The following is a 288,358-nucleotide window of genomic DNA, read 5'->3' as shown; positions in this document are numbered from 1 at the left end:
TCCATGCTACAAGATTTTATTGAGGGTAAAACAATATATATAATTTTAGTAAAATGTATATAAAATATCATTTCCTTTAAGCAGCTTATGGGCTTTGCAGTAGATTTAATACAGATCTCTCTCCTGGCTTCCATGAAAAAGTTGGTTATATCATGGGGCTCCAAAACAGTTGAAATTAGGGCACGCGCATACACACACACACACTCACACACATACACTACCTACTGGCTTTGTGGCTTTCCTTACAGAAGATCTCCTTCCTAAGGATGCTATATCATGACCTGGGCCAAAAAAAAAAAAAAAAAAAAAAAGTGTGTGAGTGTGTGTCCTCATGCCGTCTCTCCTTAGAGGAGAAAGCCTTTCAAAACGACGTAGAAGTCGTTACATTTAAGGTATCACACATGCAGATACCTCACAAGCTTTGTGTTCTCCACATTCATTTTGTCCCAAAGGGGATAATAAACCTAAACTGGAGGGGGTGCATCACGTAGGATGTATAAGCGGTTTCCCACATCGCCTCTGTACTTTGGAGGAGTCCTAAAAAGGTAATAGGAACAAAAGTAGAAATCTGATGCATTTAACTTGAATCACCCACAAAAGCGTGACACCCTTCCTCCGTGCGCTTCTGAAGTACAGGGAGCATGTGGAACACCTCCTTATTCTAGTGATAAAAGCACTGGCAAAGAAAGAATAGCCCAGAACTACCAGCCTATGTAGGTAACCTTCTGTTGGAGCAGGTAGTATCATCACCTCCGCCTCCTGCCGCATCCTGCATCCGCGTTCACATCTTCCCACGCAGGAAGCTATCTGAGCGCTTTGATTCTCCCTATTCTCATCTTCTCCTGAAATCCTCCCCCCTGGTTAAAAGGGGTGATTTTTCTCATGTCTGGAGCTCAAGAATGTCTTGTTTGACCAGGTGAAATCTCACGCAGGCTATAGGCGAGGCTCCCAGGTAGCCTTATAATCACTTCTCCCACCGTACATCTTCCCCATTCCCAGCCCTTAGGCAGAGGCTGTAGGAACATGTGATATTTCCATGGGACTTATCTCATGATAAACTCTGAGAACTCGGTACTGCAGCTCAGATGCGTATCAGATAAAATAATGGCTGGCCAAGTCACAGCATCCTTGGTTTACCTGGTTGAGCATCAGTCATTGCCTGCTGGACTGGAAAAGCCATGCTTAGTCAGATTCTCTTTCTGAAATAGAAAAAAAAAAAAAAAAAAAGAAAGAAAAAGAAATCCCCAGAGCAGTGATACCCACACAAAACCCTCTTCCTCTGTTACTAATTTAAACAATGCATTAAACTCCATCCGTCAGGAAGGTCACACCTGCATATCATCTATAGGGAACAACTGTTAATGTCACCAAGGGTCTTAGGACACATTACAGTTTCGTGTGTTAATGCGCCAACCAGGACAAGAAATCTGATACTCTGCCTTCAGAGACCACAGAAGTTAGTGGAGGAAATCTGGGGAGCAGAGTTCTGAGAACTAGACTCAGCCAGGACACAACCTAACTTGGTGACCTCCTATGAGTCACTAAACTTCTCTGGCTTTCAGGCACTTCATATATCAACAAGAGATTTTAATTGAATGATTCCTTCGAACCTTAAAATTCGATCCTTTCCCTGCCTTCATGGAGTCTTGAAATTTAATTCCAGCATGTATGTTTGGAGGGTTTTCTTTCCCAAAGCATACTGTTCATGACCATAAAATGTGTCTTTTATAGTAAACCACTTACTTTTGGTCTTAGCATTCTAATGAGCCTACATACCCCTTTTGGAAACAGGACATATATGAGCTGTAAACGCCTTGGCCTTGGACGGGCAAATGATAGTATCTGAGGATGAGGTCTTCAGAAAAACACTTTTACAGCTAAACATGTTGTGCTCTTAAAAAGTCTTGGATATTTTTTCCTCCTAGTTACTTTACCAAATCAAATGCAGCTGTAAGATCAGTGCTCCGTCCCTGTAGTCTGTTCTTTAGAAAACAATGATTGTGTGATATAATTCTCTTACAGGTTTGTCCAAAAACCTCTCCGACAATATAAATTGAGTTTAAAGTTTACAGCCACAGAAGGATTGTGTTTCACCTTAGAGTCAGGCATTTCTTTTTCATGCTGAAGTTTCCAATAGGGGAAGTCGTTTGTGGAGGAGAGCACAAACCACATGCAGCCTGCATACAAACACAGGAACACAAGGGCGAAGGGGGAAAAAGAGTCAGTTGAGTCCCGCAAAGTCTTTAAAAGATGGCGGATTTGAAACAAAGTGCCTGGCAGAGCCTTTGAGGCTTTAGAACCGGAGCCACCTGCTGCCCTGGGCTCCCAAACCCCTACCTGCAGCCCCTGACAGTCTCATTAGCCCAGGGGCGGTGGGCTGTTTTCCCTGCCCGGAGCCGAGTCCCACAAACATGCAGCAGGATGTGTTCCCTCATTATAACTGTAATTCTGTCCCCTCTTGTCTTCGTAGCACTGAAAATAAAAGTGAAGGAGATCACCTACATCAACAGAGACACCAAAATCATCCTGGAGACCAAGAGCAAGACCATCTACAAGCTGAACGGTGTGTCCGAAAGGGACCTGAAGAAATCGGTGCTGTGGCTCAAGGACAGCTTGCAATGCACCTGCGAGGAGATGAACGACATCAACGCGCCCTATCTGGTCATGGGACAGAAACTGGGCGGGGAGCTGGTCATCACCTCGGTGAAGCGGTGGCAGAAGGGGCAGAGAGAGTTCAAGCGCATCTCCCGCAGCATCCGCAAGCTGCAGTGCTAGGTTCCCCGCGCAGCCCGGCTCCGCCCGCCCTACCCTGTCTCCTCCGGGACCTCAGCGCTCGTTTCCCAGGCACAGTCCCTGCAGCTCCGGCCCCAGCCCGGAGCTGCCCCCCTGCCCTTTGCACGTTTGCACCCCCGGCATGTCCTGAGTTGTAAGGCCCTCAGAGGCATCAGCAATGGAGAGCTGTTTTCACATAAAGGAAAAAAACCCACCCAAATCATGTAGAAATATTCCAACTAATAAAATCATGGCTATTTCTACGACGTTTTAAAATAGCTCATGTCAAAACTAGCTTCGCCTAGGTGCAGCTGGGCCTTGGGTTTGACTTTGTTGGTTGGTTTGGTTGGGGTCAGCCGATTTTCACTTTCCAAGGCTGCCGGAACGTGCAGAGAGCTCCGCTTTGCTCTGTGGTTCCAACTGTCGTGGGTCCAAAACCCGGTTGAGATAAAGCTGGCTGTTATCTCAACATCTCTTTCGGCTTCAGCCTGATACTCAGCGCCTACGTCTTGTAACAGCTCACTTGGCATTTTACATCCCTGTCGGGAACTGACAACTGCAGTACGTATCGCTATTCCAGGTAGAGTATTTCCATTTATAAAAACCACATTAACCACCGTAGCATGAGTTCTTCAAATAAAGGGCGACGCAGACAAATGTTATCATTGACCTGAGTACTTTAAGCTTTGTTTAAAACACTTTTTCCTTAATTTTGCAAATTAAACCAGTGTAGCTTCCCTGTAATATACATAGTAGTTGACTTGAAAAAGTTGTACAAATATTGCTTTAACCAACACTGTAAATATTTCAGATAAACAATATATTCTTGTATATAAACTTGACATCCTGTTTTACCAACTCCTCGTCTTCTGTCTTGTCTTCTTCGTGGGAGGAACTGGGAAGGGAGCTGTCACCTCCCCACAGTTTGAAGTGTCTGTTTCCTAAGTGATTCAGAAAGCGTCTCCCCCCTCCGACAGCTCCGCCTGGTGCCTCACATCTCACACAGACCCTACCCCTGCGGAGCCTGCAGGAAGGCGGAGATTTGAGGGCTCTGCAGAGGGCGTTCCTGCTTTTGTCCCTTCTCAGCAATCCAGCGGCAGCTCTGGGGCAACACTAGTCTAAAAACCTAAGGTTCACGAGCTCGACGGTTGTGCTTTTTCATTTCTGCAGATTTTTATAATGAAAAGGAATCACCGTTGTAAAAAATGTTCATTCTTTCCCCACTTACACTCTAACCTTCCGATCAAGAGAGCCATGATTTGAAGAGTAGCCATGGGGAAGCAGGGGATAGGAAGGGGAGGATGAAAATAACCAGCATTGAGAGGAGAAGGGCATCCATCCATAAAATGTCCATCCAGACGCTTCATTGTTTTGTTTTAGGAGCCTCCAGAGAAACTCTAGTAAACACAGGAGTAAAGTAAGGCTCAGAGGGGTTAGGTGGCGTGGCTAATATGAGGCAGAGCCAGAGCTGAAACCAAGGCCTTTCAGGCAACAAATCCTGTCTTCTATTCAGTCCACGAGGGGTTGTAGAAACAGAGTGGCACTCATCTATTCAGCAAACATTTACTGGGCATCTGCTAGGTGCCTGGCCCTGTCTAAGTGCTGGGGACACAGAAGTTAGTCCTTGTTCTTTTGGCGATTACATGAGAGAGTGAAAGAACATAAATAACCACGATGATAATTACATATTGACAGGTGAGAAGCTGCATGAAATATCAGGACAGGTAATATGGGAGAGCAACGCAGTGTCCCCATCAATCTGAAAATTTTAGTGGTGTCCGTGTGAAGCCTATACCTGGTGGCATTTTGTTGATTTCGTTTGAAAGTTTCCTGAACACACAGCCATGATCTCTCTACAGCCCCTCAAGGTCTTCTGGAACCAAAAGTCAATACAGCCCACTGCCTGCCTGAGCTCTGGGATTTCAGTGATCCCTTTCATTCCCCTCTCAACTCTGCTTCTCATATGATTCCACAAACACATGGGAAAGCCCTCTTCCTACAGGGCACCCATGGACCAGAAGAGGGATGTTCACATACCAAGGCCATTACTCATTTCAAACATTTGAAACAGGGAACTAGAGACCCTAGAAAAGGAAAAAAAAAAGAAAGAAAGAGAAGATAAAAGACAAAAGAAACAGTAAACCAAGGATTTAGGAATCAGAAATAGGAAGCAAGTACAACACAACCAAAACTCGTGGAAAGAAACAATTTGGAAGAAATTGATCTGTCTGAATGCTCCCTCTCCAATCAAAGCAAAAGCCACCTGCCCGTATTAAGGGATGCGAGATCTCCAGCTCTGGAGAGGTAGTTAGTGCCAGACATGTTTTGAGGAAGTAGCAGAAGTAACACTCTAGTGTCTGCCTCCTGCCATATATGCCTCTCTATGGAGCTTCCATCCCCATCCACCCCTTGTTCCCATCCTTGATAAAGCTATGAGCCAATGATACATGCCAGGGCAGAGCGGGTAGGTTTGGGGTTGATTTTTCACTTTGTTTTATTATTTTCTTTTGCATGATGATTCAAGTATATATATATGACTCATTTATTTTTGAAATAATCATAACTGTATTCTTTTTTTTCTGGCCTGAGTGTTCACTGTAAAAAAAAAAAAAACTGTTTAACAAACAGCAACATGGGTTAAGACAAAAATGCAAATGAAGCAAGTTACAAAAGTACACTGCACAAAAACATTGGAAATACGGCTATGTCCTCCAGCTCAACAACACATACAATAAGTGTCAGAAACACTCACTTGGTTCAACTTTTAGATTTCAGTCATTTGAGAACTATTATTGTCTGCGTTACTATGTGCGAGACACTGCACTGTGGTAGATGCGTAATGATTCAAGTATATATATGGCTCATTTATTTTTGAGATAATCATAACTGTATTCTTGATGAATTTTTCACCTATCAGATTTATTTGGTAGGCAGATGAAAACATGAATGTTCATCCATTATTGGGGGAAAAAAGCAAGCAATCAGAAAACATGGGATTTCTGGCTTTCCTGATGATTCATGACCTGTTAATAAATGGCTAAAATATCCCCAAATAGGAGATCAGCCTAAAAAGAAAAGTTCAAAGATACAAAAACTACACATCTATTACACATGTAATTCTTCTTCCCTTTCCTAAATAACTTGAGAAATGAGTTGTGGTACAAGGACACATTTTATAAGACTTTTGGGGCAATATTTCCCAAAGTTACCCACTGTTTAAAGGTTCTGTCTATGTGCTCTGAAATTCACAGGATCCATTTTATCTAACAGCACTCTCCAGTCTTCATTCTCTACTTTCTCATCAAAAGATAATTTTTTTCATATTTATTTCTTTATTTTTGTTGAAGCAGAGTCAGTTTACAATGTTGTGTCAATTTCAGGGGTACAGTATAATATTTCTATCATCCATATACATGCGTAGATTCTATTTCATATTCTTTTTCATTGTAGGTTACGATAAGGTATTGAATAGTTCCCTGTGCTATACAGAAGAAACTTGTTGTTTACCTCTTTTATAATAGTAGTTAGTATCTGCAATTAGTATCTGCACAGCTCGAACCACCAATTTCTCCCTTCCCAACACCTTTCCCCACTGGAAACCATGTTTGTTTTCTATGTCTGTGAGTCTGTTTCTGTTTTGTAAATAAGTTCATTTGTGTGTGTGTGTGTCTCTCTCTCTCTTTTTTTTTTTTTTTTTAGATTCTAGATATAAGTTATTCTTTCTCTTTCTGGCTTACTTCACTTAGAATGACCATCTCCAGGTCCACCCATGTTGCTGCAAAATGCATCATTTTATTATTTTATATGGCTGAGTAGTATTCCCTTACATATATATACCACAACTTCTTTATCCAGTCATCTGTTGTTGGACATTTAGGTTGCTTCCATTCTTGGCTATTGTATATAGTGCTGCTAGGAGCACTGGGGTGCATGTATCTTTTTGAATTAGAGTTCCCCCCAGATACATGCCCTGGAGTGGGATGGCTGGATCACACAGTAAGTCTATTTTTAGTCTTTTGAAGAATCTTCAAACTGTTTTCCATAATGGCTGCACCAAACTACATTCCCATCAGCAGTGTAACAGGAGGGTTCTGGAGGGCTTAATTCTATGATGGGCAAAACATTGTATTTAGGGTGCCAATAAAGCAGGAGTTCCCAAAACAGGAAAAGGGGGGAAAGCATTTGATCTTTGATTTTTGATTTTTTTTTAAAGCATTAGAATAGTTACCATAAAAGAAAATTAAACCACTAGATTCTTACTTATACATTTTAAAATAAGTTTGTGGGGTTTTTTGTTTTCAGAATGAAAATATAGGGGTGATGTGGGGACATAATAATACTCTTTTCAGTGTTTTGGACTTCTAACGATCTTAATAACACTCACTTACTGCTGATATGGAAAGAGGGGATAAAGTTCTGAGTATAGCATGGTCCCTCCATGTTTTCTGGTCTAGCTCCTTTAAATTCTCACCCTTTATAGACAGCCTGTAATGTGAGGCTAGAAAATAAAATTTAAACCCAAATCAACTGAAACCAGTAAAGTTACACACTGCTCAGCAGATCCAGGCCATCAGCATGAATCCTGAGCAACTTGTTATAGTATAAGAAGGAGTTACCCAGGCAAAGGAGAAAGTGGGAAGGCTGTGTGGAGAGGGGACAAAGTGGATAAACAGCTCAACAAGTAATGGAAACTTCGAAACCTACTTTCAGCAAGGGACTGAACAAACAGGTAGGCAATAAAAGCAAACAGAAGACTCAAACAACACCATAAGCCAACTAGACCAACAGACACCTATAGAACTTTCCATTAAACAACAGCAGAATACACATTTTTCTCCAATTTTAATATGAGTGGGCCAAAGATGGCCCCTATATTTTGGCTCTTATGTTGTTTACTTTTTCATCGCAGGTTGGCCACCATCAGCTCAAAGCAAAACTCAAATTCTTACCTATACAATTGCTTTAAATATATCCAAAGTAAGTACATTTTAGCCATTTAGAGTATCTGCCTATTTTGCATACCCTGCAAAACCGTATCCAATATCAGCAAGTCACAGAGAACATAAACCCTGAGGGTATAAAAGAACCCAAAGCACTGCCGCCCCTCAGAGCTCTCTGACTCAGAGACACCACCCCCCATCCCACTGCTGAGTGACATCACCTTGACGCAGAAGTCTCCTCTCCACTCCCTTCTTCCCTGAGAGTTCACTTACCTTCTCCTCCATTTGGATGGTGGCCTCTGTCTCTAGAAGTTCTGCTGTGAGGGACTTCCCCTCTCATACAGCCCTGTCCAAATACCACCCAAGAAGCCCATTATGCACTATGGCCATCTCATGCTTGGGTCTTTCCTTGATCAGTCTCGAAATCCTTGGACTCACCCCACAAGTGCATGTGGAATGTTCTCCAGGATGGACCATATGTTAGGCCATATAACAAGTCTCAATATATTGAAAAGAGCCCAAATCATGCGAAGTATCTTCTTTAACCACAATGGGATGAAATTAGAAATAAATAACAAAAGGAAATTTGGGAAATTTACAAATATATGAAAATTAAATACCACATTTCTAAGTGTGTTTGAAATTAAGCTGAATGAAAACAAAAAGTGAATATACCAAAATGCGTATGATGCAGTTAAAGCAATGCTCAGGGGGAAACAGCTGTAAATGCCTATATTAAAAAGGAAGAAAGATCTCAAATCAACAATCTAAATTTCCACTTTAAAAAACAGGTAAAAAAGAAAAACTAAACCCAAAGCCAGCAGGATTAGAGCAGAAATTGATAAAATTGAGACTAGGAAAACAATAGTGAAAATAAAGTTGATTGTTTAAAAAAAATCAGCAAAATTGACAAAAGTTTAGCTAGACTGACCAAAATAAAAAAAAGAGAGAAGGCCCACATTACTAACTGTTAGGAATGAAAGAGGGATATTTCCACCAACCTTGCAGAAGTAAAAAGGATTATGAGGGAATACTATGAGCAATTTTATGGCAATAAATTAGATAATGTTAACGCATTTAAAGAAGAGCTAATATCAGTCATTCACAAACTCATCCAAAAAATAGAAGAGGGGAACATTTCTCAACCCATACTATGAGGCCAACATTGCCCTGAGGCTACAACCAGACAAAGAAATCCCAAGAAAAAAGACTACCAGCCAATATTGCTTATGAATATAAATGCAAAAAGCTTCAGCAATCCAGCAGCCTATTAAAAGGATTATACACCATGACCAAGTGGGACTCATCCCAGGAATGCTAAGTTGGTTTAACATATAAAAATCAATCAATGTGATGTATTATATTAATAGAATAAAGGACTAAAACCACATGATCATATCAATAGATGCAGAAAAGTGCTTGACAAAATTCCACACCCTTTCGGGACAAAAATTCTCACTCAAAAAACTAGGAATAAAAAGGAACTTTCTCAATGTGATAAAGCCATCTACAAAGACCCCACAGTTAACCTCATACTTAATAGTGAAAAACTGAATGCTTTCTCATTAGGATCAAGAAAAAAAGAGTAATATCTACCCTAAGTATTCTTATTCAACATATTACTGAAAGTTCTAGCTGGTACAATAAGGCAAAAAGAAAAAAAAAAAAAAGTGGGGAAGGAAGGGAAGGGGAAGGGAGGGAAGGTAAAGACGAGAAGGAGAGCGCAAGAATCCAGCTCAGAAAAGAAGCAACAGAACAACTACTGTTCACAGATGCCATGATCCTGTCAGCTAAGAAAATCCTAAGAAATCCACTAAAAAAACTATTAGAACAAATGAGAGCCACAAGGCTATAAAATACAAGATCAACATCCAAAAATCTAGTGTAATTCTATCCTCTAGCACTGAACAATCCAAAAATAAAATTGAGAAAATGATTCCATTTACCATAGAATTAAAAGAAGAAAATGTTTCAGAATCAATTTAAGAGATGAAGGGCAAGCTTTGTACACTGAAAATTATAAAACATCACTGAAAGAAATGAAAGAACTAAATACATGAAAAGACATCTATGTTCATGAATTGGAAGACTTAATATTGCTAATATGATCATACTCCTCCGAATAGGTCTACAGATTCAATACAATCCCTGTCAATATCTCAGCTTCCTTTTTTGCAGAAATTGACAAGCTGACTCTAAAATTCTCATGAAAATGCAAGGGACCAAGAATAGCTAAGACAGGAAAAAAACAAAACAAAAAAACCAAAGCCAGAGGACTCACACTTCCCAACTTAAAAACTTAATACAAAGTTGCAGCAATGAAGACAGTGTGACACTGGTAAGGATAAACCTGTAGATCAAAAGAACAGAATTGAGAGTCTAGAAATCAACCTATATTATACTTATGGTCAATTTATTTTGAACAAGAGTGCTAAGACAATAATTCAATGGGGGAAAGCATAGTCTTTCTGACAAATGGTACCTGGAAAACTGGATATCTGCATGGAAAAAAATAACGTTGGACCTTTACCTCACACTATATAAAAATACTAATTTTAAATGGATCAAAGACTTAAGTGTAAGAACTAAAACTATGAAACTCTTAGAAGAAAACATAGCAGCAAATCTTCACAGCCTGAGATTAGGCAAAGATTTCTTAGTTATCACACCAGAAGCACCAAACAAAAGAAAAAATAGGGACATTTAAAATATTTGCGCTTCAAAACAGACCATCGAAATAATGAAAAGGCAACCCACAGAATGCAAGAAAATATTTGCAAATCATATACCTACTAAAAGACTGGTATCCAGAATATAATAAGAACTCTTAAAACTTAACAATAAAAAGACTAGTAACCCAATTTAAAAATGGGCAAAGGATCTAGACGTTCCTCCAAAGAAGATATACAAATAGCCAATGATCACATGAAAAGATGTTTGACATTATTAGTCATTAGGGAAATCACAATGAGTTACCACTTCACACCCAGCAGAATGGCTAGAATCAAAAAGCCAGAGGATGTGGAGAAATCAGAACCTTCCTACTTCACTAGTGGGATTGCAAAATGGTACTGCTAATTTGAAAACAGCTTGGCAATTCCTCAAAATCTTAAACCTAGAGTTACCACATGACAGAGCAATTGTACTACAAATTGGTGTAAGTACTCAGGAGAATTAAGAACGTATATCCACAAAATCACTTGTATCTGAATTTTCATAGCAGTGTTAATCGTAAGAGCCAAAAAGTGGAAACAACCCAAGAGTCCATCAATTGATGAGTGGATAGCAAAATGTGGTGTAAGTATATAATGGAACATTATTTGGCCATGAAAAGAAGTGAAATATTGTTACATGCTACAACTGGGTAAACCCTGAAAACTTAGGCTAAGTGAAATAAGCAAGACACTAAAGACCACACGGTGTACAATTCCAATTATATATGAAACATCCAGAACAGGCAAATCTGTGCAGATAGAAAGTAGGCTGGTGGTTTCCTAGAAGACAGAGGATGGGAGAACTGGGGAGACACATCTAATGAATATGGGATTTCTCCCTGGGGTGATGAAAATGTACTGAAATTATATAGTGTTGATAGCTGCGCGGTTGAATCATACACTTCAAAAGGATGAATTGCATAGCAGGTGAATTATGTCTCAAGTCTGTTATTTAAAAAAAGGGGGGATCCCAAGGCTTAAGATCACACAGAGACTGTGTTATAAATGAGACTTGAAAGTTTGCTTGCCTCTACATCCCATTGTCTTAACCATCAACTACACACCTGGGCTGCCTTCTTTTTTCACATTACAGACCTTCTAGAGAAGGTCAGCCATCCTATGGAGTGAATTTGCCCAAACACCAGATCTCTGTCTCTGCCCCTAACTTTTCTCCTGAGTCAGGGTGTGCCTCACACAGTGGACAACCCTCCCTGTGTGGCCTCGAGAGGCCTTGGAATCAACCTGTGTTAAATAAGTCAAATTTAACTTCCCCCTCCACAACCTCTTCTTCCTTGTATGAGCTGCTCTTACTGGGAGTTATTCCTCGCCAGCTGCTGCCCTTTTCATTCCTCGGGCTATTTGGAAAGAAAAGACAATTAACCTCCCCCCCAAGTCCAGTAAATGATGAAGTTTTTCAGGCTCAGGTTACAGCTCTGACCATTCCCCTGGCTGACTCTTCACCCAGAGGACATACTCCCAGGAGATTTGTCACTCTCATTTCACCTTAATAACATCTTAAGTATCTTCTTAGGATATGGACACAATAGCAACTAAGGGGAAACAATAAAGACTTTATCTCCCAAAACTTCTAAAGAAGTGGGACCCTGACTCAAGTCTTGCTGTGCAGAGATCACCCATGCCTTTCTCCACGTGAAACTTCCTTTGAGTTGATCTCTTAAGGTCATCCCCAAAACTATGGCCATTCCGGTAGAGGTCTTCAGGAAAACCTTAAACTGGTAAAGTTAACTAGTCCCTAAATTACCCGAAAACTGCTTGTATAGCTTCTAAAATTTTCCTTCTTTTGAGATCCAGCCATATGTGTTGGCTATAAAACTTAAACATACAGAAGTCATTTTATGCCAAGATATTAAAATTTTCAAATAGCCATATTTAGACAAAATGCCCAGCCCCCAGTTTTTTGTTTATAACCGTTTAGTTACTTAGAATAACTGAAATCTTTCCCCGCCTCCCTCACACACACACACACACAAAAAAAAGCTAAAATCAATAACGAACAATCCAAAATGCTGATACTCCATTTTTCTGATACTGTAAAATAATGTGACTATGTGTTTTATTTCCATCTCTCCACCATTCCAACTGTTATATGATGGGCTGGGATTACTGCATTTATGGAATAAATTAGAAAAGCAGCTCTATTTCCAGCACTCACACGTGCCACATATTTTCAGCAGTTATGTGGCTAAACACCAAAACTTATGCTCCTTTGAAACAAGGATAGAATAACAGGCAGAAAGGAACAGACTCAAGCCTCACCTTGATGCTGTTCTCCTCCCAATCACATGCAGCATCCTCCAAGTGATGCCAGAAGTATGTCCCAGTTCTGATGAACAGAGCCACAGCATAAAACAAGAAATAGCATATGCACGTTCTTGGCCCAACTGCATGGAGCTATGTCAAAGGCACATTTTGGGCCTCTTATTTTAAGTTTGTAAAGAAGCACAGAGTTCTCAAGGGTCCTGTAATGTGTTAGAAGGCGAGAATCTGTGGCCACAGTGACAATAGCTCCCTCTCCTTCCTGAAAGAAACTCTGCAGGCAATGGGCTAAGGGAAAACATCTGTCCTGGAAATGTGACCACACCACCAATTCCATCTGGCTCCAGGCCAGGCATCGTGCTAGACACAGTGATGGAATAAAGATGTAATCATCCAATGAATGGGTCTCTGCTCTCCCAGCCTTGGCAATTGGTGAGTGACAGACATACGGGCCAGCACCTTGAACTCAGAGCAGTCTGGAATAGAGGCAAAAGCAAAAAAGTTCTGGGAACGCAAGGTCGAGAGAGGCGTGTTCCCACGCGGGATCTGGGAAAGCCTGGTGAGAGAACCAGGTTGGCCAGGCCCTTCGATGGGGGGTAAGGGATGGGACTTGTGCAGATCCAAATGAGGACAGCCAAAGGGGGTTCTAAGCAGAGGGGGTGGCCCAGAAGTCGTTATTTGTCCTTAACTGTAAGTGAGGGGAGTGACAGTACTCCTACCTCATCGGGTGGTTCTGAGGATGAAATACACAGAAAGTACCTGGCGTTGGGAGGCACTGTAAAAAGCTTTAGCTCTTATGGTGGCGGGGAGCATAAAAAGTAAGGCCAGAAAGGCACACTGGAAGGCTTTGTACCCCAGAAAATACTAACTGTGTCCTCTTGGCATTGCTTCTATAACTGATCTTGTTCCAAGCCCCCAGGTAGGACAACTCACTCAAGTCAAGAGAAAATAGAAATGTTAGTACTTCTCTTCCATGGGAATGTGACTCCTGGGGGACAGAGGTGCCATGCGATCTTGGCAATTAGCCTGAGATGGAGGGATTTTGATGGCAAGTCCTTGGTCCTAAAGGGAAATGACAAATACAACTTCCACATCAGGACGGGGTTTCCTGGGGGCACCCCCATGAAGACAGGGCCTCCCACCCCACCCAGGGATGAGGGGCTGGTGGGGCAGTGCCGCAGCCCTGCGTTCTCAGATAAAACAATTACCCTCTTCTGACTTACATGTCTTCATCTGCAAACAGTAGATGCTCATGTCTGTTCTGGCAGGAAGGAGGGGGTCATTTTGAGGATTAAAGGATGTTGGACACATGTAGCTTGCTTAGCTCAGTGCCTGGCACACAGCGGGCATTTGAAAAATATTAACTCTTCCGATGTGAGAACGGTGGAGAGACCGGCTTTCCTGGGACAGGCTGATTTCTAACTTAGTAAAGGTAAGACTTCCTAAAGGAGACACCGGGGAAAGGAAAACAAGGAGAGGCGAGGGGAAGGACCCTCATCCAGGATTTAAATGTGGTTTTCCCTCCTGCTGAGAGGGGCCCCTGTGCTCAATAAACTAGAATGACCCTAGCTGAACTTCCAGGCTTGAAAGTATAGTTGGTCTTTAAAAGGAGTTCTTTTTCAAGATCAATTGTTCAGCAGAACTGAAGAGCTCGTGCTCCAAAGAGGCTCAGTCCTAAAAAACCTGCAGGGAAAACCATGAAAAGTGGAGACCGACCGCCTCTCCACAGGGAGCAGGAGCCTCATACAGGCTGTTGTCTGATCGCTGCAACTCTGCTGCCTCCTCGACTTTAAATTAACCCGAAATCTGAGAACCTGAAAGCTGAGCTCCAGCTAACAGTATTTAAATGAACCGGCTGTTACATGAACTTTAAACCACATGTCATTTGGTCGTAGGGCTGCCCTGGGCCAACAGACATCAATACAGAGAGTTCCCAGCTCGCAAACGGATTGTGTTCCAAATGTGCATTTGGAAGGCTGTGGTTTGAAAGGCAGAATACACTTTCCCAAAGAAGCGACGTTATAAATGGTGATTAGGGCCACACGCCAGCTCACAAAACTCTGTGTAACCATAATATAACTAAAGACTGCACATTTTTGCCAAAAAAAGAAGTCAATAATGCTCCAGTGCTAATTATTACAGAATGAGATACACAATAAAGTTGTATAGCTTTCGTTTGTCTTGAGTACTAGTGATCAAGCAAAAGCAGATTTAATTAAGGGGAATGTAAAGGGCTACCCAGTGAGGCTGAGGGGCTGGGGAACACTGGGACTGGAGACAGGAGCCCTGGCAGTTGGCAGTCAGACAGGCTTGCATGATTCCTGCCAACTCTAAGGAGCCAGCGTCTACACCTGAAGACCGACTATCACCCAGAGGAGGATGGGAGGTGGGGTTTGGGAGACCACTAAGAAGCAGTTAGCCTAGTGATCTCTACACGGCCACTCTGTCTCCCAAGGTAGAACCTGGTTTCAGTGTCCCTCTCCTTTCAGGGATGATCACCCCCATTAATGACCCAGTCTGCCCTGACCCCAAGAATCCCTGAAGTGCAGAACTTTTGATGCCTCTTTCAATTCTGATTTCTGAGGCCAAGCAAGCTCTCGATCACTCACATTGCCTGGCTCGTTTTGAACCTGACACTTCTGCCCTCAATTAAACCGAACCTGCTATCGCCACCCCTTCACAGAAGGGAGATCCCACCAGGTGCCTAATCTCTCTCCCTCCACCACCCTGCTCCACATGACCAGCACGGCACTGGGCTGAAGACATTCTGAGTCACCTATTTTAGCTGTACTGATAAGGATGCAATAGAAATAGGAAAAAGAGGTGAGAAAGAGGAAAGTATCACAGGAGAAAAGAAAGTTACTTGGAGAAGATCATTTATCAAGAATATGGTGGTCTTACAAATAAACGTATTTACAAAACAAATGAACTTATTTACAAAACAGAAACAGACTCAGAGATGTAGAAAACAAATTTCTGTTTATGAGGAAAGAGGGTGGGAAGGGATAAATTGGGAGTTCAAGATTTGCAGATACTACTATACATAAAATAGATAAACAAGTTTCTTTTGTATAGCACAGGGAACTATATGCAATATCTTGTAGTAACTTATAATGAAAAAGAATATGAAAACAAATGTATGTATGTATATGTATGACTGAAACATTATGCTGTAGACCAGAAATTGACACAACATTGTAAACTGACTATACTACAATAAATATATATATATAAACACAAGTTCCTACCATATAACACAAGGAACTATATTCAATATCTTGTAATAGCCTATGATGAATAAGAACATGAAAAGGAATATATATACATACATATGTATAACTGAATCACTATGCTGTACACCAGAAATTAACACAACATTGTAAACCAATTATACTTCAATTTAAAATAAATAAATATGAATAATCCTAAAATTTATATGGAATCACAAAAGACTCAGAATTGCAAAGCATTAGTGAAGAAAAAGAATGAAGCTGGAGGAATAATCATCTCAGATTTCAAATAATACTACAGAGCTACAGTAATCAAAACAGCATGGCATTGGTACAAAAACAGACATATGGATCAATGGAACAGAATAGAGAGCCCAGAAATAAATCCACAAACTTTTGATCAATTAATCTTTGACAAAGGAGGCAAGAACATACAATGGAGCAAAGACAATTTCTTCAGCAAATGGTGTTGGAGTAACTGAACAGCTGCATGTAAATTCGACGTAGTTAGAATAATCCCTCACACCATACACAACAATAAACTCAAAATGGCTTAAAGACTTAGACATAAGACAAGACACTATAAACCTCTTAGAAGAAAACATAGGCAAAACATTATCTGACATAAATCTCAGCAATGTTCTCCTAGGGCAGTCTACCCAGGCAATAGAAATAAAAGCAAAAATAAACAAATGGGACCTAATTAAACTTATAAGCTTTTGCAAAGTAAAGGAAACCATGAGCAAAACAAACAAACAAACAAAAAACAACCTGTGGAATGGGAGAAAAGATCTGCAAAAGATGGGACTGACAAGGGCTTAATTTCCAGAATATATAAACAGCTCATATAACTTAATAACAAGAAAACAAACAACCCAATCCAAAAATGGGCAGAAGACCTAAACAAGCAATTCCCCAATGAAGACATACAAATGGCCAATAGGCACATGAAAAAATGCTCAATATCACTAATTATCAGAGAAATGCAAATCAAAACTACAATAAGGTATCACCTCACACCAGTCAGAATGACCATCATTAAAAAGTCCACAAATGATAGATGCTGAAGAGGGTGTGGAGAACAGGGAAGCCTCCTACACTGTTGGTGGGAATGTAGTTTGGTACAGCCATTATGGAAAACAGTATGGAGATTCCTCAAAAGACTAAAACTAGACTTACCATGTGATCCAGCCATCCCACTCCTGGGTATATATCTGGAGGAAACTCTAATTCAAAAAAATATATGCACCCCAATGTTCATAGCAGCACTATTTACAATAGCCAAGACATGGAAGCAACCTAAATGTCCATCAACAGATGACTGGATAAAGAATACAACTCAGCCATAAAAAAGGATAAAATAATGCCTTTTGCAGCAACATGGATAAGACTGGAGAATGCCATTCAAAATGAAGTGAGCCAGAAAGAGAAAGAAAAGTACTATACGATATGTGGAATCTAAAGGAAAAAAAAAAAAAAAAAAAGGACAAATGAACTTATTTACAAAGCAGAAACAGACTCACAGACATAGAAAACAAACTTATGGTTACCAGGCAGGGAAAGGTGGTGGGAAGGGAGAAATTGGGAGTTCAAGATTTGCAGATACTAACTAATACATACAAAATAGAAAAACAACAAGCTTCTACTGTATAGCGCAGGGAACTATATTCAATATATTGTAGTAACTTATGAAAAAGAATATGAAAACGAATATATGTATGTTCCTATATGACCGAAGCATTGTGCTGTACACCAGAAATTGACACAACATTGTAAACTCACTATACTTCAGTAAAAATATATAAAATAAAAATAAATATATAAAAAAAATTAGTTAATTTTTTTAAAAGAATATGGTGGTCTTTTGCAAGATCAAACCCTTAGGTGGCACTGTCAGCCTAAGGCAGTTTGGCTGGGAGAAAGGGGAAGAATTAAGAGGTGGTCAGAGAATGGGTAGAAAGGCTGAAGGGGTCCACTTTGCATTCAGTAATTTAACATATACAAGGCATCCCTGTAAAGTGTGCACTCTCAAAGAAGTCTTCTATGCAAAGGTACAATAATTAATTCTCTTCAAATTACAAAAACATCTCATAACTTTCTTTCTTCTGATTGATTAGTTTACATCCCTGGACCATTTTCTACTGATTTTGATTTTTTTAAAGTTTATTTCTAACAATTCTGTTTATTCTGAGCACTAATTTTCTGACAGCTAGACATAGGCAAATTTTCCTCGTCCATGGCTTGCTTCTTTTTAGGTAACTTTCCGTTGTATGGAAATTTTACGTTTTAACATAGACTAATTTATTAATCTTCTTTATAGTTTGTTCTTTTTGAGTTTTGTTTAATATATCTTTACTATCTTTTTTCTTTTTTTGAAATATATATCTTTACTCTCTTGAGATGATAAAGATATTATTTTAAATCATCTTCTTAAAGTTTTGCTTTTTAAACCACCTGCTTTGACTCGGTATGCTGTAATGTTTTTTTTCAGATGGATAAGCTAATTACTAACTAGCCCATCCTTTCCCTGTGGATTTGCCCTTCTTCTCCTAAAACTGGTTTCCTATAAATACTAGGAATATTTGGAATCTTTTTGCTTTGTCCTATGGAACTACTTCTCAGTTCCCATACCATATACCATATTTGTCTAGCTAGTCTGTTTTTTAAATTTAATTATTTGGGGGGAGGTAATTACATTGATCGATTGATTGATTTAATGGAGGTACAGGGGGTTGAACCCAGGACCTTGTGCATGCCAGGCACGTGCTCTACAACTAAGCTATACCCTCCCCTCAGTCTAGCTAGTCTTGATGCCATTTTGTTTTTCAAGCACCTTCTTGACATTAGCTCATTTCTTCTATTACATCATTACTATCACCTCGGGGTTCTAAACCAAGAGAGGACAGGAGGGGGCACAGACTATGGCTAATATGCTGAAGAGATTACAGCTAAATAACAGGACAATGATTCCTCCATCCCACATTTATGACAGTCAGCCACCAACCATTTGATTTGGGAAACAAAGTTGCAAATTAAATAACTTTGGTTAGGTGAATGACTCCAGACAGAATGGTATAAACTTACTGGGACAAAAGGAATCAGTTCTACCCACCAGGAATTTGGTCACAAAAGGAATTGGGTATGACAGGAGAATAACTTAGAGCAAATCTCTCATTACCTACCATGAGGATGAGAAATAGACTTTTTAATTGTGGAGCTGAAGCCAGAAGGAAGAAAACCAACCACCTCTGGGTTTATGTGTGTCTCCAATGAAATCTGTAGATATTTCCGGTGTCAATGAACCAGGAAACTTCTGGATTTTTTTTTTTTTTTTTTTTTTGGAGGGGGAGGAGAGACTGATTCAGAAGAAGCCAGAATTTGAGGACATCCTGGGCCAGAGAGAAAAAGTGGCCTTTGCCACGTGAAGCCAGGCCAGAAGCCAGGCAGCATGTGCAAATAAACTCATTATCTTTGTTCCCTCCAAATCTGCAGCACCTTCCAGGGCTCCATTGTCAGAGGTGGCAGCACTGTCTGCCTGAATGCCCCGCTGCTCAAGCAACATGTCACCTGGGCACATCCTTGAATGTCAGTTAAGCCCTATAGAATCTGTCACCTAAGTCGCTCAGCTCCATCCACATCCTCCCACCTCCCCCCACCCCATCCCTGCACAGACACTTATACCACCAGGGTCACTGCCACCTTCAGCGGGAACCACTGCAAGAGACTTCTGGCCAGTCCCCTGCACTGGGTCATAGTTGAGCTCCCTCCCCCACCCCACCCCCACCCACACACACTACCCTGAAGCCAGAAGGCAAATCCAGAAATGTCATTTCTTACCTACGACTCTGGAATGACTTCCCACGCTCCTTAGGGTACAGTCTAAACAATTTAACAGGATTTGCACAGACTTTGATCTGAACCCTGCTGACCTTTGCAGCCACTTTCCTGAGTGGTTCTGAGCCCAGGCAGTGGGGTCAGTCTCCTCTGGGTTCAAATTCCTACTGCATCACCTAGTAGCTTTCAAACTTGGAAAAACGTCTGCCCCTCTCCATGTTTCAGTGTCGTCACCTGTAAAATGGAGATAATATCACCTACCTCTTTGGGTTGTTGTGAGGACTGAATGAGCTAACCCAGTGAAGTCCTTGGAACAGGACCTGGTACACAGGAAGCATTTTAGCAGTGCCAGCTGTGACTCCTATTTCAGTTTCTCCAGTTCCTGGTTTTCTCCAGCCTCCAGGCCCTTGCCTCCCCTGTTGCCTCCATCCAGAACATTCTCTCCATCACCATCCCACAGAGCAATCTGTGATGTGAGCAGCCAGAACAGCACTACCTGGGAACTTGCGAAGAAAAGAAATTCTCAGGGCCCATCCCAGGCCTATTCCCTCAGAAACCAGGGTCCAGCGCAGCAATCCGAGTTTCGGTAGCCCAGCCAGGGGCTTCTGATGCATGCCAAGGCTGGAAAAGCACTCACCGCAGTAAATCGTACTGCCTGTTTATTTGTCTCTTCCCCTTGCTAGGCTTGAAGTTCCACAATGGCAGGGACACGGCCCTGGTGTCAGTCAGTCTCCACTGGTAGCTCCTCTATAAGGAAGAGCAACCTACCATACTGAAAAAACAACAACAATTCACAAACTGGAGTCGAATAAGCCTTATTTTGTAAGTCAGACTGTCTCCTGTGTCTCTCTTTGTCTGTCGCCCTGAATTCGCACCCAAGGATTCCTAAAAGCTTGCAAAAGTGTTCCAGCTTGTTCCCAGCCATGAGTCCAGGACTGGGCCCCAGATCAAGGGGGTGGTGGGGACCCCGAAAGTGGAGGGGACCAAGGCAGGTGGTGGGTGATCTCTCAGGGGAAGGCCTATGTCCTGGAGTGGCATGGGGACCTAGAGGTCTGCCTTCTCCCCACAGGGGAGTTTCTCTCCTTTGTCATCTGTGCAGGAGCCAAGTGGGACTCTACCAGGGAGCTGTCCCACGTCTCTGAGACTGCAGATACGGAGTAAGAAGGGGCCCGGGGCAGAGAAAGGCACCCGACTGGGCAGGCAGCAAAGGTTCAGTTCCCCCCAGCCCTCCCGCGACAGCGGGACCCCCACCTAAACGCCTGTCTTCTGATAAACGCTTCTGAGGGAAACTGCTAAGGGGAAAACGTCCTTTCTGATCCTCGCCCCTCTCTCCGCTTCATTTCTCACCCTTCCGACTCCCCACATCTCCTCCCGCACTGTCACCTGGGCGGAGCGCAGGACATTTTACCGGCGAGGGTGGCTGTGAGGATGGCTTCCCGGCAGAGGGCCCCGATACCCAGAGGGTCTCATCAGCAGTGATGGTGACGATCACGAGCGTCCTTCCGCTGGAGGAAGCCACAGCGCGAGCGAGGAACCCGGGCGGGCGCGCCGAGAGGCTCCCGGCGTGGGTACGGGTACCGCGCACACTGCCTGGGGAGGGGAGCCCGCTTGGCCGCCGCAGGCTCGGTTCCCGCCCGCCGCCGGCGCGCCCGGGAGGCCCCCTCATTCGGACTCCGAGACCCTCGGTGCGCCAGACACATGGCGGCGGGGGCGGCGCCGGGGCCGGAGGCGCCCCCCCAGCACGAGCAGGTACCCTGCGCGGGGCGCGGGGCGCGGGGCGCGGGCGCGCAGGGGTGGGGGACACCGGGCCGGGGTCCGAGGCTCGCGCACCCGGGCTGGGGGGCTGGACAGATAGGTCCCCAAGGCCCCAGCCCCACCCGGTGTGAACCGGCCCGGGATGGGGGGGCAGATGACCTTCTGAAGGTGCTGTTGCTTCGCCTCACCCCGCTCACTCTAGGAGGCCGAGCTCCACTCCATTTCTCTCTCCCTTTTTCTTTTTCCTCTCCCATTCCTCCTCCCCTTCCCCTGCTTTCCCCCTTCCTCCGTCCTCTTCCTTCCCACCTGCTCTGTTGATCTAGGATGAGGCTTGTCCTGCTCACCCCTGTGCATTCATTCCCTGCCCTCCGTACTGGCTGCACCCCCTCTCCTCCGCGCTCCCTGGCGGATGCCCCGGGGGCCCAGGTGAAGGCCAGGGCATAAGAGGAGGACAGCTGAGGGACATTGGGTGTACATCGGGCTTGACTCTATGGTTCTCAAACTGGAGCCTGCGTCAGAGCCACTCGGATCGGATCGTTGGTTAAAACGCAGATGGATGGCTGGGCTCTGCCCCCAGGGTCTCTAAGCCTCATTTCTGGAATGGGGCCTGATGGTTTGCAAGTCTGTCTCGTTCCCAGGAGGTGCTTCTGCTTGAACTTTGAGAACCACTGAGCTCGCCACGTTCTTCCTCCTGCTGGTGATGATTTCAAACCCAATCATTAATTTATTTTTCACTGACAGGACAATTTTTGCGCCATGATCTTGTACTAGGAGCTGTGCTATGCTTGGGGTGGGGGGGGGGGATGCAATTAGAGGTGGATCTTTCCTCTGGGAGCTCACCTTCTGGAAAGAAAGTAAAACAAGGACAAAAATAACTCCTATAGGGTAGGAAGAAATGACTGTCCCAAGTGAAGCTTTGTAGAATTTCTAAGAGGCAAGGGATTGCTCCTGGCAGGGGGGATGGGCAAGGCTGATGGGGGTGTGGCATTTAAGCTAGGCCTTGGAAGCTGGGGGAGATCTGACCTCGTGGTGGTGAGGGCCAATGAGGATTCTAGATGAGGTAAGAACAGTACCAGATTGCTTGGAGGTGAAGAAAACTGTTGGGGGGTGGTGACCATGGGGATCGGGGGAACAGAGTGGTATTCACTATGACTCAGGTAGAAATTCAGGGCTCAGGAAGGCCTGTAGTAAAAGGCTGCAGCAGGCCACACAGTGCACTTGAAAGTTACTCTCTAAAATGGAAAAACTAAAAGGAAACTCCATGGCTTCCTTGCTGGTCTCAAATCCAGACCATCCAAAGTGGATTACGGATGAAGAACTTTGCACACCAGGAGGGGCGGGAGACTGGCAGAGTCACTTCTGCTGCTGCTCTAGCTGCTCCCTTAAGGCTGACATCACTGCCTTGCTGTTGCCTTCAGGAGGCATGGCCTCTCTGTTAAGTCTGCCCTGGGAGGGACTCAGCTTTTCCCTTAGACCCCCATGGCAAGGTGGTGTGTTCCAAGGACCACCGGAAGCCAAGATGTCACCTGGGAGCCAATTAGAAATCAGATTCTGAGTCCCCATCTCAGACCTACTGAATTAAAATCTGCATTGCAACCAGACCCCTGGGTGACAGCACATCAAAAGTTGAGAAGTGCTGGTTTAAACCAGACTTTACAAGAGCTGAGGATAACAAAAGGAAAAGAGAGAGAGTTTCCAACCACCCCATAAAAACTTTCTGATCGCCTATATATCATCCTCTCACCCTAAACCTCACCTTATTTTATTTTCCTTATCTCCATCGCCACCTGAAGTGGTCTGTTGGTGAGTTTGTTTCTCTGAGAGCCTCCATCACCTCGGGAGGTCCAGGGGAGCAGACACATCATCTACTTTGCTAGCTACAACAGTTTCAGCACTGAAAACAGCCTGGAAAATGGCAGGGCCTCTGTAAATATTCACTGACAGAATGAATGAGTGGACAAATGAGCAGACAACTCCATGACGTGGGTCACGGTTGGCCCAGCTCCCCTCCGACCTCTCTGTAGCAGACACCATCACCCTATTCCCCATCCATCCTCCTCCCCCCAGCTCAGGCACACCCCCGCGGCCTACTGAGCCAGCCATGCCTGGCGTGCTCTTGAGAATCCTCAAAGTTGGAGTACAAGAGAGCGGTGAGTGTGGATTCCGGGGTCCTCTTATCTGCTTCTCTGAGGTCTGCTTTGCAGGCTCTGGTTTCCCCCGAGAGGACCCACCTCTGCCCCAAACCTGCTCTCTGCCTTGGGGGAGGTCACACACACCCCACTCCCCTCTGTGCACGGGAATTCTGCCCTCCTCCTCTAACACAAATTCCACGTCACTGAACACAGTGCTCTAAACCTAACACCCTCTCCTCCGGCTCACGAGTGTCTTAGGGACATCAGTAGTTTGCATTTACTGTTCTGGCTTTACCACTCCTTGTAGCAAGATTTTTCTAACAAATGGATTGTCATGAGGGAGGAGTTGAAAGTGAAAGGGAGCAGCTGGGATAGGTGGAGGGTATAGCGCAGTGCTTAGCATGTATGGGGTCCTGGGTTCGATCCCCAGGACCTCCATCCATCAATCAATAAACCTACTTACCTCTCCCACACCTCCCCCCCCAAATAAAAGGTTGAAAAAAAAGAAAAAAAGGGAGCAACTGGGGTGAGAAATGATGAGGGTCTATCCTGGGAGGGTGGTGCTCTTCAAATACATCAACTGAGTGTGTGTCAAGCCAGGCGGGAGCTCAGGGGTGGGGTGTGGCCCAGCCCTGCCTACCTGCAGATTCAGACACAGAAATAAACCATCAGTGACTTGCAGTGTGGCAACAGTGGGCAGGGACCCATGGGCCAATAGAGGGGCCTAACCCGAAGGGCTTCCTGGAGGAAGTGGGCCCAGGGTCACCCAGAGGGAGGCTCAGGGTACAGGAAAAGCATTCAGGGGACAGAAGTTTCTGCTTGGTTGAGGCAGAGTGTGTGCAGGGGCCGCCGAGGGAAGCCTAGCCGAAAAGGGACACAGGCCTGATGAGGTATGTTAACAAGGGCAGCTGCTTGGATTATGAGCAGAGGCAGGATAATATGATCAGTCGGCTTTTGATATGATAACCTGGCTGTTTGAAAAGGGGGAAAGGCGAAGGCAAGGTCCTAGGGAGGAGGGGAGCGCCGCATGCCTGGTTCCATCTCTCCTCAGCTCTGAGCGCCTTCCTCCGCCACCCACCTACAGAGTAACAGCCCCTCCCCCGCAGGTTATGCTTTATCACGTTGTGTTTATTTCCTTCTAGAATTTGCTACATTAGGTAATTGGTTTGTTTACTTGTTTATTGTCCACACTTTCATGAGAACAGAACCTTGTCGGTCTTACTCACCATCATATGCCCGCCCCTATCCAGTGCCTGGCACACAGGTCGGAGGCAATAAATATTTGTTGAAGGAATAAAAAAATGGATGGCGTAGAGGCCATAGAGGTGGCAAGAAGTGGTTTGCAAAGTATTTAGAGGTGGGGGCAACAAGGTCTAAGTGGAGGGTTATGTCAATTATGGCGCCCCCAGTTTCTGTGTTGAGCAATTGGGTGGATGGGATGTGGGGCAAATGAGTGAGATGGCAGGCAACAAAATGGGAGCAGTTTGGGGGAAAATTCATGTGTTCAGTTCGGAGCAGGTTGAGTTCCTGTGTCTGAGGGCCATCCAGGTGGAGATGTGTTGGAGGCACTTGTACAGAGGAATCCAGAGCTCAGAAGTGAGACTTGGCTGGCAGAGAGGAGGGGTGGTTGGGATGATGATGCACGGATAGGCAGGAAAGTTCGTGGCAATTCTAGACGAGGAGCAGGAATAAGGAGCGGGCAGACAAACACGATGGCCTGATTTCTTAAAGTGACGTGTGTTCACGTTGAATACATTCGATGTAGACAAGTGTGAAAAAGAAGTAAATATCCCAAGACAGAGCATCACCCATGGACCATTCCTGCTGACATTTCAGTAACCGCTCTGGACGGATCTCTCTTCTGGATGGCTCTGTCCTTCATTCTGTGTAACTACACATTTACATGAATAGGCTCATCTATGCCAGCTGTTTACGGAGGACCCTTTTTCTCCTAATGATATGTTGTGGAAATATCTCTGCGTCAATGGATAAGGCTCTGCACGATCATTTTAAAGATCTATATGGATTTCCTTTGTGTAGAGATAACATAACTCATTAACGAATCCCCCGCGATGGACACCTAGATTGTTGACAATTTTTCAGAACAATAAATAAAACGACATGGGAGGAGGGTATAGCTCAGTGGCAGAGCTCATGTTTAGCATGCAAGAAGTCCTGAGTTCAATCCCCAGTACCTCCACTAAATAAACAAACAACTACTTACCCCCCAAAAGAATTTAATAAAAAAAGGGAAAATTTTTTTAAAAACGATGTGAACACCTGTGTCAGCCTTCCTTGTGTGTTTGTCTCTTCATGTCCTGAAAGAATACTCCTAGAATATTCTATAGTAGAATAGATGAACACTTAAAATTTTGCCAGATTTCTCCAGAGAACTTGTCTTCACATATAGGCACACCTGAATTGCATGAGAAAGCATTTTTTCCCTTGTCATTCTTTTAGGGGAAAATTATACCTCCTTGTTATGAATATTTTTTTCTTTTTAATGTTAGTTTGTATTAAAGTTTCATACATCCACAATTTAAGGAGTCAAATAATTCTACAAGACTGAAAACAACCACACACACACACACACACACAAACCCCAGCAGCCCCACTTGCACTCGCCATCCCTATTCCTGATGTCCGCCCCCCAGAGGCAAAGATTTTCAGCACTTTCAGCCGTCTTTTCTGCTACACACCCCCTATTTTAAATAACACAGTTGTACAGCACCTCGATTTCTAGTCACTGGTGTGGTTTCATTGATCCTCTGCTATGGATGATGAGAACTTTGCTCTCTCACACCAGCTTGTCCCCCCATCCCACTCCCACTCCCTCCCTTTCTCCCATCCTCTCAGTTTAGTTACATCACAAGTGTTGGCGAAGTCTTCATTCACCAGTTACGTTAGTGAATCTAAGTGGGTACCATCACTCTCAGCTGGGTCACACATCCATGCACTACATATGCACCCTGTATCATTCCGCTCTCCCGTGAGTTTCATGTTTTGGCATCCTCAGCTTTCTGTGTACCAGTGCCCTGTTCATCCCCCGACCCTCCCCCGGAATTGTTCCTATCTTCTCGACACACCGGAACACATCGGCTGATCTCTTGGCTTCATCTTTTTCTTGGAGATACACTTGGTGAAACATCATGTTCCTGGTCCAGTCTAGGCTGGCTGCACCCTCAGCCCGCTGCCCAGACACCCATCCTGGAGGCCCCTCCACCATCCTCCTGGGGGGTCCCTTCACCTGGAGGGGACTGGCCTGGTTGCAGCCCAGTTTCCTGGAAATCCTGTTTTTCTCTTTCTCCATTCACCCTGCTATTTTAGTGGAGCCTCCTGAGACAGGAGATGAATTTTTTTTGTTGTTTTTTGTTTTTGTTTTTTAAAATTTGAGATTATAGTATTTCCTTACAAGAGGAACGTTTTAACAAATTTTACATGTGTCAATCAACACTTGTTCAAATTGGGCACACATCAAATCTAGCATTATGGGAGTTTTATTTATTTGGAAGTGAACCTCTATCAGTACAGATGCCAAGATACTCCACAAAACATCCACAGGAACTGTTTTCATCTTTGTAAAATTGTTCACAAACATTTCCTATATAATCCAACATAAAACAGAGAAATGGTACATCTTTGTCTTTCAGTGTGCATACAATGGAAAAACAAGAATACATGTATATTTTACAAAGTAACTAACAGACACTAGCAAGCTGACAGTTTTAGTCTGTAGGTGAGAGGAGGTGAATGCTTTTAAAATTTTGCATGTCTGTAAATATCTGTATTCTGCCTCCAAACTTGAGTGGTAGTTTGTCTATAGAAGTAATTTTCATTCAGAGATTTCAGCATTTCGCTCTGCTGTCTTGTAACTCGTGGAACTGGTGTTCGGAGGTCCCCTGGGCTCCCGAGCTTGGATCTTTTGCATTTGACCCGTGTTTTCTCTCTGGATCGGCTTTTCCTTTTGAATCACAATTTTCAGATTTCCTACTGATGTGATGTGATGTGATGTGGCTCCTTTTTCATTTATGTCCTGGGCCCCTGGTGAGTCTTCTCATTTGAAAACAGACGTCTTTCAATCCTTGGGAATTTTCTTGTATCATTTTTTAAAAATGTCTTGCTATCAGCCAACTCTATTCTCTTGGTCTGGAACTCCTATTTTTTGGTTATGAGATTTCCTGGCCAGATTCTCTAATTTTCTTATATTTTCTTTTTTCTTTTCCATCTCTTTGGGGGAGGGGCAGTTTAGTTATTCTCTCCGAGGGAGTTTCATAATTTATCTTCAACTTTCCCATTAGATTTTTCTATTTCTGTTCTCAAATTTTACGTTTCTAAGAGCTTTCATTTGGTTACATCTTTGAAGCCTGGTGTCCTTGTCATCATGGACACAGAACCAACCCTCTCCTGTCTCCAGCACCTGGTGATCTTTGGCCATCTGCTTGTGTTTAAGTGGAGACACTAAAATACTATTTGGAAGCTCTTGTAAGCAGGAGAGCCTGCTGACAGGCAGGCCGCACTGGAGGGTGACCCAGCAGGGCCTTTTCATAGGGAGAATGGTGACGGTCCACTTCTGCAAGTCTTTTCTCTTGGCCTGGATGATTTCTGTTTGCTGCCTGACGGCCAGCATCCCTAGCCAAGCGACAGGCCTGCCTCTAACAGGCCCCGGGTACCAATAAAGGCCCACCTGCCACACGTCTAAAGATTATAAACCACGCTGCTCCGACAGCCCTACCTGCAGTCCACCCATGACCTGGGCAGCCTGCTTGACCCACAGTTTGTAGGAACCACACTCTCCCCACCTGCACCACTGTTTACACACCTGAGTGGAGCGAGGACCTGCTGCGGCTGGATGTGCATATATGTCTCCCAGAGCTGCCGTAATAGAAATCTATTCCTTCACAGTTCTGGAGGCCAGACATCCAAAATCTACATATCGGCAGGGCCATGAGCCCCCCAAAGGCTCTGCAGGCAAATCCTTCCTTGCCTCTTCCAGCTCTGGGCGACTCCAGGTGTCTCTAGCTTGGAGCTGTGTATCTCCAGTCTCTGCCTCTGAATTCACATGGCCTCCTCCTCTGTGTGTCTTTGGGTGTCAAATCTCCCTCTGACTTTCTTTTATATAAAGTCACCAGCCTTTTGATTTAGGGCCTCCCCTGAACCTTGGATAATCCCATCCCAAGATCTTTAACTTGATGACATCCACAAAGACCCTATTTTGAAATAAGATCACAGTCACGGGTACCTGAGGGTAAGAACTGGACATATCTTTTGGGGAGGGGTTGGTTGGGAGGGACAGCATTCAACCCACCCCAGCACCTAAACCAGGGATGAAGCCTGGTCCCGTCAAACACCCCAAAGATCCACGGTTGGAAGCCGCCCTCCCATCACCCTCTCTAGCCCCTCCTCACTCACCTCCTCACTTTTCAGACTCAGGGTTTCCAGGCAGTTTGTAGCTGCTTCCAAACTACCCCACTGCAGTGGTGGGGAGAGAGGCGGTGCAGTTAGGAAGGGAACCCGGTCTGCCTGGACACCAGCTTTGGGGTGGGGTGGTGGGGTGCAAGTTAACACCTCTATCTCTGATTTCCCAGGGCCCAAGTTCTTCTTTATTTCCTCTCTTTTTACCCTAATCCACCTGAACGTGCCAGCCCTACACCAGCCCTCCTCCATCAATTTCTACTCAGTTACCAAACTTTCAAAAATTTTCTTAAGAGACAGAAAGGACTAAATGGAAATGTGTGTCTCTTTTGGATTAAATTGTAAGTGCTCTTTTTCCTATTCAAGAGGCAGGAGGGAAGGGGCAAGGCACAACCACTGAAGGAATGACACAATGATTGAGGACAGGACAGACTGGCTAGAACCAAGATGGCAGAAGATTCGACTTCCGGGAGACCTTGAGCCTCATGGCGCACCACCCACAGCCACCATGACAGTGCCTTGGCTGACCAAAAAAGGGCAAACATAGGCAGGGGCCAATTCCTGGAAATCCCCGCCCCTTCCCCAACACTACTGAAATAATCCTCCCTCTTGTTATCATATGAAATTACTGAGCCCGTAAAAACTGACAACCCACTCTCTCTTGCCTTCTGAGACAGCTGACAACCTGCCTATGGAGTGTGTATCTACTTTTACTTTAAACTAAACACCCCTGCATCTCATGGCCTCTCTCCCTCTTGCCTTTTGAGATGGCCAGCACTCTGTCTGTCGAATGTGTATCTCCCTGAATAAATCTGGTTTCACTTTACTATGACCTCGCACTTGAATTCTTTCCTGCGCGAAGAGAAGAACCTATTTTCTAGCAATAAAGTTACTAACTTCTTGCCCTCACATATGTTGTATTTTCTTCAGTTTAATTTGTCTTTGAAATATAGGTGATGACAATGTAATTTGATTTTTATGTCCTCAAAATCTACCGATTTTTTTTTTTACTTTATAGTTTCTGGTCTCCAAGTCACACTTAGAAATGCCTTCTCCACTGCGGGATTATTAAAATATTTACTCATATTTACTTCTAGTGCTTTTAAGATTTTCTTTTTTACGTTTAAATATTTGATCCTTCTGGAATTTATTTTGAAGCCGGGTATGTATCCAGCGTTATATTTTTCCCAAATGACTAGCTAATGGTTTCAATGGAACAAACCATTTTTTTCCTCAGTGATTTGAAGTGACCCGCTTATCGTATACAATGGGGCCTGCTGCTGAACTTTCTGTTCTGTTCACTCATCTGTCTTCCTGTTCCTGGGCCAGTAAGGCTTTTAGTTAATTTCTGTGGCTGTATTGTGAATTTCAGTGCCTGAGAGGCCAAGCCCCGGGTCTTCACTCTTTTTCTGAATTTTCCTGGCTATCCTCATGCTAATCCTTCAGATGAATTTTAGTGTCATTTCAATTTCCAGAATATAAATGCTCTTAAGAGCATCGAAGGGCTTACATAATAACATAACAGAAAAAAAATTGTCAGAAAGTAGGTTCTGCCCTAGAAAAAAATAGTGTCCTACGGGGAACTGTTACTAGCTAGAAAAGAGTTGTCTCTAAGAATGTCATCATCACCATCACCATCATTGTCATTGTTTGCTTTTTCCCCAGGAAATAAGAATATTAGTTTCAATACCCCTTGATCTAAGGAAGTTCTTAATTGCATTTAGCAGAAATCTTTCCAGCTACAATTTCCACTCTTGAAGCTTCCCTGGTCAGCAGTAGAATAATTTATTATACTTCATTAAAAATGACTTGAGAACGGGAGGGCACAGTTCAGTGGTAGAGCCTGTGTTTAGCACGCACGAGGTCCTGGGTTCAATCCCCAGTACCTCCACTGAAATAAATAAGTAAATAAATAAAAACCTCATTGCCACCCCCTTTTCCCCCCGAAAATGACTTGAGAAACAGACTCACAGATATAGAAAACAAACTAGTGGTTACCAAAGTGGAAAAGAAAGGGGCGGGGACAAACTAAGGGTGTGGGATTAAGAGAAACAAACTACTACAAAATAGATAAGCAACAAGGATATACTATATCACACAGGGAATTATAGCCATTATTTTGTATTAACTTTTAATGGAGTATAATCTGTAAAAAATACTGAATCACTATGCTGTATACCTGAAACTAATAGAATATGGTGACTCAACTATACCTCAATTAAAAACAAAGAGACTTGGAATCTGGTGGATAGTTACACGTTTATGCCCAGGGCTATATTGCTTGTAAAAGTCAAAGGGAATTTGTCTTCTCAACTGAACTAAAAACCCAGTTCCCTGTTTTAAGCTGATTTGAACAAGAAGCACCATGAACCCAAAGATCTTGAACAGCAAAAAGAGAAGGACCCAGGGAGTTTCTTGGTTATAACGTTTATTGAGATAATTGGCCCTTGGATGAAGCACCTTCTTACAAAACTCTCATCCTGTGTCTTATTTATACTCACAATATTCCAGGGAAGCAGACAAGAACAGTTTTTATATCAATCTCCAGTTTCTAAGAAGGAAATGGAGACAAGCCCAGGTTAGTGATGTGCCCAACGTCAACCCAGTGTCTTCTGAGTCAGCTCGGTGTTTGATGCTGAGTGGTGCTGGGTGGCTGCATGGCTCAGGGCCCCAAACCCATCCAGTGTTTTCTCCCTCAAAGCAGATGTCTCCCTCAGCAGAGTGGGACCTTTCGGACAAAGGAGGGGGCTCAAGTACTGCTATTCCCTGGGGGCTGCCACTGAGGTCTTGCAGCTGGAAGGCGGCCTTGGAACCCAGGTGCTGTGACCTCCATTTGGATGTCAGGGACCACCTGGTGGGATCAGCCAATAGGCAGAGAGCTGTGCAGATGCTGCCAGCATCACCTACTGCTTCACCCACTTCCTCTCTCCCAGCATCAACCAGCAAGTCCTAGCTTTGGACAGACACTGCCTAAGCCTCTGCTTGGCTGTGTCATCCGGTGTTTTCACCTCTCTTGCAAGGGCACCCCTCCAGCCTCTGACCAAGGCACAGACGTTATTGCGGAACCGGCGTACAGGAGAAATCCTAGCCCGAACGATGAATGACGTTGTTTCTTTCCGTCTGTCAGAATTACTTCTGCCACTTAAGGAAAACAAAGTGGGGAAGAAAAATCTGGTTAATGTCAGGTTTATGTAACAAATGTTTTATTTGCTTTGTCTTCTTTGCCATCATTGGGGATTTTAGCTTTTAATGCTAATGGACTTGGGATAAAGTTGTTTCCTCCATGAAAGTTACACAATGATGTCTTTCCAGTGATTGGCCTTAAAGGCTTCAAATGACCAAATGGAGTGGATTAGCAGTGACCAATGGAAGACAGCATGTGGGTACACCATGTAGGTCGGCCAGAAGCATCTCCTGGGGATGGTCTCTGTGGTCTCCAGCTCAGTCTTCAGGGCAAGGCCAGGTTACCCCTACTTCCCAGGAGTCAAGGTTTAAATTAAGGTAAATTAGCAGGAGGACATGAACATGCTCCAAATAAGTAACTGGAAAGCTCGTCTCAAAAACCTTAAATTTGGAGATGGCATTTACTCATTGGCATCATTCAGTTCACCAGCAAAATGGAGGGATTTTTAGATGTTCTCCAATTCACACATCATATACCAGCAGCCAGGGTGACACTGCCTCTCTCTACAACCTCGACTGAATTGCCAGACAAAACCACAGAACGGGCCTCATCTGGTTCTCTGACCTAGAAAGCAGAATCGAATCTTTGTTGATCTTTATTGACATTGACCTGCTTACTGTCTTGTTTTGGATGTGTACCTGTGTGCGTATTTTTTAGTTCCATAAGCAAATATTCTATTAGAGCTCCCATCCTCAATTATTCCAGTACTAAGAAACATCACTATTTATCATGGTTTCAGTTTCCCATGTCATGTTCTAAAATGCAAGCTAAGAAAATGAGAAAGTTTTGAGAAGGACTTTTTTTTTTATGTTTTTCAGATCTCTCACACAAAGCTTTCTGCCGATGATGAGTGGAAGTAAGTGATTTGTATTTTTTTTACAGCTGGTATACTAAAAATGAATCTCCATCTCCACTGTTTGAGAAATTAAATGAAGCTCTCATTTTATTTATAAATTTCCTGGGGTAGAAGGTGAGTTAGTATGGCCATGTGTGCACAATGATCTTATAGACCAAAACTGCAGGGATTTCTTCTGTTTTCTACAGTGGGCTACACACTGTCCCACAAAGATGTCTGTCCTTCAGTATGTGTCCTTACATGTCCTTGTCCTTTTTGGCACAAGACACACCTAGTTTTCTTTATAGGCTGTTTCTCCTGTGTTATGGTACCTACTGTAGGGCCATGGGCACCAGACGGAATGAAACAAAAATGAAATGGCCCTCCTTTTTTGTATTATGGTCACCACTAGTGAATGCATTCCTAATCAAAATAGAAAATACTTCTCACATTTGTACACTACTTTATAGTTTCGAAAGTACTTCCACATACGTTAACCATCTGAGATGCACCTTCACTGTATATACATAGAAGAGATGAAATGTCCTGGAGTGTGTTTTGTTTGATATCTGTGCAAGTCCTGTCTTAGCCTGATGACAAATTCACTCTTCTCTCTACATGTGGCCTCTGTTGAAGCTTGTTCATTACATAGAATATGAAATAGTTATTTTTGATTGGGGGGCTGTACAAACTATAACTAAGTGCTCGCACTTCTTATTTTTCTTCACTTCCCATTTCTTCAGAAGAGTGAATATTTCTTTTTAAAGAGCCTCTAGAAATCATTCTCGGCTTCTAAGCTCAGCTTCCAACGTGGAGACTAGTAGCCACGTAGTGGTACTCAGTTTGATCACCCGATATGGACTTCAGCTTCTTCACGTGATAAATGAAGGGGTTTCAGTATATCTGTGGCACCTCCCAGCGCTAGCATCCTAAGATGCCCTCTCAGAGAAGCTGAACTCAGAGAAGCAGGGCTATTTACTAGGCTCTGTGGGCTTATTTCTGCACATTCTCCAGCAGGGGGCACTCCTGGGATTTGGATGGGGCCCTTAACTGAGGCAGCTCTGGAGAAACGCTGGTAAAGGCAGAGATCCAATCCAGGCACCCAACGAGTGCCTTTCAAAGGTCACAGAGTATGACCCTGGAGAGCTTTCTGGCTGGTACTCTAACTAATGCATATTGTGACCAGTCATAAGTAGAAAATTTAAGAGATTTTGTGACTGACAATGCCCCACTTGGGGTGAAAGATCACGTTAACCAATGTTTATAAAGTAATCGATCGGCCAGATTCATAATTGTTCCCCCATTTTCCCTCATCTGGATCCTGGACCACTCTCTCTCCCTCTAGGTCAGTGGATCCCAATCTTGACTGCCCCTTAAAATCACACAGGGAACCTTTAAAAATTACTGATGCCTAGATCCAATCCTAGAAATCTCTGTCAGTTTGCTCAGGTGGCCACAGCAAAGTACCACAGACTGGGGGCTGGAACAACAGAAATCTATTTTCTCACAGTTCTGGAGGTTGGAAGTCCAAAGGCAAGGTGTTGGCTGGCTTTGGTTTCTTCTGAAGCCTCCCTCCTTGGCTTGCAGATGACCGCCTTCTCCCTGTGTCTCCCCACGGCCTTCCCTCTGTGTAAGTCTGTGTCCTCATCGCCTCTCCTTGTAAGGGCACCAGCCATATTGGATTAGGATCCATCCTAATGACCTCATTTACCTTAATTACCTCTTTAAAGACCCTTTCTCCAAAGACAGTCACATTCTGAGGTCCTGAGGATTAGGACTTCCACATATGAATTTTAAGGGGACCCAATTCAGCCTAGAACATCCAGCAATGGTCACTGAATTGATCGAGGGTACAGCTTGGGCACTGTGATTTTTAAAATTTCCAACTTACAGTACAGGTCAAGAACCATGACTCTAGACTTTCTTGGAGTCCACTTCTGCTGGAGGAAGTTAAACCGGATAACACACTATTTCAGTGGTTTTCTCTACCATTATATAAAATCAAGAGCCCAACTAAACGCTGAAGCATTTAACCATCCTCTGAATGTTTGTGCCTAAAATAAAACCTGCTCTGCAAGACTTTCTCCTTATAATGAAAACAATGTATATAATTCAGGTGTTCTCCGGAGCCCAGTGGATAATAGCCTCTCCATAGGTCTCACCTGCAAGATATCCTTTTACTTGAGAATATCAGAAATTATTTGAAATTACCAATATTTTATTGGATTTTTTTGACTTTCAAAAATGACACTTTCCTATGAATCAGCTTAATAGTAATTATTATTCCTCATATGGGTCCAAATAAAATAATATACATGCTTTACAGTTTTGGAACAACCCTGCAAGATACAGAGGGATCATTGTTTGAAATTTGCAAAAGTGGACACAGAGGCTTAGAGAGGAAAAGTGACTTTCCCAAGGCGATGAAGTAGCAGATCGGGGACTGGAACCCAGGTCTTCCCAGGGCCCATCAGTGAGTTCCCTTACCTTGAAAGGACAAGGCTGAGGCCAAAAGCACATGGGAAAGCTAAGGGCTAAGCAGAGTTGGTTTTGCTGATAAACTCAGGCTGACCCTTCCCCAAGCCTGGGGAAAAGGGAGGAACCAAGAAGGACTTAGGAGAACTTTGCATTCAAAACTTCAAAAACCTGACATTTGAAATCCACAACTGCTTTTCATGAGTTCAGCCTATTTTCCTTTTTTGGCTGAATGTGCTCGAACTGAGGGCGTTTTCAGATGACCTCCTTTGCCGGTTGCAGTCTGCAGCAGGAGAGGATGTACAAGGCGCACCGGGGCCACGAGTCCATGCACGTGGAGATGATCTTGATCTTCCTCTGTGCCCTGGTCATCGCCCAGGTCGTGCTGGTGCAGTGGAGACAGAGGCATGGCCGGTCCTACAATGTGAGTCACCCCCTCCCCTGCCCAGGGGCCGCAGGAAGCCCACTCCTCTTCACCTGGCACCCCTCCTTTGTTACCACATTGAAGGAACTGGTTTGGTTTAAGTCAGTGGTCTCAACCCAGCGCAGTTTTGCCCCCCAGGGGACAATCAGCAGCATCTGGAAACATTTGTAATTGCCACGCCTTGGCAGGAGGGAAGGTGGGGGTTGGGAGTTGCTACTGGAATGTGGTGGGTAGAGGCCAGGGATGCCACTAAACATGCCCAGGACAGCTCCTCATGACAAAAACGTCAGTAGTGCCAAGGCTGAGGAATCCTGGTTTAAGTAAACCAACTTTCCTTTTGTGTATGAACGTCTTCTGCCACTGGTCCAGGGCAAGGAGGATTAGGAACAGCAGAACTGAAGGACTGAGGCTGTCTAATTTTGCTTCATTAGCAATGAACTGTCTTGGCATTGACGGTTTCCATACCCAGGAAGCGTGTTAATGCAGACACTGCGCTGACCTCAGCCACACAGATCAGGACCCTGTTGTCACCAATCCCATTTGAGCATGCCCACTGGAACCTTCCCATCTCACGGCCTCAGAGTCATACCCTGGGCTCATCGGGCCTGAGACCATGGCATTGCAACGTTTAGAGCAGTGGTTCTCACGTCTCACAGTGCCTCAGAATCACCTGGAGGGCTCATTAAATCAGATCCCCAGGTCCCATCTCTAGAGTTTCTGGTTCAATGGAGACCAAGTGATTTGCACATCTAACCAGTTCCCAGATGGTACTGATGTTACTGGTCCTGGGACTGCATTTTGAGAACCAATGGTTTCGACTTGAGTACAGACTAAATACAGAAACAAACGTTGCAAAGGAAAACAATCCTCAATTAACACTCTACATGGTTCTGGGTCTTGGATTGGTCATTGTACAAGACTTGCCTGTGACATAGAATGTGTTGGCTTAGACCACTATTTTTATCCATCATTTATTTATCCTACATAGCATGGATCTAAAGGAATTCTTTTGCATTCTCCACAGGGGATCTTGTGGGGTTTTTTTCTGTTTGGTTTTCAAGCAAATGCATCCGTTTGCTGTCATGTCATTTCTTGTCAATTAAAACGAACGCCCTCTACATTATACTTGGACAAATGCTCTTTAATGAAAGATACTGGAATCAAATCTCATTAGTTATTCTCTCTCATATCAAGAAACAGCCCCTTAAATATATGGTTTCTTTATCTTCAAAATGGAAATACCTAACATAGAAGTCCTAGAGTCCTTAAGAAGAAACTTGGATTCTTCAGGAAAGGGTTCAGAGCCCTAGTCCTTCCTTCCTTTATAATTATTAATTATTGCTTCTGGATGAGATTTTTTTAAGTTCAGTTTCCTTGATGACACAGGTGCAGATTTTGCATAGAAGGAAAAGTTCCCTTGAAAGGAAACACCACGTGAGCCAACTGACTTGCTATGTGTCTCACCATTCCTCCACCATTATTATTTGATGATGCTTTGAGGTGCTCTATGTCAAAAAGAATCTGTCCTTGTCTTGTATTTGAAGAAGTTGCTCCCATGTCAACTCTTTGAAGATGTCAATGCATCTGTCAATGAGTTAACACTGGCTCTACCTAGACACAGATACACCTACCCATGGGTCAGTGGCCCCTTGAAGGACTTGTTGCCATTGGAGGTTCTGACTCTCAATGGCTCAGACTACAACTGTTGGTTAGCTGGTGTGGTCTGCCCGTTGTTTCCCGTTGCTCAGTGCGCAAGCTGCACTGCCCGGAGTGCTCCAGGCACGTTGCTTTTGCCTGTGCTCCACGCCCACCATCTAGGTTTCCTGTCTCCCTACTTCTCACTGTGTCCTACTGTCACACAGCTGCGTTATTTTATGGTTACCCAGAGAGGCTCTGTGGTCCTAAGGATACCCTGGAGGTGACCAGGTGACCATGATCGTGGCCTCTCTTAGGGTGACCCAGTCTGGCACTTTGACAAAGCTAGGAGCCTGAAGATGCCCGCAGTAGTCAAGGACAGATTTGGGTCTCATGGCTCCCCACTGGAACTCTTCTGGGTTAGTTCATAGACACAGTTTGGCCTCTAGAATTTTTTCTACTTCTTTGTCCCATCAGTCCATCTATGATTGCATTGTCCCAAAGGAACAGGTGGAGCAGCCCCTTTCCCCTGCGTGGCTCTGATGACAGTCTTTGGCTCAAGGTGAGATGAAGCATGTGCGTGATCCCACATGCTCCCTTGCCTTTGCTCCATGCTCTGCAGCTCTTCCTGGGGGTTCACTGCCAGAGCCATCACCAGAACATCGCCATTTCAGGAACTCATGTTGATGTACGCAACCACTGCAGCTGGAAATGGTTCCCAGAGCAACAGTAGTTGATTCCAGCACTGGTTTCCAGTTTTGTTTTTTTTTTTTTTTTTACTGTACTCGGCATGAACTGTATCCAAAAACTTGGCCCTAGCACACTACTCAGTTTAATGTCTTGGGGTAGAATTTGATGGATATGTTTCAACAAACGCTGACCTAAACAGCCTTATCATCCAAAGGGAACCTAAATTTTAACTTGTTTCTCTTGGCATTTAAGATTATGTAGGTCCTACCAGAGCCACAGAGAGTTTTGAACATGTTTATAAGGTTCTGAAGTTCTTGGCTTTTTTCTACAAAGGGCCATATAGTGAAGTTTATTTCCATGATTTGATATTGTAACCTCCACCAATATATTAATAATATATTATTATATATAACATATTAATTATAATTACTATAATAATAGTTACTCCATAATAATATTATTACATTACTATAATAATATATTTAATATGAAATACTATATATGAATTGATATATAAATGACTATTATGTATTATTACACTCATGATAAGTGATTTTGGTACATTATCTAAGTTACCCTGGGAGGTAATTATTTTTTATTTCCATTGTGAAATATAGTTCAGAGAGATTAAATAACTTGGTCAAAGTCATATAACTAGTTAGTTGCAAAGAAGAGACGAGAATCCAACCTCACTAGTTATTTTCTCTCATATCAGGGATACGCTCCTTCAGTATCTCTGAACTGTGGCTTCCTTACCTGCAAAACGCAAGCACAGCAGATAGAAACCTACCCCCAAACTTCTCGTGATTCGGAACATTGTCCTGTGAGAATTTCTAGGTACACAGTGAGCGCTCAGTACCATTAGTTGATTCTGAATGCATTCAAGAGATATTGTTTGTGTAAAACATGTGTGCAAATTTAATCATACACTGTTAAAGCAGTTTACCAATAAAAGAATCCCTTTCTGAATGCTTCTGTAAAGCTAAAGTGAATGTGCCCCCCATTAATCTACACTCTCCATTAGGAGATTTTGATGTACTGTTTTCTCCAAGCATTACACCTGTCTATCCCGCCTTGCCACACCCTCCTGCTCTGCCATCTGCTTTGTCTGGGAGTGTTCCCCAGGCTGCTTTTGTGAGATGGGTTAACAGGAACAAGAGGCAGGCTGGTGAAGAGACGAGAACTGGCTCAGGAGTTACTACATTTTACTACAGTGAGCCTCAGTTTCCTGATTTTTTAAATGATGAGTTTTTTTAAGGTAGAAAGGACTTCTGGTTTCAGCTCTGATATGTTAAAAGCTTGAAAGTCATCACTCCCATATTATGAGAAAAAAAGCTGAGCAAACTGAATGTCAGTGACTTTTCTTGGCCCTCTCAGAGAATTGAGGTCACAGGAAAAACCACCATCCCCAAAGTCTGGAAGCACAGATGAATGCAGGGAGTCATAACCAAGCTCTGCTTATTGGGAGCAGAAGCTGCCAAAATCATACACTGCAGGAAGCATTTAATGGGGAAGTTGGAAGAAACTTGGGAGAACTGCTGGAAGTGGAGTTCAGACTAGCATGAGAGTGAGAAACTGCTGGGGGCCACAGTCTTAGGGGCCCCCACGTGTTTTTGTAGGTTTCACCTCCAGGAATTCCACCAGTTCTTCTCATGGTAAACAGCCAAGAAAAACCCTTGTGTTTCTGACAGGATTAGAGGAAGAGTTTATCATTTAGATCTGAAGTGTTCACCATAACAAAGACATACACAGCAGGGGAAAAGCTTTTATCAGGGCTTCATCAAATGTGGAGAAAGGGAAATTGCACACCTTCAGCCCCCTCTAGCCTTCCTGTCTCACCTGAGGGGAAAACAGAAAGTTCAGAACCACTTGGGAGGGTCATAGTACAAGGGAAGAACGAACTGAAAGAGCAGGACTTATGGGGAGGGTGTAGCTCAGCGGTAGAGTGCAGCGTTCAGCACGCCCAAGGTCCTGGGTTCAATCCCCAGTGCCTCCATCCAAAAATAATAATAATAAATAAATGAACATATTACCTCCCCCCAAAAAAAATTTTTTAAAAACTATTTTCAATGTCATAAAATAAATCTATTACATTTTAAAAAAAAAAAGAAGAAGACCAAGACTTGGTCACAAAATGATGGAACACTCGCACTGCCCCTACCTTATCACCGCATCATTAAGTGTCCAGTGTAACAGGTGATTACAGATGAAAACGTGGCAGGCTACACAAGAATGAGCTTTTTAGGGGAACCTAAAGGCAAAAACGGAGACACAAACAAGTCTACCAATGGAAATGAGAGACCTCTGACACATAGCAAACATCAAACACAGCTCAACTCTTGGCCAAATTAGCACAAAACCTCACAGTAAAAGTTCTGTTACCCAAAGAAGAACTTCAGTTCTCATTACCCAAAACATTATGCCTGCCTTTCAACCAAAAATTACAAGACGTACTAAAAAGAGATAAAAAAAAAAAAAAAAAAAAAAAAAAACCACAGTCTGAAGAGACAAAGTAAATATCAAAACCAGGAATTTAAAATAACTGTGGTTAAGATGCTAAGGAAGAAGAGATGGGTAATGTAAACAAAGGGGTGGAAACTCCAAGGGCAAAACTAAAAGCAATGCTAGGGGAGAAAAAAAAAACGTAACAGAAATGAAGAATGCTTTTGATGGGCTCATCAACAGACTGGGCAAGGCTGAAGAAAGAATCAGTGAGCTTGAGGAGAATATCACTGGAAACTTCCCAAATTAAGATGCAGAGAAAATAAAAGGGGGAATGAAAAGAAAAAAAATCAGAATATCTGAGAATTGTGGAATAATTCCAAAAGGTGCCACAAACATATTGGAATACCGAAAGGAGAAGAAAGAAATATAATGAAGCTGAAGAAACATTTGAAGTAATAATGGCTATGAATTTTTTAAATTTAATGACAGACACCAAACCACAAACCTAAGAAACTCAGAGAAGAAGCAGGACGAATATCAAGAAATCCACACAATATTGTAAAATTATTATAAATCAATAAAAAATGTTAAAAAAAAAAAAAAAGGAAGAAATCCATACCATGGCATAGTAAAGTTGCACTGCAGAAAGCCAAAGGCAAAAGGAAATCTTAAAAGCAGCCAGAAGTTTCTTATTCCCTGCCTATTAAGGAACAAGAATAAGAATTACATCAGATTTTTCTTCACAAGCCATACATGCAAAAAAAAATAGAGTACAATATTTAGAGTATTGAACAACAACAACAAAAAAAACCACCAATCGAGAATTCTATATGCAGAGAAATTATCCTTTAAAAGTGAAAGAGAAATAAATACTTTATCAGACAAACAGAAAATGAAGGAAATGATTGTCAGTAGACATAACCTGCAAAAACTGTTCAAAGTTATTCAGCAAGAAGGAAAAATGACATAGGTCAGAAACTCAGATCTACATAAAAAAAGGAAGAGTGTCGGAAAAGGAATAAATGAAGGCAAAAATAAAATATTGTATTTCTTATTCTTGATTTATCTAATGATAACTATTTGGCTCAGTGTAGTAATGGTAACAATGCATTGGGTGTCCTAGTATCTGGATAAGGGAAATGAATGACAGCAATGTTATGAGACATAAGAGGGAGGACTTGGAATTACCCTGTCATAAGCTTTCTTACAACTAGTGAAGCAGTGTAATGTAATTTGAGAGTGCACTGGGATTTGTCATAAATGTGTGTTGCGAACTCTAGGGCAACCACTTAGGCAATTTTTAAAAGAGATGCAGTAGATAGATATACTAAGAGAAGAGAGAAAACGGAATTATAAAATGGAGTTACAAGTATCTGAAACAACCTCATGGAAGGGAATTTGGGGGCAGGGACTGTTCCAGGTACCTTTGGAAATGAGCAACGTCTGTAAGACGAAGGCAGTGGGAACTGCACGTGACCACTGTACCCGAGTTGATAAGGTTGTTTCTTACAGTGATCTGGGTTAACAATTTTGCAACCACTATATATGTCATGCTGGGATGGAACAACTAAATAAATCAATGATCAATGGTGGAGGTGGGAATTTACAGATACAAAAGGTAGGGGAGTTATGAAAAAAAGTAGGAAGTGTACATGTAATAATATGTGTAAACAGCTTTGTATACTGAAGGTATTATTATTTACATATAATGTTTGTACCCTGAAGTTATTGTTTATTATACATGAAGTCTTATTACTTTCACGTTATTTCATGCATAATTTGGACCATGGACTTCAGAGATGACAGACTACTCCAAAAAGCTCAGAACTTTTTCAGTTAGAGCTTTTAACAAATTTGTCTATCTTCTGAAGCTCGTTCATCTAGACAGTTCCTGTGTACTGTGTACAGGAGCTGTGTACATCAGGGCAGTTCATCTAAAATACCTAAAGCAAAAGAAACAGGTGACTATGAAAATAAAGTTTAAAAATATAACATTAACTGCTCCCAAGGGATGCCCAAAAGTGTGGGTAGAAAGTGGAAAATTTTTTATGTTTTGTTTGAGATACTGCCAAATACCTGGATGTTTCCAAACACATAGTAACAGTTTTAGTGCAACAGAGACTGAGCATCTGGACATTTGAATTTTTCTCTTTCCAGCTGACTATCAGCTGGAAATATAAGTTGATATGGTGTAGACATGGGCAAAGCCTCAACGTTAAATTATTTCCAAATGCTTTTAACCGCATTTAATTAAAAATATAACTTCATTCAACACCGTCCTCTCCACCTTCTTTTATGTTTCCTACTTTTCGTATCTGCAGGAAATGAGGGAGGGGGCACCAAAAAACAACCCTTCTACTGTCCTTCAAATCAATAGAAAGCCTGATGATACATACACAGAAATTGGACTTCACACACACACTGTTGACTTGCATCAATACACAAGCAAATAATTTGCCGCAAGTTGAAACATTGCTCTATTTAAATCAAACTTCCTGCCTATTAATAGCTGTAAAACACTAGCACATATTGCTGTACCAATAAAGCATCTATTGAGTCTTTTTAAAATGGGGCAAGACACAAATACATACAAAGTTGCATACCTACATCCACACATACCATGGCAGAATCAACAGTCTAAATTGAATGGAATAGAAATATGGACCAAGTGAATTTCTAAGAGCCCTTCATATGCCAGGATTCTGTACTTTTACTTGTTCGAATTGTCCACACTTCCGTTTACTGACTTTGCACGGATAGCAGCAATATTTTCTGGAGTCATTTATTCTCAGGATAATTTTCTGCTTACCTTTGAGCATCTCCCTTTGTGCCCACCCACACAAATACACACAGACACACTCGCCAATGGTTGCAGGCAAGTTGGGGATTTGCAGTGCAAAGAGAATGGGCATCACATAACTTTCTTTCTCTCTCCTTTTTTTCTTTCTTTCGCTCGGTGTGACCCATTCATCATTCTGTACAATTAGACAAATGAAGAGATATCTTTGTTTTGCCTTGATTAGCAGTTCTTCTCAGATTCATCATGTGCCTGGCCCCAAGAACAAACATGGTACCTTTGGGCAGCATTGTGTTTGTCATGAAATTCCTCCTGCCACGATATGTGGGTGGGGAGGCTGGGGTGATGTGATCCAGATGCACGGGCTGCCCTCCGCCAGGAATGCAGATGTGTTTTATCCGCACATGCCCAGATGGTGACCCCTCTGGCATCATTAATGTGTCCCAGCTGCCAACCTTTCTCCTCCGCAAGCTTGCAGCTCCATTTCACATATTTCATGTGTTTATTTATGAGGAACAACATTCCTGCATTTCATATGTGGCAGTTACTATTAAAAATGAGAAGTTTTAACTGCTCTGGAAATTGATAAAGAATCTTTTAAATTGCTCTGAAATGTGGCCCTCATTTCAAAATGACTTCCCATACAATTATTGAATTCATAATGTGAATTTCTGACCTTTCCCCTGGCATGTTGAGAAAATACGACATTGAGTACACATTTTACAGATAGTTAAGAAATTAAATATTTGCATATACAACACAGTATAGGGACCTTTTTTTTTTTTAACTTTCCTTTATTTCTGATCTCCAAGGCCTATTTTTTAAAAGTAGCATGTCTATACATTTGAACATTGTTATGTACTGTTAATGAAAGCCAGGCATCAAGTAAGAGAAATTTGGCATCTTCTAGAAATGGGTTGCAATTATAGATCTACAGGGAGAGAACTAGTTTTACAAAAAACCAATCATCGCTTCAAACTACAGTAAAGTGTACCTCCACCGATTAGAGGAAATGGATTAGTCTTCTAAACTTTGGCTTATAATCTAAAGTATAAAATATAAGAGGATGGTCATTTCACTAAATTAAAATGAACTAAATCTTTTTATTTTTCAAAAAAATCAGCTTTTATGGGGTAAATGTAAAACTGAATCAAATTCTTAAAACAAAAGGATGAAAAATGCAAATGACAGATGATCAGATTTTGAAAGATGGAGTTTATGTCCATTTCCTTCTTTCATATCAGAAGTAATGAACAAAAGAAGCCAGAATCTATCATTTATCCTCTATAACCATCTCCATGATGAGCTAGAGGAAATGAATGACCAAAATACTGAGGAGAATTTTTTAAGAGGCTACACACTCTTATTATCCACAGCAGAGTCACGGTTCTGATGCTGAGTGCTAAAGGAAACTGGGCATGAGTCCTGGTTATCTAGCCTGTGGTTTCTGGCCCTCATGAGAAACTATTCTGCTCCCTCAAGTAAAGCTTGTTTTTCCTATTTGGATATATACACATTTATCTCAATTTCAGAAATAAAGGTGCAAACTCATTCATTACATTTGACCACCCCCACAAAGCAGTACAGAAGATTAAAGCAATGATCTGACGAATCCAGGCAGGAGTAAAGAATATTTATTCTTCTGTGGAAGTACTGCTTGAAATTTAAAAACCAAAAAAGTAGGTGATAGGATATTTTTTTCCCAAACTCTCCAAATAGTTACTTCAGATTTACTCTGTGTGTATCTTTGTCTGAATGCATACGTATCATAACAGCTGTCGTGTTCCCTGAGAGGAGATTTAGAGCCACCCTAAGAAGACTTCAGATCCAGGCCATTCATGGGGATGAAGAAATAAAAAGAATGAAAAGCCTGGGAAAATGTATCTTCTCGTTTGACATGGAAAGAAGAATGACTGTGGCCTGGCCTTTTTCATTTACACTTTGAAGTTCTATCAAATAATTTCAGTTATTGACTTTGAGACTATTATCTCCAAGTTCTTATTAAAGGATCCAAAAACTTTTTTAAAGTAGACTCTTTTGTCTAAATCACCTCCTTTTATCACCAAGATGAAGCAAGTTAGCAAATGACATGTCTTTTTTATACTCAGGTGATAAACCTGTGACACACATGCTTTGAAAGCTCTTTCCACATCACTGGCAGACATAATTAATTGATCATGATACTCTTTATCGATAAACCAGAACCCAGGCTCAGAATCTTCCTCAATAGAGCATTGCCAGGTGCCATGACCAATTAAAGTCCACACCTGAGACAAAACCTCTTTGCCATCCCCCTTGTATACTGGTGCTGAGCAAATATAGGTGGTCAGTCCAAATGTGATAAAACATAAAAGTCCAAAGGTTATTGCTATTATTTCAACCTATCTGCTTTTTACAAGTTGGTGAATAGCTGGTATTAGGCCTGATCTATAGAGTAGAAGTGTCACTATGGCAACTGTATCAAGTCATTGACCCACAGCCCATCAGCGCAGTCTGTCCTGCTTCCTGCCATGTGGGATTGAGGCCAGACAACTTAAAGGACCCTCTGAAGGCTACCTGGACTCATGTCAGTGGTACAGGCCACAAGGGGTGATGCACAGAGGGACAGGAAAGGGTCTAATCTACAACTTGGGCTGCTTGGAAAAGGCACCAGTAATTGGAGAGAAAAGACCAGAAGCAAACCGGTGGGTTGCAGATCTGATCATCAGGAGCAAGATAACTCCACAGCTGGGATAAGAGGCTTAACGCTGAGGAGTGCGCTGGGACAGTGGGCAGGAGACCTCCCAGATGCTGCTCTGACTCCACTTCTGCCTTTGCCTGTCACCGTGATTTGCACACGTGCCGGGATAGTAACAACAGCCCCTTGGCATCCAGTACTGTTTCCAGAGCGCTTTCCCAGCTGTGATCTCACTTGTTCCCCACCTCGGTCAGCCCAGGGAAGCAGGCACTGCGGTCCCCAATTTTAACAACTCAAGTGAGGCTCGTTAGTCCATAATCACATTGCTATTGCAGCCTAAAGTTGCTTTCATCTGAAGTATCCAGAGGAAGGAGGTGATGGAAGATGGGTGTTTTGGATTACTTCCCACCCGAGTGTCCAGATAATGACGCCGACCCGCTCCATAGCTACGCATGCACAGAACAGCTTGCAGTTGGGTGGGGAGCCAGTTGCATGTTCCAGACAGGATTGTGAAGGTGGCTTCCCCCAGCGTAGCTTCTGAATTGTTTACTAGTAGGTGTGCCATCTAGACCCTCAGTCATTGAAGGAGACTTTCTGTTCATCTCTCTGACAGCTGGTGACCCTGTTGCAGATGTGGGTTGTCCCTTTGTATTTCACGATAAAACTTTACTGGTGGCGGTTTCTGTCTCTTTGGGGAATGTTCTCAGTTACCACCAGTTACATCCTCTTCAGAGCAACCCGAAAACCCCTCTCAGGGGGAACACCACGGTACGTACGTATTCGCTTCCTTCTTTGCCCATCATGCCCTTACTTTAACCATTAAAAATTATATTTAGTTCCCATTTTCCTGATGGAGAGGAGGGTGTGACACTCCTTTGACCCTTAAGAGCAAAACTGGTGAGAGATCAGCTATACTGCTGTGAGTTCACAGAGAACATTTAACGGTGATTCAGACATGCCTGTAAAATCTATGACTTCAGATACTAGCTTGTGAAGGCCAGGAGAAAGAGAAGTGAAACTATTGTTTAAATTCTCTGGAGCAGTATTTGCACATTAATCTTTGAGCTCAGCATTTTATGCGATCCCACTCTAAGTCGAGTCACACGCGTTTTATAATAAAGCAAGAGTCAGAAGTTTGTACTTCTAACAATGAGGTATGTATTTTATGTCTGATAAATCATGAGTAATGGACAACTTATTACTTTCAGAATAAATGTGGTTTTAATATTCCAATGCTCACTTTAATTACCATTGCCAACCTCTTGAAATTTATGTAATTCCATCAGATCATCCACAAATCTTTCCAAAGTGCTTATAATCTCATAAAGTGTCCACAAGTTTGTTCTTATTCTCCTGGTTCTGGAGACTAGATCTGAATCCAATCCACATGAAACTGATGAGCTAAAGAGAAAATATGGAGCGTTAAATGCATGTTAGACAATGTCAAGTTTTGATCTATGATGGAGAGTAAATTCTAAGCTCTGTGAAATAGTTTTATGATTATTTAGCCATTGGGATGTTTGTTTCTAATCCTCTAGAAAAATGGGAGAGACAAACATCAACTGTTTCTTCTACTTTAGAGAAGGAAAATCTGTTCAGCGAGAGAAATCAAATACATGTGATGAGAAAGAGTGACATTCAAATAAATGAATTCAAGCTTATGAGTATTTTAATTTAACACCACTTAGGCAAGAGCTTTAGGGTGATTTTAGGAGACTTTCTAAACTGGCCAGTTTGGGGTTTTATACAGCCTTTGTAGGGCCTGGTTTACTCCTCAGTAAATGGGCATATGGTACCCCTTCTCCTTCTTACAAAATGCTGTCAGTTACTTAAGACTGTGAGAGCGATCTAAGTTTTGGATGAATTGAAATGCACTTGTTTTCATCCCCTGGATGTAATCCATATTCTATTTCAGTGAAAACGGTTCACTTTCCTACTGTATAATGAATTACCTAAGCTAAACACAGTATTTCTGTGCCCGTGAAGAGGAACTCCATTCCCCAGAATACCCAAATGCTGCCTCCTGACACATCATGGCTCCTCCGTCTCAGGTGGCCAGGGTCTCATGCCCTCTGCTTCTCGTGTTCTCAGTGCTCCCACCTCAGGTCCTTCCTGCCTGTGCTGCTCTGAGCCTGGCACAGTGTGAGAGCCAAGACACTGCTACTATTTAAGAGGTAACAATGGGAGAGGCTCATCGGGGCTCCATTTCTTCTAGAAAAGCAGTCTGGATAAGGAAGTTCCTGTTTATGAGAGGCAGTACGCCCTAAGGACTTTGTATATCTTTGCTTAATCATCATCTTATTGGTAAGTCACATCTTAGCTACTTTCCATTGGGAAGTGGAGGATGTCACGACGAGGGAGGAAAGCTGGTAGGAGCAAACTAGCAGGGTGTAGAATCTGGCAGACCCAAGAGGAGCCGTCTCCGAGACCAGCGCAGTTTAAACACTGGCTGTTCCTCTCGCAGACTGGACCAAGACCCCTCTGTGGGAGACAGTAACTGAGAATGGGAAGTGGGTTTCCTCTCTACTGCAGTCGGGTTGACTGTCAACAATATCCAGGCTCAAAAGCAGGCCACAGGCCAGCCACAAAGAGCTGGGATTGATCACATCAATTCCAACCCCAAGCCAACTTCCCTTTGGGGAGGCTGCTCTGAAGCACAGGCACAATTTCTAATCTGGCGTATCTGCCGCCCAGTGTCATCTGAGTAGCAAGGAAGTTCTGGCCTCTAGGGCTCTACAAACTCACACCATCAATAAGCAGGAAGGTTTGGGAAGGAGGGGCAGATATGGAAGACACAGCATCCGTAACAGTGAGATGACATATTGAGCAGTGAATGTGTCAGGCCTTTTAAACATTAATACATTTTTTCATCTAATCTTCAGGACTGCTTTAGGAGCTGGCGTTACCCTCCTCACTCCATAAAGGAGACAATCATAGGAAGACGTCCTAAGTAGGGTGGCCAAGGTCGCACAAGCCGTAAGCAAGGGAGCCCAGCATCAAGCCACAGACTGGAAGGCAAAGCCCCTGCCCCCAACAGTGTGCTGTGGCTTAATTACATCAACAAACTGCTTTGCACAGAGAAACCCTGCAGTTTAAACCATTATTAGTCAGACACACCTCTGATGCTGGAGCAACCTTGAGAGGGACCCCTCCATGCAGAGAGTATGTGTGGAGTTCAAGGTCAGCACTCCAGTGTGGGCCGGTGTTGCCAGGGTTGGAGGGAGACCTCAGAGCCACCACTTTTTAGCACACTGACCTCTGCCTTTATGTCACTGCACTGAACAATGGTTCACAGCGCTCAGCACTGGCCAATCATTAGGACCAATGGCCCAAGGAGTCACTGTGGCAGAAAGAACCCAAAGGCCTTCTCTGACCCCCTTTGGAGATGACATGGCCTTATGGCGATTTGAGACACCTTGTGCAGCCCGTGTGAGTTTCCTGCTCCATGTAACTCCCCATGGCAGACCCCTCCCACAAGGCAGGATTACACCCACAGGGGGAGGTGCTGTCTAGATAACCCTTGTATGTCAGTAGCCTGAAGTGGGGAAAGTGTTTCACCATAGAAATAATGTAAATGACAAATCATTTACCAGGCAAGCCCATAAACCCCCCCATTTAAACCATAATGTTTCACAAGATCCCTTCTGACTAGAATTCAGTGAAGCAGAATGTCTTTTAAATAGCCCTGGCCCCAGCTCACACCCACTTCAGCCATCCAGGCAGGGCAACTCGGCCACAGCACACCCTGGAAAATCCCAGTGCATGCCCACTTGGGCCCCAGTTAGCCTGCCAACGCCACCCAGCACACAGGGGCACCACTATACAAGACCACACCTTCAAGACTGGGAGGTAGCCGTTAATTCATGGAAATAAACACAAAAAGTCAAACAAAACGAGACAAAGGAATTTGTTCAAAAGGACAGAACAAGATAGAACTCCAGAAAAAAAAAATAATGAAACAGAGACAAGTCTCTTACTTGATAAAGAGCTCAGTGACAGTCACAAAGATTTTCACAAACCTTGGGAGAAGAATGAAGGGAACACAGTGAGAGCCTCAACAAATAGTTAGGAAAGATAAAAGAGAACCAGTCAGAGCTGGAGAAGACAATAACTGAAGTGGAAGATACACTAGAGGGAATCAATAGCAGATTAGATGATACAGAAGAATGGATCAGTGACCAGGAATATAGAAGAGTGGAAATCACATAATCAGAACAACAAAAAGAAAAAAAAGAATTAAAAAAAAATTAGGTTACATTAAGGGATCTCTGGGACAACATCAAGCATTACTAACATTCATATCACAGGAATCCCGATGGAGAAGAGAGAGAGAAAGGGGCAGAAAGCATCTTTGAAGAAATAATGACTGAAAAATACCCTAGCCTAGGGAAGGAAAGATTTTCAGATCCAGGAACCACAGAGAATCTCATATTCTTGTATATTAATTTTATATCCTGCAAGTTGACTGGATTCATTTATTGGTTCTAGTTGTTTTTTGCTGGAGTCTTTAGAACTTTCTATATAGAGTATCATATCATCTGCAAATAGTGACAGTTGTGTTTCTTTCCTTGCAATTTGGATGACTTGTTTCTTTGTATTGTCTAATTGTTGTGGCCCAGACTTCCAATACTATGTTGAATAAGTGGCAAGAGTTTGCATCCTTGTCTCGTTCCTGATCCTAGAAGAGAAGTGTTCAGCTTTTCACCATTGAGTATGGCATTAGCTGTTGGTTTGTTATAAATGGTCTTTATTATGTTGAGGTATGTTCCCTCTATACCCTCTTTGTTGAGAGATTTTATCATAAATGGATGTTGAGTTTTGTCAGATCCTTTTTCTGAATCTGTTGAGATATCATGTGATTTTTATCCTTTGTTTTGTTCATGTGGTGTATCATATTCATTGATTTGTGGATGTGGGACAATCCTTGCATCCCTGGAATAAATCCTACTTGATCATGATGTTGAGGATATTTGCCCCTATGTTCATTAGGGATATTGGCCTGTAATTTTCTCTTGTTTTGTAGTGTCTTTGTCTCATTTGGGTATCAGGGTAATATTGGCCTTGTAGATTGAGTTTGGGAGTGTTCCCTCCTCTTCAGTTCTTTCAAATAGTTTGAGAAGAATAAGTAGTAACTCTTATTTAAATGTTTGGTAGAACTCCCTGTGAAGCCATCTGGTCCTGGACTTTCCTTGGAAGTTTTTGATTACTGATACTAGTAATTGATCTAGTCAGATTTTCTATTTCTTCGTGATTCAGTCTTGGAAGACTGTATGTTTCTAGCAGTTGTCCATTGCTTCTAGGTTGTCTAACTTGATGGCATGTAATTGTTTGTAGTAGTCTCTTATGATTGCTTGTATGTTTGTGGTATCCATTGTAACTTCTCTTTTATTTCTGATTTTATATGGGCCCTCTCATTTTTCTTGATGAGACTGGCTGAAGGTTCATCAATTTTTTTTATCTTTTCAAAGAAACAGCTCTTAGTTTTGTTGCTCTTTGCTATTTTTTAGGTCTCTGCTTCCACTTTCATCTTTATTATCTCCATTCTACTAACTTTGGGCTTTGTCTGTTCTTCTTTTTCTAGTTCCTTTAGGTATAAAATTAGGTTGTTAATTTGAAATTTTTTTGTTATTTCTTGAGGAAGGCATGTATTGCTATGAACTTCCCTCTTAAAGCTGATTTTGCTGAGTCCCACAAATTTTGGATCTTTGTGTTTCCATTTTCATTTGTCTCCAAGTATTTTTTTTATTTCCTCTTTGATTTCTTTGTTGATCTGTTGGCTGTTTAGTAGCATGCTATCTAGTCTCCATGTGTTTATGTCTTTCCAGTTTTCTTCTTGTATTGATGTCTACTTTTATACTGCTGTGATCAAAAAAGATGCTTGATATGACTTCTATTTTCTTAAGTTTACCGACACTGGTTTTGTGACCTAGAATGTGATATATCCTGGAGAATGTTCCTTGTGCATTTGAAAAGAATGTGTATTCTTCAGTTGTTGGATACAAATTTCTATATATACCCATTAAGTACATCTGATCTGATGTATCATTTAAGGCCAGTGTTTTCCATATTGATTTTCCGTCTGGATGATCTATCTGTTGATGTAAGTGGAGTATTAAAGTCCCCTGCTTTTACTATATGGCTATCAGAGTCTCCCTTTATGCCTGTTAATATTTGCTTTATGTATTTAGGTGCTCCTGTGTTGGGTGTATAAATATTCACAAATGTTATATCCTTGTCTTGGATAGATCCTTTTATCATTTTGTGATGCCCTTCTTTGTCTTTTGTTTTAGTCTTTGTTTTAAAGTCATTTTGTCTGATATGTGTGCTGCTACTCTAGCTTTCTTTTAGTTTCTATTTGCATGAAATATCTTTTTCCACCTTTTCACTTTCAGTTTGTGGTTCATGAGGTTCCTATATGGACCTATTCACATAAGTGTTTGTTTTAAGCTGATAACCCTAACCCATACCTTAATTTAAAATATTTCATTGCTAAAAAATTTATAGCCATCATCTGAGCCTTCATTGAATGGAATGGTCTTGCCTCAATGTTGATGGCTGCTGACTGATCAGCATGGTGGTTGCTAAAGGTTGAGGTGGGTGTGGAAATTCCTTAAAATAAGTCAACAATAAAGTTTGCTGCATGCATTGACTCTTCTTTTCATGAATGATTCTCTGTAGCATACAATGCTATTTGATAGCATTTTACCCACAGTAGAACTTCTTTCAAAATTAGAGTCAATCTTCTCACACTCCACCACTGCTTTATCAACTAAGTTTATGTAATATTCTAAATCCTTTGTTGTCATTTCAGCAGTCTTCACAACATCTTTACCAGGAGTAGTTTCCACCTCAAGAAACCACTTTCTTTGCTCATCCGTAGGAAGCAATGCCTCATCCTTTTGAATTTTATCATGAGGCTGCAGCAAGTAATTCACTTCTTCAGGCTCCACTTCTAATTCTAGTTCTTTTGCTATTTCCACCACATCTGCAGTTCCATCCTCCACTGAAGGCTTGAACCCCTCAAAGTCATCCATAAGGACGGGAATCAACTTCTTCCAAACTCCTGTCAATGTTGATATTTTGATCTCTTCCCATGAATCACAAATGTTCCTAATGACATCTAGAATGGGGAATCCTTTCCAGAAAGTTTTCAATTGACTTTGCCCAGGTCCACCAGAGAAATCACTATTTACAACAGCCATAGCTCATGAAATGTACTTCTTTAAATAATAAGACTTGAAAGTTGTAATTGGTTGATCCATGAGCTGCAGAATGGATGTTGTGTTAGTAGGCATAAAAACATTCATCTCGTCCATCTCCATCAGAGCTCTTGGGTAACCAGGTGCATTGTCAATGAGCAGTAATATTTTGAAAGGAGTCTCTTTTTCTGAGTAGTAATTCTCAACAGTGAGCTTAAAGTATTCAGTAAACCCTGTTGTTAATCGATGTGCTCTAATCCAGTCTGTTGTTCCATTTATAGAGCAGAAGCAGAGTAGACTGAGCATAATTCTTCAGGATCCTAGAATTTTCAGGATGGTAAATGAGCATTGGCTTCAACATAAAGTCACCAGCTGCAATAGCCCCTAACAAGAGAGTCAGTCTGTCCTTTGAAGCTTTGAAGCGAGGCATTGACTTCTCTCTAGCTATGAAAGCCTTAGATGGCATCTTCCAATAGAAGGCTGTTTTGTCTATACTAAAAATCTGCTATTCAGTGCTGCTATCTTCGTGAGTGATCTGAGCTAGATCTTCTGGATAACTTGGCTGCAGCTTCTACATTAGCACTTGCTGCTTCACCTTGTACTTTTGTGGAAACAGTGTCTTTCCTTAAACCTCATGAATCAACCTCTGCTAACTTCAAACTTTCCTTCTGCAGCTTCCTCACCTCTCTCAGCCTTCACAGAATCAAAGACAGTTAGGGTCTTGCCCTGAATTAGGCTTTGGCTTAAGAGAATGTTGTGGCTGGTTTGATCCTCTATCCAGACCACTCAAACTTCCTCCACATCAGCAATAAGGCTGTTTCACTTTCATTGGTGTGTTCACTGGAGCGACACTTTTCATTTCTTTCTAGCACTTTTTCATTTGCATTCACAGCGTGGCTCACTGTCTGACACAAGAGGCATAGCTTTTCAGCCTGTCTCAGATTTCAGCATACCTTTCTCACCAAGCTTCATCATTTCTAGTTTCTGATTTCCAGTGAGAGCCATGTGACTCTTCCTCTCACTTGAACACTTGTAGAGTTATTAGTCAACCTAATTTCAGTATTACTGTGTCTCAGGGAATAGAGAGGCTGGAGGAGAAGGGGCTAGAGATGGGGGAATGGCCGGTCTGGTTAGGAGCAGTCAGAACATACCCAGCATTTATGGTTAAGTTTGCTGTCTTACATGGATGTGGTTTGTGGCGCCCCAAAACTATTACAATCAAAACATCAAAGATCACTGATCACAGATCACCATAACAAGTGTAATAATAATGAAAAAGTTTGAAATATCATGAGAATGACCAAAATGTGACACAGAGACATGATGTGAGCAATACTGCTGGGGAAAATGGCGCCTCTAGGCTTGTTCAATGCAGGGTTGTCGCAAACCTTCAATTTGTAAAAAAAACACAGTATCTGTGATGTGCAGTCAAGCCAAGTGCAATAAAACGAGGTCTGCCTATATAATCGATATTGTAAAAACTTTGTATAGTGATAGGTGGTGACTAGACTCATAGTGGTGATAATTTCTTAATTTATAAAAATCTCAAATCACTATATTGTACACCTGAAACTAATATAATATTATAAGTCAACTACACTCCAATTAAAAATTTTGATAAATAAATAAAATAACACTGAAACATTGTACCAGTAATACCAAAGGGCTTAAGTATTTGGTGCAATGCCTCCAACAGGGAGGAGGTCAGGGAAGGTGAGAGAGTTGGGGACAGGGCTCCAGGGGTCAGAGGTGAAAGGGTAGAGCCAAGTCTCTGGAGGGAAACTCTGAATGAAGTTTGGCCTGAAATGCAGGAGAGAGGGTTCAAGAGGATGGGGAAGGGAAGGGCTGAGGACTAACAGGGCCTCCTGCCATATTCACCCCTGTGTGCAACATCTCAGCACCCCGTTATCTTCTCTGGGTACCAAGGAGGGCCCTCCAGCCCCACTGCTTCTTGTTCCAGTGGGTGGAGCCCTGGTAGCCTCTTCCCACATTCTCTCAGGCATGGAGCATCCCCGTGGCCCTTTCTGCAGTTTGGCTAAGGGCTTTTACTGCCTGGAGCGAGGGAAACAAACACAATGCATGGCTCCTTCTAGATCATCTCCACTCTTGCCCTCCGTCCCCAGTCGTCTCACTTCTCCAGTTGGACCCTGTGGGAAGAGGGGAAGCCTTAGGGGTCGTCATGGCGAGTGTGGGACTCACAAAGGACCCGTCCACGGAGCAGAAAAGACAAGTCTGAAGCTCTCTTGTTCCAGGGCTGGGGGAGGGGCTGTTCGAGTGGAGAGCTGGTGGTGGAGGGGTGATGAGCGCTGCCCTGGGGCTGGGAGCAGCAGGAGGAGGAGGGAAGAGAAACGCCTGGAGGAGAAGGTCTCCCTTCTTGACTTCCATCTTTTGCTTGCCTCCAGGGTGCTCCTACCAAAACCACTCTAAGCGAACCTGAGGGCCAAGTGAGAAAAGGAGGAGAGGAAAGTAGGCGGGGCCCCATAGAGACTAACCATTCCTGAAGGCAGTTTTTACATGAGGAATGTAAATAAATCACAATGAATTGACACGTGCATGTGCATAGAATCCTGTGTGCATGACAGTACTATTTATACATTGCTTGTTCATAGTATACTCAGACTCTAGATTATTATTAAGTTCAGCTGATACAATATACTCAGGTTCTTATATGGCGTAAGTAGAATTTTAGAAACTAAAAACTGACATAACAGTGTTTGAAAAAGATAAAGTATTTTCTAATATATCACTTTCTGTGCTTCTCCCCATTTTTCACTCCACAGATTGGTCTACAAATGGTTTCTTCTCATCTACAAACTCAGCTATGCGTTTGGTGTTGTAGGCTATTTGGCGATCATGTTTACAATGTGCGGATTCAATTTATTTTTCAAGTAAGTGTTTCCAATGAAGACATTAATATCTCCAAGCACTTGCTCGTCACATTCACCTGGGCCACTTCTCTGTATCTGGAAGCTGCATTTGGCCCCATAACTTTCCATGCACACATTGTTTATAGTACTGTCATTGTTATAGTAGATGTCATTGGGGGAAACCAGTAGAAAAGGAAGAGAAAACCCACAGATTAAAAATTGTTCCAAAAATTATAAGCTTTAAAGAGAATCTACAAATTCAAAAGATTACCATTAAAAGCAGGCCTACATTTGTGATAGAGTAATTCTTACTGAACTACAAATTTCCCTTCCACAAAATTCTGAAATGTCATTTCTTTCTATATAGCTTCTTCCTATATTCTGGGAAGATAATTTAAGACAGACCACACAGCTGTGGAAAGCAGCTCAAATGAAAGTTCCCCAGAATCTCTTTCACATTAAAACGTCTAGAATGGGATATGTTTGGGAGTTCAAGATTTACAAATATTAACTACTATATATAAAAATAGATAAAAAAAATTTCTTCTGTATTACACAAGGAACTATATTCAATATCTTGTAATAACCTTAAATGAAAAGAACATGAAAATGAATAGGTGAATATATATGTGTGACTGGGACATTATGCTGTACACCAGAAACTGACACATTGTAACTGACTGTACTTCAATTTTAAAAAGCAAACAAACAAAAACAAAAAACCTCTAGAACAATGTTATCCAATACAGTATCCACTAGTTTATGTAACTACTGAGCACTTAGAATATGAAATAAGAGATGCTATAAGTCTAAAATACACATTGGATTTGAAAGACAGTATATGAAAATAATTTTTATATCACCTACATGTTGAGATAATAGTACTCTGGATGTATCGGTGAAATTATTTTATCCCTTTCTTTTTACCTTTTTAATGTGGTTACAAGAAATTTTTTCATTTTCTCTTTATGTCTAATCTATATTCATTGGACAGCACTGCTCTAGAATTTTCTTTCTGGTATCCAGGAAATCCCTTTTGCTGAGGGCAGTTAGAAAAGGAGGAAACTGCGTACTTAGAAATTGAAAGAGAAGTGAAATAGTAGAGCGAGAAAGTCTGGGTAGAAATAAGGGAAACCAAGATAATTGTATCTATGACTCAGAACCGAGCTCCCGTCAGGAAGAGTGTTGCTGAGATGCGCTGTGGTGGGGTTCCTGCAGGGAAGGACCGAGGCTGTGTAATCGACCTACATTCTGGAGAGAGAATTTAAGACAGGCACACAGCTGTGGAAAGCAACTCAAATGAAAATTCCCCAGAATCTTTTTCACATCAAAGTTACTCTAAATCTCTGGGACTTTAATAGAAATTGAAAGGCAGAGGTTGGCAGCCCTTAACCCATAAAATAAAAAAGACAATTGGAGAATCAGCCCTGGGGGAAAGGGCTCTTCCTTCATCAACACAGCGACCTGATTTTATTGCATGCAACTTTCAGAGAAGGAGCTCATACCATTTTCTTGCAGGAGAAGCATAGAAAACAATTGTACAAATCTATTATTACTAACGCTATAGAAAGACACTGATTTATTTTTTCAGTATACTGTATTTTAATGAATGTAAAATATTAAGGACTTCTGTGAAATTACTTGGGACTATTGTTGCTCCAAGATTATTATCTTTTTTTTCTTTTTTTTTGAACATATTATTTTGAGTTATAGTCATTTTACAATGTTGTGTCAAATTCCAGTGTAGAGCACAATTTTTCAGTTATACATGAACATACATATATTCATTGTCATATTTTTTTTTCGCTGTGAGCTACCACAAGATCTTGTATATATTTCCCTGTGCTATATTATCTTTTAATATATGCCCTCATTTTAAGATCCTTGGGGGGAGGGTATAGCCCAGTGGTAGAGCTCACATTTAGCAAGCACAAGGTCCTGGGTTCAATCCCCAGTACCTCCATCAACAAGCAAATAAATAAATAAACCTAATTACCTATCCCCCCCACCAAAAAAAGTAAATAATAATAAGAAGAAAAAATTACAACTTAAAACAAAAAACCTTAACCTCATTTTCCTATAGTGAGTCATACCAAGAACCTAACCCTTCAGATGGGAAGCAACTGTTTTTTTCACTAGTTGTTGAGCATAATTGTATTGATTCCTTTCTGCAGAATCACAAATTCATTGCTACACTTTTTATCAATTAGATTATAAATACATGTTCCCCTGGGATGTGAGGGAAGGTCATCTTCATTACTCTGCACTGTCCCAACTCTCAAACCCTGAAGGGATGAAGCCACCCGCTGTGTTGGAATTCCCAGTTCATGTCACCAAAACACCTCTGCCCTCTCGGTCTACAAAGCCTCTGCCTTTACCATTTCCTCCTCAAGATTAACAGAGCACAGAAACAACCTGGAAAAGCTTCCAGAGACAGACTCCCCAACTGCTCTCCACTCCCTTCCCGACTCAGTCAGATCCAGCTACTTCTGCTCTAGTTTTTGAGACTGTTTATAGAGATAGCAAACCAAAAGTGCCATGATGAAGAGCCAGATGTTGTACATCAGAAATTGACACATTGTAACTGGCTATACTTCAATTAAAAAAAAAAAAAGGCAGATGTTAAATTAGGAGCTAATCATTAACTTTTAAAGAAATATTTATCTTTAAAAAAGAAAGAGAGAGTTAGCATAGAGAATCCTAGTGTATTTGAAATACGATCCAACTTGCAAAAAATTTTTTTTGATTAACACACAGCAATTACAGCATAGTAGCAATGGGCATCAAAGTTTGAGCTGCAGTCCTACTTTTGTTTTGCACCAGTCATCACGAATGAGCAAATCATTTTTTTCTAAGGCTCCATTTTCTCAAGGGTAAAGTGGGGACAATGCAATCTGTCTCAAATATTTTCAGTAAGATAAAGTATTTGAAAATATTCTATAAAATCTAAGCTTGAAAGCAGGGATTCTCAGCCCTAGCTGCTGTCCAGACCTCACCCCAGGCCACTTAAAGTCCCTCTAATTTAAACAAAATGTAATTTAAAAATAAAAACAGTATGGAACTTTCTTTAAAAACTGAAAATAGACTTACCCTATGATCCAGCATTCCCACTCCTGGGCATATATCCAGAGGAAACTCTAATTCAAAAAGATACATGCACCCCAATGCTCATAGTGGCATTATTTACAATAACCAAGACATAGAAACAACCTAAATGTACATCAATAGATGACTGGATAAAGAAATTGTGGTGTATGTATACAATGGAAAACTACTCAGCCATAAAAAAGAATAAAGTAATGCCATTTGCAGCAACATGGATGGACTTGGAGATCGTCATACTAGGCGAAGTAAGCCAGAAAGAGCAAGACAAAGAGATCACTTATATGTGGAATCTAAAATATGATACAAATGAACTTATTTACAAAACAGAAACAGACTCACAGACATAGAAAACAAGTTTATGGTTACCGGGAGGAAGGAGGGGTGGAGGGATAAATTGGGAGCTCGGCATTAGCAGATACAAACTACTATATATAAAATAGATAAACAACTAGGTCCTACTGTATAGTACAGGGAACTATATTCAAAATCATGTAACAATCTACAATGGAAAAAGAATATGAGAAGGAATATATATATGTATCACTGAATCACTATGCTGTACACCAGAAATTAGCATAACATCGCAAACCAACTATACTTCAATAAAAATTAATTAATTAATTATAAAAAGAAAAGGAAAAAAAGAGCCCCAGAAGGTGGGCTCATGTATCAGTAGATGTGTGAGTCTCCACAGGTGACGCTAATTCTATAGTTAGGACTGAGAACCATTGCACTATTAAAGAGGGTCTTAATGTTAGCTGCCCACTGGGACCACCTGGCATCTGGAAAGCCTCCAAAAATATTGCTGCATGGGCCCCACCCCCAGAAAGCCTGATGTAATTGGCCCTGGCTCACAGCCTGGAGATGGAGGTTTTGACAAGCTGCCCAGGTTTTTCCACGTGCAGCCAAGCTTGAGAACCGCTGGAGAGAGTCGACTTGTCTCAGCACTGGGGCCCTAAGGAGCCTGTAAACACTCTCTCAAGAACTGCTTTGTCCACTTAGCACTGAATGGTAAAATCTGAATGAAATTGAGAACATTTTCAATTCTTTCATTTGGAAAAAGAAAAACAAAGGAGCGGGAAAACATACCCTCAGGAATCTGCTGGACACCACGGCAGGAAACATTTTCCAAGCTGCAGCCCTCCCCTGCCTCCGCAAAGGCCATGTTCTTACCTTCTTCATTGTTGTTTTCGACAGAATCAAGGCTAGAGATTCCATGGACTTCGGCATCGTGTCCTTGTTCTATGGCCTCTACTATGGAGTGATGGGGAGAGACTGTGCGGAGATCTGCTCGGATTGCATGGCTTCTACTATAGGGGTAAGTGTTGCTTTGAAACCATTCATGGTACATGGAGGAATGGCCTTATCTTACACATTTGCAACTGTTTTCAGAAATAGATGTCTTTTTTGATTCTCCCAGCCCAAATGCTCCCTGGTTCTCCTGGCATCAAAACTATCTTAACTAATTCATTGCAAAATGAATTTCTCGGAAGGGAGGGTATAGCTCAGTGGTAAAACGTGTGCATAGCATGCATGAAGTCCTGGGTTCAATTCCCAGTGCCTCCAGTAAACAAACAAACAAACAAACAAACCTAATTATCTATCCTCCCAACTCCCTGAAAAAAAGAATAAGGCTATTTTTTAAATAAATTTCTTATTTACATAAAGTGGTTGAGAAAGAAGGGATCTTTTTTAAATAAAATACAGTAATTATTTGGAAGTAACTACATCTAGCATACTCAAATTGCCCACATTTAAAGAACTCATAAAATTCAACAATAAAAAAAGCCCTTTATCTCTGTTGATGCAAATAAAAGTCATATTTGATGCACATAAAATGCTTAAGAATCAACCAGTGCCTCAGGGTAATATTTATCATAAGATGAGTTATATAGCATTTGAAGAAGGAGAAGACTTAAAAAGTGTACTGAATATGTTCTGACTATATATTGTTCCCTGGAATTAAAAAAAAATCCCTAATAGTTTTTCTTTTAACTCTCTTTAAATTAAAACTCAGGATGGACGTCCTTTCTGGTTAGATGGATTCCAGATTCAGGTATTAGGAGTACCCATCTGTGTCTGACACATGCACATCTCTTAAAAACTTACATACCAAGGGCTTGGGGGATGGCCCAGTGGCTTCAGGAATTCCACACCTCTGCCCTCTACCAGTCTCTTGGTACACAGCCAGTGTGAAACGGGAAACCCAATGTGAATAAATAACAAGAGCAGAGTGAACTTCTGGACTGTTCTCTCTCTCCATTTACGGGGCAGGACTGAGTTAACATAACCTTGACCTCATCCCCTCCCCTCCCCTTTCCCATCTCTGTAGGCACCATCTTACTCTTTCCCTAGAGCCTGAAACCCAGCTCCTGTGGTGAGATGCTGGGATCCTCTACCATATGTCATCTCTGGGACAGCTGCCTTTTTCAATAAGGTTTAAGGTGAGCACAGGAGGGAGAATATTTATTCCCAGTTCCTCCAACAAAAACCAGAGCCATCCCCCCTTGAGAATACTCCCAAAGCCTCTTGTGCTTGTTTATGGACAGGAGAGGGAGAGAAGAGTTGCATGCCCTCTGTTCTCCGGTGAACCAGGAAGAAGAGATTCAACCTAGCAAGACAACCAAGGCTTTAAGCACCACTTTTCTGGAGATTTCTCACCTGATCCCACCCCACCAGTCTTCAACATCTTATCAGCTCCTGTCATCCTTATTCCAACCACCAAATATATAAACCCACTGCCTCAAGCCATTGGCACAGCCACCAGTGACTTGAACTGATGGGTGTATGTGTGTGTGTGTGTGCGTGTGTGCGCACTGGTGCATGTGCTTGTGACAGAGGTAAAGAGGAAGCAAAGGGGGAGCAATTCCATTCTCATGCCAGTTCCTGAGCCACAAACTAATTAAGTCAGACTCTGGGAGTGGAGCCAATGCATCTGCTTTGTTTTAAAAGCTCCCTAGGAAAAGGAATGAGCTCTTAAGCCATGCAAAAACATGGATGAATCGTAAATATATATATTGCTAAGTGAAAGAAGCCAGTCTGAAAAAGCCACATGCTATGTGATTCCAATTATATGACAACCTGAAAAAGGTGCAGCTATGGAGATGCTAAAGAGATCAGTGGTTGCCAGGGGGTTAGGGAGGGAACAGGGTTGAACTGGTGAAGCACAGACACTTTTTTAGGGTGGTGAAATTATTCTGTATATGATGTTCTAATGGTGACTACATGACACTATGCATTTGTCAAAATCAATAGTAATTTATAGCAGAAAGGATAAACTTTAATGTATGCAAATCTAAAAGAAATCATTTAAGATGTTAGGGAATGCCAGCATACAATGTAGACTGACAGAAGAGTCTAATTGTATTACAAATGTATGAAATAGCCTCACTGAAGGGGGTGGGGAAAAAGTGCTGACCTAAGTAACTTTGAAATAAGTGGAGATGTAAGATTAAAAGCAAAAGGAACTGTATATAAGCACTGAACTCTAGTTCATAAATGGTTTCCCTCAGGGCTGTGGTTAACAATTCTGATACCACTATATATGCATTCTGGAACTGGACTACTAAGTAAATGGAAGACTCATGGTGGAAACAATGTTTCTTATTCTCAGAAGGTTGCAGACAAGCAAGGAGAGAAGGCTGGAATGGTCTGTGTAGTAATGCATAAGAGCTGAAGACGTCAGTCTGAACTCACATTTAGCTTAATATAGATTATATGTATCTCAGTGTAGATGATACATATATAAACGTGTATACACATGGGATAGTGTACACAGACATATTTCCATGTTCTGTCAGGTAAGAGGGTTTAGAAACAGCGACACCTCAGTAGCAATGAGCACACCAAGTGCCCATATCTTGGTTTCTAACACCTTTCTACAATAAAAGAAAGCAGGGTTCCTTGGAAAATGGCTGATTCTAGGTCTTAGCAGGGAATATACAGTATGAGTCTGGAATATCTTGTAGTGCCAGGAAAGTAAGGAAGTGCTAAAAAAAAAAAAAAAAAAATCCACACATAAGAGAAAGCCCACAGTGATGGGTGTATGTCAAAGAGACACAGAAGCCAACTGAAAGAGACCCCAACAGGCTGAAGCTGAAACAATCTGAGCAACAAAATAGTAGTGGTAAGAGTAGTAGTAATAGTATTTGGTTATAACTCGAAATATAAAATAAATATCCATGAGTCCATAGTGACATAAATAAATGATTGAATAGATAGATACATAAATAAACAGAGGAGAATATGCAGATTTCCTATGCAGAAGAATTCCACATAATTTATGTAGATATTCCACCCCTGAGAAAGTTTTATGGAGCATAGCCCATAACTCCCCACTCCTTAAGTGTGGGCTGCTCATGGTGTTGGTGATTTCCTTCCAAAGAGTACAGTGTAGAAAGGAGGAAAAGAACAGGTAGCTTTATAGTGGAGAAACTTGACAAACGCTACCTCCAGCTGGGCGATCAAGAGCCACATTGTCAGTGATGTCGTGGTGATGACACGTACCTTGCTACGGTGTGGTCAGAATGGCCCTTTACCTCTGTTATCTTCCTCCCTAAACCCCAGTGTAATCAACATAAGAAAAAAAAAAACAAAAACAAAAACAAAACCTCCGCTAAATTCCAATGGAGGGACACTCTACAAAGTATCCCCCAAACTGTCAAAGTCATAGGAATAGAGCAAAGTCTAAGAAACTGCCAGAGGCAAAAAGAGCCCAAGGAAACATGACAACTAAATGGATGGGATTCTGGAAACAAAATAAGGACATTAGGGAAACACCAAGTAATCCGAATAAGGTATAGACTTCATTTCGTAATGATGTATCAATGGTGACTCATTATTTGTGACAAATTTATGATACTAATGAAGGCGCTAATTAGAGGAGAAAGTTGGTTTGGGAATTCTGTGCTACCTTTGTATCTTTTCTGTAAGTCTAAAACAAATATAAAATCAACATTTAATTTTTTTAAAAGAGCTTCTTAGACATTCTAATGAGCTGCCAGTGTTGAGAATCACTCCTTATCCACAACACTGGGGCGAGGTAGATCCCAAGTTAGAATTCTAAATGCATTTCCTTCTAATGAGATTAATCTGTGTGCTCCCTATAATCCCATGGGATTATATTTAAATTAATTAAAAATTTAATTATATTAAAATTAGCTAAAAAATGCGTAGATGGCTGTGAGTCTGTTTTGTACACTAGAAACTGACACACTGTAACTGACTATACTTCAATTAAAAAACAATTTACAGAGACGCCTGGATTTACTCCAGATCTGTGCATCAGAGATTCCAGGCAAATAAAGGGAAGAGTCTGGGCAAGCCCGAAAAGCTTCCTATGTGATTCTGAACTACAGCCCTGGTACTAACTGCTCCTTTTGAAGGATTCCTCAGTGGACCTTGACTGGATGTTATCATTAGCAATGTGCTTTGGGTCCATTTGCGGTTCAGTGAGGTTTTGCTTGGAAACCTTTGCCCCCTGTAGCATTATTCTTATGGGAAAAAGTGTTTTAAGGTCTAAAGCAACAAAAAAGTGGTAAAGACTCTATGTCCCAGAAAGAGAAAGAAAAATACCACATAATATCACTCATATGTGGAATCTAAAAAAAAGACACAAATGAATTTATTTACAAAACAGAAACAGACTCACAGACATAGAAAACAAACTTATGGTTATGGTGGGGGAGAGGGTGGAAAGTGATAAACTGGGAGTTTGAGATTTGCAGATACTAACCACTATATATAAAATAGATACACAACAAGTTTCTTCTGTAGAGCACAGGGAACTATATTCAATATCTTGTAGTAACCTATAATGAAAAAGTATGAAAACATACATATGAAACGAATATGAAAACAAATGTATGTATGTGTATGTATAACTGAAACATTATACTGTACACCAGAAACTGACATAACATTATAAATTGACTATACTTCAATTTTTTAAAAAAGTAAAAAAAAAATACTGTGTCCAAAAGCCTGGCGGTGGCTTCCCTGTGTTCGGAGAATAGCGTGCACGCTCCTTTCCCATGGTGACCTGTGCATTTCCCCCAGCAGTTCTACAGCGTCAGTGGGATGCCCACCAGGAGCCTGTCAGACAACATCTGTGCCGTCTGCGGGCAGCAGATCATTGTGGAGCTCGACGAGGAAGGGCTCATCGAAAACACCTACCAGCTTTCGTGCCGTCACGTGTATCCTTTCCATGGGGAACCCTTTGGCCTTCATCAGGCCAGTTGTAGGAGGCCATCTTCAGATAATCTGTGTTGGGCACGGGAGGTGGCGAATCAGAGAAGACTGTCTCATCACCTTCCTCCTCCTTCCTCTCCCCGACTCCCCCACGCCTGCTGCCCTACTTCCCTCCCATCCCCAAGACCCAAACCTTTATCCTCCTGCCCATCTTCTTTTGGAGACTTTCTAGCAATCCCTGATGAATAATGAACCTCTAGTTAAGGTGAATCTCCTCCTCCTCCTTCAGTAATTTCTTTTTCAAAAAGGAATCTTCACACCATATGGACCTGAAGGCTATAGCAACCGTGCAGAGACTGGCTGGGAAAGCTGGTAGACCATAAATGGACAGGTAGCCAAGAAGGATCAGGGAGAGAAGGAGTTGGGGAGTGAAAAAAAGAGTGAAATTTAGATAGAGGGAGGAACTCAGGACTATCCAGGTGGAGCCCGTGTCTGAGTCTCACAGGACCAAGAACGATAAGGTGTGTTTTGCCTGGAAATAATCTTTAGGAACCTGCTGTGTCAACAGTGGTGATGGAGGAAGCCGAGCTCAGCTTTGGTCTTGAAAGGAGTATAACGCCACAGGCAGCGGGACACCTTAAATCACACAGGGAGGGACCAAAATGTGAGCACCCTGTTCTTGGACCACTTGGCTCCTCTGCCTATGGGTTCTGCCCCTAATTAACCATCTACTGGCTGAGGAACTTGAGGTGTTTAGGACCAGACAAGCCTGGGCCTGGAAACCTGCATTCTCTGGGACTCCAGTCACCTTGAGGAAGACCCTGTAAGCTGAAAGATGCTGAGATCAGGAGCCCTATATACCAGAGTTGTGCTTGGGTTGGCCAAGCATCCATATTTTAATTCTTTTCTAAATGCAGCTGAGAAGCCAACATTTATCTTTATTTTATAGTATAATACCAATTTTATCATCTCTCTCTACACACAGTCATTTCAAAGCTCTGGCATGATAAGGTGGTTTAACCATCTGTCTTTTGCCTCTGAAGCCTGCCTAACTCGGTCAGTAATAGCTTAGATGTGCAGTGCTGTGATCTGATTCTGTCTGATCGGGAGAGATTCCATTTATTCAGTCCTGAGAGTAAAAACCTGGACCGAGTGCATCTGAAATGTAATAGGAACCTGACGCCAGCATTTAAGCCTTAACATTTTAAGGTAAGAAACACAGAGCTAGCCCATGTGGGATTCTATGTGGTTTTTCAGTGTGATAGCTTTCCCCGAAAATGTTATCAGTCTTAGTAGAAATTTTCCAAGTCTGGTCCTAGTTTTCAGTATGATTTCCTTTTCAAATGTTGGACCAGAGCCCCTTCTGCCATTTGCAAGTGGAAATATTTTCTCTCTCCACCTTTAAAAGCCCTTAGGGATTGTTGTACATGTGTGCATATGTAATCTGAAATGTAGTCACTTTTAAATTTGCTTTGCAGGGAGTGTTATTAATGGCCTATTTTCGCATGAGCTGTATCAGTAAGGAGTAGGCAAACATGAATCACATTAACAAGGGGTGGGAATCTGAGTCCCGCTCGGTGGCAGTTCCGCCCATGAAGAGGCTTCTCAGCACAGAGATTTTGAAGATAAAAGAAAATGTTAGGGGAGGGTCTAGCTCAGTAGTAGGGTGCCTGCTTAGCATGCATGAGGTCCTAGGTTCAATCCCCAGTACTTCCGTTAAATAAGAAAATAAACAAACCTCTTCCCCTAAAAATAATTTTAAAAGATTTTTTTAAAGAGGGAACATGAAAGAGGAGATGGACATTTCAGTGCTGGCTCTGTGACCCCTGAACTCTGTATTACCCAGAAAATGGGGCTATACTCCAGCCCTTTTGAATGAAGGGCTGTTAGGCTCAGGGTTCAGAATCTTTGTTCTAATACACGACTTTACGTTAACCCAAGCACTTTGCAAAAGTGACCCCAATTCCAAGGGCATGAAACACTGGAAACTCCTAGTTGCACATGGATCTAGTGTTAAGGAATGATCTTCATGGCCTTGGCTTGTCCGGACCTCCTTGATCCTTCGTCTGTTAGGGAGGGGACTCCCACACCGTAGCCGTTCATTTGGGTGTGTCGCAGGCTAGTCAGAACATTATATGGTCTTGACCCAGGAACCCACATTGAAATCAATGACTGCAGAAATAAACAAGGCGTCAGGACGGGTCTCACTACAGTTCATCATTTTACCTAGACCTACAAGTTGTGGAACCTGGGGGAAATATGTTTGCCAGAGTAACCGGATTTGAGTGATTCATTCAAATATTCTTAGGCACTGCTTAAGGTGCTGAGGACAGGGACGAATGAGTCATAGTCCCCCATGAGTGCACAGAAAGTCAGGATACAGCATGACATGTGCTCTCTAAGTCCCTGGTGCTATGGGAAAACAAAGGGTTCACTCTCAACTTTGGGGCCAAAGGGTCAAACCTTCTGGACAAGGGGTTGTAGACAAATGAACTTGTAAATGCCTAGAGTTTTAGTGTTTATTAGATTTTTATTCTATGAAAAAACAAACTGGCTTCTTACCAGTAATAAAACTTTGAGGAAAAAACTGATGAAGCTAACAGAAGTATTTGTAAATTTACAACCACAAATAATTTAAACTCATCTAAGGGCCAAAGACAAGTCTGATTGCATAGTAGGTAATGAGCAGTGCACAAAAACCAGACAGAGAAATGCATGATCCATGAAGCAGGGAAATTGGAGGATGCATTTACATGTGACATCTGTCAAAAAAAAAAAAAAAAAAAAAGCACTTCCACATTCCTTATCTAATTTAATGACAAGAATCAAGTGAGGTACAAACATGTAAAGCCAAGAAGATCAGGAAATTCCTCAAGGTCATCAGCTATTGCAGCTCTGACTCCAAGGTCACCGTCCTTGGGGGTTCTATCATCCTGCAGAACCTCCCTGAGAAAGTCAGGTCCACAACCGGGTCACAACTAGCAGCCATTGTCACCTCCACCACTCCACCCGACAGTGGGGATCACTTTCATTATGTCATCGTGTAGTAGACATTGCCTGAGAAGATCCAGAAGCTTCCCTAACAAGATGCCTAAGCTTTCATGAATTCTGCATCCGAGGTTGGTGTATTGTTGGGAAAAAGCAGACCTGCCCTTACTGCAAAGAGAAGGTTGATTTGAAGAGGATGATCAATAACCCGTATCCTTTTTTATAAAGTTATGAAATATTGTCTTAAATGTTTCTGGTGACGCAGTCTGTAAACTTCCCTTATCTTCACTATCGGTGTAGCAGGAAACACTATGTTTTCCCCAACCACCTATTTCAAAATGACTTTCCTGTCTCACTGCTCCCCTGTGCTTTGGTTACTCTTCTTGTTAGGAAGTTAAATGCCAAAAAAGATCCACTCTACTCTTCAGAGTCCATGCATTCTACTGTAAGGGTCTTAGTGGAAATGTGACGGAACATTGCAAAAGATAGGTATATGGAAAGATCAGCTGGCTAGCTAACTAGACAGACAGAAAGATGGATGATAGGTAATAGGTGGATGGGATGAATGGGTGGAGAGATAAACAGATAGATTAGAACTGAAATTTTAAAAGCCCCAAATGGGAACCAGAATATAGAAAAGTATTGTTCGGTTGTACCAAATTTTATTACTTCCAGAAATGAGCGGGTGCTTTCCCCTGGAGCTCCAGCTTTGTCAGTTCTCTGCTATGCCTCATCTTTTTTTAGGCTGACCTAAGTGACCGCAGAATATAAAAAGGAGTGTAGACCTACTACAGATTTGGGTGGTGAATGGCAGCCATGAAATTTTTAGAGACAGCAAGGGTCCCCCAACTGAATAAACTCAAATCTCATTAAGGTCACAGAAGGGGGATGGCCCCACGTGGGGCTGACTGCAAAGACTGAGCCCTCAACCCCACCAGGGGAGAAAATGGCACTAAAGCATATCCCCCACTAAGCAGAACACCAAGAGGACGGCTACAGCCTGCCTAGTATCCTCTCTTCTCCCAGGAGACAGCCTTCCTCTTCTTTCTGAGTACCAGTCCTCTATATGTCACAGTGCAAAGGAGACACCCCCGGCTCTCTGCTCCCCCCCACCCCCAGCTCCACACCAACTCTAAATACACAGCTTTAACGGCTGTCGGCAGCAACACCCCATCTCTGAGAACTGGTAAGTAGGTCCGCAGAGGAGGGAGCTTGGATGTGTCCCTGGGTCTCGGAGCCACACCATGGCCACAGAGCACACCCTCCGTGGCCACCAGCTCCCCGACAGGCCTGGCCTTTCCCGCTGAGTCGATGCAGCTCCAGCACAACCAGGGCCAGAGGCGTGTGGTGCTCAGTCCTCCGTCCCTCTTCCTCGCATCCACTCTCCCTGCATCTCCCTCCCAACAGGAGGAGGCTGAGTCCAGAACAGCTTTCGGTTAAAAACTGACTGATGAAACTGCAGTATATAAATCTTTGTTATAAACTCAGTCATAATATGATCATAAATGTCACCTGAATGATCGTGTAAGTAACAAAGGACAATTGGTTTCTTTGAGAGAAAGCAACGAACTTGAGAGAAAAAACTTTTATGGTCCTCGGAGCATAAACGTTTGAATATTACATGTACCCTTTTTCTTGAGACTCAGTAGAAGAGAAACAGTCCATAAACTGTCTTTTTTTGTGTGGAGCATTGCTAACAGAGATGCTACGTATTGATGAAGTTCCTTTAGCACAATTTATCAAAGATACCAGGGTAAGGCAGGTGTTATCTGTGAACTAATATTTTCCTTTTTAACATGCAATGAGCCGCTGGCAGAACCCAGAGCTGGTTTTTTTTTTCTCACTTAGAGCAGTTTCCATTTCCTTTGCTGGTGGGGGAGGTAACTAGTTTTACTCATTTATTTCTTTTAAGTGTCGGTACTGGGGATTGAACCCAGAACCTTGTGCGTGCTAAGCACACACTCTGCCACCGAGCTGTACCCACCCCCCTGTAGACAGTTCTGAATTACTTTTAGAAATAAGGTGGCGTGTTAATAATGATGAATATTTCTGCTATGTGGCTGTATGCAGAGCAACCTCCTTAACTGAGATTTAGCTGGGAGCGCACACACATTCTATATGGACAAATCCTGGACTGGCTTCGTTACCTGGTGGCCTGGCAGCCCGTGGTGATAGGAATCGTTCAAGGCATTAACTATTCTCTCGGGCTGGAATAACACAGACGACTTACCCCAGAAGCAACGTCTCGCATGTTGAGATATTTTCAAACCCTTGATCATATATTTCATATTGATACTCTTCTTTTAATTTTCGAGATGATCCCATGAACTTAGAGAACGGAATAAAACTTGGCCATCTGTTTTCCATCTTGTGGAAAGAATCTTCAAAGAAGCTGATCAATGGAATAAACAAATAAAACGTGCTTTGCACCTTTCCCGTTATGATCGTTTTCTAATGCACGCATGTGACACATTTGGTACAACTCACCATGGGACATCCTCCAGTTTGGCTTATAACGATCTCACCTGTCATGTGTTTCAGAGGTTTGCAAAGTACTTCTCAGATACAACATTAAGGAATAACAAAAACCTGCTTACCAGTTCCACATCTTCAAAAAAGCAGGCAGAGTTGTTAAGTGCTCGATGGTTTAAGGATACGGTCTTCTGTCCTTGGTACTTGTTACCACGTGGCAGCTTTGACACCACTGAGACCTTCTGTATCGTCCTCTAGTTACTGGTTACTCCGAAACCTCTAGCACTAGTGCCACAGCCCACTCCATGGACCAGATCTACGCTGGCTTTCCTGGGGCTGCCAGATGCACTCAGGCCACCCCAGGGCTGCACTAAAGGAGAAGAATCACTCTTTTTTTGAGCACCCTGTTTACACACACACACACGCACACACAACCATTCCATTGCCATATGCTGCTTGTATTTTCTTCATAACATTTATCAATACCTGAAATCATATCAGAGATTCATTTGTTTATTGTTTGGCTTCCCCTCCATGAAGACAGAGAATTTGATCGGTTTTGTTCCCTACTATCTCTCCAGCACTTGGAGCAGCCCCTGGCACACAACAGGCACTTGACAAATACTTGCTGAACTAAGTGAATTAATCCAGCAAGAAAGAAAAAAAAATTAATAGAATTGCGAAGACCAGTCAGAACGAAGTCACCCAAGAACAATATGTTAAACGCCCCCAAATTAATTTGTTTTCAGTGACTGGTCATTTGCTAAGCAATTAACACAGTATACATAACACCAGACATCTCCTTTCCCATCCTTGAAGGTGTTACTCTTGTATGAAGTAGAAAGGAAACACACCCATCGTCAAAAATATGGACAATGAACTTAATGCTGTACCACATTCCATCATAGTTGTAATGGTAACTCACGCTAAGCTTTCTAGCTGTTGGTATTTTTCCTTCTTGAAACTGCTCAGGGCTTCAGTATCACAGCTGGCTCACCATCCAGATTATTAGAAGACTTAACTCTGGTTTATTTCTCTGCTCAGCAAACATTTCAACAATTCAATATTTACTACGTACCAGGCATGGGCAAGGATTAAAAAAATACAACAAGATTCTTGAACTTTGACAAGTCCCTGAGTCTATCCACAAATAAAAGACCTCCCAGTTGCATAAAGCGCCAACTAAAAATTAGTTTTTCCTCTGTAAAAGAAAGAGCCGTTAAATTGACCTCTGATGTCTTTGCCACTTACCTTTTCTGGACAGCTGCAGGAAGACCCTTTAGAACTCTGGGCAAGTAAACCAGTGTGTATTTGCATGGAATTCTGGGTGACCCTCCGAGTTCAGAAATGTTAGATAATCACTAAACAATCTCAGAAAAAAAATAATAAAAATGCTATTTTCTTTACACTGTTTAGGCGTTTAAAAATTTAATCCCAGTTTTATGAAGTAATGTATATATACACTGAATACACTGAAAAAATTACGGAGAGCAAACAGTCCCTCGTTACCAGTGGTTCTCTCACAGTGAAGGGGTAAGAGCTGATTCTTATTTTCTTTAATATGCTCTTGTCTCCTTTCCAAAATTCCAGCCATAAACACGTTTAACATTTGCAATGAGGAAAATAAAGATTACTTTTAAAATAGTGCCTTACATCTATCAATTAACCATGAAGCTGTTTCTATCGCTGTTTAAATTATTGAAAATTAAATCTGCGGATCAACTAAGTCCACATGAAATCTGTCTGGTGCTCATGATGATTCGCATTGTGCCTCATGTAAGAAACAGAGAAGTAAAGCAAAAAGCCCATTGTGTGTTTGGTTTCTATGGCAACTCCTCCAGTTCCCTCCTCCTAAACTTGCCCATTTCTTTCCTAGGCTGGCTGCTGCCTCCTCCATTAGACTCTCCCAGGAGTCTGTATGAGAGACAAGAAACACCACGTGAGTTTCCCAAGGACTAAAGCCTTTTGTGCACTTCATGAACTTATTTCTTCAGGATAACTTTCTGCAGACAACAGAAAATACACCTTAGATCTCTGCTAGTACCCATAACAGAAAAACATTCACTTACAAACCATAATATTTAAGAAGGTGAATGACTTCTTGGAAAATAACAATAACAGGTGACATCTACCCACAGGCACCTCTGTCGCCCTGTGCAAGCTCCCGTGGCTCCCACTCTCCTGGGCGTGGCCCTCCTGTCACCTCAGCTTGAATGGCAACCAAAGGGCACATGATCTGGGCTTCACTGATGTTACTGTATGTTCTGTATTTTTTTTTTTTATTGAAGTGTAGTCAGTTTACAATGTCGTGTCAATTTCTGGTGTACAGCACAATGCTTCAATCATACATAAATATACATACATTAATTTTCATATTCTTTTTCACATAAGCTACTGCAAGATAGCGGATATAGTTCCCTGTGCTATACTGTATAAACTTGTTTATCTAAAATTAATTTTTTTGTGGGAGGAGCTAATTAGGTCTATTTATTTTATTTACTCTTAGAGGAGGTACCGGGGATTGAACCCAGGACCTCATGCATGCTAAGCACGCACTCTACCACTGAGCTAGACCCTCCCTCCTTGGCGTTAACTGCATGTTGATAACTACATCACATCCTGTCATGTAGCTATTATTATCCCTGTCTTAAGGACAGGAAAATATTTGGGGTCAGATTGAGCTGCCCAAAGATACACACGTACTAGCCCAGGTCTTTCTGACTCCAGAGCCCAATTAACCACACAGACCCAGTCCTGGCTGAGAGCTGAGCAAGGCCACTTCCTGTCATGTGTGGTTCCCAGCTTAAGAAGAGGGTTGCCCGAAATCCATAAATAACTCCCTGCTTTTCAATATAATGCATTCCTTTAATGTCATATTACCTAATTATAAAAATTAACCCATGGAAGTAGCATCTACCTTTTACATTATCAGGTCTCAAATATTTTCCAATCATTATAAGATTCAAGTCTATACTTGTTAAACATCTATTTAGCTCACACATACTTTTATAAAGTTTCAGAAGAAAAAAAAAAAAAGACCTTTTTGGAATCAGAAACAAGACTTGTCAAAGCAGACAAAAGCAACCTGAGGCAGGGGAGGCAGACCTGAAGACAGGGGCTTAGGGGCCAGAGGCACCAGACCCCAGTCAGAGCTTCACAAAGAGTGAAAGGCTGAAGACCAGAGTCACGGATATAGAAGGCTTCTTTCAAATTCTTCTAAATTGAGTATTTTGTCTACGTATTCTTATTAGTTTCACTGTTGGGGAAACACAGAACTTACTGCACTTTGTGCTGTGTACCCTCTCCCTGGGGCTGAAGAACTCGATCATCAAATACCCAAAAAGACAGACCCAGTTCACATGAAACACACCATTGTAGGTATTTCCATTTGCAACTTTCTGTTCCTTTATGCTGTTTCCTAGTGGACTAAGCCAACTGGTACAGATAATTCAGATATCAATAATGGACTGTGATCATGATTCTCTCATAGGAGAAAGAAAAGCCCAGAACCATGGTCTCCCATTCTGGTAGCAGTTTTTACAAAACAGCACTCTAGAGCAAATTTGAACAGTTTAGTGGTTTTAGTAAGCAAGTCCTCATTCGTGTGGCTTACGTATAATTGTGTCGGAGTGGACTTGGTTATACCTAGTGAGACCGAAACCACCACCAGACCAAGACTGGCCTTTGGTGAAGGAACCTAGGACTTTATTGCAGCTCTCAAATTGAACCAAAACCCCTCCCGCTGCATTTCATCAGCGGGCCACTCCAGGTAGGTCTTGGTGTTCATTATCTTCCGCAGTTTACAGAAGCGCTGGGGAATGGCCTTCCTCTCAATGGGCTCCAGCAGGATGAGGATGGCGGCGTCATCGCTCTCGTCAAAGAGACGGAAATGGGAGAAGTCCAGTTCGTACTTGCACCACTCGCTCTTCACAAAGTTCTCCGAGAGCACAAAGATGGTTTTGTGGCTCTTTTCAATGCAGTCGATGATATTGTCAATAATCCATTTGCCAGGAATGAAGTCCCGCTTGTGAAGACACAACTTGAAGGGCGGGTTGAAGTGCTCCAGCTCCTGGACCATGAGGTTCTCCACCCAGTAGGAATCCTGCTCACTGTAGGACACAAAGGCATCATAACAGAGGTCCCCGCGGGGAGCCTTCTTGGGCTTCCGTTTGGCCTGGAGCCAGGCCCACATCATCTTCATGTACCACACACCGTGGAAATGGTGGCACAGAACCCCGGTGAGCAGGAGCAACAGGAAAAGGGCGCAGCACGCGGCGGACACCACGGCTGCCCTGTGGCATTCAGCCACCGAGAGCCGGGCGTCCTGAACCCGCCGGCCCCGCACGTGGGATGGAGAGTCACACAGGTAGTTTTCTGGCCAGTCGATCAGGACCTGGGCCAGTGCTCGCTGCCCCTGCGTGAAAGACAGGAAGTCACAGGAGCAAATGAAGCTGTTGCCGCCGGCTTCCAAAGTCTTCAGCTTTTGAAAAGAGGCAAGTTGCTCCTTAGAGAAAGTACTGATTGTATTTCTACTGATTCTCATAACTAATAACGTGGGTAAGGAGGAAGCATCTGGGAGGGTCTTCAACTTATTCCTGGAAATATAAAGTTCTTTGAGTTGCGGCAAAATCAAAGAAAATGAATTGAGATTGTTATTGCTAATATCTAAAATTTCCAGGGTCAGGGGGATGCAATAAGTTAAACTGTGTATTCTTGTGCTGGACAAGTTCAAGTATTTCATCTTTTCCGGCCACTGACAATTTTCAGGCATTGAATCAAAATTATTCTTACTGATATCCAGGTGAGTCAGGTTTTTCAGAGTAAGCAAAACTTCGCCAGTTTTTTCTAATGATTTCAAATGATTTTGCCTTAAAATTAAGGTTTGCAGGAAGGGCCAGGCATGCTCACAGGCTGAGTTTTCCAAGTATTCTTCAGACATTAAATTTTCACTGAGATCCAAATATTCTAACGATTTTAAGTGTTGTGAGAGTAAACAGGGAACCAGAAAAACCTTACTGTTTTCTATTATGATTCTTTTCACTTTTCCCGTGAGTGAATATATACTGCTCAGATCGTAAAATAAGAAAAAATTTGGAATAGTCAACTTCCGTACTGTTAACGTCTCCAAGTTACCTAGGTATTTAAGTGTGCCTAAAACAGGCGTTCTAAATTTACCAAGTCCGTTCAGGGTGCAGCCATCAAACTCTACTTCTAAAATCCCAGAAATATAATTCAGCAGTTTCACCAGCTCACTAAAACTTTCATCAGTGATTTTTACATTTCTAAAGGTCAACTTGTTAATCCATGTATTGGTTTCATAGACAGCTATTTCTGAAATAGAGAACGTGTTCAGATCAGTATCTCGCAGTTCTAAATGTCCGACAGAGCTTAAAAGATCTCCAAGGATCTCTAGCAGTGAAACCGGCTGCCTCATGCGAAGGATCAGATGAGTGATGTTCTGAATTGACCTCAAACTCTTTGGCTCATACCTCTGCAGATTTGAAGCATCGATCTCAAGTTCCTCAAGAAAAGTGAGCCCAGAGAAATCCTTTTCCTGAATCTCAGAGAAGGGGTTACTATTTCCTACTTTCAGGATTCGCAGATTGGGGAGATGAGAAAAAAGAGACGTTTCGCCAAGTGTTTTGTAAGGATTTCCCAGCAAGTTTAAGAATTTCAAGGCAGAAAGGGTCCTGAACCAGGAAGGTGATAAGTTAGACAAGCGATTATAGGATAAGTCCAAATGTTCGAGGCTCCTCAGGGGAAAAAAGGAATCTTCCTCTATTGTGTGGACTCCATTGGACCCCAGCCTCAAGGCCTTGAGGCCCACACACCTCTGCAGGTCATTGTTGCCGACATAGGTGATCTTGTTATCGGACAGGTCAAGGCTTTTCACAGCTGCCGTGAGCCCTGGGGGGATGGCGTTTAAAGATCTGGCACGGCCATCACAGACGCCAGTGGGGTCACAAGACAGAGAATGGGCCTGATCAAGGGCCCCTTCCTTGGAGAGGCTGATTGCTGCTGCCAAGACCCACACTGTCCACAAAGCATGTGGCATTGTCCAGTGACGCAACCTACAAATAAGAGAGGTTCAAATGAGTGATTGTGTTTGACAGCATATCTTAATTCTTGTCTTGAAAAACACTTTGTAAAATGCAATACACACCACACACACACACATACACACACACACACAGAGCTAACTACCAAGAAGTAACAGGCAAATGGAATGTATGAATGGGGATAAAAAATGAATTCCCTGGCACATCCAGCAACACTAACACAGACAGACTGCCACTGAGCCATGACTTAAAAGCACAGTTCCATCTGGGAGTGTGGATCGGGACCAAACATGGGTTGAAAGAATGAGTAAATGAATGAAAGGAGGAATAAACAAGCGAGCAGTTTAAGAAATGGGCCGGGCTTAACCATACGGATGTACAACCACCTATTCCTACACTTTCCTACACTTCAAACCTTATGTTGGAGCATGCCTCCTCCCTGCCCTGATACCCCCCAGAATTAGAGGTCTAACAGAGCCAGACCACAGCTCTCACTGGACAACTTTCACTGAGGAGGAACCCACTCTTTAACCCAGAGAAGAAGGTTCCATGCTTGCCAACCTGTCTTGCACCTCCAACTAGTGAGCAGGAGAGATGCTGAGAACCCCTGGGAGAGCAAGGTGGTTGGACTGAGGGACAATCAGACCGTGAGAAGCTTCTCTTCCTGCAGAGGACTAAGTGCAGGAAGCAGCGTTTAAGTGACCCAGCACTATTTTTTAAAAGATCATTTAGGGGAAACAATCAACATGACAGTATTACAGTTTTCATCTATATATTTTCTATTGGGTTCTTTTTCTCATCTGCTATGTCATTCTTAGAGTTTCAAATTCTCTGCCAAAATGTTCAGCCTTGTCCTTGATCACCATGAACACAGTCAGCACAGTCTGATAGGGTGCATGGCACTTCTGACAGCCTTGGAAGACAAGGAGTTAAAGGTTAAGGCCCGGGGCAGTCACGGATGGGATAGGTAAGGCTGAACTTCAGAAAATAAGCCCTCCGGTAAACTGCAGCAGAGCTTTGCTTTACCTGGATGGCTCAGACTGCTTCAGTCTCTGAAAATGGACTACAGTTATTTCTGGAACGTGGGTACCTACAGAAGCAAAGGAAGATTTTCTCTCAAAGAAGATAACATTATCCTAGGCCTCACATTTCTTTCTACAAGTAATTTTTCAAATAAAATGCCCAGAATAAAATAAAAAACAACTGGACATGAAAAGAAGCAAGGTATTAAGCATGAGAAGAGGAGAAACAGCAGACAATGGAAACTAACCCCCAGGGGCTACCCATCCATCATTGCACCCACCTCTAAAATTGACAGGGTTAAGATGAGGCGCCTATTACTATCTGGTACTATATCTATCCCATTGTCTTTCTGCTTAATCAGCCATTAAAAAAATCCTCTTAGTATAATTGCTCTGGAGAACCAAAATTTATTTGATTTTTTTCCCTCATTTTTGTAATATATTGCACAAATCTTAAGAAATCTATATCAATTTTGGCTAAGATTTAATGTCAAACACATCCATTTTTAATTTTTCTAGCCTTTTCTCTTTAAAAGATAAAATTTATAAGAGCAGAGATCTTGGGCTATTTGATACAGATATTGTTTGGTACCTATTGCATGGTGGATTTTCAACAAATAAAAATTATCAATGATGCTAGAACTACAGTTAATGACTTGACACTGAAGATCAGAATTACCTGTCTCTTCTCCCGTTTCCCCAGTACATGGGGCAGAGAATTCCTCAGTGTAAGACACTGAGAAAGGCAAGGGTGACGGCTCAAGTTAGACTGAGTGGTGTCAGATCTAACGGAGGTCGTGGATCTGGACAAAATAAAAATCACCTGCTTAAGGAATAGAGAAAGTTGACAAAGTGGGGAGGAATTATTGGTCCAAGACTCAGGAAAGGATGGAAGTGTGAGGAGTAAGCCCGGTGCTAAAGGCGACTCATGCCGAGAGGAAGTTGCAGCCCTGTGCCCCAGAGTGAAACCCGAGCCAGACACCCACTTTAGGATGAGGGCTGTGATGTCTGGGGAAAGTTGGAGTGGAGAAGGGACTCCTGACCCAGTGCATGATGCAGAACTGAAAGTGGGCTTTCCACAGAGCCACATGCAGGGAAAAGGCTACACCATATGTGAACAGGGACCTTAAAAATCTCTGCCCTCTGGCCCAGGGTCTCCACTTGGCTGGAAGCCAGCCTGCTACATCTCTCTCGTAAGAAAGCAGAACCCAAGCCTGCCACATGTGCTGATATGGGACCAAATATTAAAAGATACAACAACTAAGAATTTTTCAGAATTGAAGAAGCACATAAATTCCCAAATTACAAATGCATATTGAATCTCAAGCAAAAAAAGAATAGAAATTTCTCATCTAGCCTCAAAACAGTGGGATAATATCCTCAAAGGGCTGAGAAAACACACCTGTCAGTCTAGATGTCTATACCCATTTAAATTACCATCCAAGATAAAGAATGGAATGGAATATTATTCAGTCATAAAAAAGGAATGAAATCATGCCATTTGCAGCAACATAGACGGACTTAGAGATTATCATACTAAATGAAGTAAGTCAGACAGAGAAAGACAAATATTACATGATATCAATTATATGTGGAATCTAAAAAATAGTATAAATGAACTTCTTTGCAAAACAGAAACAGACTCAGAGACATAGAAAACAAATTTACCAAAGGGGAAGAGAGTGGGATAAATTAGGACTATGGGATTAACAGATACACACTACCATATATAAAATAGATAAACAACAAGTATTTACTGTATAGCACAGGCCACTATATTCAATTTCTTGTAATAATCAATACTGGAAAAGAGTCAAAAAAAGAGTATATATGTATAACCAAATCAGTTTGCTATGCACCTGAAACTAATGCAATATTATACATCAACTATACTTCAATAAAAATTAATTAATTAACAAACAAATTGTCATCCAGAATAAAGATGAGGTAGACATTTTCAAACATTCAAAACCTAAAAAAGAATTTTTATCCACAGACCCTCACTGAAAGAAGTAACCGAAAACATGTTCTTCAGCAATATGGAAAATAAACCTGGTAAGAGTAGGCAACAAGAAGCAATAATTGAATTTTTTAATGTAATGATAGATAAGAAAAAAAACAACGCTCAGAAACCCGGATGAGGCTTTTTGGTATGAGGAAAAAGTTATGTAAATTTTAAATGATATTGTGAAGATAAAAACAATTTTGACAAGTAAGCCTATTTGGGAGGATGAATACAATTTAGATTTACTAAAAGGTCTTTATAAGGAGGTTACACTCAGGATGTCACATACAATAAATTATGCTCCATCACTAAAATCAAAACAAGATATTTAACCAAGCATGCCAAATTCTTAAATACAATAATGAAAAAAATTAACTGACAGCTTAGAAACTTCCAAAATATGTTGTCAACATCCGGCAAGTTACGTAATAGGTGCATTATAAAAAGTTTAAAGATACAAATGCTCTCTGCTTTTTGAAAAAAGGAACAAACTTAAAATATTGGTGAACAAGTCATTTTTTGAAAGGATGTTTGCCCCTTTTTTGGAAAGTGGGGAGTACTTTCAAGTCAGGCCATCTTATCTACCAGTTGCTTTTTGGTAAAAATCTGAGTTAGTCATAGTGCAGACAAGACCTTCTGCAAGATTACAAGCACCTCACCAGGCTGATTTGTTTACATCCGGATCAGTTTCCTTTGTCTCCCAGCCCTTCCCCCGCAACCACCCTCCCAACAGGAAAAACATCCTGGCTGGCGGCTTCTAAGTTCTAAACACAAGTTCTCATTTATAGAAGTTGAAGAAGTTGTAACGGCAGCGGGTGTGAAGCCCACCCTGGAGCAGAGGCCAGGCTCTGAATAGGGGAGAGAAGAGTCCTGGGCAGAACGGGATCTTGACCCTGTCCCACTTCTGAACCCTGGTGGCCGAAATCTACCTTTCACAGTTCGGCCCCAGGGGTAACCAGTGAGCGCAGACGCACCCCCAGCAGGACGCGCCTGTGCAACCTGGAAAGCCTCTACCTGATCCCCGCCATCGCCGCTCGGGGGGACGAGGACGGAGGCGGCCAGGGCGCACAGAGCCGCCAGCGAGAGGGCGGCCCTAAGGGGAGGCCGAGCCACTGCCCACTCCCGCCTCCGGGATGCGGCCGCCTGGAGCCCTCGGAAGCGCCCCGCGGCCACCCCCTTGGAGGCTGGAGGGCGCTGGGCCCCGCCGCGGCCGGCGGGCACCGGGACGCCAAGGGCTGGGCGTACCTGGGCCGCGCCCCGTCCCCTCTGGGCGGCTCCTGCTTCTCCCCCGGGCTCGCCTCCACCGGGCGGGTGTCCACATCCACGCGCGGGGCCGCGCAGACAGGACTGCGGGAGCGTCGACGGCCTGGGGACCGGGTGCTCCCGCCACCCCAGCGCCCGCGCCGCCTCCCCCGTACCCGAGTCGCGAGACTGGGACCCCGGGTGCCACCGATCGGGGAGCAGAGACCCCTGGCGCCCGCATCCGCGCCGCTGGCACCCTCCGGCCCCGCCTGCCCTCCCGACCGGGGACGGCGGCGGAGCTACGAGGCCCGCGGAGCGCGCTTTCCACACGACGTACCTGGGCGGCCGCGCCTTCTGCCGCCTCGGGTCGGGACCCGCCCGCGCCCAGGAGAACCTGCAGAGAGCAGTGCGTGCGGCCGGCGCCTCCTTCTCCCGGTGGGCGGGGACCACCCGCTCCGCCGAGTGCGCCTGGCTCCTGTGACCAGGGACACAACGGCACCTCCACCCCTCCCCGCGGGCTCGGTCAGGTGACCGTCACCGAGGTCCTGCCCTGACAGCAGCCTCGTGCCGGGCCCGGGTCAGAAAAGATTGCTGGGACCTGGGTGGGGGTCGCGGGGCAGCGGAACGAGAACCGGGATGCTTGAGTCCACACCACCCCCACCCCGACCCCGCCACCCCACAGCCCCCTCCAACCTGGGATTCCCCCAAGGACAGAAGCAGATTTCGAAACCAAAGAGAAGGCTTATTACCCTGCCAGTATTTTCTTCAAGCTTCAGGCACTCAAAGCCTCTTATTGCCCTGAAACATGCCGCTTTTACACGTCTCCGTTCTTCTCCATCCTCGGAAGTCCAAATTCCAGCTCGCGAATTATGCCTGATACCCACCTGTGCTCCTCCTCCTTTTCAGCACAACCCACCGGCCAGTGTATGTCCAGGGTCCACTTCCACCCGCAAGCCTGTGCTCTCCTGCGTTATATAACTCCCCAGTCACTTCCCAGACTGACACAGCAAGATTTTGCCTGAGTTGCAGTTAAGGACAGCCCAGATGTTTTAAAACTTTCAGTCCTGTGGCAGTCTCCTGGTGGTGCATGACCGCCTCTGGCACCTACCTCCGATCCCTGCTCTTACCATGAGAAGATGTGGGCTCCCGCCTACATCCAAGATTTTGAACCTTAGTCCATACCTTGCTCATTTCTATCCTTGCTTCTCAAAGTAAGTAATTTCAAAACCAGTCAGACTGGCTTTCTTCATGGCCCCAGAAACTAGTGAGGCATGTTTCTAGGGGAAACAAATAGCTTTTAAAAATTAAGCTGCCTTAATATTCATAAACTACATTTTATATTCACAATTACATTTGATCTTCCCAAATTGAGGTGGGAGGCTGAAGAAGTATTCTTGTTCCTCTTTTACACGGGAGGAAATGCCATGCAAATTGCAAGTGGCAGAAGTGAGATGTGAAACCAGAATTCTACCCTATGTTCAGGGTTCCTTCTGATACCCTGGCTTCTTGCCCCAACCTTCTATCTACCCTATTCTACATGCCTAGTGCTCAGTAAAGGTTCCAAACTCTGACAAACTTAATCACTAGGCTTAACGTGATGTGATGTGAACTTGAGAGAGTGGAGTCTGATTTTCCATATAGATTACTGGTTACTGTGTGGAGATTTGTCTGTATCCCTGACCATCCAGGCCCTTCAGATGTCTGAAAGACTTTCTTCTTCTTACTTCTCCACCTCTTTTCCTCATGATTTCTCAACTGTGTACTTAAGAAAACTTCTTTCCAATTTCTTTGCCTTGAAACCCAAAACCTCTGTTCTTTCTCTGTCTAGCTTTTCTAGATGAACTGCCTAGATTGATTGATTTTATTGCTTCATAATCCCAAAGTCAATTCGAATATTCTGGCAAAGTTAGGTGGAAATCATTTATTTACCCACAACTTATTACCAGTGTCCTCTTTATACAGTGAAGATTTTTCTAAACATTCTCAGGAAGCTATTAGCACATTTTATTCAGGAACATTCTTACATGTGTTCAGTTCTTAAAGTTTGCAAAGCTCTATCACATAAATCTTTTCACCTGAATCTCACACTAACACATGAAATAAATAGTTCTGATATTACACCTTCAGGTCAAGTGATTAAAGAACTTGCCTCAAGTCACATGACTCACAGCAGCCAAGTGACAAATCCCAGGTCAGACTCCAAAACTCCTCAGCTTCTTTTCATTGTGATCTGAGACCTCCTCTAACTCCCTACAAAACTGTTTTTTCAGTTAGAAAATGAACAAAATATGGAAAAGTATTTGGTAAAAATGTAATGCTCATGGTATCTATATTTTGGAAACTGACAAATTCTAAAGTGAAGTTATCAAAAAACAGTCTGTGTCTTGTTCACATACAATATTTTGTAATAGTTAAAGAAAATAATAATACATCCATCAAAAACCACTTAATGAAAATCTGCTATAATCCTTGCACTAATACACAGATCTTTGTACACAAACACTCATTCTGCAAATTTTTTCTGCTTTGAACAGATTTCAGTAACACCTGTAATTTTTTAAGAATCCTACTTGCTACTGCTTATGCAAAATAATGATAGCAAAATTCTAAATCAAAATAGAGACAAGTTTTGAAAACTGAGAGTATTTCATTGTGTAGATATTTTTCTTTTACCAACTAGAATTATTCTTTAACTCAAACCCTCCCTGCTGGGCAATGGCCTTCCTCTCAATGGGCTCCAGCAGGATGAGGATGGCGGCGTCATCGCTCTCGTCAAAGAGACGGAAATGGGAGAAGTCCAGCTCGTACTTGCACCACTCACTCTTCAAAGTTCTCCGAGAGCATAAAGATGGTTTTGTGGCTCTTTTTGATGTAGCTGATGATATTGTCAATAATCCATTTGCCAGGAATGAAGTCCCGCTTGTGAAGACACAACTTGAAGGGCGGGTTGAAGTGCTCCAGCTCCTGGACCATGAGGTTCTCCACCCAGTAGGAATCCTGCTCACTGTAGGACACAAAGGCGTCATAACAGAGGTCCCCGCGGGGAGCCTTCTTGGGCTTCCGTTTGGCCTGGAGCCAGGCCCACATCATCTTCATGTACCACACGCCGTGGAAATGGTGGCACAGAACCCCGGTGAGCAGGAGCAACAGGAAAAGGGCGCAGCACGCGGCGGACACCACGGCTGCCCTGTGGCATTCAGCCACCGAGAGCCGGGCGTCCTGAACCCGCCGGCCCCGCACGTGGGATGGAGAGTCACACAGGTAGTTTTCTGGCCAGTCGATCAGGACCTGGGCCAGTGCTCGCTGCCCCTGCGTGAAAGACAGGAAGTCACAGGAGCAAATGGAGCTGTTGCTGCCGGCTTCCAAAGACTTCAGTTTGGGGGGAAAAAAATCAAGTTGTTTGTTAGAGAAAGTTTTATTTTCCTACCTATTACCAAAGAAGGAAGCATCTGGGAGGGTCTTCAACAGATACTTGAAAATGTTAAGTTCTTTAGGATATGACAAAATAAAAGACTTTATTGCTAACATCTAATATGCCTAGAGTCTGGGAAACACTGAGTGTTAAATTGTGTAATTTTGCACTGGATAATTTCAATTATGTTTCCTTTTCTGGCCACTGGTAAGAACCAAGTGTACACTGACCAAGACCAATGTTAGGTTTTTCTAGAGTAAGTAACATTCTCCAGAGTTTATAGATTATTTTGTCTTAAATTCAAACTCTGTAGGAAGCCTCACACATCCTTACGAACTGACTGTTTCAATTAGTCTCCAAGCATCAAATTTTCACTGAGATCCAGGTATCCTGTGGATTTGAAATATTGCATGCCAAGATGTGGTTGGTATTAAGCAGACTTTGGCACTTTCAACTGTGAATATCTTTAGTTAATATAAAACAAGCATGTCTGTAAAGTTCTGTCATCATGGAAGATTCTCATAGCTAAGCTCTGTTGTTATTATAGTTTCTGTTGAGCCTGGTCTGATCATGGAATCTCAGCCACCCCATTTTCCATTTTCCTGAAGTACAGTCTTCCAGTTCGACATCCAATAACTGTTTTTCAAATCTTACTGTTTAATTACTTCAATTTGTTTTACTATTAGTTTTTTCGCTGTGAGCCTGAGTGTTAAGATTTTCTTGTTACCTGTGATCTCATGTGAAGAGCAGTGTTTCTCACATTTAAATACTTTGAAAACTTCAAAGATTGCCAAAAATCTTTCAGAATAAAATTGACCTCTTCATATCTGGTCAAAAGATACAAATTCCCAGTTATAAGATACATAAGTTCTGGGAATGTAACATACAGCATGGTGACTATAGTTAATAATAGTGTATTATACTTTTGAAAGTTGCTAAGAAAGTAGATCTTAAAATTCTCAACAAAAGAGCAAAGTTGTAACTATGTGAAATGATGGATGTTAAACTTATTGTGATAATTATCTCACAATATATACATATATCAAATAATTATGTTATACACCTTAAACTAATACAATTGTACATGGCAATCATATTGCAATAAAACTGCGGGGGTGGGGGGAACACATTAAGATACCACTACATGCTCACTAGAATGGCTAAAATTAAAGATTGACAATACCAAGCATCGGTAAAGATGTTGAATAACTGAAACTCTCATATGTTGCTGGTGGGAATGCAAAATGATATACCCACTTAGGGAAAATTTGATCATTTCCTGTAAAATTAAATATGCACTTACTCAGTGACCCAGCAATCTCAATCCTGGGTATTTACCCACAAGAAATGAAAAAAAATAAGTCTACACAAAAGCATGTACTTTATTCAGAGCTAGAAACAACCCCAATATCTATCAACTCGTGAATAGATAGATTGTTGTGTATCTGTACAAGAGAAAGCTACTCAACATAAGAAGGCAGAGCCACTGAAATATGCAAGAATGGATGATCTGAAAGGAATTATATTAAGTGAAAGAAGTCAGACACAGACAATAAATATTATAGAACCCATTCATGTGAAATTCTACACAAAGCAAAACTGTGACAGAAAGCAGAGCTATCAGGGAGCCAGGTGGGGGAATGGACTGACCACAAAGGGGGATGCAGGGGACTTCGAGGGCAATAGAAATGTTCTGTATCATGATTGTGACTGCAGTTACATGACTGTCTCTGTCAAGCTCATCAAACTGTACTTTTTAAATTGATAAATTTTATTGCATATAAATTATCTTAAAAAAAAACTGACTTTGGTAAATCTTCCCTCCAAGTACAAAGGATGGATATATCAGATCTCCAAAACAGAGGTGCCATCTCTTGCTAGTCTTTGGGAGAAGGAAGGAGAAAGCACCTAATTTCTTTGGCGGGTCATCCTGCCTTACATATAAAACATCTCCTTTCACCTTAATAAGTTTACTTTCATTTCTCTCGCTTGCAACCCTAAGAGATTTGACTAAGATATTTCTTGATGGAAAGAAAATTGTTTCTTAAGTAACTCAGGAAGTACAAACTACCTAGAAATATAGTATAAAATCTTCTAATATCATATTCAGATGCTTTATCCCTCTGGAATGCTACTTTCCAACTTTTCACCTTGCCAATAGCACACCATGCATATTCAGAGCAATTCACCACCCAAATTTTACAAAGTTCATTCCAGGACTAAACTTGTCATCCTATAATGATTCCAGAAATTAAGATCTTCCTAGCAAGAATGGTCTAAATGTTTATTCTTTAAAAAGAAAGAAAGAAAGACCAACCAAATCTTTCAGAGTAAAATTGACTGCTTCAGCTGTCAGCCCCAGTGACTGATCTTCTACCTTGATTTCAAACTTCTTGGTACATTTTACCAAGGCTTAGAAGCATCAATCTTAAGTTCATTCAGAATAGAAATTCCATAAAAATTTTGTTTTTTTAATTTTTTTATATATATATTTTTATTGAAGTATAATCAGTTTACAGTAATTTAGATAATTTGTAAATATTTCAGGAGTCTGAAACTTGGGAAATGAAAAAAAGAAAGAGGGAAAGAGATAAACAAGATTATACTGTGTAGCACAGGGAAATATATACAAGATCTTATGGTAGCTCACAGAGAAAGGAATGTCACAATGAATACATGTATGTTCATGTATAATTGAAAAATTGTGCTCTACACTGGAATTTGACACAACATTGTAAAATGATTATAAATCAATAAAAAATGTTAAGAAAAAAAAAAGAGGGAAGGAGATTTTTCTTCAAGTTCTTTGATGCTCTATCCCAGAAGCAAAGGACCGAGCTATGAAGATGACATTGAGATAAGCTGCTATAATTTAGGTCCAAATATACGAGACTGTCAAGGACAAGGCAAATAATTTTCATCTGTTGCAGGACTTGTTCTAGACGAAAGAAAAGGAGCTTCCAAGTTCACATACACCTGCTGAATGTGGCTGGATGTAACTGTTATGAGGGCGTGGGCTTTGCTCTCCTTTTTGCAGTGAAGTATCACCAGCCCTGAGAGCATGGAAGGTACTGTCACCTACTACTTGTTGGGTGGGGAACTGACATGCCCCTTCAGAGCATCAGTTAGGTCCAGAGGAATGGAGTATAAACATTGGAGATTCAGCTGGAACTGCAAGGAGAGAACTCTGACCAGTGGCTTCTTGCTCCAGCTTCCTACCATTGCCACACAATAGCCGACCTCATTTAAAGACAAGAATGAAGACATACAGTGTATTCTTTCCAATCACAGAGTCAGACACAACCGTGAGTGAGCAACTGGTATCGTTGTAATATCTGTAAGGGTTTTATGTCCTCATCAGGCAGGAAGAATATGAAAAGAACACAAAAGTTCATCCACTTCCAAATTCCTTGGAGCTCCTTGGAAAATATTTTGAAATATCTAGACTCAAATAACTGTTAAATCCAACCATGTGGTGTGGCAGTCTGGGTAGGAGATGCTACCTTCTGTGTGGATGGAAAAAATGAGCTCATGATAATGACAAACCCAGGGACATGAGCTGTGTGACCACTGTCTTCTTCAGGTCCCAGTCATATTATAAAGCATAACTAGGGTTCAGTGCGTACTAAACAGGGTCACAGACGAGACTACTGCCAGCTTCCTGGTCAGTATCATTGGCCAACTGTCTAAGAGGGAATCCCCGAATTACGTATGGTGCTGTAATGTCACTTAAACTATTTTAACATTTAATTAGCTGAGTTTGTCAGTAGGATCAAACAAAAGCTAAGGTTCCTTTTAAATGGTGTTTAAATTCGGTATATTTATAAATAAATATAGTCCAACCTAAAAGCTGAAGGAATGACAAGGTTTTTAATTTGGCAAATTTAGTAATTTAGATAGTAAATCATAAAGCCAGGGCAAACTTCTGAATTATCTCTTCTGCAGACAAAATTTTGTGGGGGTATTAAAATAATGCCAACATTGACAAAATTAAATTTGAGTCACTAGAGAAAGAAATGTGCTAAGTGCTTCCTTTCTCCCCATGTTAACTGCTGCTCTTCCTCCTCTGCTGTGTCCACAGCTTCCTCCAGCCTGCACCAGTTGTGGCCTCATCTTCCAGTCTGCCAGTGTCCTTCTGTGTCCTGCCAGTGCTCCTGCCTCTTCCATATTTATTTAAAGCAAACAAACAAACAAAAATCAACGACATCTATCTTCCTCAGGTGTCTCTCTTTCTCTTCTTTCATACACCAGCTCTGGAAAGAGCGCTTCACATGTCCAGTCTCTATTTCCTCTCCTCTTGCCCTGTCTTCACTCTCCTCCAATAAGGCTTCCACCCCTGTGACTCCAAACAGCTTGCAAAGGTTATCAGCGACCACTATGTCGCTGACTCTCTTCCTGTCGCCTAGAACAGTTAGAACAGATCTCATTGTGACACTCCTTCCTTCTTAAAACATCCTCTCCCTTTGCTTCCATGACTCCACATGCTTAGTTTCCCTTTTTGACTCTCCTTTTCAGACTTATCCTTCCCTTCGCTGTTTCCCAGGTCTAGATCCTAGGCCACTCCTCACTGGCTGCTTTCTTCCTGAGGAGTCTCGTCTGTGCTCATCTGCGTGCCAGCACCTTTCCAGTTGAAGTCTCCTGCACAGACATCTCAACAAGCTGCAGACCTAGAGAGGCAGCTGCCTTCTTGAGACGTGTCCACGTGGGTGTCTCAGAGCAGTCCACTCAGCATGTCCAAGTTTGAGCTCATGACACCTCTTCCCGAGGCTGACCCCCTCCCAGCATTCTTTATTTCAACACCTGGCACCACCATGCACCCAGATGACTCTGCTGGGAGACTTGTCCTGCTGATTTTACCTCGAATCCATCCAACTCTTTTTACTCCTACTTTCGTCATCCTAGTTCAAGCTACCTTCACCTGTTGTCTCGACTCCAAAAACAGCCTCCCAGTGGTCTCACCTGCTTTGCCTTCTCCGTATCGCTTGCTTCACCCTGCATCTAGGGCAGCCATGACTCATGAAAATATCACCGGAGCCACTAGTGCAAGCTGCTTATGTAATTTTAAATGCCCTGGTAGCTACATTTAAACAGGTAAGCAAGAAACGGGTAAAACGGATCTTAATTACAAAATAAAATTATTTTATTTAACCTAAAACATTATCATTCCCATATGTAATGACTATGAAAAAATTAATGAGCTATTTCACATTCCTTTTTCATGCTGTCTTTGAAATCCAGTGTATAGTCCACATTGATAGCACATCCCAGCAAAGACCAGCAACACTTCAAGTGTTCAATATCCATACGTAGCTAGTGGCAACCATTGGACAATACGGATCTAGAATGATCATTTAACAATGGAACTGATCATTTCATCCCACCTCAAGCTTAAGATTCTTCTATGGCTTCCAAATCATTCTTGGATGAGGATCTAAATATTTAACGTAGACTACAAGTTCCTGCAGGATCTGTGGTGCAGCTCGTGCTTAAATTTCCTGTCTCTGCCTCCTGTCCCCATCACCACCTGTGCCAGCCACACCAGCCACATCAGACTTTCAGGTTTCCAGACACAGAGTTTCCACTCACCACAGATCCTTTGCATATGCTGTTTCCTCTGCTGTGAATGCCATTCTCTATTAACATCCCCTCCACCATCACTATCAACCCCACCATCACCACCACCTCCATCATTACAGAATCGCCAGCACCACCACCACCTCCACCAGCACCACCGCCACCTCCACCAGCAGCATCACCACCACCTGCCGCAGAGACTCACTTCTCCTTCAGGTCCCCACTCACCTTCACTTCCCTTACTTTTCACCCTAGATATGCCTTCCTTTCCTTCATAGCATTTAGCTTAGTTCGTAGCTGTGTCCTCCCAAGTGTGTGATTAATGCCTGCCTCTTTCACCAGGCCATAAACAGAACTGGTGTGTTTAACTCACCATTGTATTCTCAGTGTTTACCCAGTAACTTGTATGTAGTACGGTTCAGTAAAAACTTTTGAATAGATAAATGAATCACTCAAGATAATCAGGAAATGAAGAACTATAAAATGGGGCACGGAATAGAGCTTGAAGAATGGAGGAGAAGTCAGTGAACACTGTCAAATTGGGTGAGTAGAATCCAAAGCGGGGATGGAGGAGTGGGAGGTAATTACTTCAGTTGAGACCTTACCTTGTGTTAATCTCTCCGCGTGTTGTTTAATGTGTGTTTGTTTAATGCGTTAGCAAGTCTATGAGGCAGGCATTATCTGCATTTTAAACTTAAAGAGGCTCAGAAGGGTCCGAGGCCTGCCAGGTGACACAGTTAAGATTGAAGCCTCCTTCTGTCTGATTTCCAAGCCCCTGAACCATGCATTTCACTAGGTTTCCATAGACAACTTCCTAGGCTTCACAATCTTGCTAGACTTAATCGATGAGAATAATATTATTGAATGAGAATGTGCCTGAACACTCAAAGGACAGAAAAGGCTAGATTTGTTATAGTGTATATGCATGTGCCCCTATATTGTTGCAAAGTTTCTTTATATAAACGTTGCCCCAATGCGTTGCACAATTCAAGGGTGATTGCCTCATGTGAGACTCTTAAGCAAAACAAACCCGGCCTGAAATGATGTCATTTACTATTTCAAGTCCAAGAAGGAAGTTAAATGATGATTGAATAATGGCTCGTATGGAACATTCTCAAATACCAATTGATTTTCCTTCCTGTTTAAGTGAGGTTGTGCACATATAGTGCTTAACAGAAAACTTGGCATAGAGAAAGAGATCAATCATCGTTAGCTGGTGGTATTATGGTCATGATCATGATTGTTCCTGGCTCATTACAGCTCTTCGCTTATTTTCTGCATACATCTAAACTATTAGTTCTTAAAAATATGCTGTGCTGGCTCAAAAAGACTCACATGAGTCGCGGCCAAAGTCAGCTTCTGAACTGACTCAGGGCAGCTGCCAACCGTGGCCCATGCACCACAGGGCACAGACCCAGAGCTGAACCGGCCGGTGTCCAGGGCTCAGCACAACCCCTCGGCGCCCTCCTCCACCGTGTTATGGGAACAACGGAGCATGGCTTGTAAGGGCAAGAGCTTTGTGGTCACAGCAAGTTGGTTTCAGAGCTTGCCTCTTCCACCTGCCCACTCTGTCACCGATCACAAGACTCAGTTTCACATCTGTTACAGGGGGACGATAATTCTTAGCCAGAGGACAGTGCCAGGAATCTGGTAAATGTTCAGTGTTAGCTATTATTTTTAAGAAAGGTCCTGGCATTGAAACTATGGGAACTCAGTTCTTGCTCTAGTTTGCTGGAGGTTGGCCAGTCTACTCAAATTGTCATTTCTCCTGGAAGAAAGGAATATCACACTGTCGCTTGCTTGGCCCACAGCCACCCTTCTATTTCCTGATTTCCCGAACCAGTTGGTTCAGCGCTGGGTCTGTGCTCCGTGGTGCATGGGCCACGGCTGGCAGCTGCCCTGAGTCAGTCCAGGAGCTGACTTTGCCAGAGACTCATGTGAGTCCTTTAGAGCCAACACAGTGTATTTTTAAGAACCAATATTTCAGCATGTATGCAGAAAATAAATGAAAAGCCGTAATGAGCCAGGAGCAATCATGATCATGATCATAATAAAACCATGAAAATCCTGACCATTGCCCCCAGCCCCACAGAACCTGCTAAGATTAGTGATGGCATCTCCAGGTAGCGAGGGAGCAGGAGGAACGTCACCTCGTCGACCGTGAACCTGCTACGGGTGCAATGAGGTCTGATCCTCCCTCAACTGTCCATCTGTCTGACGGTCAAGACTGGCTTCTGAAAAATTAGGATGCTCTGACTCTTTTTTGTTGTGAGATATACTATTTCAGAGTGACTTAAAAACTTTTCTGACCTGAAAGTAAAGCAGGGAGGCAGTGCTAAGTGCAGTCTTCACCTAGTGACCATCTCTGTAAAACGAACTTACTAGAGTAATTGTGAAAATTAGGCAAAATGCCACGTGCAAAACACAAACAGTGCCTGGCCTTTTGTGACCTCATGAGCCCTGGTCAGAAGACAAGCTGTTGACCGAGGAACTCTTAAGACATATGAAATTGCAAAGCTCAAAGCTGTGTTGGCAGAGGATGAAAATTCAGAGAGGAAATTAAACGACGTGAGTGGGTGTGGACATCTGGGTAAATTTTTTCTCCTCAGTCTTTCCTAAAAAGCATTTGTCTCTAACCTTAAGCCAATTGCCAGGAAAGTTACCAGATAACAATTCTCCCCCAAATAATCAGATCCCAAACCTACCTTGTCTCCGGCCCTCTGTGTGCGGAAGACTCAGCAGGCCAGGAAAGGCCTTGTCCAGTGTAGACCAGACAGCAAGTCCCCAGCCGTCCCCCTGTGTCACTGTCAAAGAGACAGGTGTGACCAAGAAAGAATTAGTCCTTAAGGGACCTGGAGTGGAGCAACTGGTCAGAAATTCTCTATGAACATCGTGGCGTCGGCATCCACTTGGCTCAGTAAGTCCCTTTGAGAAAAGGCAGGTATACCAGGGAATGTAAATGCCACTGGGCTTTGGAGTTTAGGATGAATATTGTCTCCTTCTTACCAATTAGACAAGCTTAGCTTCTCTCGGACAGTGAGAGCAGGGATGACAGGGGTGGAGGTACAACATGGGAGCCGAGGGAGTTGCCTCACACAGGTTCAGTTGGGACAATGAAGGCAAAGTGTTTGGGAAGAAGGGGGATCCCCTCAGAAGTAGCGCATAGAGTCCAGGACAGGGAAAGGAGACGCAGAAGGACCCACTGAATGACAGCATTGTTGGCAGAAGGGTTTTGCCCCTTTGTCAGGGGAGGGCTCCGGGTAAATCTTCTCATCACTCTCGGAGGAGGGAGCCCCGGGGCTGGGCTTTGGGGCGGGAAGGATGGCAAGGATGCTGCTCTCTTTTCCAAGACTGAGGGATGACCTGCTGAGGATGCCATCCCTGGCACCCACAGAAACACTCAGACCCTTGCCCAACTGTGCCAACGCCTGCTCTGCCAGGAACCGGGACAGAGGCAGCGCTGTCTGGCCGCAGGACGTCCAGTGAAGGACTGCATTAAAATTCCACTCTTGCATAATGTGCTTCACAGAAATTTCAGATGTAGGAAATGAAAGTGATGGCTGCGGAGAGCCTGAACTTCCTCTGAAACTGCCCCAGCCGGGCACAAGCCTTCTGTGCTGGCGAGGGGAGCACGGCAGGAGAGGAGGGGCCTACTGGATGTCAAGCACCTATTGGGTGCCCCCTTATTTGTGTCCTGTCAACATTTACTCCGTGTGTCCTTTGGTCACCCGTTTGCTAGGGTGAACAGTCCAAAGTCATGGTCCTCGCCCTCGAGAAGCTCACAGTGTTCAAAATGAACAAATTTAACAAAACAGAAACAGATTCACGGATACAAACAACAGATGGGAGAGGTGTGGGGGCGGGGCAAAATGGGGGCAGGGACTTAAGAGCTACACTCTTAGGAATAAGGAGGTAAGATACAAGGATGTCATGGACAGCACAGGGAAAATGGCCAATACCTTCTAAGAGCTTTAGAAGCATAATCTATAAAAACATACAGTCACTCTGTAGTACATTTGAAACTAATATATTACTGTAAATCAACTATTTTTCAATGGAAAAAAAAAAAAGACTCACAGTCTTATGAGGAAGAGATAAATTGTGCAAGTAATTCCAAGAAGGACAACGTGAACGTAGTACACACGAGGCGGAAGTCTCGCCACAACCCCGTGAAAGAATTATGAAGCCCATTTTGCAACCTGAGGCTCAGAGAGGTCAGAGAAGCTGGTAAGAGGTACCGCCGGGATCTGACATCCAGGTACCCAGTTCCACAGCCCACATTCTCTCTATCGGCTGACCTCATATGTGCCACGTGCACGTCACTGGGGTGGGAGCTTGAATAACGATCTACTCTATTCAAAGAGCTTCATACCCTCAAAGGGTGAAGAGTTGCACAAGTAGGTGGATTTGCCAAGAGCAGGAGAACAGAAAGCGACAGGAAAGGGGGCCCCGCCCCTACTGGGCCAGCGGTCTCGTGTGCATTATTCAGTGTTTCTGAGTGTCAGTGTCTTGGAAGTGTTAACCTTTTTACAGGGTTGTTACGAAGATGACATTAGAGGGTAGAGGTGAAAGGTGGTTTGTAAATTAAAACCACTGTTCTCATACATACTTTCCAGCTCTGGAAGGTAACCGTAACTGCCTCGGGAGCAAAGGGCTGGCATGCTTACTGCTCAGTTTGAAAGATTTGAGTTCCCCAAGCTCAGGGTCCCTCCTCCATCACACACCCCCCTGCGTGTGCTGGTGTCACACCGCCCTGGGGGAATGTGGGCTCAGTGAACCATGCCAAGTGCTGACAGTCTAGCTGCTGCCATTGCTGTGAGTAAGAAATTGTCCTTTGTCCCTGACCCACCAGTCTCATGTGTTCCGCTAGCATCTGAGGGACTGCGACAAGCCAACCGGTTAGCTTGCAGTTGGGGTAAAGTCTCGGATGTGTCGCTTCTGGACAGTGCTGTATAAGTTTCCTATTGCTGCTTTAACAAATTACCACAGATTGAGTGTCTTAAAACAACACAGTTTTTTTTTTTATCTTATCGTTCTGGAGGTCGGACACCCAAATTGGGTCTCACCGAGCTAAAACCCTTTCTGGAGAAAAATCCATTTCCGTGCCTTTTCCTCCTTCTAAATGCCCCCTTGGCTCTACCTGGCTCCTCCGTCTTCAAAGCCAGCAGCATAACACCATCAACCCTCTCTCTGACTCTCTGGCGCCCTTCCTTCATTTACAAGGACACTTATGATTACAGTGGGTCTAACCCAATAATGCAGAGTCCTCTCCCCATCTCCAGACCAGCTGATTAGCATCCTTAATTCCATCTGCAACCTTAGTTCCTCCTTGCCATGTAAGGTATACCTTCACAGGTTCTGGGGATGAAGATGTGGACGTCTTTGGAAGACCATTACTCTGCCTACCACAACCGGTATGACAGAAATTCAGAAGTGTGACAGCTGACAAAGGGAAGCCACTTTACATAGACCATTGCCACAAAATAGCCACATATTTGAATCTGGCTGTCTCTTAGTCTCTTGCATTGCTCAGGAGAATTATAACCATCACCGTAAACCTTACGTTTTGAAGTTGCCCACGTGAGAAATGGCTCTGTTGTAAATCGAGGTCTGTCCTCATAATTTTTGTTTTGAAGTTCATCACTTCAAACAATCACTAAGTGACTTCAGGACCATTATGTAGGTTATGTTGTAAAGCATATTTACTATTTCAGACATACACTCCAGGTTTGGCGTGTGAAAATGCTAATAGCCAACTCCTCACGACACAGTTAAGACCAATGGAAGTTTTATTTTATCTGTATGGATTAAGAAACACTCATTTTATATTAAAACTTATTTTTGGCTTTAGCATAAATTTTGTCCTACCAGGGATTGAATCATATCATCTTGTGCATAATGAGAACTGGAACTCAAGGATGATTTTAGGACAGAGGTTTAATTGCTAGAGACTTTTCAAAACATATGTATACAAATGACATTTAAATGTACATATTATATTTAATGACTGTATTATGGGTAAGAATTGCTCTCTGAAGTTAAGCAAAATCAAGTTCTTTCCCATTTATTCATTCATCCCATAAATATGTACTGGGCGCCCACTATGTGCCAAGCTACGCTGGGGAAATAGAAGTGAACAAAACAAATCTCTGCCCTCTTGGGGGCTCACTGCTGTCAGGCGGGTGAGGAGACAAACATGGTGGCACGTCTTCACTGGGTCCTCTGCTCAGGGTCTCATCAGGCTGAAATCCAGATACCAACTAAGCCTTTCATCACAGCCCAAACTAGGAAAAGATTCCCTTCCAATAGTTCCCAGGTGTTTGGCTGAATTCATTTCTTGAAGCTGTGGGTTGAGGATTTCAGCTCCTTGCTTGGGGTCACTGTTGGCGCCTAGAGGCCACCTGCAGTCTCTTGTTACACGAGTGTCTCCAATATGACCACTCACTTTATGACAGCTTGCTTCTTCAAAGCCAGCAACAGAGAGAGAGGGGTTGCTAGCAAGACGGGGGTCTTATGCTACATAACAGTTATGGGAGTGACAGCCCATCACCTTTGTCATATTCTATCGGTTAGAAGTAAGTCACAGGTCTTGCCCGTACTGAAGACGAGAATATTATACAAGGGCATAAACAGCAGGATTTAGGGGTCCTGGGGACCAGCCTGGGTGTGTCTGCTGCATTCTGGTGACCCAGGATGAGTCCAAAGGGGCCAGTTGTGCACAAGGGAAACTCTAGAACATGGCCCCACCTAACCACAATCCTTCCACACGTCCAGGAAGCAGAGAGATGGAAATATTTGGTAAGCAGCACAAATGACTTCTACAAACAAGTGAATATATAATATATCGAGTGATAATAAATGTTACAGAGAAAATAAAGTAGTGTAAGGGGAAAGGGATTGATGGCACGTGGGAGTGGGTATTAATCAGGATAACTTAAGTTATGCTGCTGTAACAAACATAGAGAGTCCACCGTGGGTCCAGACAAGTCTCCAGGCAAATTTTGCTCTAGGTAGTGACTTAGTAACTCAGGCTAATATAGTTGCCCCCATCCTGTGATCAAACCATCTGGAACATGTGGTCTGTCTTCTTGCGACATTAGAGGCAAACATCAGTCTTATACGTTAACTCTTAAATGCTTCAACCCAGGAGTGATGTGATTTTTGCTCAAATTCATTGTCCCAAGCATCAAAAGTTCATAAGAAACAGAAACAAAACCAACAAATCACTGACATAGTAATTAGTAACCTCGCTTGTTTTGCAAAATAAATTAAATTAAGCTTTGCTTGTATGACCATGCAGGCAATTTTTAAGTCCGGTCTCCATTTGCATTTGATTTTAACAAAAGCTATAATGGGCAAGGAAGTACAATCTCCTCATAAGGGCTGGCAGGAAAGACCTCTCTGATAAGGTGATATCTGGTCAGAAACCTAAACGGAGAAAGGGAGTGTCCCGGGGACATCTAGGGAGTGAGTGTTTTGGGTGGTGTGAACACCAAGTGCAAAGGCTTGGAGGCAGGAGCTTTCTTGGTGTATTTGAGAGATGATAAGTTGGGCGTGGCTGGAGTTAAGTGAGAAAGAAAGGCAGTGTAGGAGACTAGGTAGGGGGAAGTCAGATCATGCAGGGTCTTGGATGCTGCGGCACTCAGGTGTCCCAGGAAGCCACGAGTGGGTATCGAGTGAAAGTGTGACATGGCTGACATATTGAAAGGACTGTTCCCGGTTGCTCTGTTAAGAACAGACTATCTCAACAGCTTGTCTTTCAAACCAAGAGCCCCCATGCTCTGTAATCCAATCTTAGTTACGTGGGGCAGGCAGAATTCTCTTAAAGCTTGGCTTTCTCGGAGGTGACATTCAGTTGGTCTCTGAATATTGGATCTTGGCATTATTTTATTTACTCCTTCAGAATGCATCCGTTCTAAATTTCACCTTGACTATTACTGGGCAGAAGCTGCCTATCTAGTCATTCTTAGAGATCGGACCCTATTTGCAAATAGACACCTGTCAATCATGTGCTTTTTGTGATACCATCAGCTTTGGATGTTCTGCAGAAAACAGAAAGGGTAGCTATTTGGTTCGCTCCTTCTAAATCCCAGGCTGATGAAGAAGCCTCTATTTGAGCATGCCATTTGGTGGCAGAAGAAAATAGTCAGAGACAGAGGACTATGCAGGGCCAGTTAAAGCTTCTCTTGGAAATTAGCACATTGTCACTTGTGTCCACATTCATGGCCAACACAAGACACTGGGCCAAGCCTGACAACGGGGCATGGAGTGTGCTCCACCCATAGAGAGTGCTGTTCGGAGAGGGTGGATATGATCCGCCGTGGTCTCTAAATCGAGTCCATCTGGCCTGAGGTCCCTTAGGAGGTCTTCAACTTAGAGGCGAAGGTTCCAGCGGAGTGTGGAGGTCTCTAGGGAGAGGGAGAAGGGCCAGAGCCCGGTCGTGGTGTCACTCCCTCTCCAAGGAAGAGCGGGGCCAGGAAAGCAGTTAGAAGGAGAAGGGCTGTGGGAAGCAGAGGAGAACTTCTCGGTCACAGAGTCTGTGGTCGGAGAGGTTCAGCAAAGGAGAGCCGGTCCGCAGGGAAGTGAAGGGCCAGTTGCCTGGATGAGAGATGGCAAGTCCCACTGGGGCCATCTTAGAGTCACCATCTTCCTGCTTCGAGTCACCAGGATGTGGGAAAGTGAACAAAGACATGTCTGGAGCTCAGCTTCCAGCTTTCGCCGGTGTCACCTCTTCAGTCATATCACACTTTGCTGTGCACAGGTCATTGTCGTGCCTCGACCTGCTGGGTAGCACCTTCCAGGGGCCAGTGCTGCATTAAGGCGGGGGAGGGAGAGAGATCATTCAGGAAGGGACACGAGGAACATGTACCAGTAAGCAGGATGCCCAGCAGGAAAGGTGTCTGAGGGACCAGGAGCCCTGTCTGTGCCCTATGTCCTACTCAGTGGCCGAGGACATGCGGGGGACTGCCTCCGTCTCTCCCCGCCCTAGGAGTCCACGACTGCACCTGGGCGTTAGGCCGGCTTTTCCCACAGGAATGACCTGAGAAAAACAAAAGGAAACAAAAGCAAAGTATTTCAATAGCCTGTTTTAGCAACGAGGTGGGGCCATGCTACAGTTTATTCTCTTGGTCACAAACCATGCACCTGGCTGACTCACGACTGCTGGCTTGGCCTGGGTGTAATATCACTTCCAAGAGCCTAGGGGGCAGGTTTTCACTTTAGGGTGACCCACTGTCCTGGTCTCCTCAGGATTCTCCTGGTTTCAACCATGAAAGTCTCACATCCTTGGCACCTCCTCGGTCCTGGGCCACTGGGGCAGGCTGATCACCCAACCACATCCCTCCCAGTGGCCCCTGCAGTGAACTGCGGGGGACGTGGTGGCAAACAGGCGGATTGTATCACCAGACAGACCCAAGTTCAAATCCTTGTATGTGCTACGTCACTTCCAAGTGGTGTGATCTTAGGGAAGTTACTCGTTATTTCAAAACATAGATTCATATTTGCCTCATATGGTTTGTTATAAGGTTTGTGATAAAATTCTCACCTCACCAGGGACCCGCAGCCCCCTCGCCCACTTTGTTCGGTGTTAGCAGCCTCCGTTCTCTTCCTTGAGACTGCAATGTTCACCCTCCCACGGTGCACTCCCCGGTCCCTCTGTCGGGAAGGGCCCAGACTCGTCTAGTCCCTCCTTGGGAGGTCTTCCCTGCCCGCTCACGCAGGAGGGCCTCTGCCAGCTCTCCCAGACACTCTATGTCTCATCCCCGTTTCATACTTCTTGGGCTGAACGTGAGTGGGAATCGTCTTGGCTACTCAAGAAGAGGGCAGGCAGCCTTCTAAAATGGCTCCCAAAGACCTCCACTTCCTGTCCGTCATCTCCCCTGGAGTTGGGGCAGGACCTAGGGACTCACTTCTAACAAACAGAATATGGCAAAGTGATGGCTTGTCTCTTCTGGGATTATGTCTTAAAGACATGCTTCTGTCTTACTGGCTCTCTCTCTCTCTCTCTCTCCATCTCCCTCACTTGCTTGTTCTGATGAAGCTAGCTGCCCCAATGGAGAGATGCATGTGGCCAGACACTGAAGGCAGCCTGCAGCCAACAACCAGCAAGACACTGACTCCTGCCAGCAACCACATGAACGAGCCTGGGAACAAACTCTCCCCCAGCTGAGCCTGGGGATGGGGGCAGCCCTGATGGACACCCCAGCCACAGTCACAGGAGAAGCTCTGAAGCAGAAGGTCCAAGTGGAGCTGTGGGCTGATTCCTGACCCTTAGAAACTGTGAGATAATAACTGTTGTTATTTGAAGTCATGAAGTTTGGGGGCGATTTGTTATGCAGCAATCAAGAACCGAAACAGTGATGTTTTGTTTATTTCCCCTCTAGGATATTAACACCATCGTAGAAGGGCCCATGCGTGGCTTGTTTACTGCAGTATGTCCGCAACACAAAACAAAGTCTGGCATGTAATAGCTGCTCAGTTTTATTGAATGAGCAAGTCAAGAGGGCACAGGCTGCCTACAGGGCGTGTGAAGACAGATGAAATAAATATTTGTTGAATGAATGAGTAATTTAATGACCAATTAAATGTGAGGAGGGTTGGGAGAGGGAGAGTATTTGAGCTGACTTATCTTTATCAAGAGGTCCCTAGTGTGGGCTCGGAAGATGTTAAATGAATACATTAGTAGATGAACAAACTCAGGCACAGGTTTCACTTAAGGATAGACTAGAAGTGATATTGATGTTGACACCTTGAATGAGAAAGATCTGCAAAATGTCTAAAAGGCATTCAGAAATAATCCAGCTTTTCACAGAATATTCAGTGAGAAAAGCGATCATGTGTATATCCTGTCTTTGTTAAAACACAGATAGGCACACAAGTCTGGAAGGAAACACACCAAAATGTTAACTCCTACTTGGTGGGCGATAGGATTCCAGTGGTTTTATTTTTTTCCGTTTTGCTTATCCGTATTTGCTACAACAGACAGAACAAACAACAAAGGTACGTCCACTTATTCTTAAGACACTAGAGGAGAAAGCACCCACAGTGGATTTAAGTCAGCACCATAGAAGCAATCATTCCCCGGGGGGACAAGTAGATTCAGTGACCAGGGAAGAGGAGAGAGGACTATGGTTGCTGTGGGCAAAACCCCAGGCATTTCTAAAGTAAGATTTCTGATCGGGTTAGAGAAAAAGCATTTGGTGTTGACAGCAGCATAGCCACTTCCTCTTCGGCCAAACTCCCTCCACCTGCCCTGATGGCCCTCCTTGTCCAAATCATTTCTCATTTCTTTCAAATCCATTTCTGGACACGATGCTGGTCCAGCCTTTCTTTTTCTCACACTTACACATCTACTGCCTGTTTTCCCATGGTCCTGGAGGCTGCTTCATATTCAACAGCTAGAATAATATCCCACAACTGTTTTGATCATCCTTCTCATTGTAGCTGGGGCATGAAATCATGAACTGAAAACTGTGGAAGAGTCACCCTTCATCTCATCCCCAGATGAACTTGATCAGTCTTTCACTTCCCATCAGAAAGTGACACTTAGGAAACCACCAGTTACCTCCAGTAACCACTACTGGTCTCTCCAAGTTCTGTTCCAGAATGAATCAAGCAATGACTCATCTCATGGATACCTGGGTTTCAGGCCTACTAGTTACTCCAGGCAGACTGTTTCTCAATAACTGTTCAGTAGTTGACGTGTACTGGCACCTAAAACCTGAAATCTTATTTTTCTGAAGTAGAGGCAACACAGGGTGCTGTGTCTGAGGACCAGGCTGGGCTCCTGGTGCTGACACAGACCTCGGAGGCTGCATCTAGTTCCCCAGGATGTGGAAGCCTGGAGGCGTGGGTGCCGCCTGGGCACCATGGAGAAGCTGCACTCTACTGTGAGGAAGTCCCACGGCCCAGCTGCAACAGCTGGGCTGCAAGTCACACTCCTGCTTGGCACTGCAGGGCCTTCTCTCCAGAAGGAAGCCCATGCCCTACTGGTTGCCTGGTTGCCTGGTTGCCTTAGACACCAGAAACCTCTCCAAATAGGGCAGACATTAACAAAATCCTTCTCCAAGCCGGTACAGTGCGGTGAAACATAAAGAGTGCCCGGCACCACCCTCTCTTCTCCGCTCAGACACGTGGAAGCCGCTATTTCCGCTCGAGTGGGACCACGTGACTGGTTCCCACCAATGGGCTGTGAGCGGAAGTGACGTACTGTACGTACCGTACGACCCTGTGGGGCGGGGGGAGCCCGGAAGAGCAGCCTGAGGCCTCCAGGCCCTTTCCTGTGGAGGTAAACGGGGAGACGCTTAAGACGTTGGCAAAATCCAAGAGCAGAGTGGCCTGGATACTGAGTCCCACGGCAGGACGGTGTCCCTGGAGTGTCATCTGGGTCTGCTGGGAGATCACTTTGTTTCTGCAGCGTAACCTAGCCTAGCCCAACCAACACACAATCAGTTCTGGGTTTTGCCACATCATTTTGATTTAATGACTTTTTTAAATTAAAGAAGGACGGCAAAGAAGTGGTTGCTTTCTCTCCAGTAGCACTGGGCGCCTGGGATACTTGATAAATCTGGGGACGTGGCCTCACTCAGAGCTGCTTGCTCCTTTTGTGGCGGGAATTGCTTTTCACATTGAAATAGAGACTGAGCGGTCATGTTTCCCGTCAGTGTTGCAGCCTCTCCAATCCTGAGGTCATTGTCCTTGGTCTGTTCCTTACATGTTTTAAGGATTTTAAATAAGTTCTCCATCTAGTGAACAACTAAACATACAACTGGAATAAAACATCCACCCTGATGCAATGACATTAGGTAGAGTTTTTGTTTGCTTTTGGTTTCTAAAGTAAGTTTTCTTTTTTAAATACTGCATACATTCTATCACACAATTAATAAATACGTTCTACTTTACTAACATCTCTGTACTCCACGGGGAGCAGTAAATTGTCCAAATGTCTGGGTCACACAGAAATAATTTTGAAATGTTAATTTGAGTTTGCATAAATATTATATGTATTTTAACAAAGTTGTATTTTAACAAAGTTGTATTTTAAAGGTGACTTCTATAACACTTGCCCAGTATTTTACCTAATTATAATTAGACTGCCTTGCATTTTGGATGTTGGCTGTATGAGTATTTAAAGACATTCTCATGTGCCTTTAATCCTAGCCCAAGTAATTTCTACATACCTCATTTTATAGGATTTTTACTAGGGAATGCTTAGTGAAAGTTTCACTTTGCCTTTGCCTTTAAATCCTGTCCTTTTATAGCATGATGTAAATTTTATTAGGACTTCAGTGTTTGTTTTTAACATACTTACTTTCACCGTTGTTAAATAAAATACACTTTCCCTTAAGACTTAATTAAAAGTTTTGGGAGGAGGTGGGGTGATAGTTAACATGCTGATAATAGATAATACCAAAGAGAAAAAGAAACAAACAAAAAATGAAGATGACTCATAATCCCTCCCCCAAGACAGTGCATCCTCCCCTGCCCCCATTCAGTGCGAACCCGAACGGCGTATAAACTGTATCCTAACTCTTTCACTGCCTACCTCGTTCTCTTACAACGGCTTTTAAAGGCTTCCTAGTATGCCACCATCTGTACGTACTATAATTTAAACGTATTCCTACTGTCGAACATTTATTTCCAACACATCCCTGTTCTAAACACGGTAATGGATACGCCGGTACGTCATAGGCAGAATAACGACCCCGCCCCCAAAGAGGCCCACATCCTAAACCCTGGAACCTGTGAACACGTGACGGTAGAGCCTAAAAGGCTTGGAAAACGTGATTAAGTTAAGAACCTTGAGATGGGGAGATGATTTGGGTGGACTCAGTCTAATCACACGGGTCCTTAAAAGAAGAGAACCCTTTGGTCAGAGAAGAAGATGTGACAACGGAGATGGGGTCAGAGAGATGCTGCATTGCTGGCTTTGAAGATGGAGGAAGGGGGCCATGAGCCAAGGAAGGTCAGCAGCCTGGAGAGGCTGGAGAAGGAAGAAGGAAATAAGAGTCTCCCCTGGAGCCTCCACAAAGGAAGACGGCCTTGTCACCACCTTGGTTTGAGTGCAGTGAAACTTGTGTTCAATTTCTGACCTGCAAAACTGTAAAAATATAAATATGCGTGTGTATGTGTGTGTGTGTTGTTTTACGCCACTAAATTTGTGGGAAGTTTTTATGGCAGCAGTAGGAAACTGATACCCAATTTTTGTGCACATCTTTTACAGTTTTCCTTAGAAGTCAATTCATAGAAGAGTTTTCCAGGTACCTAATACACATCGCCAACCAGTTTACAATCTCATCAGCCATGTAGAAAGTGCTTGCCTCACTTGCCCCTACAGACCCTGAGACTTAAGTTCATAGGCAGCCTATTGTTTCAGGTTCTTTCATTTAAATTGATGATAGTAAGCGTAACCAACAGCAGTAGTAGCCAACTGAGGGCTTACTACATGCCAAGCACTATGTAAATGCTCATTTAATCCTCACAACGTCTCTATGAGGTCTGTTGCCATTATTAGCTCCATTCTACAGAAGAGAAAACTGAGGCACGGGGAAGCTGGGAAGGTAGTAAAGCTGGAGTTAGACCCCACGACATCTGGCCTCAAAGGGGATGCTCTTTGATGAGTCTTCATTAAAATCTAAGCTCCTGGAAGGCGGGGTCGGTCTCCTCTCCTGCCTCGCTTACTCTAGGGATCCCTGAGTTTCCCCCAGCGGCAGCATAATCCAGCAGAGTAACAACCGTCGTGAAGAGCTCTACATGTGGAGACTGGCATGTGACACGTGTACGTATGTGTGTTTAGTGTGCCTTTGCTTGCGGCCAATCCCAGAGTAATTGAAGTATTCTCTAATCATGAAGACTCTCTTCTTTAACAGCCAGGTGGCTGAACTCACACGGGCCCCTCCCACGCATCCTGTTACACACCCTCCTGTGCAGCAGACACCACGCCAGGTGCCAGAGACAGCGGTGACCAGGACATGTGCGGAGGCGGGTGTGCGTGTGGATGCTGTAACGGACCCGACAACAGTAGCTGAAACGAGAGTTTGTTTCCCTTCCTGCTGCAGAGTCAGGGGTCCGGGGCTGCAGGCACCTCTGTGGAGCTGGAGGCCCAGGCTCCTGCTCTCTTGTTGCCCTTCTGTCCCCTCGAGTGAAGATCAGCCAGCGTTTTCTGTAAAGGACTGGAGTAGATATTTTAGGCCATACCAGTGGCAACAACTCTGCCCCTTTAGGTGAACGAACAAGGAGTGGCCGGGTTCCGGTACAACGTGATCCACAAAACAGGCGTGTACAGTGCGTGATGTGCAGCAGGTACCCGACAGAAACAGGAGGGAGCTCCATCACTTCTGCTTGGGTCTGCCTACCTCCCACCATGGGGGGCGCCGCGCCCCTGCCCCGTCCAGGCTCAGGAAGGTGACTTGCATCTTCCCCGCAGCCCACCTGCTCCCTGCTGCTCTGACGTCCCCTGCACGCCAGCAGGCTGGGCCATCGCCCCCCTCAGCCTCCCATCCACCGCCTGTTTCGAAGCTCCCCTCACAACTGACCTTCCCCCGCCACCTCGCTTGGTGTCCACTGGCTCGAGCTGGGACGGTGACGACACCAGTGCCGGTCATTGGCTGGTCCCTCACGGCTCCCTCATCTGACCTGGTCCTCCAGCGTTTGACCTGGTGCTGGCCACTGCCTCACCTTCTTGGCTTCCTCCAACCTCATCAGTGTTTCCTTCTGATCTTCTCTGCCGCTGCCTCCTCTACTAAATGTGAGGTCCCAGGCTCACTCCCTGAGACTCTTCTCCTCGCAAGGCCCCCATCACTCACTCCCATCACATTAGAACCCTCGGCAGGCTGAGGATGCCCCAGTGGACGGCTCCAGCCCTAAGCCTCACCTGGCTTCTGATCTGTCGGTGCGGCTACCTCTACGCTGTCTCCACTGGCACACGAGGCCTCTCACACGGAACCCGTCTGACATGCAACCCTCAGGCCCCCGCCCCTGCCCGGTCTCCTCCTCTCAGTCAGGGGCATCACCACGACCCAGCTCTCTGCCACTGCCTCCCAGTCTGAGGTGTTCACCTCCTGCACCCCCTCAACCAGCCTGTCCGCACACAACCTGCCTGTCCTGTCCCTCATCCTGCTGATGGGATGGGGGACTCTGACTGCTGTGACTGTTACTCCCGCACTCCCAGTACCAGCTCTCCTGCCAGCAGTCGGTGATTTCTTTGACACTCAAATGGGGTAATGTTCCTTCTCTCTTAAGACTCTCCAGGTACTGCTCGCTGGACTTCCCATTCTCTCTTTGGTGGCCAAAAAGGCCTTACAGAGGTGGCCTCTGTCCACCTTGCTGGCTCCCCTCTTTCCCCTGTGTCCCTTACTCATGGGGCCCCTGCCCCTCTGATCTCCTGCCCCAGGGCCTTTGCACCTGCTCGTCCCTCTGCTTTCTCCTCATCCTCATCAAGTTTTACCTGGGATGCACCTCCTCAAGGAGACCTTCCCCACCCACCCCTAGTCCCCACTGCCACCTCCCCCGAGCTGATCACATCACCCTGAACTGCCCTCACAGCACATGTCATACCCAAAATATTCCTTGAACCTTCTGTGGGCTTTTTCCCTAATCCTGCTTCTGGAATGTGCCAGCAGGACCTCATCTGTCCTGTTCTCTGCTGCACCCACAGCCTGCGGGGCAGGTCCCAGCTCCTGGGAGGCGCTCAGTATGTACTTTTAAAAGAATAAAAACTTCCAGGTCCCCACGACTGATTTTATCTTATGGCTGAAAATAATATTCCAGCTGAAGTGAAGGTTTTTTACTTTCTTTTGTGTATAGTGGAATCAATACTTGTTTTGGTTTCTCATGTTTCCCTGAAGGGGAATTGAGGGGTCAATGAAAGTAGGGGGAAAATTAGATCCTTGGACCAAGGAGAGAGCAGAACGTGTATTTAATGTCTAGACTCAGTCCAGTGGGGAAGTTTTGAATTCAAAATTGAAAATGCTTTGGGGCCTTTTTTCATCAACCTAAATACTATTTCTTTTATTTTGGTAGAACACGTATAACACAAAACTCACTACCTTCACCGTTTTATGTGTATAATCTAGCGGCATAAAGTGCATCCACACTGTTGTGTAACCACCACCACGACCCATCCCCGGAATATTTTCAAATCCTCAAACTGAAACCGTCTGCATTAAACACCAACTCCCTACCTGCCTCCCCCCTCCAGCCCCCCGTAACCTCTATTTTACTTCCAGTCTCTGAATTTGACTACACAAGGTACCTCATGTAAGTGAAATTATACAGTATGTGTCCTTTTGTAACTGGCTGACTTCACTCAGCGTGTTTTCAGGGTTCATTCAGGTCATAGCATGTGTCAGAATGTCCTTCCTTTTTAAGGTTGAGTGACATCCCATTGTACGTCTACAGCATGTTCTGTTTAACCTTTCTCCCACTGATGGACATTTAGGTTGTTTCTACCTTTTGGCTATTGTGAATAGTGCTTTAGTGAACATGGCGTGTAAACATTTGTTCAAGTCCCTGCTTTCAGTTCTCTTGGGTGTATACCTAGAACGTAAATTATTTTTTTCAGCGTTATCCAGTATTGGGGACGAGGGTCTGCTTCACTCAGATCAGGATTCTAACTGGGGAACCCGAGAGCATGCCTGGAGGTGCTCCTGACAGAAGGGCAGTCCCCAGTGTATGGTGCCCTCGCCCTGCTCAGCCAGGCCCCACACAACCACGGCAGAAAGAAAGAAACTCAAAGCAAGCAAGCCCGGCATTCCACTCGAAACTCCATCCCACTGAATTTCTAAGAAAGACAAAACAAAATGTAAAAATAAGGCATTTTTATTAAAAGTTAAAATGTCTTCCAAGTTTACACATACAAACATACTTCCACCACCACGTGGATTTCTAAAATCACCGACAAGCAGATACAAACCAGCCCAGCCAATGTGCATCAGGCCCTGGTCCCTGGGCACCCGTGCTGGGCAGGAGCCTGTGCCCTCAGAGGGGAACCGAACACCTACCAGCACCTCCGTGCTGCTGTCCTGCCCCAGGGACCAGCCTGCCGGAGAGGAGGGGACATCCCTGCCAGACGGACGGCAGAACAGCGCCGGGCTCCCTACTTAGCTGTGCCCACCAGGTCTGCAAAGAGCCCCCTCCACCCGGACAGAGCAGGTCCATCCAGGCCAGCGACCATCAGCGAAGTTGCCAACACCGGCTGCACATTCCAGTCAACGGAGAGCTTGAAACAAAAGCCTGATTGAGCTACGGTCCATCAGATCAGAACCTCCTGGGGTGCCGCCGATCACATTTGCTGTCTGCAGGCTCCCTGGATTCCTGTGCCCACGGTGGGAGGGAACCACATTGGCCGCTTCTTCCTCAGCTCTTACCTGCTGAGAAGTCACCCCGGTTCTGACAGAAACATCTGGCGCATCTGAGGCACTTCTTGAGTTGTGAAGGTCCAACGCCCAGATGCTTAGTTTCTACCACTGATTTGCGAAGGGTTAAAAAAAAAATAGAGCACCCAGATTTCATAAAAAAATTTATTTTCATATAAAAGTGCCAAAATATCCACCAATGTCAATCTATTTCAACAGCCAGTTTATGCTAGTCATCCAAACACAAGCCTCTTTATTCACATTGTTTAAAAATCCGATTCTTCTTTTCACACATTCCCACAGTAACCGGAGTCCCTGGACAGCGGGAAATTTGCGTTCCTGTTGGCTGTGGTAGTCCATATGTCCAGGTTCATGTAGGCACGAAACGGGTTAAACCCCGGGTAGTATTCCTTGCACATGACCGCCTGGTTGTCCAAGTGAGTCGAGTGCTCCGTGGTGGGACTGACAGGGCAACAGTTGTCATATACGTCGTTTTGAGGGGCCCAGATGGAACCAAAAAGTCCAGACATTGGAGACAAGCTTCGGGTGCTTGTGAGGTAGGGCTGAAGTGTACATGAGGAGGGAAAAAAAAAAGTTAAAAAAAATAAAGACACCTTAGATAGGCAATGTCAATGTCAAGGTTGACTACACAGCCGTGGATGCCACGGTGGTATCAGTCCAAGCTACTTGGAAGTGACTAAATTATTCTCAACAATCTGGGTTGCTGTCACTCCATTTCTCTCAAACGGAAGGTTGTGAGCGCCCCATCAAGCTAGAACAACTTATTTCAACCCCAGGAAGGACCCACAGTCAAACGCCTCTCTCTGTAAGAAAGGGCTGAGTAAGGCGGAAGGGCCGGGCTTTTAAGCACAGAGCGTGTTCAGGGGCAGGAAGCCCCCGGGCCTTGGTCGCCTACCACTGACTGACCTTCCTGGGATGTTTATTTCACCTCCTCCCAAAGCTGAAAGGTCAGCAGGACCACAGAAACACAGCTGTGTCCCAGACAGCTTCCTGGCCTGAGTTCGCTTTTATCAACAACCATCACTCCTCCGTGTGGCCGGGGTGTCTCTGTCACTGGGTGGCCAGGCCACTGGTGTCTGCAGCGACCCACCCCACCCAGCCCGGTCTAACTACGTGCAAGGGCCCCGCAGAGTGCGGCCGGTGACCAAAGGGCCTCAGCCAGGCTCTCCAGCTGATCTGAACCCAGCTCTAAAGCTCAGGTGAGCCCAGGGGGAAGGAAGCACCAGCAAGAAGCCGGGGCCCAGGCAGCAGGGCGGGCGGCACTGACCGGAGAACTGATGAGACCAGCGTGTCCCCAGGTGCTCGGCACGCTGGGGGGGCTGTTCCAGGCAGACTGGGAGCTGTGGTCAGCAAAGTCCGTCTGAACTGCGGCAGGACAGGGGAAGCCACTGGGGCAGTTCATGTTTTCTGTGACAAATGGGAGACATCGACAGAAGTGAACATTTTTCTGGAAAGAATGGAATTCTCACTCTCAGGCAAAAAAAGCTTTCCAGGCCTTACGATATGACCAGTTAAAGACAGACGTGGTGGGGGAAGGGTATAGCTCAGTGGTAGAGTGCGTGCTTAGCATGCACAAGGTCCTGGGTTCAGTCCCCAGTACCTCCTCTAAAAATTAATAAATAAACCCTAACATGGGGCCAGGGTTGAGAATCACTGGTCTAGACTCGTCTTGTCATCTGTAACATGCTACTCATAGGGACAGTTTTACTCTAAGAGGCAATTCATTGATAACCAACTGTCTTCCAGTTTAGCTTCGTAACCCTGATCTGTAGTTAATATCATCTGTCTCCTAATGGCTGATACTAGACTTCCCATACCCTTGGCAGCGTATTTCCGTGACTCTTAACAAAATGTGTTGTTTTGCATAGACAGTATGAGGTAAACTTCCAATTAGCACAAACTAAATCATCAACTAAACAGTCAGAGAAGTGGGTCCAAAGTAGCAGGATCTTTAAAATTGAATTTACAAAGCAATTATTTGGGGGATGGGAGTGAACAAGAAGGTTGCAAATGATGGGAGAGGGAGAGACACAAATAAGCATCTATGAAGAAAAATATAACTTTCATATTTTGCTTATGAATTAAAGAAATAAAGTAGCCATACTCCCAAAAAGAAATTAATTAATTAATTAACCCCCCTAAAAAAATATAAAAAATGAAAAGAAATACAGACATAAAGTAATTACTCCCTGAGACACATCACCTGGGAAGCCCTCGGGGAGGATGTAGTTCCTCTGGGCTTGATTTTCTGTATTTGATAATGTGATGGGTAGTGTAAATACTACCATAGATTTAAATAGTGTCAAGATTCTTATTAATGCTGAAAATTTTCCTTTATTACCTGTCATGCCATTGTCAGCCACCTGCACACACACCAAATGCGTTGATTTAAGAGCAGAAGGCACCAGGCACTTCGCAGTTGTCAGTAAGAAGATAATAAACACAGCCTCACACGCAGGGAGAAAGTGCCCACAGCACCCCCTTGTGGCTATCAGAGAGCACTGCATATGCCAAAACCCAGATCAGTACAAGCAATTGTGCTGACTCCAGCCCAGGCATCTGTAATTTCCCACAATTGCCCCTCCGAGCTCCTTTCCTTCCTTCTGCAGCATCTCCCAGGGGCAGAAGAGTCAGGACATGCTGAGGAACAAGGAGGTAAATGATTCTATCTCACCAAGGATGTGTCTGCCTAAAGAGTAACGACTAAAGCCCTGGCCTCCCGACAGACCACCCACAATGTTAGGTGCACACAAATGCAGACGAGCCCGTCCCGCCTGATCTGAGGGACTGGGTGGATCAGGGTTCTGTGTAAAAGCCCCTGTACACTCGGGCTGAGGGGCTTCTTGAGGCCACATAAAATGACACACGGCAGGACCTACAGGAAGGACTGAGCAGCCTCCTGTTAGATGGCTCTCAAAGGCCACATTCTTTACAGCTGGTGTCTTAGGTCCACACCCTCTCTGCTTTGACTTTCCCAGGATAAAAGGATGGCGCTGGGACTGTCCAAACAGCTCCTACCTTCTGGAAAGGCGTTGTAGTCATTCAGTTCCAGGGGGCAGTACACACCGGGAAACTGGCCTTCACAGGTCGCGCTCCAATCAATGAAACTGCTACAAAAAGCAAGAGGTCTAGTCTCAGAAACAGGATGTCAACTGACCAAGGGAAGAAAGAGGAAAACGGTTTACCTGCCTAGCATCCTCATCACTGCCAGTCCCTCAATTTTGGAAAATAAATGGTGTACTTTATCGTCACGGAATCAAAGACTAACTCAGTGTGCTCATCACCCACGACCTACCACTGCAGGCTGGATGGCTCGGACTGGACGCCCACTTCCTTCACAACGGGGGTGAAAAGCACAGCCCAGGGCAAATGGTCAGGACTGTCGGAATAACGGTGCTGACAGAGGGTGACTAGCCTTGCATGGTGACCATCTCACAACGTGTACAAATATCAAACCACTGTGTTGTACACCTGAAACTAATGTGATATTGTATGTAAATTGTAATTCCCAAAAAACCCTCAGAGATGGGAGTTTGATCTGTTGAGCAGAGAGAGCCAAGGACCCAGGAGAAAAGGGGGCCAGGGGAGCTTTTCTTTAAATGAGACTCTTATCATGAAAAGCAAATAAATTACCCAAGGATAAGAGGAATGGGTCCAAACCCAGCTTTCATTTCCCAGAGAATTACTTCCATTTAGACTGTAAATCATTCTCACCTGGTGTCAGATAGCAACCATGTAATAGCAAGATCAATATTTGAAAAACTGGCTCTCACTGCTAATTAAAAGGTATAGACTCCAAAAAGCGTCCACCCACGTTTGTTCTAACGGGAGGCAGACCCTGTGGCTGTGGCTTTGTTAACATGCGGAGGGCTGGATGCCATCCAGGGTCCCAGCACACGTCCAGGGGCTTCAACATGTCCCGCTACTTAAAGCCCACCCTCGGGGCAGGGCCAGCACTCGCTCACGTAAACCACAACCACACAAACTGTGACTCGTGGTAGGTGCTTGGATCCCAATTCCAATGTGGACTTTCACTACAGAAAGTAAGAAAGTAAATACCTCTATAATAAGCTGAACAAACAAACAACAAAACTTCAAATGGACTCTGATTACACATAGATATGAACATCTTCTCAAGTTTTCACAATTGAATGACATATCCGATGGTGAATTTAAGAAACTGCCATTGGGTAACGATTTCCCAGTACTCAAACTATTCGATCTTTTGATGTTTAAATGTGTGCAAGATGAATGCCATGGAAAAATGACAGTTTGTCTTCTGTGAGCTAGTAGGAATTATGAGCGACCGTTTTTGTTTTTTCCATTTTGTCTCTAATCTACTAGTAGTTCATCTTTTCATTGAATATATTAATAGCTCATCTTTTTAAAAAGTGAAGCAATGACATGGTCACCAGCTACGTTACTTTTTCCCCTTCGTGTTTCTCTCAGTTCTTGGTCTGTTATTTCTGAGACATCGCGATTCAACCAGGCAGGTGGCAGCACCCAGTTCAGGCGCCACGGGGCCAAGCGAGGCCATCTTCCGGTCGCCGGTGGGAGAGGAGGCCGTACCTGTTGGGTAGCGGGGCGGGTCCCTGCACCCCGGCCGGCACTGCCGCTTTCCAGGGCGCAGCTGAAGCCGCTCGTCACACACACGGGCTGCGAGGGCCACAGGTCTCCCGGCGGGTACAGACCTAGGGAAGAGGATCAGCCTCTCAGTCCACCTCCCGGCCCTGTAGGACCAGCTCAACTTCACCTCCCTCCAGAAAGCACAACCCGGTCCCCCATCGTGGGGACCACTTCTGCCCTCCTCCAGCCCCGTCCGGACGTCAAGTGAACACACAGCAGGCGGCTTTGACCTTTACCTCAGACGGCAGGTACCACCGTCTCCTGACCCAGGTTACAAGACCAGTTGTGATGACTCAACGGTACTCATGGGCCCGCTTTCTGCAAAGCCCCCAGATTCCAAGGACACAGCAGTGAACATGTTTGCATTCAAGTAAGCAGAGCCAAACAACAAACAGAAGTAAGAAGCTGGGGAAACGGTGCAGCCCCGGGGATAAGACACCAGGATTCTGTGGCAGTGGGGCGGGTGGGGACCAATGTCAACACCTGGGGAGGGACCACCTGTGGACTCCAGGAGGCCTGGGGCACAAAGTGACATGAGTGATACCAGTTTTTCAGAACCGCCCCCGGACCCCTCCTCAGGAAGGAGCAGGGCTGGGGATGGCTCTCTAAAGCTGGGTAAAGGCCTGACTGCTGGGTCCGCCAACACCCGCCACATGGTTCTGAACTCAGTTTGATCACCGACCCCCTTAACCTTTCCAGGGGATGCCCCACTCGTGCACCTCCCAGCAAAACACCTGTCAGCACCTCTGCTGGTCTCCCGCCTTCAATGCCATAGCCACTGCTCAGTCACTCATGGGATGGATGGATGGATGGATGGATGGATGGATGGATAAATGGATGGATAAATGGATGGATAGATGGACAGATGGATGCCACTGGCTGGTGGCATGGACTAAAGGGACAGGCTGGCCATCTGCACACAGGCAGTGCCTCCACATAGAAAGACGTGACTCAACCATTCAAAATGACTTGGAAATCCAAAGGTTTGCCAGCCAGCCAGCTACACTGGGGACACTGCTTGCCTGTGCCTCTGCCATGGGGGGAGCCCAACAAGTAGACACAAACCTCCCTGCACCTGCTGTGTGGGAGATGGCGGTAGTCCCCCTCCTGTAAACCCGGAGACTGGCCGCTCAGGGTGGTCAGAGAGACCTTGGAGTGTTTAAAGAAACAGCACCCCTAGACCACGTGGCTTTCATAGTGTGGAGGTCTCTCAATGAGGGGCTACCCTTGGCCATGCAGGGAGCTTCCCAGAAGGATCACTTGTGGTTCACGCACCTCCTACGGGCAGTGTTCACCACGAGGGAGCCGTCCAATTAGAAAAAGTGGGATAAACTTTGCTAAAATGAGCTGAAGTGGTCAAAGACACCCCCTTGGCCCAGAAGGCATTCAGGGCAGCCTCAGCCCACTGGTCAGGGCTGCTGTGGACAGCAGTGCCCTGGACGCCCTCCGGCCGGCCGAGGCCCAGTCTAGCCGTCACTAACACCTCCTGCCGTGCCTGGAGAGGTCAGGACAGAGACGTGAGGAGCGAGCCGCCCGGCCTCCCAAGGAAGACCGGGGGTTTACGGCCTCGCTCAGCGGCTGGGTCGGGACTCTGCGCAGCAGGGCTGCGGTCAGCGCTGCAGGGCAGCTGCACCCTGCTGCTTGAGTCCTGTTGAGAGCAGTGGGAACTAGATGCTGTAGGAGCCAATTAAGAGACTCACTGCCCCCTTCTGTCCATCAGATGAACCAAGAACTGCTTAACGGAGTGATGTCCTCATGAGCAAAGGGACCAGAAGCCAAGACCACACAGAAACAAGGGGCATGTGTGCTGCCAGGAGACTGTCCTCTGTGGGTCTCACCTTTCTGTACTTCCTGAGACCCGATGCTCTGGCTGTCCACATTCTGACCTACCCTTTCAAGGGTATTTGCTAAACAAAGCCTCAGAAGATAGAGACAGGGTCTCCCTTTAGAGCAGGGGGCAAGTTTGTTTTGTCCAACACAATAAAGGTAACATCTCCTGCCTCTTATAAAAAACACTTGGGCTCCATTAGCTCAGGGCTCCTTTCCTGTCATGCAACCACTGACCACTGCACGTGCAGGCGGCCAAGAGACTGGCAGTAAGGGGTCCTGAAGGAAGTGTGCCGGGCTGCCTGCGGTGCTAAACGTCCTTTGCCTCTGACCCAGGAGTTCCCTGTCTTCTGCCAGCATCTGCAGAATCGTGGCAGACTAGCTGGTTAGCTTGTGGTTAGGGTGAACGCCTCAGACCCCTCCCAGTCCTCAACAGTGACGTGATCTGACTTAGGTTTAACACGATCCCTCTGGCTGCTGTTAAAAATAGACGGCAAGGTGGTGACGGATGTTAACCAGACTCGCTGTGCTGACTGTTTTGCAACATATGCAGATGTGCAATCATTATGCCGTACACCTGAAACTCATATAATGTTACGTATCAATTACACCTCAAAAAAAAAAAAAAGAGAAGAGAAAACAATGAGACAGTAGTGAGGAGAGAGCAGAAGCAGAGAGACCTGTCCGGTGGTCACGGTGACTACCTAAGTGAGGGATGACAGCGGCCTGGACCAGGGCAGTCACGGTGGAGGTGGGAGGAGTGAACAGACGCTGGATGCATCTGGAAGGCAGACGGCTTTGAGAGTAAGACAACAGACTGTGCGTGGGGGACAAGGAAAAAGGCGACGCTGGCACCTAGATTTCTGGCCTGAGTGACAAGACAGACCAAGTGGGGAGCCGGTGAGGAGCAGGACTGAGGGAGGAGGTGGCAGTCACTCTGGGACATCCGTGCGTCCCCCAAGGACAGAGGGCACGTGGCAAGTGGCTGTATGAGGCCAGACTGAAGGTACAGAGGTGGGAGTTGTTGGGGGAGGGGGAGAAGCTGTGAGGGGGACACGACCAGCAGGGGAGCATGGGCCTGGCCTCCCGGCGACAGCGTCCAGCATGGCAGAGGGGAGGAGGAATCGCACAGGGACCCCGGAGGGTACAGCCAGAGCAGAATGTCTTGGGTCCACAGGAGGTCGACTTGAAGACAGAGGACAGAGTGTGGGATTTGCAGACAAGGAAGTCACTGGTGCCCTGCAGACACTGCCTCAGGGCATCACAGCACAGCCAGTCCACAGGGTTTGGGGGAGAACCAGAGAAAGGGGTCGGAATCAGCAAGCTGTTCCCCTAAACAAAGGGGTCAGGAGCCACTAGACAACAGGGTCAAGGGAGAGGGTTTTGGCTGCTGTCGGTTTTTCAAAGACCGGAGAATTACAGGATATTTGCACGCTGCTGGGAACGACTCTTTAGAGAAAACCCGATGCTGGCAAGGACCCTTGGAGGGGAGGGCTGCACTGGCACCCCACAGGTCGCAACACGAAAGGAGCAAGGGTGACAGGTGGCAGATGGAGCAGGGGAAGATCTCTAACTGCTTCTCTCTTCCCCAGCGAAACAGGACGCAAGATCGACTAGGAGAACCAGGCAGAGATGCTGGAGGAGGGTCGGGGGTGAGGAGCCCAGGGAGATGCAGCCGCTGCCCGGGGAGGATAGCGTGTTGACAAGCAGCTGTGTTCCAGTCTCGCTCATCAGCACAGAAACAGGCAGAGAAGCTGGAGAACCGGGCAGAAGCACGACTGCGGCTTTGCATAGGGGGTGTGATCACGGGAGGGGAGGCGGGGAAGTGATGTAACAACAGATCAGAGAACTGAGGCTGCGCACACGAGGGAGGTGATGGGCAGGGAGACAGGGACAGGACCGGGGCTCTGCAGACAGGAACTGTGGACAAGTTCTATTTCTTTAGTGACTTTATGGTCTAGCCAGGGATTGTAACCCATCATCAAAAAGAAATAGATTATTAGTGAAGACAAGGTAAAAGACACCTGAAACACACACACACACACACCCATGGATTAAGACACTAGATGACATACAATTCTCCAAACTGATGACAAAACAAAGACAGAAGAACACGTTGAGATGTGTCTGTTGGACACAGGTTTTCTCCTTCCCCACCATCAACTACATCCTCTCCCTCTTCTATTACCTCCAAGAAAAAAGGTGGTACCATTTAAACATCCCAAATCTCACCTCAACAAATTACTGAATTTAAGAGGTTCTTTTCATTGAAAACTAATTTTACTGGACTAGTAATCAGCTCGAACTCACAGTTCATTTATTTCTGTTGATAATTTGACAGCCAGTCCAAAATGTGACCAGAGGACAGCACAGAAGCCTCATGCCTTCATAGTAGAACAGCTCCACTGTGCAGAGCAGCGTTTAGCTCCCACACGATTTACATGAGCAAACATGCGTATCGGAGCCGAGCATGCCCGGAGGGTGAAACGCACCAGGCTCACCCTGCAGAGCCCTGACCGGGTTAGGGAGGAAGGAGGCACAAGAGGAAAACAGGAGCCACGAGACCAACCAAGGCGAGAGAGGTTAAGGGGAGGGGAAAGGGAGAAGAAGGCCTGGAGGTAACCTCCGGGACAGACCCAGGAAGGAACAGGCTTCCTTCCCGCCGGGTCCTGCACTCTGCGCTCTGGGGCCACAGACCCCCGCCTGGCAGGGGCCGGCAGAAGCTAAGAGATCGGTGGGCTTTGGGGCAGGAGGGAGGCTGGTCACTGAGGCCGGCCAACAGGCTTCTGCAGCAAAGGGAGGAGGGAGAAGACGCAGGGGAAGCGGAGGTCGGCTGATACAGGTGACAGACCCTCACCCTCGGTCGGCTCTCCAGCTGGCCTGCCACCACCCTCTATTTCTGCCATCTCGGACGGGAACAGGGAACTAAAGGCAGTGGTATTTAGAGGCACACTGCTGCTTGGGGGCCACAGGCCATCTGTGCCTCGTTTACCAGGAGGGGGCTGAGGGCCAGTGCAGAAGGGCAGCTGAAGTCAGAGGCCCCGAGGATGCCCGTGCAGAGGACAGGTGCCTTCCCGAGGCACGAAAACCCAGAGCCATGGGGCCCTGGGCCCTGGTCCCCAGCCTGCCTCATCCACCCCCCAGTTCCCCGGCCAGCAGGGCAACAGGGACCCCTGGCCGGCATCCCGAGCAAGAGGAACAGGCCTCACCTTTGTCTTCCTCAACACCCGCAGGTCCAGCAGGAAGGCTGGGACAGGCAGCATTCGAGAACCGGGGGAGGTCACTCGCATCTCTGCGGGGAGAGCACGAAGAGGGGAACTACTGACTTTCTGAACAAGGAAATACTGAATTTGTATGACCCACTCTGAGTTTTTACATGAAAGCCTCCCCTCAAAAACATACGGATACTGGAGACACAATGTTACACACCCAGAAAAGGGCTGGAAATGTTAACTTCCCCAGATCCAGCCAAGTCTTGTTTTAATAAACAACAACACGTTTTAACCAAGGTAACTTCGGGCATCGATCTGCAGTTTCCAATCCACCTCCCACCAGTGGGAAGCAGTTCTCTGCCCCAAATTACTCTCTACCCCAGACAGAAACAGTTCGCACAGAGCCTCCCTTGTCCAGTTCCACTGAATGACACCCTCCTGTCCCCTCAAGGAGCCTAACACTTCCTTCCACTTCTCACTCTGAAGCCCTCTCCTTCTTACGTCCCCTCCCTTTCTCTCTCTCAGTAAATGGGGCTTGTTTATCTTGTCCGATGCTGCAGAAATCAGCACACGGCGAAATTACAAATGCGGGTCAACTAGGTTCCTGCAAACTTTTCTGAATCATCAGTGCTATTTTATTTCGAGTCCTAGCAAAGAGTAGATGGTTCCCATCCCTAACTCGTGTTCTTCCTACTTTCAGGAATGAGATGTTCTCTAACGTGGCCTTATCACTGAAAGGACCAGCGATACCCGATGCTCCCACTGGGACCGTGTTCACCTGGAGGGACCACATGCTCTGAACTGTTAATAAAATCAGACTTTACTTTCTCACATCCTTAAAAGGTGTTTATATTTTCGCCTGCAGAACCAAGTGCAAAGAAAAAACACACTGAATGACAGGAAAAGCAGTACCTAAAACACACTGCAGAAGCTGGAAAATGAAACACTTACGTGGGGTTGCAGATGTTATGAGAAAGATTCAAGATGATGGGGGTTTCGGGGGGAAAGTCACTTTGCAAAACACTGTCTCCTGCATAAAAACAAAGAGAGGATCACAAGTTTTTACAAGCATAATTCAACTGTATATATATTAAGACGCAGACTGCTAATATCATTAACCGCAGATGAATGATTTTCACTTTAAACTGACATTTACACATTGAGTAATTTAATTTTTTTAATTAAAAATTTTTTTATGTATGTATATGCATAAAATGTGTGGGATCATACTTCAGAAACACTTTGCCTTTTTGGTCTTTCACACCGTTAATTATAATGGGGACATTTTCCTGGTACTTACTATACAACCTCCGGACACCCCCAGACTGCATCACATGCCACCGTGTCACAGCAACACCTTTCTCGTTCTCCTGTCGCTGGCCTTATGCCCCCAGCTGCACTTCTATCAGGCAGGCTGTCTTCAGTGACCAAGAAAACCATCCCTGCCCCCACATAAAACGCCACGAGCAGGGCCTACATCCAAGTCCGTGCATCCTCCACGCTGGCGGTACTGTCCCCGCAGATGGGGCGGGGCTGGTTTGGTTCCTGGGGCTGGGAATAGCTTATCATTTATGTGTGAGACACAGCACACAGTAATAAACAGATACACAGTGTATGTCGGTGGCACTGAAATTTTAGGAGGGTTGTTAGGCAAACGGTGTCCACAAAGGCACCTGCTGGAGGGGCCAACGATGAGAAAAAGGCTGAGAAACAGAATCAACTCACAAGTGGGCGTTTGTCTAGGTTGCTATGGTACCAGGGCCCTGGACTGTCAGACGAGACCTTCTTTACAGGTACCACTGCTGGCAGGAGGGAGAACAGAGGCCAGCAGAGAGGCTGCTGTACGGAGAGGGAGGTGGGGGGGAGTGGGCTGGGCTCTGAGGGAGACGTGGGGTCCAGTGTGTCCAACGAGCCACACGACCCCTCTGAGCCCGGGTCCTCTGCACCCCACAGAGCGAGCACCCCACAGATGCCACGGTGACACCAGCGGGAATCCCTGCCCTGATACAATGCTTAACCACGTTCTGTGTCGACTGTAACAGTGAAAAGGGGTGAATTAAATCCTTACATAGACACTGAGCTGTAACCAATGATGCCAAGGGAAAAGCAAGCCACAATGTGCTACCCTGAAGTACGATCTCCTTTGTGTAAATTAAAACAATTCTCTATTTTGTTGATGGCTGTGTGAATGTAAAATAAAATATGGACTAAAAGAATACACGCCAAGTCTATGACATTGGATGGTGAGTCTCTCAAGGAGGGGGAAATGGAACAGGCTATAAAGTATTATTCTTTAAAAACAAAATTAGGACAAATCTGACAAAATTAAGAGGAATTAATTCTGGGTCATAGAAATACAGATGCTGCTTCCACCTTTCCTGCATCTTCAAATTTCTCAAAGTGGGGACCACTGTTTACAGCAACGTTATTCATGATACCCAAAAGGTAGTGTCCATTAACAGAAGAATGGACAGACAAAATGTGGTATATACCCATGACGGAATAGTATTCAGCCTTAAAAAGGAAGGAAACCTTGCCATGTCAGAACATGGGTGAACCCTGAAGACATCATGCTAAATGAAACAAGCCAGCCACCGAAGGACAAATCTGTGTGACTCCCCTGACCAGCTACCAGAGTGGCCAAATTCACAGACAGCAAGTGGAGCAGAGGTCACAGGGCTGCAGGGGTGGGGAAGGGAAACCTGGGGTTGACTAGGTGCCGAGTTTCTGTTTGAAAAGATGGAAAAGGTCTGAAGATGGACGGTGGTGGAGGTTGCAGAACAATACGAATGTACTCAATGCCACTGAACTGTACACTCAGAAACAGTTAAAATGGTAAATTGTGTTGTGTATACCACAATAAAAATGTACAAGTGAAAACGTGGGAATTCTTCCAACTGTTTCCAAGATGGAGACTTAAATAATAATACTACTAATAATAACAGATGGAGGAAGGAAGGAAGAAAAAGAAAGTGGATAAAATTCAAAGCACAGCAAACACTCAAAGGCACAGGCATCTGTGCTCCGGGCCGGGGAGGCAGCCCTGGCCCTCGTCCTGGGTCCGGAGGAGGGCGGGGAGCGGGGCCACGACTCAGCCCCGGACTCACCGGCCGGCTGGAAGTGCTGGGGGCCCGCCGTGAGCTTCTTGTCCCCGTCGGAGCTGCTGGTGCTGCTCCAGCTGCCCCAGCTGCCCCGGCTGGCACGCACGCTCCCCGAGGAGCTGCCGCAGTCCGAGCTGGAGTCTGAGCAGGACTTCTCCCCGCACTTCTTCCTGGAATCCTGGTAGTAACCCTCTGCAGGGAGGAAGAGAGGCCACGTTCACCTACACAACGTTCAGCGCGAGGCCAACTCTCATCAAAGGAGGGAGGCCAAACTATGAAGACGGCAAGGTTCAACTTCAGATCCTGCGACCTCTGCTCATCCAGAGAGAAGAAAAGTTAACTTATTTACCAAACAGAAACAGACTCAGACACAGAAAACAAACTGGTGGTTACCAGGGTGGGAAGGGGATGGGAAGGGATAAACTGGGAGTTTGAGATGTGCAGATACTAACTTCTACACATAAAGTAGATAAACAGCAAGTTTATAGTGTAGAGCACAGGGAACTATATTCAACATTTTGTAGTAACCTATAATGAAAAAGAATAGGAAAAGGAATATATGTATGTACATGTATGACTGAAACATGATGCTGTACACCAGAAATTGACACAACGCTGTAAACTGACTATACTTCAATTAAACAAAAATTAACTGAAACTAATGATGGGACCTTAAGAAACCACTGGGGTGAGCTGTGCTGTGCTAAGTGCTCTGCTGTCAGATGGACAATTAATGCTGTCTGGGGCTCAGACCGTCAATTCCAATAATAATCTTGACCCCAAAACGGTTCTGGAAATAACAAGCATTTCTCTCAAGAAAATCAAAGCTATTCTACTGGACTGGAGATTTATAGGTAATTTCTTTATTAAAATGTCCACCAAGAGTTCCAGAGTGGGTGGGAAGAACCTCTAATAAGATCCAGAGGCAACACACACGTGTCAAGGGGCTGAACAAGAAGCCCCGCTACCTCTGCGTACTGTCTCGGGTGCACTGACGTGGGCACATGTCTGGGAACGTGGGTGTCAGCGGGAGCACCCCAACTCTCCCGCCTGGCACCCAATGTGCACTGCCCTACCCTGGACCCAGCGCTGGGTGCCCTCTACCACCTCCCCCCCAGGACCCAACCCATCAGCCCTCACGGGGCAGCAGCCTGGCTCTGCGGGAACCGCCTAGCACGTGTGCATGAGAACAGCCGCTGTTCTCACCTGCCTTTTCCCCACTCCCCTCTTTCCCGAGGAAGTCAGTCCAGAGCAAGCACCAACCGTCCCTTCAGCAATCTGCATGCGCAGAGATGAGAATGGCTACGTGTCAGGGGAGGGGGAGGTCGGGAGGGGCAACAACACTAGGGAAAGAATCTCAGAAGAATCCCAGCACCTGGACTCCTCCTGACAGCATCCTACTCGGGCTCCAGTGAGCTACACTGCCTGGGAGGTGACAATCTCATCAAGACACACTGGACACTCCCCCGGAGAAGCAGCAACCCCGAGAGCAGCACGTGGGCAGCTCAGCAAGGCTCCATACCTGCCTCTCCCTGCGCGGCAGGTAAGCTGCGTCCCAGGCCAGCATCTGTTTTACACGTTTCCCCGGGATTTTCCTGGATGCACCAGCTTCTTACATCCAGGTCGCCACTCAGCTCTGACCTTTCCAATTCACTGCACACAAGCTTTAATTCACTCTGTTCAGAAGGCCTGGAAGAGCCACCAAAAAAAAAAAAAAAAAAAAAAAAAAAAAAAAACCACATCACGTGTTATCCTGCAAACATACCTACTTGATTTCCTCAAGACTTATCCGAGGGGAGAATACGAATCTGGGACAACTGGAGACCCCTTCTCTTTGGGTCTGCGGGGAGATGATGAGGAAGGGGGAGATGTTATTACTAAGGACAAGAGTTTGCCATTTCAGAATCAGAATTAAGTCGATGCTCATTTAATCTCTTCATATTTTTCAGCAAGAGGAATAAAACTCCGCAGGTTAAGCGAGTCGCCCAAGGTCCACTGGCAAGTGGCAGGTGCAGAGAACAGAACCCACAACTCTTGGCATGTCTTCCTTGGTTCTAGTGTAAAATATGATTCTCAGCAGGTGAACATGCCCGTGGTGTCCAGGGGGAAGTCCTGAGTGTTAACTTAAATCTTTCCTCATTCATCCACTTAAGCAAACATTTGCTGAGTGATGACCACGAGCCACATATTGTTAGGAAAAACAGTGCAGTGTCTGCAAAGAATGAAGTTCCTCTCCCAGGAGTTCATAGTCCAATACTAATCTCTCTCTGGCTAGACCGTGAACTTGAGGAAAGACCTATAACACAGTTATAGGAAACATAGAAACACGTAGAGAATGCTACAGGAATGCTTAGATGATTACTGCATATGGTCCAACTTCAGCAGCTCACGGCAGGTTTGGAGGGTGGCAGGTAAGACTAGATATGTGAGTTGGAGCCACAGTCTCACTCGTTTCTGACCGCTCGGGCTAAATGGCGTACAGAAGCACGAGCCAAGGAAACAGACAAGCCAGTGACAGTCACCTCCTTAAGCATCGTGTTCTCAAAACATTTGACGAGCTACAAGCTACCTGGGAATTACTCTTTAACAACTTAATTTGTTTCTTTAGCATGTCAGAAATCTGCTTTTAAAAACACATCAGAACATTTCATGGCGAAATTTCACTCTAGTTTTCTCTCTCTATTCCACTTAAGTCCTTCAAATTTTTACGAAAATACATGTAAAGGAATACAAGGGGTGATTTTTCCTTTCTACCGGAGACCACATTGCAGCTTTCAAATAATTCAGCCTAAATGAGAATAACTACCAGTCAGTGACCAGGATTCAGTGTTAATAATCATCTGACCATGGGTATCTTTCTTTTTTCTCTATTTGCATTTTGCTGACCCTGCTGGGGTCACCTCCCCAGAGCAGGATGTGCCAGGGGGCACATTTCAGGGCTGAATCCCAAGGTCTGAGCTCCCGATCACAACTTCTGTGGGAACCTGGAGACAGACACTGTAAGTAGCATCTTATGTGCCCCCATCAGGGGCTCCTGCCACCAGGCGGAGGCTCTGCCAGAGCTCCCTTCCAACCAGAGGAAGTTCAGCGAGGTGCACCCCTCTCCCCACACCAGTTTGGACCTGCTAGAGGACAAGCTGACAGAAACACAGTTAAGTGCCGAGCTGGGCTCATAGGAAAGAGAAATCCCCAGTTGCTGGAACTCAAAAGAAAAGCCAGAGTGGTGGGCGCGGAGGGGCGTCAAGGGAGGAAACACGCCTCGCCGCCCACTCAGGGCGGGCTCAGGGAGCTGGGCCTGAGTCTCCTTCATAAAACCAGGCCCAGGGAGGTCACTGCTGCTGGAGGCGCTCCCCGTGCCTGTGTGCAGGGCGTTGGAAATCTAACCCAAGGAGTCAAAACTCAGAGACGACACCACCAGGTGGGGATCTGGAGTCAGAAAGCACACACTCCTGACCTGGTGGAAAAATTCCTCAAGCTGCAGAACTGACCGAAAATTCAATGGAAAGAGAGATTTCTGGAAACCCAGAAATATGGGATAACCACAGATAAGATACTGAAAGCTCAGGGAGATTAAGTGTCTCAAGGAAGCAAGGGTTCCCTAGGAGAGGGCCTAACTGGTTCACGGCCGGCTCTGCCCCTTCCAGCAAACCACGGGGTGTCCGCACCTCACTGCCCACAGCCCCGGGAACCCACCTTCTGCAGGACTGAAGGGCCTGATGGTTCTGTGCATGAGGAGGATTCTCCTTCATTATCAGGACCCCAGGCAGCCCAGTGGGGTCAGGATCAAGTGGGGACTTGGGCTGCCTGTGCCCAGGGTTTCTCTCTGTGACCCGCTCCACCAGCGCTCTTGCGTGTCACAGGCAGAAGGAAGGTCCTGGTGTGGAGGGGTGTCTATGCTTTTTCCCTAAAAGCACCCACAGCTTTTAGCATTTCATTAAGTAAAATTTTAAAAATAGGTTCATGTGAAGGAGTTTTCAACAAAATAAATAAAAATGGAACCAGAAGATATGTTAATTTTAAGAATATTCATTTTCATAACATATTTTTATCTCAAAATCCAAAACTGCCACTCTCATATTACCTGTATCCAACTTCACAAAAATAAGATTGAAAGATAAAGAGCTAAATGGAAAACTGCAGAGTAAATAATGGATGAAGATTTTAAAGGGACTGCAAACACGACGTACCTCAAGACCTGGGCAGCACTCCTTTTCTTGTTTTTTCTACACGTTCGATTTTTATTCCAATTTAAATTTTGTAAACTTCCTTCTTTTTTCTCCTGAAGCTTCTTCTTCCTAGAAGGATCTTCTTGCTAAAAAGAAAAAAAAAAAAAGGCAACTTTTAGTAAAGGCTTAAACTTACTAAATACACATTATAAAAAAACTTCTGCATGATTTTTTTTCTTTATAACTTTTGAAGACCAACACAGTCTGGATTCAGAACATTCCAGCACTGGTGAAAACTGAGACATACATTTCTTAGTCTCCAGTTTGTTTTCATTTCCTTTTTTTCTCTACCTCCTTCAACCTCTGCAAAAAAGAAAAAAAAAAAAAAATGTTGCCTATAAAATTCCTCAGGGGCTAGAAAGGCAAAACATCTGTTAGCAATTTATGGTCAGCTTGCTGTTAGCCTCAGTGGCAATAAATCCTCCATCCTTCACCTGTTTATTTGGTATGTGCAATTCGCATGAATTAACTACTGAAGAAAAATCACGTAAAAACTCAACTTAGGAATAATTTATGTATTTATGCTTGTGTTTATAGATGAACTTTAAGAGAACAGCCAAAACTCCAGAGAATGCTCCAAACAAGTTTAAGCTTTTTAAGTAAATAAGGCAAGAATATGCTTGATGTTTTTTCAATGTGGTTCTGAAAAGCAATTGAGCGTGAGATACAAATACAGTATAGATAATATATCATATATTATATACATAGACATCCTTTTTTTTTTTAATTTGGGCTTTTTCCCCTTTTCAGTATCAGGCATGCTCTCCTAACAGGCCCAAGGGGAGGGGGTTCCCCTGACCTTTAACATTTTAAAGTAGTTCGTGTCTTACGCCTTCTAACAATTAACTCTTTCTCTTCCTTCCATCACGCTGCCCCTTTAAAACAGACTTGGAAGAAGAGAAATAAAAGGTTTTAGAGGTCTGCACATGATACATCTGGGTACTGAAAGCCTCGTGTATCTATTAAAGCAATACGCTCACCACAATCAGCCAACACTAGACATACAATGAAATTGTAACTCTACATGTGGTGCGATTATGGTATTTTTTGCTTTCTTCTTTAGACTCCTCTATTTCCCCCCAGTATATATTAACTTTTTTTCTGATTCTGAAGGTATTTTGAAAATATGACAAGTTAAACACACAAAACCCTATCCTCCAGGACCTTCTGCTAATTGTTTTAAGTTTGATGCTAAATACTCACACTAAAGACATATGGTCAGACATGACCCAATGTTAAACGGTAAATACAAACCACATTTATTCCTGTAGTGCTCCTTGTGGATTTCCAGCTTTGGGGAGGGCAGTTTCCCCCTCTCCTGCCCTACTCTGTCTTCTTTTAAGGGATGAAAAGGCTTTTCAGTACAGCAAGTATTGAGCCTCTCTGTCCCTCCAGGGGCACACACAAAAAGGACCAGCCTCTCCGTGGAGTCAGGGGGTGAGCCGGTCCGGAGTCACTCTGCCGCATGCTGCCTTTCCACCCCACCCGGTCAGAACGGCCATCACGTGCCCGCGAGAGGGCAGGTACTGCAGAACCACACGCGGGTGGGCCTCGGCGGTCAGGGGCATCATCACCTTCTATGAATATACGGAGAGTGAATTTAGGAGCATGCGGGGCGTGCTGGAGGAGCAGCGTCCACAGCAAAGACCAGACGGGCCGGGAAGCGGGTGTGGACAGGGGAGCGAAGAGGCAGGAGACAAGCGGAGGAACAGAAAACGAGTGAGTGGCCCTTCCGCTGGCTGCGTGTGCGTGCGTGATGGAGAGGGACAGGGGAGCTCGGGCAGTGAGGACCCCGGCCCGAGGCAGCTGGGGGAGACCAGGCTGGCAGCGGATGTGACAGAGGGGAACGCAGACTGGGAGAACTAGAGCCACAGACTCGTCAAGACGCAGGAGGATGGATGAAGGGACAATGGACTCTCTGTTTCCTGGGAGGGAGGTGTCCCACGCGGGGAGGCGGGACTAACCAGGAAACTGAAAGTCCACGTGGACTTGAAATTGAGACACCATCTCTGAGGCCAGACCGCCTGGTCTGAACCTTGGTGCTGACTTGCTGCGGAATCTCGGGTAGGAGACAGCCTCTCTCTGCCTCGGTTTCTTCCTCAGGAGACGGCTGTAAGCATTAAATTACCTGACACACAGCAAGCAGTTTACAGAAGACTGGGCTGTTACCACCACCATTGTTGAACTGTTTGAACTAAGTTCTCTGATCTCCCTGCAGGAGGGACAATTCAACTGGCCACAGGGTGGGAAATACGATTTACGAAGCTTTACTGATAAAAGCAAAGGAAGAAATCAGAGAGCAATTACAGGCTGACTGCACAAAGGTATTGTTAAAGCCACTGCATACAAGTCAAAGCAAATAAAAAAAAAAGAGGGAAAGGGCAAACAAAGAAAAAGATCTGCTGTTACTATCTGATAGAGTTAATACCATCACCCATGTTCTTAACAGAACACAAGGGAAAAACACTAACATTCACTAGAAAAGTGGGCAAAGGACATGAAATGCAAATTCACAAAAGAAAGAGAAAAGGCCCAAAACATGAATAGTTTGTTCAAAATATTTAATAATAAAGTATGTTTTTAGGAAAGACAGATCATAGACAAGTGCCTCATCTTTCCATTCTGGCTTTAAAACCACAAAGTGTGTTTACACGGCGTTCCTGTGCTGCAAACAGGAGGCAGGGCTGGGGAGGCAGCATACCTAACAGTGTGTGCCTCTGAGCAGGGCCAGTGATATCCGGTTGGACATTTACTGCTTAACTTACTTTAAAAAAAATAAAATAAAATTCTTAAAGAGTCCATGGTGAGATCATGGATGCATGATTTGTTGCTTCTGTTTTTCAGAATTTTACAAAACAATGAAGGAAAATGCTTACTTTCCCCTAGTATGAGATGCAAATTGAGATGTGAAACAAGACAACCGTTTACCTATCACACTGACCAAGACTTTGTCAAAAAAAAAATAACCGTGCTGCTGAGACCAGAGTAAAATGATCCTTCTCGTACACCGCGTGTGAGGGGAAATCTGCTCCACCTTTCTGGAAAGCAAGCTGGCAGCTCGCACGAGGGGCCTTCCCAGCTGATCCTCTTTAATTCTATTTCGGGAAGTCTAGGGGAAGGATGTACCAGGTACTCAGGCAAGACTTAACAACAAAACAGCTCATCATAGTGTTACTTACGCAAAGTCAAAGTTGCAAAATGACTTTAAAGTCCAACTGCAGGGGAGTGGTCCGGATTATGGGCACAGCTAAATGATGGAACATTACGTAACCACCAAAAACAAAGTTCCCCGTGAATTTCTAACATGAGAAAATTCAGGAGTACGACATTATAACAAAACTATACAGACAATAAAAATGACCCTGAGTTTTTAAACACCTGCTCAGAGAAGGAAGAGAACACAGGAAGAATGCAAAAAGGAGTCCATTTTGGACAGATCTTTCCCTCCTTCCTTTATGCTTTCATAATAATCACGAATTCCTTTTCTAAGGGGAAAAAAAAAAAAGAAAAAGATCTGCTTAAAAGAAAATAAACAGCCAATGCTGGGATTAAAATTTAGTTTGTGGCTCCCAAATGTGGGTTCCAACCTCCTTTGCCAATAAATCTAGAAGAATGTTCCCCATGTGCTACAGACAGATTTATACAATTTTCTTAGCTGCAAAGTTAGGCCCCAAGAATGTACAAGAAAAACAAACACTGAGCACTGCACTTGGGAATGTGTTTATTGAGAATGATTTTCTCCAAATGAACAATGAAATGGAAAGTACACTCAGGGGGTTTTAAGGAAGAGTTCTACGGAACTCTGAGAGTGAGTCACAGAGACAGCAAAGGAATGACTGACCAGGCCGCAACCAGAAAACCCACTCCGGTCACTGCGAGGAGCTGAGGACCACCCAGCACAGCCCGAGTCCCCCAGACCCGCTGCATCCTCGGACCCCTTGCATCCCCACTGTCACGCCGGCTGCCCCCACTCAGGCCAGATGTCTGTCCTGCCCAGGCTCACAGATCAGGAAAGGAGGGAGGAACTTACACAACCCTTGGGACCGTGTCAAGGAAGCGTCTGGGCTCTGCAGACAGAGATAAAGACGCGGCTCGTGCTCCCTGAGACCTGATTGTGAGGACACACCGGGGAGAGGATGCCCCGAGTGAGAGCAAGGCCACAGCCAAGGGCACATGCGGACGGGGCAAGTCTGGCACAGGAGCTGGGGGAGAGCTGGGGCTGGCGGCAGAGGCTGAGACAGGGGCCCCGCACCCCACGTGCGGCAGGCAGGGCACCATCTGACTGCCAGCAGACCGAGGGGCCTGGAGCGATGAGCGCCCACCTCTCCTCCAGGACACAGGGCTGTGGGGCCAACAGGCCTGCCCATCTCAGCTTCAGCTTCTACCTCACTGCAGTGGACCACGGAAGTTTCTACTCATGACCTCATGTCCTCCTCTATCGAATGCATGGCTTGGCTTCTGCCTCCGTGGCTCGGCGAGCTGGCCAGCCCTCTGCTATATGTGCCCCATCAAGCCGTCTGCAACCCCGATCTCTGTACACATGTGGGAGAACGCCCGTCACCCCTCCGTTCTAACCTCCACGGGGACAACTCCCAACTCTAGGACACCAGGCCTGCCTTGCCATGGAAGGTGCTGGCTCCGTAGCTCCCGTGACCAGGCCCCCCGGGGTCCCATTCCGGCCGCCCCTGTCTGTTGGCGATGACCAGTCAAGACCTGTCACTCCCGTGGTTCTCACCACTGGGCGGTACTTGCTGGTGCTGCTATTCTCGACACTGACATTCGCTCAGCCAACCCCCCCGACCCGATGAGGTCCACATGCTGTCATTACCCTCATGTTTCAGATGAGGGAACAGCGATGCTGAGTAGCTCAGCCAAGGTAAAGGAGTAAGTGTCGCGCTGGATTCACACTCAAGAAGTCTGACTGCAAAGTCTACGCTCTTAACCTCGAAGCACCACTGCCTTGACAGACATAAAAATGAACTTTTCACGTTAATCCCAATTCTCCATCTTCTAGTTACCCAGACTTAAAACCGTGGAGTTATTTTTACAAACGGCTCTGGCAGAAAAACTGGTCCTGTCCTTTATGTAGTGAGGCGCTAAGAAGTCCTGCTGGTTCTTCTGTCTCTCCCTCTGCTCTCCCCGTGGGTTACACCGGCTCCCGTCCAGACACGGTGTTGACTGCATCACGCCCCCGGCAGAGGAAGAGCCTGGTTACAAGAGGGCTGCTGCTCATGTGTGCCCTCCCCAGCCCAGCCTCCAAAACACGCAGACTAACACTTCAGAGACGCAATTCACACGTTCACTCCGGCACTTACTAACCACTGCACGGGCTCTTTACAACAGGCCTTCTGCCTGCCTCGGTGAAACTGAATTGAGAGACACTCAATGACGACCTGCAAAAAGATCGCAGCCTGCAGGTGGCTTCCCATTTGTTATCCACCCTCTCCCCAGCCGCCCAAGTTCAGGAAGCTTCAATAGCTCTCGATGATTTGCAGCAGGGCCCCTAGGCTGGCCACCCTCAGGCCAAGTACTCCAAAAAGACTTTCTATGTGAACCAATGTGCCTTCAAAAATTCGATCCCGAAGTTCCTCAGCAGGTGACCATCCTTTCCTGTTGCTTATCGCTCACTTACTTCATTCTGTTCCCAACTGAGATGCAGGGAATAAAGGCCAAACTTGGACTTGGCACGCGAGGGCCCTGGCCCCCTGGCAGGACGCCGACTCCCCCTACTCCCCCTCCTGAGCTTCTTCTCATCAGAAGATTCCCTTACTGCTCCCGTCCCCTGCCCTGCCTTTCCTCCCTCCACCTGCACAAGTGCCTGCCTCCTCCGGGGACTGCCCGCGGCTGCTGCAGGCTAGGCGGGCATCTCCCGTCCGACACCACCTCCACGGTGGACTGATTTTAGCACTTGACTACGTGGGAATGCCCTGTCTTTCTCAGCAGGCTGCAGATTCCTAGTTGGGATTGTCTGTGATTTTCTCATCATTCTCACTTCACTTACTTACATGACATAGAGTTTAAGCACAGTCATTTAAAGAAAGAGAAAAAAAAATCATGCAAAATCCTACCACTCTGAAATAACCAGGTTATTCTCCCAAACCTTATTTTTTTACTATATTTTTGTGAACTTTTACACACGTAAGGAAGGCAGGACAGATGATGGGAATAATTTATGATACCGGGGCCATGTATTGCTTTTAAATATAAGTTTAAGCCTCAGAAAGACAAAGAAAAATACCATATGTTATCACTTATATGTGGAATCTAAAAAAAAAAAAAAATGACTCAAATGAACTTATTTACAAAACAGAAACAGACTCACAGACAGAGAAAAAATACTTTTGGTTACCAAGGGGAAGACAGAGAGGAGGGAAGGGATAAACTGGGAGTTCAGGATATGCAGATACAAATACTACATGTAAAATAAACAAGGTCCTACTGTATAGCACAGGGAACTATATTCAATATCATTTAATAAACCTATAATGAAAAACAATATGAAAAGGAATATATGTATGTACAACTGAATCACTATGCTGTACACCAAAAATTAATACAACATTCTAAACCGACTATACTTCAATAAAAAAAAATTAAGGCTCAGTTTTAGCTGAACTTAACAGAAGAAACTGAAGTAGAACCAAAGGAATTACTAACTCTTAAATAACTGTTTCTCCTCCACAATATATTAATTCCCTATGGATCTCTCTAAGGTTAAGAAAAAGATAGTGAAAGGTATTTTTGCAGGTTTTCACCCTTTTAATTAAACTACACGTTTCAGTTTTGCACAGTACTGGCTCTCTACCAAGAAACATGAAAATTAAAACTTATTTTCACCTACCTTTCACCTCCTGTTTTTGCAGATTTTGTTATTATTTTTGCTTTGTTAAGGTTTTAACATTTGCGATCTGGGCTGCAGTCGTAACTGTCAGGTCTTAGTTCCTGGATATAAAGTGGACAGAAACCTCAACAAGAGACCTTTATCACGGCTTCCTCAACCCTGGCTCTCTGTCTTTAGGTCTACCTTAGTTGGCTAAGTTTCACTATCTTCATTTTTGGAGTAAGGCTCCTGAGTTCATTTGAGTTTAGGGAAGTATCCTGTTGCCTTCGTGCCTGAGTGTCAGCTTGCTGGACACAATATTCTGGTTCATATTTTCATCTTTCTCTAAATGGTACTGTTCCCCTGTTCTCTGGCATCAGATGTTTCTCCAAAGTCTGAGGCAGGCTTAAGTGTGTGTGTTTTTGATCTTCCTGCCTCTCCTGCACAATTCTTTAAACTTTTGTTTTTTTAACGGAGGTGCTAGGGATTGAACCCAGGACCTCATGCACTCCAGGCACACGCTCTACCACTGAGCTATACCCTGTCCCCTTCTTCAAGCTTTAAGTCCAACACTTTAACTGGGATGTGCCCAGGTCCATCCACTTTTCCTGGTGTGCACGGTGTGCCCTTTGGATCTTTAAATTCAGTTCTTCCTGCACATCAGGAAAGTTTTCTTACTATTACATCTCTGAATACTTTTCTGATCCATTTTTGGGCCATTGACTTAGACAACCATCCTTCTTACCTTGGGCTGTTTTGTCTTTGTACCCGTATCTATCATCACCTTTTCTCCAAAATCTTCAGTCTCTCAAGTTTTCTCCCTACACATTCACTCTGATGATCTCAAAGCCTTTTCTTCAGGTCAATGAGTCAATTTTCAGCCACTGCACATGTAACGTAATGTCTACATGTATTGACTGAGCTTTATAATACCTCTTTCAACCTCATCCTAGCATATTAATTTGCCTCTAAAGACTCTTATTTTATTGAATTCATAGTCTATAGTGTGACGTATTCTCAGTTTCCTTCAGGTCTCTGGATATGCTTCCTTCCAGATTGGGGTCTCCATCTTTCTTCTGTATGTTTTATTCCTTTCCTTCATTTTTACTACAGTCTATCTGTCTATTTTTTTCACTATGCTTGTGCTAATACACAGATCGCTTTGTTCTGATCCAAAGTAGGTAATTCTCCTAATTCCCTTGCCCACCTTTATCTGAGAACTGTAGTTTCCCCTGTGAGATACAGGGATGAGTTCTGCTTTCTAGACACTCTGCAGGGGCCCACGCTGGTGGGAAGCGAAAGAGCTAGCTGGATCAGTACAAGCTCTGCCCTCTCTTCTGGGATTCTGTCACACTAGGGCCCACACACCAGAGCAAGAAAGGCATCTCCGTCCTGGGGCTGCTTATGTAAAAGCTTATGCTTCTAACTCAGAAAGATTATGCTCTAAAAATGGATGCTGGATATGTGCCCTGGTTCTATTCTAGCATCTTTACCCAGGAGTTAAACCATTTGCCTAAGAACAGCTTCCTTGAGAGTAAAAGCTATCTGATGTCACTAAAAATTATTTTAGCATCTCCTGTATAATTAGAAGACAAACTCTCTGAACATATCAACCTTAATCATCAGTGTAAATTCAAATGTATAGCTATCCCCTTCGAAAAGTATGAAATATAGATGTACAGTTATCACACAGATATTCGTACACTAAGCCCTAAAAATAGGTTTAATTCTAATAGGCAAGAAAAAAAGGCATACAGACCTCGACTGAAGGTATGTCCTGTTTCTCAGAACACATGTCTTCTTTAGATGCTTTGTGAATCTTCTTTTCTGAAGAAGACTTTGTGTCAACCTTTTTCAAAGTTTCACAATTGTCTGCTTCATTCTTGACAGGCACTTGCTGGTTATTCCCTTGAATAAATAAAAATGATTCAGTTTCTAGCTGATGATTTCCATTTGTGTTCCCCATAGTTAAATCTCCTTACACCAAATGATCTCGTTTGATTTAATGAGATTTAGACTTAAGGTTTTTGACACCCATAATGCTCTAAGAAATTGATTTTGTTTACAGGTGAAAATTTACTTTTAATATTGAGTTCTACAAAGTCATTAAAAGAGGTCCAGGAAAGAATGATGGGGGCACACCACTGTTCACAGCAGCATTATTCATAAAAGCCAAAAGGTAGAACCCCCCAAATGTATGTGGATGAATGGATGGATACACAAAATGTGGTAAATACCAGGGAACACCTTAAAAAAGAATGATTCATGGTACTACAATATGAATATAATTAACATTACTGAACTGTGCACTCAAGTGGTTAAGATGGAAAAAAAAAAAAAAGGAATGAAATTCTGACACAGGCCACAACATGGACGAACCCTGAAGACATTAAGCTCATTGAAATAAGCCAGTCACGACAAGATAAATATTGTGTGATTCTACTTGGACCTAGAGTCATCAAGTTCATAGAGATAAGTAGAATGGCAGGGGCCGGGGAAGGGAGTAGGGGTAATTACTGTGTAATGGGTACAGAGTTTCTGTCTGGGGTGATCAGAACATCTGGAGATGGATGACGGTGATGGTTCTACAACGATGTGAACAGTTCATGCCGCTGAACTTTATCATTTAAAATGGGAACTTTCATGTTATGTATATTTTACCACGATTTGTTTTAAATTGAGGGAGGGAGAGAGAGGGGTGAGATCTTGGGTTCTGGGTATGACTCAGGCACTAACTAGCGCGAGGATCAAAGTCAGTCTCTAAGCTGCCTGAGCCCCAGTTTCCTTATTTATGAATTACCACCATCTCTGCCTATCCTGTCTGTTATAAAGAAGTGACCAGAACAGAGAGAAATGCAGAGGGTAACAGCCATCTCACACATGAACTTCCTGAGGGCGGTGCCTTCTCCCGCGGTCAGTGCCCACCTGCCCGGGAGCGGGGCCAGCCTGCGGGATGGGCTCTGGGCGCGATGTCACCACGCAGTAGGGACCACATCATGAGTGTGATAGTTCCAGGTTCCTTTCAAGTGATTTCACTCGTGTTTGTTCTTCTATTTCTGACTTCGACAAAAGGTCAAGTCAACCTCAACCCCACGGTAACGGGCCTCAGCGCTCTCATAGGAAACAAAGTATTTCAACACCTTCTCCTTTTTTCTTTAACTAAGACTCCCTCACAATACCTTGGCCACCTGAGAAAGCGGAGATGACCCCAGCGCCAAGACCCCGCAGCAGAGCTGGCTGCGGACACGAGGGGGCGGGCCAGTGCCCTCCAACTCTGCAATCCTCACGCTGCAAACTCAACTCACTCGAGGCCAACACACACACGTTTAAAAAAGAATACCTATAAAGTGAGCACTTTTGCATTTGGTTAACAGAAAATTATATAAATGTTACATAACTATAAAAACGCTGGGAAGTGTTAATTCCTCTCCCGCACGAGTTGGGCGTTTGACACCCACAGAGGAAAACGTCCAACACGATGAAGGAACCCAGGAAAGAGCCAAGAGCAGGGGAGACAGGGTCCAAACAGAAAAAGAAATCAGAAATTAAGACACCCCTTTGGATTCTGGAAGCCATCAGTATGAACAGAACACAGATATTCTCAAGAAAATGTGCCACAACTTTCCTAGAGTCTTAATTCATGAGCAAAATGGATTTCCTCACATTTTCTTTAGGTCAAAAACAGCACTTCAGTTCAGTATGAGTCATCAAAGCTTCTTAGGAAGGATCCAAATTTAACATCCAACACTAAACCATGCCCAAGAAGAGGTAAAGCAGACTCTGAGAAAATCAGTAATGCCTGTGGTGGGGCTGAGAATCAGGGCAAACAACAAAATGAATTCAAATAACAGGTCCTCTGTTAAGTGTCTGAGAAATTCTAACGTGACGATATTCAAGAACTTAGAAATGCTGTGAACATGTACTTCCTTTAAAAAGCAGAACCATTCCAGGGCATCCTACTAAGCCTGTTTACTCAGAGCACTTACTTACATATCTTTCCTCCATTTATCCCTCGGAGGAGGAGTGTCTGAGCCACAAGACAAAAAACAAATGGAACAGGAACAAGTGAACTGACCAGAATCCTGCTCAGAGTCCTACTGAAGCCAGTCTAATGGCATGGTGCATTGAACAAACCACTACATTTTTATTTCCAGTTATTAGTATCTATAAGAAAATGAGACGATTTTTTAAAATTTCTGCGAAGACTGGTATTTCAGAACATTTGGAGGTATCCATCTAATTTGGTGAGAACTTCCACGTACTGTTAATTTCAAGGCTTTGGGGCATTAGGAACCTTAAAAGTTCATTATCCTTTATTTTATCATAGGCAGAAACAACAGAAAACGTGCTGACTGGTCCTCTTTTAGAGTGCTGAGATCAGTAGCAATTTTATCTTTACCTCTAAGTTTTTATTATTTTGATCACATCGTGAAAAAATAATAGTTATAAACCTCTGAAAAGAGACCTATTTCAGAAGATCATCTACGCTACACACAAAGCCCTGCGATCCTGTCAGGCCATCAAGGGGCTCCTGGATACAGAACACAAGCCTGGAAGATGCAGCTCCCTTCACAGCTGTCTGACAGGCTGACGCGGAGAGCAAGGGTGTGAAACAGCCCTGAGCAATCTGGCAACAGCCTTCCTTATTGTTGGGAATTTTAATTTATGATTTACTACAGGCTTCTCAGAAGGAGATGGGAGAAAGAGCAGGGAAGAAAGGAATGACACATTTTCTATTGTTCAGAAAACGGTCTGCTTCTCCCCGACAAGGGTGAGCACCTAGCCAGAGCCACTAACACCCACCTTGGAAGATTTTCCTCTTATGGTTACCGGTGAGGAGGGGCGGGGGGGGATAAATCGGGAGTTTGAGATTTGCAGATACTAACTACCATATATAAAATAGATAAACAACAAGTTTCTTCTGTACAGCACAGGGAACTATATCCAATATCCTCTAGTAACCCATGATGAAAAATATGAAAACAAATATAGGTATGTATATGTGTGACTGAAGCACGCTCTACACCAGAAATTGACACACTGTAACTGACTATACTTGAATTGAAAAATAAATTTTTTTCCTCACACACAGTAAGTTACACTAGGGAAAAAACTGCCTCAGTAAAAGAAGACACAATCCCTCAGGTGCCTTCAGGGGTTCTGACAGGTTTGGGACATCACTCAAGAGACAGATCACCTCCCTGACCCCTTCCCCAAAGGTGGTCTTGTCACTAGTGTTTCTGAAAATATCTGCGTACTTTGGTGGAAATGGCCAGAATGTGGCACACACACTGAGTGTTTCCACTGAGTGAATGGACGTTCTGAAGAGGCTCCCAGACCACCAGGTGGGCTGAGTTCAGCTCTCAAGACTGAGGCTGTTTTCCTCAGACTCTAGAAAGGATCTCAATATAAAAACGACAAGCTTTTCACAAAGTGCAATCCTTTTCAAAATAAGGAAAGAACTAATGCTCAAAGTCGAAAGTGGAGACTCAGGAGGTGCTTATATTTTTGGTTTTCTCATTCCTGAGTGTTCTGCACACTGGGGGTCCCTGCCTGTCACTACCTGTCAGTTCGTTATGATGCTTCCCTTCAAATTCCGACAAAAGAACCCAACACCCTTAATGTTACCAAAAAAACTGCGTCTCCGACCTGCAAACTACAATTTTCTTCCTCTAGATTTCTCAGTCCACTCTTATTGTTTAAATTTTCAACTCTTTAAAATGTTTAAATGGTTAACTTGATGCCAGGCAATTTGTTTACTTTTTAACCTCTCTGATGTTTTCCTAGAATAGTCTTCTAAACAGAAGACAGACAGAACCAAATACCTGTCAGTCAATGGATTTCCCTGTGAGGAGCCTCCTGCTGACATAGGACTTCTGGAGACAAATACAGGACTGAGAATTAGCACCTTTGCATCTGCTCGTATGACCGTGGTGGAAAGCTAGGGTTCTTTCATCAACTGATCTGATCTGATCAGCAACCACCCTGCTACCACTTCACATGCTGATGAGCCAGCCAAAAGGCAGTTGTAAAAAAGTTCTTGTAGTGAGAGATTCATTTCATTTCATAAAGCATTACAGGCATACCAGTCATTGCCCAGGAAGAAAAGATTCTGGGCAAGTTCACCATCTACAATGTTACAAGCAAACGCTGTGTTTACTGGCTCCCTTATTAAATTTAGTCACACTTGCTGAAGTGATGGGTATGACGTGGTCATTGAAGCTCAATTACAGGCATTAAGCCACAAGCATCAGACAAGAGGACCTTGAAGCATGAAATCGAATCCTCTGCCCTGCCCTGGAACTACACAGCTGGGCCACACCCTCCAGAGTGCAATGATGGATGGGAGGGTCTAGCTCAGTGGCAGAGCGCATGCTTAGCATGCACAAGGTCCTGGGTTCAATCCCCAGTACCTCCAATCAAAAATAAATTAAAACCTAATTACTGCCACCCCCCTAACATTTTTTTTTCCACAACATTGTAAACTAACTATAGTTCAATTAAAAACCAACAACAACAAAGCACTATGATGCAGAAGGCCCCTCCCATCCATCCGTCCGCAATGCCACTGCCTTTGCACTCTGCAGGTGCATTTTCCCAGACACCTGATGGATGCAATGGACCACAGAAGAAGCACTCCTGGACAAAATTCCCTCAAACCATCTATGATTTTAAGTTGGTGTGAAGTCAGCCTGTGTCCAATGCTGTCCTCAGGCCTAAAGGACACACAAAACTAGAGAAAAGTCCAACCAGACTCACCCCATCATTTCGCCCTTTCACAGAGCTTTGCAGCCTGGGCCCTAGAGAGTGTCGAGAGTGACAGAAAAGGGGGAGGAGGTCCCCACTGCCCCGCCATAAACCCCCTCAGACAAGGAAGGCTCTGACTTCATGGAGACCGGGTTGAGTACATCATCCGGGGGGCATACCCACACGCCACGGGGAGGGGACATGGGGATGGCGCTGACCCTGCAAGCAGGAGTCCATTCAAGCACGTGCACTATGGCCAGGGAAACAGGACGGAGGGCTAGAACAAGGGGTACCAGGAATGCGTGCTGGAATGCGAGCCTAATCCATGCTCTACTCAGAGGACCCCGGCTTTCCTTTAAAGTAGAAATGTCCTTTGATGGAACGTGTACAATTCAGTCTGGTTTCTTCTCTACTAAATCCATAAAGCTCATAAGAATCATCCAATCTACCACCTTCTCTACAATATCAAGAAGTAAAAAATACGAAATCATTTATATTCAGACATTTCAAATAAGATCAAAGACCACTGATTCTTCCATATTAAAAACTGTCAAAGATATGACTTTTAATAGGAACAGAAATGCACTTATTAAAATGGTCAGGATGGATGCGAAAATATAAGCAGAGGCTCTTATGCCAGAAGCCAGAGGGATCAATTAAAGAGTTAACGACAAATGGATATGGAAGAAAGCCTCCCCGTCTAGTTTTGCTGGCATTTTTATTAACTGTATTTGCTACAAGAGAACTTCTGTCTTCTTTTAACCAAGGGACACAATTAGAGAAGAAACAGGGACAAGGAGCCTGTGATGGTGGCAGCTGGTAAATCGGTAAGAAAGTAAGTTTTGTTCAGTCAGAAACATTTCATGGGCTGACTGATTTTTCCCTATTTTGGGAGGAGGGGCTGATTGATTTATATAAATAGTCTGGAAAGCCAAGAAAAAAGATAATGAGGAATAGGTGTCCGTAGATTCTCACAGTAAAACGTGGTACTCCCATCATTCTAACATAGGTACTAAACGGAAAAGTAAACTCTTAACCGCGACGTTCTAAAAATTGGTGCACTGAAAAATTGTGCTGAACACTGGAATTTGACACAACATTGTAAAATGATTATAAATCAATAAAAAATGTTAAAAAAAAATAAAACAAAAACTTGGTGCGTCGTCCTCAACATTCCATCTTACAGACCGTTATTTCAACAGTTAGCGCCTCTGCTCATAAGCCTTTGCGCGTGAACTGGAAATTGAGTCGCCACCGTTAAACCTAAAGTCACAGGTGGGAACAAAGTCCACTCAAAACAGACCGGCCCCAAACAGGAGACAAGAGTCATCAGACAGGATGCAAAGGTTACCGTTAGTTCTCCTGGAAACTTCGGGCAGGTCTGGCGGGTACTGAGGTGGATTTCTCGGCAGATGGCTTTCAGGTAGTTTCTTCGGGGGCTTCAGGGGACAGGGCTCGCGCTCCTTGAGCGCGGCCGCGTTCTCGGGTCCTTTACTGGCCGTTTCCTTAGGAAACATACACGTCGGTGCCCCCTCCTTGGCGGGGCACTCCGGGGGGGCGTGGCCGCCGGCGGCGCGCAGGCAGCCTTTGGGGAGCGCCAGGGGCTTGTGCAGGCCGCCGCCCGCGCCCGCCCAGCCGTCCCCCAGCGCAGCGGCGCACGCGTCCTCCCGCGCGGCGGCGGCCGGCCTGTCGTCGGCGGCCGCGCCGGCCGCGCCCGCCTTGTGTCGGCCGTAGTACACAGAGCACTTGTGCTTCCGCTGCGAGTGGCCGTAGGTGGCCGGGCTCCTCTTCGGGGCGTTCTGCAGCCTGCTCTGCGGGGCGCTGACCGCCAGGCAGCTCTTCCCCCGGCCTTTATCCGAGGGGCCGTAGGTGTCGAGAAAGTTCTTGCAGCTGCTTCTGAATTTAGGAAGATTAGGAATTAATTAGGAATTAACAAATGTAACACCGAGGCAGACCCAAGACACCTCTACCTGAACTCCCGCTGAAAGAGGGAGCAGTCAGTGTTGTGTGTATCAGGGAGCTCTCCACCTTCTCTTCTTTTTTTTGTCAAGGAGGGGGTGATTAGGTTTATTTAATTATTACTTTAATAGAAGGACTGGGGATTGAACCCAGGACCCTGTGCATGCTATGCATGCACCACTTGAGCTACACACTCCCCACTAATACCTGTTTTGTTTTGTTTTTTAAGTCATACAGATACATACATACATTCATTTTCATATTCTTTACATTATAGGTTACTACAAGATATTGAATAGTTCCCTGTGCTATACAAAAGAAACTTGTTTATCTGTTTTATATATAGTACTTAGTACCTGCAAATCTCAAACTCCCAATTTATCCCTTCCCACCCCCTCTCCCCACTGATAACCATAAATTTGTCTTCTGTGTCTGTGAGTCTGTTTCTGTTTTGTAAATAAATTCATTTGTGTCTTTTTTTTAAGATTCCATGTATAAGTGATGTCATACGTATTTGTCTTTCTCTTTCTGGCTTACTTCACTTAGCGTCATCCAAAACAAAACAAAAAAAGAATATAAATACAAAACAGAAACAGACTCATAGACATAGAATACAAACTTGTGGTTGCCAAGGGGGCAGGGGGTGGGAAGAGACAGACTGGGAGTTCAAAATTTGTAGATACTGACAGGCATATGTAGAATAGATAAACAAGATTATACTGTATAGCACAGGGAAATATATACAAGATCTTGTGGTAGCTCACAGAGAAAAAAAATGTGACAATATATGTATGTTCATGTATAACTGAAAAATTGAATTTAACACAACATTGTAAAGTGACTAACTCAATAAAAAAATCTTAATAAAAAAAGAAGCTATGGTATATTTATACATGGAATACTACTCAGCCATAAAAAATCATAAAATAATGCTATTTGTACCAACATGGATGTTTTTGTTTTTTTGTTTTGGTGGGGGAGGTAATTAAGTTTATTTATTTACTTATTTAGTTTAATGGAGGTACGAGGGATTGAACCTGGGACCTCATGCATGCTAAGTAAGCACTCTACCTCTGAGCTGCACCCTCCTCCCCACTTATTCTGTTCTTCTAAAGCTCGGAGAATTGAATACACTTACGTGAAGTCTATCTCATCATAAAAGAAATATCACAGTGGTCACATAAGACTTAAAAGAAAATTGTGCAAAAACACACTTGGAATCCAAATGTATATTACCTTACAATAAAAACCAGAAATGAGTGATATCAAAGGTGAGACCTGCCCACACACACGCTACAAGAATCCTCCTTACTTGTGCGAATGGGGGCCGATGACATCCACTGGACCACTGCTCTGCTGTGAAGAGGAGCTGGCGTTCTGCCTCTGTCTCGTTTTCATGAACTCCATCAGAATGTACTGCGCTTGTTGGAAGGCTATTAAAATGACACCCAACAGGGACAGACTGAGGAAGAAAGCAACGAGGTCCATTACTGCCTGGTTCTGACTGGCGTTAAAAACACCAGCTTTACAGGAGAGTGGTGAATGGTTGATGGGAAATGCCTAAAGATATGGTATGAAAATCCCATAAGATGTATGCCATCACAATTTCTGACATTTCTTGAAGATTTTTTTAAGAAACGAAGTTTCTAATAATGTGACTATTAACTCCAACATTCTAATTCAATTTTTAAAGACACTTCTAGGATAAAATCACATCTTAAAGGGTCATTCTAGTCTTCTAATCTCAAATTGCCATTGTCCTAAGCTAATAAGACATCATGCATCTTATACGATGTTTATGTATCTTAGATGTTATATTACATATACACCTTCCACTGTGACTGCCCTTGAACACAGATGGAACACAATGTCCACTATACTCCTGGGTCACCCTGTGAATCTCTTACAATTAGTTTACTATTATCTTAAAGCTTACCAGTGACTACTTCGTCTACTTCATGAATGTCAGGGTTCTCAAAGCAACCTAAGCTCCACTCAACCCATATGCTTCGCTCACACCTGGACAATATCCATTTTCATGCAACGCGCCGGGATGTCTTCTCCAGCGGAGAAGGTGGTAGCTTACCCAACGAAGAAAACCGTGAGCCTCCAAAACGACTCCTCCCAGCTGGGCCCTGGAACCACGTCCGCACACAGAGGCAGCAGGTGATGCGGGAGGGTCACGTTGAGAGTGAAGCGAAACTCGAGGTCTGCTGCCGTCACAAGAGTCAGCTCACGAATGACCCAGGAAGAGGTGAAGTCTGGGGTAAACCTAACAACAGAAGAGCCATCTTTACGAACCTTCATTGTTTACATTTTAGGCACGAAACAAAATAATTATCATGGCAGCAAAATTTCTTACACTGACAAGATAAATACTTGTATGAAAACAACTTAAGACATCTTACCGATGAAAAAGGGTTTCTCCCCACCAGATATTAAATGCATCCCCAAACTTAAATGAGGTTCCAGCCCAGTGCTCACACAATGCTGATGTCCCGGGACGTGCTGGGGTCCAAGGAAAACTGATGACAGTCTAGCACTTCGAATCCATAACCTTGGCAATTATACCCATTAATTTTCAGAGACGTCACAGTTATAGGAAGCGGTCCGATATTCTCAACCTTGAAGTTCTTTGTAATAGATAAAATTTGCTTGCTGTCTTTCAGTTCTAGTGAGGATGGAAAGTGAGATTTAGTACAGATGAACTGCAAATTTTATTTAAAACAATTTACTATATCAACATTTATTGAATCCACAAACCATGATCTACATGATTAAAATGAAAAAAAAAATCCATATAAGCTCAAAGTATGATTTCCTAGCTAATTTCTAGAACAGTCATAGATTCTGTTGTACTATCAGAATATGATAAAAATACTTAACTAGTCAAGGTTGTTCCTCAGTTAAATGATCTGCCTAGGTACCCAAAATCTATTCTTTGTTCTTTTACTTACTCAAGGTTAAGGTGGTAAGTTTACTCTTCTCAGAAGCCTAGGAGTCTGGACTTACCACTAGCCACCACACACACCCCCTGTGCCTCGATCACACTGAACAGGGACCAGTTAGGAGGGGGTGTGCTTCTGTGTAAATCCAAAACAGCCACTAAAAACAGTTCAAACTCCCACTGCAGGAGGATGCAGCAGGTAGGTATAGCCTTGCAAATCAATAAAAGCACATTTCATATTGGGAGTTTAAAAAAGGAACAGTTATCAAATGTTAAAATATTCCAATAAATCTATAATGCACAATCTATTCCACATAAGGACTGACATTTTATCTGGTTCTACAGTTTTCGTATTCCTCCTTAATTCAAACTTTCAAGGCCAACTTTAAACTACTGAACGAATGAAAGAATGGAGAAAAGAAACACTCTGATGAAAACTTTGAATGCAAAATGGCTAAACTTTTCAAACTTGGTGCTCATTTGGCATAATTTTCTGGAAAAAAAAATTCAAACAGTCATTAAAGTAGTGCTACAAATTATCCAATGGTTTCAATGAGTTTTTCCCATAGGATACATACTGTTACACTATAATGTTTTCAGTGGGTTCCTGAAACTAAAACTAATAATAGGAAAATAAGATAGAATTTACCAAAAACATTTTCATCTGTTGTTTTATTTTTTGTCTTAGTTCCTGAGGAAGTTCTGGAAACTAACACAAATAGTTCAAAAGCATTTAATTTAAATTCATGCATAATTTACAAAGTTCTAATGAATCATGTAGATGTTTAAATCTGTACCATCTGATACAGTGGCCACTAGATACATATGGTTACTTAAATTAAAATTAAATAAATTTAAAAATTGATTTTTTTCAGTCACACGAGCTGTATTTTAAGCATTCATCAGCTACACATGGCAAGCAGCTGCCAGACTGGACAACACAATGTACAACACTTCCATTACTGCGAAAAGTTCTACTGGTTAGCACACTTTCAGTCTCTCCACTTCTCATTTTGGTGTGATTTTCTATGATTAGCTAACTGATAAACCAAATTACCAGTTATCTTTAATATTTCATACTCTACTGGTAACTTAACATTATACATTGTCCCCCCATATCTATTATTTAAATTGGGTTAAATATCTAAGGCTGTTGTTCTAATCGAGTTGTCTACACATGCTCAAATGTTTGCCTAATTATTTGCATCAATACAACAAATTTAATGTAAATTTTTTAAAGAATCTTGTAATCTCATTTTGCTCTTGGCTTAAGCCCAAGCCTGCCCTTCCGAGTGCCACGAACACGGGCCACACCACGCACACGGGCCACACCACGCACACAGGCCACGCGACGCACACAGGCCACACACGGGAACCACGCTTTCGGACTCACGTCGGCGGCAGTCCATCAGCGTGGACTCGGGCACCTTAAATCGCAGAGACCCTCCCGCACCAGGAAGTCTTCCACCCACTTTCAGTAATTCTCTTGCTCCAAATCCTTCCACGCCAACCATGTCGATAACAGTCAGGTTATTTCTACAGTGAAAGGAGATGCAAATAAAAAAGCATTACCAGGAGAGTCACAAGATACAGTGACTTGAATTTGAATATTCCTAGTTAGCAAAAACGTTTTTAAAGATTTGGGGGGAGGGGGGGAATCCATTTAAAGAGTGTGGCATCTCCTGCCATCTCAGGGAATCCATGAGCCAACGGAAGCCGCCAAGCCCTGGCAGAGTCACGGCAAGCGGACTGGGTGAGAACCAGCGAATGACCATGACCGGTCTCCAGTCTCCGCCCAAGAATGGAAACCCGCAGTGTTCTAAGCAGGCACCAGGGGGGTGATCAACCCTCCAAGAGACAAAAAAATGAAGAAATAAACTGGGGGCCACCCAGAAACACTTAACAAATTAGGACAAATTGGTAAAAAACCGTTTACAGGGTGAATTAAGGAGTTTTCACAGTAATTGTGACTCTAAGAAATTCTGCCTTAGGGGTAATTCTAGAAATAAAATCCGACCCTATCTTCTGAACTAAAGATATAAAATATCATCCAAAAATAATATATATCGACTCAAGTTCTTAAGAGTCAAACAGTAATTCAGACTAGCTCTTGCCTTTTCATTAAATGAAATCATGAATCCCAGGATGAAAAAGTTAAGTGGAAATGATGTTCAAATGATGGAGACAGCACTGAAAGCCAGTTATCATTCACGTAAATACTAGAAGCAGAGACAGAATCCATTCCTAGTTATGCAGAATACACTGAGATGTCTTTACCTCTTCTAGAGGATTAAAACCTTTATGGAAAACTGCTTAAAAGCCTTTTAGTGACGTTAGATGATCAATATTGTTTACAGAAAAATATCTCTCAATACAGAAACCATCAAAAATAAATTAACTAGTATAAAAAAATCGAGACTTTTTAAGTCTGGGATAGTTGAAGCTGGGATGAGATAAAGCTTATCTTTGTACTTCCTACAACCTTAGTTCTTCAACAGAGAATGGGTTTAAGATGAAACATTGTCAGCAGAGCATTAAAATGCTTACTGGAACATTGGTTATTCGTTTGTTCTAGTAAGCACTAGTCAAAATGCTTAATAAAACAAACTATTTTAAGAACTTTATTTTAGTGCATTTTCATTTTAGTAGCACTCACTTGCAGAAGAACAAACTCATATGATATACTAAAGAACGTCCAAAATCATAAAGTCTTTGCCTGCTTATCTGACACTAGAAACGCTTTACAAAAAAAAATAACAAAAATGACATTAATGAAAAACTGAACTTGTCAGATGTCTTAGCCATTCAGAGAGCTTCAACATAGACCTGTATTGACTGCAAATTTTTGAGAAAAGACTCAAAGACTACCTAAAGATGCAAAAATTTTAAGAATGAAAAACATGTAGCTGTTTAAATCAATTAACAACAATTGTTCATTTAAAAGGAAGGAAAAGAAGCAATACAAGTCAGGAGGCTGAACCAAGCACTTTTTCCATTGTCCTTTGCAGCTACAGAGAGTTCCAGAAGCAAGACATACAGATGGGACAATGGTATAAATCCAAACACTGAGGAATGAAAATGTATATACAGCAGTGTTTCGATTATTTTTCAGAGCTGAGGACAGAGAAGTACGTGTCTGTGTGCTCATGTGTGTGTTCTGCTCTCTGATGGCAGGTGAGGCACTGAGTGAAGGGTACCGCCGCCCCAGGAAGATGGGCACTCACACCCCACGGTACAAGGGAGGAGCCTGGGGCACTGGGATTAAGTGTGGAGCCACACCTCTCCTACCATGAGACACAGCTCATCACTGAGGGCCTGACTAGAGGTACATGTCAACTCTTTGCTAAAGAGATTGTGTATTCTTGAGAAATTCAGTCAGCCAAGAAAGAGACAGGGACACACCTACCGGATTAGGATGAGTGAAGTCACTTTTCCATAGTCAGCTGGTGTGAAAACTACCCCGACCCTTTTCATTTCCAAAGGCTGCAAATGTAAGTGGAGGACGCCAAACCCGGATTCTTCAGCATGCACACCCTGCAAAGTATTCATAAATGCAATTAACTCCCGGAGAGCAAGCGTCCGTTAAGTGCATCGTGGACGATAAGCATGACTGCTTTTTCTTTAATGTCTAGACCTGACCAACCAAATCAACCTGTGAAACTTGTTTATCCTGAGAGCCCACGTCCATCCATGGTGCCCCAGCCGCAGCTGAGCAGCAGAGGCAGAGGCTGCAGGACAACCTGACACTGGATGCTGGAAAGGGGACCTGCTTCCTGGAGCAGATGGGAGCTGGGGCTAGAGGCCTTTGATGGAATGATGCTGTGAATGTAAAACATCACCTAGAAAACAGACCACACAGCCTTTGCTCAAACACTACAGGGATCTGACCGAGCCACCCATCCACTGCTGGACAACCCTAAATTCACTTTAATGTCAAGTTTAAGTTTATAAACAAATCATCTTCATTATATTTAGTCTCTCCATTCAGGAGAAAGATCTTTATTTATTCACATCCTCTTTTATTCTCTCCAAGATTTCTAACTTTCTCTGGATAAAATTCTGTGTTCTAAATTTAACATTCAAGACTTGGTTCTTTATCACTGTGGTAGACTTTCCCTCTTCCCACTCTTTTCTAGCTCCTTCTCACTGAAAGTAATTTATTAATTTTTTTAGAGCTAACTGTACAGTCTGCTTAATATTTCTCTCTTCTGTATTTTTAGGTTTTAAGTTTGTTTTATCCTTCAGTTATTGCTAGCATTTCCCACGCTACCTAAAAGAAGAAACAGTGATGGTATCTGATTCACTTTCATTAAAATTACAAACTTCATGAGGGAGAAACTCTGCTTTATACACATACGAATACTGAACAAAAAGCTGCCAACTTATGGTATTAAAAGTATAACCACGACAGCACCAATTATTAAATAGTTCTTCCATGCCAGGCACTGGAATGTAATTAGGTGCATATATAAAATACTAAGCATTCCATAAACTTGTTGAATCTTCAAACATTATTACGAGTGAGAAAGAGAAGGCTTGGAGAGGTTCAAGCAGTTTCCCCAGGATTACATGGAAGAGCCGGAATATCTGGAAACCTGAATGTCCAGTCCCACATGCTCTTAACCAAAAGAGCTACATTTCTAAAAGCAAATGGACAAAAATAATGTAGGCCTTTGTATAACAAAGAATTCTAATAAGAATTTTAAGTTAAAGTTTTGAGTGTCTCGAAGACACTGAAACTATTCTTTCTGTCAATGTAGTAAATTAACCATGGTAATCATATCCTTTATCACAAAAGATGTAATGTTCTTGGGGAAAATCTTCAATCACTGATTAAAAATGTTTTCCAAGTGAGCTGCACCATCTTTCCAAATCTGAATAGAAAGGATATTGCCATGTAAAGGAAACTGGCATTATTTTTGGAATTTAAAATTATATATGATTAAATAGTAGTGGAGCAAAATACCTGTTAGCATCTTGGCCTCATTTACCTCTCAGCAGCCCTGGGAGACTGCTTGGTGGAGAGAAAAGTGAGAGGGACAGAGCGGGGCAGGCTCCTAACACAACAAGGCAGTGCTGCCCAGACCACATACAAAGGGAAACAAGCATTACTATTGTGTGTTTCCTACTGTAAAAACGTCTCCATTAAAAACCCACTCAATGTCTATTGACAGATGACTGGATAAAGAAGCTGTGGTATTTTTATACAATGGAATACTACTCAGCCATAAAAAATAATAAACTAATGCCATTTGCAGCAGCATGGATGGACCTGAAGATTGTCATTCTAAGTGATGTTAAGCCAGAAAGAGAAAGAAAAATACTGTATGGTATACCTTATATGTGGAATCTAAAAAAAAGACAAATGAACTTATTTACAAAACAGAAACAAACAGACACAGAGAACAAACTTATGGTTACCAGAGGGAAAGGGGGTGGGAAGGGATACATTGGGGGTTCGAGATTTGCAGATACTAACTACTATATATAAAATAGATAAACAACAAGTTTCCACTGTAGAGCACAGGGAACTGTATTTAGTATCCCGTAGTAACACATAATGAAAAAGAATATGAAAACGAATATATGTACGTATACGTATGACTGAATCACTATGCTGTGCACCAGAAATTGACACAACATTGTACATTGACTATGCTTCAATTAAAAAAAAAAAAACCTACTTAAAAAGTCTGCTTTGACTCCTATTTTAACTCTCAGCTGGAGGTTATCTATGGCCTCCCTCTTTCAAGGTAATCTGGAGCCAACAGTGTACCTTTGGAGGGGGTGGTAAGGGCAGAGAAAGAAAAAAGCACCCAAGGCATTTAAATACGTTTGTGCATTAGAAATACAGTGATACGCATATGTGTTCACAGGTGTACGTGCGTATTTTTTTTAAGAGATGCTTCGTGTTTGAATTGATCTCTGGCACAGAACACCTGTGAGGAAAGTGCTCAGCTACACCAGTGACCCACAGAACGACTGCGTGAAAACTCAGAAACCAGGCTGCCAAGTTCCCAAACAACACCCTTGCCACATGACATGTTTACTCCCTCTCCTCAGTATTTATCCAAGACCTTCTGAGTGCCCAGAGCGTTAAGATTTTCAGAGAAATCCTTTTATATAGATGAGGTGACTATCACAGAAATTGGCTGGTTTGCTAAAAAAAATATGAAGTCAGTTTAGTGAGAGAAGATTTTTTTAATTGCTTTTACTTTATCTTGCCTTTAAAAAGAATCTGATGGGGCCGAGGAATCTTAGGAGAATTATAAATTACGGGGTCTCAAGTTTTATGGTTTTCTCCATAGCTCTGATTCAGTTTTTATTTCTTCACTCACAAGAATCTAAATAATCACATTAAAATGATTTGCAGGCTCACATGAACCAGGGGCTCCTGCTGCCTGAGTTAACTGGAAAAATCTGCTTTGCATACTTAATTCTAGAATATAAAAATAAGAGAGCCACATACATTACGTAAAGACACTCGGAACATAAATCAGTGAGGCCCAAATGCTATGCATCTAGTTTGTCAGCATTCTTTTTTCTGTTTAAAGACGACACCCTACCTGGTAAGGGCAAGCTTTGGTGAGCTGGAATTCACCAGTTGTGAAATTAATCATCTGCGTATCGGTGCCAAACCTACAAAGAAAAAAAATGTGTAAAATAGCATTCAGAGCACCAAGGAAGAAAGAATTACATATAATACACACACACATACACACACACACACACACACACACAAGCACATGTACCTGCACACAGACGCAATCCACCTGTCCTTACACTCTGGGGTCCCAGCCCCTCACACCGTACCTGACATATTCTAAGAACTCAATAAATACTGTGGAATGAATACCACTGACAGCAAAGAATGTAAAAAAGTATATGGTGACAAAAGCTCTAAAGATGAAGCAATTTCTTTTTCTTTAAATGGTCCACAGCTACGGAACCTGATAGGAACTCTCGGCCAAGGACAGTTTTATCTCAGTGGACTCGTGGCCATGTCTGGAGATATTTGCTTGTCGTGGCTGGGGAGGTCCTACCGGCATCTACTGGGTGGAAACCAGGGTCGCTGCTAAACACCCCTCAAAGCACAGAACACCCCATCCCCCTCCTTGAACACAGACTCCTCTGCTCTGCCACGTAACAGGGCTGAAGCTCAGACCTGGGGATCAGGGGAGGTCTTACTAAGCCAAAAGAGGAAACGTTCTAGGTGCAACTGTGATTGCTATGCGAAAATTAGATGTAACAGACACGAACAATATTACCGCATCTTGTTTATTACCAACATGAAATGAAAAACGCACTAAACCACTAACGTCATTTCTCGCGTTGCGCAGAGGTCACCGGCATTTTGATGATAAATTTTAGGAGTGTATGTGAACCACTGTGACTGCAAAGGTTCCCTGACAAGAAAAGAATATTCTGCTGGGGGCCTGGACTTGACCCAGGAAGACAAGACGTCACACGGTACACACAGCTGGGAACTGCCGTCAGGGGTGTGCACGGGCGGCTGGTGCACAGCCACACACAGGCTCCGGGGAGAATGTGAAGGATGTTACACGATGCTGGGTCTAAACAGCACTTCCCCAAACCCCTCCCCCCGAGGAGTCTTCAGGACTGGGCGTTACCATTTGTGGAGCAGGCGCACAGCGGCCTCGGGTCTGGGGTACAGGGAGATGGGCAGGAGCTGCAGGGAGACTGGCAGAGAGGAAGGATTCTTCACCACAAAGTACTTCACCTAGAGGCGGGGAGAGGAGAGTCAGAACCCCGAGAAAGGCTGCACCGCTCCTGAGACGTTCCTGCAAAAACGCATCCCCTGCAGCTAACCATGCAAAGCAACGCAGCCATCAGCTCGAGGGACAGCCCGGAGAACAGACGGCCTGAACGCCTCAAAAGTGCCTGCACTCTGATAAGATTTCTTTCTGTTTCTTTGTGTCATCTTCAATTTCCTTCATCAGTGTTTTACAGTTTTCAGAGTACAGGTAATCTCCTTGGTTAAGTTTATTTCTAGGTATTTTGGTCTTTTTGATGCAAAAGAAGTGCCCATTATAAAATTCTGGTTTTTGAAGAGGAAAAAAAAAAGTGAATGAAGGGCTGCAAATGGCAAAATATCCTTCTTTCTTACGGGTGAGCTGTATTCCATTACATATATATGCTGCACCTTCTTTATCCATTCATCTAGTGATGTGCATTTAGGATGCTTCCATATCTTGGCACTTATAAATAATGTTGCTGTTAATAGTGGGCTGTATGTGTCTTTCTGAATTAGTTCTTATTTTGTGGTTGGCTTTATTCCATTGGTAACTATGTAAGCTTAAAAAGCTAAAGCTTTAAACGTTCTTAGAAACAATGAACAGTACATACATGTAAATTTTTTAAAATATGTGCAGTATATCGTGTATATGTATTCACATGCAATATATTGTATATGTGCAGTCAAATTGTAACAATTCTACCTAATAAAACTGAAAAATGGGGAAAAAAAAAAAAAAAAGAGTGTGCTCTGAGAAGAGAGACTAAGGAAGATCCAAGGAGGGGAAGCCACCTGACCAGCCCCTGAGAGATCCTGGATCAGCCAGGACCAAAAAAAAGCCACAAAGCCTGCTGGTGGGATAACTGGGAGAGCTGGAAGGCAGACTGCAGGTGAGAGAACGTTATTATGATTAATGTTACATTTTCTGATTCTGATCATTATCCTCTGACATGTCAGAAGATGTTGCTCTTTGGAAATTCACACGGGAGTAGTAGTTAGAGGTGGAGGCATAACGTCTGGCCCTCTCAAGTGGCCCCTAAAAATGCGTGTGCGTGGAAAGAGAGAGGAAGCCGTGGAGCGAGTGTGGCAAACGTCAGAGATGGATGCATCTTTGTGAAGGGCAATGGGGAGGTCTTGTCCCCTCTTGAAACTTTTCTCCAAGTTGAAATGATTTCAAAATAGAAGTTTCATTAAAAAGCAGTTTTAGTAGCACAGGGAACTATATTCAACGTCTCGTAGTAACTTATGGTGAGAAAGAATATGAAAACAAATATATGTTTGTTCCTATATGACTGAAGCATTATGCTGTACACCAGCAATTGAGACAACATTGTGTCAACGGACTGTACTACAATAAAAATATATATACTGAAAAAAAAAAAAAAAGCAGTTTTAGGATGTCTTGCCTAAGAAACTCAACAAGCACCTGAATAAGTGTAACTTACTACTCAGACCACGTGTGATCTAGCTCTTGGGCAAGGAAGCTTACGAGACAAAAACTCAGGTCTGCTGGCGTCTTCTTTCCCTCTGCCCTCCCTCCCCACCACCCCTGCTGGGGGAGAGAGGCCCACAGTCGGGCGCCAGCGGCCGAGGATGAGGATGGCGGGGCAGCAGGCATCACCGAGCCGCTTCCCAGACCTCTCCCAGTGAGCGCCGCACTCCCCTCCCACCTGCCGAAGCCTGTGTCAGTCACGATTCTCTGTGGTGGGCAGCTGAATACTTGCTCAGCTGGCAGATTTTGAATTGAACACAGACTTCATAAAACGTATTTCTTTTATGCACTTCCAGTCTGTTTCAGAGTTTTATTCCTTACTTTGTCCTTTGGACACCTCCCCACTCCAAGGGCTGAGTGGCAGGTGTGTGTCACTTAAATTTAAAAGAATTCTGGTTCTGAAGCAGCATCTCAAGGTGGAAAGACTCTGGTAACATAAAAACCCAAGCGCTGGGGTGTCCCTGGCGGAGAGATGAAAAGACACCGAGGATGCTCACCACGCTGCTCCTCAGGGCGGTGGCGCTGAAGTTCAGCATAACGCCAGGCTGAGGGATCAGGCGAGGCAGGAAGGAAGCAAAGGGTTCTGACTCCCTGGATCGCTTCGAGTGGGCAAACCGCGTTGTTCCTAATACACTCCTCCTGGGTGATTCATAAAGAAAGAAATCATCAAAATAACTTGGGCAGAAAAAAGGGAAATCACTAAATATCACTCCCCCTAAAAGGAGTAAGAGGCTTTTGGAAATAAAAATGGCTTCTTCTGGGTCTGGGGAAGCCCGAGTACAGGATGACCCTGGAACATCCTGTTTTACTAGAAAGCAAGAAAGTGCTCGAAGAATGATGGGCATGAGTCAAAGGGACCCACGAGCGAGCCTTGAAGGACGCCCTCAGCCAAATTTGGGACAAGTTGGCATCAAAGATAATAATGATGGTAATGGTGGCAATAACCAAAAACTCCACAGTGATGCCCAAAAAGAGTGTAGAGTGAATCATTAGAAACCACCATTTTTGCAGCCAGCAATTCAACAAGTGATCCCAGGCAAGGATTATCGATGGTTAATAAAATCACAGTGGGAAACATTCTGAGGGAACAGGAAATGTGCAAGGTCTCCAATGATCACAGCCCATATAGCTTTTTACTTGCCAAAGGAAAAACACCTACAACGGACAGAGGCCTGTCACACGTACAACGGCAAGTCAAAGGATTCAACTGTGCTACGCCAGTAATGGGACCAACTGACATCGACGGGCCTCCTGAAGTGACAAGGACCCAGGGCCAACTGAGTCATCAGCACTCTTCCCCAGAATGTTTAACAGGAAGGCAAACTTAAAGCAGCAACGGGCAAAATCCAGAGTGCTGAATGTCCTATGAGACTGGCTAGGATGCTCTGAAAGATCAATATGATGAAAAAGGAAGAAAAGGGAGGGGACAGTAGTCTAAAGAAAATTAAGGGAACGTGGCCACCAAATGCAACGCATGATCCTGGATTTAAAAAAAAAAAAAAAGAAAAAAAAGGAGAAAGAAAAAGAAAGCTGTAACAGATATTTGGGGGGCCAACTTGGGAAATGTGAATACGGAACACATGTTAGATAACATAATTGTATCAATATGAAGTTTGCAGGGTATGTAATGACAGTGCTGTTATATGTAGGAGAAAATTCTCCTTAGGAAAGAAATTATTCCCTAATGAAGCACTGGGGGCTGAAGTGTGATATTGACAGTTTACTTCCAAGTGACTCAGCACAAAGGGAACGTGTGTGTGCACGTAGATACAGACGGAGAGAGAGAGAAAAGAGCAAAAGTGCTAACATGTCAACAACTGGGGAGTCCAGAGGGGGAACGTTTGCATATTCACTGTACTAGACTTTACAATTCTTCTGACCTTTGAAATTTTTCAAAATAAGAGGCTGGAGAGAAAAATCTCAATTATTAAAAAATTACGTACTGAAATTTCAATAAAGTCCTAGGTTGAACCGTCTCCCCAGTGCTAAGTAAATGAAATGAAGAAGGGTGAAGACCTACCTGCAGACATCACCATTTTTAAATTTCTTCCATCTTTCATACAACTTATTTGAAAGTTCGGAATCCACATCCCAGGTAGACCGATCCAGAGAAAGGCTCCCTTCCCAATTAGGATTTTCTAAAAGTTAGATCAGATTTACTAGTTAGATGTACAAAAAAAAAAAAAAAAAAAACCCCACAATTTACTTAGTAGCTGAGTGTTCAAAACTTCTCAAAATGAGAGGCCGGTAAAGTGATCAGTGCCCCCCTCTCTCCTCTGACTACTGTCCTGAAAGCCCCTCTAACTCAATGGCAAATGATATACCAACTCAAACAAACATGTGTAAAACAAAACTCAATCGAATTATGTGAAGGTAATAACATAAAAGACACATGGCTCATGGAGACAGCCTGAAACAAGTTAAAATTATACTTGGAACATGTTTAACAGCTTTAAATCTAAAAAGCTAAACTATTTCCAGGTCAGTGCTGGTCATCATCTATGTTAGTTTACTCTGTTGAAGGCTGATGGACAAACAGCAAACCTCAGAAGAGGACACCAGCAGGGCTCCGCAGAGAGAAGGTGTGTGTTTACGTTTATAAACTGGTGCCCTGCTCACCACGCCCTCCTGACCTATCCATTCTGTCTTGTCTGTGCTGAAGAGCGTATTAGCATCTCCCAAAAGAAATCTCTGTACTAGAATGTTCTCTTTAGGTTAAATATTTTTAATAAGTCAAAAGGCAGGGAAAGACCTAGAGATGGCTTTATCTCAACGCCCTGGCTGTCGGTTCACACAGCACTAACGCTCCCTGTAAGACGTTCATGCTCCTATACTGACGTCTTCAAATTCAATTTCACATTATTTTTTACCAACTTCTAGTTAGCCCTTTTATAAAGGAACCAGAATCTTCCAATTTTTCCTGGTGACAAGGTTGCTATGATGCTCAAATAACATGTCTGAAGAAAACCCTTGTGAAAAGGACAAGCCACTTGAAGGGGGCATTAACTACCCGAGCACCTCAGATGTTTTTGGAGGATTCTTAACAGTATCAAGTCATTCCATTAATGATCATGCTCTTTGAGAATAGAATATGATGCAATTACGTGAACAGGACTAATGATTTCATCTACAGATGCTAATTTTGCTCACTACTTCCCACCCCACCCCAAACTAGAGTTCTACAGAAAACCTAAGGGCAAAATACTTACCCGCTTTTGATTTTCCCATGAAATAATGCATGCCACAATGTGCTATCACTTCAAAACCCAGACTCCCTTCCTAGATTGAAAAGTAATATATGAATAACTTAAAGCACAACACTAAACACAAAAACCCTCATGCACTCAAATGCGTAGCTGGCGTTGGCCTCCACCTCAGTGAGCTTCCCTTTTACCAGAAGCCAAACAACTAGAAAACGGATTCTTGGCTTTCTGTGCCCTTGAGTGACAGCTCTCCCTGTCTCTCACAGGGAGTGGATTCTGTGCCCAAAATCAATCATCATAATCAATGCCCAGAGTGACAAACCCTGGGCCCAACAGACACCAGGCTGCCTTTGGAATTAAGAGGACATTCTTAGCAGGGTTTTTAAAAAACTGTATTCTAATCCTGTAGTATTAGAATGACCCGCTTCCTAGGTTAGGAAAATGCGGACCGGCAACTTCCACACACACCTGCAACCTGCCTGCTCCCGCCCACGGTCACTCTGCTTGTAAAGCATCGCCGGTTTGGAAGAAGGAAATTTCTATGAAACCTCCCCTGCTCAAAATAGGGATGAATGGAATTAACCTTACGTTTTGTTTAGTTTCACTTTAGAAGCCCTGTCTTTATGCTTATAGTGAAACATGAGGCATGTCTATCTATGAAACACCAAGGCTAAGTAAGTGAGAAAAATCATAAAGATGGTTGCATGAATGTCTCATAGTGAAAAATTAGAACCCAGCATTATACAGAATAGCTTGGATCCAAAAGAAGCAATAACAGTAACTAAATGAAAAGAAAGAAACATTAAGAAAAAATGAGGCATGTTTAAGCTAAGATTTAAACTAAATACAACAGACCCAGATTTTAGAAAGCATTTTAACTGTGGACCCTTGCAGGCTTTAGATTTGGCCCATTAAGGATATTCAAGGATTGTCAGCGACTGAGAGTCACTTACCAGACATCTAAATAAAGCAGTTAACAATTTAGTTTATCTAAAGTCATTGCAAGTATGCCCTAAAAGTTCAAATGTGTTTTCTACAGCAGGCACATACGCCTTGCTCTATAAATTCTGGAAATAAATGAAAGAAATCTTCAACTTGCAGTGTCTTATTTCATTCAAGAATTACCTCAGATTACTTCAGAAAAATAGAAATTCTTTCTAAATAAAGATTTCCATATCTAAATAGTTTATCACCTAAGACTGTCCTGATAATGTCCTTCAATTCCTTAGATAGCCTTCAAGAACATCATTTTAACCCGGTCAATAAAATCCAAGCACCATGAGATAAATTAATACAAAGAAACAGTCATTATTACAAAAATCATAACACGTATATAGCATGTGGACAATACCTTGGTCGGGGCTGAGTAAATGTGCAGAGGTATTACAAAACTGGCACCTATGTTGGTAGTCAGAAATACATGGGTGAATAGATTTATGGCAATGTCTTTAACAGCAAGTTTCAAAGAAAATATTTTCCAACAGCCTGGAGGTAGAAATAAAGGGCCAGTGAAATTCAGAATCTAAAAAGAAAAGAAGTAAGAGAAATTACTTTCCTAAATACCACTAATAAGGATTAAGATCATTATAATGTATCGTACTAATGTTCTTCTCTACTTTGAGAAATACCATTTTATGCAATTATCTCCAGGTCAAAAATTGAACTATTTTTAGATAAGTGGTACACCTCACATAATATTTAACATGCAAGTGTTTTTAAATTTCACAAAAGTCATCTTGAAGTTTTCATAGGTGGTATTTTACAAAAACCTACTCTTTCCTCATGAACCAGGCTTATTTTTACTAAATATCATCTTTTTAGGCTAAATTATAATTTACAATACTTTTAACTCATGGTAATAGCAAATATCTCCAATCGATATATCCTGGTCTCTGTAAGCTACTTGAATAACAGTTTGAAAAAAGTAAAGAGAGCCTCAAAGTAATTCTGAAAATGTGAAAAGAAAAACACTTGCTTTAAAATTCATCAGTAAAAATTAGATCCTGTAAATATCAAGTTCATAGCATTTGACTTGAAACCAATTAAAATAGGCTCCAACTTGGATGAAAGTACCATGTGTACCTTTAAAATGTGCTTGGTCTCCTTGGAAACAAACACATCATGCAAGACAACGCTACGGTCAAAATGGTTGAGGTACCACATTGACCAAAGTCCTGACGCGTTCTCATGAGTCTCCATGTGAAACTGGGTTGCAGAGGAGTCCATTCTAAAGTACCTGTGAACACAAGACATGCGTGCTGTCAGCCCTGAGTGTGAGACCGTCTTACAAGAATCTCAAGAGATTCAAGAAGAACAGCATCACAGAACATCAGAAAATGAATGTTAGCGCTGGAAAGGATGGAACCCATCACCTTCCTCAACTCTCCTGCCCACAAGGGGAGCATCTGAAGGCCAGAGGGTGCAGTGGGGCCAGGACCAGGATGGCTCACAGAGGCCACAGGGCAAAAGTAGGACCCGAAAGTAACTCAGAAACATGGCGGGGGTACTTCTTCCTACCCCCACCCTGCACCTGGCTGCCTGGCCGGAGCCCATCCAAGACCTTCAGGTTCCTCCTTCCCACTCTGCAAACCACCCTCGCACTGCCTGTAGCAGGGAAGGCAAATCCTGAAGAGAGAATCAGACGAGTCTCAGTTATATACCTATAAATTTTTTTTTAACAGAAAATACATAGGGGCCACAGGAAAGGATTGCAGCCTGCACCACAGAGCAAACGTCTTAAAACTTCGTACAACCATCCCTCTTCTTCAGAGTTCAGTTACATTTTTAAATTATCTCTAGATGGGGAGGGATAAAAAAAACATACGATTCCAGGGAAAGTGGAATTAACCCACCCTTGAACCACAGGAGCGGAGAGGCAGGCTTTTAGTGTTGGAGTGTGTTTTGTTTCCTTCACATCTTCTTTCATTCCACTGTCACAAGACAACGTAGCTGTTTGGAGGTAGAAGGAAATAAATGTGAAGGATAAGTATCTCTTCTTTCATTACTGAGGGAAATGATAACCCACAATGACCAGTCTCCTGTCAGGAGATGCTCTGTTGCACAAACAACGCACATTTCTGGAGGTAGAGTTCTGAACACATACACGAGTGTATATGTAGATAAATTCCTAAAGGTAGAATTAAGGATCGAAGCCCATAACATGTACGTTCATACATTTTCATAGAGATCACCAATTTTCCCTCCAAAAAGCCTGTATCCATTTATACCTGTGTCAAAAATATGAGTGTTTTTTTTCTTCCTAATCATTACGGAACATCAACAGTCTTTATGATCTTCAATAGAGCTAAGTAATAAATTATATCTCACTTATTGCCTTAGCATATCTTTCAGTATGAGTGAGGTGGGGCTTGTTTTTATATGTTTATCTGCATTTCTTTACAGAAATATTTTTAACTCTAAGTAAGAGCCTAAAGGATTAGGTTTATACTCCAGCGCTAGTCAGTCTAGCACCACGTTCTACACAAAAAAACAAAACTGGGGCAGCACCACCTCTTTGTAAAAGCAGCACATCCATCAGACGCATTTGCAACCTGGTCTTTCAAATCGCCAACTGAGTGATGGTTTACAAATTCAAAATTCTACACATGTAGCAGAATAAAAGCCACATCCCCAATGGGAGGGCACAGCTCAGTGGGAAAGTGTGTGCTTAGCATGCACGAGGTCCTGGGTTCAATCCCCAGTGCCTCCATTTAAATAAATCAACAGATAAACTAATTACCTCCTCCCCGCCACCAAAAAAAGTGGCAGCATCAATCACTTTTTCCATCATGCTATCTCAGAACTACCAAGGCTGTGGAATTGAAACCAAACCCATTCATTTCTTACAACCTTGCCTAGGCTTAGCTGTGAGTCATTTTACAGAAAGAATGGCCATCCTAACAGCTAGATACCCAAAACACAAAGACAACCTTCGGTATTTTTTAAATCTGTACCTTTGCAAGTAAAAGAAGCGATTTTTGTAAAGTTTGTTGCAGAAGTAGGTAGGAGCACTGGTTCAAACTGCAGAGACAGGGCATCTCTCTGTGAGAAATGATGGACATCCTGTAACAAAAAACAATCCACAGGACTGCTCTCAGACACGCGAAGCTGTATCCGGTTTGAATTAACTCTGTTCCAATGACTAGGTAGCTCAGACTGGTGTACACCACAACCACTTAGCAGATATGTCTGTAACAGGACGAAGGGGTGCAGACGACCTTCATCCAAACATGGGTTCAAGCAGCGAAAACAGGTTTAAATCATTGCAGAAGAGAACAGAGACAAGTGTTTCCTCAAAAATCCTCATGTTCTGCAATGCCATACACACTTGTAAGTTTAAAATCCACCTCATGCAAGCATTTACAATTACCTGTATCCACAGAAGGCTGTCTCCTGAATGCAATATATACATATTTACCGCCGAATCATCTGCCCAAAAGAATCAGAGAAATGAGATTAAAACAAAGGACCATCTTCTCACCCCTTCACACAGTACTTAAAATATCACATAACACATTTCTATTAAAAAATGTAACTCGTTCTTCAACACTAAAATTGAAACGAGGAGCTACTTTCTGTTGGATATTCTTTTAAGTGACAAGAGAAAGGACAGTGGCAAAAGGACTGACCTACTACCCCAGGCTCTCTGAATGATGAACTACCCATAGAAAAAGTCTAACTTCAGGGCCGTATTATGACTCCCCTGGATGAAACTAACCAACTGGACAGTTTCAAATAAAGCCAGGTCCTCCTGCTGATTAGAGAGCCCCTCAATTCCTTATTTCCACTCAGGAAAAACAAAACCTTGGGATCTCAAAATGCAGCCTTCCTTTTCATCCTCCCCAAGAGAAGTGCTCCTCAAGGGACAGGGGTCTTCTCTACACTGAGGTCCACCTGGCCATTCTGGGAATCACCAAGAACTATGACCCCAAGGGCAGGAAGCTCTCCTGCTGACCCATGACTACAACACAACTAAATCTGCGGACTGGGAAGGACAAAGTTAAGACTGCCAATGTAAAAGGACACTCTGGGACCATTTCTTTCTCTGAATATGTATGTGTACACACACACACACACACACACACACACACACACAAACAGCATTGATAACCACTGGGTAAGAGCAAACCCTACATTATAAATGTCACAGATCACATAGTATGTGTCTCCTACAAAATCTCTTAGAAACTCAAACTGAGAAACTAGGTTATTTTTGGTAAGTAACTGAAACACACAATTTCAGAGATAAAAGGCATAGAAATAAACACTAAAATCTGCACTGCTGTAACCTGTCGGGCATCCAGGAACAAGCGCATCCAATCAACTATTTTTTGGAAGGGGGGGTAATTAGGTTTTTATTTATTTTATTTTATTATTATTTTTTTTAACAGAGGTACTGGGGATCGAACCCAGGACCTTGTGCATGCCAAGCATGCACTCTAGCACTTGAGCTGTACCCTCCCCCTAATCAACTATTAAAAATACAAACAGTATGATATGGTCAACTGAGCTGCTGCCAATCAGTAAAACTGTAACAAGAGACAGAGGAGTTCAAAAACTTCGTGAATATTTATATTATGCTGCAGTGCCCATTTGACTTGTTCACTCTCTCCAGAACTCCAAGAAAAATTATTCCCAGGGAAGCGCAGAATGGTTTGCAGTTAACGTTCAATTTACTCCAAACTATTACAGCCTTACTAGCAGATGCAGGCTGAGAACCAGTTACTATTGGAAGCTGTTCATAATGAAAGCAAAGGCTCTCTCTCTTGCACTGCAGTGATACAATCTGCAAGCAAATGGTAGAGAATCATGATGCAGGTTGATCAAAATAGAATAGAAATTTTCAGACTCCACCTTACCTGAAGTCTCAGATTTATCTGTCGCTACATAAATGATAGAGAGATGATCTAACAAATCTTGTGTGTTTTCTTCAAATTCTTTGGAGGAGTTTCCCATTGTTACAATTATGCTCATCTGTAGCCGTAAAACGTCGTCAGATTCCACGTAACAACTCTGAGATTGGAGGGATGGGAAAAAAAGGAAAAACTCAAAAAAAATCTGAATTTTTTTATTTTGAATTTTACGGTGGGGGGGTGGGGAAGCATTTATGGTGAGGGCGTGTGCATTTCTGAGAACAGAACATTTATTTCTAAATAAAGAGGCAGGAAGGAACGCAGGGAGGAAACACAATTTTTCATTTTACCTTTAATTGCTGACACACTTTATTATGTAAACTGCATTCCAGTTGCACCTGCAAGAGGCTAGTATTAGTGGTTTCTGCCTGGAAGAAAAAAAGAGGGGGGGGAAAGAATTTAAAAGGAAGCCAAAGGTTCAATCTAGTATTAATTGTTAATAATCTATCATTTATTTAGAAATTACATTCATTCATTCATTTTATTTATTCAACACAAATTTGGGTATCTGCTAAATGCTGGGTATAATTCTATTACTGGAAATACAGTAGTGAGTAAAATAGAGAAAGATCTGTACTGTCACTGAGCTTACTTCTAATGGAAATGATAAGCTCTCCCCTGGGCGACATGAAAATTCCTATTACGGCAACAAGCAGATAAATAATTTCTAAACATACACGGAACACTGTAGTTTGGTATTTCTTATGCTTTCTAAACATTCTGTTCCAGCGTAGGAGTCTGCTTTTATTTAAAAGTAGGGTCACCCAGGGAGAGCCAATCAACAGTTCTCACGTCAGCCTCTCATCACTAGAACGACCTTAGAAGCCATGAGAAAACCAGAGACGTCCAAAGTTCACCTGGCTATCATTTTTAATATGTGGAAGGGATGTGGGTTGAAGAGACAAAAATATACGAAAAGAATGCAGAATTTCGAGACATTCAAAGATCTTAACCGCCATATGGGATAATACTGGCATATTTTTGAAGACGAGGAAACGCAAAGTCCAATCAGGGGATACAGCCATTTGGGTGGGAGGGTGGGGGCAGCAGACAGTAAATACCCACAAAAGGCAGGCGGTGCAGCACGTGAATCTTAAGGATCTCAGCTGAGAAGTTCCTCTTTTGTTCATTTGACGTGTCTGGCATAGCGATGACCAAAAAGCCACCTGGCCTGGCAGTCACAGTCGGAACACCAGGAAATCTCAGCCAGGTAAGAAGGCATTCCTCAAAGCTTTGGCTGACTTAACTGTGGGTGTCCAGCTGATTCAGTTTTAAGTAGAATCACCACAATTAGGTTTAATTTGTTAGATTTATAAGGATTACCTAAGTACATTATATAAAAACACATTTTTTAATGACTACAGCTGTCATCAAGCAATGAAAGTACTAAACGAGAATAAAACACAGTTGCTCCTCAGTTCTGTGCATGCAGAACCGGCAGATACGGAGGGCTGGCTGTCAGGAACTTGAGCAACCTCGGAGTTTGGTATCCAAGCCAGGGTGTAGGAACCAATCCCCGGCAGGTGCCACGGTACCACAGCATATTACATTGTAAAGTGTAGTAAAAATGAGTTTAACCCAGCTTGTAAACCGACCCCAATGTTAACCAATGGCTCTTTGCAAAATTGCGACTATCAGCTACACTTACATGGGTAATAAACATCTGTAAACTGAGCCTCAAGTCTTAAGAGCTGGATTTTTTAATTTGTCTTTCTGTGAATGAGTCCCACATCGAAGACATAAACCGAAAAAGCCCACTAGTCCCTGAAACTGTGTTGAGCATAGTTATAAATGACTTCCTGGTGTCCAAATCCAATAGAAACCTCTCTTTTTCCTGACCCTTCTCCCCAGCATGATGCCATGAGGAGCTTCTCCTTCTCTTGGCTTCTCTCCTTCCCCAGCTCCTCCTGCTCTGTCCACGAGGGGCTGGAGTCAGTCTGGATCCTGTCTTTTGCCCTCACCACTCTCTCCCTGCGGGAATCTGCGACACGCGGGACCGCCCATGCTCATCTCACCAGCTCAGACCTCTCTGCACACCCATGGGTCCAACCAATGACGGGGCACCCATCTGGATCCTCACACACCCCGCGACAGCCAGCCGGCTGTGGGCCCCATCTCCGCACCATCCTTCACACCGGGTTTAAGCCAGAAACCTGAAAACCAACCTCACTCCACCTTCTCACTCACCCTCCTCAAACACATCCATCACCGAGGAATCCTGGCTGCACCTACTCAGCAGAGCCTCGAATCCCTTCACTTCTCTTCATTCCTAAGAAGTACCCTCAAGATTAGGGGTCAGTCGGCTAACCATGCCCACGAGCCACACCCCGCCTGCTGCCTGTGTTTGTAAATAACGTCCCACTGGAACACAGCCATGCTCTTTCTCTTGGACACTGTCTACGGCAGAGCTGAGTCTTTGCAACAGAGGTAACATGGCCTGAAAGGCCAAAAATAACTACTCTCTGGGCCTTTACAGACAAAGTTCACAGACCCTGTCCGAGTGGGAGGGAAGCGGTAAGATGCAGGCAAGCTGTGCAGTAACTTCCTCCCAGTCTCCCCATGTCCACCTCTGCCCTCCTCACTCCACTCTCCATGCTGCATCAAGAACGAGTTTACAAATAAGCAAACCAGGTCATGTCACTACCGGCTTAAAACCCTTCAGAGACTCCCTGCTTGGCCAGAGTCCCAAATCCTTAACTGTAGCCATAAACCTCAGGTTCCACCTCCCTGTTTACACTCCAGCCTCACTGGTCTCCTTTCTGCTCTGTTTTGCTTTCAGCCTCTGTTCCTTGGCTCGGTACTCACATCCCCAACCTACCCTCCCCTCTGCCTAACAAAATCTGATTCATCCTTCATGTCCCAGCTTAGACTTCCCTTTCGGGGAGGTCATCCATGACACCACAGCTGGGTTAAGTGCCATTACCTACACCCACAGCAGCTTTCACCTGATCTTCTGTAACGCCCCTCATTACAACGTCACGACTTGCTCAAGGTCTGCCTGCCGCAGCAGACTGTAAGCACCCTGTCTGATGCTTTTACCACAATGCCTACCACTTAACTGGCACTCAGCAGACAGCTGGAGACTGAAAAGAAGTGGGCACGCAGCCACCGACGCTCACCTGCAAAGGGTCAGCCTGAAAGGGGCAAGAAACTAAAAAATAGTAATCAATGGCTATAAAATAAAAGTATGTATCAAAACCTGCTACTTGGCATGTGCTTCTGATCTGAAACCTTCACAGAAGTTTAAAGAAAAACCCATATCAATACACTGTCAACATATCATTTATAATTAAATTGGGTTTTGTTTGATCTACAACAATTTAACTATAAGGTCTTATCTGACAGGCAATTCTCTTGCCTAAAAAATTTTTCTCCAAATATTGAAATAATGTTAAAAGTTCAAAATTATGATTCTGAACACGACTGAAAATCCTATCTGCATAGTTATCTGATATGATTTAAAGCTTACTATGTTGTCATTCTTGGTAAATTTCTGGATGAGTAAATTAAGAATTTACCATGTTAAGTAAGATTCTTCTATTAGCCGGGAACATAACAAAAATAAACAACAATATTGTTTCATTTGCTGTACAACATATTTCAGAATCCCACAAGGGGGAGTTCCAGCACCTCCAAACTGCCCTTGAAGCATGCTGATTTTTCTCAAAAAGAAATTTAAATGTTCCATGTCTTCCTCTCCCAAGAGAACAAAAGTATTGCCATCCTGACTTAAAAAGGAAAACTAGAACTAAAACATGAGGCACTTGGGGCAACCGCACACACGCTGGGATTACAAATTCTCTCTGAAAGGACCCCAGCCAAGCACATTCGTTTGGACGGTAGGACACTTCTTATGCAAAAGTGTGCCTAGGCCGATTATAAAAGGAAAACAAACAAAAACCTACTTCTCTACCTTGGAAATCTCCCACATTATTGTAACAAATTAGTTCATGAATTTTATGGCTAAAAGAAAAAATAATTCCTCAGTAGTTTTCCCATAAGGATAGGGTATTATTCCCTTTTAGAAGATGGAGGGAAATGTAGTTTGGAGGGGTTAAATGACTTATCAAAGGTCAGACAGTTGGTTAGTGGCAAAACAAACAAAAAAAAAATAGAAGGTATTTTAACATAAGTCATCAGTATTTTTTCCAAGTAAATCAGAATAGGCCAAGTCTACTTCTCCTAGGTACTTTTCTTCAACATGAAAACATGCCTTAGAAAAGCACACCAAGAGATAATGCAACAGTCAAGACGACAGCACTATTAAAACTCCTTTCATACAGCATGTGTTGCCATGATTTTGTGGTGAAGGCATATGAGTTCAGGGGATTGGATAAAAGAGAGGAAAAAAACCACCTTCCTCTACTGGCTGAAAAAATGGTCTTTGTGAGATGACTGGATAAAGAAGTTGTGGTATATGTATACAATGGAATACTACTCAGCCATAAAAAAGAATAAAATGCCTTTGCAACAGCATGGATGGACCTGAAGATCATCATTCTAAGTGAAATAAGTTAGAAAGAGAAAGAAAAATATGATCTCATTGATATGCGAAATCTAAAAAAAGGCACTAAGGAACTTATCTACAAAACAGAAACACTCTCAGACGTTGTAAACAATCGTATGGTTATCAGGGGAAAGGGGGTGGGAAGGGATAACTTTGGGAGAATGAGATTTACAAATGTTAGCCACTATATATAAAAATAGATTTAAAAAAAGATTTTTTTTCTGTATAGCACAGGGACTATACTCAATATCTTAAAATAACCTTCAATGAAAAAGAATATGAAAACGAACATATGTATGTATATGCATGACTGGACATTATGCTGTACATCAGAGATTGACACATTGTAACTCACAATACTTAAGTTAAAAAAATTCAATAAAAATTTTAAAAATTGGTCTTTGTGTACCAGGCCAGGGGCAGAATGTGATGGGGTGGGGTGGGGGCTGTTTCTATGCAATTAAATAGGAAAGAAAATGACAAGCTTAAAGTTCTAAGTCATCTGAGATGCCTTTCATTAACAAGAGTAAATCACGCCCCGACAAGAGCAGATGAGAATCTAGAATATATTAATCCAGACAGAAATGAACAAGAGTCTTGAAATTAGGGTGTTCACAGTTACAACCACACATGAAAACCTTTCATTTAAGGAATGTAACTCATGAAATACAAACGACTCGCTTAGACAAATTCCAACCTGAGATTCTATTCTTCTCAGACATTTCTCTCCCTTTCACAATTCTGAATGCTAAATTTCAGAGGGCCCTAACAAAGATAAATCTCTCAGGCCCATGTGTGTCTCAGTGGGTACATGATCCCAAATAAGCCACGTGACCATCCCAGCCAGTGGCCCACATGTACGGCACTACGTACAGTACATTCTACACAGCAAATGATTCTGTGTAAAATGAGAGCTTTCAAACAACAAAGTCCTACTGTATAATACAGGGAACTATATTCAGAAAGTTGTAACGGCCTATAATGAAAAAATATGAAAAGGAATATATATATATATATATATATATATATATATATATATACACATATATATATATACACACAACTGAAACACTATGCAATACATCAGAAATTAACACAACATTGTAAATCAACTATACTTCAAATAAACATTTAAAAAATAAAATGAGTGCTTTCTTGGGTCCGTTCCACACAACACTCACACTTTTTAACCAAACTTTTTTTTTATTGACGTATAGTCATTTTACAATGTTGTGTTAATTTCTGGTGTACAGCATGGTGGCTCAGTTATATATATATATTCCTTTTCATACTCTTTCTCATTATAGGCTATTACAAGATATTGAATATGGTTCCTTGTGCTGTACAGTAGGGCCTTGTTGTTTAAATCAAACTCTTAATTTAGTATTTCCTGCATAACAGGCAGGCTCAGCTAAGTTATTAGTAAGCACTGTATAGTTGCTCCACCCTCACATTATAAACAGCAATTGTGTTTCCACCCTCACCACCACCACTAACCTTCTATATCTCAGCTATTTAACCACCGAAAACAAAATTTACCTACGTTGCCAGACTCACTCACTAAAATATTTGTAAAACCCTAGGAACTGGTGGAAATGAATTTTTTAATTTGTTTTAAGGGGAAAAGGTTTAAAGCACATGCAGCACATTTTCCCTTACCCACATCTTTTTAGAAAAGGCAGTGTTGGTGCGGGGAGGGTTTAGCTCAGTGGCAGAGCGCGTGCCTAGCACACACAAGGTCCTGGGTTCCAGCCACAGGACCGTCATTAAAATAAATAAATAAATAAATCTAATTACCTCCCCCCATTAAAAAAAGAAAGAAAGGAAGGAAGGAAGGAAGAAAAGGCAGTGTGGCCAAGTGGTTTTGCAGTCAACCCAGACTCAAGATAAGGCCCCAGCTGTGAACCTTGGGGAGAGTCCCCACCTTTTCCAAGCCTCAGCTTCCTCTTGGATAACACAAGAGTTCAGGAACTCACAAGTCACGTTACGAGCATTAAATGAGATACACACGCCAATCCCAGGGCCTTCAAGCAGGCCCTCAAAAGGGAGCATTCTTTTTACTTGTTCATTTGCACTTTATGCCTTAAATTAGGAAAATTCCTCAACAAGTAATTTAAATGCTTCTCAGAAGCATTTCCCCCCACATCAAAGTTGTCAGAACGGAAACTCCTCTTCCCCAATCCTTTGGTTTCCAAGACAAGGGATTTTTTTTTTTCTTAAATGCTTCAAATTCTTCTCGTCTTGTTTTATAATTGGTTCAGAACCCAAAAAAAGGGAGAAGTGTCCTTTACTGCACACCATCTCCCACCTGCCCCCACCCCCTGAAATGTGCCAGAAACTGTGAAAGACAAGACAGCAGCCTGGAGATGGAGTGGACCCTGAGATACCAGGACTTCCGGTTGGATTGAGGGGCAGTGGTCCATGTTGGGCAACACCCTGGCTTTTACACTTGGGCAGCTGGCTTTCAACAACCATAATCTGGCCAGCAGTTTCAGGACAGCAGTGAGAGCTTCCACCTTGGTCGGTCATGCAGCGCATAAGTGCTCTATCCAAAGGCAAACAGCTATTTTGTTTGTTTTGTTTTGGGGGGGGGGGGGCAGGAAGGTAATTAGGTTTATTTATGTTTAATGGAGGGACTGGGGATTGAACCCAGGACCTCATGCATGCTAGGCATGCATTTTACCACTGAGCTACACTTTCCCCCTAAGCGGCTATTTTTATATTGTCGGGTGATGCTGGGCCTCAAGCAAACGGCAAGTGGGCCCTGCAGGCCTGGCTCAGCCCTTGCGCCCGGCTCGGCACGGCACAAATTCGGGCTCTGTTATGCCAGCCGCCGTGGTCTGACCTTGAGCCACACAGCACAGCCCTGACCTAAGCAGTCATGGCAAGGAGGAGGCTAGGACAGAAAGGGCGTTGCAGTGGAAAACAGGATGGTGGTTCCTCAAAAACTAAACACAGAATTACAACATGACCCAGCAATTCCACCTCTGGGCATACACCCAGAAGTCACAGGAGGTGCTCGAACACGTATTTGGACCCCTATATTCACAGCAGCAGTAACACAGTAGCCAAGTAGAAACATCCCGAAATCCACGGATGGATGAATGAATAAACAAAACTCAGGATATACAAACAGTGGCATAATTCTTCAGGCTTCCAAGGGAAGGCAATTCTGACACGTGCTGCAACACGCATGAACCCTGAAGCCATGCTCAGGGAGGTAAGTCAGTCACAGAAGGACAAAGGCTGTAAGATTCCACTCATGGGGGGACCCAGAACAGTCAAAGCCAGGGACAGAAAGTAGAATAATGTTGCTAGGGGCTTAGGGGAGGGGGGTGACGAGGGGTTACTGTTCAATGGGGACAGAGTTTCAGTTTGAGCGGATGAAAAAGTTCTGGAGGTGGACGGTGGTGTAAAAACGTGAGTATAATGAATGCTGCTGGGCTGCACATCTGAAAACGGTCAAAATGGTCAATTTCGTGTTATGCGTATTTTACCACAGGAAAAGAAAGGGAAAAGAGAGGGGCAAAAAGAAAAAAAGAAAAAGAAAACAAAAACAGAAAAATGTCCCCGTCAGGGCTCTCCTCAAAATAAAGCTTCCAGAATACTATCCGCTGCTTCTAGAGCCAGATCTTAAAGAAACTGTGTTGGGTCCAACTCCAGGCAACCAATGTAGACAGGCTGCTCCAAATCCTGTTCCATGGCCAAGAGTCGGAAATGTGCAAGGGTTTGCTTTAAATTCACGTGGTTGGGCCACAGACTCAAAAGTTCCTCTCCAACTCACCAGCTCTAAATTCATTCATCACCTAGGTGCTAACAGCCGCTTCTGATTTTCCAGGTCCAAAGTGACAGCTACACAGACAAGAGGCAGATTTTATAAAGAAAGAAGCAATGAGGGTATTCTTATTAAGGAGATATGCTGTCATCTTGGGTTGAGTCAGAGAAGCAATTTGACAAAATTATTGCCAGCACAAAGACAACCACCACTAAGGGCTACCCTTGGAAAAATCAGACTCACTCCGGAAATCCAAGAGGTGTTGGAAGGTTAGAAAAGAAATCAAAAGCAAAACAAAACAACAAAAAAGGTCCCTGTCATTTTTCCTAATAGGAGGAAACTGCATTCTATTCTTCCTTTTAGAACAAGAGGAAGGAGGGGGGGAAAAAAAAAAGAAGCAGATTGATGAAGCCGGAGACAGAGAGAAAAGCTGATGTCTTCAGGAAAAACCAGACAGAGCTGAAACAGGAAAGGAGATCTTGAAGCCTGGAATCCAACTGAAATGAGAGAGCTGTCGCTTTGTGCTTGTTTGAGCTTTAAAAAAAAAAAAAAATCCAAAAAGACAGACAAACAAGATCTCCACAGACTGGAACTGCTCCTCCAGAAGGAATCAGGATTCAGTGCTAGGAACTCTGGAGAAACACACTTTTAGAGCCAGGTTCAGAACCCACAGTAAGAGCAATCTCCAAGGAGAGGACCTACGTGCATCTCCAAAGACTGAGACAGCTCTACCAAGGGCTACCGCACCTCCGGACAGGCTGGGAGAGAGCAAGGATCAGAGGAGGATGCTCAGAGCACAGCACCCGGGGACACGGTCCTTGCCTGCGCCCTGAGGGAACATGCTTGAGAAGTTTGTGGAATCCGGACTCAGTCTAAGAGAAGACATGGCAACGAGGAAGCCCATTAAAGGGGAAGCCAGCAGGACAAGACGGACTGACCCCAGCCGTGACTTAACACGTGCGTCTAATGGGAGAGTGTCTCCAGTGTAAGAGTCTCCACAGCAGGGATACAGCCGACCCAGGACGTTATCAACTGGATCTCCCTTGCTTTGGGAGAACTCAAGAAAATGTCTAGAGAAACACCCAGAGGGAAAAAAAAAATAGATACAGACCAAAAAGTAAAGGAAAAGGTTGGGGAAAAAAAAAAAAAAGGATTGCACAGTCCAGCAAACAGTAGCAGCTTACAAGTGTTAGAGAAAAAAGAGACCAGCAAAAGAAGCTAGTTAAACAGCAAGAAACTCATCTGAGCCTCCCTGAAAGGAAGAGGGGACAGGAGACAAGTACAACCTGGAGGCAGAGCGCAGACAGCAGAGAAAGGAGGAGTGAGTGGCTCGGGGCCAAGGTGTCACCCCCATGGGACCCCAGCTCCCCAAGTGTCAACAGTAGCTCCCTGCCAGGAATCTGCAGCGAACAACGCTCCACTTGAAACACGCAGGACGGAAAGGCAAAACCTTCCCTAGGAAGCAGGTTGCAGAAGCCTCAGTGAGTCCCAGGTAAGAGGCAACAGAAACCCTGTCCTGCCCAGGTCTCCAGGTCTCGTGCCCGCCCGCAGATGCTGCAGGAGCTGCATCCCTAAACAGAGCCTGGGTACCACTCAGCACAGAAGTGCCAGAAACAGGGGCTCCCTGCAGAAAGGAGAGGACAGGCACTACACATCTCTGTGCCGGGGCATCCTTCTAAGGCTGGGCTTCTTAAAATTGAAGTATCTTAATCCTATCAGTGGATCCCATCACAAAGGCTCCGGGAAGCTGTCTTGGATACGTGAAAAGAATTTGGGATGGGAAACACCTGGGGACAAGGCTGCCGCCACCGCTAAGTCCTGATGCTGAGGGCAGACGCCAGAATAAGGTAGGTGCCAGTCCCCAAGAAGAGGAGGTGACCTGCACGAGAGCCTCCTCCTCAAATGAGTGCCCACCCCTTCCTCCCACAGGCAACCTCTGCCCATGGAGTTTAAGGGCAAAGGTCTTGGACTAAGAACAACGGGCATGAATTGAAGCTGAAACCAAGGTGCTGCCCTCTCTCCATCCTGCATCCCTCTCTCCGGCAAAGACAAAGCCCTGGGAACAACTCCTCTCAGGATTAGTGCCTTGAGGGCTGGGATGGGGGGCACATTTTCCAAAGTCAGTGGATGTAAGATTGATAATATAATATTCTTGTGCGTCCTATTAAGATTGTAGGCTTGGAGGGGAAGGTACAGCTCAGTGGTAGAGTGCATGCTTAGAATGCACAAGGTCCTCGGGTTCAATCCCCAGTACCTACTCTAAAGATAAATAAATAGATCTAGTCCCCCCCCCACCAAAAAAAAAGACTCTAGGCTTGGAGGGGAGGGTATAGCTCGGTGGTAGAGTGCGTGCTCATCATGCATGAGGTCTTGGGGTCAATCCCCAGTACCTCTATTAAAAAAAATAAATAAACCTAATGAATTCACCCAAACAAACAAACCAAAACCAAAACAAACAAACAAAAAGATTCTAGGCTCAAGAGAGACTTGGAGTTGAACTGTTGGGACTTCTGAAACCCCAGGGAAGCCCTGCAGATTCCAGCGAGAGGAGCCGCACCAGACATGGAGAACCTCTCTGGCTAAGACCAAAAAAAGAAAAAAAAAAAAAGGAATAGGGGAGGACTTCAAATTCTTTGAATGTTAACTCACAGGCCAAGATAATTTGATACGGGACTGAGCCTTGAACTTTCATGTCTTGCCAGGAATTGAATCTCTGAATTTTCAATTTCTCCCTGACAGTTTCATAACAGGAGAGGGTTTATACACAGAAACTTTATAAAGTTAAGTGATAAATGCACTTTGGCTACGTGCCAGATGCTAGGTTCCAAGCTTCTGACACGTATTAATTTATTCAAGAGCTACAGCACTCCTGTGAGGGAGGGCTATTATTATCTGTTCCATAGATAAACTGAGACATAAAAAGGTTAGGTAACTCGGCCAGAATCACTCAGAACCAAGATTTTTACTTAGGTGGTCTGGTTTTACAAGTCGCTTTCTTATTCACTACACTCCACACCTCTGTGTTGCGGCATCCTTTTAAGGCTGGGTTTTTAAAAATTGAAGTATCTTAATTCTGTTACTGGATCCCATCGCAAAAGCTCTGGGAAGCTGTCTTGGATACGTGAAAAGAATCTGGGATGGGAAACAGATGAGAGCAGGAACTTTAAACCTTGGGCATAGCGTGGCTTTGGAGCAGATTATGAAGCATCATTATAACCCATCACAGAGCTTTCCAGCTCGCCCCAGCAGTCCACGGCGGATCCACCAGTCCACCGGGACTGGCGGGAGAAGGAACAGGCTCCGGAAGGCAGGAGCAGGGAGGGCCACTAGACGTCTGCTCATCTCCCATCAGAGAAGCAGGGCCATGGGTTTACCAGGTGAGCCTCACAGGTCAAAAGTACAAAACCAAGGGATGTTATAAGGGACATAAACACTAAATACTCCTGCCCCCTCGCCCCAAGCCTACCTCTCCCCTCTTGGTGGGGGACAGACAATGACCTTGTGCTGCGGGCAGGGTGACAGGGCAGGGACTATCCGGGGAGCTTTTCTTTTCTCCTTCTCTCTCCACCTAGGGTACAGATGTCTGTCCTTGATTCAAACACACCTTCCAAAAGAGGAAATGCAGGTGGCCAACAGGCACGTGAAAAGATGCTCAACACTGACAGCCATCGGGGAAATGCACATCAGAACCACAGTGAGATATCACCTGCCATCTGTCAGAATGGCCATCATCAAAAAGACCACAAATAACAAATACTGGCAAGGATGTGGAGAAAGAGAGCCCTCGTACACTGTTGGTGGGAGTGTAAATTGGCACAGCCACGGTGGAAAACAGTATGGAGGTTTCTCAAAAAACTTAAAAATAGAACTACCATATGACCCAGCAATTCCACTTCTGGGTATATATCCGAAAAAAATGAAAACACAAATTTGAAAAGATACATGGACCCCAATGCTCACAGCAGCGTTATTTATAGTTGCCAAGATACGGAAGCAACCTAAGTGTCCATCAACAGATGAATGGATAAAGATGTGATGTATGTGTGTGTGTATATATATTCACACACACATATGTATATGTGTACATTCATATATACACACATATACACAATGGGAATACTTGGCCATAAAAAAGAATGGAATTTTGCCATCTGCAACAATGTGGATGGACTTAGAGAGTATTATGCTCACAAGTGAAATAAGTCAGAGAAAGACTAATACTGTCCGATATCATTTACACGTGGAATCTAAAAACTACAACAGGCTAGTGAATACAACAAAAAAGAAGCAGACTCACAGATATAGAGAATAAACTAGTGGTCACCAGTGGGGAGAGGTCAGAGAAGGGGAGGAGGGTGGAAGACTAAGAGGTATAAACTACTCCGTATAAAATAAGCTACAAGATATATTATACAACACAGGGAATAGAGCCATTATTTTATAATAACTATAAATGGAACAGAACCTTCAAAAACTCTGAACCCCTACCCTGTACACCTGTAACTTACATAATATTGTACGTCAACTATACTTCAATTTTTAAAAAAGTCCCTTTCTGTGGACCATGGCGTGGTCCACCTAGGGGACAAGGAGTTAGCAACTCTCTCTCACCTCAGCTGACACAGGAGAATGTGGCTTATCAGTAACGATACAAAGAAGGCATTTTAGTTTTCTGGCTACTGATCCTGATCTATTCATCGGCTCAGAACCCAAGGAAGAGAGGCATTATTTATTGGGCATTTTCAAGACTTTTAACAAAAGTTTCTAGAATATCCCAATATAGTGAATGTTGGAAGGACATCAAAAGAGATTCAAACCTCATAACTCTGTCAATAGCAGAGATGATAACTTCCTGCTTTTTAAGGTCATTTACTCAAAGGGAGGGTCTAGCTCAGTGGTTGAGCGCATGCTTAGCATGCTCGAGGTCCTGGGTTCAATCCCCAGTATCGCCACCAAAAAAAATTCAAAATTAAGGTCATTTACTTAATTATCAAGCATTCCCTTACTGCATGTTACACGACCAGGCTCTACATAGGTGATAAGAAAATAAACGTTGATTAGGACACAATTCCTGCTCTTAAGGAGCTAAGAGTCTTAGTAAATGAAAGCACGTATATCAAAACAAAAGCTTTGGCATATTATCCTTGCTGCAACAGGGGCCTCTCAGGGTTTTCAGTAAAGAGCTGGTCAATTCTCCCAGGAGGCAAAAGAGGGACTAAGCAAGTGCTGAGTTAAAAGAGGGTCCAAGAGGGGAGGAGGGTATAGCTCAAGTGGCAGAGGTCATGCTTAGCATGCATGAGGTCCTGGGTTCAATCTCCAGTTTCTCCTCTAAAAAAAAAAAAAAGAAATAAACCTAATTACCTCCCCCCTCAAAAGAAGAAACTTGAAAAAAAAGGGGGGCCAAGGAACTGTTCTCTCCTAGAAAACTGTTCTGTTCTACCAAGAGGGCAGAGATTTTGGAGAAGCCCACAGGGGTGATGCAGGGGAGGGGACTCCACTCGGTACAGAAAATACCGGAGGGGGAAACACGCCCAGACACACCCACAATTCTCTATCTCACCCTGGTCTTCACCACTTCCTTCCTATCTTACACTCAGCAACGCTTTATCTCTTCCCAAACTCCCATTCCACTGAATCATTCTCACTGGAGGTGCCAATGGGGCAAAAAAAAAAAAAAGGAAATATTTAGTATTTAAGCAACTTACTTGCTTTTAAAAGCTATATTCAGAGGTAGACAGGTAGGTCATGGCATATATTTACCTGACAGATGGAATAACTCTCCTGAGTCTGACAGCCTAAACTTTTAATGCAAAGAAGATCAGACAGCATCTCATAGGCAAATAAATTTGATTAAACACATTATGATTCCACCCAGGTTTTCAGGAATCCTCAGTGATCACACACCCAGAAAGCTGGTTTATTTCACTTAACTAATTATGTAAGATTTCAGTAAAACAGGGCAGCTACAGAAGCCTCTAACCTTTCTCTGTTTTTAGTTTCCGTCTCCGGCTCCTCGTTCAGACTTTTGCAACTTATTTGTGAGTGAGAAACCTGACCCTTTTCATTTCTCCCCTGATTGGAAATGTTCCTTGTCCTCCTCCCCACACTGATTTTACAGCTTCCCTTCCAGACTGACAGGGATCAGCACCTAAGGAGGCAAGAAGCAGGAAGGCCACGTGGGGCGCCCACCCCAAGCCTGGCAGGCACAGGCTGGCCCTGGCCCAACACCTGTCCCGGGCGGGCAGGAACAAGGGCCCGGCACCAGTGCACCAAAGTAAGGCTGTGCCAATCCTAAAAGGGCAGGAACTCCTGGTCCAAACGGTCTTAGATAGCACACAGAATACCCAGAAATAATCTCGCCTGGACACCACCCAGTAACAGGACACTGCGGCGGGGGAGGGGCCCCCTCATCACATACACACTCAGAAAAATACAGAAAGGAGATGACAGAATATTCTTCCTGGCCACCTTTGCTGAGTGTGACAGTGGTCATGCAGCCTGTTTCTAAATTTTCACTTCTCTGGTTTCCTGTGTTTTCTTGTAATTACATTACAATTTCTTATAATCATGATCTCCCTTTGGGAGAATTCAATAAGATGACACCACGTCGGGGAGCTACACACAAAACCTCTTTTGCTTGGTGGAACTGTGTGTCACCAGTTTCCCTCCAACTTTAAAACCTCTCTACCACTATAAAGCTGTTAAAAATAAATTAATTAAAATAAATTAATAAAAATAAATTAAATGTTTTAAAAAGAAAAAAATAGATTAAATAAATAAATAAATAAAACCTCTCTTTACCACAATAAAGGTGTTAAAAAATAAATTAAAATAAATTAAATTAGGGGAGGGTATATAGCTCAGTGGTAGAGCGCATGCTTAGCATCCACAAGGCCCTAGGTTCAATCCCCAGTACCTCTATTAAAATAATAATAATAATAATAATAATAATAATAATAATAATAATAATAATAATAAATAAATAAACCTAATTGATCCCCTCAAAAGATATAAATTTTTTTAAATAATGAATTAAATGTTTTAAAAGAAAAAAAGGAAGAAAACGTCTCTATTTCCCAAATTGCCTTATAATTCGATTTTTAACAATAAATGCTATTTTACGACTCCAATAATAATGAGTTAACTTCTTGTAACTCTCTGAGACAAGGTTATTGCTGTCGTGACCCTACAGGCCAGACTCTGAGAGAACACCAACTTCAAATATTCTGCTTTGCCCAAGTAAACATTCTTCAAACCTCAATGACCTGGATCCAAAACAACACTAAAGAAAACATTCAAAAATAAAACTCCTTGCTTCTTCATGAGCCTAACACCATTCTGCGTACACGGTTCTGTCCCGCCAGGTACTTGACGGTCACAATCACGGAGTGTGATCTAGTTTATATTCAACTGTTCACCTGTTGGACCTTACTACATTAGCATCATAATTGTAACTTGGGACAATTACTAAAAATTCTATGTTGATATTCTTAAATTTATCAAATCCTTTCCCCACTGTTGAGCCTTTAATCTGTTTCTACTGTTTTTGCCATTATAAAAATGTTGCAAAAGAAAGAAATTTAATTATTTGCATTTATCTTTCCTGGAACATGAATTACTAAGTCAACAGATATGAAACTCATAACCCACTGAACTATACATGGCGGAAAATTTAAAGCACACTGAGTCAGCACGGCCAGTCCTAGCTCTGCTCTCAATCTCCACCAAGTAACCTAAACTCTAAGACAATTCTACCATTTCTAAAATAAGAATAATACCACCTGCCCTGTAGTAAATCTGCTGAAGGTCATCTGGTTGGTATGGTGAGAAGGTGAAGTTATACAAATCTTGATACTACAATGAGCAGATACGCTATTTGGGGCTCTCAACTCAGATGCCCACTGACTCATCCACCTATTAAAAACTCTGGGGGCTCCCCTCAGTGTACCAAACACTAAGATGATGCTGAGATTATAAAAATGAAAAAGAAACAGGCCTGGACCCAGAGAGCTCGTGGAAGAACCAGGGTGGGGACAGCCCGGGACACTGAGTGCTAAAGCAGGTTTGCACCAAGTGCCGGGGGACCAGGGCAGAGACTTGTCCAGGTACCTGGAGAGGATCCAGGGGAGGTAACATCTAAACTGGGTCTCGACGGATAGAATCAGAAGGAGAACTGGAGTTAGAATGGGGTAAAATCTTATGAAGGGGAGACAGTCTGTAAAAAGGGATGGCAGGGACGAGCGGTCTGTGAGGCCAGAGTTGAGAAGACAGGGGTGGTACCTCCGAGGCTGGAGAAGAAGCTGGACCCAGGTGATGAGGGACCTTGTATGCCAAACTAAGGCGCTTGGGCTGTATCCTGCAAACAACAGGAGACCTGGCCAGTGCAGTGATCAGGGAAATAACGAATAGTTGTGTTGAAGAAGACTTCACCAGCAGGGGTGGCATGTGCACTGGAGGGGAGAAAGCCTGACTGAGGGAGGGGGAATAACCCAGGTGCCCAAGGTGACAGTAAAAGCAGGGGACCCTCAGATTCTCACTTAAACCCACTGTCATGGTGATGTCTTGTCTGCTAGGAATGCTCACTTCATAAAGGCCAAAACAAATGGGGGGAAAAAAGGCAATTTTAATTCCTCATGTTTGCCTACTTTCTTCCCAAGAGCAGACACACGTGCACAGCAGAGAGGCTGAAATGTACACCCTTCTCTCCAGTGAACTCAGTGATCGACACAGACCAGCCAGCCAGCATGAATTTAGACAGAGGACAAATCACATAAACACTCTTGGTTTCAGCAGAAGAGAGTGAGCCATTTAATCCAATTCCACTGAGCAGGAAAAATGCAAAAGTCAGATATGGATTGACACACGCAAGAAGGAAAGAAATGAGCTCATACTACAAAAAACATTGAGATAACCTAACAATTATTCACAGGCACCCTAGTTTATTTCACAAGATGGACACATTCTTTGGTTACTCCAAAAAAACTGAGATCGAACTCAGGATCCACATTAAGAGGCAGAACAAGTTACGATCTATAGAACATAACAAATGCTAACAATTTGCCCCTGTTCATAGAAAAAAGATCAAATAAAATGGACGTGTTTCTTTTGGCCATTTTCCCTGAATATAAGCTCTTTTAGAAAAGGCAGGGGAGGGGCAAAATAGCAAACAATGCCCTTTTCAGAGTGCTTTAGTAAAGTTATACCCTGTGATTTTGGGGGGTTGATGCTGTTCTGGGTGATTTACAGATAATCATTTAAAGCTTCCAACGAGAGGCAGTGTGGTTCAGTGGAAAGATCACAAGCCTGGAAACAGACAGACCAGACAGAGGTATGAAATAAGCTTCCTGACCTCATACAAGCAGTTCATTTCTCCTCCAGTTTGTACCCGTAAAGTAAACCTAATGGGGTTTTTTTTGAGCATTATTTAAACTTGATTTCTGTCATAACTAACTAAATCTTTCAGCAGCTCGGGAGACAAGACCAAGTGCTGCCACAGTACATCTGTAGGAGGTAACATGCAGGAAGTTGCAAGGAGTAAGTGAGCCTAACTGTCCTGATCACATAAAATTTCTAGTTGCTACCTTAGGAAGCAATTTTAAGCAAGTGCAAGCAAAGGCCAGTGACCATCCTCTGTATCTGAGAAACTCCAAGCCAAGTTGATAACATATTAATTTCTGCCTAAGCTTTCTCGCTCCATAGCTTTCTACCAGATACACTTTCTAGCTCTGTATTAGAAAAGATTCGATTATGAACACTACATCCCCACACCCTCCTTCCCCTTTTAAGGGAATTGACCTCCTGAACTTAGTATCCACCCCAGATGACGGGTTTTTTTTTTCCTAGTTTGTTTATTTATTTATTTTTTAATGGAAGTACTAGGGATTGAACCCAGGACCTTATGCATGCTAGGCAAGCACTCTACCTCTGAGCTGTACCCTCCCCACCAGATGATGGGTTCTTGACCACAGGCAGAAAACAGATAAAAACACGGGACAGAAAGGCTATCAAAATAAAGACACTCCTATCTGCGGAAAGATAGCTGGCAATCTCACAGCCTCTCACGACACAGCTAGAACGTATTTTATGTATGCAGTTTAAACGCAAAAATATTACAGTTGAGATGTTTTCTGAGGAATGACATTATTTCTTAAATCTAAATTTTATAGGTTTTGTTTTTGTTTTTAGGTGTAGCAAGCCTTGAAAAATGACTTCAACGTTTCTTTTTCTCAAGCACCATAAAAATAAAAGAAATGTAAATAAGTGTCTTTTAAGAAATATTTTTTGATATTTGGATCTCTCAATACTGGATTCTCACCAAAGAGAAGCCAAAAAAAAAAAAAGTAAGCTTTACCTGAAAACTCTGAAATGTACTCTATATTGTAGGGACACTGTGCTGTGTTCACTGCTCTATCACTTACTGGAACATTCAAGAAATGACATCCAGTAAGTAACTGTTCGTTAACTGACCGGTGCAAGGAGCTGTGCCCACCAGGGGCAGCCTTGGAAAGTAACTCGTTTAAGTCATAGATCTCAGCATAAATGAAGATGAAGGAGACAATCTATGGTTAGGAGTGGAGTCAAAGCTGAGAAATTCAACAAGGATGCCGAGACAATTCAATGGGGAAGGAATGTCTTTTCAGCGAGTGGTACTAGAATTATTGGAGACGCATATGGCAAAGAATGAACTTGGACCCCGAGCACACACTGTACACTAAAATGAGCTCAGAACGGCTCATAGACCTCACTGGAAAAGATAAACTATAAAACTCTCAGAAGAAAACATATGAGGAACTCTTCATAACCGTGGGCTCTATTAGATATGACACTAAAAGCATAAGTGACCAAATAAAAAACAGCTAAACTGGACATCATCAAAATTAAAAGTGAAGGGGACAGTGTAGTTCAGTGGTAGAGTGCATGCCTAGCATGCACGAGGTCCTGGGTTCAATCCCCAGTACTTCCACTAAAATAAATACATAAACCTAATTACCTGCCCCCTCCGAAAAAAAAAATCAAAATGAAAAATGAAAAAGCACCCTATAAGATGGGAGAAAATATTTACAAATCATTACCTGATGGAAGCCTAGTATCTAGAATATATAAAGGACACTTACATCTCAGTGATTTAAAAAAACCCAATTTAAAAACAGGCAAAGGATTTGAATAGCTATTTCTCCAAAGGAGATATATAAATGACCAAAAGCACATGAAAAGACGCTCAACATCATGAGCCATTTAGGAAGTGCAAATAAAATCCACATGGAATATCACTTCACACACACCAGAATGGCTATAAAAAAGCAAAACAAACCCCCCACAAAAAAAACCCAGAAAATAATAAGCCTTGGGAAAGTTGTAGAGAAACTGGAATCCTTATATATTGCTGGTGAGACTGTAAAATAACTTCAGAAAACAGTTTGACGGTTCCTCAAAATATCAGACACAGAATTACCATATGACCCAGCAAAATTCCACTCTTACATACTACACTCAGGAGAACGGTTTGAGAGTTACATGAGACAACAGTACTGTCGGTATGTAGTCATAAGAACATCAATACCCTTGCACGTAGTAAGCATGTTACTTAGTACTAAAAAAACTGAAACTAAATCATGTGGTAACATGGGCTGCTTTAGAGAATCTGTCCACACAAACTTGTACGTGAATGGTCCCAGCCACAGAACTCTTAACAGCCCAAAAGTGGAAACAAATCAAATGTCCGCCGATTGATAAATGGTTAAACAAAATCTAGCATATGCCTACAACAGTACATTATCTGGCAATAAAAAGGATGGAAAAACTGATGTGTGCTATGACATGGATGAAACTCGAAAACATTACGCTAAGCAAAAGAAGCCAGTCACAAAAGACCACACAATTCATTTATATGAAATGTCCAGAGTGGACAAGCCTACAGAGACAGAGAATAGAGCAGTAGCTGCCAGTGATTAAGGCAATGAAAATGTTCGAAAATCAGACTGTGGTGATGGCTGCATAATTCTGTGACTACACTTGAAACCGCTGCCTTGTACACTTGAAGTGGGTGAATTTTGTGGTATGTGAGCTCTATCTCAATAAAGCTGTTCGAATATAAATAAAAAATGCACAAAGGGAAAGAACAAAGAAGCAAGACGGAGAGTTTGGGGACCAGCTGAAGCAGAAACAAAGACCAAGAAGAGCCACGTCACCATCAAGGTGGGCCCAGGGCAGGTGAGTGCAGACCCCTCCGGTCCAAGCTTCCCTCAACCCCCGGCCACCAGCCCTCCGACGGCGGGCCCTGGGCGAGGCTGGGGGACGCTGTGGAAAGCCCGGTCAGATGGCCCCCGCCTTCACGGGGCTGAAAGTCCACGGAGTGAAGGAAAGAGTGGCTAAGGACCACATTACAGGAGTGTCCAGCTGGACTAGGAAGCCCAGGAACTAGACTGGGAGAGACCGCAAGGTGCCCTGAAGGACACAAGGTAGGAAAGGAAGGATGAAAAGACAGGGAGGGGAGTCTGGGGGAAACCACCACCACGCAGGACCTGGGGCAGGAGAGGAAGTGGACAGGTGGGCGGCGGAGGAAGGGTCCTGTGTGCCAGTAACCCAGGGGCCAGAGCAGTGAGCAGGCCTGCCGGCCACACTCAGGCTTCGGTTTAAGCCCTCACACCTACAGGAATGCCCAGGGAAGGGGTAAGCAGGTGACTCATCTGGTCCAGCTATCATTTTTGGGAAGAGGACTTCCCAAAGGGAAGGGTCAAAGCAGATGCTGGCAGACCAGTTAACAGGCTGCTGCAGTGGTCCAGGAGAGAGATGAGGATGGCAGGGAGGCAGGAAAGGGCAGAGCGCATCATGGCAAGGACAGGGTCTCCAGGGAGAGTGAAGGACAGGCAAGCTCTCTTCCCAGCAGGGCCTCTCTCTGAGGCCCTTAATTCCACGTATCCTTAAATTAACCTCGTTAACAAAGGCGATCTGAACACCCGCCTCGGTTTCAGCACTTTTATCGCCACTAAAATGGCATGAGGCACTCAAAACTCTCGCTCTCGGTCACCAGAGAAACCCGGGCATTCTTAACTGCCCCCCTTCACTGAAGGACAGCCCTGAGATACGGCCAAAAATGTTCATAGGAAAAACCTGCAGATGAAACTTTCTGTGGCCCTTCCGAGCCCTTCTGAAATGCAAGTCAGATCACAGCCGCTCCTGCCCCAAACCTCTCAGTACAGTCCCACTGGTTTTAGGACTTACACCAAATCCAAATTTGCAAATTACAAGAAACCTCCCTTAAATGCCCGAGGAAGGACTATTATTCCATTTAATAAAAAAATAATAACAACATTTAAAACTCTAAGAATTAACTATTTGGGGGCAAAGCACCTGGACCTTTAATTACAGGTAAATTAACTTCACTTGTCTCCCGACTGGAACGAAAGCTCCATGAAGACAGAAGTGCTGGACTGATGTCTGGCCCAGAGCAGAGGCTCAGGAAGACTTGATGGTGAAGGAAGCCTGGGTACCGTGACTGACAGAAAGTCCGAGCAGTGGTCTTTATTTATTCATCAGAAAGAAAGGCTGGCAAGGTGGTAAGCTTCATAACATACTGGTTCAACAGTTTTCTGAATTTCAAAAGTCATCCATAGTTACCAGGATAAAAAATCAAAGGGAAAAAAACAGCCAACCCTATAAGCTATTAATTAAATACGCATTAGAAGAATTTTAAGGGGGGAGGCTATAGCTCATGTGGTAGAAAGCATGCTTAGCATGCATGAGGTCCTGGGTTCAATCCCCAGTACCTCCTCTAAAAATAAAGAAATAATCCTCATTACCTCCCCTCCAAAAAACCAAAAAAAAAATTGTTTTTAAATTAAAAGCCAAAAAAAAAAAAAAAAAGAATTTTAAGGTAGCATTATACACCTACTAAAACATCAAAAACGTTTCTTGCCACCAAGCCACACCCAGGCAGGAGAGGGGAGGGGGTAAGACACTCTTGCTGAAATGTCATTACCGGGACCAGGGAGGTTCTGCCTTCCTGAAAAGCACCCTGGCAAGACTAACAAGTTCTATAAAACGGTTTCACAGTCTTTAGCTACAGAATCCTCTTGACAAAATACACCCCAAAGAAACAGGCAGTCCAAAAGGGAAATAGAGAAACTTGTAAAATATGTACATAGCCTAGTGGTAACAATAATGAAAAACTGGACACTTCACAAATGACCAACAACAGGACTAAGCAAACTATGAAATATTGGTTCTGAGGACTATCCAGCCGTTAAAAAGAACTATTATGACTTCTACTGACACTTTACATATATATATTATTTCCATACGTATCAGGATTTTTTCCAAGAGGAGCACATATTAAAATCCTCATCTTGACGATGTAAAAAGGTCTGTGTGTACTCTGCAAAAGACATCTAAATTTAGAGGTCACCGAATGTGGTGTTTACCGGCATTCAAAATAAATTTACTACTAAAATCACCTGTGTCTGCGAAAGCTGAATGCTCTGGACCTGCGGGAGGAGGAAGTAAGCGTTCGGTAGCTGCTTTGCAGACCCTCCTGCAGAGATTCTGCGAGTGCCAACTCCAGATACCTGCAGGAGAAAAGGGTGGAGGCGGATTACTCCTCTGTCAGTTTTGAAACACACATGACATAGTAATGAAATACCTTTCCAAAGGACATCTGTGCTTATCAACTTGGCCTTCAAGACTATTTAGTCCAATTACTATGATTATCTTTGTCTACAAAAAAAAGGCAACAAAAGTTGCTGTATTTAAGCTGGATGTTCCTCATTGTAGCAACTCTTCTCAGAAACAGGCATCTTTAATAATATGGGATCATGTGTTTAATGGACTCCAGTAGGAATTTGCCACAAAAATGATAGCTTTTGGCACTTAAAGGTGTCACAGATACCACTTAAGATCAAAAGCCCTGACTATTTTTGTGAACAACAGAAATATTCCTCTCCCTTCCTCCCCAGTGCTCTGAGAGAAATGTGAGCTCCCTGAGAACTGGCTTCCCCAGCACGGGACCCCTGTCCCCAACCAGAAAGAGTTCCGAGTCCCAGAGAGGAGGAGACAACGTCACCAGGGGCTGCCCAGAACTCCAGACCCCTGGACTGTCTGAGGTGAGGGACGTGAGTTTTGAAATCCCACTATTCTTTATACTAGAAATCTGTACTGTAGGTTTCTCTGTTTCTTTCCAATACCCTCCCAAGATCCAGGGCCAGCCAGCTACGGCTCTGCACTCTGTCCTGAGGACATCCGACCAGGGGAAGGGGGATTGCTGTTGAGCTGTCATCAGCGAAATAGTCCTTTATCTCCATGACATCAACCAGGTGGCAACGCTTCCAAAAGTCTTTTTTTATCCAAACCCTTTCATTAAGTCAACAGCCAAATCACACGACAGAAGGAAAAAGTGACTTACATGATAGGAAAGGACTCCGTATGAGGAGGTATTAATAAATAAAGAACTTTCAATGTTTCCTTCTTCAGTGGGTAAGAAAATAATTCTGAAGGAGGTTCTCCCCATTGCAGGAATCACCTGGAAGAAAGGGACCTCATTAGCCACCTAGAACGGCCCTTCTGTGACAAACTATCTGTCACAGACTTTCTTTTTGACGATTCCTGTTGCCAGATGATTACAGGTTCCCGCATCCTTGATTGTATAAATGAATTCATGTATCATGAATCCCTGAGGCTGTCCGAACAGACCAACACCTAACTATCTAAGAGAAAATATCAAAGTGCACGCCATGGACTTATGGCGAGAGAGCTCTCACCCCGGTTGGCAGTCACGTGCCTCACATCGTTCCTCCACCCTCCTCTTCCTCTCCCCCGTGTTCAAGGGCCTGTGTGGGACACAGTCCTACCTCCACTTAAGCAAAGAGAGGCACCGATGGACAAACATGTGGATATTTCATAAAAGTCAAGGACTGTGGGGAGGGTATAGCTCAAGTGGTAGAGCACATGCTTAGCATGCACAAGGTACTAGGTTCAATCCCCAGTACCTCCTCTAAAAATTGGTAAATAAATAAACCTAATGACCTCCCCCCCCAAAAAAAAACAAAAGCAAAAAAAAAATTTTTTTTAAGTCAAGGACAGTGTTTATCTGGGCAGACTGTCATAAACAAAACACTGGGCTCCCCCTTACACCACGTCCTCAGTCCCAGTACCTGAAAAAGACAAAGTGGCTATCAGGTGGACAGAGTAAGGACAATATATAAATAAACCCAGCTAGTAATTAGGATGTTCATTAAAAGTTAAAGACCTAGGGGGTAGGGGTATAGCTCAGTGGTAGAGTATACACTTAGCATGTGTGAGGTCCTGGGTTCAATTCCCAGTACCTCCATTAAAAAAACAAAAATTAAAGACCCGAATTAAATTGAATTCCTAAAATTAAAACTATTATTAGGAGATCAGTTTTGAGCTCTGTGTTCCAGTGCAAATCAGCTTCATAAGGGGCCATTCACTCCCTCTCAGTCCTATATTTAGAAAGGAGTCCTAACCATCTTAATGAGCCAGGTGAAGAGGTCACCACTGTAAACTTGTACTAGTTACTAAATGCTTCAGCATTTGCAGTCATTACAAGACAAGTAATGTTAAGTTTCTTTAAGCATGAAAAAGTCACATTGAATGGACATACATTACTACCACATTTAAACTCTTCAAAATTTTCCCCCCACGTAGCTATCAAGAGCCACCAAAATTCTGAATCTGAACAACTGAAAAAATAAATGCTCGAGCAAACACACAGAAGGAAAGAGTTTGGGTAGCAGGAAAAGGGGAGACCGGGAGCAGAAAGTGAAAACTTCAGGCCAAGGAAAGCAAGAAAACCTGGCTGCCAGCCATAGCATAGTTTCCACAGGAACATCCACACTCACCCTGCAGTGAACGGGAGGCACGTGGAAATGTCCTGCGGTTGTAAACACGGAATTCACCACCACCTCGCTCTCCCTGCTAGGGTTATACGCATAGAGGATCTTTGCTACAGGGTGTCCCAGGAATCTGGGAGGGGAACAAGGAGAAAATGCAAGGTGTTGCATGGTTATAAATAAAATCATCCATCCATCCATCCACACATTCATACAGTCATATACACATGCATACATACATATATATATATAGTCTAAACCCAGAAAGCTATTGATATTCATTACAAAATTAAAAGCAACAATTAGTCCAAAATTTTTCTTAATTTTTTTTTTAATAAGACACTTAAGCCAACCCACTGGTGCACCCCAATGATTTTTATATTGGAAGAATTCAACCCATTTAGGCCATTAAATACTTGTTTAAAAAAAAAAACAAAACACCTAGTGGGAACTAGGTACTTGTCTGACATGTGTCTCTAATTCAAATGAAAATATGTTTCAGATAAGAAACTATACTCATAGAAGAAGCCAATTTTCTGAGAGTTTGTTCTCTAAGCAATAAAATTAAAGAGACTTTTGGGGGAATGGATTTTAAATGGCAAAGAGACTTAAGTCTCATAAAAGGAAAACTTCATTGTGAAAGACCATTTTCTTCCTCAAAGAATGAAAATTCTGCGGCACTTTCTAGCAGTGGCTCTTATGCATTTAAATCGTGAGTCTTTCAGGAAACCTGCGGAAAGCTTTGGCTCTCCTCTCCCCAAATATAAACACAAAAGTTTTATACTTACACCCATAACTTTCCATGACCCTCAGAGTAAGCAACTCTGCTGTGCAGCAAACACACTAAGAGATGGAGACCTTGCTGCTGATTCTTTTCAGCCGGGCACTCCATTCACAAGGTGGGCTCCAACAAAGGAACCCCAGGAGGAAAGGGGCCGGCTTCCGGCCCACCTACCTGGAGCTACCTGCGATGTTTCCTGGAATCATTTACTCTGAATCCTGCTTCTCAATACCGAATTCACTCTAGTTCAACCACGTTGTAATTAACAGAGAGCCAGCAAAAACTTCACTGAAGTCATCTCTCCAGTTTTAACACCCTCAGTGGCAGAGTTCCAAAGAGACAGTTTTCATTAGTATGGCCTGGAAATACTAGATTCTAAATTCAGCAAAAATTCATCTACCTTCTGTTCATATTTCTCTGCCTTTATTCCAATTTCTGACATTAAGAATGTGTCATTTAGCACATTTGACTGTCCTGTATGATTGGATTACCGCATTCTGTTGATTCTTATTTTGTGGTTGGCCTTATTCCTTTGATAACTACGCAAGTTTAAAAAGCTAAAGCTCTAAACTGTTCTTAGAAACAGTGATCAGTACGCATATGTAAACTGAAAAAAAATGCGCAGTATATTGTATATATGTATTTACATGCAATATATTGTATATGTGTAGTCAAATTTTAACAATTCTACCTAATAAAACTGAAAAATGAAAAAAAAAGAAAGTATGCTTTAGGAAAAATCTAATGTGTGTTGTTTCTCTTATATTCAATGGGATTTCTAAAATGCTGTTGTTTTTTTTTAAAATGGAGGTACTGGGGATGGAACCTAGGATCTCGCACATGCTAGGCATGCACTCTACCACTGAGCTATACCCTCCCGTCTAAACTGCTGTGTTATTGCCATCAAATCCTTAAAATTTTTCTTTCAGCTTGTCCTCCTACTTTTAATCACAAGTCTTAACTGAGGGCTTAATAGGTCCAAAATGTATTTTATAAAATAAGTCCTTTACAGTCAGTTATAAATACACAGCAGTGTGATTAAAACCTTGATTTTTTTAGAGCATTCTTAAATAATACAACTAAAAAATTTCATACTATCATAAGCATCAAGGGTCACCTGAAAAAGCCCTTTCTCACGAGTACTGGGCTCCCATCTGCCTTTTCCCTCAATTAAATTAAATATGTAAGAACTTCCATGATTTTGGGTAAATAGCTGAAAGCTATTTATTATTATTAATACTTATCCTCAAAGCTTTTATCTCATTCATAAAGTTGAAACACAAGATTTTTTAGTTTCAAATGATACAAATGTCTCCCAGAGCAAAACATTAAAAAACAAGGCTGCAAAACTGCCATGTTACACAGCCCAGTGGCTGCGTCCGCCAGAAGCCTCAGCAGACCTCACAGAGAATGCTGGCTGAAACCTACTGACCACTGTGCTATTTTTAGCCTATTTTTTTTAATTCTATTTTTAAAAGTGTTATGAGGATAAGAATTTCCTTCACTAGTGACAACTGGAAGATACTCTCTTAATTTAATACTACAAAAGAATGATGAAAATTTCTTGTGAATGATTAGCACTTTTAATCTCAGGACCAGCAGAATATTAACCCTTAAAATAAACCCTCAGAAGTAGGCAGAGGGCAGCTGAAGAACATGATCCTGGTTCTCCAACCCAGAGGAAGACCAAAGCTCTGAGAAGGGTGAGGTGTGCTCAAGGTCAACGTCAAAATAAACAATAGCAAAGCCTGAACTAGGGCAGTGAAGTGATCGGGAGAACGCTCTGGTTGAAGTGTGTATCTAATGCCTATAAATTAGACCATTTGTTAGAAGTAAGATGAAACTCGAGTAATTTTAAATGTGTTCTGATTTAGACTATGGTTTGTTATTATCTAGATTTTTTTTAACATCAGCAAATATAACTTATTCACATAACTATATCCTGGATCTCAATGACAAGAAAAACAGCATGGTGTGTGCTTGCTTAGAAATCGGGTTTATCTTGTCACTTGTAGTGAAATGACCTTTGGAAAAATGCACTACTTCTCAGCAACAAATAGACAAGCATCTGTAGCACACGCTCAAATACACAGATATTTGGAAATGATACACACACACTCAGTAGCCCCTCTCTCTCTCAACACCTGCCTCCACCATCCTTCCAGGACTGATATAAGACCCAGCCCACAAGTGACAAGTTGTACTTTGGAAACTATGAACTACTACATCAACAAAACTGAATTACCCAAAGGTGACTCAAGTCTAAAACTTAGTAACCTTTTCAAATCCAGACATTAAATACTCCTCTTCAACATGCTTCCAGCTACCAGAAATTGAAATGCAGAGCTAATTAACATACCTAGCTCATACATACATACACACATGGACACTGTTTACAGGATTTTTATATAACTGAAGAGTAAATATACTACAGACAGCTGGCATCCCATGAATTGGAACTGTATCCTAGTCTAACGAGACTCACTGCTCTCCATCTTATTACATCTACCAATCTGTAATATGCAAAGAAGGTCCTGCATCAAAATTTCCTTTACAATACTTTTCACAAAAGCAAAGGGCTCTCTTAAAATTTGAAATCAATGACACTGTACTATATATTCAGCTTCTAATAAAGTTTCTTTACCAAAGAGTAAAAATATAAAAATTCAAAAACAAAAAAGCAGACACCTAGAATCTTGCAGAGTCAGAAAGCTCCCTTCACACTTTTCTCTCTTCCTTTTACAGACTCTCCTGAAAGAGCTCAACAATGTACTTTTAAATTTAAAATTCTTTATCCTTTACTGCAGCTCTCATCTTTTGATGATCAGAAGGAACCGGAAAGAAGGAAGTCCAGATGAATAAAGGAGAGCACACCAGGAGACCACCACTAACACAGCCCAGATGCTCTCCTGTCACCATGGTTACATAACTCTTCTTGTGACTCAGAAAAGTTCTTCATCAAACTGATGTTCCAGGCTGCTAAAACCAGCAGGTTTCTACACCTGAAACACTCTGTGACTTCCACCCTCTGAAACTCAACTAATGTGAAACTGTATCCACTCCATGCAGCACCATTCTGCATGCAGGGAGTCTAACACTTTAAGGTTCCAACTTCATCACAACCAACACCAGTCCGTCAGTCCCCTCTTCTGCACTGCTTCACCCTCCTCTTCCTTAACTGCTCCGAGTTCCCAGGTCAGTCCTCAGCCGGCTCTCAGATCATAGCCCCTTCACGTCATGGTCCTCAGTAAGACGTACTGTGAATCATTACTGCTTATATGCCGTCTTCCACCCTTGTTTCCAGAATCTCAATCATAATAACTAATTTGCACAATTTGGAATCTTGAGAGACAGCAAGCAGTAAATATGAGTGAATAAATGAATCCAGTTTTTTAAAAATTCAGAAACCATCACTATGTAGTTCTTCATTACAAAATAACCTAATTTGTTTCAGAACAAAGACTTATTTCTTAAATTATAAGGTACATTTATTAAAAACTAAAGAAAGGACTAAAACAATCCTTACACTCTCCTTTTCACAGAAATGTTCCTTTTAACAAGTTGTAGGACCAATATCTCTTGATACTATCAATATACTTATAATATATTTAACATCACAAATATTTAAAAGATACCCAAAATCAAACAATGCAAATAGTAAATTACTAAAAATGATAAGGAAAAGATACTTACTGAATTCCAAAATCTAGAACTGATGGCTGAAAATGTAAGCCCTTTCCACTAAATAGCTTGTCTGAGAAGCTAAAAAAAGAAAAGAAAAGAAGCAATTAAACTTATTGTAGTTTTAAAATTTGAATGCGGAGTTAAGAGGACATACTTAGGCAATGCCTCTCGTGAGGTATAATTTTACTCCCTTGTAGATGAGTCTGAATTAGAATTTAAATGTGAAAGTTGAATTATTAGAAGTCAAATACAGCTGCAAAAATTTAAGATACCCTTAGATTATGGTCAGTATCACTTCATACCAAATATACAGATTCTGTAAGCATTCAGATACAAATGAAGATAGATTTAATTTTCATAGACTTCATTTCTGGATGAATTCAGACAACATATCTATTCTCATCAACCCCAAATCAAGAAAAGACATCCAAGTAAGGGGGTTTTGGGTGGAGAGGGTAGGAGAGGGAGGGAACTTGGGCCTCTGAATTTGTTAAAGACTAGTTATAACACAGAAAGCACAGGAAACACAGCCAGGCTCGCTCCTGAAGTTGAACCCATCACCAGGTCTTTATTTTTAAGATTAACCACCACATAAAATCTCACAGGGCAGGTCGTATTTTCAGTAGCTATTTATTATAATGATGATTTCACTTTCCTTCAGAATCAGAAGCCACAAGTTAATATACCAAAAAACATATAAAGATGTCACACTAAAAAAAAATGAGCTGTAACAACGTAGAAGCATACTTAAAGACATAGAATATGAAATATATATAAATATATAACATTTATAAAGTACAAGGATGTGTGTGTCTATCAAGAAACTATCAACTGTCATATGACATTTTAAAAGCCACATACTCCAAAAACATTTGACTGGAGAAGCTCCTAAATGTAGCCTGTATAACTGTTTTCAAAGCAAGTCTGCCAGAACAGTCTTTCCATCTGTTCCTCCCACAAAGTAGCCCTCTGCTGAGCACAGTTCAGAGGCTGGTTCACAAGCAGACATCTGAGTGTCAATCCTGCCAGGCCATAGACGCTTTGTGACCTTCAGCAAGCCCCTCTCCCATTTTTCTTGAAGGTGCAAACAATATGGAGACCAGAGAATCCCCCTCCAAAGTCCGCATCTCATGGGAAGTATCCTGGCTGCACACTTTTCTTCCTCCCTCCACTCTTCTGCCTCTAAGCTCCCTTCTTCCATCCTCCTTCCTAAGCATCCCTTCTCTGTTATCTTCCATCCGTATCGCCTTTATTCTATCTCCAACATTAACTGTATTAATAATAAGGGTGACAGCTCAGGCTCCATCTGCCTCTCCTGCCAACCTCTTCACTTGAGACCAGCTTGGGCAGATAAGAGGTCTGCCATGTACTCAAACCCCAAAAGGCCAGGACTAACTCCCTGACTTGCCTGCAAAACAAAAAGGCCACTCACACACCCAGTGGCCTCCAGAAATGTTCTGAATTGCCACAGGAGGCCATGGACGTAAAGAGCTGCCAGCATCAGATGCACGCAGCCACCCCCACTCCAGACCCAGCTGGCCAGGGCTCAGCATTCCAGAGCAAAAAGAAAACAGGCGATCTCACCTGCCAAAAATTATCTTAGAAAAGTCAGGCTACTGCTACAGGAGGAAGGAAAATAATTAGGGACAGTCTCCTTCCTGCCTTGTGTCCTGAAAGTGGATTTACCGTCAGATTTCACACACAACTTCTGAATGAAGATGAGGTTTGGAGGATTTAAGTGATTCACCCAAGATTACATAATAGCTACTCAGAGGCAGAGCCGAAATTCCACAGCAGACGTGTCCAGGTCAGAAACCTGAGCCTGGGGTGGAGTTCAGGCCTATCCAAGTTCACACGACCTACCCAAGGAACCAAGGATGTCTCGCCTGCAGGGAGAGAGCTTTAGAGCTCAGGTGCAAAACCACCACTTTCTACTCCTGCGTGGGCCAGTCACTCAGCTTCTCAGTCTCAGCCTTACTGTCTGTAAGATGAAGATGACAACAGTACCCTCTTTATAGTCACCATGAGGTTAAAACCAAATAACAAGGCCTTTGCCTCATGCCTGGCACATAGTTAAGTGCAATAAATATTAGGTCGTGTTACTAAGAGGACGGTGCTCATCTAACAGGAAAAGCAGTGGGAACAGATCCAGGAGCCAACGGAGCCTGGAGTCAGAGCTGACCTCGGGATTTAAAGGTCCCAAACAGGGTAGCAGTAATTAACTCTGAACAGAACAAATGAAATAGAAACCTGGCCTGGCTCATACCGTAACAGACTTTTCTAAGTCCTACAATCAGGAAGTTTCACACACCCAATGAAAATCGGGCATCTAAGGTCCAACCTAAGGGAGAAAGTGTAGCTCGGTGGTAGAGCTCATGGCTAGCATGCACGAGGTCCTGGGTTCAATCCCCAGTACCGCCATTAAATAAATACATAAATAAATGTAATTACCTCCCCCACAATAAAAAAAAAAAAAAGATTAAACAAATCAGATTAAAGTCCAACCTAAAGCAGTAAGGTAGAAATAGCGGGAATTTCTCTTACTGCAAAGAGACTCTATTTTGACCTCACAATGGAGAAATAAACCCATGTCAGTATTTCTTCCTAAAAGCCATAGAACAGATTCATCTTTTCTCACTAGTCAGTTTCTATTCTCTTGACAATTTGGAACCTAGATCAAGTTACACAAGGAGATTTAACACCACTCTCTAAATTTAAAAGTAAGTTCTCATAGATAAAACCATTTTAGACACAGGTGTAGACATGGAGAGTTCTCACACACATACACGACCTCAAGCACTGGTTAAAGACCAAAGAGGGAAAAAGCAGCAAACTGCTGAAATTTCATCAAGCACAGACATCAGCAACTCTCCTCAAACATCAGGGCTAGCGAGGAAACTTCACTGTGTTTAAAAGATGCCAACGCTTTCATTCCTAAATCCACAAGTTCAAAAAAAAATAACTTAAGCCTCAAGAGCTACAGAAATAAAAAGATAAAATGTCTCCCCTTTTCCCCTTTCCCTCCAGAGTCAGCATTAACCTCTTCACATTTGCATCCTTAATAATACGGGTGATTCTTTTGCATCAAAGTCCACCTGGCCTCTTTCACTCAGAGTCCCCACAACTGCCATAAAATGAACACGTGCATCTTGTGAAAATAAATCATAAATTCATACCACATATTTCTAATCTTCACCCTTTCCCCATCTGCAAGATAATTATAAGGAAAAGTCTTTTAGTAAAAAAGAGAAATAAGAGGGGCCATTTTGCTTTTGTAACAGGACTAGGCAGGCACAGGAACAGGGCATGGAAGTACCAGTGATCTGGGCTGAGGCATCTCAGTTATATGGACCCCAACCCACACCCACTCAGCCCTTACTCTGAAGATGCCCACCTTCTGCCAAGAGCTGCACCTTCCTTCAGCGGCAGGACATACGGACAAGGAACTCTACACACACTTTTGTGAAAGAATATCTTTGCCTAAGGCTACCTGACTTATTTTATTTTTTAACTTTTGCCATCGTTTTTTCCTCTATATAGAAAACAAAGAAACACACTTCGAAAAAGCAACTAATACAAACAAGAGGAAAGAAACCAGAAGAGCCCGGTTCAGGTCCCAGCCATGAGCCCCGGCATGGGACACAAGGCTTCGGTTCCCTCTTCGGCAAACTGAACGGGTTGGACTGGGTGCCTCCGAGATCCTTAAAAACGCACTAGGAAGTCCGGTCCTTCTTCCGAGGCAAATTAAATCCATCTGCCGATATCAGGCACACCCTTTAAAAAACTTCAGTCCAGTAACGTAGATATAAAAATGAATTAACTATCACCAACCGTTCTGGCCATTCACAAATGTTATGTGACCAAAACACATCATTTTCAACGCGGTGCTCCACCTCTTGGGAGTGAGCAACAGGGCCCAGGGGCTCCGGACCCAGCCCGGCAGCTCTGGGCCACTCAGGACGGGAGGTCAGGGGAGCAGCCGGCTCAGGAAGAGTTGCCCCTCAAGATGATCATCCGGACAAGGCTCGTGTGCCAATGCGCAAAACTCAAAGATCAAGAGAGTTCAAAGAGGGGAGAGAAGAAATCTACCCAAAAGAATCAGGAAAGGCCATCAAGGGCCGGGACTCAACAGAGAGCTTCCCCAAGTGGAAATGGAACGGAGGTGCTTCCAGCAAAGCTAACAGCGCGAGGGAAGACGCAATGGCTGAGGGTGCAGGAGCCACACTGGGAGACACCTTCTGAGCACCTGGTAGAGTGGGGAGCACAGAGCCAGGGAGGCGGTGTGAGCGGTGCAGAAAGGAGGGCGGCCCCATACAGCAGTGCCGCTACCCGGGTGGTGCTCCTGGACCACAGGGACTGGGAACAGTGGCAAAGCTAGACGCTCGCCCCATCACTCCGTGAAGCAAGTCTCCTGTGCTGTGGGTCTGTGCTGGACCTTTTCACGGTAAACCTACAGGTCTACCTAGCTTCTGGAAAACACTGCTGTTTCAGGACAGGACTGCAGAGGCTGCCATCCTTGCCAAACAGGTAGGAGACAACTTCACGGTGAACACCGACAGGGAGGGTGGGACTGCCTGGTTTTCCATATTCCTACATGGACTGGTTTTCATCTGTTTCTCAAAGCCCCAACATCCACAGCTAGCTGCCTTTTATATCTAAACTCTTTCAACACCCCAGGGGAAGCAGCACGTTTTGGCTTTTTTGTTTGTTTGTTTTAATTTTTAAGGTTAAGACAATGGTTTCAGCCACTGGATGAGGGCAAAAAGGTTGCAGGAACAAGAGGAAAGGTTTCCCACCCATTTCACAGACCCTCTCTGCCTCAGGAAGGTAACAAAGTAGACCACACCAAAATGATGCTCCTGTCTAGACTCTGAAGTATTCAAGGAAAGATATGTTGTGCTAATGAGCCACTTAATGAGCCACTTACTGGGCTGTTCTCCTTAGAGTCAGAGAAGGTGAGGCACCTTGAAGAGACCTGGAGACTCCCGAAGGTAGGGACTGTTAACCCCCTTGGACCTTGAGCAGGAAACAGGTGTTTCTAGGACGTAGTTGCTATTCCCAGGGAACTTGGGCTTTTTGACTTTTAATTTTAAAAAATGCTTCTCCCCAAAAGTTTACTGAGAGGAAAAAAATGTGAAATACACAATCTACTTAAGTTAGAAATGTCATTCTTCCCAGTAAATCAACCACTTGCAAAGAACCACTTAAAAGTGGATGCAGAAACCAGTCTTTTTCCCACTAAATTCCCACAGAGGGGGAAAACGTCACTTGGTACAATAGGATTTTCCCACTTTCTTCTACTCACAGAAAGCCTCTGGCTTCAAAGTCAAAGCCGAGCCAAGTACTTGAAGCAATACCAACAACGGACTGTTGGAGGCGCTCTCGCCAACAAGACATCTGGGGTTTTCAGCCACTTGGAGAGCGGATGGCCAAGCCCTCCCAGGCCAGGACAAACGTTCTCCACACCAGTCTGTCCCCTGAGTTGCTGATGACCTTCTTCACCCACAGAGGAGGTGTTCTTTTCCCTTCAAGGTGACCCCGACCACCCCTTAATGCATGGGTCCTGGGCTGATTCCAGGGCCTCAGAGCTGCTTCCTGCCTCCCCAGGATTTCCACCATCTCCTTACCAGCACTGTCTTTCTCCTCCACTTACACACCTGAAACTCACGGCCCCTTACTTGAGAAGACCCCCGATGGTCCCTACCTGCTTCAAGTCCTCTTCTTCCCTTTGCAGCCCAACTGCCCATGAAAGTACCAATGACAGCAAGCACATTTATTGAGCACTTACAGTGTACCGGATGCTGCACCAAGCCCTTGACCATCCCACGTAATCCCACACACCCTGTGAATGCTATTACTATCACACTTCCACGCACAAGGACACAGACGTGTTGAGAGCTTGAACAACTTGCCAAAGCCCACTCAGTGGCCAGGTAGCTGAACGGGACCATGATGTGTGTTCAGAGCCCCTCCTCTGCACTGCCTCCCACCCCGCTTCCCTCTGGCATCCTGCCCCTCCCGCAACCAGGACTGCTCTTGCTGAGGTCACCGACGATAACAAGCTGTGATGTTGAGGGCTGAGCTCAGTTAATCTCTCCACCAGCTACCCTCTCTTGAAGTGCCCTCCCTTGGTTTCTAGGAAATATAGTCCAGTCTTCCTCCCCGCTCTGTGGCCGCTCCTGCCCTCCGTGAAGGTCCTCCCCTCTGCTCACCTATACCAGGTCACCCTCTCTTTCCAGCCAATCGCACTCACCCCCTAGGCTCACCCATCACCAAGAGAGTGATGCTTTCCTATACAAACATCTGGATTTTTTTGGCTGTCCAGCACGTTAGCTTCCTTACCACATTCACAGATTGCCCACGGTCACCCCTTCTGGGTTGTGAAAAGATCAGTTACAAGTGACCCCTGAACACGGGCTAGGATTTTGCAGCTCCGCCCCTACATGGTGTAAAGTCTGTGCATAACTACAGTCCAGCCCTCGGGACGCCTGCCGCATCCGCGGTTCCCTACCCACGGATTCAACCAACTGCGGATCGTGTCGTCCATATTTACAGAAAAAAAATCGCATTTAAGTGGACCCACGCAGCTCCAACCCGCGTTGCTGAAGGGTCCACTGTACCAGTTTTAGCAGCCTGGCCAGCACCCTAGCTGCAGGCGTATGACTCAGACTTAGCCTGATTCACTTGCCTGAGGCAGGGCACCAGGAGGTGATGCCACAAGGAGTGCCGGAGGTGGAGACTGGCTCTGAGGGTGATAACCACAGCCACCAGCAGCGGGGTGAGCGGCAGGGGTGGGAGTGTCCTTGGCAGCCTCCTTCCATGGCACGGTTTGGCTGTGGTTCTAGCTGCTAAGTCCCCTTTTGGCTTGTTTGTTTTCTGAGCCTGGTTCTTAAGTCTTCCTCGAGATTCTGTGCACTGCCCAACATCTTTTCAATAAATTCCTTTTCTGCTTAAATCAGCCAGAGTTGGTTTCTGTGGTCTGACTGATTCATTCCCCAAGCCTGTGTATCTGCGGCCTGGACGCCTCTGCTGAGCTTCAGACTTGTGTTTCCATCTGAACGCCGCCCGGCAGATGGTCCACGGGCACCTCCAGATGGAACCCAAGACGGAGCTGGGCATCGGACTTAGTCTCCCCATCAGCTCACAGCACTGTCTCCCCAGCCTGGTGAGTGACAGCCACCCTGTCCACCGGGAGCCCTGTTGAGACCCTGACTCTACCTTCTTTAGCTCCACGTGCAGCCGGTGCTGAGGGCTGTCCTGGGACCCCACACGCTGACACCACGCAAATCAGCTTCCACCTTCTAGTCTCACTAGCAGGACCTTACATTCAAAAGGCATTACATTTGCCCTTTAAAGAATATATTATTACATTTACACATTTAATCACACCACAGTCCATACGTCATAAAGACCTCCTTTGGTTAAGTGGTTAAATAACCTTGTAAAAACCTATAAAAGAAAAGGCCAGTAATTAAGCTCATGTTTCCTAACACCCATCCAGCATTCTCTTTACTGCAATGCATGGCTTCTCATGGTTTAAAGATTTAACATCTTTTCCTAGACTCTGCTATATGTTAAAACAATTAAATATGATCTTGAAATCTGCAAAATACAAAATGCATTCCGCACCACCATTCACCTCTAGGGCAAGTCAGCATGAAACAGTAACTCAGTATCAGACATCTCTAGCGATATTCGTCTTGGCCAGATGCTGCCCATGGGAAAGAGGAAGCCAAAGCAGAAACTCACACAGACGACAAATGAATGGGGGGACAGGGTATAAAGGCCTTTCCTCCCCAGTCATAGGCAGGCAAAGCAAGTTTGTGCAATACTGTAGCTATGTTTAGAAAAGCAATTTTGAGTTTCCAAAGTGCCCATATAAATTTAGATATTAGTTCTGTGAACATGAACAAGTTGGGTTTTTTTCAACTGAACTATAGAGCATTTACAATACTCCATCAGTTTCAGGTATACAGCAAAGTGATTCAGTTATACAGATACACGTGTGTGTGTGTATACATATTTCTTCGGATTCTTTTCCATTATAGATTACTACAAGATTTGAAGAGCTCCCTGTGCTGTACAGGAAACCCTTGTTGTTTATTTTACACATGGTAGTGTGTATCTGTTAATCCCATGCTCCTGATTTATCCCTCTCCCACTCCTTTCCCCTTTCGTAATCATAACAGAAAAGGATTCACAGACACAGAGAACAAGCTGTTTTCTAAAGATCATCTCTGACCTTTCAAGCAACTCTGCAGATAAACATACTCGTACTATAAGAGCAACAATGCCAAATCCCACTGACGTTCACTCTTTCTCTCTACCTGCATTAGACGTTACTGCAGCCAAGGCAGTTTGACCCAAGAATCCGAAGAAGAATGAGAGACCAGCTAACTTTCACGGGCTGACAGTCTCACCAGGACACAAAGTGGAACAAAGTCCGTAAGAGGGAAAGATGGTGTGGAGCCGGTTCAGAAAAGTTTTCTGAAAGAGGTGGCACTGGAGTAGGGCCAACAGGCCGGAGATGCTGTCTTTAGGTAAAAATAGAGGAAGAAGTTCCAGACAAGGGGAAAAGACAAATGAAGGCATATGGGCCGCAGGAAGGTTGGTAACATAAGAATGGAAGTACAAACGGTAATTTCTTGGAGTTTCTTGGTAGGATGAAAGAATAATCCTATACAACTTTCTGGCCCAGAGCAACATGTTAATTCAAACACAATGAACTGACTGATGTTTTAATCCCACTGTGAGCAAGTATATCGAAACACTCTTCAGGCAATTACAAAGAACATTAGCAATACTGTTGGAAAAAAATCTAATGAAAAATGCCTAAGCTTTTTAACTGTCCCTCGAAGGCCAGCCTCGTGCCCCACTGGCTGCGGGGCCTGAAGCCTGGGCGGGCTGGGAAGAACACAGTGGCTGCTAGCCTTGCACGACAGCGACTCGTGTGTCTGGGGCACTCCTGCTCCTCGGACTCCCTGGACAACATGTCACTATTCAACAAGCTCAAGTCTTCTCCCTTTAAATGTAGTTTGGTGCAGTCTTTATGGAAAACAGTATGGAGATTCCTAAAAAACTAAACATAGACTTACCCTATGATCCAGCAATCCCACTCCTGGGCATATATCCAGAGGAAACTCTAATTTGAAAAGATGTATGCACCCCAGTGTTCGTAACAGCACTATATACAATAGCCAAGACATGGAAACAACCTAAAGTCCATCAACAGATGACTGGATAAAGAAGCTGTGGTATATTTATACAATGGAATACTACTCAGACATAAAAAAGAATAAAATAATGCCATTTGTGACAACATGGATGGACCTGAAAATCGTCATTCTAAGAGAAGTAAGCCAGAAAGAGAAAGAAAAATAACCCTATGATATTACTTATATGTGGAATCTTTAAAAAGGACACAAATGAACTTATCTACAAAACAGAAACCGACTCAAAGACATAGAAAACAAATATGTGATTACCAGGGTGGTGGAGCGGTAGAGGGAGGTGGGAAGGGATAAATTGGGAGACCAAGATCTATCTATCTATCTATAGATAGATAAACAACAAGGTTTTACTGTAGAGCACAAGGAACTATATTCAATATCTTGCAGTAACCTATAATGAAAAAAGAATGTGAAAACAAATATATGTATGTATATGTATAACTGAAACTTTATGCTGTACAGCAGAAATTGACACAACATTGTAAACTGACTACACTTCAATTAAAAAATGCAACTTTAAGAATAAAGACATTATCTCATAAAAACATTTTTTAAAAAAGTCTTCTCAAAAATGTGACAATGAATATATATATGTTCATGTATAACTGAAAAATTGTGCTCTACACTGGAATTTGATACAACATTGTAAAATGATTACAAATCAATAAAAAATGTTAAAAAAAAAAGAAAAGAAAAGAAATAGAAACTGCTCCTTAAGCCTGACCTGGCACTAAATACTAAAACTTCTATAGATTGTTAGCAGTAAAAATGCCAAATGAAAAAAAAAAAAAAGTCTTCTCTCTTTAAAAGAAAAAAACAATTTACCTTCTGGATGTAAGCTTAAAAAAAAAAAAAAAGTAGAAGAAGCTCTTCTTAGTTGGTCCATCAGGCTGTCCACTTAACACACGAGCAGATAGATACTCCATACTTGCCCAAAGAGCCAAGCTCACGGCTTATGGGATATAATCCCACTGTCAGAATGGCTTCAACGCTGATTCTTCTCGTATGAAACCCGAGGCTTCCTGACACTGGAGAAATCATCCCGAGTGTGCCCAGAAAAACAAGTACTCCTTAACACAAGGCAGAAGGGCTGGGTTTTCTCCCAGGGATGGAGGAGATGTGTTGTGTCAAAAGCAATTTTCCCTTGAGAAATACGGTTTCATGCTTTCTTTCCCAGGGTTCTGTGACAAAGACTGTTCTTCGGCACTTAATAAACCTTCTCTCTATCTTCTGTATAATTTTTAGCTGGGCACATATCCCAGGAGCCCCTGCAGCTGGGAATGGTCCCGGAACCAGGTTCCAGCAAACGAGGTGTAAGTGGAAGGTTCGAGTGGAGGCTGCCAGGAAGCCTCTGGCCCTTTCCTGCACTCCTTCCTCCCATCTGCTGCTGTTAATCCCATGTATTCACCCTGAGTGCCAGGCCTGGTACCCTAGGGGAAGGAACACGGGGAGCTGGAGGGAGTGGGTTCCCTGAAGACTTCCTGGAGCCAGAGGTGTCATATGAGAGAGAGAAAGAAAAAAAAAACTCTATCATGTTTTAAATCACTGGTATTTTGTAACTCCGTTCCCTCAAAACTTAAGACTAACTGAAACAGCTCTCACCCATTTCAAACACCAGAAACTGCCAGTGACCACTGCCCAACAGAACCCACACTACACAACGGCGCCATCCCCCAGCCTCTGCCAACTCCGGGTAGGTGAGTTCCAGCACCACCAGCCTTTCCTGTGGTCCAGAACCAGAGCTCCCCAATAAATCAGAAGGCTAAGTGGTGAAAGCAATAAAAGGAACCCAAACCTGACAGTAAGACAAAGAAAACTGCTGAGTAAAGAAAGGCTGGTCCTGCTGCCCGACACTGGGGAAAGCCACCGACTGTGCTGGTGGCCTGTGGTGGCTTTGGTCACAGGCTGGTGCCAAGTGAGAAATGTCCTCAGATCTGGGCACACAAAAACTACCTTCTCGTTCAGAACCTAGCATCCTGTCCTGCCTCATAACCTCACAGGCAGGGACCTGTCCCACCCAGGGACCCCAAGGACCTTTGTCACACACTTCAGGGAACCCAGACCACGTGACCACAGCAGAACTACAAAAGATGCTGGAAGGAACACAAAGGTGACTGTCCCCACTTCTAGGAATAAAGTCCCAGAAGGGGCCTTGCCAGTCAGAGCCTAACACCATCCCCACTGCAGAGAGGGCGCGGGGAGTAAAAGTTATTCTACTCTTTAAAGACTGCTGCAGCTTCCTCAGTCATTGACACACACTAGCTCCCACCCCGGGGGTGGCTGGCGGGAACCCTGCATTAGAAAACGCCCGTCTCCCTGCTCTACCCAAAGTTCTTCCACACCGTGATGAAGTGCAGAGTTTCTGCAAAATCAGAAGGGGAAAAAGGGGGCCAGACTGGGTCCAGCTTCCTAGTCAGTCTCGGGAGAAAGGAGTCCAAGGATGATAAGAGGGTTATAGCAGTGAAAGAAAGAAATCTGCTGGAGTCCCAGGGCCTAGAGTCACTCACTGGGTCCCCATCAGAGAACAATACACAAAGGTAGTCTCAACGAGCCAGATGAATGCTTGAGATCATCTAATGTCCATGTAACCAGAATTTCTGTTTACTGTAAAATTAAGATAACACCCCCTGGGTCCACTGTGAGGAGATTAAATGAAATTTGGATGTAAAGAGCTTTGCAAAGAGCAGGGGGAGGTGGGGGCAGGGAACGTGTCAGTTCTAGGCCAGCATCAAAGCAAAATAGTAAAGATTCACGTTCAATAGGAAAGACTACAGAAGCAAATCGGGACAAGGCTGAAGAATCTTTCAGAATTTCATTTATTGGGGAGGGCGGTAGAGCTGGGGAGGTGGGCAGAATGGCTCCAACCTACTTCAAGGGAGCGCCAGCTCCAGGTGCACCCCACTTGAAAGAGTAGCAGGCGCCTCCCTTTCAATCCAGCCCAGAGAATTTAATTGTTCTTAATTATACAGACGCCACTCATATGCAAATAGTGCATGAAGAGTCTTCCTTTTAAATTGTAATTTCTCTTTCAAAGCCTTGAGGCACTGAAATGCAATCACTGAAGATGTCACGGAAGAAAGAATGGCCCCGAGGTCACTAGGGCCCAGGACAGAGGCCCCTGGGCACAGGCCCGCCCTCCCTTTGTGCGGCCCTGCAGGCTGGTTCCCCTCCCACCGGCCAGGCCAGCCCGGGTCTTGCTCGTCCAGCACTTCGCTCTCTCCTTCCCGCATTCTCAGACCAAGTGTGAAGCCGGCCCCGGCTCCAGGGCCCAGCAGAGCAGGGAGGGCAAGGCAAGGGTCAGGTTTTATCAGTGAACAGCGATTGCAAAACAAGTAGAGCTCTCCAGTAAAGACCGAGTTGTGAAGATAATAATAGCAACGTGGCGGGGAAAGCTGCCAACAAGTAAATACAGGGAAACAAGACGGGCATGTGCAGCGCGATGACAACTAAAAACACACAGAGGAAAGCGAGGAGGCAATTACCAAAACACGGACCGGCAATGTTAGGAGCGGGGTCGGGGGGGGGGGGGGGGGAGGGACAGGGACGGGGACGGGTAACGCTTCCCTCCACCCTGCTGCCGATTTTCTGAAACTGTCTAGTGGTTCAATATCTTTGAAAATATTAACACTTTTCAGAGGTATGTGCCTTCAGAAAACTCAAGAGTAAGAGGAAGGTACATTCATCTTACATACAACTTGTAATTATTTCTTTTGATTGATTCAAGTAACACATTTCCACATTTATAAGTTATTTAAAAGGTAACAAAAGTTCCAATTCCCTACCACTCCTCAAGGTAAAAGAATGGAATCATGCCATTTGCAGCAACGTGGATGGACATGGAGATGATCATACTAAGTGAAGTAAACCAGACAGAGAAAAACAAATATCACATAATATCCCTTATATGTGGAACCTAAAAAAAATGATACAAATGAACCTATTTATAAAACAGAAACAGACTCACAAACATAGAAAACAAACTTCTGGTTACCAAAGGGGAAGAGGGGAAGGGATAACTTAGGAGTTTGGGATTAGCAGATACAAACTATTATACATAAGATAAATAAACAATAATTTTCTACTGTATAGCACAAGAAACTGAAGTCAATATCTTCCATAACCTATAATGAAAAAGAATATGAAAAATAATACATATATGGGGGAGGGTATAGCTCAGTGGTAAAGTGTGTGCTTTGTATGCACAAGGTCCTGGGTTCAATCCCCTGTACCTCCTTTAAAAATTTTTTTAGACAACTAAATAAAATAAAATAAATAAATTCTCTCTCCCCTCCGCCAAAAAAAGGAAAAAAATTTAAGACTATATATATGTATACCTGAATCGCTGTACACCAGAAACTAACACAACATTATAAATAACTATACTTCAATTTTTTTTAAATTTTCAATTCCCAAACACTTCTTGTTACTTTGCTCCACTTCCCTGACTCTCTGGGCTCCTCCTCCCCCACCTCTCTCCACAGAGACCCCTGGGCTCCATCCAGCCCCAGGCTTCCTCCTTTCCCATCTACAACCGTTCACTCACTGATCTGATACAGTCTTCAAATCCCACATCTTGGGCCCAGCCCTCTCTCCAATTCCAGCACTCCTACAGGTCTACTGGGAAGTCTAGAAGACATTCAAAAACTAAGTTTAAAACAAAACTCTTCCCCTTACCCCACCTTACTCTTCACCTTCAGCTGCTGAAGCCAACACCCTTGGAATCATCCTTGACTGCTCTCTGCCTTGCACTCCACATCAGTCTACTGGGGAGCTTGGGAGCTCTGCATTCAAAACATATCCAGGCCCTCACCACCTTCCCCACCTCCGCCCTGGCCCGGGTACCAGGATCTCTCCGTCTGTTGACTACTGACTGCAGTGGCCTCACGTGGTTTCCTCACAGTTTAGGTCAACACCAGCCAGGATGGCCTGCCTGAACCTAACTCAGACCACATCACTGCTGTGCTGAGACTCCACTATAACTCCCCATTTCACAGGTCTCACATGAACCCCACAGCACACTCTCCCCAGTGACCGCACCACCTTCAGTCCCCTCCCCTCCCTGGGACACAGTTGGTCAGCTCCCGCTGCTCTGAACACTCCAGGCATTAATTCCCTCTTTAAAGGCTTCTGCACTTACTGTTTAGTCTGGAACATTCTTCTCCCACGGTGAACTCCCTCACCTCCTCCAAATCTTTGTAAAATCTCACTCTTTGAACGAGCCTAGACACCCCGTCTGCTTAGAATGACAGCCCCCAGCCCACAATCCTCACCCTCTTTTTCCTTGCCCCATTTTTCAACTTTCTCCATTCGATGTAACACCGTCAAACATCCAAAAATGTAGGGGTTTTTTTTTGCGCTTTTTTTAAATAGAGTTTATTCTTTTAGAGCAGTTTCAGGTTCACAACAAAATTGAGCAGAAAATTCCTTTCTGTGAACTCTGTTCCCACAGAGTTCCCACATAGCCCTCCCCACCCACCCATATATACTCCCCTACCCTCAACATCCCTCATCAGTGTGGCATATTTGGTCCAAAACTGTAGTTGTTTATTATACTGAGGTTTGCTGTCTCTTTCTCATATTTTATTAGATTATAAGCCCCACTGGGACAGGGATTTTGGTCTCGTGTGCCAATTTTGTGTGCCAACGTGTCCCAAGCATTTAGAGAACAGTGGCTCAATACGATTTGCTGAATAGGAGAAAAACTTCTCAACTAGCGTCACGGATTTATAAAATCACAATTCAGGCCTCAGAATATCTTTTCAGTTATTGAGTATAAAGTCAGCCTCACCATAATATATCAGAAACCACAGGAAATGTCATGGAAAAAGGTTTCCCAAGTTTCAATATAAATCTTTACCAAATCTAATTTTTTTTAAAAAAGGGGTCACAAACAATGTATAGAACAGTTTTAAAAACCAATGTCCGGTTAAGTTATATTTTTTATTCACCTTAGAAAAAGTCAGGTCTAGTCATGTCAAGGGTATAGAGTGACTTGCTAAATTGCAAATGCTGTAGTTGTTTAAAACATGCTGAGAAAACTAAGAAATTAAAAAACAGAGAGGCTATTGAGTCTACTGAGAAAAATACGGCACTGAAACGTGTGGATAAAGTAAGTTAGAGCCATAAGAAGAGACCCTGTCTGCTGCTGCCTGCCTGGGGACGGTCTTTCTTTGGAAAGCAGCCCCCAGGCCCGAGCCGGTTCAAATCCTCTGACCGACCACCCCAATCAGCAGCATCTGTTACTGCAACATGCCTGAGATGGTTCAACTGCTTGAATGTGTGGATTCACGATTCCAGAATGAAGAAATAAGTCAAAATCTGTAATATTTACAAACGGCAGGTACCCAAAAACAGGCAGCTCAGGTGAGGTCCGGCACCTGATGACCTCGCTCCTGCTCCCTGAACTGCATCCCGGGTTCAAGCACCAGTGGGAGCAGACTGTCCCCCACTCCCACCCCCAGTCCCCCCGCTATCTTGAGGGTGAATGTCACCAACACGGGGATAAAAGATCTAAGGGATGGAGAGAGAATCCCTGACTCCGCTTCCTCCTGAAGCCGACAGCCCTCCTTCTTCCAGGTCATGTGAACTGATCAATTCCTTTCCACTGGAATCTATCACTCAAAGCTGAAAAGGTTCCAACCAGTAGTTAGATGAACCTGGTCACTAAAACCTAATTCATGAGCTTGGGTCCAAAAATTAGGAAAGCTGGTAACCCTTGGAACATGAAAATACATCTGATGTCTGAAAACAAACGCTTTCTGAGAAATAGGATGATTCTGCAACAGGCTTCAGGAGGAAGCATCCCCACCAAGAAAAAAAAAGTGTCCCTTAAAAAGTATAAACTAGATTTTCTTCGTAAAAGAACCACAGCTTCTTTCAGGAGAGACAGAAAGGCTCTAAAATTAGATGGTGGTGATCCTGCACAACCTGGCAGATACACTAAGAAACACCGAACTGCAGACTTTACATGGGTGAATTACATGGTATCCGTATTATATCTCATAAAGCTGATTTTTTTAGAAAAAAAAAAAAAAAGGCAAGTACACATGCCAGCCTCCTAATTCACTCTGTCAGGATGCAGTGCAGGAAAGGGAAGAGGGGGCTGTCTCTACAGATGCGTCTTCTCAGACATGTCCCCACAGAAGCCCTCCAGGCTCGTTTCCTTTCTGTGCACACAGACCCCTCGTATGCATAATGAAAATGCCGTGTGCAGATGCCCTTGCCGAGCGCGGGCCGCATCCCTGTCATTATGCAGCACTCTGTAATAAGCTGCAGTTAATTCCTGCCTGTTATCCAAGTGCAAAATCACTCCGCCTCATTTCAAGCAGCCTGGCAGCTGCAGGGGAAGGAAGGCCTGGCCCTCAGTGGAGCCCCACTTGACAGATAACCCCTGCTGCTACGAGGACTCCAAACATCCAGGGCGAAATCCATTTCCATTAAGGAGGCGCCCTTTGACTTCATGCGTTAGACTGGCATGTTACCTTCCGAAAGGTACAAAAGCACGAGAAGGGCAGAAATCAGAACTGGGATTGTGGGCTTTTGTTTGGGGCTTAATTTTTTTTAGATGGAGGAGATCAAATAAGAGCGACACAAGTGCTGACACCAAGACAGGTCCTCCCACTGCCATCAATCTCCACGGACGCGTGAGCCCTGATCCTTAAACCACGGGCCTGCAGCGCGCAATGAACTTCAGTCCTGCTCAATGATTCTGAACTCTCCGGTTCTCCAAATAACCCCTTGACCTCTCTTCTGAGGAGGCATTTCCGTATTTCAAACAGCCCCCATTGTGGCTTCCCTTTAACTATAAACAGAGATAAGAAACTACACTAACAGTACTTTACACGATGAAAGCGGGGACGACACTGTGACATGCCACAGTTATACAATAAAGCGCCGGATATCAAGTATTCAGTTAAATTTTTAACTCTCATTACAGACAACGCAATTTTCATTCTATACTCAGTAACACTTTCCAAATATATTCCTTTCCTCTAGTAATAACAAAAGAGGGTAACCCCTGTACACTGCACACTAGAAATACTGCCACGTACTGGCAGCAGTTATAGAATTAATCCCTTTAAATCCAAGAAAAGGTAAATCCCCCAGCAGTGGAATTTTTAAATGTATGGCTCCTAACATTTCCTCCCTTTTAAAAAGAATCATGAGCATCAGCTCCTAGAGTCAAGAAATGATTCAGTCCCTTGGTATCCAGTCTGGCCACTTCTTAGGGACAACCAGGGGCAGCTTTTTAAAACTATAGCTCAAGTGATAGAGCACATGCTCAGCATGCATGAGGTCCTGGGTTCAATCCCCAGTACTTCCTCTAAAAATAAAGAAACCTAATTACTACCCCCCCCAAAAAAAGAACTTAAACAAATTTTAAAAAGCTACGGATCCAGGGCTCCACCAGTTCCTCCTGAATTAGAATTTCTGGGGACAGAGCCTGGAAATCTGTGTTTGGGAATAACTCCCTCAAGCAACTCCACCACCCCTGCACCCATCAGGGCAGTAGGAGTGTGTGCATCCAGGGACCACAGATCCATCGATCCATCTATCTGCATTCACTCCGGGACCCTCCCAGTGATAACATGTTTCCAGTGCAGCTCATTCCCATTATAAAATGCTTCAGTCCCAGCAAGGGTCAGGCTGCAGGGAACAGGCTAGCTGCTTTCAGCAGAAAGGGATTTTAATACAGGGAACTAGGTGCTTATGAGACCACTGAGAGGGTTCAAGGGGGCAGGCTTGGTGCTGGGCCTCCAGGAAGGAGCCCCAGAGCAACAGGGAACCGCCCCCCTCATCCCTCCTCAGGAGGCTGCCCTAGGCCCACGCAGCCAGGGGCGCCCTGTGGGCTGAGACCCCAGGACCCGCACACTGCCTCGGCCAGCACCGCCTGCCCTGCGCCAGCCAGCCACAGAGTCCCATGGCGGGAAGACCCACTCACTCCTTCGTGATCCAGAGGTTGAACTTCCGTGAGTTAAACGTGCTTCTGAAACGGCTGCACCGAACAGTAGTCACCAAAACCGTGTCCAGCAGGCCAGCCTACTGTGATGAGAGGCCCTCGCCTCTGACACACCCATGTGGCGTTCGCCCCCAAGCAGTCAAACCCCTCCGGTCTCCCTCCCCCACTGGCCTCTCTACTCTGCATTTCCCCTTCCTGTGGGGACCATGCTCATTCAGATACCTTTTGAATTTCTTCTTTGATTTAGCTCAAAATGCAGTCTGTCAAGATCTTTTAAAATTAACGCAACATTTTAAATCGACTATACTTCAATTTAAAAAAAATTTTTTTAAAGATCTTTAGCATCCTGATTTGTATCATCCAATAAACTGACTCTCTGCCCCCAAATTCTGTCATTCACCAAATGAATGATATTTGAACTGAACAGATAGGGTTAATTTTAAAAACATCGTAAAACAACCTTCACCTGGAAGCTCTAATATCAGCATGATCAAGATCTGCCCAAAGTCAACCAGCATTTCTTACACACTATTTTCTGGACTATACGTCCAACACAGCATGAGATCCTGTAAATGCATAAAAGCCCCTGACCACAAACAAGAAGTTGGTATTCTCAGAGCAGCAGCAGAGACCCGAGAAAAAAGAACAGCAGAAACAGCAAGAAATCTAGGTGTTGCGAACAGGACATCTGACACCAGTATGAACTATGAACCACTCAGGTTTGAAATAATGTCAGTGGTTCTTCTCTTAAAGCGTGTGTGAGGTCTCGTGAAACCAACATATGGTAACATCTTGTGTAACAGCCCACAGAGTCCATTTTTGCAATCAGATCTTACTTAATTCAATACACCGTGTGATTTCTAAAAGCAGGCATATGTCAAATCCGAAAACTCTCCCACAGTTACCTGGATAGGGTGGGGAGGGAGGAGAGGTCTCTCGAGCAAATGGAATCATTTCCATCACAAGGAGCTGACCAGAGAACACACCATGTGCCACAGAGGTGCATGTTAATTTCTTAATTTGTCTTCTGTGAATAAACTACTTTTACTCCTAGATTAATTTGGCATCACATTTGTACCTGCATTAAGATTCTCTCCCACTCAGTCTTCTCATTGGTTTTTCTACTTCTTTCAACCCACTCCCTTCCAAAGCAGAAGCGTCTGCTTCTAAATAAGGAGTCCACACAGGTCTCTGACTTGACATACTTCCGGTAAGTGGAAACATACACTGAGTTTCTCTTCAAGATGGGCTTGAGGGGGTGGAAGACGCACGCCCACAAACGTTTGCTCATTTAAGTGGAAATTTTACTTTCATTTCTTTTGTAAAAGGATTCCATCCCATCTACCACATTTTAGAAGCATGCAATTTCTTCAAACAGAAAGTTCAAAGTAATCACATCATTTCTTCTACTACTGCCAGTACCACCAACCCTACATGGAATGGAACATTTCCATCTTGTACGGGTGAGAGTCAGCGTTCATGGACATGGAATTCAGTGTAATTTCTCATCGGGATAAAATTAATCACAAAATATCCTGGAAATCACCAATAATCATGGAACTGACAACTGATGAATGGTCTCCGGAGCCCTCTGGACAAGGAGGGGAAAGGCGATGGAAGGGCCTTCCTCACCTCCCAGGACCCTCCCTTCCTTACTTAATCCAGAGGACACAAGCCTCCCAGATCAGACGAAGTAGAAAGGTGCCCCACAGAAACAGAGCAAAACTGCAGCGCCTCACATCACCTACAGCATACAAGCCAGATAAGAAGCCAGGCCGATGTGATGTTCCAGAGTCCACCCTATCTCCAGCCCGCACGCTCCCCACCCAGACCAAGCCCCTTTCTCCCAGTGCTCTTTCCACCAGAAACTCTAAAACTGAAGCCCTCAGGGGAGGGTGTAGCTCAAGTGGTAGAGTGCATGCTTAGCATGCAGGAGGTCCTGGGTTCAATCCCCAGTACGTCCTCTAAAAATAAATAAATCTGATTACCTCCCCCTCCCCCCGGCCCAAATAAAATCATTAAATTACATGATGATGAATAAATAAAAAATATTAAAACTGAGGTTGTCACATGTTGTAATTGCCTTCCTGAAACAAACACTAGGAGACAGGCCTAGGAAGGGCGCCCCCAAGAGGCAACACCAATATTTTCAAGAAAGTAAAAGGAGGAAGGTAGGAGGAAATGGAAGTGAGAAAGCTGTTTCATCACGTTCTCAAGTCAGTCCTTCCTTCCTCTACCTGCTTTTAAACCGACACTTGTTCTCATCGCTTTAAACTGTTTTGTTTTTAAACCCAGAGGTTTCCCCCTGCACGTTCACAGGTGGATAGATTATCTGCATTACTGCAACCAGTCTGCACACTCTATTTTTAAAACCAGTTCTCTTTTTTCAGTATTTTCAAACATGCCACATAGTTTTCTCCAGTAACTGGAAAAGGATGCACTAAACATAAAACTTACATTCTCCAACCCACACAGATCTACCAGTGCCAACGGCCAGGAGCTCCAGAGCAGCTTACTCTCTGTCCTGTTTTCATACACTGGGTTCTGTCGATTTGTAAATTTACATTTTTAAAAGTAACCTGCTCTTTAAAGAGGCAAGCTGTCACCTGTTTTATATTACCTAATGTCAAAATCTAAAAGTAAGTGGAGGCTAAACTATTTCACCCCCAGATCTGAAATCCCATTGACTCCACACTGCTATCCGCGTCAGAGAGACAGAAGTCAGCGGCGGGGGCCCGTCAGGCGCAGGCAGGCGGGGGTTTACTGCGTGCCCGAGAAATTCGGGGCGGACCAGGGGAGAGAGCAGCTGCTCACACAACCAGTGTGGCCAACACTCGAAACATACAGGACCAGAAATCAAAGAAGCCTCCCAAGTTGTAAAACTATGGTACCAAAAAGATGGAAGGAAGGAAAAACAAAGGCAAGGTGGTCCACTAAGGCAGGAAAGGCTAACACTCGGGCAGGGGCAGGTCACCCGTCGATACTGGACAGAGTGCCGGCCACACCCTCAGCACTGTCAGGGGGCAGCACCACCCAGTCTTCAAGGGGAGCCATCCTTCCCCAGAGACAGTCCCCGCTCCCCTCACCACAGTACCTCCTAGAAGCCGGCACAGAAAGCCAATCAGATCTTCCCATAGAAACTACAACACTAAAACTGTAAAATCAAAGGGCTACATACGTTCTAGCTAAAGGCATCAAACAAACAGCAGTGACAATGCTGCACAAAACCTAAGACCCAGGGACAAGTCCTCTAAATAATTAACATAAAGCAATAAACTCAAGCCATAACCCTGAGCTTCTGTGTTAGCCGTGACCTTATAGACCACAGCGTCTGAATCTCTCCTTTGGCAGGCCAGGAAGTGGAAGCCCAGAGGACCACCTGCCATGGTCAGGGATCGAGCTAGAAGCCACGTGAGAAACCCAGGCCTCCTACCAACCAATCATGTGCTACTAGATAAGCTTACCTTCTTCACCAGAGTCCCTGAAAACAGACAAAAAGCACAGACAGCTATTATATAAGCTGTCTCCAAAACAACACACAGAACAAACAAATATATGACTTCCCTGTGACACACTTTACCTGCCAGCAGTGTCCACCATTAAAAACTATATACTTCTGTGCCTGTGATGAGCTACCTTTCTTTTTGGTGTCTTTAAAATTTACAAAGTATTAGGCGAAGACGTGGTCTGCCGGTCCCAAGTAGCCACGGCTCCTGGCCGTCCCCTCCTCCCTGGCCGTGTGCATCGGCGCCCTTCCCCAAACCACGTGCACCGGAAGGGAACTCTCAGGGAGCAGAGCTTTGTGAAGGGCTACCTAGCACACACAGCCAGTGGCCCAATTCCCCCTTTGACTTTCTGCAGGAGAGAACGAAAAAGTCAAACAGAAGTGACTTAAAGAAAGATGGGAGAGAAAGCCAGCCTTGCACACGCAGAGTGAGGTGTGCTGGTCAAACAGCCTCAGTGAGGAGAGTAGGGCGGCCCCGATCCCGGTTGGCCTTTACTGAATTAGCTCATCTTGCTACACCAAACACGACTTTCGTAATGAGAAACGTAGTCAGAAAACTGTGAGAAGTAAGGGCAGGGCTGATGTTCCCCTAGGATGGCCTCCCTTACCTGACTGCCTGTGGCCTCTGTTGATTGGCTGGAATCCCAGGTATCACCCTGACCCCGGGTAAAAAACAAAAAAAAACTTTCTGTAAAATCTATGAGGCTGACTGCACAGTGAGGGTGATAGCTTCTTTTCTGGGTGTGGTTTCCATTCGGACATTCACTTTAATTTTAACACGAGCTAACTGCAGGCTATTTCCTACAATCCCGTCAGTAAGAATATGCTAACTCAAGAGCACAGGAAAATTCAACAGCAAAACCTGAGGTTAGCTAGAAGCACGCAACCTCCTTTCTGACTGCTCCCCTCAGCACCTCCTTCAAAACAGCCACCCAACTGTGCAAATGTTAGCCTTAATGCATTTCTGAACCTCAGTTCCTCTTCCTCAAAGACTTTCCCTTCTTTTTTACCCCAGGTCTTACCTTCGGGCTTTGCATCTGATCTAGTCTCATCCCACACAATGCAGTGATGCTTTCTTTTAAAAGTTTAATTTTTTGTTTACTATTATGCCTCTCTCCCCTCTCCATCTCATTCCTGAGACATCTGCCCCCTTCTCCAGCCTCAGGCGAACTGCCTAACCTCACGTCTCACAGAAGGAATCCCATTCAACAGACAGTAATGGAGATAAACTTTAGGAAATCCCTAAATTTCACAAATACTTCTACTTAAAAAGCATCGTAATCCTGACTGTTTTCATGAACGTGGTTTGCTGATGTCTGACATAACACATGGGACTTTACCTTCACAGGAAACTCTATTCTGGGTCTTATTTTGAAGTGAAATGGTAAAGACACAACAAATGTCCAAAGAGAAAAATACAGGTCGTCCTATAGGCACAATGTTCTTCAATTGTTTTTTAAGACCAAAGAAAACACAGTACCATACAGATATTACATGATAGTTAAGTGAATAGACAAAGCCACAAAAACCTACGCAATCCTGAAGTCCTGTAAAGCCGAACCACCGAGTACTCAGAGTGGGCTAAGGGAAAACCCAGGAGCCCTCCGGCCCGGGCAAAGGCCACGGGGATTTCCTCTGACTTTTCCGAATCACCAAAGGCAACTATAGGCAGGGCCTCAGGCCAACCCAGAGCTGAAAGTGGTCCGTGGGAGGTAGGAGTGGGAGGATGGGGAGGCCCTGTGGGTTGGGGTGTAAGGACCAGAGTGAAAGTAAAGAATGGAAAAATTGAGGGGCGGATGGAAACAGGCGTGGCGAACACTGAGAGCTGGGAACGGCCACCTTCTAGGCAAGCTCTCGACTCATTCCAGAAACATCTACTAAAGGCACCCCAGTGACGTGCTGGGGCTGCAAAAATTAAAAACAGAAGGACCTTACTCTGAGAGAACTTCATCTAGCAGAGTGAAGGCACAGGCCAGAGAGTCAGGCAGGCAGAGATCAGAATACTCTCAGAAGGAGCCAGAGGCAGGGGGAGGGGCCAGTCTTCTTGAAAGCTACACCCTGGACCTTCTTAGCCCTGAATCTTCCTTTGCTTCCATCCTGCCTCACCTGATGCCCAGCACATGGCCTCCATCCCAGCCCACCACCCACCACCGCCCATCCCCCGAAGAAAAGAGCCCATCCTTCTGAGGCCTCCTAATATTTGCACATAATGAAAGCCAGCACACCTATTTACTACACCCTTAGGAACTTAGAAAGTTGAAATTAAAGGGCACACAACAGGAACTCAAAACCCACAAGCTGAAGCTTCAAAGATGAGAATGTCCCATTTCATAAAAGGCGGTTAAGGGTTCCCACTTCTCTGTTCCATGGTCTCTCCCAGCTCCCCCACCACAGCCCCAGACTGACTCACGCTTGAGTCCCCACTGTCTTCACGACTCAGATCCCACGGTTCCCTCACATCCAGAGGGGAGGCCAGAGGCCCCAGTGTACATGCAATTCTACTCTAAGCCATTCTGCTCTGAGACACAGCCTCAGGAGAAGCGGACACCAGACTCGCAGGGGTTATGTTCAGCAGGAGCGTTCCGGAGTGTCTGCCTCCTTCTCTACATTGTTGAAAGACTGTGAAATTAACACGTATCTCTTCTGTAACAAGAATAAGAAATAAAACAAAGAACAACAGCAAAACAGAGACCACACAGGCTCCAACCGGAAAGAACCTCGAGGACATGACGCTCAGTGAAATAAGCCAGTCCCCGAAGGACAAACACTGTGATGCTTCCACTTACACGAGGTGCTGAGGGTGGTCATGCTCATAGTAGCAGGAAGCAGAAGCGTGGCTGTCAGGGGCTGGGGGACCAGGAATGGAGCCGGTAGGTAAAAAGCACAGAGCTGCAGTTTCGCAAGATGAAAAGAGTTCTGTGGATGGACGGTGGTGATGGTCGCACAGCATGAATGTATTTAATGCCACTAAACTGTATACTCAAAAATGGTTAAAATGGTAAATTGTATATTATATATACATGTATCACAATTAAAATAAATAAAGGTTTTAAAAGAGCAGTCTTTGGGAACGTATCATATCTAAACTAGGGTCCATCTGTATTTAACAAGACATATTTTTCTTGGGGGATGCACAGACTGTCTACTTCCTAACCAGCACATCAGGGGCGGATACGTGTACTGAGACACTCCTGCCTAGAAAGCCAGGGCCCAGAATTTTCCTGGGAGAAACAGCCACCCCTTTCCCTTCCAATGATATCAGCACCATTACCCCGAACACAACCACCACAATTAGCCAAATACCTAACACATATTCACCTGATACAAGTTGTCTCCTCGGCCACCCCAGAAGAGTAGGTATCGTCCCCAGTCTACACGTGAAGAGACAAGGCCCAAGAGGACACCACTGAAAGTGGCTGAAGCCTGTGTGTGTCCCCGCTCGGGGTTCCCCTGGCCCCTGGCCCCTGTCTCTCACACACACACAGGGCACTGGCTTCCCTGGGGGCAGAGTCGGGACAGGACTGCAAGTCCCTCCACCCACCCATTCCTGCAGCCCATCCACGTGGGCCACCTGCTCTACAACCTCAGGGCGCCACTGAACTGCTGCATACAAAGACCTCAACAGAAAAAGCATACGCTCCGACCATCCCCTAGAAGGTTCCTCAGGGCTTCCCATTAACTGGCTCCAAAGAGAAACTAAGCCATGCTCCAGGTCTTTACCTGTGATCATTAACCCAACTCAAGTACGAATCCCCGGCCCCACGTGTAACTCAAAGGGCTCCTGGCCCAGCCCAGCCAGTCATTAGGGAAAGGAGAGGTCTTCCTTCCCGAGCTCGAGCCACTGCTTCTCCACCTCCCCGCCTCAGCGCCCGATACAGGACACTAATCTGCCCCGGGGGCCCGGGGCCTCCCCAGCTTCCTGCCTAAAATGTGAAAAATAATTAAAGGCTCATTGTCTATTCTTAAGATACAAACTAAGCACTCTAGCTTTGAGGTTTAAGATTTTTTTTAAAAAAATCTCCCAAATCTTAAGTAAAATCAGCACCCAAGAAGATGGACCACAGATGTTCAAAGCCTCCAGAGACCCCCACCCCCTAAGTCAGATCAGAGGAAGAAAAGGGCATGTCTGTCCAGGCCCGGGAGGTCCCTGCATCCCTCACGTGGCATTTCTGTCCTGGGCTTCACCCTGCCAGTTTTGTTTTCACATGCATCACTGTAAATTCCCTGTGGTCGAGCGAGGGCTGTCAGACTTCCCTGTCCTCCACGGCATCCAACCCTGTTTCTTACACCCAGCAGACCCTTGGTAGAGCAGTTCTTCAAAGAGTCCTTGTGTGAAAGAAGAGTGTGACAACAGCCAAGAGGCCATCTTCCTAGAGACTCAGTGAATTTCTGCCTCAAAGCCTAAGAAGCCACTTGGCTCTGATGCAAACCAAGAAGAGGGCACCAATTGATCCGACCGCCTGAAGGACCATTTTCCTTTGTCCCTGCTGCTACAATTGGCCAGGTCATATATGCACTAAATTCATGTATCTGCTTTAAAATTACATTTGCCCACTGTTTCCCTCTAATGCAGACCCAAGAATTCAAGTTTCAGATTGCTCACAGTGCATCCTCAAAACGTGCTGGCCAACAGGTAAAGATGTTCAAACTCCTCCCACAGCAATTAAGTGTCTCCCTGCTTTTGTCCTAGTTTCTCTCCACTTTGATGTCAGTGTCACCTGAGGTTTGAGTACAACTTCACAGCCCCCAAGGCAAGGATAAAAGTGGGAGACCTATGATCCATTTGGGTTTGGGTCCAAAGTCTTCAACTTCAAAACTAAGTACGCTGGGCCACTACCAAATTTTCTATCACAGCTTTTGTCACTTCAGCAACTCTCCTTGAAAGCTTGGCCCCAAGCAAGCAACTCAGAAAGATAATATTTATGTATGACATCAGGACAAGTGTTGTCGAAATCGCAGAGAGCTTTCTCAACCAAATCTCTAAGCAAAGAACACAAAGTATCGCCTGCCGCCACCCCATCCCATCCACTCTGAACGCCCACGGCCAACTCACCCACTTGACAAGCCACTCACACAAGAGAGTACCACCCCTCCAGGAGGGCGGGCAGAAACGTACTGCGCATAAAGACTATAAACTGATCACAGGGCAGACAGAAAGGTGGTCAAGAGTTTAAAATACAGCAAATGAACCAATGTCTGTAGGACCCCAACAACTAGGATTCCCAGGTGGCTGCCCTGATGTGGAGCAAACAGACAAGGGAAAGACCCACCAGTCAATGCCTAAATGACCAGCACTGTGTCCCCCGGAGTCTAAGATTCCATCCAAAAGCTGAACACTGGCTCTGAACTACCCTCAGGATACTGCGAAGAGAGTCTGGGCCCCCAGATAGGCACTGAGTTTTACAGGAAACCTATACTAACTGATACCAAAGTCTGTCTTTATTTTTTTGAAACTATCACCCATGATTTGAATCAATATGAAATTTCTCAATAACTTAACCCAATTCTGCCTTTCCAAGCATCACGAAGCCAGAATCTCACAAGTCTAGCCCGCCCCCCACCCTGCAACATCACACACGCGGCGTTGTCACACACGATTTCCCTGCAGGGCGAGCTAATGCTGAGACAAAGCTAAGTTCTTCACTGTGTTTTCAAGCTTTTCTAGGCCAGTAACAGTTGCTCAGCTAATGGCACATGCTGCTTATTTTCACAGACCTCGACCCTGGGCTCAGCCGCGTCTGGTTCTGCTTCCTCTTCGGATCTGCTCCTGGATGCCCCGCCTCGCCCCCTGGCTGCCACAGCTTTCTCTGACACCCAAAACACTGCCTTTTGAAATACTCAGGAGCATCCAACAGGGAAAGTTGCTCAGGAAATGACATTTCTACATTAAGTGGTCAACCCTACCGTCACAGGGCAGAGCACGTTCGGGGGGAACTTGTAAGAACTCAAACACCTGCTGACTTGCCTCAGTTCTAAACTCGGCCCAGGCTGGAGTCAAGGGACCGTCCTGCGGGTGCGCCCCGTTCAGAAACGTTCTGCTCGGCAAAAGGCTTCGTGGGTTCTTTTCACCCCGTTATTAAATACACACTTGAAATAAGTTTAGGAAGAAAACTAGTGAGGTAAACAAATCACCTTGAAACCTCATCACTCAAGTCGGGCAAATTCTCAAGACATTAAAATAGGGTCCCAAAAGACTCCTAACTCCATATAAAGTTTAAAAGAGGTGAATCACAGAGTGAGTCTTAAAAAAACAAAGAAGCAGCAGCAGCTATAAGCGCACTGAGTAATTTAACTAGGTTATCACAGGAAATCAGGCATGTGCCAAAACAGACTTTCAACTTCTGAGTAACAAAGTTTGGGAACACATGATTGCATAAACACACATACTGCCCAGAAAATAACTTAAAAACCTTAACTGTTAAAAACCTTCGAAAAGCATCTCTTTCATTGCTACCGTATTCTTCATGAGCCCACGGAACCAAGTGTCAGGTGAACAAAAGGTTCCTCGCCTAAATGCTAGAAAAGCTACTGAGCCCTACACTCCATGAGTTTCATTCAATTCCGTTTTGTACTGAGCACCCAACACGTCCCTGGCAAGGGCAGATCTGTCCTTGTGGGGCTTGAAACTTATTGCTTGGGGTGGGGAGGGGTTGTTTAAGGGGGAAAAAAATACACAATATATTTTACTTCTGAAAATTTAATAAAAACATAACCGTGTGAACACACTCCTAGGCTCCCTCCCAGGGCCTTGGGAAGGACCCGTGAAACAGAGTCTGAGCGTGTCTGTGTCTGAGTAGGTTGGGGCGGGCAGGAGACACTTCCTAGACGGGGGATGTCCAGGCAGAGATGACCTGTAGGAGGCGTGGGAGGAAACCTCCAGGCTCAGGAAACAAGTCCAGTGGTGGGAAACAAAGAAAAGACGTCAACCACTTGCATTAATAAATGAATGTGAAAGAAAGGTACATAACACCAATCTGGGCTCTTAGATTGAAATTACAAAGATTAACAAAATGCTGGTGGCTCAGTGCTGGGAAGTCTGTGGGCAAACAGCAGCCCTAAAACCCTGGCATGAGACTAAAACTCAGAACCACCTTTCAGGAGGGCAATTTGGGAATATCTTTCAAAGGCTTTAACACATGCCCACTTTTTGACCCAGTAATTCCAGTTCTCGGAATGCCTCCTAAAGAAGTAACTGTTCAAAGATGCAAATGCAAATGTGGGTTTTTTTTCTTTTTTCCTTTTAAATAAATCCCATAAAGTATTAGACTTTAAATTATGGAACATTTATATAATGTACTACAAAGCAAACATGAGAAGCGATGGTCAGAATACATTAAGTTTAAAAACCAAGCTACAATAACTTGAAAAAAATATCTGCACCCCCGTGTTCAGAGCAGCATTATTTACAACAGCCAGGACACAGAAGTAGCCTAAGTGTCCACCGATGGATGAATGGATAAAGAAGATGTGGTATATGTGTACAATGGGATATTACTCAGCCATTAAAATAAAAAAAAAAAAAAAACGAAATTCTGCCATTTGCAACAACATGGATGGACCTTAAGGGCATTGTGCGAAGTGAAGTAAGTCAGACGGAGAAAGATAAATAGTGTATGATCTCATTTATGTATGGAATCTAAAAACCAAAAACTTGCAGAAAAAGAGATCAGACATATGGTTACCAGAGGTGGCAGATGAAGGAAGGGGGAATTGGAGGCAAGCGTCAAAAGGTATAAATTTCCAGTTACAAGATAAGTAAGTACCAGGGACGTAATGTAAAACATGACGACTACAGTTAGCGCTGCTGTAGGATATACAGGAAAGTTGTTGAGAGAGTGAATCCTAAGAGTTCTTAACACAAGGAAAAAAATTTTTTCATGTTTTGCTTTTTCTTTTTATTGTATCAATTCAACATGGATGTTCACTAAACTTATTGTAGTAATCATTTCACAATATATGTAAGTCAACTCACTACACCGTACACCTTAAACTTACACAGTGATGTTTGTCAATTATATCTCAGTAAAGCTGGAAAAAAGGGAAAATATCAAGTTACAAGGTTATATGTGTCAAAAAATCTTATTTAAAAAATATACAGTAAAAACAGTTTCCTCTGTATAGCAAAGGGAGCTATGTTCAACATCTTGTAATAACTTTTAATGAAAAAAATATGAAAATGAATATATGTATGTATATGCATGACTGGGACATTGTGCTGCACACCAGAAACTGACACATTATAACTGACTGTACTTCAATAAAATTTTTTAATTAAAAAAATTAAAATGTACAGTAAAAATAATACACTATTTAACAGAAAAAAGTTCTGGTAGGATACATTAAAAACTTTCAGTATACAACTCAACAACAGATACAATTAACCCAATTAAAAATGGGCAAAGGAACTGAACAGCCATTTCTCCAAAGAATACAGATGGCCAATAAGCACATAAAAAGATGCTCAACATGACTAGTCATTAGAGAAATACAAATCCAAACCAAAATGAGATACTTCATACCCACTAGCACAGCTATAATCAAAAAGTCAGCTAATAAGTGCTGATGGGGGTGTAAAGAAATCTGAACCCTCATTCACTGCTGGTCGGAATATAAAATGGTCCAGACACTTTGGAAAACAGCTCAGCAGTTCCTCAAAATGTTGCACATCGAGTTACCATAGGAACCAGCAAATCCACACTGAGCTATATATCCCTAACAGAATTAAAAACATATGTCCACACAAAAACCTGCACACCAATGTTCACAGCAGCATTATTCATAACAGCCCCAAACTGGAAACATCTCAAAAGTACAGAGATTGATGAATGGATAGACATGTGGTATATCCACACAAGGGCACGTTATTTGGTAATACAAAGGAAAGAAATACTGAAGCATGCTACAATGTGGTAAACTTTGAAAACATTATGTCAAATGAAAGGAGCCAGTCGCAAAAGACTGACCACATACTGCATGATTCCCTTTATATAAAATATTCAGAGCAGACAAGCCCAGAAAGACAGAAAGTAAACTGGTGGTTGTCAGGGACTGGATTGAAAGGATGGGAAGTGACTGCAAATGGGTGTGAGGTTTCTTCTGAGGGTGACGAAAATGTTCTAAAATTAGATGGTGGTGTAAAATGACTATAACTCATTAAAAAAAAGTTTAAAAAAATAAAAATAAAAATAAAATAATAAAAATAAAATTAGATGGTGGTGATGACTACACAGCTGCTAATATACTAAAAACCACTGGACTGGGCACCTACACAGGGTGCATGCATGTGGGATTGTGTGAACTGTAAATTAAATCTCAATAAAGCTGCTGTTTTTTAAAATACAGTAACTATTTCCATAAAGGTGCTTTAATTTTCTTCCTTATATTCTACGGTATTTTCTAAGAAAAAAATTAACAGGCATTACACCTCCCAGCTGAGCAAGCTTGAGTGAGTATTAACTGTAACTTTAGTTTCCTATTATAAAATGGGGATGGTAATTCCACCCACCTTAATAGTATCCAGCTCACAGTTTTTCTGGAGGATTGAATGAGATTCCATTTGTAAAGGGCTTTAAAGTGTCGAGCACAAAGCAGGCACTCAAAAACAAGCTTTGCGATCTCTTAAGCATTTAAATGAAAAAATGATTTCCATTTTGAAAACGGAAACATGTCCTCCTACTTACGTCACTACACATTCTTGACTCGTTTCTCATCGTTTAAGCAGCAGTTCTCACGGGAGCTGAGACAAACTGGCCCAGGGCAAAGCCACTGAGGTGCTAGAGTCACAAGGCACTTGCTTGACGACAGCCTCCCGTCCTGTCGGGGAGTGTTTGCTACTGAGTGGAGCCCACACCACGAGCTTTATGTGCACGTGCACTAAACCTTCCCAGCAGCTGTGGCAAACGGACATTAGTCTGTTTTACAGAAGTGAAATCAAGGCTTGCAGGGGTTTGCTTGACCAAGCTTTCCCAGGGTGAGGGGCTGAACCAGGTCTCAAACCCAGGTTTCTGCTTCCAAAGTCTGTGCCAGGCCACATCTGAGGGAAAAATGGTACCTGAAAAAAAGGCTGCTCAAAGGCATCACTTAAAATCCATAAGAGTAAGAGGGAAAAAAAAAAAAGAGAGAGAGAGACAGGGAGAGCGAGACTTATCTGGGACTTGACATCTTAAAAAAATCAGTAAGTGTTCTGCATTTAATAAATTTCGTTATAATCCCAACCATGCCCTAAATCTCACTAGGCACAAAAAAAAAATAAGTCAAAAGTTGAGTTTTTAGCATAATTCTTAACAAATATTAGCATGATATAACACAGAGGTAATTTTGGCTAAAATCCTTAAGGGCCATATTCATTTTCACAAGGGCATGTCTTAATGTGCTGACATTTAAACCACCCAGCAATCAAATATATCATCTGTGTCCCCTTTCCTCTTCTCCAAGTGCCAACACAAAGACACTGGCTACCAACCAGATGGGAGATGCATCCATTAATACAGCAGCTAGAATGAAGCAGGAAGGCATGTTTGAACAGAGCCCAAGTTCACAAGTGTTACATTTCTTATTAAATATTTCTCTGTCGTGGCAGCTTCTGCACTGCTCTGAAACCTCCGTGCTGGAACTCAGAGAACCAACAAGAAAACAAGGATCCCTGTCCTGTTCGCCCAAGATCTAATCAGTTCACCAAGTGTGAAAACCAAACTGAACTCTTTCTGCCCTTTTCCGATCTTCAGTTTACTCATTTGATAAATATATTTTGGTTAGTATATCTTTTCAAAACTATCAACTCAAAACTGATAGAGAAGTCCTATCCTACCCAGACGAGATCCAGAAACAACAGAAATAAGCTTTCTGTAGTCAGATCTCACAGTTTCCTCCACTAAGGGCACAAACGTGCTCAGGTGAAGGCAGCAAGACAGACATACACCAGCTCCCCGCCCCCGACCCCGCCCCACCGTGCACTCCAGTGACATAAAGGATCTGTAAACTCAAACAGCTTGCTGGCAATAGCAGGCGACCATGTGTATCCTGCCTTTCTCCAGGGCTCCATCTACTTCTCCGGGCATTCCCAATCTCTCTAGACTCCTTGATAACTAAAACCAACAGATAAAAATGAAAATTAGCAAAAGATAAAGGCATACCTGAGGAGGACAAACTGGTGAGTTAAAACCCAACCACCGTCTACTGATAACACAAACGGGCCTGCGTATCTCAAATGGAAGAGCGCAGGAGGAAGGCAGAAGGCAGGGAGATGACAGGAATGTTATCAACAAAGGCTCAGACAGAATGGGCCTGGAAAAGTTAAGTCATCTTAGGGAAAAAAAAAAAAAGGGTGTGCATTTTTGGACACCATAATAAAATTTGGCAACTATCCTTTTTTTGTTCAAATATTGCTGAGAGGCTTAAAAATATCCAAGTGTATCATCCTTCCAGCTATTTTAATGAAGGAAGAAAAGTAAATGACCCTGTCTTCCTCCCCATCCCCGCCCCCGCGACAGGCCTTCACATTTCTGTCCGCATAATCCGAAAGCAGATTTGGAAAAACTATGTACCCTATGCATTTTTAAGTTAACATGCAAAAATCTCACACTGTAATTTTAAATGGTTGCAAAGACTATGATTTCTGGCATATTGTGAACAATGATTTTTAAATAAAATTATTTATTATATCGCTTTTAAATATATCTATTCTAGTTTAAGTTCCATCACCATTTCCCACACACCAACAGCCATTTTAAAAAAATACATGAATAAACTCCTTAAGAGTTGGAAATTGTACATCATTTCCCTTTCTTCTTGACCTCATCTTTCCATTCCACTCTCCGCACAGGATCCCATCCTAACAGCCTCCTATGCTTGCAAATCCATCATACCTCAAAAATCTGTAAACAAATTGAGATTTATGGATTTAACCATTAAAATCAGTGTTAAAAGTTTCTTCTAAATTGAATTAAATACAATTAGTTGGGGGGGAGGGTATAGCTCAGTGGTAGAACACATGCTTAGCTTGCATGAGGTCCTAGGTTCAGTTCCCAGTGCCTCCATTAAAAATAACAATAATAATAAATATAATAGTATCATAAAAACAAAACTGACCAAAGAAATATTATAAAGTATTCTAAGTAAAATTTTACTGGAAACGTATATCTTAATGACATGGACGGTACTTTCCCTCCCATTAGTCATTCCTTGTTGAAGATTATTACTTATTACTGGAATAAGACAAGATTCCACATGAAAGCTATTATTATGTTTAGTTCTTATAGATGTAGGCACTGAGAAAATGTGCTCACATAAACAGGTGGATGGAAATAGAAAAAGATTTTTCTAGCAAAGACTAATAATATTTAATCACTATTTAATATAATAAATATTCATTATTTAATAACTAATTTAATTTAATATCAAATATTAATTATTTAATAAATAATTTAAAAATAATATTTTATAATCTCTCAGTTGACCACTCAACGAAGTCTTCTTTCAATTTTACTGCAAGTAAAGAATGGGAAATTTATTTGCAAAGGACCGTTTACCTAGTCCTTTGAGTCATTCCCTCTCTCAGCAGCCACACCAGTTTTTTAATTATCCCTTTTCTTGGCACCCTTATGACCAGGGGTAGATGAGAGGTGTGCCTTCCCTGTAAAGAGTGGTAATTCTACAAGGAGAGTCAGCAGGCCACCTGGGCCACAGGCATTTCCTCGGGCAGGTCAATATTCGGACTGGTAACACCCAAGATCTAAGAATCTGAAATTGATTCCCTTTGTATTATAGGTCCCTCAGAAAGGCTTCAAAGTTGCCCCAGGTATGCATCCTCTTGGATCTGAAGGCTCTAAGACTCCTGCGTGGATAGACCTTAAATTCAAAACCAGACAGGGATGATAGGGAAAAACAGGACAAAGACTGAAAAAAAAAGAAAACTATCCAAAATCTGATTCAACTGTGGGCTGTCTTCAAGACATGGAAGCAACCTAAATGTCCATCAACAGATGACTGGATAAAGAAGCTGTGGTATATTTATACAATGGAATACTACTCAGCCATAAAAAATAAAATAATGCCATTTGCAGCAACATGGATGGACCTGGAGATTGTCATTCTAAGTGAAGTAAGCCAGAAAGAGAAAGAAAAATACCATATGATACCACTCATATGTGGAATCTAAAAAAAAAAAAGAAGAAGAAAAAAGAGGACACTAACGAACTCATCTACAAAACAAAAAGACTCGCAGACATTGTAAACAATCTTACGGTTACCAGGGGAAGGGGGGGGTAGGGATAAATTTGGGAGTTTGAGATTTGCAAATGTTAATCACTTTATATAAAAATAAATAAAAAATCTCTTCTGTATAGCACAGGGAACTGTATTCAATATCTTGTAATAACCTTTAATGCACAGGAATATGAAAATGAAGATATGTATAATTATACATGACTGGGACATTATGTGGTACATCAGAAACTGACACATTATAACTGACTATACTTCAATAAAAGAGTTTAACTTAAAAGAATATTTGGGCTGTCTCATACACATATTCTTTGACAAATGAGAGTCAGGTATCAAAATTATAATATAGGGATGAGTGTTTCATACCCGTTCACATCATCAGACGTGCTTTCATCTGAAAATGAAAATTTAGCCTTCTACAAAATGAACATTGTCATCCTCTTCCTGACAGATCATATTCCAGGGAGCAAGATCAAAACCAGGGCACCATGAAAGCAGCCGCTGGGCTATTACAAAAGCAATCCTGATGCAGCAGTGTCAACTTTGGCTGCCCATATTCTGATTCAATTACTTTAGGGTGCGGCCAGTAGCACCAGTTTTTTGTTGTTATTTTTTTTAACTCCCCAGGAGATTCTAAAGTGTGGCCAGGGTTGAGAATCACTAAACTAATTAATACGTAAATATTAAATTCATTGTTAATTGTGGAAGGGTGATGTATATTCCTGACTTGTAGATTAACCCAAGGTTAAACTATTTTCATTTTTAAGATATATTATTAATAACTTAAAAAGCATTATAGTGACAAGAGTTCTACACAGATAAAAACGTACCATCTTTTTTTGTTTAAAGCAAACACTAAATCACATCCCTCAATTCAAGGAAATCTATGAGATACATCTTTAATCAATGTATACCAGGAGTTTATTTAGTGAATGACATTACTGACAATACAGAGGTGAGAAGAAAGCACTAAATGAGAAAACATTTACAGAATCTAGCACATCATTTGCTACACAGCCAAAACTCAGAATAACTGTGCTCAAGTTCTGAACTTAGGATTCAAATGTAACAGCTACCTAATTTTCTAACTTTATGCCACCTTCCCTCATTTGACTGCTTATGACTTCTCAGATTAAAAACAATAACATGTTCAAACAGGTATAATGCACATAGCAAAATTTGATATATGGACACCCCAATTTTTCTGATCCTCCTGGCTCAAACCTCAGAACTATCTTTTTGAAAATCATGAAAATATTATAAGCTTATATAAGAAACCCAACACACAGGAGGGTAAAAATTGAGAAGCATGTCTGTCTCCCTATCATCCACATATACCCAAACATTCCTGTCACACCAAAATCCATCCCCCAGAGGAAACACTGAATGCTGCCTGACTTTTCTCCCTTCATTTCCTTATTCTAACCATCACGAAATGCAACGCATTCCTTCTTCCATACTCTCCTTGAACCCACCCTTATGCTCGTCCACTAAGTCCTTCCTAGTTCAAGCCTTCACTGGTTCCCACCTGGACTACACTCAGTGTCTTTTATAATCTCCCTGCCCCCAGGATATCTCCCCCACAATCCATTCTATGCCTGTGTCAGGTTCTTAGTTGCCTGTGACAGAATCCATTCTACAAGTTTTCCAGGCATTTATTGCAACCAGGAACTCAATTATGACCCAGTCCTAGGATTTAGGCGAAATCACATTACAGAAGTCATCTCACAAAGGAGCGGCTGGCTACCAGCCGGAACCGCCCAGCTCTCCTGTGATCAGAAAGCTGCCTCGGAAGTCACCCCACCCTCAGAATGGGTATTTCCAGCCTGGCCTGTTTTTTCACATTTCACTTCCAAATGCAAGTCTTGCTCGGGGATCACACTCAAACTGGCAGATCTGAAGTCATATGTCTGCCCCCAAACAGCCAGAGAGGCTGGTAATAAAAGTGTGAGAGGTCCGTATGTTTGGGGGTTTTGTTGTGTATTCTCTGTGGAAAGTCGGGATTCACAAGAGAGAGAGCTCTCCAAATGCGGAGAGGAGGTTCAGAAGATTCTGGGAACTCACCAAAGAACAGAGGTCTACCGCAATGGTCTAAATTATCACGTTGACCACAGGCCTCTCCAAAAGGAAAGGTATGGTGGGCACTGAGTCGAGCTAGTGGTGATGCAGAGAGCGGTGGGCAGACAGCCTCCAGCGGCCAGCTCCTGCAGGGTCTTCCTCGGCCACGCACTCAAAAACATGTCCTTCAAAGGGCAGTCCACCCCCAGGGGTGGATGAAGACAGGGTGCAAGAGCCCAACCATTCCAGCCCAAGACTGGACAGCTCTGATGGGCCGTAAGCACTCCAAAGCTCCCTGCAAAGCTCCCTGGGGTGCTGGCCAAGGCTCTGCAGACCTGGACACAGCTGACCTCTCCCTCTGCCCCATCTTGCTTCTGCCCCCTCCCTTCCACAGGCATTAATCCTTCAGAAATATCCCAACACCAAACTCTGTCTCAGCATCAGCTTCTAAGGAACCCACACTGAGACAGAAAACCACCTCCAAGAGCTTCCCACTAAGATTACAGGGACGGTTTCTTCTCTCCCATCCTGGTCTCTCCCCCCACGTTAGTCTTAGATCTGCAAACAAAATATGCAATGCTTGCCATCGGTCACCTTGTTGAAGTTCCCCCAGTCACTTCTTGGCTAACTGAAGTGCATTCTCTCACAAATTCCTCAACAAGGGCTCAAAGGTGCAGAATTCCCTGAGGTTGTGTATCTTTAAAACTGAACTATTTTCTAACTTTGACACTTGAAGCATCATGTATCCATGGTTGTCACTTTAACATCTTCTGCTAATTCTGTTCCACTGTGGCCTTGCTTTGTATGTTATTTTGAGAAGTGTGATGATCATCAAACCCTTGTTTCCCTCATGTTACTCCATCTTTTCACAAGGAGTCCTTGAGAATTTTTTTTTTCCTTTTCTTCGAAGTCTAATGCTTTTTTGAGAATATATCTCCACATAGGTCTTTTTGGGTTAATTTCCCCAGATACTTGATGGGCTCTTCCAATTTAAAAATTCAAGATAGATTCAAGTCTCCTTTTTACCTTCAGAAAGTTTTTTGGACTTTAAATACCAGTACAACCGCACAGTTTTGTCTTTCTCCTTTGTTGCCCAATTATACATAAGTTGTTTCTTTGCAACCATCTTCTTCTTCACTATCTCTCTCATCCTTTTTTTTTCTTCCGTGCTCGAGCACTTTTTGGGGGGAGTGAGACAGAGAAGGAGCACATCCAGCCTCCCTTGTGACCAGCTCAGAGATCAAAGAAGAGTTCAGGAATTTAGGAGGCAGATTCACCTTCATAACAGATCAAACTGAACAGAACTCAGAGGACAGACAAGAAAGGTGGGGGTGAGGTGCTTCCCTCCTGGATGGCTGAGTGTTGAAGTATAATTGCTAGAGAACTAGAACCATTTAAGAGTCAAAATTCAGCTGATCCGTATGATTTAGAGTGTTCCCTTAGCGGAAGACAGGGCTTTCTGCCTCGAGTGTCCATATTCACCTTGGAGTGCAATACTTGGCTGACTTAATTCAACTGTGTCACACATCAAATGTTACAGAAAGAAAGAACAGGGCTAGCTTGTGATCCTTTTTAATTCATGAGAAAGTTTAATTGCTCACACAAGAATTCAAGCTATCAAAATCTGGTACCTATCCACGAGATCTGTTTGCCACACCAAAAAAAAAAGCCCTCTGCTTTGGTTAGCAGTGCCCTGGCAGAACCCTGTGTCTGCCCAATTCACTTCCAATTTGAAGTCCCTCATTCCTCTCAAGTCCTCTCTCGCTTACTTCATGAGTCTCTCTCCTACCATTCTGTCCCCAGACTAACTCCATTTTCCTGAATCCTTATTATTTTATTGCCCATCTCCTTTTAGTGGCAGAAGACATTCTGGCCAGGCAATAAAATTACAGCACTGTCTCACACCACTGATGTGCTGTGGGCTTACAACTCAAGTCCCGAACAGAATGAGAACTTGAATGCTGAGACTATGACTTAATGCTCTTCCTTTTCCTCTGCAGGACATAGTGTGCTTTCAAATTCTCATTCAAGGGACACACAAATATATTAAAAAGTGAATTTACAGCTTTGGAGTTCATTACAGGCAGGTATTACACTGCAACTATTTATGGTCAAAAATGCACGTAAGCTGCTTTGACCCTCCCACCAAGGTCCCCTGACACTTGCTCTCCACTCCTACAGTGTGCACCTAGCCAACCCTAACCTATCCTCCCATGGGACCCCACCCCAGAACCCAAACATCTGTCACTGCTCAGCAAGGCTGCTCACTCTGGAAAAACAAGCTGAGATTCCAGTGAACACATCCACCCCCATAAAGGCATGCTGTCAGTGGTAAAAGCAATGAAGAGGCACAAAGTCAAGGATTCCGTGTTTCATATGCCCTAAATGTCATTCATTTGTACAAAAAGCCTTTTGGTAGAAGACAATCTGATAACCTAGTTAAAGGAATCATAATATTTTGCTAGTTCAATGGGATGATGAAAAAAAAATGACTTATAAGAAAATTTATATTACAACTCTTTGGATAAAACACAAAGAATCAACACATTTAGATTTAATTATGTCTTAAAAGCAAAGACTATATATATATTGAATATATATATTCAAAGAATATATATATATTGAAAACAATATTTAATGAAAAGCAGTGAGTTTTCTGTTTTTCTTCATTAATTTAAAGACTTGCTTCTAGTCTCAGCTGGGACTCTTCCATAACATAACCTTACACTTCATGACTCCCCAATCATTTTCAAATCACTTTCATAACCAAACCATATCATATTAAATTCTTGCAATGAGGCTGGCAAGGTGGACATTAGCCTTATTTTGCTCCTGGTGAAATAAACTCAGAAGTCAAGTGCCCAAATCACATCACTGGCAACCTACAGGACCCAGATGCCCTGACTCCTTGCCCTGGCTCTGGCCACAAAACTGAATTCAGGCATTAATTTAATATACACCTAACATTTTTTCTTAACTATTTAATTGTCTGGTTTAACCAACATCTATCTTAACAGATCTTTCAAAGCTATATTCTAGTACTTGCTTTAAACAGAATTTAGCATAAATAATGCCTGAATTTGAAAATGACAGTGACTCAGAGAAAGAATCCACTCATTCTGCTGTATTTTAAATAGTTGTTCATTTGTGCCACTTAACGTACTCCATTCTAGCCTATCTAACATGGTTAATCCTGTCCTAGTTTATGTTTGAAAAGCTATGTTAACAACATTGTAAATTGAGTATAACTCAATAAAATTTTTTAAAATTTAAAAAATTTTTAGAAAGCTATGTTATGCTCCAAGGGCAAGAAGGAATAATAACCAAATCCCTGAAATGTGAAAATTCCCTTGCATTCTAAAAATGAATCAGGAAAAAAATGAATTGAACAAGAAAGTTACAGCAATGGAAAACATCACATGAACACTTGCTAAGTGTTAAGGGTTCCTGAGAAATTCCCTAAGTGAGAAAGTACACTCCAAGGGATGTGTGAGAAACTGAAATTGAGTCTGTGTTTGCCTTAATGTACAGTTTACATAGTTTAAGATTAACCTTTAGGCATCTCTGAGTTTTTCCAACTAAAAATAAATCTAAAGTATTTGGGTCAATAGAAATAAACACAGGAAGACGAAAAAAGAGGTCATCCTGCAAGATGAGCCTTTGTAGTAACTGGCTTTCGAGAAATTTCCTCTCTAGGAACAGGGTCAGGGACCCCACGGTTATCTTCCTAACAGACGAGAATAATGTGAAAATTCTAAGATGCAGATTTCCCAGGAGTGACGATAGCGAGTCACAGCACTTCCCAGGGCAGACAGATCAAGTAACAAGTTATAAACACCAAATGCTGTAAGCATCCTCTAATAGTCAAAGCAATCTGCACAAATTGTCTCCATACCGAAAGGATAATGAGTGACTCACACCAGCCTCGCAAGACAGTCTCAGTAATTTCCAACTTTCTCCTTATCAGCAGATCTTTTTGAAAGTAATGTTAAACCGAACTTTTGCAGTGGCACTCATTTAAATGAATTTCCACCATGTTAATAGCTTCTGTGGTTTAATGCCTAGTTGAACACATCATAATCTGTTAAGTCAACCAACGTATATGTTAATGTCAATGGACCTTTGTGTTAACTCCCAAAGGATTGAAACAAATCTTGTATTCCAAAAGTTTGGGATCTAATGTAATGATAAGTAAAAGCTTAATGTGACAAAGAGAATGCTTGCTACTAACCACAATAGCTTTTTCCCTTCTTCCTCAAAAGCAACTCCTTTTCTTTTTTTTTCTTTTTTTTTTTTTGTAGTTGATTTACAATGTTGTATTAGTTTCTGGCATACAGCACAGTGATTCAGTTATACATATATACATTCTTTTTCATATTTTTTTCATTACAGGTTACTATAAGTCATTGATTCTGGTTCCCTGTGCTATACAGTAGCACCCTGTTTATTCTCCACGTAGTGGTTTGTATTAAAAGCAATTCTTAACTAGGCACATGGCTGCAGAACAGACTTCTTTCCCTGCTTGTCCTGCAACTGAGATGCAGTCATGTGGCTAAGCTCTGGAAATGAGATGTATATTGAAATTTGGGGGCTCCCTCCAGGAAGTGACCTTAAAGTGGGGCAGGGTGGCCAAATGCTACTGCAGCTCCTCCCTCCTCCCTAGAGCAGATATGAACCCGACCTTGCAGGGTGAGCATCAATTCAGACTAGGAGACAAAGGGGCCACAATCTTGGGAATCATGAAGTCATCACATCAGGCCTGGCCTGCCCACGGCTCTCTCAGATAAGCAATCTAAAGATATCTCATTTACCCCACTTCCATCCTGTTTATGCCACTGGGTTGTCTGTCTCGCGAAGCAGATCCTGATCCTAGCTGACACACTTCTTCCCTGGCACAGCAGTCATGGTGACAGGAAGGGAAGCAGTAACACCTGCACACTCACCTGACAGTGCTTACCATGTGCCAGGAAGTCCACTGGATGCTCTGCATGCATTATCTAATACCTACAACAACCTCGTGGGGTGGGCATTCTAGTCCCATGTCCTCATTAGGCACACAACGGGGTCGACCAGAAGTCCCCCCATGGCATTGTCCTTAGCGACCTAGTCCCCACCGAGCCCCACTCACCTCCCAAGAAAAACCATCTCTTTATCCTTGCGGTTCTGGAAGTCCACAACACGCATGGTGGGCCATTTTCATCATCATGTTGTTGGCCTTCTCTGTTTCCTTCATCAGTTACCATCTTCAACCATTTTCAATCTTCCAGAATTTTTTCTGAAATTCTTATCAACTGATAACTCCTTTCCCAGACACACGTTTACTATGGGCTTTCTCTACCTTTTAAATTTATCTCCCATCATATTAATGAGGTTTTGGGAGAGAGAGGAGATTAAGTCACGTGGTCATTCAGGACTCAATTTTCACAATTAGGAGAAAAAGTGCCTCTGTGTGTGTGTGTGTGTGTGTGTGTGTGTGTGTGCACGCGCACATGCGCATGTGTATTTTTCTCTGGTCTCAACAGGCCAATATAGGTCCAAATCAACAAGATGAAAAAGATGAAACCTTAACAAGACCAAATATAAGTACTTAAAGTTTGTTTTTTCTAAAAGAAGACAATTAACTACCTGAGTGTATATAGAGAAAGAGAATTGGTAAAAAGAAGAAAAAGGATAAGAGAAAAAGAAAGGCTTAAGGGGTTTGGGGTTTTCTGTTTGTTTGTTTTTGCATTTGTCCTTATTTTCATTTGGCCATAAAATCCACATGGTCAAAGTAGGAAGAAACTGTGCGGAAGTGCTAACGAAATCTTAGGCTTTGTTAAAATAAGAAGAGTCCACACAAAAAAAGAAATGCATTCACTACACATGGCACCATTCGGATCTCAACTGATTCCCTTCGTCCAGTACTGGCTGAGCTCAAACTAAAAACAAAAGTTCTGACCAAGTCAACATGAGAACTGAAAAAAATGAGGAATAATTTAGCTTGGCGATGTTCAAAAAATAATTAGGTAAAATCAACCAACAGCTGAGGTCTGATGACCGTCTCCAAGCCTGTGAAGACCTGTCTGCCCCCCGGCAGAGAGTGGCCTCATTCTGCGCTGCTGCAGAAGGCAGCCGGGGTCACCTGGGAAAGCCAAGACAGCAGGTGTGAAATCCCATCAGGGACATCTTAACCATGAGAGGGGTCCAACGATGTGAAGTCAGCTTCTGAGGACGTGAACTTCCATCACCAATGTGTCCAAGCTGAGGCTGAAAAACCAATCAAGTGTAGAGGATGCCGTAAAGGGATTTATTTCTTCATCGGCAGAGAGCTGGACCACTCCTGTCATGCCTGAGACTCCAGCAGAGGATGCTGCAGCCCGGCTCTAGCCGCCTGCGTGACGCTGCCCAGGGAGCTGCCGCGGACGGGGGGCGGGGCAGGGCGCTGGGCAGCTTCCAAACCTCCTGAGGACCTGTGTCAGCTACCCCACCTAAGACCTGAGCATTGCCCCCTTGGGGAAAGGGACAGCCCAGGACCAGTGCTGCAAAGGTAGAAGGTGCAGTCTCGGAGCCATGAAACTGTGAATTCAGGCCTCACCCAGCTTTAAATGCTACCAAAGAAAGAAAAAACTGCCGAGGATAAACCAGGTAAAGGATCTGGAAAATAAGAGGCAGTCCACACTCTTGATGAAAGATTGCATTCCAAGAAAAAGACAACAAAAACAATGCAGGCTCACACCCTGCACAGCAGGGCTCGTCCTGCTTTGCAGGACTAGGAGGCTTCTCTTAATTCCTGCCGTTTTTTTATTTATTTATTTTTTTCCCTAAGAAGGGCTGGCAAAAACTCCAAGTTGATATAACTGCAAAGTTTGGAAGAGACTCTCTCTTGCATATGTTGTATAAACTTCTAAATGGCAGCTTCTCAATTTCCAGCTTCTAATTACTCGTTTCCAAAGTGATTGAAACAGAAAGAGATGAGAGCAAGAGGGAGGCCCAGTCTTGCCCAGAAGGGCCAAGGGAGAAGATCCTGGGGTCCCAGAGGACCACAGGGTCTCAGCTCTTCCTTGTTCACACTCGGCATAAATACTAAGAGAGAAAACAGTCTGCACATTGTGAAGACAGAGTTTAAAAGAACCGTATTCACACTCAACCGCGCTACGCACCTCCAAAACGACACACTAAACACTCTCTCTCACATAGTGCGCTTATCCATGGATGTTGTACTAAGGAATGTGCAGCCTCTACTCCAGAATCTTGAAAAAAAAATTTATGAACCAATTCACTAAAACACATGTTCCAGGATTTCAAATTAAACAGCGAGCCGGAAATGAGTGGGAGATTGGGAAGAGCTGGCCTTGGCCCTCACCTCTGCGGCCGCAGCCCTGCTTCTCTGCCCGAAGTGGACTTTTAGGAACAGTGCCTAGTAGGGGAGGGCCCCTCGCTGTCTCTCCATCCCCTTGGGGGGCTAAAGCACATAAAGGGCTGAAGGGAAAGGGTTCCCTGCACAGGACCCCTCAGCACCCCTGTCTCTGCTCAGGCCCCCTGAGCAATGTGTGTGCATAAAGACAGCACCCCTGTCTCTCCCCGGCACCCCTCCTTCTCCCAGCCGCCTCCCCCAACTTACATAAACTCGGAGAGCGGCAGGCGGACAGAAGAGGCGCCATGCCTTAAATCTGACAGCATATAAAGGCAGAGAAGGCAACGGAGCAGTTTTTCTTTAAGACAGAAACTTCAAAATGCTGAAACGCTGGCCTCTCCTATCAACAGCTTTCAGGATGTCAACAGAAGCTGAATCCAGGAGATGTGGAACTGGATGTTCACTCTACAGTTCTTCCAAGTCTTCTTTCTTTTTGAACTTTTTCATGAGAAAAAGAAAAATTTATGTACTTCTGGATTTTAGAGGTATCTTGGTGAACACAGATGAAAAGTGGAAAAGAGGATAGTCTGTGATTTAAAACAAAAAGAGCCAGACACCCATGTTTGCCAGTAATTTCTAATTTCAAGTCTGAGAGGTGAACACACAAATAACTTTATTTTCCAGAACAGGACAAAGAAGCACCTACAGCCGTGGTTCCACTGGGATGTGGGAAATGCCTGACCTGAGAGGCAGACTTCAAAAATGTATCTTTGAAAGTATGAATAACATAAAATGTAAGATCTAATTTAAACAAATTAAGTCTCCAGGTAGATGATTCTATGGAGCATAGAGTTTCAAACTGGGCTGGAGAGTTACAGGTTTCTGACCAGTTTATCTCGGGGGCTGAGGGAGAGGTGCTGAAAACGCAGGTGTGACAGGCTGTTCTGTGCTTCGAGCATCACGAGGCCTAGCTCAGAACAAGGTGAATAAGGGTATTTCTCTCTTGTGACTCCAATGAGCCCACGTCCTGGGGCGGACGGTTCTGGGGCCAGTTGACTCCGCAGCTCAGTGACGTCACAGCGTTGTGGCATCTTCCCACCTGGCCGGTCCCTCAGCCTCACATCCTCACTGGGGTTCTTCAGAGGCCAGAAAAACCTTCCCCAGAGTCCTCAAGCTATACTCCCTTCAAAACTGTCTTCAGAATGGCCAATCCTAAATCACCCGCTGGCGAAAGCGAGGGAACCAGCGTGACACTGTCGTAGTCACACTACACACACACATCTGTGCAGAGAGGACTGATTGAGACGAACTGAGATCAGCCTCTGGGGCTGGGGGACAGGGTCGGCCTAATGAGATGGGCAGAGGGAGGTTCTTGAAAGGAAAATATCCCTTTGCCTCAGTGGACCTCCCCATCTCCAGTGTAACAGAGCAGCCCACATGTATGGTTTGTACACCAGGCTTCTACAGAAAATTCTTCTTCAACAAAGCACTCAGTGATTTTAAATGTTTTATTTTATTTGGAGGGAAGGGGGTAATTAGGTTTATTTGTTTATTTTAACGGAGGTACTGGGGATTGAACTCAGGACCTCGTGCATGCTAGACATGCACTTTGCCACTGAGCTATACCCTCCCCTCTAAAATGTTTTATTTTTTGAAACTGTGGTTTAGGCCAAGCTTCAAGGCAAGTACTATTTGATATCTTTCTAAAGAATTGCCATCCACTAAATCCATACCCCCATCCATGTGGCTACCCTGACTCTGAATGGGATTCTCTGCAACCAGCCACTTTCCAACTTCCGGTACCCCTCCCCGGAGCGCAGCTGGCTTGGCATCACAAGCCTTGCTGGCCAGGCCCTGGAGGATTAGCCTTCAGACTTCTCTGGCCAGGGCCGCCACCCTCTCCCTAGGCAGCAGGGCAGCCACATCCTTTTAACAGGCTGCAGCAGTTTCACACTTGTTGGGCAGAGAGCTGCTACTCCTCCCCCAGGACCCCTCCCACCTCCCCAGGACTAAGCAAGTAAAGGGGAGATGCCTGGCAGAGCAGGTGCCCCCAGCGCCCACTGCCCAGGTCAGAGCCCGTGTCCAGAGCCTCATCCTCACCCACCTGAGGCTGTAAGCTCTACCCCAGCTCCCCTACGCCACAGCCCCACCTCCACAACCCCAGCTCCTGGTCACTAAACAGCTCTGCACAGTTTCCCCTTTCCCAAGGCCTCAGAACCCTCATCTGCAAGAAGACAAGTTCCCACTCTCCAGGTGAGACAGCCTTCAGCGAGATCTCCAACTGGGTGGTCCACGACTGGGTGCTAACAGCCTCCGCGGGAGCCCAGCCCTGGTGTTCAGATGGTATCAGGCACTTGGGGTAGCTATTTCTCAGTCAGCTTCCCTCTTTATCCTGAGTCTCCCTAAGCCAAGATGCCTTATTTTCTCATGTACCTTATGGCATAATAAGCAAAAATAACATTTCACTACCAAGTGAAAACACTGAACAGCTTCAAGTGCATTCTTCCAGACAATTCTGTCTGTCTGTGCAGTGTCATACAGGTAGTTCTGTTTTCTTCTCTTTTAACTTTTTTTGTTTATTTGATTTATTAAAGTATTTAACTTACTAAATTATTTACTTAATTATTTTAAATGGAAAATTTTATTTATTTATTTATTTTTAAAATGGAGGTACCGGGAATTGAACCCAGGACCTTGTGAAAGTTAACCATGCTCCCCATCACCAAGCTATACCCACCCCACCCCACCCCACCTCTGGTAGTTCCCTGATTTGAACAGCATCCCTGGGAACTGTTACAAAGATAAAACAAACATATGGGTAGCCCTACCATAGAACCTGGCACAGACCCACTCAGTCAACATCCCCCTTGAAGAGAAATGATTTCATTACTGAAGTACAACTGATACATAACATTAGATTAGTTTCAGGTGTACAATATAATGTGTTGATACTTGTGTGTATTACAAAATGATCATCACAAAAGTTAACATCTGCCTATAATTTTTTCTATTAAAAATTCATTATCATAAACATCTTTCTCTCTCAAATATTTTACTATAACATTACCTACATGGATGTACTGTTCACCATATAGGTTGTTTCTAATTTTTTCCCAGCACAGAAAGATAAACATCTTTTTAAGGATATCTTTGTAAACTTAGCCTACTGTTTCTTTAAGAAGCAGTCTAACTTCTCTAAAGCACACACACACCTTGATATGTGCTGCTGACGGCCTACTCCACTCTGAAGAGTTTCTTTTACCCAGAACGCCTTTAATCCTCGCATAATCCTGTGACTGTGCTACAGGTACAATTACTGTCCCAATTTTACAGATGAGAAAACTGAGGCTCAAGATCACACAGCTGGTAAGTCACAGAGGCAGGGGCCTTACCCACATTAATTCTGGCTTCTCAAAAGCAACAATTTCTAAAAAACAGGATTCTCCCCTGGAGAAGGGAAAGGGTGCAGGGTGGAGCAGGGTCCCTGGATGTGCCACGGGGGCCACAACTAAAACGATGACAACCTCCTCAGTCTCACAGCAGGTGATACTGGAGCACTTACGCTTACTTACCTGTTTCTTACAAGCTCTGTGGTAAGAACTATTCACAATCCACACGTTTTAGAGCAGGGGAAACTGAGGCACAGAGAGCTCTGGCAACTTGCTAAGAAGTAGGATGTCAGCTCCCAACCCAGATGGTCTGGCTCCAAGCACACTTTTCAGCCACGGACCTACGACCCTACCACAAGGTTAGAAGTCACGCCCTGTCTCAGGTCATCCTTCCCACCTCCACGGGAGTTTCACATCTTATTTCATAGCTCTGCCCACAACCACCTCAGAAACCTGACAGGAAGGGGCCGAGCCTGGCTCAGTTCCTACCGTCTTGAGCCCCTCCTCACCAGCTGTCTCCTCCACTCCGCCCACCGGCCACCCTCCCACTCAGGATTCCTCTCATCCAGGACCCCTCCACACCCGCGAACTCCGCCCAGCTTCCTGTTCTGTTCTCCCTCCCCTAGCCCCAACCCAACATCCTATGAAGCCAAAGAGATAAGTAAAGAGAACCAAACCCTGGTGTACAGCACAATGTCCCAGAGATTGACACACTGTAATTGACTGCACTTCAATAAAAATTAATTAATTAAATAAAACCCCACACAAAAAAGAACCAAACTGAAAACCCAGCTCATAAGCACACATTATGTGTCGCCAGAGTCACACATTCCTTCTTAAAAACGTTATCTACAGCCCTTGAGAGCAGAGCCTGTGTTTATAACATCCTAGTTTAATCAGCGCTTACGAGTTTTCTAGTAACATGCAATGCCGGTTCCTATTACTGGAATATTGTCTTTTCATCACTGATCACAGCAGAATATTCATTTTCCCCAGGTCCAATCTGGTAACTCTGAGATACTTTCTGCATAACCTTGGGACTCAAACAATGACTTAAGCAAAGTTTTGTGCGTATTTGTTAACTGTAGAGATTCAAAATAGCCTTTGAAAATCTCTCCAACATGGAAAATGAAGTGATTTGGATGAGGATGAGTGAAAATACAAATTTTCAACAAGCTCTCACTATTTTCAATCCCAAGCGAACTGAAGAGAAAAATAATACTATGCATTTAATTATTAAGAATTACCTACAATCAGACCAATATGTTAACTGTAAGGCACCACCCTCATGGATGTTTTGATCAGCTCGCTGGAGCTAAATGATGTACCTTTAAAAAAACTGTTCTTTTAAATAATCTTTGGGTCAAAGTTTTCATAACTCAATACTGCATTTTGTTACATGGATTAACAACATTTCAATACATGTAAATAAATGGCACTTGCCCACCTTGTGTTTCTTGTTCTACTCATGTTAGAACAGAGGGAAACTAAAGAAAGAAATGAGCACAAGGGAGAACTTTCTAGTCCTTTTATGCCTGTAGACGTGAGAAATCCGAGTCCGGTGGTTTGATCCTGGGACTCATCTCAGCTCCACCACTTCTCAGCCGTGGAAGAACTGAGAGGCATGAGTCACCGCGGTCACAATGAAATGGCGAGATGGTCACCTTCTTTTGGGAGGGTCCCTGAATTAAATAAGCTGATACTTACAAAAACAACCAGAAATGTGAGACATTTGATAACTGTCAGTTGTCTACAGCCAGAATCCTGGTTTCACTGCCCTCATCTTCCAGCTGAGGTCGGCTCTACAAGGTCACACGGACCAGGTGACAATACACAGCCGTGTGTTCTATACTGGAAACTGTGTAGGAAAACCAGCATGCTTAGTTTTAAAAATTAATTTTAATTTAATATCCAAGTGAATTTTTTAGGCTACAAAAGGGATACATGCCCAGTATAATAAAAACTGTAGCATTTCCCTAGGCAACAGAAATAAAAGCAAAAATAAACAAACGGAACCTAATTAAATTTATAAGCTTTTTGCACAGCAAAGGAAACCATAAACAAAACAAAAAAGGCAACCCGCAGACAGGGAGAAAACATTTGCAAATGATGCGACTGACAAGGGCTTAACTTCCAGAAAATACAAACAGTTCATACAACTCAGTAACAAAAAAAAAACAAACAACTCATTCAAAAAATGGGCAGAAGAGCTAAACAGACATTCTCCAACGAAAACATGCAGATGGGCAACCAGCACATGAAAAGATGCTCAATATCGCTAATTATCGGAGAAATGCAAATCAAAACTACAATAAAGTAATCACCTCACACTGATCAGAATGGCCATTGTTAAAAAGCTCACAAATGATAAATGCTGGAGAGAATGTGGAGAAAGGAACCCCTCCTACAATGCTGATGGGAATGTAAACTGGTACCACCATTATGGAAAACAGTATGGAGTGTCCTTAAAAAACGAGGTAATCCCACTCCTGGGCATATATCCAGAGAAAACTCCAATTCGAAAAAATACATGCCCCCCAATGTTCATAGCAACAATAGCCAAGACATGGAAGCAACCTAAATGTTCACTGACTGGATAACAAAGTTGTGGTGTACATATATATACACATATACACACACACACATATACACACAATGGAATACTACTCAGCCATAAAAAAGAATGAAATAATGCCACTTGAAGCAACATGGATGGACCTAGAAAATATTACACTTAGTGAGGTAAGTTGGACAGAGAGACAAATATCATATGATGTCACTTATGTGTAAATTCTTTAAAAATGACGCAAATGAACTTATTTACAAAAGAGAAAGAGACGCAAAGACATAGAAAACAAATTTATGGCTACCAAAGGAAAAAGGTCAGAAGGGGAGGGATAAATTGAGTTTGGGATTAACAGATACACACTACTGTATACAGAATAAACAACAAGGTGCTATCATACAGCACAGGGAACTACATTCAATATACTGTATAACCGATAATAAAAAAAGAATATGAGTAAGAATATATATGTACGTATAACTGAATCACTATGCTGCATACCAGAAACTAATACAACACTGTACATCAACTATCCTTCAATAAAAAATAAAAATAAAATAAAAACGGTAGCAAGTAGAGTCAAGGTCAGGACTTGCCCGTATGGTGCTTTTGTACAAATCTGAATGAGAGGCCTCCTCCGGGGGGACACAGCTGCAAGGGCAGCAGGTTGGTGTGGCCACCCGTGTGCAGCGGCACAAAGTAAACCGATCAGGTCACCTACCCTTCCAGCCCTTCTCCCTGAAGGCCAGAACAGACTTACCGCTTCAGCACTTCAATTTCCATAAAAATTAAGCTAAATACTTATTTACTATAATAAGAAGTATGCTAAAGTCTCGTGCTCAGGATTCTGTTTTACAGGAGAAATAACATGTGCGAAAAGCCACCAAATATATGTAAAACTAGACATCATAGGATAAATGCCTCAAAAGTGGTAAGTTTAGAAAACCCACATACTCTAATAGTCTAAATAACTTCTGGATACTAAAAGCGTTTATTTGGGAAAACAGAAGAAACCTTAAAAAAAAAAAAAAAGTACTCTACAAAAAAGTAGTACTCCACGAAAGTACAGCTCTTCCTCAATATACCACAGGGTTATGTCCAGACAAACCCACCATACGCTGAAAGTATCGTTAAGTCAAAAATGCATTTCATACACCGAACCCACTGAACACCTAGCTTGGTGCAGCCTACCTTAAACATACTTCAGACACTTACGTTGGCCTACAGTTTGGGCAAAATCACCTAAAACAGAGCCAATAAAGTGTTGACTATCCCATGTCACTGACTAAATACCGTCCTGAAAGTGGAAAACAGAATGACTGTCAGTGTATATCGGTTGTTTGCTCGTGATCGCCTGGCTGACTGGGAGCTGCCGGTGCCCAGCACTACACGAGAGGATCAGATCACACACTGCTAGCCCGGGAAAAGACGCAAATTCCAAGTTCCACACACGACGTCTGCTGAGTGCGTATCGCTTTTGCACCATCGTGAAGTTGAACCTTTATAAAGTTGAACTATTCCATGTCGGAGACCACCTGTATTACTTAAAAGGCAATACAGAGAATAACTATATTAAATATATATGGAGGGTTTTCAGTATGTTTAAAAAATAATAAATGCACAAACCATACAAACTGGAAGAAAACGACTAATGTGACAAAATAAAGTTGTCCCGAAACAGACTTAAAGGAGTAAGAGTGATTTTTACTAACCATCTGAATGATTTTAGAGAGAGACAGAAAACTGACATGGTTCACTAAGAAAACAATACAGAAGACTGAGATTTAATTTCATATGATCAACACCTATAATTACCACCTACCTGATCAAAATCCCAAAGGGAAGGGGGCATAGAGAAAAAACACAGTCCAAACTCTCTAGATGTTTTTTCCCTCATCCCAGTATCCTATTCCACTTACCTCCCCCTTCTCTCCTTTTATTAGTTAATATCCCAGGTGTGCAGGTCTCCTGAAGCATCTCTCTCCTTCTCCAGTTTCCCTTTTTATCCCCAATTCAAAAGCAGAAATAAAAAGAAAATGTAAATAGCGTGCGTTTAAGTGAGAGACGGTCCTTAAACTCAGCAAGAGACCAGGTCACCTGGTATCTGAGCGTCCATGAACCCAGCTCCACATGCCACGAATATGTTTCTGAACTCTCCAAAACAGTGCCCACGACACATCTCTGAACTGCGTTTTGTCTTGGTTGTGCTTGTGTGCTTTGGTTTTCGGCTCATTTTTTCCATCTGGAATTCAGTTTCCAATGGGGAGCAACACGACTTTAATGGACCCTTACTGTATCCACGGTAACTTTAAGAAGCTTAGGCAATTGGGAAGTACCTTCCTCCCTTAATTATGGTCTAAATGTGGTCAATTAATGAAACCCCTTCCCAACTACCTAAACACACTTCCAAATTAAAACGAAACCTGAATTTACAACCCAGGTTAAATGGATTATAAGATTAAGGACTAGCGTGCAAGGGCTTTCTCCACCTCACTCTCACATTTCAACCTCAAATTACCCCAGCCCTCTAATGACCAGAGTCGTCACTGCGAAGGCGCCTAATTGCCCACGAATTACGCCAACGGTAACCAATTTCAAGATCACAGATCAGATTTTCCCCAAACATGAAATCTGCTAATTAAGTTACACGAAAGTCAAACTAACAGGCAATTTGGATGTGACATTTATCCTCAAAGTAGACGGAGAGATAAAGTATTAACATTCACAGTAACAGCAGCTATTCCTTCCGTGAGCGCTATTAACACACCCAGATCATGGCAGCTAAAGCACACGGAAGCAGAAGGAGACTCATTTTCGTGATTCGAGCATTTCCAGGAAGCAACAGAAGGATTCTCCCTCCAAACCAATAAACGGCTCTCAGGGATCGGCTGCAGCATGCGAGTCAACCCACGCCGCTTCATTTGCTGGGTTTAAACTGGAATAAAACCAGTTTCAGATACTTCCACACGCAGACCCAACACAACACACGCAGCCCGGCGGCAGCTTCAGTGGTTGTATTTTTCTGAATACGAATCAAAGGACTGTGGTTTGATTTCAAGGTTTTGCCTATTTGCTAAGCCTCAGTATATACTGAAATATTCTTCAATCTTCCCAGAAGGAAAAACAAAACAAACAAAAAAAAAACCCACAAAAAAATTTCTTGTCTCTAGCGCCCACAATTTTGTGTAAATAAAATAAAGAACTCCCTTGGATGTGCTCTTGCAGATACACAAAGACATAATTTAGAAATAAAACCCATTCCACCAAAAGGCCAGGTTCAATGAGTTGGTAAAGAAAACCCGTGGGGCCTGCTGCGGCCCCTGGAGTCCTGGAAATGCAGCTCAAAGAATGACAGTCCCAGCCAGTGGCTTCACAGGGCACCAGCTCAGTACCAAAGGTGTTTCCTAGGAGCCCCAGAGTTGGGGGAGGGCACAGGGAAAGGAGGTGAGGTGACCCTCAGGAGGGCTCAGGAGCGAGTCTCCATTTGTAGCAGCTTGCATTGTGTGCCCGATGATGACATGCTGTGGTCCTAACCCGCGGGACCTCAGAACGCGACCTTACTTGGAAACAGGGTGGTCGCAGACGTCATTAGTTGAGATCAGGCCTTATGGGGTAGGGTGGGCCCGTTCTAAGGAGACAGCCATGTGAAAACACGGAGACACACAAGGAGACCCGTGTGTGATGTCAGAGGCAGAGCCTGGAGGGATGCGGTTGCAAGCCAAGGATCTTGAAGGTCACTGGCAAGTCCGCAGAAGCTAAGGAGAGGCAAGGAGGGAGCCCCCTTACATGGTTCAGAAGGAGTGTGGCCCTGCCAACACCTCGCTTTCAGATTCCCAGCCCCCAGAACTGAGAGAGAATAAACTTGTGTTGTTTGAAGCAACCCAGTTTGCGGTACTTTGTTATGGCAGCCCCAGGAAACTAAGGCAGCACACCTGAACTTGGGCTTCTTCCTCCAGCCCTCCCCACTCTGGCCCCTTCAGCTGCCAACGGCTCCCACTGCACCACAAAGAGCGCAGGGAACCCCCAGCCTGTGCTTTGCCTGGGGGGGCCTCCCTCCCCCAAGGGGTCTCAGGACAGGCTCAGCCACCCAAGGCCCTGGTCTCAACCATGTCCCTTCCGTCCAGCCCTGCCCTGCCCCTGGGTACCATCCCTGCTCCTCCAGCCAGCATCCCAGCCGGGAGACGGGGTGGGGTGGGGGAATCGGGCTGGATGTGCAAGGTCCTGCGGTGTGGGTGGGGCCTGTGCTGCTTCTGCCCACCCCCCACTTTCTCACAGCATTTTTAGAACACTTCTTTCAGTTTTTACTTAAGTAATATGCTTCTCATGTCCTAGCAAGCCCCCTTACAGGCTCACACACTCTCTCTCACACACACACATACAGCCACGTGCCCACAGGGAGCTGGGCCAAGAAGCAGATCTGAGCACATACACACCGCCCAGTACTGTGAATGGCCACTCCCATCCCATAACTGAGACTTTCTGTTTTGGGGCCAAGGTTTTCTGCCAGATTCACTTCCCTTATAATGAATGGATTATCCCTGAGAAAGTTCCTCAGTTCTCTCTGGAAGCCGCCCTGGACTGCCTCACCCACCTGTTGACCAGGCCTGCCAGGGCCGGATGGACCTCAACCGGCGGGGGGTGAGGGACAGTCAGGCTCACCCTGGAACCTATTCCCAACCCCATAACCACGACAGAACTCTGTTAGGAAAACTGGGTCGGCTGGCTGAAGCCTGATCACCGAGAGGGACATGGGTATCTGGGTTTGCTAAAACCCCAGGTGGTGATGGGGGGCCGGTGCTGCAGGACAGCCAGGTCTCCCCACTCGCACCCACTGTTTCATCTGCAAGTCCACTTCTGCTTCAACCAAAAGCATATTTCAGAAAGTGCTTCCTTAGATGCCTTGGCCGGGACCTGTGGTTCTCGGCCCTGGGCTGCATCACAATCACTTGGAAGGCTTGTTCAAACAGCTCGCAGGCCCCACCCGGGAGCCTCTGATTCAGCAGGCCTGGGGTGGGGTCTGGGAACGGGCCCGACAGGTTCCCAGGCGCTGCTGATTCTGTCGGTTCCAGGACGAGACTTTGAGAAACGCTGCCTGGCTCTTCCCTTCCTTGCTGGGCACAAGTGACAGGGACTGCAATGACCCTCTCCCACCCAGCCCCTCCCCTACGGCAGCTCGGGGTGCACCATTCCCCGTGACTGACCCCAAGGCTGATCCCAGCGGTCCCACCACTCCCTAGGCTGGGGAGGGTGCAGGGTGAGTAGGTACAGACCCATTTTGACCTGTGAGGTGTAAAGGGAAGTTCGCCGAGGGGTGCCCCTGAGAAAGGCACAGGACCAAGGCTCTTGTAACCTGATCACGATGTTCACGTGGGAAGCCCTGCAAGGCCCGCAGGCCTCCCGCAAGCTGGGTGGCGGGGGCTGCTGGGCCGAACAGGGGCCCACAGCACAGACAGGTGGGAAGAGCCCGGCTGCCTGGCTGGGCTCACCTGCTCAGTAAACCAACCCAGCACCACCCTGCCTCCGGGCTTCTTGTTAAGTGACATAATACATTCTTTATTATTTGAGCTGGTTGAGTCAGGGCTCTCTGTTACTTGAAGCTGAAAATATCTAATCACAAAGTAAAGCCAGCTCACCGGATAGCACGTCCATCCGAGGACACAGGGCAACCTCTCGGCGGGCGCTGCAGTGGCAGGTGTTCCAAATTGTCACCCTAAAATCCCAGAGGTAAACTTTCCCAATGATTCCAAAAGCCATGCAGCTGACAGTGGAGGAACACTTAGAAATCGTGTGAAACTGAAGAAGCAAACCATCCAGCGCACAGTGAAGGGTTCTGAAGACCCGGCTCGGGGTCTGCCTTACAAGAGCCATGCTCACTTTTCCCAGGGGTTTGCTAGGAACCCCAGCTGCTAAAGCTTCCTAGAGAATTCACCTGCTTTCACACATCAATCTTAGACTTACCTTCCTTCTGTGGAGAGCAGGTATGGGGTATACCTAACTGGGAAAATGGTTTTCTAACCTACTTCACTATAGATACAAGGTGGACCAGTGGATCTGGGAAGAGGACACCCCAGCTGGCTGGCCTGTTCTGCCACCACGTAGCTCTGTGATCTTAAACTGCTTTGCCTTTAGCAACTTGTTCCTCAGCTACAAAACGGGAATACCAGTACATACATGCCGGTTTCCTAAGAAAAATGCACGTGTGAAAAGCACTCTATAAACCATAAAGTCCTAGGCAATGATTTAAATCCAACTCTGAATGTATTAACTGGATGAACATGGCCTGACTTTAAGAGATAAAGATTAATCATAATCCCAGCAGAATTACTTCACCAAAAATTCCTAATACGTGCATCTGCTGCAACTGTCAACTGGAACACTGTTGGACTGTTATTCAAACAGGACTTCACCTATTACCAATAACTGAGTGACAGTTACAGGAACCAACACCCGCAGGTAGGTCGCACAGCCCGGAAAGTCACCGTCATACAAGGCGGCGTCCACGTGACACAGTTGCTATGTACATTTCCACAGCGGTCACCTCGGGAGGCCACACGCTGCGTCTTCCCTTTCACAGAAGCTATTCTCTGGGCACTACCTTCAGATGCAGCAGTGGGCTCCTTTGGACATTCCACAGCTGACAAATCAGCTTTACTACTGGGGAAGTTTGGTTTTAGCTCAAGAGCCACATGCCATTCAGAGCCATGTTTGCTGGAACAAACTGGGTAGAAACAACAGGAACTGGAGTCGGGGTGTAAGGGGAAGCAGGTACGGCACTAAACCCAGGCTTCCCCACCTGGGCTAAGTATCCATATGGTAGAGGGAATAATGCCAGCAGGCAAATATGGCCATTTTCCTGAAACATACATTTTATTAAAAGATTTTGGGAGAAGGGAAAAAAAACAAGGAATCACCAGTGAGTAACTTTTAAATGACTGCAAATTCTCAATAAATGCTTTTTTTTTTTTTTGATTTCACAGAATTTTTATGCTCAGAGCACTTTTCAAAACTACATCCCCACTGTTATGCGGGGAAACACTAGGAAAGACTACAATAAGCACACAAGACTTCTTGCATCATTTATAAATTAGATGAAATGGCAAACCCTAAAACAATGGTTCCAAAAACATCTTTATTGAGCACGAAGTCTGTGAAATACTGGCCAAACTACCATAGTAATTACTTGGAAAGTGGCAATGTGGGGCGGGGGGGGGGGGGTGTCACTATCACTCTGGAGTCCTATTTCAGATGTGGAAGACTTTAACAACAAACTAATAATTTGATGACAATTTGTTTAAAACTAGATTAACAAGCTCCTAGGAGACCCCATTATCTTATTATTGGTGTTCCTAGACAGAGAACACTGCCCTGGGAAATTCTATTTCTCCTTTAAACCTGGAAATCCCAGACTCTGACACCTTCTTAAGGATAAGCAGCTTGGTGTCACAATATGTCTGGGACACCTTTACAGAACTAATCAATACTGCTGCCAATATACTGCGAGCCATCTCGAGTATCTTTATTTCTCACTGGCCCACCATGGCAAGGGGAGCAAACAGTAACCCAAAGAGCAATGCTTGCTGCATAAAGGCAGCCCAAAACTGGGGGGAAGGTTGTACAGCTCAGGGGTAGAGCACGTGCTTGGTGTGCACAAAGTCCTGGGTTCAGTCCCCTGGGCCTCTGTTGCGGGGGGGTGGGGGGTAGAAGCAGCGCCAAATGACCAAAATGTCAGCTCATCTCTTAAGACGTAAGTTGGGTTCCCAATGGCAAAACACCCAAGTATGTCTTGCTCAGAGCCATACCTTCACTCCTGTCTAAAATGAAGCTTCTCAAATCTTTTTTTTAATGCTTTTTAACCATGTGTAATTTCCATGGGGAATTCTTCCTGGGCTGTTGAATCTGCCTTGCTCTTTGCTTGGAACGCCCACCAGACTGCATGGATTCCAGTTACTCCACCATTAAATATTATGACAAGTAGTAATAAATAGTCAGGCCACTGAGCGGCAAGGGGAAGGAAGCCAATGAGGGTCAGACTTTCAGGGTTAGCTAAGCCACTTCCCCTAAAGGCACCCCTAGTCTAACGTCATGAACCCACAGGTCCTGATGCTAGACCGCCACATCTACGGAACACACCCAAGCTCTCCAGACTTCAATTCCACTTTTTTGTTTCAGTAATACCAACATTAATGAAGTGTTTTGCCTGTCCTTATTCTAAATTAACCCTTCAAAATATACCTGGAATTATTAAACTTGGTTCAAACATCCTTTTCAACATAAAGATACAAATTAGCACAACCCTCATCACTCCAGAGTGTGTAAAAATATATCTATCTATCTATCTATCTATCTCTGGTAGAAGTAAAAACTTCAATGAAAATCAGAATTAGGATTCTGATCCGATTATATTAATTTTCTAATTGATTTCATTTGAGGGCTACATCATTATAGAAGTGTCAAAAGCTCTGCTAAAAATTTCACAACCTAAGAAAACCCAAAAAGGAGTTCATGGCTTAACAAACTCAATACATACCAAGAACCCTGTTTAAAGCCTATATTCAAAGGACAACATCTAAATTATGAAGTTTATTACGGTCAAAGGGAAGTCACTTTATACTCTCATGACCACAAAGACCACGACTCAATCTGTTCACTCTACAACTTTCCTGAGACCATACAAACCTGTAGAAGGTACCACGGGGCACGAGGGAGAGAGCTCAGAACCCAGTCTCTTTAAAAACACACCGACTGCAATAACCCAATTTAAAAGCCACCAGCCCCTAATACTCATACCAGTACTGTGGTTTCAAGGGCAAACACAGTCTGTGCACTTGGATATGAAGAGCAGGTGAAGCACGACAAGCAATCAACGTCAAAGAAACGTTAAAAGTAGGAGGGGGGCACCCCTATACTCAGCTCCTCTCCAAGGGGTGAGGTAGTAGGTTAGATGCTGGGGAATCAGTGGACTGAGACGCGGACAGGTCCCCTGAGAAAGGCGACTGTACACAGAGGGGTACGCGCCTGGCTGGGAGAAGCCCACAATGCACATGGAGCAAGACGGATGGATCAGGGTGAGGGGTCTGCCAGGGGAGAGAAGAGTGTCTGGGCAGCAGAGAGGGAGAGAGGGAGAGAGAGAGGCTGTGAGAATGAGGGGAAGTGAGAAGCAGGGGGAGGAAGGCCGGTGAGCAGCACCTCCATCACAAAAGGCCTTTGTGCCGTGCACTTTATCCAGAAGGTAAGGGGGTCCACAAAAGGCTGCTTGTCAGAGGAATAACAGGCAAGGATGTATCTTTTTTTGGGGGGGGTAAATGGGTTTATTTACTTATTTATTTATTTTAATGGAGGTCCTGGGGATTGGACCCAGGACTTAGTGCATGCTAAGCATGCACTCTACCACTGAGCGAGACCCTCCCCCAAGGATGGACGTCTGAGATGCGTCACTTGGGTAGGAACGCGGAGAACAGGCTGTGGCAGCTGTAAAACCCAGGCAGGAGACCATCTGAAGAAGATGCTGCCAGACCTGGTGAGCCACTGGGGACGGGGAGTATGAGAGGAGGCGAGGGGCTTCCTGACTTCCAGCAAAGGAGTTCAAGGTCAGCTAGAGAGGAAGGGGCCACGCTGGAGGAGCAGCGTGGGGGAGGGGCTGCAGCAGACTGAGCCCAGAGCTGCATGCAGGACACACTGAGGCGAGCTCTGTAGGCAAGTGCACAGGTGAGGCCCCTGGGCAGCAGGTACCACTGAGTTCAAGTTCCTTCTCTCCATAAAAAGCCCAGAGAGCAGGCATGATCGCCCAGGGACATGACCGAGGGGAAGAGAGGGCATTCAGGATCAGGACGGAGTCTGGGGAGCCAACTTCAGGTTTAAGATGCATGATCCTATCAACAGGGAAGGAACTTGAGGGTTGTGCTAAAAACACAGTTTCCAATTTCTGAAGGAAAACAAAGAAAAGTGGAGAGGAGTTCTGTTCCCTGAGGGGCTCTGAGATCCCTTCATCGCCAAAAGGAAGCTTCCCTGAAGATTAAGTCGTTTTTGTCTGCAATTACATCTTTCAGTACGCTGCTGAAAGGTTAATGAGATTTCCTTCGTGTTCTGACTCTTCTGATGGCCTCTAACGGCTGTAAACGGTTTCAGGAGAACACATGTTGCTGCTGCTTCCAACCAGATAAAAGCACATTTTTTCAGAAAGGGGCCTTCCACAGCAACTTAGCTAGCCCCAGCCAGTCAGTATTTGTGATTTAACATGATCATTTCAAAAGTTGACATAATATACTATTCATACTTGGCCAATGCTGAAACTTTTCACCTTCTAACAAATACACTCCACAAAGGCGTATGGGAGAGCTGGACCTGCTTCCCGGAGAGCAGTCGATTCTCGCTCCCCTCCGCTCTCCCCCTGAATTCACAGCAGCACTCTTTCTTTCTCAGCGGAGGAACAGATGACTGTGGATATCCGAGAACACCCCAGAGAAAAAGGGGGATTGGACCAGAGAGAGGGAAGACATTTTTCAAATATTGCTTCTTTGGCTTTCAACCAAGAACAATTAAATAGCATGCACGGAAGATGAAGTCAAGATAATATAAACAAAATCTTCAATGAGGCCAATGACCCTAAAAGCTTTCCCGAACTTTGAGATTACAGGCAAGCAGCTCTGGTGCCCTGCGCCGGCTCCCCAGTCAGCAGTGGTCTGGTTCTGGTCCCACCATGGGCAGCCTGGGAGTGAAACACAGAGCCCCCTTCACGGTCTAGACTCTCCAGCGACATGTCAGTGCCGCCTACACTTTCCCCGGGACGTCCTGAGACTCTCTTTTATGGTCAGATTGCTCTCTTGAATCCAAGTCAGGAGCCGCTCTCCTATATGGGTTCTCTCAGAGACCCGCTCATTTTGTGGGATTCACACATGCTGGTTCTACTGAAGTCAAGTTCATTTTTCCTTTTTTTTTTTCTTTCCTTTCTTTTTCTTTTCTTTTTTTCTTTTTCTTTTTATCACTCCCCAAGAGGTGCAATTTTCCAGTTTCCAATTTAACCCTTCCCACCTGCTTCAAGTTCATCTTAATCTCACTAAAGTTAGCGCAGCAGGGGAGTGATTAAAATGACAATCCGAAAAGCATTTGAAAAACGTGTGAAGAGATACCAACAACTTCATAAATCAAGTTAAGGGAAAATGGCATGAAAAGAGCAGGGCAAACCTAGGACTGATCACAGCCCAGAGTAGAAAATGAATACCCGCGCCATAAATAAATGACTGAGTAAATCGATGGATGGGAGAGAAGAGACAAATCTCCCACACAGAAGAATTCTAAATAATTCATGGAGGTGGAGTGTAATTCCACTTAATGACTCGCCTCTGAAGAAAGAGGTTTAAGAAAAAAGTCACTTTACAGTGGAAAGAGCTGACCAGCAGCACCTCCACCAGGTGGCCAAGGTCAATGTCAAGTGCTAAGTCACGCTGACAGCGGTACCCTTGACTAGGATGGGAATGTTCCTCCTCCCCAAAGCCCATAAACTCAACCAGACAGTAACAGAAAAGAACAAATCTGACTCCACATTAGAGCCGTTCCTTTGGCTTTAACCCTGTGCTCTGTTTCCTAGGCTTAGTTCTGCTGGCTCTGAACCTTCTGCAGAAAGTTGCCTACAGCCTGAAATATACAGGAGAGCCCATTCTCAAGACTCTGACCTTTAAGGGCATAACACCTTCGCATTCGTATAGAGATAACAAGTTGCAGAATAGGAAAAGTTTGTTTTGTTGGAGGTTTTACAGGGACACCATGATCTGACCCACGTGGACAGCTGCAAGAACAAAGGATTCCAAGAACAAAGGATTCCTACACCAGGAAGTCTGCAACAACCAAGCACACCCCCTCCCCTTTTTAGGAAAAAAAGAGCCTGAATTCAGATTTGGGGAAGATCGTTCTCCAGGACGGTAGTCGGCCATCTTCTAGGTTGGCGGGTTTTCCAAATAAAGTCATTATTCCTTGCCCCAACACTTTGTCTACCGAGTTACTGGCCTGTCGTGCAGCAAGCAGAACGACTTTGGACTCGGTAACAGAAGCATGAGGAAAAACCTCAGACCACTCCACATGGATGGACACTTTACAAAACACCTGACCAGAACTTCAAAACAGCCAAGGTTTCGAAAGTCAGGGACGTCTGACTGTCACAACCCAGAGGATCTTAAGATGTGACAACTAAAAGGAATATGATGTCCTGGGTAGGACCCTGGGACAGAGAACATTAGGGGGAAACCAGGAAAATCCAGATAAAGAATGGAGTTTCGTTCATGGTAAAGAACCCGTGCTGGTTTCTCAGCTGTGACAAATGTACCCCAGTAACATAAGACGCTGACATTAGGGTAAACTCTCTGCACGATCTTTACAGCTTTTCCATGTATCCTAAAAGCAAAAGGTTTAATTTAAAAGTCACAAGAGATTATATGAGTTTTGAAAGTATTAAAACTTTCATCTTCTTAAAAAAATCCCTTCTGTGCAGTAGAAGGTAAATAAATAGTAAGAACTCTGGTGATTACTTTACCCATCAAAGGACATCAGATTTAGAATTCACAGAGAGAACACAAGAAGCTACGGAAATGGACACGAAGGTGTTCTAGAAGGTTTTCAACATCCAACCTGCATCATGAACTTGCTGTCACACAAGAGGAAAAAAAATCTCAACTGAAAACAAACAAACAAAAAAACCCAAAAGCAACCAAGAGGCTTGGAAGTCCAGCTAAAAGGAAAGCAACTAGGGATAAAACACAGCAAAATGCTGGAATAGTTGATTCTGAGAAGATTAAAACATATAAATCAGGGCTGACCAAACTGTGAATCATGATTAAGGAGTTTTGAAATCAACTCAGCCGTAGCAACTAGCATTTTTTGAATGAAATAAAAAAGTTCCCTGGACAGATGGTCATGATGGTTACAAACAATGTGAATTTATTTAATACCACAGAACTCTACACTTAAAAACAAATGAACTACTTATTATTTATAACTTAGATGACTGATTTCTTGAATATGCATAAGCATATTTGACTGTCCTTTAATATTAGATTACTGCATTCTGTTGATTCTTATTTTGTGGTTGGCTTTACTCCTTTGATAACTATATAAATTTAAAAAGCCAAAGCTCTAATCTGTTCTTAGAAACAATGTACATACATATAAACTAAAAAAAAAATGCAGTACACTGTATATATGTATTTACATGCAACATAATGTATATGTGTGCAAACTGTAATCATTCTACCTATTAAAACTGAAAAAGGAAAAAAAAATACACACATAAAAACAAACAAAACAAGTTCCATGGACAGATGGTCGTGATGGTTGCACAATGTGAATTTACCTAATATACAGAACTCTACACTTAAAAATGGCTAAAATGGTAAATATATGTATTTTGCCACAGTAAAAAAAAATGAAATAGAAAACAGAGGACACCACAGGTAGCAAAAGTAAGCACTATTTTATACATAAATAAATAAGCATACAGGGACATATTCACACATCCACACAGGTTGCCTTTGGGTGCGCAAGCAATGGTGATGTAAAATGTATCTTTTACTGTGAGTCACTGTCAAAAGGCTTGAAAGCCATTGTCTCAATCTCCCTCACTCCCACACCTTCACTCTGATAATCTGTGTCAAATCAGCAACAAGGATAAAATCCGACTTAATACCTTTACCTGTGACGAGAAGTTGGTGAAAAGAAACTGGTTCTCATTCATAAGAAAGAGGAGAACTACACCTGGAAAAGAGGAAAACCAGGGCCAAGGCACACACACAAGGCCCCCGGAGCCCAGCCCGGGCATTCCCACTCCACACTCACCTCCCCTGCCCACCTGCCCACCTGCCCCCTCCCCGGGACGTGTTCCATCAAGCCTGAGATTCCGAGAAGACAGCCAAGCGGGCTGATCTCCTTCCCACTAGATCCTCTCCCATCACAGTCATCCTCTCCCCAGATGCTGAACTGGAATTCCAGAAGCCCTCCACGGTTTTCCTCTCTCCCTCTCCACGACCAAGTCAACAGAAATTCATCTCAGACCCCTCCTCGTACTTCCGTCCCCACCACCGCCAGCCCAGCCGGAACCACCACCAGCACTTCTCAGTGTTTCTTGCTTCCAGACCCTCAAACAAGACTGTGACAAACTCTGAACGCTGCCCCATATAGTTAAGTGACCCCAGTATTTAAGGTGTTACACTCCGCGTTTAAATGTTTGCAAAGAATGTAATTTCTAGTGTACTATAAATATCAGCGTTTTTCATAAAACTCACACTTTTTCAAATATATTCAAAGGACTCTAAATACCACTGCAATGACATCTGTCATCATCCATTTTTGAAAATATACAGAGAGGCTTTTTTTCCTCTCTTGCTGAAAAGTCCCACAAAGAATTTGAAAGTAATATATATTTACATTCAAAGCCTTATTCAACAAAACTGTAAATTGAGATTTCCTGTGACCACAGGGTCGAGACCTTAAATTTTTTTTCTTCTGAATTATTGATGTGATTTTGATTAGCACACAACTAATCAAACCAACAAGTTTCACAAATTTAGACAGGTAACTGAACATACAAATTCACATTTTATTAAAAATGCATCCTTTAATGAGATGGATGGACCTGTCTTTCCCCCAATTGGTTCATGTCAATATTACTGCTAGAATGAGACAGCAGTGATCAGCACCAAGTTCATCTTACCGTCCTTGGTTTTTTTTTGTCTGTTTGGTTTGAACATAAGCACTGGAAAAGCTTGTTCACACAAGTACATGTGATTCAGGAAGCAGCTTTGTATAGCACTGGCCCTAGATTCTCTAAACTCCCTCAGCACTTGATCCAAAAATCAATTTATCTATCATTGAAAAGAACTTTTGATGGTCTAATAACTGCCAATTTGATCGGGTCCGCCTTCAATTTTACAGAGAGATTTGAAAACCACCAGAGTACAAATCAATCTGTCATCCAATCAGAGTTAAACTGCTTTCTCCTAACCAATATTTCACACTGTCCCTTCGCCCAAGATGAAGCACACAGCAGGATCAGGGCTGGGTAAGAAGTATGCCCTTCTTTGGCAAAGTGGAGATGTGAGATTGCAAAAGAAGACGTGGAAAAGGACAACTTGCAACCTACAGACAGATTAGTTTCAGGAGAATATACAAATGTTGGGGATTAAAAGCTGATCCTCTGAAAGTTATCCCCATGCCCAGGTACCACTTAGTATCTTCATGTACCCCCAAGGGACCAGATATCCCAGTTTGACAACTAACCAAGACTGTCCCATGGCCAAAGCAGTCTCTTAAAAATTTAATTTTCATCTTTTGATTTGCTAGCCCCTGCTTTAAATCTTTTGACAACTCACCCCACACTTAAAAAACATTAAAAAAAAATAATAATAATAAAACCCAACCTCCTTACTGTAGCCTCATCTCACTATCCTACAAAACCACATTACCTGCCCCAAGTTCCTGGATTGCTGCCAGGGCTTCCTACCACAGGGCCTTTGCACCTGTCATTCCCTCCACCTGCTGAATGGCTGCTCCCACACATCCTCCAGGCTTCAGCTGTCACCTCTGACCACCTGACCACCCTATCCACCTCATTACTCTCTACTACAGAAATCTAATTCTTGATAGTTCTTATTATAAGCATACTTTTTTTTTTTTTAACAATAATGTCTGACTTCTCTATTACACACAAACAGGTCTTGGTCAATGTTTTAAGTCCAGCACCCAGCACCATGCCTGATGCTCCATAGATGTTTGTAAACAAGAAGGAAGGTGTAAGCACGCCATGGAGAAGTGAAGTTGGTGTGGGAGGAGGGGGTACTTTAACAGCTTTCTGTGCAACCTTATTTTAAACAAAGTCATATTAATTATTAGAGAGTACAGACACCCCAATGCCAAAGACAAAGGTACATCACAGATAATATTAGATATACAAGCACAGACATAGGCCAAGACTTCAGATAGCATCCTAGCAGGCAAGGAAACTCAGCATATATTTGCTCCCACTTTTTTCCTTACCTTTGCTCTTGAGAATGGTCCTCCATATCCTCTTCAGAATCACCCTATTGAGAAAGAACATGCTTTAACAGTTGTTTCAAAGGAACATGAAATCTCCAAAACAACAAAACAAATAAAAAACTGTTCTTCAACTCTCACAGGGGTGACGACCCCAATGTTCACAGCAGCACGATTTACAACAGCCAAGACATGGAAACAACCCAAATGTCCATCAACAGATGACTGGATAGAGAAGTTGTGGTGTATTTATACAATGGAATACTAATCAGCCATAAAACAGAATAAAATAATGCCATTTGCAGTGACATGGATGCACCTGGAGATTGTCATCCTAAATGAAGTAAGACTGAAAGAGAAAGAAAAATACCATATGTCACTCATATGTGGAATCTTAAAAAAAAAAGACACAAACGAACTTATTTATAAAACAGAAACAGACTCACAGAGAACAAACTTATGGTTACCAGGGGGTAAAGGAGGTGGGAAAAGATAAATTGGGAATTTGAAATTTACAGATACTAATGTATATAAAATAGATAAACAACAAGGTCCTACTGTATAGCACAGGGAACTATATTCAACAACTTGTAATAAGCTATAATGAAAAAGAATATGAAAATGAACAGATGTATGTATATGTATGACTGAAACACTATGCTGTGCACCAGAAATTGACACACTGTAAACTGGCTATATGTCAATTAAAAGAAGAATGCAAATACAATTTTTAAAAAATCTCACAGACATTCAATAAATATTTATTGGAAAAAAGAATGACATTAGAATGACACCACTAAAAGCCATAAATTGCCAAGTGATCTCTTAGATAGTCATTGTAAGTAAACATTCTACCTATTAAAATCACAGCCAAAACATAATCTCAAAATTCGACAAAACTCCTCTCTCCACAAGCCTTTCTTTGATGTTTAAGTTTAATCACACGAGATAAAATTTAATGATAATTCAAATCCCCCAATATCAAAAATGCACTGTTTAGCTCAGACTCCTCCAAATGAACCAATGGTATATTTTGACACCAACGTAAAAAGGCTGATAACATTATACATGGCATACATATCATACTCGAAAGGACTTTCAACATCTTCTCCAAGACTGCCAGGGCCAAAATGGGACCAAAAATCACATACCGGGAGGGGAAAAGGAAAGGTGCTTGCAATAGAAACGGAAGGGCAGATCCAGTTAAACGCTTCACTGCTGTCTGCCTGGAAGATGCGCTGGTGACAGAAGAGTCTTCCCCAAGCTCAGTGGCTTCGGGAGTACCGACCCTTTCCGTTCCTCCAGCTTCTCTTGGTCACACTGCCCTCTTCCTCCCCATCACTGCCAGTCCTCCTGGGCCCAGACCCCTCTCCACTAATGCCCTCCAAATGCTGACCTACGCTGGCAACCATCAGACCAAACCCCAGCCTCCGGCCCCAACTACTCAATCACACATGCAGATACTCAACAAAAGCCTATCCTCCCACAAGAGCCAAGGCTCGGGTGGCTCTGGTCAGCACAGCACTGAGCCGTGCCCAGCACATGCCAGGGACTCCACAGTCCGTGTCAGATGAATTCGTTTACAGCTCCAGCCCTACTGCCAGAACCTCCAGGATATACGCACTTTGTGTCCCCAGAGACAATTATGACCCATACCAGACTTCTCAAAGACAGGGATCCCTGCCAAGGGCCTCCTTCTGTTCAGGATGCCATCATACTCCTTGACCCCTGGGCAAACCTTAAGGTCATCTTACACTGGTCTCCTTTATCTCCAAGCATGAGGACTTACCCACTCATCGGAAATAAAGTTCAGACTGTCCTCCATCCTGTCTGCCAGCAAATTAGACCAAGCCTTCAGTAGCCCAGGCCTGCATTACCACCACAGACGGGCTTGTCACTCTGTTTAAGACGGCTGCCTCTCAAGGACAGGGAGAAAAGGGAACCCTCATGCACTATTGGTGGGATGGTAAACTGGTACAGCCACTATGGAGAACAGTATAGGGGTTTCTCAGAAAACTAAAAGCAGAACTACCATATGATCCAGCAATTCCACTCTTGGGTATATATCAAGAAAAAATGAAAACACTAATTTGAAAAGATACATGCACCCCAATGTTCACAGCAGTACAATTTACAATAGCCAAGACATGGAAGCAGCTTAAGTGTCCATCAACAGATGAATGGATAAAGAAGATGAGGAATATATATTTAAATGTTTATGTATGTACGTGTGTGTGCGTACACATACACACAATGGAATATAACTCAGCCATTAAAAATGATGAAATTTTGCCATTTACAACAATATGGATAGACTTGGAGGTTATGCTTGGTGAAATAAGCTAGAGAAAGACAAATACCATATGATGATATCATTTATATGTGGCATCTAAAAAAAAAGACAAACTAGTAAATATAACAAAAAAAGAAAGATTCACGGATACAGAGAACAAACTAGAAGTTACCAATGAGAAGAGGGAAGACAGGGGTAGGGGACTAAGAGATACAAACTACTATGTATAAGATAAATAAGCTACAAGGATGTATTATTGCACAGCACAGGGAATCTAGCCAATATTTCATAATAATTATAAATGGAGTATAAGCTTCAAAAATTATGATCACTATGTTATACACCTGAAATATATGTATATTGCACATCAATTATATCTCAATTAAAAATTGTTTTTAAAAAGAATGCTGCCTTCAACCCATCCTGTGTGTCAACGAGGAACCAACCTTCCTCAACATCAGTCATTACTTCCCACCTGCATAGTATGGACCCAGGAGTCAAGATCATCGTGTTAATCTCTGCTCAAGAACCTACCATGGCTGCCTAACCGCTAGTCAGGTACACTCCAAGCTCCTGAACCTGGACTTGAGCAACTGTCACTTGAACTTGACACACTGATCCCAATCTCTACAACCACACTTCAGCAGACAGGCTGGCTCCCATTCAAAACCTCAGCATACACACCCACGTGAGGTTCCAGGCCAATGCAAGTCTCTAAGCGGCCCCGCTCTCCCAGGAGCCTTAACAGACCCACCAACACACACAGCTCCTCTCTCCCCTCAGTGTCTACATTTCAGCACTTGAACACGGCCTTATCTCCCCAACACCACCAAGCTCTCAAAGGTCAGAAACCAAACCCTGTAACTTCTCCCCACTCCCTCTTGACAGTGCCTCAGGGCCCTTGCATGAGCTATTCTAATTCTCTCGCTGCTTTCAGGGGTTGGCTCAAATATTAAAAACAGGCCCTCTCAAAGAGATCTGCCTTGACCTCTTAAATTAAAATCAAAACTCGTATCAACCGAGTCTTCCTCCAGTCTGCTACCACACAGTCCTGATGCCCTTGTAACAGACTATGTAACTCACAACTGGGTCTAGTTCCTATTTATTATCTACATGCCTCCACTGAACTGCCAGCTCCACGAGGGCAGTGGAGTTTCTTTTTTGGTTCCCCGTGACAGCCTCAGAGCCTGAAACAGTGCTTGGCCCTCAGTACATGTTCATGAATGTCTGCGGGGCTAAGTAGAGTCCAGCTGTTTAAATACTAGTGGATATCACCTCACATCTGTCAGACAGCTCTCATGAAACAGACAAAGAGTTAACAAAGGCTGGTGAGGATGTGGAGAAAAGGGAGACCTCGAGCACTGTTGCTGGGATTGCAAGCTGGTGCAGCCCCTGTGGAAAACAGTATGGAAGTTCTTCAAAAATTTAAAAATAGAACTACCATATGCTCCAGCAATCCCACTTCTGGGTATTTATCCAAAGAAAACTAAAACACTAATTTGAAAAGATATACACACACCTATGTTCACCGCAGCACTATTTACAGTAGCCAAGACACAGAAGCAACCTAAGTGTCCATTAGCAGATGGCTGGATAAAGAAGATATGGTGTGTATATATATATATATATATATATATATATATATATAATGGAATATTATTCAGCCACGAAAAAGAATGAAATCTTGCTATTTGGGACAACATGAATGGATCTCAAAAGCATTATGTTAAGTGAAATAAGTCAGACAGAGAAAGGCAAATTCTGTATGATCTCACTTTTTTATGGAATCTTAATAAAAAATAAACCACCAAGCTCAGAGATACAGAGAACAGATTAGTGGTTGCCAGAAACAGGGGGTGGGGGTGGGTAGAAGAGATGAAAGGCATCAAAAGGCACAAGCTTCCATGTATAAAATAAGTCATGGGGTGAAATGTACAGCATGATGTACATGATTATAGGTAATAATACTCTATTGCATATTTGAAGGTTACTAAGAGAGAAAATCTTAAAAGTTCTCATCGCAAGACAAAAAAAATTTTTTTGTAACTTTGTATGGTGATGGACATTAACTAGACTTATTGCGGTGATCATTTTGCAATCTCTCCAAATACAGAATCACCTGAAATTAATATAACATGTTAATTATACCTCAATAAAACTTATTCAATAAAAATAAAATTTAAAAATACCAGTAGATGGAACTATTCTTTTTAACTTCGTAAAGCAAATTTTTCTAACTCAAAACAGAACATGAAATTATTTCTCTGAGACACAGGAACTTTATTCACCACAATACCACTGTCATGGTCAGACTCCTAAAACTCAGACAATACAGAAGCTTAGGCTCTGGACACCTCCTGGGTTCAAACCCCACCACTGCCATTCCCTTATCACCTTGGGCAAGTCATTTACCTACTGGGTGCCTCCATTTCCTTATCTGAAATCAGCTCACAACACGTCATACTTTTTAGTGTATTAACATGAGTTAATACTTATAAAGCGCTTCAACAATGCCAATGGTATTCAACCCCTGTTAGTTTTTTTTTTTTTTAATGTTAACAGTGGAAGGTGATTCAACCAATAAGAAGTCTCTATGACAAAAAGATTTCCAAACACGAGTCAGTGCTTCCTGGACTGGCGCAAGATGCTGTTACGTAACTCAGTACCTGAGCCACTTGGGTGCCATTTCCTGTTTCACTTTCTACCAGTTTCCGTTATCTTCACTCTCAGGCTTAAGGGACTAAAATAAACAAGATGTGGGACTTGTAAAGGCAGAAACTTTCTTATTCGTCACTGGCCTGCAGGGCCTATCTGGGCCAGGCCCATGTCAGGTGTTTGCCAGATGGACCAACAAGGCCAGGAGAGCCCCGAGCCTCCCCATCCCAAACCAGACCAACGTGCTCTCAGCAGGCGACAGCTGCTCCCACTCAGCACCAAGGTCCGTGTCCCAGACCCAGCCAGGGGCCTCAGGAGTGAATGGATTAAATGAACAAATTCTACACTGCCCTTCTTGCTGCTAGACCTGATACCAAAATGTGATTATTAGAGGGGAGGGTCTAGCTCAGCGGTAGATCGCGTGCTTAGCACGCATGGGGTCCTTGGTTCAATCCCCAGTACGTCCATTAGAAAAATAAATAAATAAATCTAATTACGGCCCCCAACCAAAAACAAAACAAAACAAAAGTGTGGTTATTAACCAATAATAGGAACTCAACCCCTAAGACATTCCACCTGCCATCTTCAGGAGTGACTAACTCATACACAGGGGAACTGGACAAGACTCTGACCACTGCCTCTCCACTAGGAAGAATGCATGCGCTAACCCCAGAATGCCTACTGTATGCCCAACATCGTGGCCACAACAGGGAACCCAAACACTCTTAAAGGGATACCAGTTAGGGCAACAAGGCATATGCAAAACAAAGAAAACATCCAGACACTCAAGAAAGTCCAGGAGGGAAGAGGAACAGTGACGGTAACAGTGGCACTGGCAAGCTGGGAGTCAGGAAGGACCGGTCCTGGACGAACCATGGGGCAGGAGCATCTGTGCTTTCATTCAGCAGGGAACCGCTGGATCTGCCTGGCCAAGGTGCAGGCTGGAGGGAGCAGCCCAGAGGACTGACCGGAGCTGCAGACAAGGTCAGAGTGCAAAAGGCCCCGAGGGCCAGAGCCAAGTCGAGTGGGTCACAGGGAATCACAGAAGGTTCTGATCCTGAAGTGGAGTCAGAAGGTGCACCAGGGGGAGGGTATAGCTCAAGTGGTAGAGTGCGTGCTTCCTATGCAAGGGGTCCTGGGTTCAATCCTCAGCACCTCCTCTAAAAATAAATAAATAATAAACCTAATTACCTCCCCACTCACTCCTAAAAAAAAAAAAAGGGCAGAAGGCGCACAAAGCAGTATCTTGCACAGACACAATTACTTCTTGACAATGAGCTGATGAAAACATTTGTTTGGTTTCTGTAGTATCACCACTTTGGGGTCAGGGCAGTGAAGTAGAGTCAGAGGAGAGGGAAAAATTCTGTAAATCTAAAAATAAAATCACATTTTTTTTCCTTCCTTCTTCTTATTATCACCATTGATAGAGCTTTTAATGTTCCTAGACCAAAATATTTTACCACATCAAAGAGTATATAACAAAAAGATGTGAATAACGTAACTTACCTATGCAATTATTGGGCACAAAATAGTATTGAGCTGTTTGCACTGGTTCAGGCCCTTCAAAGCAGGAAAGCTGTTCCGTGCTCTCCAATGACCAAATCCAGGGGTCAGTTGAGATACTGCCAAAGTAATAGGTGACCTATACTAAGTGCTAAGTTCCAGGTACTTAATCCTCACAAAATCCTCTGAGACCAGCACTGCTATTCACCCCATTTTGCAGATGAAGAAACCAAGGACAGGAGGTGAAAAGGGATGGAGCGATGAGTCAAATCCTGGAGGCCTGGCCAGAGGGATTTATAAGCCTGGCAGTTTATAAGTATTCAATTGTAATATTTGATTTTACTAGTAACGCATTTTTCAAGTTCTTGATTACTTCAGAGAGACTCACTAGAAAAAAGAACAAGGACAAGGAAAAAAAAAGAAAAAAAAGGCCCAATCTACAGAAAACATTTTCAAAATAGGTAACTGTATAAATAATTAGTGGTGGCAAATGTCAGTACTCAACGTTTTAATGCCACACCTTCTGATGCTCCTACGTCACCTATCACTGACAAATCTTAGTTTCCAAAGCCATCTTTAAGTCTTCCTGAAAGGAAGCCAACTTACAAATTAATTAAGGAGAAAACCCTCAAATTTAAATAACACCTATAAATGTTCTCTTTTTAACAGACTCTGTGATACACATGAGGGAACTTTCTCTGAAAAAAAATTCAAAATACTTTGAAAAGAATTCCCTAAAAATAACTGTCTTCAGAAAACACACACATACACATGTGCAGTTTAGAGAGAAATATATATGCAGTTCAGATAGATAAATAGACAGACCCATATATATCTTCACCCCCAACCAGGTAAAACAGTCCCCAAAAATATGCATCTAGACAGAAATGAAATATTTAGAAAATTACTTTGAATACCAGTTTCACTTTCAATATAGCTTTGATTAAAATAGCTATAAATGCTTCTGTAACAAGTAGTCCAGAAAGACGGCTTCCAAATGCTATTTTTTCCCCAAAACAAACTGCATTATACATATAAACAAAACCAGAAATTAAGAATTGTATAAAATAACTTTGGAGCCTATAAATAAAATCATTAATCACATCAGAGGCTCTGACATGTCCACCTCTGAGCACAGCGACTGATTTCAACTACCGCTGTAACAAATGAAAGTCTCTAATCTCCTTTCCTTTCTGTCTGAGTTGGCTTCTAAGACTAACCAGTAAGAGGTAGAGGCCACAACTGAGTAAAAATGCAAATATGTATAGATATACACCAGTGCTTCTCAACCCGGGCAATCCTGCTCCCCAGGGACATCTGGCAATGTCTGGAGACATTTTTAGCTGTCACTACTTCGGGGGTGGGGGAGGGAGTGCCACTGGTATCTAGCGGGTAGAGGCAGAGATGCCCTAACTGCTCAGCAGCCTACAGTGCCCAGGACAGTCCCCCACAATAAGCAGTTCTCCAGTCACTAACGCCTCTGCTGAAAACTCTGACACACACAAACACTACTACACTGTATTTCTTTAAAAGTGAATGTGTCAAATGTTAAGTGTGGTTCTCGCAGCAGGAACTGCATGATTTCTATTCCGTTCTTTTTATCTTTCTATATTCTATATATCTGCTAACTACAATCAGGAAAAAAATCCACTTAAGAATAAACTTTGAGAAGGACAAACTATTTGCTTCCCATCCTGATGGGGCTTTTTCTCCAAGGACTGGTCCCATTCAGCCCGCTGGCCTTCAGGGAAGGTCCAGGAAATTTTTCCTCTAAAAATCACCTCTCTACCTTGAAGCTGTTATTCATTAGCCCGGTTAAAAGGAATATTCCAAATATCTCAAAACCAGCACTCTAAACGCTTCACACAGGAGGGAGAACGCTGAAATGTAAAAGTGCACTCCAGTCAAGTTACAGCTAGATATCCTGTTTTCTGAACAGGCACAAGAGACAACATAGAATTAAGTGCTGCCACCAATGTGGGAAGTAATGAACATCTGAAAAATCACGGCACACAAGCTGAATATTTCCTTGTAATTCAAAATACTCTCCCCACCAAAAAAAAAACCCATGCATTTGAGGTTACTACTGCTGCTGCTGAAAAACAGCCAACATGATATTTCAATGTGCACATCTGCAGTCAATGAGAATCTCTCCTAAAAGTTAAACCTGAAACACGACAGCTTTGCAGTCCTGTATCTGTGGCAGCAGTGAACCCTGTATGATGCCAGATGCCTAACAAATTGTTAGCAATGATTTTTCCACATGCAATCATTATATCCTATAGGGGGGGAAAAACCCCAAAACCTGAAATTCAGGTTCTTAACAGGAGGGTGTATTCTAACACGAATTAAAGGTACTTGGAAAAAATCCAAGATTACAATCCTTTAGGTCACATCTCCATCCCAAAGCTACTTAACGCTAATGGTGAGTACCATTCACTAACATTTCTTAAATCAATATTCTATATTGTGCCTGTGGTCCTCAGGCACACAGCACGGCTCACGCAGAGACCAGGGCACGGGTCCCTCGCCCACCCCGGCCCACAGGCGGCCGCGGGGCCCGCCCTTCCCCTCGGCACCGCCGCCGCTGGCCGCAGCCCTGCTGAGGTGGCCTGGGCTCCCACCTCCTGAACTTGGGGCGGGCGTGACTCACGGCCTGTCACATGGCGCGGGAGGAGGCCGGGCAGGCCACCGCTGCCAGGTGTTAAGGCTCGGCCGACCGTTTATTTGCCTTGCAAAGTGGCCCGAGCGCCGGTGCCGCCGCGGGGCCGGCGGCCTCCGGGCCTCTGCTCGCTCGCAAGCCCGCAGCCGCCCTGTCACCTGGTCGTCCTCACCTGAGTGGGCAGCAGGAGTTCCCCTTCTTCTGCCTGCCACAGCTCCACCACGTTCGGCAAAGGCTCAACCGCTGCAAGAACACCGAAAAACACACCGCGCTTTTAATGCACGGAAAAGAAACGCTTCCTGTTTCCCGATCGTCCCCCCAAGCACCCGCCTCACCAAAACAAGCCTCCCTTTCCTTCTCGAAGTGGAGGCCACCCGAGGAGGGAGGCGAGAATCAGAACACAATGGACGGGGTGCAAGCCGGCGGCCCCTCGGAAGGAGAGGAGAGGGCGTGCGGACTCCGGGGCTCTCGTACTGGTGGGGGAAAGAGAGGGGAAGCCACTCCGCGGGACCCCGCGCTCCGCATCCCGCGGCAGCCGGGGCGGGCGTGTGCGGGATGCGACCCAGGCAGCCAGGCTCGCGGAACAAAGCTGCAGGAAGCCGGGCCGCGGCGGGGCCCCAGCGCGCGCCACACAAAGCGGGGGCTGCGCCCGGGGCGCCCGGGGCCCGCGCACAAAGGCTCCGGGGCGTGCGCGGCTAGCGGTCCGCGCGGCGGTCCCCAAGCCCCGCGACTTCCCAGCTTTCGGGTGTCGGGGGGGTGAGGGACGCGGCAGGGTACACCGCGGTTAGCAGAGGTTATCAGCACGGAATTGCAATCGCTTTCCTTCCTTCTTCGGCCCCTTTCCCGTTCCCCTCCTCGCCTTCTGATAGATTTCAGCAGTTCCCCAAAAGAAAGGGAAGGGGGGGCGGGGTGAAGAGGGAAGCCAGCGAAGCGGCGCCAGGCTGACCTTGTCCCTGAGCCCCTCCCGGGCGACAGCAGGGCAGGAGGACCTGGAAGACGCCCAGCAGGAGGTTCACGGCCGCGGCGGTGCGGCAGTAGCAGCCCGGCTGCGGGCGTCGGAGCCCCGCCATGCTGCTGCTCGCGCTCCTCTCGGGTGCTCGCCGAGCTCGCCGCTCGCTCGCTGGCGCCCGAGCCGCCTCGCCCCGGACCCGCCCCCGCGCCGCCCGCCCCGCCCAGCCCCGCCCCGCCCCGCGCCGCGCCGCCCCGCCCCCGCCCCGCCCTGCGCGCCGCCCGCTCCGCGCGTGTGCGCCACAGATAGGGAGGGACGGAGCGCGGCGGGGCGCGGGGAACGTGGACAATGCGCACTCCGCGGCCGCCGCCCCGCCCGATGCGGAGCACATGGCTGCGGGCCCGCCCCGCAGCGCTCTGCCGCTGCCTTCCCGAAGCTGCGGGGCCCGGGCGCGCTCTGCGACGGTGACAGGGGCGCTCAGAGGTGGCGGGAGGGGCTCCCGGGCCGCTGTCGCCAAGAACTTTGGGGGTGGTTTCCGCTTTGTTCTGGCACACGGGCCACAAGCGGGTTATTGCCCACGCGGCGGGGGCGGCGGTGGGTGGTGGGAGTGAGGAGTCGCCTGGCGAGAGGCCCTAGATAGGACATTAGTGGAAATAATGCAGTGGTTGTCAGGAAAGGCGAGTGCAGCCACATGGCTACTGCCAGTTTTGCAGCGAGGATATCCGGTGGCTGCAAAGTCTGTAATTTAGAATAAAAAGAGCTCTCCCAAGACCCGGAGGCTGACCTCATCGCCGCGTGGCGGTGGGACGCCCGGCACCCTCCATGGAACCGGTCCAGGTTGTGACAGGTGGGGAATCCTCTTACTAGGGGATTTGTCGCTTTAAAGACCCTGCACCTACTCCCCTTTGGATGCCTATTACAAAATTTAGCCAGCCTCTTCTGAAACCTAGTTGGAGTTGAGGACGTGATCAGTTGTCTGTCTCTAATATTAACAGAGTAATATACGTGGTACTTAGAAATGTGTTTTCTAGCCCCATTTTTTGATGCCTGTACCCAAAATGTATGACTAAGATCCGAGGTCTCTTTTAAGTTGATATCATGCCTTGCCAGAGGTATAGCTAGCAAGGGTTTATTCTGAAATCTATTTGCACAATCTGGAAGTATTGTCAGTCTTAAGATATTTTTCGTTAATTTGCTACTTCCAGAGTAACTTGTATGAAATTCAGAGAATATGAACAGTATAGAATAGAGAAGGGGAGTGCCCAGGGCACACCTGTCTGCTTACGTTGATCCTCTAGTTAATTGCTTCTAGTGCCTTAAAGTCTAGACAATGGAAAAGCAGTGGTTGGATAGCAGGACAGATGCGGAGAAGGACTAAATCAATTATGGATCCTCTCCCTCCCCAGGACGTAATATAGTACTGTGAACTCAGTCTCACGCAGTCTGTGCGTAACTCTAAGCAAGGTTAAATAGTCTAATTGCTCAGCCAGAACTCAACATTTAAGAAGATTAGCATAAATATAAGCCCTCGATGTGGGAAAAAAAAAGTCACTTTGCATTATCCAACTCAAATACCTCCAGTATTCTCTGTCCTTTGCCTTTTTTCTCTGTTGCCTGCCAGCATTACCTTTCCTTTGCAAGGCTCTCCAGTCCTAACCCAACTCGGCCCTTTTTTCTCTTCATTTCACTTCTTTAAATTCGTATTTGCCCCTAGGACTCTGAAGGTCTTTCTTCTACTGTGTTAAGGGGGCCTCTTATAACAAGAATACTTACTTGCACAGCCCACTAGGCAGTAACTGCTCCTTCAAAGTTAATTTTTACATGAAAATTCCCTCATTGGCCTATTTATTTACAACATGTATTTTTAAGTCCTATTACAACTATGTTACTCGGAAAGGAAAGCAAGCAAACATTGACAGCATAGCAGGTTTTGTTAAACAGATTTGATAAAAAGTCGCAGTACAAAACTTTTTGTTCTTACTGATTTTTAAGCTATTTTACTTTTTACTCAAAGTCTTCCAAACACTAACCAGTATCACAGAATCAATGGAAATGGGTTAAAAGATAGAGGAAAATTGCTACGGATCATACATAAATGAAGCTCTACTTTGTTCTTCTACTGAAGCTTTTTAAAGACCAGCTTAAGTTTTCGAGCTGTGGTCTTGTGGACTTTACAAAGTTGGTAATGCTATTTGACTGTTGTTCAAAAAGCCAAAAGCGTGTCTCTGCAGTGCCATGGGTTTGGAGAGGGACACAGGATTACACAGCTGTCTCCTTAGATAAATCCAACCTACTTAGCCTTCTCTGGAGGTATTTTTCATGCTGACTCACGAACAACAGGAAAGTTATGGCCCATTAAGTAGCATCCATGTTTTGAAGTAAACTTGTTCTCCAGAGAAGACTCCTGTGTCATTGGTGCTGTATTTCCATTATTCCCCTGTGGATAATAGATATTCTGTTAGAGCTGGAAAAACTTTTGTCTATTAAATAATAGTCTAAATGCCTCATTTTACAGAAGAAAATGAAGCCTGGAAAGGATGAGAAATATCCAAGTTGTGTAGTGGCAGAGTTATGGAGACGTATGTATGAAATAATATTACCCGGAAAAAAATTAATGTAAACGTGAACTAACTCGATATGCAAGTTATATGCAGAAGAGTAAAGCGTGGAAGAGACACTAAGGAGATATTTTACTGGAGTATATCAATTTTTAAAAAATTTTTGAAGGGTAATTGGGTTTATTTATTTATTCATTAATTTTTTTTTAATGGAGGTACTGGAGCTTAAACCCAGGACCTCATGCATGCTAGGCACACACTCAACCACTGAGCTATACCCTCCCCTCCCTGGAGTATATGCATTTTAAATTAGATCCGTATAAGTTTAAATGATCTTTTGTAAAATCACACCTAAAATTGACAAATCTATACTTATTTTAAACGTGCCAGATGTTGACCATGCTTTTGACTTACTTTACTCTTGTTCTTCTTTTCTTAATTAGTACAGATGAAAACCAAGCAAGTTTATAAATGTGAGTTATATCTCAACACAGCCTACATAAAACTGACGGGGTGGTGGCAAGCCCAAATCACTTACCTCTGATCCAGAGAAGATTCAACACAGCAGGTCACAAGGTGGTTGTGAAGACTCTGAGATTACGGATGGTAAAGCACCTAGTATAGGGACTGAGTAAATGCTAGTAACGGTATTACCATGAGTTTGCGTCGTGGGAATGTGCCAGAATGCCATGAATATGGTGGGGTTTTTTCTTATTCTTTTTTTTTTTAACATTCTTTTTTATTGACGTATAGTCCGTTTATGATGTCTCAATTTCTGATGTACAGCATCACGCTGAATGTAGTAAATTTGATACGGACGTCATATTACCTATTCCTGTCTTATCTCTTATCACTCAGACATGCTGGAAATGGGAGTGACTGAGGACAGTGCACATGAAACAGCTGTTTTCTAGCTCATCTATGCATACATTTCGGGCCTCACCCCAATGGAGACAACAAAACTCATCAAATCTCCATCACCATCATTGCTGGGATGCAAGCGTCATCCTTGGCTGGGAGGAGATCCTCAGAGGGAGGGTTCTTGAGCATGGCAGAAACCTAGGGATTATGGGCAGGTCCTCTTGAGATGCAGACTGCCCCCTTGACTCAAAGGGACTCTTCTTTAACTTTCTTCTGTTTCATCTCATCTCAGGAAGCCTCAGTCATGTGCATCAGATAAGTGTTCTCGCCTTTCTTTCTCAAACAACTCTGTTGTGTTAAACAATTGTCCTTTTCTTCTCTGGGACCATCAGACAGTTTAGGGGGAGAGGCAGTATTCATAGCTAAAAATAGTCATCTTATTATGTTGTACACCAGAAATTGAGACAACATTGTAAACTGACTATACTTCAATTAAAAAAAAGAAAGAAACAGTCATTTTTCTCCACTTTTTTTAAACTCATAAAACTACAACAAAAAGGGTAAATTTGACTGCATATAAATTTAGTTGATTAAATTCAAATTTTTAAATTAGATCACTTTTTTAAAAATTAAAGACAGTTTTTTAAACATGATCATTCTTATTTATCTCATCTGGCATGATAACATGAGATCTCCTTCTTAACAGATGAAGAGTTCAGTACAGTATTGTTATCTACAGGCACCATGTTGCACATGGTTTCCAAAGCTTATTCATCTTGCATAGCTGAAATGTATATATATTGATTGGCAACTCCCCCATTTGTCCCTCCTCCTAGCCTCTGATAACAACTGTCTGTCTCTCTTTTTTTTAAATTGTATTATTTAATCTTACATACTTTTGGGGGGGGTAGGTAATTAGGTTTATTTATTTATTTTTTAAATGGAGGCACTGGGGATTGAACCCAGGACCTCGTGCATGCTGAGCACACACTACCAATGAGCTATACCCTTCCTCCTACCATTCTCTTCTTTGCTTCTACGAGACTGACTATTTTACATACCTTGTATAGTGTAATCAGGCAATATTTATCCTTCTATGACCAGTTTATTTCACTTAGCAAATGTCCTCAAGTTTCATCCATGTTGTTGCAAATGGTAGGATTTCCTTCTTTTTCTGTTGAAGTGCATATGTACAATATGTCTTTCTAGCTTATTTTATACCCAATAGTTTGTACCTCTTATTTCCCTCCTCCCTCCCCTCTCCCCATTGGTACCCACTAGTTTGTTCTCTATATCTGTGAGCCTGTTTCTTTTTTGTCATATTCACTGGTTTGTTGTATTTTTCAGTTTCCACATATAAGTGCTATCATACACTATTTGTAGAGACAAAAAATTTAAAGAGAGTCTAGCATGTGATTTACACAGGATGCCTTGAGTGTGGTCCTGCTACATGTTTAATGATGATTAAATGAATGTTACATGAATGGAGAAAAAAAAAAGTCACCTTCCCAGCCTCCTTTGCAACTTGCTTGCTATTTGGTCTACTTCTGGTCCATGTGATGCAAACAGACTTGTACTGGCATGGCTTCAAGGAAAGCTATTTTCCTAATGAAGAGGAATAGACTCAGCTAGGACAAGAGTTTTGCTCCGTGTTCTTCTTCCTGCTGGAATATAAGATGTGATGTACAGAGGTTTGGCAGCCATCAGACAAGCCTGAGGAAGAAAAGTACCTGTTGAGGATGGTGGATTGGAAAGGCAGAAGTCTGCATCCTAGAAGAATTAGGAAATGCTAGTTTCCCTTTCAACATCTTGTTTTGTAAGCAAAAGTAATCCCTTCTTACTGTGGTCAAGTTTTCTGTTACTCATAGCTAGAAACAATCCCAAGAGAGAGAAGGGAAAAAACCAACACAAAAGTGGAAGTAAACAATAATCATTAACAATAACCAATCTCAAAGATATTAACAGAATGCTCATATAACAAGAGGAACTAGCAAAGTAATACTCGGTTTATTTTACAAGTGCAAATTCAAAGCACTTTCGTGCATTGTTTTATATCAAATTTGCACAATAAATAAAAGCAACAAAAGTAAATACAGACTAGACAGCTGCAGAGAAACAGTGCTTATCTCTTAATAAACTAGTTTATTCTCCAAGGGAGAGTCTACTGTCACCAGAACCATCACTGCAAGTCTGTTTGAGTGGTGTACAGCTATGACTACCACCTGTGAGATTTTCTCTACCTCCTCAATCTGCTTTGCAGCCGCTTCTCCTATACCCAGCCTTTGAAAGTAAGAGGATCCCACGGCTTGGTCCTGGATACCCTCTCTCTCTCTCTGGGCAAACTCATCCAGCCCTATGTCTTTAAATGTCTATAAGCCAGTGAGTCCCAAGTTATAATTTTAGCCCTACCCTGAAGTTCCACGATCATCTATCCAACTGCCCACTTGCCATCTCTACTTGAATGGCTAATAAGCATCTCAAACCTAGCATGTCCAAAACTCTTGAGTCCACCTACCCAAACCTGGTACAGCCCCACCCTTCCTAACTTCCAGTCCTTGGCAACACCATCGACCCAGTGGTTCAAGCCAAAAGCCCAAGGAGTCATATTTAATTCCTCTTTCCTTTCCACCCTTTAGATCTCTCCGCAAGTCCTGTGGTCCTCACCTCCAGAATAGTTCCCGTACCTCTCCTTTCTTTCCGGACTGCTACCTGGACGGATGTGAGCGCCCCATCCCTCTCGTAGACTCCTACGACTGCCCTCTACCGGTCTCTCTGCTTCAGCTCTCACCACTTGTATCTCTGCTGTGCAATGGCCAAACTGATCTTAACACAGAATTCTTATTAGGTGTAAAACACTTCATTGGTTTCCCATACAATTAGAATGAAACCCCGACTCCTAGCCTTGTCCTACAAGGAACTGTGACATCTGGCCCTACTCCCCTTTCTGGCCTCATCTACCGTCTTCCCCTTGATAAGTGCTCTTCAGCCCGGGGACCTTTGTGTCCTCCAAGCTCATTGGGCTTGACCCCCATTGAGGGGCCTTACTTGGCCTTATTTTACATGTTAGAAACTGAGACTGGAAGGGTCAATTGTTCATCTGGAGTTAGAATTCGGACTCTAATTTTACCGCACTATACTGTCTCTAAAGATAAGAAACAAGAACTCACTTGGAAACTTCCATTGGTCTTCATGTTTTAATACTACTTATTTTAGGATGCTTGTAGGCAGGTTGGAATAGTCTATGACAACCCAGCTCTAGCCGTTAAGAAGAAGTTACTATTGCACATATCCCTACAGAGCATAAACCTCTTATACACTTTCCAGGCGATAAACTAAGGTCAATATGAAATCCACTAAAATCCATCATTTTTCTTCTGAGCCTCCGCGCTTTGGGACAGACAGATCTTTTCCCTCTGCTGACACTTGAACATACTAGCTTATAGTCTATGTCAGCAAGTTGTTTGTGAAAATCTCAAAAATAGTGACTGCCTTAAGTTAGTTGTTTGTACTTGTTATTAAAATGTTCTACTTGGGGATCCAAAATGTAAACCAAAGAGTGGAATTTATTTTTCTCTTCCTTGTTGTTGGAAAAGTTAAAGAAGTATATTTCATTCAGAAGGTTGGCGGGAATCGCAATTCTGTAAATTGAGTCAATTTCTTGGTAGATGATCTTGGAAAAACTGTTTTTTTAAGGTCCTTTAAAGTGGGGACCCATGAAACAAGACGTCTGGGAAGCAGTAACAGGAAGTAGTTTTTCAGCTCCATTCAACAGTCTGAAGTGATCCATTGTAAGCTTCCGCTTCTAGAAATAATGATAATCTTCATAGAGTTCTCACGTCATGTCAAATCCTACCCTAAGGGCCTTGCTTATATTAAGTCATTTAATCCTTCCAGCAAGCCTATGGGGTGTAGGTACTATTATTATCCTATTCTACAGATGGAGAAGTTGATGCACAGATAGAGGAAGTATGACTGCCCAAGGTCATAAACCAATAAGGTGCAGAGCTGAAATTCAAACCCAGGCTGGCTGTCTCCAAAATCCACATTCTTCATCACCAGAGCAATACCACCCTTAGACCCTTATGTGAATGGGCAGTGATGTAATGGCGATCACTAGAAATGTAGGCAAAGCACAAGGGAATTGGGGACACTGAATGAAGGCCATCATGGCACTAAGAAAACTAACAAATTGCTTTTAAGAGGATGTCAAGCTGGTATAACTAACTCCAGGTCACTGAATGGGTCATGGTTCCAGAAAGAATGGCATGCTTAGTTTTGGAAATGGGTCTGTCTGGGTTAGGTAACCCTAATGTAGGGTTATGAATATGAATTAAGACATGTGAACCCATGTTGCTGTCGGACCTCCCCAAACTAATACCCTCCATCGAGTCCCATAACTAGATCCGATCCAAAAGTTGCATAGCAACAATTCTTATCTGACTTGCCCGTCTGAACAATCTAACTGCAATTTTGGAAAATGGGTTTCACAACCTTGAACAAGGCATTCCACCTCCTGGGCCTTTTTTCTTGCCTAGAAACTAAAGCCCTAAAGTAATCTGACCTCTAAAGTCCTTTCCACGTCTAACGTTGAATGATTTTCTGGCCAGACCTGATGGCTTGGCAGCTGGAAGCCTGAACTGTTTTTATTCATCATTTCTTACAATTCCAAAGTCCACTGAGTAAAACAACTTCACGGCTTCCTGAATCTGCGTGCTTTCGGATTACAATCGTGTTAAGTTTGGCACTTAAAGTTCAAATAAAAAGCTGCCAGGTCAGCAGTAGAGAGCCAGATGTCCCAGTTCCCAGGTGATAAGGGAGGAGGGTTCTGTTTTTTCTGTGGCTCAGCCAGGACTGCCAGGCTCTGGCCACTGGCTAAGCTACAGTCCGTGGAACCTGGTGTCCTGTCTGTGGGGCCTGGGCAAGTCACCTAACCTCTCTGTGCCTTAGTTTCTCATCTGTAAGATGGAGATGGTAATGGTCTACCTCATCAGCTGTGGCAGAAAAATGAGTCCAGAGACACAAGCCCCTAGAGGAGTGGCTGGCCCATGTTGCTTTGTTGCGATTGTTTCCTGTATTAAGGTAAACAAAATGAGACCTTGAAGGTCAACCCAAAGAGTCTGTGGGACCACAGCAACAGGAAACCTCCGGTGATGGCCCGGAAAATGCTTCTGCGGGTCAACCTTAATGCCAGGCCGTGTGAACCCATTGCCCTGGTGCTGTGAAAATGCTCCACTTCAGTGCATCCATCGAGACTCGTGTTTCAATTCCAGGCACACAGGGCAGTAGAGGGCTTCTATTTTCCCTTCAACTGCAAATAAAACTGCCCACCAGTTGGAAAAGGAGCATCTTGAGTAAGACCCGATCTGGGTGATCAAACACAACACGCTCACAGGGGACAGTAACTGCATCATGCGAAACTCAGCCTTCCCGACACCTGGGTCTAGAAAGAAGCTGCAGACACGTGATCGGGGTGGGCGTTCGGTGCGGGGGTGGGAGGGGGGCGGTCCCACCGCGCGCGGAACTTGTTCCCTGCATCTCGCATCCCTGCGGCACCCTGGCCGCCTGGGCGGCGAGCGCAGGAGAGCAGGCCCTAGAAACCAGACAGGAGGCAAACAGAGGCCGGGAACACAACCTGAGCCAGTCGGCCGCCAGCGAGAACCTGGCAGGGGGAGCAGGAACAGGAGCAGCGCTGAGGCCTGAGGAGCCCGGGCCCGCGGGAGGCCAAGGGGCAGAATCACAAACAGCGGGGTGTGGACCTCGCGCAGCGGTCGCCGCTGCTGCTGCAGCCAAGGGGCTGCAAGGAAGGCCTCCAGCATCAGCCAGTAGCTCTTCGGAGCCGTCTGGATTCCCGGAAAGTAGGGAGAGGCGCATGGTGGGGTAAGAAATCCGTCTAGCTCTAGGGTGACAGATTCGGTCCCAGCTGGCTGTGCCCCTGGCTCCTCCCCGGGCCCTGTTTCCTCTGTGAGCATCTTCAGCCCGGAGCTGCTGCGAGTAAACGACTGGCAGAGCTGAAGATCCGTAAATTGGTTAGCAGTCTTCGGCAATCACTTGTGTGTGAGGAGAGAAGAATCTAGACTAAAGCAGTAATAGCAACTTTGCTAAACAGCAATCAGGAGATGCCCCTCCCGCACCGCCCCCCCCCCCCCGCCCCCGCCAGTGTGTAGGCAAATTCTTTTGTCAACCGGATAGATCTGAAGAAATTACCCCTACCCACTCCCCTTAGAAATTATTTTTGCTCTCTGTTAAAGATCACTTCAGTCCTGAAAATGTTTATTGCTTTAGGTCAGCCTTACTTAGATTAAGGAAACTCTGCAGTATCATTTCATGATGATTAAGATGACATAATGACAACAGCCAAAAAGCGAATCATAATAAAACCCAGGGGTGGGAAAGATTCCAAGAAGCCCACTCTTATCAATGCCACAGACAGGACGGGTTGGTACTTCTTCTGGAAGGTGGCCTGATTACAGAATTAGAGACATAGAAATGGCCAGATCTTTTGACACAATAATATTCTTGGAAATTTATTTTGAAAAAAATCATTTTAAATGAGAGATACTTTGCAAGCTACTTATGGCAATGTTATTTGTAGTAGCTCTAAACTGGAAACACCCCAAAGAAATCCAGGAACACAGAAATGGCAAAGATAATTAGGTTAGATTCACTGAAAAACTACTCAGTACAGTGACATATATATGTATATGGTTTTTAAAATACTGCACAGAGGAAAAGGTACATACACATGAGGTGGGAGTGAAACGGATGTCCAGGCAACAAAATTGGGCAAGGGTGGGGACAGTGTTTAATTCAGGCAGAACGTGGGGTTCATGAAGGAAGAGGGGAGGTCAGGTCCACTTGGAAGGGTGTAAGTGCTGGGATCCGCACAGATGAGGCGTGTAGATTTCAACACAAACCAAGACCTGAAAAACTCAGGAGTCATAAACAACTGGAAGATTGTAGGAGAGAAGGTGGGTGAGGGGTGAAGTCAGTAACCTCCGTGGGCAAAGGGATCAGTGGCTGGGACTTCTCTCTGCCCCTCTGATGGGCAGATAATCAAAATCAGCTCTGAAGCCGGAGGCCAGTATGCGGGTTGGTGGCTTGGAGGGAGCAGGGCTCTGAACAGGAAATGGCTAAGACGGTCTTTCTAGTTGTCAAAGGAAGTTGATGTAATGAAGACAAGACTCTGGGAAAATGTGGCTCAATTATTAAGCCCGAACAGTTCAGATCACCCCTGAAAAACAAGCCCAGGTGGTATCTTAAAAAGGTAAGAGGTTGAGAGAATTAGATGAAATAACGTGTGTGTACACCTGAAACTAACACTGTAAATCAACTACATTTCAATTAAAAAAAATTTTTTTAAATATGTGTAGACACTCTGCCAACTGAGAAGTGCTTTATAAATACTTGCTCTGAAGACCAGGGCTTTAGTCTATGAAAAAGACTGCAAAGTTAGCCAGTAGGTACATTAATCCTAAATCAATAGATGACTTTATATATAAATTCTTCCAGCTCTAGTTCTGAACAAGTAATGATAAAATCATATGCTTGTATCTTAGCCATTTAAACAGATTGACTCTTTTCAAGGGATTTCTGGTGATCTGTAAGCTAGCCATAATTAAACTGATCACATGAATTAGTGAAATAGCCCCAAACACCAGATCAACCATAATTGGTTCAATGATTTTTGAATTCTGAATATTTTAAATCACACGAACACTCATTCATTCATTCATTCATTCATTCAGATCAGCCTGGAGAGGCACGGTGCGTCTGTATAAGCAGGGTAAAGTAAGGCAATAGAAAGTTACGGAACACTATAGACTTTAACAAAAGAGAAATACGAAAGTAGGGCTACATTATACAGATTGTCCTTTCTGCTGATCTCAGTGAATAAATAACTGACATTTTTGCAAAGAACAATATTTGATCTTTCTTGCTTGAGCTTAAAATTTGGCTTCACCAAGCCCGCTGAATTATGCTCACTGCGTGCACTTAACACGCACTTACACGTTCCCTTAATGTTTGACTTACCAGGGCCAAGAGTCAGCTTCTACCTCATGCCTCAGAGATATCAGGTTTCAACTCTCGATGTCTGAATCTAAACACCTTCCCCCAACCCACCCACCCCCTGTGCCTTATAAAAATGAAAACTTTCTTTTGATTTTCTCCTTGTGACCACTGGGGTCTAGGGCTATTTTCTTTCTCTACTGTTGTTAAACATCACTGGTATCATTAATCCCAGTTGGATGAAGGTATACGGTGGCAATTCCAGCTGAGAAAGGTAATCATTACTTTTTGTTTTCATATTCTTTTTCATTAAAGGCTATTACAAGATATTGAATATATTCCCCTGGGCCATACAGAAGAAATTTATTTTTTAAATCTATTTTTATATATAGTGGCTAAAATTTGCAAGTCTCAAACTCCCAAATTTCTCCCTTCCCACCCCCTTTCCCCCAGTAACCATAAGATTAAGGTAGTCATCTTGACTTGATACCAGTTTATCCTTGTGATGAAAGTGCCATTTCATTTTTGATGGCTGTAATTTAGCATTTATCCCTGGCGCTGGATTTTGTGTTGCCTTTATAAACACACACACACACACGCACATGCACACGCATACGCACACGCACAAAGAGCCTAGTTCTTTTCAGGCAATTCTCCAGCTGTGAGTTTAGCAAGCCTTCCTGCTAATGGGGAGACGGACAGAATTACAGCTCCAAACATTCCCCTGCCACTGATCCAGAACATGTGTTATCATATCACACTGTAAATTGATTCCAAATCCCTGCCAACAGGGCACAGTCTGCATTCCAAATACCTGAGGCCTTGGGACAGTGAATTGTAAAGTAAGTAAGCTGTGCTTCCACCTTTAATTTGGTATAAGCATGAATAAGTTTGCTACACACAGTTGATTCCTAGAATATGTTGGGGGGTTTTTTCTGAAAACATAGAACAGCCCACAGAATCTCTACACCTTAGTGACAATAGACTTTATTTTGAAGATCCCCAGTCCCTTCAATTGTTAATGTCACTTCCAATCTCTTGGCGAAAGGTGCTTAACAGGAAATAGGGCAAGACGGAGGGGAGCGCACATTTAAGATAATAAAGTGCCTCTCTTTCAACTGATGAGAGACGTAAACAGTCTGACTGTGATGGTCTCCTGGGAGGAGAGGTCTAGGATTTCAAGTGGTATATAAACAGTTGCAGAATCTCTGCAATTACTTTGGAAATGAACTCCTGGCGCGGATGGCAATGTACAGAAGAAACATCTATTTTCAGTCCCATGCGTTTCCATGTGGATAACCTGAGCTGCTGTCAATTTACTCCTTATTCGGAATAATTGTATAGATTAGCGAACAACTATCACTAAAACTTCTCTTTATTTTTGTGACTTTTGAGGACTGACGAGTGGGAGCTGGGAAAAGAGACAGTAAGTGTCCCTTGACTGGCATTGGGAACATCTTGAGGATAAGCAGGGAGGTTGGTTGAATCTCCTCGGAAGCCTGGGGCCCCAGCTCGGTTACCACGGCAATACGGTTCCACCCAACAATTTCACGAGACAAGGTCTCCGTTGCTTCATCACTCTGGAACATTAGCCCCTCCCACTCTTCTTTGATCCAACTCTTTCTCATTAGATCCTAAGAAAGAGCCGCATACGCACACATAGGAGCAGGGACTAAATACTTTCTGACAAGTGGATTAATGCCAGAGGGCAAACTGCCAGACAGGCTCCTCAAACTTTATAGAAGAGGGTTCCGCGTATTTTTCACATTAAATCTCATCATACATGGAAGAATGGTGGTGTAATGGTGGCATGGCCTGGTTTTCCCCAAGTGAATCAGTCAGTGCTAATAAATAAAATGTGGCTAACTGAATAATCACCACAGTTTATTTTCAGGTTCGTCTGGCATAAAGAAGACATTGCTCCACTAGCCTGCAGGAGGCCTGGGTCTGGGGACCAGCTCAGGTCAACCAGCTGAGTGACTTCCACTTGTGCTGTCAGGGCCTCCGGTTCTTTAACTGCAAGAGGGAGGAGTTGGGCTGTGGTTGCATCCTGAAGCTCTCCCCTCGGGCTCAGACCCAGTGCTGCTCCTCCCTAGGGGTCCTTTCTGCTCTGAGAGTCAAGATTTTCTTGTCCATTTCCAGGTTGGTTGGTTTGATCTTGCTAACCTAAAACCTTTAAGATATGAAAACAATAAAGTTGAAGAAGGAGGCTATATTCTCAAAATAAAGGAACTCTAACCTTATTACACCATTTTAAAAAGGTGTGGTTATGTCTGTTTGGGAAAGGCAATACATAAGGCTGTAGTAGGAAAGAATAATTCAAGTCGGTCCAACTATAATAGATGTTTTCATTTCCTGAAAAGCCAAACGACAAACAACATCTAGAAAACTGATTTAAATGCTATAGCAGCAAAAGTGGCTTCTTAAGTATCAAGACATAAGTCTATATGTTAAAAGTCCCTCTTGAGAAATGTTCTCCTATCTTTATTTCTGTGTATTCTGTTACAGCAGATATCATGGTTAGCATTTTGCTGCAAAAGCCGCTGACTATAAGCTCTTTGGATCCATTGACCTGGGTCCCCACTGAGAATCTTGGAACGCTCTGGAAGGAAGGAGGTCTGCTCTAGTTGGTTGTGAGATGAGAATATAAGAACCACCTGGAAAAGGGCAGGAGATACACTTGAAACTAACATTGTAAATCAACTACACTTCAATTAAAAAACATTTTTTAAGGGGGCTGGAGACATTTATTCTGTACGACCTTGAGGAGGTGGCAGACAGGAAGAGATACAGTTTTCAAGGGGAAGGAGGGGGTAGGCTTCATAAAGATGACAGTTGAGCAGGACTTAACTTTGCAGCTACCCGGGGAATGAGCGCTCCGGGCAGAGGACAGCCCAGGCCCTGTGGCAGAAGTGTCCCTGCAGGAGGCCAAGGTGGCCAGAGTCGGGAGAGAGGGAGCGTTTGGAAGATGAGATCAGAGGGCAGAATGAGTGGTGTCTCAGGGGCCACTGTCAAAGCTTTGAAATGTACTTTTGCTTTGCAAAACATGGGGCATCAGGAAGGGTTTTAAACAGAGAGATCTCATCTGACATACATCTCAAGGGCTCCCTCTCTGGTCCTGAGAGTAGACTGTCCGAAGGCAAGGATGAAACAAACCAGTGTGGGGGCTAATGTGAAAATCTAGTCTAGAGATTACAGCGACGTGGAGACGGTGTTAGCAGGAGAGGGCGTGGAGGTAGTCAGATTTCAAATCTGTTTTAAAAGTAGAGTCAACAGGATTTCCTGACATAGATTGGATGTGGGATGTGAATTTAAAAAAAAAAAGAGTCAAATCTTTCTCAAAAAGAAACAATTATAGTGATAGATAAGAGACGACTGGTTGCAAAGGGTTAGGGGTAGGGGTGTGGTTGATAGGGACTTTGTGACCAGGAAGGGAGGTTTTTTGGGGGATGATGAAGCTGTTCTGTATCCTTAAAGTGGTTGTGGTTACATGAAATCTTTATCTAGCTAGCTGTCTGGTCAGTCTGTCTATCTATCTATCTATCTATCTATCTATCAAAATGCATAGAATTGCAATCCTCCAAAATAAATATTTTCTGTGATTAAAAAAAGAGTCAAACAAGGAATTATGTTTAATATCTTGTAACAACCTTAAATGAAAAAGAATATGAAAACAAATATATGTATGTATATGCATGACTGGAACATTGTGCTGTACACCAGAAATCGACACATTGTAACTGACTATACTTCAATTAAAATAAATAAATAAATAAAGATGAAAATGAAAAAAAAGGAGCCAAGAATGACTCCAAGCAACCTGAAGAGTGGAGTTACCATCACCTGAGCTGGTGATAAAATGAAACATCCCACTCCGCCACAAATCTCTATTTTTCCTTGTGTTTTTTTTTTTTTAAATGATCTGCATTAACTGCATAATTTCGATGATCACTCCAGTTTCTACATAAGGTTGTTCTTTAAAAAAGTTATTTATTTACTTATTTATAATATTTATTTATTTATTTTTCATGGAGGTCCTGGGTGCATGCTCCACCACTGAGCTATATCCATCCTCCACAAGCTTGTTCTTTTGCCCAAACTATTCTCCCTGCCTGTAATAACTCGTATTTCCCTCTTCCTTCTCTGCCACTCTCTTTATCACTAAAGGGTTAGTTCAAGCTCCACATCCTCCAGGAAGCCCACCCTGACCACATCCCCAGCAGAGCTCTACTATGGTTGTCTTCAGTGTGCTATCTGCCATGATTTATTTGAATGAAATACTATTATTCATGGAACTACTGTTAAGTGTGATCCTTCAATAGCTATTTTTGCTTAAGTTGTTACTGTCTTCAACTTCTTTTTTTCCAGTTTGATTGAGATATAATTCACATGTAATGTATTCCTTTTAGATACACTGCCTAATGATTTTGTATAGGTATACAGTGGAAATTATCACCACAATAAGGTTAGTTAATATCCATCAAGTCACATAGTTACAACTTTTTTTCTTGTGATGAGAACCTCTAAGAGCCATTCTCGTTGCAATTTTCAAACGTTTAATACAGTATTGTTAACTATAGTCACCGTGCTGTACATCACATTACATCCTCAGGACGTGTATGTCTTATAACTGGAAGTTTGTAGATTTGAACCCCTTCACTCATTTCACCCACTGACACCACTCCCCTCTACCTCTGGCAACCACCAATCTGACCTCTGTCCATTCGTCAGCTTCGAACTCTTTCTCTCATCTTCCACACCAAGAATCCGCTCAGCCCCAATCTGAGTTGCTACATACAGACTTTAACACTGTCATGTTCCAGGCTGGGGTGGTGCCAAGGAGGCAGGTGATGTCCCTAGACCTGCTTTCAAAGGACTTTTTCCAAGTGCTTGTTTTATTTATTAAATGTCTATCTGCGATACATTTCTTTGTAAACTCTAAGTGGACTGCATCATTGGCCTTTGTTAACCATTTTGCTCTTCAGTTAAAACAGTTTTTATTCAACTGTAAATATCATGATACAGAGTTAATAAGAGAGAACATCTAACTTTTTAAAGAAACATCTTGATTCCCTTGGTTTATGAAAAATATAATGGAAATAAAACAGAATATTGATATAATAAAAAAAATTGTTCATCCTGCGGGGGTGGGGAGGTTTGTTTGGTCACCACCAGAATTGGTGGGTGCGACTGCTCGCCATCCTGACATCTTTGGATGTTTCCGGACAGTGGACAACACAAAGGCTTTGGAAGCCGCGGGTCCTGATGCGCTGGGGTCGCGAGTGCAGGCATTTGGAGGCTGGTGAGGAGCTGACTTCAGGGAAAGGCTCCTGTCACCCAATCCCCCAACAGCGCTCAACTCCCAGGGAAGCACCTCTGACCTCGAAAGTGCCAGCCCACCTGTCCCAGGGCCAGACGTTAAAGGACTTCTGGGGAAAAATATGGGTGTCATTTCCACTTAACTTGTCCTGCTGTTGGTTTCAGGTATTTTTATAACAGGGAGAAAGGCAGTGAACTTTAAAATGGGGAAAGAAATCTCTGTTTCCCGGGCTCACTGTTTCTCTCCTTTCTCTGGGTGAAGGTTCCGGGCTTTTCATCCAGTGGAACGGTTCCAACTCCCACACCCAGAACCGTGACTCCGGCCCGATTTCTCTTCTGGGCGACGTCTTGCTAACCGCTCACCCATGACTCTCCCTGGGAAATGTGTAGACTCCTCAGACTCAAAGAATTCAAAATTGAATGAGTCTCTCTTCCCCTACCTGCTTCTCTTCTATGACTTCTCTTGATTTCTTGCTCAATGTCAAATTAACTAGAAACCTTCTACTCTAGTTTCCCCCCCTTTTTTTTTCAAATTAAAGATAGTTGATTTACAACATTGTGTTAGTTTCTCGTGTATAGCTTAGTGATTCAGTTATACATTTATATGTATATACTTTTTCAGATTCTTTTTTATTATAGGTTATTACAAGCTATTGAATATGGTTCCCTGTGCTGTACAGTAGGTCCTTATTTTTTATTGACTTATTTTTTAACTGGAGGTACTGGGGATTGAACCCAGGACCTTTTGCATGCTAGGCAGGCACTCTACCATTGAGCTATCCCCTCCCCCAGTCCTTATTTTTTTAAATCTATTTTATGTAAAGTAGTTTGTATCTGCTAATCCCAAACTCCGAATTTATCCCTTCCCCTCCCACTTTGGTAACCAGAAGTTTGTTTTCTATGTCTGTGAGTCTGTTTCTGTTTTCTATTCCCTTGATACTAGGAGTTCCACTCTGAATTTTCTCATAAATGTTTGTCCCCACTCACGAAAGGACAGATGGGTGTGACCTCGACCCTCCCCTGACTCCAGCCCATCTTGAGGTTGCTGCCAGTGATCCCTCTAAAACACAGATTTAATTATTTCCCTGCTTGAAAACTTTGAATGGGTTCCTATTACCTACGGAATAAAGTCTAAATTCTTAGCAGAGCCTGCGAGGCCCTCCTGTCTGACTCCTGGCCACACTTAAGAATTTCTTAACTCCCACCCCTCCCCTAGTCACCCCAAGTTCCAGGAATGAACTAATTGCATTTCCTAAAAGTCTCACTGAATTTCCCAATTCCACGCTTTTGCTATGATTATAGCAACAATCACCCTATGCCAAGTAGTGCATGAAGCCACTCTAAAAGATGTCGCCGCCCCCTCCACCAACCCGCCTTGCTCAGGAGCAGCAGAGTGGGAGAGTCCGGTTGAGAAACTGGGTTTTATGACCACACAAGGCAGTCAGTGCTGTCAGGCCCAGTCCTGCCCACCTGGTGGTGCCTTCTCCTAGTTTTCAGGGAGAGCTGGTGCCCCTCTTTTGTCTAGACTCCCCCAGGCAGAGCTGCTCACCCTCTCGTCTGAGCTGCCCTTCAGGAGATTTGGTCACACTTTTGTGATCTTAGTGGTCTTTGCATCCCTGGCACCTGGGACATTTGATGCACACGTGTCAGAACCAGGTGGCCGTGTCCTCAGGAAAACCAAGTCAGCACTTACCTGTGTCCTCCACCGGACCCAACCCAAATGGCAGCGAGCGCCAGGGTCAGCAGCAATGATGCCGCCTCTTAGAGCCTTCGTGCAAATCTAGAATGAGCTTCATTTCTCTAATAGACTCTAAACCCTTTTTTTTTTTTCAATCCTCTAAAACATTTCCACTGTGCCTTTCCCTTACAGAACCTCCAGCGGCTGCCTATGGCTGAGAGCAGGGCTGGAATGGGGACACCAAGCTGCTGCCCCCTTCCTGATGGTGGGGAGAGAAAGACGTTGCCCAGAACTGGCACAGAAGGATCCCTCTTTGTCCCGTCGGTTTTGTTCACCGAGCTCAAGGAGACTCTCTTCTGAGACACAGGTGTGCCTGTCAGTCCTTCTGACTTAGAGTACAATATTTTAACCAAGTCATTTTAAACTTGGACTGAGCTAAGTACTTGGTGACTGTGACTGACATTTACATATGACAAGAGAGTCTGATGGTTTTCCAATTTTGAGGAATTGGAACCTTTACTTGAAGGGCATACATACATATATTTTTAATGGAGGCACTGGGGATTGAACCCAAGGCCTCGTGCATGTGTTCTACCACTTGAATATACCCAAGATTGAAGGGCATTTTTTTTTTTTTACTTAACAGCAATTTTTATTTGAATGCTATCTTGAAATGTACATACATAAAACTGGGTATATAACCCTTATGCATTTATTATAAAATCAAAAGAAATTTACAAAGTAAATATGATCAAAGCTACAATACCAATAGACTCCGAATTAGCCCCATTTCACGGGGATAATTTCAGAACCAAGTGGAGTTGGAAGGAAGACAGACGCGTTCTGGGTGTGGCTGTATTGCTGTGTAGGACCAGGGCGCGCAGAACAATTAGGTTCGTGCCCATGAGGAGTGACAGGCAAGAAAAATGCAGGTGGTAAAAAAAAAAAAAAAAAGAAAGAAAAATGCAGGTGGGAGCAAGCAAAAGAGAATTAACGAATTAATCCTTTCTTTTTCAAAAGAATAATTAATTAACTTTGGTTTAGAATTCTTTTTTTAAAAAAATTTATTTAGGGGAAGGGAGATAATTAGGTTTATTTATTTATTCTTAGAGGAGGCACTGGGGATTGAACCCAGGACCTTATGCATGCCAAGCATGCACTCTGCCACTTGAGCTATACCCTCCCCCCTTGGTTTAGGATTCTGATGCTATATCTTCTTTGCAGAGCCATCTGTAAATCATTTGGGGTTGTCACAGCCAGGATGATATGGTTAAATTTCATACTCATTCAGGACTTTATCTCTCCCACTTGAATCACGTCCTCACCTGAGGTCAAAAGCACCTTTCACTCTATCTTGCCATACTTGCTGCTTCTCCCACTTTGGGCTTATTCTGCTTACCAGAGGCTAGAATGTCACAGTCCCATTTTCATTTATTCTGTCAA

At 43.7% G+C, this 288,358-nt stretch overlaps 4 protein-coding genes, 1 long non-coding RNA gene, 1 other non-coding gene and 1 pseudogene across 11 annotated transcripts in view; 4 read left to right on the top strand and 3 right to left on the bottom strand.

Annotated features, from left to right (window-relative positions):
• The window catches only part of SFRP2 (secreted frizzled related protein 2), an 8,236-nt gene extending 4,605 nt beyond the window's left edge, over nucleotides 1-3,631 (top strand). The window contains exon 3 of the mRNA XM_006190826.2: nucleotides 2,471-3,631. Within this exon, the coding sequence (XP_006190888.2) occupies nucleotides 2,471-2,775 (305 nt within the window). The 3' untranslated portion in view covers nucleotides 2,776-3,631. The remainder of the gene's footprint in view (nucleotides 1-2,470) is intronic.
• A 16,980-nt stretch (nucleotides 3,632-20,611) lies between these two features.
• RNF175 (ring finger protein 175) lies at nucleotides 20,612-70,808 on the top strand. The gene is made up of 9 exons (XM_032465207.1): nucleotides 20,612-21,516; nucleotides 33,069-33,106; nucleotides 35,843-35,984; nucleotides 46,842-46,996; nucleotides 56,208-56,315; nucleotides 60,597-60,717; nucleotides 65,460-65,593; nucleotides 68,685-68,786; nucleotides 70,672-70,808. The coding sequence occupies exons 1-9, from the start codon at nucleotides 21,466-21,468 to the stop codon at nucleotides 70,790-70,792; spliced, it is 972 nt and encodes a 323-aa protein (XP_032321098.1). The 5' UTR covers nucleotides 20,612-21,465; the 3' UTR covers nucleotides 70,793-70,808.
• A 2,833-nt stretch (nucleotides 70,809-73,641) lies between these two features.
• On the bottom strand, nucleotides 73,642-82,410 carry TLR2 (toll like receptor 2). Of its 6 annotated transcripts, XM_032465190.1 has the most exons (3): nucleotides 81,714-81,896; nucleotides 78,134-78,197; nucleotides 74,568-77,119 (listed from the first exon to the last, which is right to left on the bottom strand). In XM_032465190.1, the coding sequence occupies exon 3, from the start codon at nucleotides 77,101-77,103 to the stop codon at nucleotides 74,746-74,748; it is 2,358 nt and encodes a 785-aa protein (XP_032321081.1). In that variant the 5' UTR covers nucleotides 77,104-77,119; nucleotides 78,134-78,197; nucleotides 81,714-81,896; the 3' UTR covers nucleotides 74,568-74,745. The 6 variants fall into 6 exon arrangements, with proteins under 6 accessions (XP_032321054.1, XP_032321081.1, XP_032321069.1 ...); XM_032465163.1 differs by lacking the exons at nucleotides 78,134-78,197; nucleotides 81,714-81,896 and adding an exon at nucleotides 81,553-81,658 and having other exon boundaries at nucleotides 73,642-77,119; XM_032465178.1 differs by lacking the exons at nucleotides 78,134-78,197; nucleotides 81,714-81,896 and adding an exon at nucleotides 82,261-82,410.
• A 1,689-nt stretch (nucleotides 82,411-84,099) lies between these two features.
• On the bottom strand, nucleotides 84,100-86,490 carry LOC116659282 (annotated as a pseudogene).
• A 22,376-nt stretch (nucleotides 86,491-108,866) lies between these two features.
• TMEM131L (transmembrane 131 like) lies at nucleotides 108,867-268,674 on the bottom strand. Its single transcript, XM_032465146.1, is given in 36 exon segments — nucleotides 108,867-109,278; nucleotides 110,004-110,143; nucleotides 111,755-111,846; nucleotides 113,306-113,343; nucleotides 113,345-113,427; nucleotides 118,399-118,481; nucleotides 119,353-119,431; nucleotides 121,509-121,694; nucleotides 123,025-123,191; nucleotides 125,690-125,814; nucleotides 134,308-134,456; nucleotides 140,647-141,191; nucleotides 142,567-142,716; nucleotides 143,341-143,526; nucleotides 143,739-143,925; nucleotides 145,595-145,737; nucleotides 147,608-147,735; nucleotides 150,768-150,840; nucleotides 151,833-151,942; nucleotides 153,947-154,088; nucleotides 155,470-155,587; nucleotides 156,659-156,728; nucleotides 158,004-158,174; nucleotides 158,735-158,888; nucleotides 159,505-159,601; nucleotides 160,606-160,714; nucleotides 161,022-161,080; nucleotides 162,511-162,664; nucleotides 162,855-162,932; nucleotides 185,300-185,410; nucleotides 186,244-186,360; nucleotides 187,700-187,823; nucleotides 192,165-192,233; nucleotides 258,434-258,477; nucleotides 267,716-267,786; nucleotides 268,490-268,674. Coding segments are annotated over 36 exon segments (4,752 nt in total). The 5' UTR covers nucleotides 268,614-268,674; the 3' UTR covers nucleotides 108,867-109,002.
• On the top strand, nucleotides 205,548-205,619 carry TRNAT-UGU. The gene has a single exon. It is a non-coding gene; the product is annotated as a tRNA-Thr (tRNA).
• A 16-nt stretch (nucleotides 268,675-268,690) lies between the features above and the next one.
• LOC116659008 lies at nucleotides 268,691-275,089 on the top strand. Its single transcript, XR_004314268.1, has 2 exons — nucleotides 268,691-273,727; nucleotides 274,548-275,089. It is a non-coding gene; the product is annotated as an uncharacterized LOC116659008 (long non-coding RNA).
• Nucleotides 275,090-288,358: the final 13,269 nt, after the last annotated feature.

This window comes from Camelus ferus, chromosome 2, assembly GCF_009834535.1.
Source record: "Camelus ferus isolate YT-003-E chromosome 2, BCGSAC_Cfer_1.0, whole genome shotgun sequence".
Taxonomy (NCBI): Eukaryota; Metazoa; Chordata; class Mammalia; order Artiodactyla; family Camelidae; genus Camelus; species Camelus ferus.
The sequence above is the reverse complement of the archived record's forward strand: the minus strand, read 5'-3'. Positions and strand labels throughout refer to the sequence as shown.

Bases quoted from the DNA above. Each gene is read 5' to 3' on its own strand.
- TLR2 (XM_032465163.1), bottom strand. From the start codon at position 81,617: ATGCGGGCGCCAGGGGTCTCTGCTCCCCGATCGGTGGCACCCGGGGTC. The intron at 77,120-81,552 runs GTACGGGGGAGG...TCTTATTTGTAG, and splicing joins GTCCCAGTCTCGCGACTCGG to GTTGCGTCACTGGACAATGC.
- RNF175 (XM_032465207.1), top strand. From the start codon at position 21,466: ATGGCGGCGGGGGCGGCGCCGGGGCCGGAGGCGCCCCCCCAGCACGAG. The intron at 21,517-33,068 runs GTACCCTGCGCG...TATGTTTTTCAG, and splicing joins CGCCCCCCCAGCACGAGCAG to ATCTCTCACACAAAGCTTTC. The intron at 60,718-65,459 runs GTAAGTGTTGCT...TTCCCCCAGCAG, and splicing joins GCATGGCTTCTACTATAGGG to TTCTACAGCGTCAGTGGGAT.